Source organism: Antechinus flavipes, chromosome 1 (genome assembly GCF_016432865.1).
Source record: "Antechinus flavipes isolate AdamAnt ecotype Samford, QLD, Australia chromosome 1, AdamAnt_v2, whole genome shotgun sequence".
Lineage (NCBI taxonomy): Eukaryota > Metazoa > Chordata > Mammalia > Dasyuromorphia > Dasyuridae > Antechinus > Antechinus flavipes.
In genome coordinates this window covers 2898377-3136435 of record NC_067398.1, presented here as the reverse complement: position 1 = coordinate 3136435, position 238059 = coordinate 2898377, and the positions used below count along the sequence as shown (strand labels likewise).

The window sequence follows — 238059 nt, the reverse complement described above, 5'->3', positions numbered from 1 at the left end:
TTTATAGCAAAAGAGAGAAAATCCGAAATTGGAAGAAAACACAAAGCTAATTCTCCTAACTTCAAATGTGAATGGATTAAACAGTCCATTAAAATGAAAGAGTGACAAATTGGATAAGAAAACAAAACCTCACCATCTTCTGCTTATAAAAACACATTTAGAAAGCAAAGACGCGGAATAAAAATGAGATAGAAAAAATGCATCAAGATAATCCAAATAAAGGGGGAGTTGTCTGTCATCAGACAAATTGAAAATAAACATTCAAACCTAAAAAAGGAAAAAGGAGAAAACTACCTTAAAAGAGGCAAAAATAAATCTAAGAAAACAAAATATTAAATTTACATTTCCAAATGGTTTAGCAGTGAAATTCATAAGGGTAAGATTGTGACAAGAGATTTCTAGGTATCTCTAGGAATAAACCAAAGCAAAACCAAGAACTGAACAAATTGCTGGAGAAAGTAGAACTAACCTACTCATACCACCTTCTAAATAGGCCTGCAAGAGAACAGATGTATTTTTCAGCATCCGGGACTTTTACAAGCATTGACAATAACATTAGGTATAGAGGCCGTACAGTCAAGTGCAAAAAAGAAAAAAAAGTAAATACACCCTTTACAGAAATCCAAATAATGACTAGATCAATGAATAGATTATAGAAATGAATAATTATGGGAAAAATAAATGTCAAGGGTGCAGTTAAAATAGCCCTTAAAATAAAAATCATAACTCTACAGAAAAAATAGAAAAAGAGAGGATTCATAAAAAATTTGAAAGCCACCAAAAGAAACAGACCTAAAATAAACATAAAAAAGGACATAATGAGAATCAGAGGAGAAATAAATGAAAAACAAAAAACAAAACCCCTGGAAAAATAATAAAACTAAACGCTGCTTCCTTGAAAAGATGAACAAAATGGACAAACCTTTAGCCAATCTCATTAAAAAGAAGAGGTCAGGAAATCAGATATAAAAATAATCCGAACCTGGCATACAGTTATGTTCTAAGAAAACCCAGAATGCAAAAGAAATCAAGGAATATCTACAAAAAGGTAAAATAGTCAAACCAAGAGAAGACCAATGACCTTAAATAATCTAATCACAGAAAAGTAAATAAGGCAACACCAAGGGGGAAACAATTCCTGGTCTCGGCGGGATCCTAAGGGAACGTGTCGTTCTTTTTAAAGAACAACTGGATATTCTCAAAATTGGAGGAAAAAAGCACCCTCTCAAAACCCTTTTATTAGTCAAATATAGACCTGCGACCTGAAACAGGGAAAGATTTTTTAAAATGGGAGAATTACAGACTGATATCATTAATAAATATCAATTCAAAATATTGTAAATAAAATTTTATCAAATAGCTTTAGAGGATCCAAGGATCCTCTTTTAATTTATTTTTTATTAACTAGTAATTATCTATAATTATAGCATTCGCTATATAATATGTATAGAGAATTAATCTCATTGTGCTGAAATGAGATACAAAGGGATACAAAGATTGTTTGACATTAGGGGGAAAAAATCAATATAATAAATCCTTTTAAAAATAAAACTATTCAAAACTACACAATTATCTCCAAGTACCTTGAACAAAGGACAAAATCCATTTACGCTAAAAACCCTACAAAGTATAGACATAAAGGGAGCTTTTCTCAATACCAGGGATACCAGGATCATTTGACATGAGGATGATAATCAACATAATAAATCTTATTAAGAATAAAGCTATCCCAACTACTCCCTCATCTCATTAAACAAAGTACGACCTTCATTTATGCTAAAAAACCCTACAAAGTATAGACGTAAAAAGGCTTTTTTTTTAATATCACAAAAGACTCTCTTTCCCAAACCGAGAGCATCGCGCACAATGGGGGTCCCGCGGGCCTTTCCCCAACCCCCCCCCCCCAGCCAGGAATAAGTAACATAGGTGCCCCCCCCCTCACTGTTTGCTCTACGCGCGGCGGCGGCAACGGGACCAGAAACGGAACCTCAGGGCCGCGACGCGGCGGGGGATGGAGCGCCCCGGGACCTCCCAGGGAATCGGCAAAACTGTGACTCGCGCCCCGACAGCTTCGGTAAAGGCGCGGGCCCCGAAAGCCGTCGGCCTCCTTCGTGCTGGTAACGATCCAGGAAGCCAGAGAACCTCGTTCCCAACAGCTACAGGCGCACAACCGGGCCGCACAGACACAGGCTCGGGGGCAGCCCATTCCCGGGAAGCGGGTTTGAATAAGGAGGCCGGCATCCTCCACAAGGGACGCTTTGTCCCGGGACAGCCAGAGAGAAGGGGGCTTCCCCCGGCTGGGGGGAGATGGGGGGGCTTCCCCCTTCTGGGCAGACGAGCGGCTCTGGCAGCCCCTGTGGCTGCTGACCATGGGGGCCTGAGGGGGCTGCTCTCTGACCCCCTGGAGCACCCTCCTCGCTGATCCCCTGGAGGACCCTCCTCCCTGACCCCCTGGAGGACCCTCCTCCCTGACCCCCCGGAGGACCCTCCTCCCTGACCCCCTGGAAGACCCTCCTCCCTGACCCCCTGGAGGACCCTCCTCGCTGACCCCCTGGAGGACCCTCCTCGCTGACCCTCTGGAGGACCCTTCTCGCAGGTGGGAGAACTCCATGGGGGGAGGGGCTCCCCCTCACACAGCTGTGCCCTGTCCGATTAGCCCCTCACTCCCGAGGGGCCCGGGCAGCTCTGGCCTCCGCTTACCGCGCTGGCTCCGGTGGATCTGGCAGCTCGCCTGCATCCGGGCTGTTGGCGGGGGACACCGTGTCTGGCCCTTCCACTGCCTCTGCTGGGCCGCTCGTGCCCCCGGGCCGGGATCAGGCTGGAGCCCCGAGTCTGTCCTTGGGCGCCGAGCCCCAGGCCGGGGAGCACTGAATGAGGACCATTCCTAGGCTCAGCTCATGGAGCAGGGTCAAGGGGGGGGAAGGGGCGGGGGAGCACCGGAAAGAGCCAGCTCTCTCGTCCTCCCCACAAAAGCCTCCAGTCAGGATTCGGGCCTGGGAGCCCTGACCAGTGGAGGGCGTCCCCCCCCCCCCGACGAAGGGCATGGATTGGCACACTCAGCTGTGCCCTCCAGGCTGGCACCGAGCCAAAGCTCCTCTGCCCACGGCTTCCTCCTCCCCTGCCAAGGTACCCTCTGTGCCCCCCGATCTCGAGATCTGAGCTGCCGCCCGGGACCCCAAGCCTTGAGGCGGGCTCTGGGAGACTTGGCTCCTGACCCTGGGGTAGTCAGGCCTGGGGAGCCCCTGCTCTCACCCCCAGGCAGCCAGCCGGCACAGCCAGCGGCGGGTCCCAGGGCCTCCAACGGAAGCTGCTTCGGGCCGAGGCTCTGACCAGGGGGGCTGGGGAGCCTCGGGGGTGACCCAGGGCGAGCACGGGGTCCAAGAGGGACAGAGCACTAGGAAGGAAAGAAGGGGAGGAGGGAAGGAAGGAGAGAGAGGAGGGAGGGAATTAATACATAAATCAGACGCTGCCTCTGTATGCAACCTAACTTATTGGCTGCTTCCCAGTCTTGGGGCTCCCAGTTCAATGCTGTCTCTTTAAGACACCTGTGCCCCGCCCTGGGTCACACCTGCCCCCCCCCCCGCCCCGTCACAGCTGGCGGGCCGCCGCTCTCTGGGCCGGGGTTCCCTCTTTGCCCCCCACGGTCCCCTCGGGCAGCCCCGTCCCGGGCCCCGCCCGTAAGCCGAGCCCCCGTTCCCCCGCCCCGGCGGGCAGGGCCAGCCCGGGTGGGCGTTTCTCTCGGCCCCGCCCAGGCCCCGCCCCGCGCCCGGCAGGTGGCCCAGCTCAGTCTGCCCCGGCCACACCTGGGGGCGCCGCTCCCTGCCCCTCGGGGAGCATGAGCCGGGCCTTCCCCCGCGGGCCCCGGAGCCCGGCCCAGGAGCAGAGGCTGCAGCCGCCCCACGGCCTCCCCGGAGCAGGTACGGAGGGGCACGGGGGGCAGCGCGGAGGCCGTGGGGCTCCGCAGGGGCCCGGGAGAAGCCGCAGCCAGGAGCCCCGCCCTCCCCGCGCCCCGCCCCCGGCCAGATCCGGCTCTCATCCCCCGGGCGTGGGCGCTTCGTGCCGGTTTGTTCCCGGGAGCCCCAGGCCTGCCCGGCTGTCACATGGGCCGTCCCCGGAGCCCGTTGGGGAGACGCGAGGCCACGGCCGGCCCGGGCCCAGACGGGCACGGGGGGGGGGCGCTCGGGGTGGGCACGGGGGGCAGAGCCCCTGCTGGGGATGAAAAGCCGGCCCCGGGGCCCCGGCCCGGAAACCGCCTGGGACCTGAGGGGAGACGCTCCCCCAAGTGCCCGCAGTCTGCCGTGGGCAGGGGTGGCAGCTGCGGCACCGACGGGACTGGGGCACATGGGGGCGCTCGCCCGGGGGCTTCAGTCTGGGCCAGGGAAAGGCGGGGCCACCGCCGGAGGAAATGGGGACAGCAGGGCCCCAGCCCGGGGCCAGGGAGACCTCAGATCCAGCTGCGCGACTGGGCGCTTCACCCAGTCTGCCTCAGTTTCCCCATCTGTTCCCCCAAACAGGGTCTCAGTCAACCCGCCCGACATGACAACACAGAGGGTCTCACAGGACGTGGGGGCAGGAGGGGAGCCCCCAGAGCAGGAAGGAGGGCAGGTGCTGCCTGCCTCCTTGTCCCTGAGGGAGGGGCTAGGGAGGAGGGACAGTGGGGGAGGGGTAGGCAGACCCCACCCCCCAGCAGTCACTGCCCTAGAGCAGGCGTGAGGAGACAGGGCCCTGTGCTGGGGGGGCCGGGGTCTGGGGGCGTCAGAAAGGGAGGAGCCCTAGGGGAGAGGGAGGAGGAGCAGAGAGGGTGGCCCGGGGGAAGCTGGTCTCTAATGACTAGGGGAGGCCGTCGGCCCCTCGTCGGGGTTGGGCTAGAGCTGCCATGAGGGGGACGCGCTTGGTCTCAGCCCCTGGTGCCCCCTCCCCCCCCCCATATGAGGCAGCCGCTTGGGGGCAGCCCCTTTGCCCGCACCCCTTCTGTGGGCCCCACCAGCACCTGGTACCCAGTCGGGGGACGCGGCCATGGGAGAGGAGATGCTGGGGCTCTTGGGGGGGGGGGACTTGTCCCGCCCCCAGGAGGGGTCAGAAGGCCTCACTCAGAACCAGGAAGCTGAGGCCCAGACGCCCGTCGGAACCGAACTCGGGACATCTGCCGCTGGCTGTCCTCTCTGGGACATGGGGGGGGGGGCAGTCCCCCCGGGGACCCCCAGAGGCAGCCCTGGTGATGCGAGGGGGCCGAGCTGGGCTACGCTGGGCCCAGAGCACCCCCTATACCCCCCAGCTGAGGAACCAGGGAGGTGGGAGGGCCTGCCTCGGTCTCCCTTTGGGCTCCTGCCCAGGGACTTCGGGTGAGGGATCGAGCCTCGGTTCCTCCTGGGTGAACAAGGCGGCGGCTCCCAGGCCCTGAGGGGGCCCGCTCTAACCTCTAACCCCTCCCCAGGTGAGAGCCGGGCCGGTGGCGGACACAAGGAGGCCGGCCCGAGACCAGACGTGGCGGGCATCCAGGACCCGTGGCGCACCCACCTGGCGATCCACCGTCTGCGCCACTCCAGCGGCCGGCAGAGGCCGCCTCTCCCCAAGGCCGGGCCGCCTTCCTCGCAGCGGCCCGAGGAGGACCCGGGGCAGGAGCCCCAGGGAGAGGCTTCGGGGCCCCGGGCGGCGCCGGCCCCTGGGAGTGCTCCCCCAGCCCGGGCCAAGAGCCACTACCCTTTCCCAAAGAGAAAAGCGCCTCGGATCTCGGAGGCCGCCCGGAGACTGGGTCTCTACAGGCCCACCTGAAGCCCCCCACCCCCCGCGCTCTGCCCTCCAGGAGGCCGCAGGCCAAGGACAAGCTCTGAGGGGTCTCCAACAAACAAGGGCGTCCTGTTCGGGCACCAAGGCCGGCCCCGGGGACCTCGGCCAGGCCCAATAAAGTCCTCTACGAAGGAAGGCCTCTTGTTTCCCCGACTTCCGGGGACTCGCCCACTGCCAGGGCAGGGGGTCCGGGAAGGTCGGCACGGGACCAAGGCTCTTACTGAGGACGAGCCCGAGGGAGGCCGGAGGCCCAGCCCTGCCTCTCGGCCCGACGCCCCCTGCAGCGAGCTGGGCAGGCTCAGAGCTCGGGGCTCTGTGTCCCCTCTGCCCCCTCCCCTGCCCAGCCTGTTCCCTCGGGGGGGGGGGGGGGCGCCCTCCTGGGAAGAGAGGGATTCTGGGTTGAACCAAGTTGGGCCGGAGGCCCCGGGGCTCCCACAACCACCTGCCCTTTGTCCCTGCAGCACCCGGGGGTCACAGTGCAGAGTTCAAGTCCGGCCTCAGTTTCCGCATCTGTAAAATGCCCACCCGAGCCTCCTGGCCAGCTCCGTGCTCCCAGAGCTCAGCTGCACCCTATTGAGGGTTGCTCCCTGGTGGGGGTCCCCGTTCTGGCTCTGCTCTCCACTGCTGGCGGGGACCCCCATCTTCTGGGTCCCGAGCCTTTCAGATCGTGAGCTCCAAGGGCAGGTGAGGGCTCTTTGCTGGCCCTGGCACAGTGCCAGGCACCCAAGAAGCGGAGTCGTTATCGGAGCTGGAGGGCAAAGGGCACCCACCAAGGCTGGGGGGCCCAGCTGCCCCCCATTTCCATCTGCCCCTCGCCTCCGCCGGCTAAGGCCTGGGGGCACCCACACTTCCTGCCACCTGCCTCCCATCCAGGCTGCCCGTTTTGTGGAGGGGCGTCCCCACCCTTCCGGACCCCGACCCTCGAGCCCCAGCTGAGGTAAATCCTAAGGTCCGTGACCTCGGCTCCCATTACCCACGACCCCTCCCCACAATCTCTGAGCTTTGGGGAGCTTCCTTCAAACTATCTTCCCAAGGCCCAGGATCCTAAGTGCCTCGAGGGGCCTCCAACTCCAGCTACCATAAACTGCCCCCACCCTCCCCCCCAGGCAGTCAGCCAGAGGGCTTCCCCGGGGGCCAGCCGGCGCTCGGGACAGGGTGTGCGGCCCCTTCCTTCCCGGGGCGATGCCCCGCCTGCTCTGACTTGCGGAGGGCATCTCTCCCAAGGCCTCCCTCCCCCCACAGCTCCGCTTGGAGGCTCAGCCAGGGAAGGGGGGGGGGCCTGTCAGACCCGGCCGGGGCCCTGAAGGTGGCTGGTCGGGGGCCGGCCTTCTGACGGGCTCTTTCTAGGCCAGCCAGCAGCCTGGGAGGGGGGAGGGGGGAAGGGAGAGGTCTAGCCTGGTCTGCAGCCCCCGGGGCTCCCTCCCCCCACACCAGACACGAGGCTGACTTCTCTGGGGCTCACATTTATTGGCCAAACTGCCTCGGGGGGTGGGGGTGGGGGTCAGCACTCGGCCGTGGTGGGCAACACGTCCACGTACACCGTCCGCGTGTTCAGAGACTTCATAGAGACGTCCGCCGGGATTTCTGGAGGGGAGACAAGGGACCGTCAGCCCCCCACCTGCTGCCCTCCCTCTCACAAACAGCAGGGGCTTAATGGATGCTTAATGCAGGACCAGAGGAGGAAGGGCATGGCACGGCAGAGGGGGCACCGCATCCGGGGGCACGGCCCAGGTCCAAATGCCGAGTGGCTCCTCCCCGGCCAGACCCCGCCCACCTCTGCCATCCATCCCGCGCTGGGGCCTTAGTCCCCCTCCGGGTGCCTCCCTGAACCCGTCCCGTGAGGCTGGCACAAGCCTGGGTCACAGCCAGACTAAGTCTGAGCGCCCGGCTTGGGGAGGGGGCGACGCGCATCCGCTTCACAAGTGACCTCCGGGAAGGCATCCCATTTTACAGCTGGGGAAACTGAGGCAGAAGGGAGGGCCTTGCTCAGGAGAATACAGCGAGCAAGCATCTGAGACAGGATTTGAATTCAGGGCTTCCTGTGCCCACCCACAGAAAATGGCCTGGGAAGGCTGGATGGGGGAAGGGCAGCTCCAGCTGCCACTGGGGGACGCACATCCTAGTCCTGCCTCCCTGGAGGTCCAGGAGGCCGCTGTGGGCTCTGTGAGGCCTTCGCGCGGGCCACGGCCCAGCCTTTGGGCACAGAGCGGGCACAGAGCTGGCCCAGGGGGCGGACGGGTCCCTGTGGGCCGGTAGGGACGCCCCCTGCATCCGGGGAAGCCTGACCCAATTTCACTTTCCCGGGGGCCGAGCACTCGCCCCTCCCAGGACAGGGTTCGCGCCCCCTCGTGGGCGGTGATGGTGGGTGACGGAGCGCTGCCCCCCGCCCCCGCAGAGTGCTCACCCTGGGTCTGGGCCGCGTTCAGGAAGAGCCGGAGGCGGCGGCTGCGCAGGCCGAAGACTTTGGCGGCCTCGTGGAGCAGGCCCTGGTAGGTGAGCGGCCTCTGGCCCAGCGGGTTCTCCAGCAGCAGCGTCCCCACCTGCCCCGCCAGGCATTCTGGGGGACAATGGATGCCGTCAGCGGGCCCTTGGGGGGGGGGCAGCCTCTCCAGTCTCCGCCCCGGGGCTCCGCCAGCCCCGCCCAGTCCCCCAGGCCCCGCCCTCGCCCGTCAGGCGGCACCTTGTGGCTTGGCGTTCAGGAGCTGCAGATTGAGGAAGCCACAGAGAACGCTGGGGCTCGGGGCCGCCGCCGGAGGGGGGCCGGCCGTCACACACAGGGTCTTCCCGCTGAGGCTCAGCAAGTCGGTTTTGCTGACGACTTCTGGAAGGGGGCGGGAGCGGCGTGAGCTGGGCTGTTGGGCACGGGCTAGCCTCGGCTCCGGGCCAGCCTCGGCCCCCCTGGGTCTGCCCCAGCCCGGATTGTAAAGACAAGGGGGGGGGGGGCAGGAACCTGCTCTTCCAGTAGGAGCCGGGGCTCCCAGGGATTCCAAGCACCACAGGAGGGCGTCCCCGGCTCTGATGGGCACAGGGTGAGCTCGATGGGCGCCACAACCAGGGCACACCATGAAACCTCCCCATCGCCAGCCAGGGACGAAAGAGTCAGGGGGCCGCCAGGAGGCAAAGGCCGGGCTCCCTGAAGTGGGGGTGCCCTTCCTGAAGCCCCCCTCTCCCCATATGGAAGACTGAGGCCGACCCCCCAAATCCTCCTCATCTATGAAAGGGCAAGGTAGTGGGCAGAGCAGACACTGGCACAGCCAGAACTTGCACTAAGAGCTCACGCTTGCACACTCAGAGCTCACGCTCACACCCAGAGCTCACGCTCGCACACCCAGAGCTCACGCTCGCACACCCAGAGCTCACACGCTCACACCCAGAGCTCACGCTCGCACACCCAGAGCTCACACACAACCAGAGCTCACGCTCGCACCCAGAGCTCACGCTCGCACACCCAGAGCTCAGAGGGAGGGCCGTGTGACCCCTGACCCCTAAGAGAAGCCCTGTGGCCCCCGACCTGTCTTTTCGTGGAAGACGGACAGCTCGGGCGCGCGGAGGCCGAAGATGCTGCCGATGGCGCCCTTGAGCTGGGCGAGGTCCAGCCGGTGATCTCCTTTCGGGTTCTCGAGGAGCAGGACTCCGCCTACAAAACCGGAACCGCACGGTGCTGATCGGCGCCACAGCGGGAGCCACGACCCTTCCCCAGACGGCGGGGCTCTGGCCTGCGCGCGGTCAGTCGGGCCCAAGCACGTGGCCCAAGTGCAGGCCGAGCCAGGGAGCCCCCCCCCCCCCCCCCCGCAAGGGAACCCAAGGGAGTCTGAGAGAAGGGCGTGAATGAGGAGCTGAAGGAGGCTGGGCGATGGCCAGTTGCCCCTCCCACGGTCTTACCGCCTTGGGTGGGCACCCCTGGGGTGGGCACACTTGACAAGCCCCTCCCGGAGGCCCCAGGCTGCCACGAGGGAGCTGGCGGAGGGAAGGGGGGCCGGTGCTCAAGGGCCCCAAGCCAGAAGCCCCCAAGGGCCGCCCCCTCCCGCCAACACAGAGCCCCATCTCCGGGCGCACCCACACGGGGCAGGCCCGGCCCCTCTCCCTCACCTCGCTCTTTCCCGTTGACGCAGACGCTCAGATTGACGTAAGCGCAGGCTGGAGCAGGGGGGGACGCGCCTCGGGTGAGGGTGATTTCCAGGTCAGAGCCCTTTAACTGGACGTAGGAGTGAGGTCAGCATCTTACACCCTGACCTCACCCCCGGGGTGGGGGGGCCTCCTCGGGGACAGCTCCTGGGAGGCCCTGGTGGGCACCCCTCGGCCCTGCCTGCCCCCTCCCCCGCTGGCACGGCTCTCCAAGCTGCAATCACCATCCTCTCTGCCGCCCCCTGCCCCGGAGCCAAGCGACAGGGTCCAGAAGGCTGGGGACCCTCCACCTCCTCCATCCTCTTTCCCAGTGCGATGAACATAAGCCCCCTCCTCGTGTCCCAGGACCCTCGGCCTCATTTGAGGAGGCTGGGCCTCCCCGCGCTCCCGTCGGGGGACGGAGGCAGACAGGGCAGGTCTCGGCTGGGCTCCCCGTGGGGGGCCGAGGCGGGCTCCCAGGGACCTCCCCGAGCGAGACCCTCAGGACGCAGGCCCCCAGCCGGCCGCCCCGGAGCCGCGGGCGCTCACCTGCGTCACCTCCTGGATGAGCACTCTGTCCGACGGCGGCACCGGGTAGGGCTTGAGGGGCGCCTTGATGGTGGCCAGGATGAAGTCCGTGTGGCTCTGGATGACGGTGTCCAGGTAGTCCCCTTGCGAGGGCGACCTGTAGTACACGGCGACCTCATCCGTGGGGACCAGGTTGCACTGCGGGCGGGGGAAGGACCCGTGTCAGCTGGGGGAGCGCCCGCAGGCAGGTCTGGGGAGACGGAGGCCCAAGGGACACCTGGGACTGCCCTGCCCCCGTGACGCCCCTCCCCCCTCACCTTCTTCCGCAGCTTCTGAATGCGGTTAATGACCTCCCGGGCCATGCCTTCGTCCACCATGCTCTGATCGGGGGTGACGTCGAGGAGCACCAGCACCTGGGGGAGAGGAAGGGGGACCCTCACCCTAACTGCGCGCCCTCCGTCTGCTGGCCCCGGGCAGCGCCCCACCCACGGGCGGTACCTGAGCATCCGAGTGCGCTTCGTACTGAGAGGAGCTCCCTTGGGCCTGGTCAAAGGTGTACAGGAGCCGGACGTCCTCCCTGTGCAGCTCGTGGCCGGCCACGACGAGGGAACCTGTCGGAAGCAGACCCGGGGCTGGCGCACGGGGCTCCCCCGAATGGCATCGGGCCCCGAGACGCCCCCGCCGGGACACGGGGAGGGGGTGGGGCGAGGGGCTCCCGACAGGCCGACCCGGCCCTGACTCCCGGCGGCCCCTGGGGGACGCTCCTTGTCCCTATGGGTCGCCCCGCTGCCTCCGCCCGGGATCAGCCGTGAGCCCCCAAAGCTCCCCAGGCTTCTCTCGGGGAGACTCCTCCCAGCAGGGACCAGCAGAAGGGGCTGTGGGAACCGCCTCGGGCCGGGGACGCTCGGCGACCACATCCGGACGAAGGCACCGCCGCGCCCCGGCCCAGAGGTGGGGAGGTCGGTGGGGCCGTGGATGAGCCCAAGCCGCCGGCAGCAGGACCACCCCCCAGCCCGGCCCCGACGCCTTCTCTCGGGACCCCTCCCACAAGGCCCCGCGGCTGCCCCGGAGGAGGCCCCCGTACCCGTCTGCTGCAGGCGCTCCAGCTGCTCGTTGGTCAGCTCCTTGATGGAGGCCATCACGGCCTTGAAGGCCGCCTTCAGCCGTTTGCCCAGGACCATGTGGTCAGGCTCGGCCCTCAGCCGGATGCCGTACTTGTTCTTATCCGTAGACAAGGTCACCCGCCGGACGTTCAGCTCCTGAGACGAGAAGGTCAGAGGCCATGCCGCCACGAGGGGGTCTCAGGCAGAGGCACCGGGCAGCCCGGCTGGTTCCCGGCCCTCGGGGGGCTTCCCAAGGGGACCCAGGGCTGGGGGCGGGCCCGAAGCTGCCCAGAGACAAGCAGCTCTTCACCCCAGGGCGCGCTGAAGGTCAAGCTCCGGGAACTTGGAGAAGGAAGCGCGGGCCCTCGAGGCTTTCCCAGAGGGAGGCCCGTCCTCCAGCAGGAAACGGGTCCTGGCTTCCCTCCATTCTCCGGGAGACCCCAAAGCCACCCAAGCCACGGTCCCAGCAGAGCAGACTCCCCTGCGATGGGGGGTCCCGTGCCCGCCCCCGGCGGCCCCCACAGGTCTCACCTCGAGGATGTACTTCTCCAAAGACCTGATGTCGTTCAGGGCCTCGGGATCTTGATGGATGACCACGATCTCCTTCAGAGGGTACTGGGGGGAGAAGAAGGGTCACGGGACACTCTCCCCAGCTGCTCCCAGAGCCCAGGCCGCAGAGGGAGCCAGAAGGGGGGCTCCCCTGGGGGGGAGGGGGCATCCCCGGGGGCTCCGCCCGTCCCACCTTGATTGGAATGGTCTTCCGGTCCCTGATGACACGGCCCAGCTCGATGACAGACTGCATCCTGGAGACGGCGTTCTCCGTCTTCTTGTCGATCAGGTCCTCCCTGGGGGGGAGGGGAGCCCCTGAGTGGCCGGGAGCTTTGGGGAGCGTCTCACCCTGGGCCTCTGGGTGAGCCCCCAGGTGCCCCGGCCCGCTCCCCACCTCCTCGCTGACTGCTCCAGGTGCATCCCACCCTGAATCTTTCAGACGAGGGGCCGGCCTCCTCAGGGAAGGCCTTGAAACCAAACGGCTGATGGCCCCTGGGCCTGGACACGAGGACTCCCCCCCCCCCCCCCCCCCCCGGACACGAGGCGTCCCGTCCCCCAGCACCCCCATAATGAGAGCGAGAATGAGGACGCCCCAGCTGCACAGGGGAAGGGGGCAGGGCGGCGCTGGCCCCCCCAGTCTGGCCCACGGCCCATCCTTGTGCCACCCGGCCGGCGCCCGGAGGGAGGGAGCCCCCAGGCTGGCGCGGGCCGATGCCTACCGGACGCGAGGAAGCATGAGGTAGTGGATGCTCAGTGTGTCCTTCTCCCGCACCGAGGCCGGGTCAATGAGGGTCTTTAGGTTCTGGTAAATCAGCTCCGTGAGGAAGGGCGTGTAGGGGGCCTGTGTGAGGGGGAGAGCAGGGGGCCCGCCTGGTACAGCGGCTGATGGCCAGGCCCTGCCCAGTGACGGAGGAAGGCCACTAGCCAAAAGATGGCGGCCGCCCCGGGAATCCGAGTGAGAAGGGGCCGGACTGTGGTCCTGAGCAAGGGCTCAGGGGAGGTGGCGGGGGGTGACCGAGCTCACGGGGCGGCAGGGACAAAGTGCAGGGGCTCCCTGGGGGATACGAGGGAAGACCCAGGAGACGCAGCCAGGGAGAGGGAGGAGCGCCGACTGTCTGAAGGCCCCGAGCCTATCCTGGCACCAACCAAGGGATTAGGCCGAAGGACCCCCCGACAGGGACCCGCGAGGACCAGTGACCGGTCCACGAAGCCCCCGGGGCTGCCGCCAGGGCTGGGGGGGGGGGGGGGGGGAGCCCTCACCATGAGTTTGCAGAGGGAGAAAAGGATGCTGAACAAAGTCTCTAAGGCCATGACACAATCGTCCGTCCCGTTCTCACCCTAAAGGAAGAAAGGTCAAAAAAACCACCGGGCTTCTGGGTGACAAAGACAGGAAAGGCAAAGTCCTAGTGTCTGTCCTGTGAGACCTGGCTGGAGCCGCCCCCCGCCCCCCCAGGCCCTTCTGGCACCCCTCGGGGGCCCTCCCTGCTCTCTGGGGGGCTCAGACCTCCTCCCTATCTTCAAGGAGCAGCCCTTAGAGAAGGGCTCTGGGGAGGGGTCTCGGGCCCGGGGCCTGCTCGTGGTCTCCTCCACCCCCTGACCACACACTTCTTCGTTTATTTACTCTTTATTTGGGGCAGAGCAGTGGGGGAGAGTGACTTGCCCAGGGCCCCATGGCTGGGAGCGTCGAGGCCGGACCGGAGCTCAGGTTCCTGACTCCGGGATGGGGAAGGGGGCTGCTTCCAGCCACTGCACCATCCAGCTGCCCCCGACCTCCTGACTGGGAATCTCCTCTCCCAGACCCCGGGGCCCCCGATGGCCGTGGCCCTGCTGGGGGCTCCCCGCGAGCGGACGCTCACCTTGAGCCGCCGCCGGTTCATCCGGACGTACCAGTTGGTCAGCACGTCCACAAACTTGACCAGACGCGGCACCACGGTGTACAGCCGATAAGCTGAAGGGGCCCAAGGGGGAAGAATGGGTCAGCACCCCCGCCTTGTCCTGGGGGCAGGCCCTACCACTGCCCCGCCCCCCCCATGGCCTACTGAGGGGGCGGGCAGAGGCTCTGGGCGGGTGCTCGACCTCCTCGGCATGGAGGGGTGCCCCCCCCCCCCCGCTCCCTCACGTCTCCTGCGCTCACCCGCCATCTCGACCTCGAAGAAGCCGATGAGCGACTGCATGAAGGACAGGATCCAGCGGTCGGTGATGTTGCCGCTCTCCCTGACGGCGTTCTCGTTGTACAGGAACTCCACGCCCTCCTCCTGGCCGGGAAAAGGGGACTTTAGGCGCGGCTGCACCAGGGGCTCGGGGGGGGCCGAGAGGGCACAGCGGGCACAGGGCACCCACCTTACGAAGGCGGAGGATGTTCTGGATGAGGAAGCGGTAGGCGTTGTACCAGGGGAGGAGCACGTCTTTGAGCACATCTCGGACCCCCTCCTCTTTAAAGCGGAGGTTCTCTGCTCGGACCACAGGGGAGTTAATGAGGTACAGCCTGCAGCGAGCAAAGAAAGCCCTCGCTGCCGCCAGCCCGGCCGACCCTTCCCTTGGGGGCCCCGGGCAGCGGGACCACGTGCCCCCAGAAGGTCTCTAAGGGCCCCTTGGGCAGGTGCCTCCCAGCCCGGCTCCCGGAGCTCAGGAGGCCCGCACCTCTGGGCGGGCAGAGGGCGAGCGAGGGGTGGGGGCCGGCTTCAGGGGCCCCGAGGCGCGGGGAGGCTTCTCACCGCAGGGCGTCGGCTCCGTATTTGCTGATGATCGAGGTTGGGTCAGGGTAGTTCTTCTTCCGCTTGCTCATTTTCTGACCGTCGCTGAAATGACACGTGCCCGGCCCCTTAGGAAGGCCCCCGGGGGGTCGGAGCCGGCCTCAGCCCCTCTCCAGGAAGGACGCCCAGGACGGCCACTGGCCGCTCCTCCCAAAGCTCTCGCTCTGCCCTTCTGAGCCGCGCGTTCTCCCAGGCTTCAATGACGGAGACGCCCAGACCCACGAGCAAAAGGCCCCCCGGTGGCTGGGCAGGGGCCACGCCCACGACGCCACGAGGGAATTATGGGAGAAGGCGCCGAGGACGTTGGGGAGACTCCCACCCAGACCCCTCCCCGGCCATCGTGAGGACGCCAGGGCCGTGTCCCCAGCCAGGAGCGCGGGGTCGGGCCCCCCGCTGGTCAGAGCGCGGCCCTGGCTCCAAGGGGAAGGAGCCTGGGAGCTTGTGCAGGGAGGGCCCCGAAGGGGTCTCTGCGGATGACGTCCCACGGAGGGCGGAAGTACCTGGCCAGGATCAGCCCGTTCACAATCACGTTCTTGAAGGGGGGCTTCCCGAAGAGCGCGGTGGCCAGCACCAGCAGGGTGTAGAACCTGGAGGGGGTGCAAAGCGTCAGCAGGCCGGGAAGGGCCCACAGGCTGCCCCACGGCTGCCGCGCTCTCAGGCCCCGAGTGACCTCCTGCCCCCTGATCTCACCCAGCTCATCCCCCGCCGGGTGGCCGCGGCCCCTGCCCCCCCCCCCCCCCAAGCCCTCGGTAACCCAGCTCGCCTCCTCCAGCCAGAAGCCTCAGACGAGACGGGCAGAAAGGATGCGCTTTGGGCTGTGCTCTCAGCCACCTGCAGGGCGCCCGGCCCTGGTCACTGCCCCGGAGGGGCCTCCTCCCACTCGGGGGAGGCAGAAGGAGCCTCCAAGCGCCCCAAGGGCAAATCAGCAGCAGGCGGGGCCAGAAAGTGGGCGTGAGGCTCCTGGTGCTGTGACAAGCGCCCCCGGGCAGACCCCGACCGGCTGCAGAAATATGCCCCCTCCCTCCCCCCTGGCTTGGCTGAGGCTCGGCCCCCGCCCCTTCCCGGAGCCCCCGGCGGGTCTGGCCCGGGCTGGCAGCGCCCGTGGGCTTCCCGCCGGGCGCCGCGCTCACCATCCGCGGGTCTGGTCGATGCCCTCGGCGATGAAGTCGGCAGGGAAGGCTTCCTCAAACTCCCGCCGGCTCTCGAAGGGGTAGTGGACCTGGGCGTAGGGCATGCTCCCGCTCTCGAACCAGCAGTCGAAGACCTCGGCCACGCGGCGCAGGGGGCCTTTCCCCAGGCGGGAGGGGATGGTCAGGTGGTCGATGCTGCAGAAGGGGGCGAGCGCCGTGAGCGCGGGGCTCTGGGCCGAGACCCCGAGGGGAGCCCTCACGCCCGCCCGGCTCAGACTGACCTCTCCCTGTGCAGATCCGAAACCTTCGCCCCCGTCAGCTCCTCCAGCTCCGACACCGACCCGACGCACACCACCTGCCCGGGACCGCGGGCACCGGGTCAGACAGCCCAGGCAGGGCGCGGGCCACGGTTCTCACAAAGGAGGGGACCCTCCCACAAGTTCAGTCCCGCCCCACCCCCTGCGGGCAGGCAGCGCGCCCCAGCGGCGAGTCAGCCTCACAGCCAGAGCTGGGCCAGCAAGGGGACCTGGGGGGGGGGGGGGGCGGGCAGCCTCAGCCCGCCGGTCTCCCCGGACCCTCCCAAGGGCCTAGGGCTGGAGCCTGCACCTCTTCAAAGTCGTCGCTGACCCACAGGGGGATGGGGGTGCCCCAGTATCTGTTTCTGGAGATGGCCCAGTCACGAGCATCTTTGAGCCAGTTCCCAAAGCGCTTTTCTCTCACAAACTCGGGGACCCTGCGGGAGAAAGCCGCGCGTGAGGGCGAAGCCCGGAGTCTTCCAGGGCCCGAAGCCGCCTCTCTGAAGCCCCTGACCAGTGGCTGCCCCGCCCCTTCTGCAAGGCCCCCGGGTCTCTAAATGGGCCCCTGCCCCTTCTGTGCAAAGCAAGTGTGAGCAACATTTGGAGGAGAGAGGCAGAGACGCAGCAAGAAAGGAACAGGGAGGAGACAGAGCGGCCCACTGCCCGCGGTGCCCACTGCCTGCATCCCGGCGCCCACTGCCCGCGGTGCCCACTGCCCGCATCCCGGTGCCCACTGGCCATGGTGCCCACTGCCCGCATCCCAGCGCCCACTGCCCGCGGTGCCCACTGCCTGCATCCTGGCGCCCACTGCCCGCATCCCAGCGCCCACTGCCCGCGGCGCCCACTGCCCGCATCCCGGCGCCCACTGCCTGCATCCTGGTGCCCACTGGCCATGGCCTACTCTGTGGCCCACTGCCCGCGGTGCCCACTGCCTGCATCCCGGCGCCCACTGCCCACGGTGCCCACTGCCTGCATCCCGGTGCCCACTGGCCATGGCCTACTCTGTGGCCCACTGCCCGCATCCCAGTGCCCACTGGCCATGGTGCCCACTCTCTGTGGCCCGCTGCCCGCGGCCCGGCAGGCTCACCAGTAACACTGGTCGTTGTTCTCCAGAAGCCGGTCCACCATGTGCTCCACTCGGACAAACCAGCTCGGGACAGCTTTGTAGATCAGCGGCGTGTCGGACCTGAGGACGTGGACGGAGCCTCAGTCGTGGGCCTCTGCCCCCTCGCGCCGCCCAAAGGGGATGGCTCCAAGGGGGAGCAGTTGGCCTACAGTGCTCCCCACTCTGACCCCTCCTCCAGGACTTAGCGGCCCCCAAGTCAAGAGAGCAGCCAGTGCTTTGAGGCGTTGCCCGGCGCCAGGCGGGGGGGAGGTGGCTGAGGGGCCCACACCCGAGGGCTTGGGAGCACGGTCCCGGCCCCCGGCCCCGCTCGGCGCTCACCTCCAGCAGAAGGGGTAGTTATGGCTGAACGTGCCGGCGAGCAGCAGGCGGCCCCGCTCCTTGATGGCGCGGATGATATTCTTGTCAGCATCCTGGGTGAAGAGACAAGACACACAAGGGATCCTGGGGAACAGGAAGAGGCGGCGGGGGGCGCGCAGGGCCCCTCCCCAGACCTGCCACGCCGAGATGTGCCCCCGACCCAAGAAGCCGCAGGAGGCAGAGGCGGCCTCGGGGCCGACACCTAACTCTGAGGTGCCCGGGGGGGAAGATGGGGGGCTGGCCCGAGGACAACAGCGAGTACGGACTTCACATTAATGGCCAGCGCCCAGGAGGTCAGCGCCATCGTCTCCTTCACTTTATGCATGGGGGGAGGGGGTGATGAGGCTCCGAGAGCTCTATGGCGCCAGAGCCAGGATTTGCACGTGGCTCCTCCTGGCTCCCAGCCCTGCGGGACTCTCTGCCAGGGGCACGCTCCCATGCCCAGCATCCTGCCCCCTCGTCACCTCATAGGCCTTGGAACCAGCCCTTGGCTCTCACCTGATGCCCCTGCACCAACCAACCGGTCAGTAAGTGTTCATAAAAGCTTAGTGGGAGCCAAGTACTGGGCACCGAGGATGGCAAAGGGCAGCTCCAACCCTCAGGGCCCTGGAATTGGGGGAGGGGCAGCTGGCGGGCACAGGCGCTTGATCTGCATGGGGGGGAAGGAGGAGGGGGCGCATCCAGACGCCGCCACCTTCCTGTACCACTGCCCCCGGGCCGGAGTCTCAGCTCAGAGCAACCCCAGCTCGGGGCTCAACGTTCGGGGTGGGACGGAGCCGCAGTGTTGGGGACACCAGGAACACGGCAGCTCCCCAAGGAGAAACTAGGACAAAACCTCGCAGGCGAACCCATGGCCCGGGCCCCAGAGCCCCGCAGGCTTGTCCCGGACGTCCCACCTTCACGTACTGCCCGGCGAAGTCGCTGACGTCAGCTGTGAAGCAGCCGGACGCGTCCACGGGGCACACGGGGACAGAATCTTTCTGGATGATGTTGGAGTCCATGCAGACCCGGTAGTCGTCCTGAAAAAGCGCCACCGGCTCTCAGGCTCCCTCTGCATGGCCCCCCTGCCACCCTGCGGGTGCCCCCCCTGGGAAGCCCTGGCCCCCTGCCAGCCCCGGGGGCCTCTGCTGAGCGGCGAGGGGCTCCTGGCTTTCTGTCCCGGCATCTGGGGACACGCCAGCCCGTCTCAGTATCTCAGTCCCCCAGGGGCTGGGACTGAGAAAAGCCCCCCAGCCGGAGCCCCGGCCCGTACTCACAGCCCCGAAGTACGGCGCCTGGTGCACAACGCCGGTGCCCTCCTCCTCCTTTACGTAGTGATCCACAAGCACCGTGAAGGCGCCATTTTCTCTGCACTGCGGGGGAGGCAAGGACGCGGCCACGTCAGCGCGCTGACCACGCCTGAGTGTGGGCGGCTTTATGGACGAAGAAGAGCCAGGCTCTCCCCAAAGGCAGCCAAGGCCCCGAGGCCCCCGTGGTCCGGCCGGCAGAGACATGGCCAAAGGCCGCCATCCAGCCCGCCCCAGACGCAGGGAGGGGCCAGTAGGCTCTGCAGCCATCCACCACAAACTCCCCCGGCTCCTCTGGGACAAGACCTGTCCATTGGGACCGGACCTGGGTTCGAGTGACCCAGAGGAGGGAAGGAGGGAGAGGGGAAAGGGAAGGAGGGAGGGGGGAAAGGGAAGGAGGGAGGGAAGGCTGCGAGGGAGAGAAAGCAGACGCGCTCTCACCTTCACAAAATACTCGAACATGGGCTTGTAACGCTTGCCTTTGAGGGAAATGCCGGGAAACCTACAAGAGGATGACGGCTCGTCAATGAAAATAACGCGTTCCTTTTTGTTTCCATCACCCACGACGCCGGACGGGGCCGCTGACCCCAAGGGGCAGAGCCAGGCAGGGCACGGAGGAAACACGGCGACTCCCGCACTCACCTCTCGAGGATCACGTAGTCGCTCTCCGACTTGTACAGGGCCACCAGCCTGGCTTCCATCATGATCAGGACCCTTCCGGTGGCAGCATCTGGGAAACCAGCCCAGGGAAGCAGGGGTCAGGCACTGGCACGAGTGCCAGCCAGGCAGGGAACCCCACACCAAGGGATGCGTGCTAGCTCATCACTCAGTCAGTGGGGACACCTGGGGCCTCAGTTTCCCTGATGCCAGGAGGGCCTTCTCTTGTGCCAGAGTCCCCTCATGGGCGAGTGACCAGCCTGCCATGCAACCAGCAGGACCCAGAGGCCGCCTCCCAGACCGAGGCCCTCTGGGGGCAGGGGTGCCACAAGCCCCAGGGACTGGCAGGGTGGGAAGCAGGCTGAGCCACGCCCCTCAGGCCCTCTGCCCCTTTGGACTGTAGTGGGGGGCAGGGGCATCTCCCATCAGTGGGGATGGATCCTAGAGGAGGGAAGGGAGCAGGTTTCATGCTGCCCTACTCTGACCAGAGCCGCCGTCTCTATTCCCTCCAGCGCTCACTCTGAAAAGTGGCTGGCAAACCTTCTATCAGAATAACAATCATAAGGCCAGTGGGAGGCTGGGATTGGGGGTGAACATTGGAAGGGAAACTCAGGCCATTTTTCTTTTTTAAGGTGGTACTACTAAATTATTTTAATTGCATTTCTTTTATTTATTTCTTATTAAAGCTTTTTGTTTTCAAAACATTTGTGTGGATAATTTCTTGACATTAACCTTTGCAAAACCTTGTCTCCAATTTCCCCCTTCCCCCAGGCCCTCCCCTAGATGGCAAGTAATACAGTATATGTTAAACATGGTAGAAACACATGTTAAACCCAATATATGCGTACAGATTTCCACAATTCTCTTGCTGCGCAAGAAAAGTCAAATGAAACCGGAGAAAAATGAGAAAGAAAATAAATGCTCTGTTGTGATCCACACTCAGTTCCCACAATCCTCGGTGGGAGCAGATGGCTCTCTCCATCACAAGATGATTGGAACTGGCCTGAATCACCTCAATGTTTAAAAGAGCCACATCCAGCAGAAGTGATCTTTGTATAATCTTGTTGTTCCCGTGTACAATGTTCCCTTGGTTCTGCTCACTTCCCTCAGCATCTGTTCATGTCTCTCCAGGCCTCTCTGAAATTATCCTGCTCACACGTTTCTCGGACCGATAATATTCTATGACATTGATACACCACAACTTATTCGACCATTCTCCAGTTGATGGGCATCCACTCAGTTTCCAGCTTCTGGCCACTACAAACAGGGCTGCCACACACATTTTGCCCTCCTTTAAGATCTCTTTGAGAGAATAAGTCCAGTACTAATACTGCTGGATCAAAGAGCATGCACAGTTTGATAACTTTTTTAGCCCTAAATCGCTCTCCAGAATGACTGGGTCAGTTCACAGTTCCACCAACAACATATCAGTGTGGCAGTCACTCCACATCCTCTCCAACATTCATCACTAGTTTTTCCTAGTTTTTCCTCTTGGCTAATCTGCCAGGTGTGTAGTGGTATCTCAGAGTTGTCTTAATTTGCATTTCTCTGATCAATAGTGATTTGGAGCTCCTTTTCATGTGGCTACATATAGTTTCAATTTCTTCATCTGCAAATTCTTTTCATATCCTTTGACCATTTATCAATTGGAGAATGGCTTGAATTCTTATAAATTTGAGTTAATTCTCTATATAATTCAGAAATGAAGCCTTTATGAAAACCCTTAAATGTAAAAACGTCTTCCCAGTTTATTGCTCCCCTTCTAATCTTCTCTGTATTAGTTTTGTTTTTACAAAAACTTTTTAACTTAATATATTCAAAAATTTCTATTTTGTGATCAATGATGATCTCTAGTTCTTCTTTGGCCCCAAAGTCCTTCCTTCTCCACATATCTTGGAGACAAACTATCCTTTGTTCTTCTAATTTGCTTAGCATCACTCTTTCTGTTTACATCATGAACCCATTTCAACCTTATCTTGGTACAGAGTGTCATGTGTGGGTCAACGCCTAGTTTCTGCCATAGTAGTTTCCAGTTTTCCTAGCAGTTTTTGCCGGGGAAGGAAGTGTCAAATAGCTGGGGCTGTTAAGTTTGTGAAATACTAAATTGCTATAGTCATTGGCTGTTTTGTTCCGTGAACCCAACCTATTCCATTGATCAACTTCTCTATTTCTTAGCCAATACCAAACAGCTTTGGTAACTGCTACTTTATAATATAGTTCTAGGCCTGGCACAGCTAGGCCACCTTCATTTGCATTTTTTTCATTCATTCCCTTGAAATTCTTGACCTTTTGTTCTTCCAGATGAACTTTGTTACTAATTTTTTTAGATCTGTAAAATAATTTCTTGGGAGTTTGATTGGTATGGCACTGGTTAAATAAATTAACTTAAATAATATTGTTATGTTTATTATATTTGCTCAGCCTATCCAAAAGCACTTGATGTTTTTCCAATTGATTAGATGCGACTTTATTTGTGTGTGAAGTGTTTTGTAGTTGTGTTTGTATAGTTCCTGACTTTGCCTTGGCCGATAAGACTCCCAAATATTTTACATTGTCTACAGTTATTTTAAACAGAATTTCTCTTTGTATCTCTTGCCGTTGGATTTTGTTAGTGATATATAAAGATGCTCAGGATTTCTGTGGATTTATTTTGAATCCTGCAACTTTGCTAAAGTTGTGAATTGTTTCTAGTAGTTCTTTAGTTGATTCTCTGGGGTTCTCTAAGTGTAGCATTATAATTTCAGAGAGGCTTGGAGAGACTTACATGAACTGATGCTGAGTGAAATGAGCAGGACCAGGAGATCACTCTATACTTCAACAACGACACCGTATGAGGATGTATTCTGATGGACGTGGCTCTCTTCAACAATGAGATGAACCAAATCAGTTCCATTTGTTCAATAATGAAGAGAACCAGCTATACCCAGTGAACGAACTCTGGGAACTGAGTGTGAACCACTACATAGCATTTCCAATCCCTCTGTTTTTGTCCGCCTGCATTTTTGATTTCCTTCTCACGTTAATTTTGTCTTATTTCTAAGTCCGATTTTTTTTTTTTTTTGGTGCAGCAAAGTAACTGTATGGATATGTATACATATGTTGTATTGAATATGTACTTTAACATACTTAACATGTATTGATCATCCTGCCATCTGGGAGAGGGGATGGGAGGAAGGAGGGGAAAAGTTGGAACAAAAGGTTTTGTAATGGTCAATGCTGAAAAATTACCCAGGCATGTATCTTGTAAATAAAAAGCTACGATAATAAAAAACAACAAATATGCTATCGTATCTTCTGCAAGGGTGATCAACAGGTTTCCTCATTACCTACTCTAATTCCTTTAAAGCTCTGAGACATTAGGGACTACTTCATTCTCAAACTCTCTGGCACACAGTAGGTGCTTAATAAAAGTGAATGGCTTGCTCCAATGACCCTGAGGGCAAGGGAAAGCCCAGAGTAATCCAGGAGCTGAATCTGCCTCCCCAGCCTCCAAATTGGGTAAAACAGGCCCAAAGTCAGAGCAGCTTGAGCTCTGTAAACCCCTAATAATGACTGATGGTTCTCACTGCCCTGTAAGCTCACCTGGCCAGCAGCACCTCAGAGCTTTCTGTAAGGAGCTGCCCAATGGAATTGGTCTGCGAGGGCCATGCCCAACGTGGAGCTCCCAAGAGACAGTGGGGTCCCCCCCACCCTGGTGACGGGGGCTCATCAAATGAGGACACCCTCTACTTGCCTCGAAGCTTCACATACTGGAGATCTGGATTCACGCAGAGCGCCAGGTTACTGGGCAGAGTCCAGGGCGTGGTGGTCCACGCGACCAAAGAGACGGCTTCGTCTTCCTCCAAAGGGAAAGTGACAAAGACGGAGGGATCTTGGACATCCTGAAACGAAGACGCGACAAGATGGAGAGATCACCTTGAAAAGGGGTGATACTTGTCGATCTGCAGGCTGCAAACTTGGCGCTGTGTCTCTTAATTCTATTTTTTTCCCAAACAAGCCCAGGAATATTTAGCACAATGGTCAACTGCAAAGAATAAATCAGGTGTGATGCTTGTTTATTTGTGGACGCCAAGAAAAATGCTTTCCCAGATCATTAACATCCCCAACTTTTTTTCTTTCACCCACACTGTGAAAAAACTACAAAATCTGTCAGGCATGTCCCCGCCCAAGAAAAGCGTATCAAATGCAGTCGGCAGCGCCCGGCCCGCCGCGCCTCCCCCCCCCCCCCCCCCAGCTACCTTGTAGTTCTGGTGGGACTCGAAGTTGGAGAGCGGGGTGTTGCAGGCCGTCGAGAAGGGCATCACCTTCACCCCACGGTAAACCAGCCCTTTGTCGTAGAGCTGCCGGAACACCCACCTGGGGAAGCCGGGAAGCCCGTCAGCCTCCCCGCCAAGCCCCATCACAGCCCAGGCCGGGAGGGCCGAGTGCAGCCCGCTGCCGCGGAGCCCAGCCTCTGCTTCCCCTCCTGTAGCGTTGGGCAAAGCAGCCAAGGGACAGTCCCACTCCGAGCGCTGAGGACGCTGCGCTGACAAACGGGGGACCCGGCAGCCTGACCCCCAAAGCTGCCCCCGACTCACCACACCGACTCCATGAACTGGGGGTACAGGGTCTTGTAGTCATTTTCAAAGTCAATCCAGCGGCCCAGCCTGGAGATAGTGACCTGGGGAAGCGGAACGAGGCCGTCGGTGAGCAGCCCGGCTCTCTCACCCGCCCCCAGGGAGGCACCCACTGCTTGTGGGGCAGCAGACGGCCCCGGGACCCCCGCTAAAGTGGGGGAAAGACCCGGAAACGCTGGAGCCGCTTGTCACCTGGGGAGAGAGTCCAACTGGACCGTGAGAAATGGGAGGTCCCTGATGTCAGAAAAACCAGGCGACACTGGCGTGACATGACAGAGAGTGGACAGGACCCAGGGGAAGGCCGCGCATGGAGCAGCAGGAGCAGCAGCAAGAGGACGGTGTCGGGCGCCCAGCGGCTCCATGACAAACCCCCAAAGGCAGGCAGGGTCCAGGGACAGCCCACGCCACAAACTCGTGACCCCCCCTGGGCCGGGTCTCGGCACCTTCCACTCGGCCGCGTATCTCATCACGATCCCTCGGCACTGGCGATTGTACTCTGCGATGCCCATCTTGGCCACATCCTCCGGTCCTTTGATTCCCAGCGTCTTGTCGATCTCGTATTCCTGGAAACAGAAGGTGCCGAGGCTCGAGCTGCCTCCCACCCTCCCCCCCATCCCGCCCCGCGGGCCCAGAGACGCTCCCGCCGTGGCCGAGGGAGAGCCGGGGCAGCCGTACCACCGGTAAGCCGTGGCAGTCCCAGCCGAATCTCCGGTCCACGTGGAAGCCGCTCTGGTGGGCGTATCTGGTGACGATGTCCTTGATGGTGCCCGCCAGGATGTGCCCGTAGTGAGGGAGCCCCGTGGCAAAGGGAGGCCCATCGTAAAAGGTGAACCTGGGGAGGGAGCAGGAGGAAGGGGAGACCCAGGGAGAGGGACCAGAAGCAAGGCCTGAGGACAGATAGCCGGGCAGCAAGGGGCCCCGACCGGAAGGAAGGAGACCCCAAGTGGGAACTCCTCCCTCGGAGTCACACCGGGAGAACTTCCAGCCGGCGGCGGAGGCTGGACTCTCGGGACTCAGAGCTTCCGGCCAGAGAGCGAGCCGGGGCAGCGAGGGCGCCAGGATCCGGAGCCGGGGCCCCCCCGGGGGTCTAGTCCGGAGCCGGGCCGTGCACTCACCTCGGCCTGCTTTTGGATTGCTTTAAGCACTCTTTGAAACAATTGAACCGGGTCCAGAACTCCAAGATCTTCTCCTCCTCCTCGGGAAAGCTGATGGTCTCTGGGACCGGTTGGACCATTTTGTCGCTAGGGAGAGAGGAGCCGCGGGTCACTCTTTGTCCCCGCCCACGATCCGTGGCCACCAGCAGGGCTCGGCAAGGACGGAGCCGGCCGGAGAGCAACCGCAGAGAGCCCACGGCCCCCGCCGTCCGGGAGCGAGGGCCCACGACCCCCAGGCTGGCACCGGGAATGAGCGCCGAGGCCGGGATTCCTGGGCAGGAGGCCCCTGGCCAACCCCAGTGACCAGCTCTTCCTGTTGGAAGCAGGACTTTCCCTCTCCAGAAACGCCATCGTGTGCGGTCACTGCCCGAAGGTGGTCGGGAGGACAGGAGCCCCAGCCCAGCCCCTCCCCCACAGCGCCCTTGCCCCTGCAAGGCCCTGCAGGAAACCCCGTAAGCATTTGTCGGGCTCCTCTCTCGGCCAAGGCCAGGGCAAGAGAGGCAAGGCCGCGGTCTGAGCCAGGTATGGGGGGGAGGGGAGGGGGACTGTCCCTCTGAGCCTTAGCGCAGGGTGCGCCTCAAGTGCCTGCTTCAGGTCCCCTCTGCGAGCCCCCTCTGTGCGCCCCCTCAGTGCTGTCCCAGCCCCCCTCGGCAGTGCCCTGAGCCCGTCGGTGGCACCCAGAATCGCCACCAGGGGCGCCCCAGCCCCCGTTAATGGTGCCCAGAATCACCACCAGGGGCGCCCCAGCCCCCGTTAATGGTGCCCCGGCCCCCGTTAATGGCGCCCCAGCCCCCGTTAATGGTGCCCCAGCCCCCCTCGGAGGTGCCCAGAATCACCACCAGAGGCGCCCCAGCCCCCGTTAATGGTGCCCAGAATCACCACCAGGGGCGCCCCCGCCCCCGTTAATGGTGCCCAGAGCCACCACCAGGGGCGCCCCGGCCCCGTTAATGGTGCCCCAGCCCCCCTCGGAGGTGCCCAGAATCACCACCAGAGGCGCCCCAGCCCCCGTTAATGGTGCCCAGAATCGCCACCAGGGGCACCCCGGCCCCTGTTAATGGCGCCCCAGCCCCCGTTAATGGTGCCCAGAATCACCACCAGGGGCGCCCCCGCCCCCGTTAATGGTGCCCAGAATCACCACCAGAGGCGCCCCAGCCCCCGTTAATGGTGCCCAGAATCGCCACCAGGGGCACCCCGGCCCCCGTTAATGGCGCCCCAGCCCCCGTTAATGGTGCCCAGAACCACCACCAGGGGCGCCCCGGCCCCGTTAATGGTGCCCCAGCCCCCCTCGGAGGTGCCCAGAATCGCCACCAGGGGCACCCCGGCCCCCGTTAATGGTGCCCAGAATCACCACCAGGGGCGCCCCCGCCCCCGTTAATGGTGCCCAGAATCACCACCAGAGGCGCCCCAGCCCCCGTTAATGGTGCCCAGAATCGCCACCAGGGGCACCCCGGCCCCCGTTAATGGCGCCCCAGCCCCCGTTAATGGTGCCCAGAATCACCACCAGAGGCGCCCCGGCCCCGTTAATGGTGCCCCAGCCCCCCTCGGAGGTGCCCAGAATCGCCACCAGGGGCACCCCGGCCCCCGTTAATGGCGCCCCAGCCCCCGTTAATGGTGCCCCGGCCCCCCTCGGCGGTGCCCAGGGCTGCTCTGGCCGTGCCTGCTGACCGGCGTGTGCCAGTGACCGGGCTGTGGAGGCTGCCGGGAGGCGCAGCCCCCACGCTTACATCACTGGGCTTGCGTTCCTCTCGGCCCTTTCCCAGCCTGGACAGCTAGACTGACACACAGCGTCCAGGAACCACGGGGCTCTCGTCAGCGCCCAGCGCCGCCAAGGCAGAGGCGCAGCAGGACCGCCCTGGGCTCAGATACGGGGGGGGGGCCCTACATGCCCGCCGCCGCCCCGCCCCCGCCCCAGGGCTGGCAGCCCTCACAGCGAGAAGCACGCAGTAGGTCCGGGATAACGCTCAACCACTAGGCCCAGCAGGGAAAACTAAACCAAAAGAGACCGCCCAGCCCGGGCCCCGAGCGCCAGTCCTGCCCTGGGCCAAGGGCTCCGGGAGGACAGCAGGGAGACGGGCCGGTTGGGGTACTCCGCGCACCTCCCCGCGGGCACCGAGGCAAGCAGCGGGGCGGGACCGCCTGGCGAGAGCCCGGACTCGGTGCACCTGTTGACTCCCTGAGGGGGAGGGGAGCCGTGACGTCACCGGGCTAGGACGGGCCCGCGGGGAGGGCAGCAGGGCTGGGGCGGGGCAGGGGGACAGGGCCGAGCTCCTCTAGGCTTGTTCCCCCCCCCCCCCACGCCGAAGGGCCCTAAGACCGCAGTTCTGTCCGGGTGAAGCGCCAGAGCGCGAGAAGATACTGAGGGGCCCCCAAGCGCGGCCGAAGCCGGGCACGCGCCACCCTCGGTCCCCCCGGGGTCCCAGCCACGCGCGGAGGCTGCGGCCGCCCCCCCTTCCCTCCCTCCTCCCCGTTCCCCCCAGGCCCGGCCGACTCCCCAGAACTCACCGGCAGAGCCTCAGCGGCGGCGGCCCGGCAGAATGATGCAAGCAGAGAAAAGCATGAGCGGAAGCGGAAGGGCGGGCCCGGCCGGCGGCGCAGCCAATCAGCACGCAGGGCAGAGGCCGCCCAACAAGGCGGCGACCGATTGGCCGGACGCGCGTCCCGGCAACGGAGACGCCGAGGGGCGGGACCGAGTCCACAAGAGGGAGCAGAAGTGAGCCGGGGAGGCGGGGCGCGAGGGAGCCCTTCCCCCTGGCCCTTTCAGGGCTCAGTCTCCCCTTCTGAGAAATTCATGATCACCATAACGACGGCGCTTCTAAGTGCAAAGCGCTCTAGAGACACGGGGGCTCCCCGGGGGCTCTTGTCGCCTCTTAGAGCTGGGGGGAGGGGGGAGTGACTGCCCAGGTTCCCGCTACTTAGCATCTGGCCCGGAGCAGGCTGCGGGCCCCAAGCGCTGGGCTTCCTCGGGGGCTTCTCCCGGCCCACGGGGCCCCAGCTCCCACCGCTTGCCTGCCCGGCGTGACCGGGCCATTATCACTTATGGGGCTTCAGAGGCTCATCCTCCCCCTGCATTGTTAGCCCAGGCTCCCTGGGGCCTCGAGCCCCTCAGTTCTCAGGTGCTGGGGCAGCAGCCAGGACCTGGGCGGCTCTTTGGGGGGGGGGGGGGCGTGGGCCAGCCTCGAGCCGCCATCCTGGCCTCCAGACCGGGCAGCCAGGCCCTCCTCGTGTCCCTTTCCTGCGGCCTCTTCACATCCCTGTGGCCTTCGGGGCCCGGCTCCCCGTCTGACAACGGCAGGGCCCTCCCCGAGGCGCCCACAAATCAACGGCCCCGAGCAACAAGTTCTGGGTCTGTGGCTCCAGGGGTGCCTGAGCGGCCCCGTGCCCTCCCCTCACCCCTTGCCCCTTAATGTGTCCGGCCTCCTCCATCGCTCCGGGCTTCCCCAGGTTCGGGAGGGCCTGGCCCAGACTCCGCGGCAGGTGGGCGGTCAGTGAGCTCCAGTGCACACGCACACACACATACGCCCCCCCCCATGCACATGTGGGCAGTGCACACGCCCTCCCACGCACACACACACGATGTCCCAGTTCTGTTTCTAAATTATGTCAAAACAGGCGACAGAGGCTGCTGCACAGTCGTCAATAAATAGCCATCTTATTTACACAGCGGTCAGCACGGACAGAGCCGGGGAGGGGCCCCTCGGACGTGGCCGTCACGTGGCAGCCGGCCCGTCCTCGGGCCGCTTTGGCTTTTGAAAAATTAAACTTTTTGCCTTTTGTCGTGGCTCAGGACGACGCCTCGTTGGTTCAGAAGGTCTGGCGCCCCCAGAGAGACGCAGGAGCCGCCTCTGCCGGCGACTCTGAGGACGACGCTTGGCGGGGTCTCCGGCCTCTGGGCGCTCGCCGGGCCGTCAGCGGGGGCAGGGCCTTCGGACCCCACCGATCCTAAGGACCACAGGAGGCCGCGGGGCCCCCGGGGCAGTTCCGGGCCTGGCCGAGTGGCCGCGTGTCCGAGGCGGGACCGGCTTCAGCGCGGCCCCTCTGCTGGTCCTCCGGGAGGCCTCTCGGGAAGGGCGCCGTGGCCTAGGGCTTGGCCTTCCTCCGGGCCGATTTGTGTTTCTTGCGGCAGTCCTGGAGAGAGGAGAGCTGGGGGTGGGGATGGAGCCTCCAGGGAGATGAGCGGGCTCCGGGGCCCACCTGGGCAGCCCCCCCCCCCCGACCCTCACCCCTCCCCCCCGACTCTCTCCCCCCCCCCCTCACCTGCAGCAGAGCCAGGGTTCTGGACTCCCAGGCTTCGCCGCTGGGCTGGCTTCCGGAGCCTTGCCAGAACGACCCAGGACCCGCTGAGGAGAAAACGGAAAACCGTCGTTTCCAGAAAAAGCCGCGCCAGTCCTTCCGCCCGGAGCACCCCCTGGTTCCTCGGCCTCCCTCCGCGCCGTGCCAGCGCTGCCCCCTCAGGAGTCCCCTCCCCAGAAGCCCAGGGGGTGCAGAGGTTCCCCGAGGCTCCATCCCTGGTCCGGCTGCCGGAGGGGGGGTTACCCCCACTGAGGACCCGCGCAGGACCAGACCCCGTGCGCCAGGCCTGCGGGAGGGGGGCCCAAATCTAGGGGGAGCGTGGGCCCGCCCTGACAGCAGAGCCAGGAGCGAGGATGGGGTCGAGAAAGGTCGGCCTGAGGGAGCCAGGGGGCGGGCGTCCCCCAAACATGGTCGTCACAGGGGGCACCCACACATCCTGGGAGCGGCTCCGTGGGGTCTCGAGGATCCGAAAGGCACAGAAAACGCACGTGAGGCGGGGAGAGGGGCGACACTCAAACCTGAACTGGTCCAAGGAGGGACCCCAGCTGCCCTCGAGGGCAAACACATGACTCACATGGCCCACATCCCCCTGCGGGCACAACCACGCTGTGCACATACGATGCACAAGCCCAGGCGCACACGTGAGCACACGCACCTCCCCCCTCCCCCCAAAGCCAGGTGCACCATCTCTGACCGAACTGGGAAGGAGGAAGGAAAAGGGAGGAGGGCACAGGGGACAGTAAGGGAGGCCCTGGGGCTGAGAGAAGCTGGCTCCCCCCGGCCGGGGCTGCCCGGAGGCACCGGGGTCTCCTTCCTCGGGGACCTGTCTGGAGGCCCCTCCGCACGGCCTGACAAGGAGGGGCCCCGCGCCCCCGCCCGCACCCTCCCGGAGCCGGCACCCCCGCCCGCCTCACCCCGTAAGCGCTCGTCGTCCTCGGAGAAGAAGAAGAACCTGCTGCTCAGAGCCTTGGACGCCGGCGTCTCCCTGGAGAAAAACCAAAGAAGTGCGTCCCTCGGGGTGACCAGAGAAAGGGCAGTGGGGCAGGGCCTGAGCCCTCCCCGAGCATACCCCCTCCGGGGCCCCACCTCTCTGGGGAGGATCCACGGCTCGGGCCCCGGCCCCTGATCTCAGCGGGAGGGGCCCTCCCAAGGGCAGAGGTCAGCCTCTCCCTCACCACCCAGAAGCCCCCATTTCCCGGCCCTCCGATGGGCTCTCGAGCCTGACTCACTCTGGCTGGGCTGCTGCTGTGCTCCCATCTGGAGGCCGGGGCTCCTCCTCCTCCTCTTCCTCCGAGCTGCTGTCCTGGAAACGGGGGTCCTGCTGCCAGGCCTTGCGCCCTCCTGTCTTGGTCTCAACCCTGTAAGGAGCTACCACAGAAAGAGGGGTCTCGAGGGTCGCTCGCACTGCGCTCCTGGCTCTGTGACGATCGGGGAGAAGCCGCCTCCCTGGGGACGGGGCCTGGGGGTACCCCGGGACCTCGGGCAGGACGGTGGGGATGGCCCCTCAGTGCCCCCAGCACTCAAGCAGACTCGGCCCTTGTGCAGATCCAGGGCTGAGCCCCTGCCTGGGGGTGGGCACTGGGGGCACCACAGGCCCAAGCAGGGCCAGGTTTTCCTCAGGACACTTGGGACACCCCCAAAGCATCAGAAATCCGGCGACTGAGATCCCCCCATGACGTCACAGGGGAAACACATCCTCCACGTGGCAGAAGGGAGCGAGCCCCTGCAGTCTGGGGCCCGAGGTCTCACCCGCCCTCCCAGGGCACAGGACAAAGACCAGGAATCCCAGAAGAGGCGGAAGCGGCTTCACGGGACGTGGCCGCAGGGACTCAGGAGCCTGGGCGTGGGGCTGAAGGAAGCCCTGCAGAGCGGGGTAGTCCCCCCGAAATGCCAGGGACCCCGGGGCTGAGGGGCAGCCGGCCGCAGCGGGCAGGGGCTCACTCTCCCCACCCCAGCTGGCGCCTTCCTGGCTGACCACGCCCCATAACCAGCCCAGGAGGGGGCCCAACAACGACGCTGGCATCAGAGACGGGGACCTAGCGGGCCAGTGCCGGCAGCCCAGGTCAAGGCTGGGGCTGCCCCCCAGGCTCTGCTTTACCTTCCTCGTGCTCCCCGACGTCCAGGCCAAAGAAGGAGAAGGTGAACTCGCCGGAGCCCGTGGGGGGGCCGGCCATCTCCCCCGCCTCGGGAGTCTCGCTGCCAGGGCTGCCGGCTCCCGCCGTCGGCTCCGGCTCCGGGGCCCGGAACCGCTCCTTGAGGTCGGCGGCGATGCTGTAGTACTGGTCCTTGGAGACGGCGGGCAGCGCCTCGGCCTCGGCCCGTTTCTTCCTGCGTTTGGCTTTGCTGTTGTGGGGGAGGGGGACAAAGGGTCTGAGGGCGGAGACCGAGGGGCAGCGCCCGCCCCACGGGAACGCCCGCCGTGTTCTCGGCAAGGGGAAGGAGGCCCAGGAGGCGGCCGTGGAGCGCCAGTGAGCGGCCCCGGGTGCCAGGGACGCCACGTGCAGCAGGGGCAGCCCCCGCCCGCAAGGAGCCGACAATCTAGTGGGCAACAACAAGTGGACGAGTCTGCCCAGAGCCACCATGGGCTGCGTAGACGGGAGGAGGCCCCGGAGGCTCCTTGACAGCTAAGGCCACTTGCCCTGAAAGGCCGCAGTCAGGCCTGCTCCCTCGGGGACAGCCCAAGCCCCCCACTCCAGGGCTGCCTGAGACAAGGGGGCAGCCTGTGGCCCCGGGCGCTCACCTCTCCTTTTCCTCGGGCTCGGCTTTCCTCTCGAACGTGGCGTGGTCCAGCCTCGTCGGGTCATAGCGTACGACGTTCCTGTGGTTGAGAGCAGAGGTCAGGGGCGGGCCCGGAGGGGCGGCTGGCCAATGAGGGGCGGGGCGGCCTTGGGCCCTCCGGCCTGCGGAGGCCCTGCCCAGTGCCCTGGTTTTGCCCTCTGGGCCCACGCTCGGGAGCCCCCACCTGAAGCGCTTGGAGGCCACTTCCTCTCGGCTGGGTTTCGGAGCCTGGCCCACGTGCAGGATGTTCCTGAGCAGCTCCAGGTTCTTCCTCTTCTCCGCCACGAGCTCCTCCTCCTCAGCCGTTGGGGCCTCTTTTAGCTCTTGGGGGCAAAGAATCCATATTTGAGAAGCTGCCCTCTGGGCAGGACCCCTACAGCCCCCCCATTTCCCTCCCCGGTCTTCAGCTTCCTTGGAGGCCCCCCATTGTGCCCCCTCAGCTGCCCTCCAATGTGCCCTGCGCGGCTGGCGTGCTTTCTCCCCACCCGAGCAGTGCCGGGCATCCAGCAGGCACCAGAGCCAGCTGCGGGTCCCACAGAGGCAGGGTGTCCCAAAGCCTTCAGCGGCCCCCAGGGCTCTCCTGCAGCCACCGGGCCCGCTTCCTCCTCTCTAAGGCGCTGAGCTCCCTTGACGGGGGCACCAGAGGGGACCGGCCCTGCAGAACTTGTTTGTTACGCATGGTTCTGACTCCATTTGGAAACCGAGGCACAGGATGAAAGTCTCCTGGCTAGGAATTGTCTAAGGCCGGCTTTGCGCTTGGGTCTCCCTGCCTCCGGGCCCTGCGTGCTCTGGCAGCCCAAGGAGAACCAGCAATGCTGAACTCGGGGACCGTTTGCATCGTCCCGGACAAACTCGGGGATGCGAACCGTGAAGATGTCGAACAGAGAATGGAATCGATTTTCGGTTTGACAACTTTTCCCAAAGTCAGCTGACTCCTCCCCCAGGGGGGACGCAGAACGCGAGACGGGATCGGAGGAGGGGGAGCCCGGTCGGACGCCGAGCATCTCTGATAACGGCCTCCTCTCCCAAATCTAGAGAGAGCCGGGTCAGATTTCTGATACCGGCCATTCCGCGGTGGAGAAAAGGTCAGAGGGTGAGAACGGGTAATCTCCGGGTGAAGCAGTCAAAGCTATGCTCAGGCACGTGGGGAATGCTCTTACTCCCCGATAAAAGGGAAATTCGACCTCTGAGGGAGCACCTCACACCCACCAGACTGGCTAACGGGACCGAAAAGGGGATGGCGAATACTGGAAGGGACGTGGCCCACCGGGAATACCGGCGCATCGTCGGTGGAGCTGCGAACGGATTCAAAAATCCAGGAGAGCACTTTGGAACGATCCCCAAAAGGTAAACAAGCTGTCAGACCGAGCTCTGCCATGACGGGGCTTGGATCTCAGAGCTTTTTCAAAGGAAAAAATATCTACAGCAGCTCTTTCTAAAAGAAACTCTGAAAGCGAGGGGACGCCCGTCAGTTGGCGAATGCTTTGTGTCACATGAGTGTAACAGACCACGGCTGTGCGACGAGAACGCAGGCTGGGTTCTGAAACACCCGGGGAGACCCCCAGGAGCAGAAGCAGACGCGGCCAAAGCCGCCTCGTGCGCGCTCAGCTACTCCCCGCGCCGCCACGAACCGAGCCGAGATGCCCGAGCCTCCCCACGCCCAGACGAAGAGCTGCCCATCCCAGCAGCCTCCGCCTCTCCTGCTTTTCCTGGGCTTTGGTTTTGGTAACACAGGGAACACGGATGGCAATTTTGCACGACTGCCCGTGCACAAGAGGGCGGTGGGGAGGAAGGAAGAGGGCTTGGAACTTAGTTTTAAATGTGTTTAAGAAAATGGTCTTTACGTGTAATTGTAATTTTACATGTGACGTATTAAATTTTCTTTTTTTTTCCTGAGGCAGTTGGGGTTAAGTGACTTGCCCAGAGTTATACAGCCTGGAAGTGTTAAGTGCCTGAGGGCAAATGTGAACTCAGGTCCTCCTGACTTGAGGGCTGATGCTCTATCCACTGCGCCACCTAGTGGCGCTAACGTATTAAATTTAAAAATAAGAAATAAATTAATTTTAAAAACACCTTTGCACGTAATAAGGAAAGAAACAAATACTATTTACAGAAAGAAAAAGACCATTTCAGGGGAAAGCCCCGAGGCCGCACGCCCCGCCCCCGTCTACACCTTTGTCTAAGATGCTCCATGAGGGCCGAGCTGAGCCGGGTTTGTGTCTCCCTCCTGATACTCACTGGGGGCTGTCTCAAAAGGAAATTGCGTCCCAGTCCTGCCCCCTGCCCTGTCTGACCCTCTGCCCAGACGGCTCCACTCCCTCAAAGACTGTCATTCCTTCCATCCATTTCTCTTCCAAGGAACAAGTCGGCAGAAACAGGAAGAGGGAGGAAGGTGACAGAGGTAGGAGGGAGAGGGGCCCTAAATCTCCGGATGGGGCGTGGGGATGAAGCGAGGCTCCTCCAGTAAGAATCTCGTTGTCTGGTTGTCAGCGGGGAAAACCGCGGAACGATAAAACTCACCTTCCTCTTCCTCTTCACTCTCACTTTCCAGAAAGCGAGCGTCCATTCGAAACCGGTCATCAGCGCCAAAGTGGGACTGTAAACTCATGAGCTGTCCGAAGAAAACAGACAATAACCCCATGCAGAGGGGCAGGGATGGGCACTGGACCTGGGACTCCCACGTGACAAAACTCAGCCCATCCCTCGACCTCAGAGCGGCAAGAGCGACTCTGGGATCACATGACTTACGCAGGGTCACCCAGCCTGTCCTGGGCGGAACTTGAATTCAGGGCTTTGGGATTTCCAGCCCAGACAACTCCTAAGCCCACTCACACCTTCCTACCAAACCCGAGAGAATCCCAAGCGTCCGGCTCCCCCGTGCGCCCAGCAGGACTCGGCGCAGCCGCAGCGCCGCCCAATCACCCAGGTCACCCGTCACCAACCTTCTTTCCAGCTTTGCCTTCAAACTGGGGCTTAATTTGGAAGCGGGCTCGGTCCTCCTCGGTCTCCTCCTCGTCCTCGCTGCTCTCAAAGAGTCTCCCGGAGGCTTTAGAATCCTTAAAAAACCCAAACGGCGATTACGGCTGCGCTAAAGCTGGAGGGTCTCTAAGTCATAACGTCCCAGAACCCTCTCCCTACAGCTCCACCACAAGCCAGCTGGCCCGGAGAATTCTCCACATTAACTGCAGGGGCACAAGCGGGATCCGCACTCGTTTCTGGGCTTCAAGGCCCGGAGTTCAGTCTGGAAGGGGTCAGAGGAAGGACCCAAGGTCGTCCAGTGCAGAGAGGCAGGGAGCCGCGGGGAAGGCGGGCAGCCTCGCTGGGAGGGGAGGTTCCCCAAAGGAGGAAGGCGATCCTCCAACGCCAGCAGAGAGCCGGCCGGGCAGCACACAGACCGCAGAAGGGGGCCCGACCACAGAACCGCCCGGGCAGCGGGCGCCCCGGCCCGTCAGCCATGCCGGCCCTGGGAAGGAGCTACCATCGCCACCTACTCGTTTGCCGCCACTGTCCGGAAGGGGCTTCTCATGGGCGTCACCTTTCACGTCCGTCTCTTCTTCGCTGTCGGAGTTGAACAGGATGTGCGTCGGTTTGCTCACTGGCCGGCCGTCCTGGGAGGCAAGGAAAGAGGCAGCGAGATTACAGCCCCGAATCCGGACCGTAAGCGAGAGCCAGCGCGCCCAGACGGCGGGCACCATCTCTGCATCCGCTCGTTAGCTGGCACTCAGCCACACCGAGCCAAGAAAACCACTGGTCCCCTGGTGGCAAGGCCAGTGTAGACAAGAACCCAGCTGGCCAATGTGCTTCAACCCCCTCAGGGAAGTGTGGGGGCTTTTGGGGAGCGAGCTTTTGCCCAGGCTCACGAGGAAGACACTCACCAAGCCGGAGAGAGCGCTGTGCACCAACCGCTTCTGCAGCTCCCGCGCTCTCTTCCTCTCCTCCAAGGCCGCCAAGCGCTTCTCGTTATCCTGAGAGGGCTTCTGAGGGCCGACGGCATCGGCAGGAGCATCACGGGGACCTTCCGGCTCCTTCTGGACCGTCCCCGGGGGGTCCTTCTCTGGCACACGAGAAGAGGCCGTCCCTGGCGGGGGTCCGAGGGTGACGGGATCACTGCTTTCCCGGCAGGGGTCTCCCACTGCCGAGGCGCCAAGGCCACCACGCCCTCTCGAGTCCATCCTACAAGTTTCTGCAGAAAGCCTCGAGGGCTTCTTGGAGCCCAACGGGGACAGGCCAGAAGCAGAACCAGGGGAGGGGGAGGGGCCAGCATCAAGCTGCTCTCCAGTGGCTGCCCGCCTCCTTGGCGGTTTTTTAGGATGATGTGGAGGGCTGTTTGCCTCCTCCGCTTCCCTCCCATCTTGGGACGCAGACATTTCATCACCAGAAAGAGTATTCAAATCAAAGGCTTGTTTTCCCAGAGAACCAATGGGAGATGCTGCCTGTTTCAGAGAATTGGGTGCTTTTACATGAGCGGCGATTCCACCGTTCCTAAAGGGCCTTTTTGGTGTCTCCCCGCCATAGAGCGCCCCCACCCCTTTGAAAGCCTGAAACTTGGCTTTCGGCATACTTTCCTTCGGTGGGTTCTGGTCCCTGGTTTTCTCCTCCCCTTCTAAGAGGGAAGCCAGGATGTCCTTGGGATTGATGCACCGAGCCCCTTTAGGAGCCTTCTTAGTCTTCTGGCCAGAACCGGCACCCTCTCCCTCGGGGAGCGCCCGCTTAGTCCGTCGGACGCTCCCCCCAGGGCCCTCGGCAGCTTCGGTTGCCAGCTTTTCCAAGTCGGTCAAGGTGAGGTCCAGGCGATAGCAGTTAGTCATCATGGCTTCGTAGTCCAGATCCTCCTCAGACTCGCCATCCTCGGATCCGGGGGGCGCGCCCCCCGGCTTCTTAGTGACGTGCTTTGTACAATCGGCTGACTCCCTTTTGTTAATCCCACGGGTAGCACGGGCACAATTTGTTCCGTTTCTCACAGCGGCCTTCGCTTTTGCTTTGGGTTTCTCTTTTGGTGACATTTTTGGCTCGTCTTTGCTCTGGTCGCCGTTTTTCCCGCAGGCAATGATTTCGTCTGTGTCCCCCGAGTCGTACTCCTGGTCGTCTTCGGCAAGCTGAGCGGGGCTGTCTGAGCGAGGGGCCTGGGGTCTTCTGGGTGTCCCCCCCGCTCTGGGGGGGTTTGGCTTGAAGTCACTGCTGACCACTTCAAAGGAATCCCTTTCAGTGCCGTTTGTCTCGGGGAGGGCAGGCCTTCGGGATTTCTCTTCTGCTATCATGGCTTTCAATTCTTCTTCAGAATCAACGTCGTCATCAGACGTGGCGTTTCTGCTTCGGACGCTGAGTGACTTTGAAGAGCGAAGGGGGCCCGCTTCTGGCTTCGGGGCCTTCTGGGAGGCAGCTGGCTGGGGACGCGCCGTGTTTGGGTGGGCTGCAGATGGCGGCTCAGGACGTCCCGCGGCTCGGGAGGAGGGGAAGGGACTGCCCTCCACCTTTGCTCTCTTCACTGGATGGCTTCTGAAGGCAGGGAACTGCCCTTGTCGCTTCTTACTCATCACATCATCTCCCCCTTCCAATTTCCAAGTGAGGTCAGAAACGGAGACGGTTTTTGTGACGTCTTGCTCAAACTTCTTTAGGTTGTGGCAATATTTTGATGGATCGTATTTTAAGATGTTAGGAAAAGTTAAGGTAGGAAACAAAAGTCGTTTAACAGAAAAACAAACATTCTGCAAAACCAGAAAGAGGACCCTGAGCCGGGCTTCTGGGGCCTTCAGTTTACTCCTCTGGAAAGCGAGTAATTTAAGCAAGGTGATCTCTGGGAGTCTTTGTACCTCTACATTTCTAACATTTTACCCTCTGCACGTGTCAAAGCTCACGCTACATCGTTAGTTAGCGGCAACCACTCTGGGTTGGGTGAGGGTGACTCAGAACCCAGGAGCCCCAGGTGGCCCCTTCGGAGTTCCCAAGGGAACGTTCCCACTCAAGACGGCCCACCATCAGGACCGGGTCCCACGAGACTGCTGACCATGCAGGGGCAGCCAATGGGGTGAATCCCCCAATGCAGTTCCTAGCTTATCCGTGGTGTTTCAATGCGAGCCAAGGATGCTGCTAGTCTTTCCAGGGAACGGGCCCCTTCCCTAAATCCAGCCTACGTCCCTTAATCACCTGCCTAAGTTAACGCTGACTCCATGAAACCTATGAGGGCACGTGGGCTTCCCAGCAGGCTTAAGCCCCGAGGGCTTCCATCAGTCAAACTGTCGGAAGGTGGCCAAACCCTGGGGACCAAGGAAATGCGTGCGTGGGAGAGAGCCAGGGCTTGGGCCTCCGCGTCTGGCTCTGGGGCCAGGGAGCCCTCTGTAAACAAACCGGGCTCGGCCGCAGCCTTCGATCCCGACTGTCAGGTTCCCACGGCCTGAGGCTTCTTCCACAGCCGCGGCTGAGCAAGCACATACGGGGAGCCCGCGGGGCCACACGGATGCTGGGGGACCGAGCATAAAGGCGGAGGACCAGGGGAAAGGATATCTTACGCCGGTTCTGGCTCCTCAGGTGAAGGACGGGCAGGACTCTACCAAACTTGCTCACGACCCAGTCCTACGGCAGAAAGGAAATGGATGATGTGACGGTGGGGACGCCGAGCGCACGGGCCAGCCGCATGACCGTGGGGGGGAGGAGGGGCCGAATGTGGAGCTTGGCTGTGGGATGGGGGATCCCCGCCCCCGCCCCGGTCTCCCGCACCTGCCTTGTGTCCCGGCACCTCGGTTCCCGGCACAGCTTTTTTCATATGGAACTCCAAGATTGTGGGTGGGCTGGCTGTGCTGCCCCCTTGTGGGCAGGCCTCCTGCTGCGCTTTGGCTTGAAGCCTCTCCTCTGCCAGCCTGAAACCCAGAATGCCAACCAGGGTGCCAGAGTAACCCTTGTGCCCCCGGGCAGGAGAGGGGGGCATCTTGGCACCCAGGGTCAGGCCCATGTTTTTGGTGTCCTTCGGCCTTCTCTTGCTCCCCCCAGCCCCTTCTAAAGGCTGCAGGGTCCCCTACTCGGGCACTGCACCACTGCAGGGTGCGACCTGCTCCCCGACCTCTCTGGGGCATGTGCACACGCTCACTCCCACCCCCACCCCCCCCGGCTGCTGCGGCTCTGCACACGTACAGCCTCCCCCCATTCCCCACCCCCCAGGTATGCTCTCTGGCCTCCATGGCTCCCGCCATACCTGTGCAGGAAGCTCTCTTTGGCCAGCTGGACCTGCAGGGTGCCGCCCTTCCAGGTGGTCTTGTTTAAAGCGGACATACCTACAGAACAGAACCGGCCTTTCCTTTGTGCCCGCCCCAGGGGGCGCCCCCAAGCTAGGCGCCCCAAACACAAGGTTTTTGCCACTTTTCTCACAGCAGCTCGGGCAGGGAGGGCATCGGGGCCTCCCAGAGCCGGGCCCGGAACGTCCCGTGGCGTGGCTGTGCCCTGTGTGCGGCTCCTGGCTCTGTGCCGACTCACAGGCCCCCGCTTTCTGCGTCCCAACCCCCACTGCCCAGGTCCTCTTACACCCAGATTTTCAGAGGCAATGTGGGCCTGCCCACCCAACCCCACTGGGAACCAGGCCCTGCCCCAGGGGTGGCCTGGCCTCTGACCGCGGGACCCTCGGGTCCGGCTTCACAAAAGTCCCCTTGTAGAAAGTGGAGCTTGGCTGCGCACGCGGCCTTGCAGGGTCTGCCCACCAGGACCTCAAGCCTCTCTGCCCAGACGGGGGAGGGGACTCACGAGCCACCCCCCCCCCCAATGTCACCTCGGAGAAGGGAGAGAAGCGATGGGCTCGTGGCCCTGGGAGAGCTGTGGGGGAGCACCGAGGATCCCCGAGACCCAGCCCGTCAGCCTTCCTTGCCGCAGGACGGGGCGCATAAAGGGAGAGAAGGGAGCAGACACGGGGAGGCCCCGACACTCACACTTCTTCAGGTCACCTTCAGAGAGCCGCACGTTGGCATAGGCGAAGGTCTTCTCCGGGAGCCCTGGGAGCGAGCGGACAAAGCGGGTTAGAGCCGCGACCGGGGGGGGGGGGGGGGGGGCGTTAGCAGAAACCGTGACGGGCTGCTAGGATTCTCACAAGGTGCTAACTAAGTGGAACTGAGGAGACAGCGGTCAAGCCTGGCTCAGCACTGACTTGACCCTACAATAGATAACGGTTTCCTAGCCATAGAAGGAGTGGTTTGTGCTCAGTGTGGGGCGTGGAAGGGAGAAGCCTCGGAGCCAGGAAGGCGCCGGAAGCTCTCGGAGGCTGAGACAGATTCATTCCATCGTCCCCCTTCGTGCTGGAGGCTGAAGCCGGCGGAGGACGAGCGGCAGGAGCCAGGGAGAGGGAGGGGCCGCTAAGAAAGCTGCCCGGGCCAAGGGAGGAGCCGATAAAGGACTCCTGGCTGCGTCTGGGGGGATTTCTGAGCGAAAGGAAGGCGCTCCCAGAGAACATCACACCGGGTCAGGAGAGAGCGCTTAGCAAAGGGCGAGCAAGGAGCGCGAGAGGAGAGTGCGAGAACACACGCAGGGAGCGTGCAAGGAGAGCGGTCAAGGAGGACTCACGCAAGGAGAGTGTGCAAGGACAGTGTGCAAAGAGAACGTGTGCAAGGAGAGCACGCAAGGAGAACGTGTGCAGGGAGTGTGGGCACGGGGAGTGTGTGCGGGGAGGGCGCGGGGGTGAGCGTGCGAGGGGAGTGTGTGCGGGGAGGGCGCGGGGAGCGTGCGAGGAGGGCGTGGGGGTGAGCGTGGGCGCGGGGAGTGTGTGCGGGGAGGGCGCGGGGGTGAGCATGCAGGGAGCGTGTGCGGGGAGTGTGGGCGCGGAGCGTGCGAGGAGGGCGTGGCTGGGAGAGAACTCGCAAAGATGCATATGCAGGGAGAGTCCCGGCCTTGGCTCCCACAAGGGTCAGAGGTCAGCCTCCAGCTGGAGGACGGGAGGGAGAGAGCTCCAGGTCAGCCAGGGCCGGGGCGCTCATCTCCTCACCCTCAGATCTTCCCACAGAAGACCGTTACACAGCAAGAGTTTAATAGCTGCTTGGGGGGGGGGCTGCCGCTCCTCCATTTTCCGAATGAGGCACCATGAGCACGGATTTAGCACCTCTGGTGTGCCCCAGGCACGCGGGTAGGCTCCCTCCCCCAACCTTCCCTCTGAGGGAAGTTCGGGGCACTCAGCAAGCTCTCACTAAGCGCACCCGCCAAGAGTGGTTGGAACAACTGACGGAAAGAGCTCCGGAATGGGGGCGGGACGTTGGGCTTCGGGGAGGCCAGAGACAAAGGGCCCTGCGGGACTCTGAGTGGGAAAAGGGGCCGAAGCGGGATCCCGGGACCCGGTGACGGCCCCAGCGCGGAAACTGGAGCTGGGGCTCCCTTCCCTTTGGCCTTACCGAGCTCATTTACCCGAGACACGAGCTCCACGGAGGACACGACCCCGAAGCGGCCCAGCTGCGCACGCACGTCGTCCTGCGTGACCGAGGGCCCGAGGCCGCCCACGAAGAGCCGCCGTTCTCCGGGGCTCGCAGCCATGGTGCTCTTCACTAGCTGAACCTCTTCGCCCGGCCCGGGCTTCCGATACACGTGCTTCCGACTTCCGGTCACGTGAATGCGCAGCTGTCCGTTCTCCTTCTTCCCCGCAAGCGGGACCCGGATTCCCCTATCCAAAGTTCCGGGACTCCGTTCCCGCCCCGTCGGTCGCTCCGTTTCCGGACTATATCCCTGTCTTCTTTGCATCTTGTCTGGTATCTCCGTCGCGACTCGTGGTGATGGATCGAAATCACTTGTCTGCTAAGTTAGGGAACCCTTGAACGCCAGCCGAACTCGGTTATCCAGAGGGAAGCAAAATAAAGTGACACCACCTTCCTTCTTTTCCCCTACTCTACCTCAACTTCCTGCTGGGGCTCATTGACCCCGCCTCCTCAGCGAGGCGCATGCGCATATCGAGATGTTGAAGCTTTTGTCCGTGCCGGACTCTGACGTCACTCAAGGACCAGCTCCGAAGTAAACTGGTCCTCCAGGGGAGGGGTTCGGAAGCCACGGGTCGCCGGCTATTCGCTCCCCAGCCTGGGTGACGGACCCTCCAGGGAGGGCGGGCTGGTGGGGACGACGTTTTCTTCAGCGCTGTCTCGGACACACTCTGTGGGGGGTGGTCTCGGCCAGGCCCGCGCCGCCCCCAGCCCCGTCTCCCCCCCCAAGTGTGAGGAGTTGGTCTGTGCCGGCAGCGCGCGGGAGCCTTGAACAGCTGGGCTCCGGCGCGCGCCCCACCCCCGCACCCTCTCCGCTGGGGCTGCACAGACCATGGAAGAGCAGCGGCGGCGGGAGCAGCAGGAGCGGCGGCGGCAGCGGCGGGAGCAGCTGCTGAAGGAGCAGCGGCAGCGGCAGCGGCAGTGGCAGCGGCGGGAGCAGCGGCGGGAGCAGGAGGAGCAGCAGCGGCGGCAGCGGCAGCGGCTGCGGCAGCAGCAGGAGCTCCGGACCCTGCGGGCCGAGATTGCCGCGCTGCGCAGGCGCCTCGAGCGGAGTCGTCCCGAAGCCGACCCGGTTCCGGACCCGGACCCGACCCGGTAGGCCCCCAGTCGTGGGTGGTGCGGCGGGTGGGCGGGGGCTCGGAGGCGGGAGCTGGGGCCGGTTCCAGCTGAGGGGAAGGCGTGCCTGGCAGCTGACGGGGGTGGGGACAGGGAGTGCGGCAGGTGCCCCCTTGTGCCCTGGAGGGGAAGGGCTGTGGCCCACCGGCACACCTGTCCGGTTGGCAGGTGGGGGAGGGGCATCTGTCATAGCAGAGCCGGGCCCCGGGGTCAGGGAGCCGATGGGAAGCTGGTGGGAGAGCGGGCGTGGGCGCGGGGGGAGGGGCCTTCCCCAAACTTGCACAGTGCACAGCAAAGGGATGCGGACAGGGATATGCAGCTACACGCGTACACACCTGCGCGGGGCACACAGATACACACTGTGAGCATAACACACACATGCATGCTCTCGCACTGGCTCACATGCACATGCACACATGTACATGCACAGCACACAGGTATACACTGCGAGCGCACAAGCCTTCATACACATACATGTTCTCGTGCTGGGGCACGCATGCATGCACACGGCACACAGATATACGCTGTGAGCACACAAGCGCTCACACACATGCGTGTTCTCGCCCGGGTGCTCCCATGCTCACGATGCACAGGTACACGTGTGTGTGCGCACCTTGTAGTTGTGCTCACGCCGGCGCCACACACACGTGCGCCGTGCTGGTTGCTCTGCGCCCCGACGTCCGGGGTTTTGGGAGGCTCTGGGCAGGAGCCGGGTAGCGAGTTCTCCCTCTGACTCACCGTCCCCCCATTGCAGACGTTTCTGCCAGGATGACGAGCAGCCTCCCGCGGGCCGAGCGGAGCCTGCCAGGGCCTCGGAAGCCCAGCTTGAGCGCCTGGAATCCGGCCTCTCCTTCCTCTCTGAGGTCACCGGCATCAGGATAACCGATTACTCCGTGACCAGAGCCGAGCTCCCGGGAAGCGCGGAGGGGATGCAGAGGAGTGAGCGTCTTGGTTTTCCCTGGTCCCGGGCAGTTTCCCGAGGCTTCGCTCTGACCCGTGCCTCAGACGCCCGCTCCCTCACCCAGTCCTGGGCAGCCGCGGCTCAGACACCCGGCGTCGCTTGGGGGGGCGGCCCCTGCTCCCGGGCCCCTGGGAGGAAAAGGGATGGAGGGGGGGTTCCCGAAAGCCAGCTGGGCTCCTCCGGGAAGTTTCCTGGCTCAGTGAGTGTCCGGGGGCACGTGGGTGAGAGGCAGCCGCCTCAGCCGAGCCTGGGAGAGAGGCTGGTAGTCACCGGGTGCCCGTCGTGTGCCCAGGAGGGCCCCGGCGAGAGGAAAAGGGCAGGAGCCAGCCCTGCTCGGCGACCGGTGGGGAAACAACCCTCGGAGCCGGGGGCTGACGAGCCGTGGTCTGAGTAAATAGGAGCTCACCCACAGAGGGCGGGGAGGGCTGGGGGCGGGGCGTCCTGAGAAGACCCCAGGGCTTTGTGGCTGGGGGAGGGCAGAGCAGGACCCCCTCCCAAGCCCGTGGCTGTGTCATGGGGAGCGTGGCACCAGAGCCAGCTTCACAGATGCCCGTCTGACAGGCCGGCCTCAAGTGCGCCCCAAGGGCGCCGTGCTCATCGCCTTGGCCTGGGGGTGGCTTGGTGACTGCTCCGGGCCAGGGGTCTCGCCCCGCTGATTGCAGGGCTGTGGCGTCTCCACGGCCTCTTCACGCTCCCTCTTTCCGCTTTTCCCTGGGCACGTCTGCGGGACGCCACCTAGACTAAGCGCAATAAGCACCCACTGTGTGTGGGGCCTGGGCTAATCACAGGCAGCCCTACTGTGTGGGGCAGGGGAGGAGGGGCGGGGCTGATCACAGGAAGCCCTACTGTGTGCGGCAGGGGAGGAGGGGAGGAGGGGCGGAGCGGATCACAGGCAGCCCTACTGTGTGCGGCAGGGGAGGAGGGGCGGGGCTGATCACAGGAAGCCCTACTGTGTGGGGCAGGGGAGGAGGGGCGGGGCTGATCACAGGAAGCGCCTGTGTCTGCTGTGTGCCAGCCCCCTCCAAAGGGCACGTCGGGAGGGCGGCCCCCCGGGCACAGGGCAGCGGCAGGGCTCCCCAAAGAACCGGCCCAGGGCTCGCCGACGTTCACGTCTCTTTTCCGTGTCGCAGACGGGCCCAGGATCCTGAGAAAGGGCCGCCTGGCCGGAGGCTGCCGAGATGTGACCTTTCACCTGGAGTTCCAGCTCCTGGAGACGCAGGTGAGTGGGCCCGGCCCTGCCCCGGTCTGCGGGTCCTTTGGCTCCCCCCTTACTCCCGGTGCCTCGGAGACCTCTCCCTGCTTCCGTGAGGGGGGGGGGGCAGCCTAAAGAGCTGGTTCCTCTGAGGCGAGGAAGAAGCCCAGGTAACTGGCACGAGGGGAAATCAGGGAGGCTTCTTAGGGGAGGAGGCCCGGGAGCTTGAACCAAGTCTAAGGATTCCCATAGGGGGCACGAGTGCGAGGGCAGAGGGCCTTTGGCTCGTCCCAGCGGCCGGCTGGCATTTATAGCGCACCCAAGGGGCCGAGGCACGTCGCGCAAGCCCATCTTACAGAGGAGGAGCCCAGGCGGGCAGAGGTCAAAGGGCCTGCCCAGGCTCTCCAACTGCCCTGTGGGCAGGGGCCCCTTGGTGGAGGTCTGTGCAAAGAAGAAGGGGGATGGGAGGGGGCGCTCTCCCAGCCCTCAGGCCAGAGGACCTGGAGCCCACCACGGGTGAGGGAGATCAGGGTGGGGAGACAGGTGGGGTCCTGCCAGACCTTCCCGCAGTCCCCTCATTTTGAGCCAGGCTGCTCAGAGCCCCGCGTGGTGGGTCTGCAGGGGGGCATTCTCTGGCAGCCGGCCCAGGGGGGTCTGAGGCTGCTCCTCCAGGGGGCCCGGCCCGGTGGGTCTCTGAGGTTCCGTCCCAGATGCTCCGGCACTTCCTGAGCTGTTGGAGCCCTCGGGACGTTGTGCCAGCTGCATGGGGGGCACTTTCCCTCTTTTTGCCCAAGACCAGTTCACACGGGCCCGGCTCTGCAGCTTCATAAGCTAAGCGTGCAAATGGAACATTTGCTGACGATGAATCGTGACGTCGCGACCCCCGCGTTCGGTCCCGAGACCCGAGAAGCTGGGGTTTAGGGGGGCGGCGACACGGGACGACCTCGTCCTGGCAGGAGAGAAAGGGGGACGCTGGGCACACGCGGCGTGGCTGGGACGGGGGCAGGCCCAAATGGCGTGGGTGCCCGGGCCCCGGCTGGGCTGGGGGCTGAGTGGGCGGAGCCTGTCCGGCAGCTGGCCGCCGGAGGCAGCCCCTGGGTTTCTTCGCTGCGGGCCGCCAGCAGAGGGAGGCCTTTCATCGTTGGAAATCTGAGGAGCCGCCCAACCTTCAGCTGCACCCGCAGATGTCCCAGAAGTGCTGCCGTGATTCAGCTCCTCCCTCCCCCAATCCTGGAACCTGGGGGGCCACAAAAAGGCTCAACCAGCCGGAGCCAGAGAAACCTCCAGCATCATCGTTCCCTTCCTACGGAGGAGGAAACCGAGGCGCCCGAGGATGGTCACGCTGCCAGCCAGGGCCAGCCCGGTTCTCTGGCCCTTAAGTACTGCCTCTGGGACCCCCGTCTGCGGCCCAGCCCCCTGTGCTCCTTGGGACCCGGGCCCTCGGGGCAGAAAGGGATGACCAGGAGCCACGCCCGGCCCCGGAGCCCTGGAGTCCGGCATCTAGAGCTCCAGAGCCCGTGCCCAGCCCCAGAGGGCAAAGCCCCAGGGCCCAGAATCTAGAGCTCAGAACCCAGAGCCTAAAGCCTAGAATCCCAGCTCCAGAACCTCTGAGCCCCAGAGCCGGCTCCTGCCGCCTCCGCCCTTGTGTTCCCAGAAAGAGCCTTATTGACCACTTCCCGTTGACGCTTTTCCTTTGGGAGTCGTGATTTCTGTTCCGCTCCCAGACCTGGGAGGGGGGGGGGGTGCCAGGTGAAGGGAGACATGCTGGGCGGCTGCGCGGGAGCTTCCGTGTTCCAAGTCCGAGTTGTCTCGGCGGCGGCGGGGGGGGGGAGCGGGCAGCTGTGTTGCCCACGGTGGCCACGTGGGCCGGGCACGTGGGGCCGTCGGAGCTGTGCGAGGACCAGGAGCGTTGCCCTTCCTCCTCCCTTCGGGTCCCAGGGAGCCCCCAGAGCCTCTGCTCCCCTGTTTCCTTCCCTGACCTCCATAAAAGTGGTTTCTGCGTCGTGGCCCTTCGAGCTGCCCCCGGGCTCCCTGACCCCGTGGCTGGGGGCCCCCATGGAGACCTCCCTGCGGCTTTAGTTCACTTTTGCCAGCACTCGTGGTGGGCAGCGGTGTGGGGAGGGGCCGGCGGGCTTCCTGTCTGCCCTGTCGCGGCACCCCCAGCAGCCATAGGGGTGAGGATGATGGCGAGGGTTTGCTCCCATCCCAGTCTCTGAACGTTGAGCAGGCCCAGAACAGCCCCCAAGACCCAGCCGGGCCCCCGGAGGCCTCAGAGCCACAAGACGACGATTCTCTGAGCGTTTGAGTTAAAGCTCACCAGCCGTGTTTCATTCCCGGCACTTAGTGGGTGCCTGGCACATAATAGGGGCTTAGTGAGGGCACGTTGACTTAGGTTCCCCTTGAGTGGCCAGTCCTCCCGACTTCCTGAATTGAAACTTTGTGTTAGGCAGGCCTGGGGGCCTGTGGCGGGGAGGGGGAACTCTGCTTTCTGCGGGGTTTCCTTGCTGTGTTCTGTGGCTTCCAGGGCAGCTCAGGCTGGGCACCTAAGGATCACGTCCTTGCTGCCCGGCTCTGGCCCCTCTTGTGGGCACACGGCGGCAGACTTTGCCGGCCCCGGCCCCCTCACTGCAAAGGCTGCGGCTCGGGGCCGAAGGCCCGCCTCAGGCCATCCCTGGCATTGGGTCCAGAACTGCCTTGCTGACCAGGGGCCACGACGAGCGTCTCACACCTGGCCGATCCTCCCCGCTTCGAGCACCGGCCTCTCCACCCTGGGAGCAGGGGAACAAGCTTCCAGTGGGCTCCTCTTCAGGCCCCTGCCTGGGCGAGGCTGACCTCAGCGGGCAGAGTGACCTGTTGGAGAGACAGGTTGTCCGGCAGAGCTGAGCCATCCAGGTCCGGCATCCTCCCCGTGGCAACAGGAGCCGGCATCGTCCCCAAAGGCTCCGACTCGACGGCGACGCGGCTTCAGGGAGAAGGAAGGCCTGCCTTCGATGACCTTGGGCTTGAAGGGAAATCAGAAAAGTGAGAGCGTGATGTTCAGAGGCAGCGAGAAGAGCTTCCTCCGAGACCTGGAGGGGTCGCCGGGGGCAAACGTCCATCCCTGAGCGTGGCCAGGAGAAAGAAGCTGCTCTCACACCGTGGTCTCACATGGCATCAGGTTTGTTGAGTGCCTGCCTGGAAGGGCTGTTCCTGCCCTCCCCCGGGGCCCGGGAGAGAGACAAGGGCAGAGGAGGAGACCCTGCCCAGGCCGGCCTTCGCCCCTGCCAGGCCCAGCCAGAGCTGCAGGGGGATGGTCCGGAGAGGCGACCCTCATGGGAAGACAGTTTGTCCATTTAAAAGGTAACCACCCCAGAGAATTTCCCTTTTCTTTTTTCTCTCTCACATTCCTCTTGAGCATCTTTAAAGGACTCCACGAACTGGGTTCTACCGAGGAGAGCTGTAATTATTCCTGTTTCCGTGGTTTCGTTCTGTTTTCTTTTTTAGCCGTTTTTCTCCCTTTTTCCTCTTCTTTGGGACAGGGCCCGTTCTAATCCGGGGTCTTTGCTGATCAGCTCTCTCCGCTTGGCCGGTAACAAAGGTCCAGGAAAAGCTCTCTTGGGCACTGGTCTGCCGGAAACGAGTCGGACTGATCTGTCGTTAACACAAAGGCCAGGTTTGTCGTCCGAGGAGACGGCCGGCCTCTCGGGATGGATCCCTAGCACCCAAGGGATTCTGGAGGGACGGTTCCAGAAATCTTGAGCAAGAATGATTCATGATGTGACAAAGTCTGGTTACACGATCCAGGGGGAGCTACAAGTTCTGCTTTGTCTTATTAGGCCCGAACAGACGGTCCTGCAGCTCGGGTGGCCGCAGAGACTGTAGGCTGGAGCCCCTCCTTAACTGCTGCTCCCGGGTGTCCCCCCCACCCCCGTGTTGGGAATGGCAGGAGGCTCTGCTCCGAGGGGGGTCCTCGCCATCTGTCACCCTCTGCCTTTTGCACCTTTCCTAAGAGAAGGGGGGCCGCTACTCCCTAGGAAGTGCTTAAAAGCACCGACCAGGTTTCCCTCGGGGAGATCTGGGAACTTTGGATTGAGAAGAGAAGCTCTAACGTACTTTGACACAGTCAGTCCAAAAGCATTTATTAAGCGCCTGCTGTGTGACGCCCGGCGCTAAGGGATCGGGACCCAGAGGAAGGCACCAGGGAACAGTGGCACCGGGGAACAGCGGCACTGGGGAACGGCGGCACCGCATCTGTTGTCTCTCTCCCACTTTCTATTCTCCTGGAGCAGCGGTCGGCTTCCTACTGATGCTATCCCCCGTGGCCGAGACAAAAGTGGCCGTTTCTGGAAAGACTTTGTGCCCAATTGGGATCCGAGCCGGGTCTTAGGAGGGGAGATGGGGAAGCAGCAACGGGCGTTCCGGAGCTTACCGGCGGTGTCCAGTGGCAAAGGGCTGGGGGTCTCAGAGTGGGGGGGGTGTCAGAGGAGCTCGGCAGGAAGGATGTGGGAGGCGTGGCAGAGCCTTGGACGCCAGCAGTCAAGGCCTCCTTCCTTGGAGGGGAGGTAGGCCCAGGGAGATGGGCCGGGGGCGGGGGGCCACAAGGTGGTTCTGGGGGCGTTGGAGGTCGCTCTGTGGGACGAGAAGAGCTTGGGAGGTGAAGGGGGTGCCAAGTGTGTGCGGCGGGCCGGGTGTGCGGGGGACAGGGCAGAGCAAACAGGCGGCCCGAGAGCTCCCCGGGCCAACAAAACAGCCTTTCTCTGCTACTGGCAGGCGTTGCGCCGAGCGCCGAGGGTCCCTGCCCTGGAGGCCCCGCAGTCTGCGGGGCACTGAGTGACGGACCCTTCCCCAACCTGAGCGGGAGTGGAGAAGGGCGTTTGTTTCTGAGCGCGTCGTTTTACACACTTCTCAGGGCGGAATCCTTCGTCATGATTCCCCTGGGAAGGGCCAGGGATTCTGCTGGGGTGGGGGGAGTGCTGGGGATCCTGCTGGGGGAGAGGGGGCTGGGGATCCTGCAGGGAGGGGAAGGCCGGGGATCCTGCTGGGGGGGAGAGGGCTGGGGATCCTGCTGGGGGGGGAGAGAGCTGAGGATCCTGCTGGGGATCCTGCTCGGGGGGGAGAGGGCTGGGGATCTTGCCAACGGGTCCCGCGTTCAGTTAAAGGGTCTTTGCACGGCTTCTCTGCTTTAGGATGAAGAGAACCTCTCGGCCGCCATCACCGAGCTGAGCATTATCCTGGAGCCCATGGAGTACGGCGAGCTGAGCCGCTTCGTGGCCCGGTAAGACCCTGACCCGGGCTAGCTCCTGGGGGAGCCCTGTCCCTTTCTTTGACTGCAAGGTGAGGTAGATGGAGGCGCTTTTAAGCGACTTGTGTCGGCCCTTTGGCCCCCGCCCTTGCCCCATATCTCGTCCCCGCCCTCCTCTCCAAGACCATCCTTTAGAGCAGAGATTTTCTTTCTTTTTCCCGTTTCCGTGGATGGTTTTTTTTTCATCGTTGGCGCTCCCCCGGTGGCCTCCCTCCGGCCCTCCCCGAGGGCCTTCCCTCGAAGACAGAGAGGTCGGGCTGGCCGGTGGAGGGGCAACGTGTGGGGGCCGCCCCCGCCCCCTTGGCTGTGCGGTATCGGGCGGTCCTGCCCGGCTCCTTCCCAGCCCCTCGGTGTCCATCACTGCCCTTCCCCTCGGCCCCGCGCTGTTCCCTCCCCTCTCGGGCCACGCTCGGGGGCATCTCTGCGTCCAGCTTTTGACCATCACTAAGGTGCTGCTGCGGTGCCTGGGCTCAGGGCGCGTGATTCTTGTCAGTGGCCTTGGAGGACTTTGTTCGCACCCTCCCAAACTGCTTCCGGGTCATTTGTGCTGATTGGCAGCTGCTCCCACAGTGCACTGGGACCCTTCTTCCACAGCCTCCCCAACACTGACAGTCGCCATGCTCCGGCATCTTTGCCAGTCTGTAGCATGGGGACCTCGGGGCTGTTTTAATTTGCCTTCCCTTGTGATGGACGGCTTGGAGCTCCAATGAGGAGCCGAGGCGACATCCCTCACAGGCCTGAGAGGAAGGGAGCCTGAGATTAAGGCCTTTATAGAGATAGAAAAGCAAATGGAGGCCAGCTGAGCAGCGAGCATTTATTAAGTGCCTACTGTGTGCCACGTGTCCTGGTGTGTGCTGAGAGGGGCCTCTCCGTGGCCACCCCCCGGGGGACACGGCCCTTCTGAGCGCCGTCCGTCCGCCACAGACCCTGCCCTGCCCTCTGCTCTCACCCGCCCCTGGCCCCACAGTCCCTGTGATGTCTCTGGGGGCCCTTACGGAGATGCCTTTGTGGCCCAGGCCCCTGCGACCCTTTATGTCAGTGCAGGGTCCAGGGGTGGGGAGGCCCGGGGAGGGGTTCGGAAGGAGGGAAGGAGGGCCACACTGGCTTGGGAGAAGGACCTGCCCACCTCCCTGTCAGCCGGGCCGGACAGCCCAGGGCGCTGTGGGGGCGGCTCTTTATCGGCCGGCAGAGGTGCCCTTTAACCTTCTCCTCTCTGCGGAATTAGGGACAGGAACTGCCGCCAAATCTGGCTTCGGCACCGATGAGCCATGTGCCCTGGAAGAAATCACTTATCCCTGCTTGCCTCAGTTTCCTCTTCTGTAAAATGGGAATAACAGTCAGCCCTAGCCTCCCATTTGCTCCTTGTTTGTTCTTCGTTGGCAAGGAGGGCCGTGGTACCGGGACAGAGGGAGGGCAGGACTGGGCAAGGTCACCGGCCTCCCTGCCTCCTCCAGAGCCAGACAGAGAGCTGGACGATGCAGATGGCCCTGGATGGGGAGGAGACCCTGGCTTTAGGAAGCAGGTCCCTGTTTGTCTGAGGGGCCTGATCAGGGATTAAGGCAGGTAAGAAATGAGGTGGAGGATGGCCTCTTGTGCTTTGTGTGTGTGTCTCTCTCTCTCTCTCTCTCTCTTTCTCTCTCTCTCTCTCTGTCTCTCTTGTCTCTTGTCTCTGTCTTTCTTTCTCTGTCTCTGTCTCTCTGTCTCTCTTTTCTCTCTCTGTCATTCTCTCTCTCTCTCCCCTCCTCTCTCTCTCTCTCTGTCTCTCCTTTCTCTCTCTGTCTCTCTCTCTCTGTCTATCTCTCTCTCTTGTCTCTGTCTCTCTGTCTCTTTCTCTTTCTCTTTTTCTCTCTGTCTCCCTGTCTGTCTCTTTGTCTCTCTGTGTATCTCTGTCTCTTGTCTCTGTCTCTCTCTCTCTCTCTCTGTCTCTTTCTCTCTCTGTCTCTCTCTGTCTCTCTGTCTCCCTGTCTCCCTGTCTGTCTCTCTTTGTCTCTCTGTGAGTCTCTGTCTCTTGGGAGGAAAAATCCTCAGGATTTCTGGCTATTGACATTCCCAGCTGGGGCTTGGCTTGGAACCTGTTTCTGGTTAAGTAACGAGAGCCAGAACAATTGGTCCTTCAGGAAGGGCTCTTACCCATAAGCCCCAAGGTGCCTTGCAAGGGCCCAGCCCCCCAAACTTGCATTCCTCTGGGCAGAGGTTGTTGTGAGGTTCCGACTGGTGGTGGGGACCCCTGAGAGGTCTGCCCCCCCTCCCCCTTTCTGCCCTCCCCCGGGGACCTGGATGTGCTGATGAGAGAACTAGGGGACCCTCGAGGGCTCAGCACTGAGGGCTAGAGGCCTCTTGGCTCAGTCCGTCTTCTGGGGTCTCGTTGTCCCGTCCTGCATTCGTCTGTTTGGTGCTGATGGTGGCCGGGCTCCAGGCGCCGAGCCGTGAGTTAGCCGGCAGGGAGGGGGCTGAGATGCTTGGAGACCCGGCTCCGTGCGGACCTGCTGTCAGAGACAGGAGGAGATCAATCAGTGAACCTTAATTAAGCGCCGACTCTGCGCCGGGCACTCAGGGCAAGATTGAGTCTGAGATTTTGAACATCTACGGGGGAGCCTCCTGGAGGGGCCTGTGGCGTCTGACAAGGGACCCTGGCCCGGCCCTGGATGAGGCCGGGCCCCTCGGAGCCCACGTTCCCCACAGAATTCTGACGTCCGACAACTGCCAGCAACACGTGCCTCCTGCTGACCGCGCTCACTTGCACTCCAGGACAGGCTCCCGTCCCGTGCGCTTTCGCGTGTGGACACTTGGTGAAGTGACCTTTCGGCCGAGGTCGATCCCGCCCCGGCCGCTCGAGCACAGCCTTCCATCTGCTTTCCCAGCCCCGCCTGGGTCCCAATCCTCCTTTCTAGCTTTTAACTGCTGCGGTTAAGGCTGGAGGCTGCAGCAGCGCCAGCGGTTCACAGGCAGAAGTCAGGAACAGCTGGCTTCCATTAGGCTTGGACTCTGGAAACATGGCTCCCGACGCCCCAGGTCATAAAGGCTTGTTCTTTTTCCCTTTAGCAGAGAACGACCAGATCATGTAGTGCAGAAACTTGAACCGGCCTCTTGCCCAGAGCTAGGGATCCAGATCCCAAAGCAGAGCCCTTCAAGGACCCTTGAGAGGAGAGTCCATCCCAAGAAGAGGGGCTCCTGGGATGGGCCGGGGCTCTGAGGGGTAGTCGTGGACACAAGCTTGCTGGCATCTGAATGGCTGATGGAGCCTGGCTCTAGCACTGTAGTTCTCAGCCAGCATCTTACAAAGGCTTGCAAAGCCCTTTACAAGTTATATCTCATGTTCTCCTCCCAGCAAGCCCGGCACATAGGTGCTATTTGCTCATTTTACAGATAAGCAAAGTGAGGCAGATGCCTGCCCTGCATCACCAGCCTAGAGGGCCCGCCGAGGGGTTTGAGCTCAGGCCTTCCGTTCCAGACCGAGACGTAGACTTTGGCTTTCTCAGCCCTAGCTCTGATTCCCGTAACTCGGATCCTTGGGGGCACTGCCTCCCCTGCTTCGACACCCCCGGTCTTGTCTCTGTGGTGCTTACGAGAAGAGCGGGTGCCGGGGGCAGCTGTAGCCAGTTCCTCGTTGTAGCAGTCGCACGTCTGTGGGTCCCCCTGCCATGGATCCCCCCGGACGCGCTCTCCGTGTCTTGCCATGACACTGCCCCCGACTAAGCTAATGTGCCCCCGGCCCTCCCCCAGGCTGCCCATGTGGATCGAGCTCTAGCCCCCTGTCTCCATCCTTCTCTCTGTACACGTTTGCAAAATCCCCACCTTGGGGTTCTGGATGTTCCAAAGCCAGCTTAGATGTGACTTTCTCTGTCATTTTTTCTCCAAAGCCCATTGGGACAAATGACCCTTTTTCCCTTGCTCCCCAGCATTTAGTCTCTGATCTGCCCCTCCTGCTTTGTGCTCTAGGCCTTTGGGTAATTAGTTTCCTCCCCTCTCCAACCCCAGGCGGTGCCCCCCGAGGTCAGCATCCCGGCTCTTCCCTTTGGTCTGCCCTTAGTGGGAACGCACCTAGAAGAAGCTACGCTTTCCATTGTTTATCGATACTTATTTCTTTTCCTCCACCTTATTTCTCTTTAGCAATAACTTTTTTCCTGCTGGCCTTCTCTTCCTGCCTCCTACAATGCTCCGAGTATCCCCTCTGCAGGACCAGTTCTTATCACAAAGGATGTTTTTTAAAAAAGAGAAAAACTACGTTAGCAAAACTAACCCCCACACTGAGGAAGTTGCACACTGTACAGCGCAGAGCTCTCCCTGGCCCCTCCCACCCCGCGGCAGGCCCTGAGCACCTCCCACCTAGACTCTTGCAGTAGCCCTGGGTCTCCGGTCCCCCCCCCTCGCCTCCCATCCCCATCCGTGTTCCACAAAGGGATTTTCCTAAAGTGCACGTCTGGCTGTACTCTCCCTCCCATGTTAAACTTCAGGAGGTCCCTTGGCCTTCAGATACAGAAGGCTCCGATTGGCCTTCAGGGCCCTTCCTGCCTTTCCAGGATTCATCCATCCCACTCCCCAACACAAGTCTTTGGTCTGGGGTCTCCAGCCTCCTAGCTGCTCCATGAACAAGAGGCTTCCTCTCTTCATTGGACATTTTCTCTGTCCGACTGCCCTGCTTGGGTGCTCTCCCTCTGCTGGGACCACTGACCCACCTCTCTGACATTTGGATCCCAGCAAAAGTCCCACCTCCCATAGGAAGCCTCCTCCCTACCCTTAGTTCCAGTGCCTCCCTCCTATTAAGTATTTCCTTTTTGTCCTGCATATAAAGCATATACACTGTCTTTTGCCTCTTTTTACAAATTCCCAGCGTATACAGAGGGCCCAGTACAGAGTAGGCACTTCCCAGATGTTCGCAGTAGACTGCCTGACTGTGCCATGTGCCATTGGCGCTGTCTTGGAGCCCGTTCTGGGGCCAGACTTTGGTACAATCATTCCATCGCTTTTGGTTTCATTTATTTAGTTTTTTTTTCCTTTTATACTTTTCTAGTCGTCGCATATATTGTTTTCTTGGTTATTGCGATTCCTGAGCCTTGCTCATAAGAGATTTTATTTCTACAGGACAGAAGAGAAGCGGGACCTTTTCCAGTTTTTCAGAAGTCTTCACTTTTTCCTGGAGTGGTGTGAATACCGGAAGCGGACATTTCAGTACTTCAAGGTAAGGTCCTCTCATTTGTCGTCCGCCTGCCTGTTATGCTCGTGTTATGAGAACGTTCCGGGATGTTCGGCGGCCCTCCCCACCCCTGGGCTTTGGGAGTTTGGAGGACTTTCCCAAGTGTAGATATCAGAGGACACCAGCCTTGCTAGAGGAGATTAGTTCTTTGTATGAGAGTGAGAAGTTCTTCTTCCGGGCTTCAGGCTCCTGGCGGTTCGGCCCCCTTTCTCCACAGTCTCCCAGCTCCGGACTCGTGCCCGTGTGAGGCGCTCTGTGCCAGGGCCGCCGCGGGCACGAGAGGGTTGGATTCCCCTTCCCCCGTCAGGCTTCGCAAGGCCGTTGACGAATCCCTGTCCTTCCTTTGTTTTCTCTGCCCTCTCTTCTGGAGAATTTCCTTGGAATGAAACCGGGGCCAGTATTACCAGGTCTGGCTCGCCGACGGTCAGATTTTTGCCAGGTGTGTGGCTTTGCCGGTGCCACAGATCAGGCGTGACGGACAGATTCTCCCTGGTGGCCTCCTGAATTTCCATCTGTCTGTTGACCAGTCACCAAAGAGGAATGCAGATCATAGAGTTTAATTTTTTCTTGGTTGGTTTTTAATTCTTATGTGATTCCCTGTTTTGAACTTACTGCGATACACGGATTGAGATGCTGGGGCACTGTAATATTCTTTTTTCTTGGTTGGTTTTTAATTCTTATGTGATTCAGTTTTGAACTCATTGTGATACATGGATTGAGATACATGGATTGAGATGCTGGGGCACTGTAATATTCTTCTCTAAAATGTAATGTTTGCTAGGAGCAGGTTTCTTTTCTTTTCTTTTTTTAAATGCTTTTTATTTACAAGTTCTATGCAAGATTAATTTTTCAGCATTGACAATTGCAAAACCTTTTGTTCCAATTTTTCTCCTCCTTCCCCCCACCCCCTCCCCCAGATGGCAGGTAGATCCATACATGTTAAATATGTTAAAGTATAAGTTAAATATGACATATGTATGCATACATGTCCAAACAGTTATTTTGCTGCACAAAAAGAATCGGACTCTGAAATAGTGTCCAATTAGCCTGGGAAGGAAATCAACAATGCAGGCGGGCAAAAACATAGGGATTGGGAATTCTATGTGATGGTTCCTAGTCATCTCCCAGAGTTCTTTCGCTGAGTGTAGCTGGTTCAGTTCATTCCTGCTCCATTGGAACTGATTTGGTTCATCTCATTGCTGGAGATGGCCACATCGATTAGAATTGGTCCTCATAGAGTATTGTTCGAGCAGGTTTCTTTTCAGTTCAATAATCACCTCAAACACAGCCAGGTGTTAAAGTCCAAATCCTTTATTGTCTCCTTCAAATTCTCGTCTCCTTCACTTGGGGCTCGGCTAGTTTTCTGGAGGCTTCCGGATCTTGGTTTCAGTGTTCTTCCCCAGGACAGCCTGCCACCACTTCTCTGTGTTCCTTAGCTCTGCCCGCCTGCTTTCTCTGGCTTGTGAATCTCTCCAGCTTCCAAAGGTTTGTGCTTGAGCCTCCAGCCACAACAAAAGTGGAAGATGGAATGAATCTGTCTCAGCCTCAGAAAGCGTCTGTCCCTCCTGGCCCTGAGAGCTCCTCCTTATATGCTCCACACTGAGTATACGTCAATCATTCTATCACTAGGAAACCATTATTTGTTGTAGGAGTAAATCAATGCTAAACCAGATTTAACCATGGTCTCCTCCATTCCACTTACTTAGCACCTTGTTTCAAGTTCTGGCCCATAACAGGGCACCAGAACTGTTCCGGGGCCACGTGCTCTCACCGGTTCACCGTTCCTCAGGGTAAGGACCGGCCTCTTCCCCGGGCCCGTGGGGTGCCCCGACACCAGCCTCCCTTCCAGGCGCCCCGCTTTGGCCATTTCTGATTCCCTGCGTTTTGTCTGCTCCTTCCTGTGTTTACTCCTCCAGCTTACGGCTTTGGCGAGGCGTCGTTCGGATCTTTGCCAGAGAGTGGCGCGGGGGCGGCACGGCTTCTGTTTTATACCAGAAGCAGCTTGTTGTCATGAGAAACACGTGTGTGTGCACAGTCAGACTGAGGAAAGCCGCTCACTCATTCGTGTGTGGCCACAGGCATGTGCACTAGCTGTGGCTTTTACATGACCTTTGTGTTCTCGCTCAGTTTCCCCATATACGTTTTATACAAATAGAAGGAATCCATTTGTATTTGTCTTTGGATGATAAACGACATCAGAAAAGGGATTTTGGCAGAAAAGGGTGTTATGATCAGTGATTGGGCTGGCCACCGGTGCAGGATGGGGGATCTTTGTTTCTCTCAATGATGTCTTGCAATTTTCTCTCACACACACTGCACGGGATGTCTTAGTTAATTCCCAGATTTTTTTTTTTTTTTTTTGGTGTTTCTATAAATAGGATTATTTTGGGTGATTATTTTTAGAATATAACTGCTAATTATGTTTGTAACTTCATCTTTGATTATGTTATAGGACTTATTTTCTCCATTCTCTTTTGGTTTTGAGACTAGCGTTTTCAGATCCTGATTATCATCCACTAGAGTTGTTGTCTCTTGTAGCCCGCTACCATCTGCCCTCTTGGTAAGCATGGTTACCATGCCAGACTCTGATGGAAGTCAAGATGGAGAGAGAATGAGGATGAACAGCCAAAGTCTTGTCTAGCAAAGTATTTTTACACCTAGGTGAGGTTCCCTCTGCATACTATCACTGGGCTCCCACCACTTTGGGAGCTTTTCTCTGTACCATCTCTGGGCTCCCGCCACGGTGGGAGCTTCTCTCTGTATCATCTCTGGGCTCTCGCCACGGTGGGGAGCTTCTCTCTGTACCATCTCTGGGCTCCCGCCATGTTGGGGAGCTTCTCTCTGTATAATCTCTGGGCTCCCGCCACGTTGGGGAGCTTCTCTCTGTACACTCTCTGGGCTCCCGCCACGGTGGGGAGCTCTCTCTGTACAATCTCTGGGCTCCCGCCATGGTGGGGAGCTCTCTCTGTACAATCTCTGGGCTCCCGCCACGTTGGGGAGCTTCTCTCTGTACACTCTCTGGGCTCCCGCCATGGTGGGGAGCTTCTCTCTGTACAATCTCTGAGCTCCCGCCATGTTGGGGAGCTTCTCTCTGTACAATCTCTGAGCTCCTGTTATATTGGGGAGCTTCCCTATGAACATCTCTGGGCTCCCACCATGTTTGATAGGTTCTCTGTGTATGATCTCTGGAAAGACTTGGAAAAGAATCACAGAGAACTAGAGGGCATGAATGGCACTGCTTAGAGGCTGAATGTACACATGTATGATGGAATATATATTTTTTCCACTATTCTGATTGGTGTTAAGGAGACCTGGGTTCAAGCCCAGCCTCAGACTCTTGGGAGCTGTGTGGCCTTAAATAGTCACTTTCCTGTTCTTAGCTTGTTTCCTTCTTACTGGTAGTGCCTTTCTCCCAGGGCTGTTGTAAGAATCGATGGGGATATTTCAGCCCTAGGAGACGAGTGATAACATTTGATAAAGTGAGACCGACTGAGACTTGTATTTCCCCCAATTCTTCTTCAATTAAATTGAAATTAGTAAAATCTTATTTTGTTTTTATGTCTGTATAATACCCTCATTAATAAACTGAATGTATGTCTGGCAAGATGAGCAAGGCTTGGTTGGATGGCTGCTGGGCTAGTGCTCAGCAGTATGATCTGGCAACTGAGAAGGCTGGTGGAAACTCGAGGGGCAGAGCTTTCAGAAATGAGTGCCTCTGGATCTCTGCTTGGGCCCGACCACACGATGAAGCGTCGTGTCCAGCTCTGGGCACCAGAGTTTAAGAAAGATTTTGATGAGTTAGAAGCCTCACGAGGAGGGCGGTCAGCATGGGGAAGGGCACTGAGTCTATATCATATGCTTGAAAGAACTGAAGATTTTTAGCCATGGAAAGGGAAGGAGGAGGTAGGGCACACAGGAAGCGGGGAGGGGTCCACGATAGTGGTTTTCAAGTATTTGAAGGACTTTGCTGTTAAAGAGGGATTGGATTACTTCTCTGGCGCGAGGAGGCACAGCCAGTGGGAGAAGTGGAGGGAGGTTTAAAAAAGACAATTTTAGGCTTGAATTCAGAGAAACTTTCCTAACAGAGTTGTCTAAAAGTAGAAGGGACTCCCTTGGAAGTTAATGGTTTTTTCCCTCATTGGAGGTTTCTTTTTTTTTTTCTTCCCAATTAAAATTTTTTTTTTTCAAAAACCCACAAAGATAGTTTTCAACATTCATTTTGGTAAAACTTTGGGTTCTAAATTTTTCTCCCTGCCTCCCTTACCTCCCTGTACCCATTGTGATATAGGTTAAATATGTGCAATCGTTGGAGGTCGTCAAGCATAGACTAGCTCACTGCTGCTTGGATGGTTTTTGTTGGGGATTTTTTTTCTTACAGATTGGCCAAGGGACTCTTGGAGGCTCTTTCAACTCCAAAGTGTTGTCATATAAATGATATAGTTTAACAGAGATCTGTTGATTTGCACCTAGAAGCTATGGATCACTCTAGGACCTCCCCAATCAAATCCAGCTTCCTTCCAGAGAGAGTCTCCTGTTCATCTACAAGGGGAAGGGAAGAAGCTGAGAAGTGCTTATCGTTCAGGTGATTCTGTGTCGTTGACTACCTGCGTCATGGATAATGAATCAAAGAGACTAGTGGGCACATTTGGGAAGTGACAAATAGCCTTCCATGTCCCTGAGCTGCAGGAGCTTGGCTTTTAAGTTCTGCTGCCATCCCATGGATACTGTCTATTAACCATAGGGACCGCGATCTCAGAAAAATAAGTGTAGGTGACCCACAGGTCAATGGAAATGAATACATCAGGGATGGCTGGGCTGTACGAGTGACCAGTGGTGAGCTGGGTGTACGACGTGGTCTCAGTGTGGGCTGGGCACGTGCGGGAGCCTATAGTCCTGCAATAATACAACGTCTGGGGTCTGTTGTGTGGGCCATTGATGGAGGCTTTGGGCAAGGCCCTGGCTGGGATGGGAAGATAGGAAGGAAGAGGAGACCTTGTAATCGCTCTCTGTGGGAGGGATGTCCACAGGTCTTGGGTCCACCAAAGCCTCTCGTGATTTAGCCCAGGAGGATGGGGCTGAGCTCTTCCTTGAAACTACATATGAAACATGGGCTCAACTGGCAGCATAGGTGCATTCCCCCCACTAGATGTAGTCTCCTGGGCTGGAGAAACAGGACTAGACCAGGATCAGAAGACCAGAGATTGTTTCCCAAATCTAATTTTGCTTTTCCCTTTAACCCTTGTGTAAGCTTATAAAAGGGAGGGGATGTTCCTGTTTATGGTAACCCCCTCTGAGCTGTAGGGAGCAGCCCCTCCCCCGAGAATGAAAGCATTCTGGGAATGCTGCCAAAGAAGTCGTCTCGAGTGGACCTCCACAAACCAGAGTCACTTCCTGTAAATGAACATTTTATTGGGACTTGACCAAAGGAATGGAGTTTTCTCCAGTTGAAAAGTATGGTATAGACACATGTCTTGTAGCAAACTCTACCATATTTCACGGCCTACGACAGTAATGAGTCCCTCACCGATGTCAGTCCAGCTTGCAAAAACTGTGGGTGCCTGAAAATATTTCACTTTGAGCCAGGGAGGCATCCTCAGGCAGGAACGAGAAGGAAGGGCATCAGAGAGCCAGTCCTGGGTGTGTGCCCACACTTACACGTTGGTAGCGATGAGAAGGTGCCCCCAGCTGAGACGCAGCCACAGAGACGTTGTCACAGTGTGCCGACATCTTGCCATGAACCAAGTGGGGTGTGTGGTGATGTTTATCTGACTAGTCTCCATTATTCACATTATGTTACATTTTGAACTCACAATGTAAGGTAGATGTAAAGTTTTCTAAATACTCTAGTTTAAAAAAGAACAAAAAAAGGTGTAGGTGTCTGAAAGCTGCCAAGAGTATACAAAAATATCGTTAAACGAGACTATAGATCCTTTAAATGAGAGGTAAGCAGACAGCTGGCTTTCCCTTTAGGGGTACGTGGGGCTGAGTGCGCCTCAGTTAATAGTAGGTTCCAGTGGGCAGTCTCTTTAGGCAGATGAAACTGTTGGGATGCTTCCCCAGGAGGATGGGGTTGCCTTCCATTCTGATCTCATCCACGCGGCTGCGGATGTAGCGCGTGTCGTTGGACTTGCAGAATGTATCATCCGTGATGTCGGCTATGTTGTTAAACTGTGACACAAGAGAAACAGGTTAGGAAGCTCCCAGTTGTCCTTGAGTGTGGAAAGACAAACGTCCTCCCTAAATGTACCATGTTTGCTCGTCCAGGGCAAGGTGGGTGGTTCAAGCCCGGGAAGCCCCCGGCTGGGGTGGAAGACTTGGACAGGCTTGGTCTGAGCCACCCATAAAGCAATGGGGAAAGCCTTCCTCTGCAAGGTAGAGTTTGGGGGCATCCTCAGACATGGACCAGGCGCCTCAAATTTGGGGTCATACTGGAGAAATCACCGAAATGAGCAGAACCTCTGACCCCGCTCGAAAACTCTAGTATGGACGTCCCAAAGAGGTCAGAGAAAGAGCAAAGGAACGGGCATTTCTGCAAGTCTTTTGTTAGCGACCGGGTTGCAAACCAAGGGTCTGGCTCTGTATTGGAAGGAGACTGAACAAGGCCGGTGTGTGAGTGTAAGGAAATGATAGGAGCTATGAGGAAGGAACGATGGAACGGGCAGTTTCAGAGGAAACGGAAAAGACCGAGAGAAGGGCAGAACTAACAATTCATAAAAAGACCGCAGCGCTGGCAAGGAAACAACTTGGAAGGACTCGAGGCCTTGAGTTAATGCAGTGATTAAGCCCTGAGTCTATGAGGGGAGACAAAGAGGGAGGGGAGAAAGGAGAGAGGAAAGAAGGGTGGTAAGAGAAAGGAAGGAAGGAGATTCAGACACACACACACACACACACACACACACACACACACACACACCACTCAGTTAATCAGCCAAATGCAGGTATTATGGCCTAGCAGGGTCAGGCAATGTGGGGGCTGCTGGGATTGCATTCGGGGTCAAAGAATGAGGTGATTCCCATCGGCATAAATTTGGGTTAGGCCCAACTGCGTGTTCCAGAGCACCACGTACCTGAAGGTGAAGGATTCTCAGGCTCTCAGGCAAATGCGGCGGCACGGAATCCAGGTCGTTGTGGTCCAGATAGAGGAAGGAGAGGTTCTTCAGCTTCTGGGGGAAGAAGGGCTTCTGGGTTAACCTTCCTTAGAGGTCTTAACTAGGAGCTGCAACTGGGGGAGCCGCTGAGGAGGAGGCAGGTGGGGCTCACCCGAGGGCCTCGCGCTCCTTTGCTGGGGCTCTTTCCCATTGGTCTTGGCTCAGGGTAGTTTGGGAGGTGGGGGCCATCAGGAAAGGCTCTGCAGAAGGCACCCTGAGCCCCCAGCCTTTGGAAGGGAACCGGGGATTCTATCATTCTAGAGTTGGGGGACAGCTGGGCAAAGTCACGTGGGCTAGAGGGGACAGAATGTGGGAGAGCCAGGAGGCTCTCTGCCTGCTGCAGAGTCCTGTGTGGCCAGCCCGGAAAGGGGGCCCGAAGGAAGGGCTCTCAGTGGCCTCTGGGCCCTGGCTTGGAGGCACTGAGGAGCCACAGAGGAGTGGGAGGAGTGGCGTGGTCAGACAAAGCTGGGCTTCAGCACCAGTACCAGCTGGATTGCGGTGTGGAGGACCAACTGTGGATGGACTGGTCAGAAGGGCACAGAGGCCTTGTTTCAGCCACTAGGCCCAAGGCCCTCAAGCTGGCAATCAGAGCCCAGCTGACTGACAGCATACCAACCTCGGGGGCTTCCCCTCTGGCCAGTGTCGGTTTCCTTGGAGCAGTTGTTATAAGGATGTCCCTTACCTTGAACGTGTTTGCTTTGATGCCTTTGCTTTTGAGCTTGTTGTGTCTGGCATTAAACAAAGTCAGCTTAGCGGGCAGAATGGGAAGCTTTAACAGCCGGTTCTCTGCAAGCGTGAGTTCCTCAAGCAGGGAGAGCCTGGAAAAGGCCCCGTCCTCTATGTCTTCTATCAGGTTTCCGGTGAAATCGAGCCTTCTTAAGTTAGCTTGAGGGAAAGAACCCCATATAAAAATATTGATAAATATTATATTTTATTTCATCTTAAACTAGCGCTATTTCACGACCATTTAAAAGCACAGAGGTAGACTCCTTTAGCAGCCACATTGTCCAAGTCACCTGTTCTGCAGCTAAGGAAATGAGATCGAGCCTTTCTTTGTCACCTGCTCTGGCTCAGCTTGGTGCTCTCATGATGTGGAAACTGAGTCACAAGAAATTAAGTCACCAGGTTCCGATAGGACCCGCTTATGCTAACCGTCCAGGCCCCAGGGAGACAAGGGGGATGAAGGGTTACGCCTGCTGCCGACTGGGATCATCAGAGCAGAGGAGAGAACCAATCAGAGAGGGAGAAATCACTTAGCCCTGCCCAGTTCTCGGCCCCAAAGCTGAGCCCTGAAGGATGAGAGGGTCTGTAATGTTGGGCTCAGGAGGGGTCTCATCCCAGGGCCGGGAGGTGGTAATACAAATTTGGGGGCCGGCCAAGGGCCCCATCCAGTTGGAACGTTGAGGGGGGTAGGAAACCACAGCTTCACTGGAGGGTCTGGCCGAAGCCGGACCTCAGAGGGCCTTCAACGCTGGCTGTAGATGTTGGCGGTGTATCTTGGAGGAAGGAAGAAAGGAACGAAGGCTTCTGAGGAAGGGTATGACAGGGCTGGAGAGTGGAGGAGGAAGAGCCTGAGGAAGGGACTCTGGTCCGGAGGCAACAGGGACAAGAAAGAAGCCATAAAGTCTTGGTCCGAGATGCCCTTCCACTTGTGAGCAGAGAGGAAAGTCTGAGTGGACCACTAGCTAGCACCAAAGCGGGCAGCCCGGGGAGCTTCCAGAAGACCCCTGGTGAATCAGGGAGGGCTATGGGCGCTTCTGGGAGCCAGGTTCTCAGTGGATCGGTTTGGAAAGAGAAGGGGCATAGAAAGCAGGCTCTCCTAGTGTGGAAAGGAGGGAAATGTGGAAGGAAGAAAATGCCGCCTGGAGGAAACGGGGAGGACGGCAGGTCCCCCCGCCCCCATTTTGGAAAATCTTCGATTCTGGTGACGCATGAGCACACAGACGTGGGACAGAGGCTGCTCGCCTCTTCCCCCTTGAGAGTGATGGGCGCTGAGGACAGCGATCCCACTCGCTTTTCCAAGACCTTGTTTCATTTTGTTTGGCTGTTTCTTTGCTTTCCCTCAGTGGGAGTGGGGTGGAAGACAGGAGGAGGGTTAGCAGTATGATGGCAAATAAAGGCCAGGATAGTTCTTTTAAAAACATCCACAGAAAAGAATAGAAAGGCGTTCACGGGGCGTCGCGTTCACCGGGCATCATGTCTACAGGTTTTCAAATGTTGGACAGAGTTTTTTAAACTAAATTTCTTTTCAATGAATTTTTTTCCCCTTTCCCTCCTACTTTCCTTCCCTCCTTCCCATTGGGGGATAAAGAAAAGACAACGGCCTTGAACAGATACACACAGACAAGCCAAACAAGCGCCCACACTGGCCGTGTCACCCCCAAACACAGACGCGGACCCGGGCGTGTGTTTCGGCCCGAGCCCTGCATTTATTGCTGGGCCATCAGAGCATGGCGGCGCGCTTCATCCCAGCCCCTCTCCGGGGCCAGTGGCTGCACGCAGAAGAGTGAGTGAAAAAAACTGTTTGTCTTTAGGTTGTGGTGATCATCGTATACGTGGCTCTCCTGGTTCTGCCCACTTTTGCCGCCATTTCTCCTAACACAGTCACCTATAAACGCCATTGGCGGCCCCGCGGCCCGCCCTGTGCCAGGCACTGTCCTGAGTGCTGAAGGTTCGGGAGGAGCGCCTGCGGAAAGTTTAAAAACAAACCAAGCGGGCCGTGCCCGCGGAGCCTCTCGGTCTCACACGGAGCCTTCTCTTCTGCTCTCGACATAGAAATGCCCCTTTCTGTCTGAGTTAGGATTCACAGAAATGTAATTCACTTACGGATGTCCGCAAAGTCCTTGGCCGTGATCTTCTTGATCTTGTTGAAACGGGCGTACAGGTAGTTCGTCTCCTTGGGCAAGGGGGGCACGGCATCGATGTCCGTCTCCTCGCAGTACACGGAGCCGCTGAGACAGACGCACAGGAGGCAGGTCGGCATTTCTAAGGGACGATGGGGTGGTGAGCCACGGCGGGCCCAGAGAGCCCTCCCGCCCCGGCCAGCCCCTTCCCAGGGGAGGGTTTCTGCATTCAGACTCTCCCCCTCAGGTGGCAGATCCAGACCCCGCTGAGTGGTTGAAGGGACAGCCGTCTCCGCGGGGATGAGAACTTAGGGAGGCTTTTTTTTTTTTTTTAATAATTATAACTTTACAGAACCCCTGCCTGGGTAATTTTATACAACATCATCCCTTGCACTCACTTCGGTTCCAACTTTTCTCCTCCCTCCCTCCACCCCCTCCCCCAGATGGCAAGCAGTCCTATACATGTTAAATAGATCACAGTATATTCTAGATACAATATATGTGTGCATAGAGAGGCCTTTTAAAAGCATTTGTTGGTCCCAGATTCGACTCTTGCATATCACGTGTATGGGGGGGGCACTGTGAGGGAGCGCGCTATTGGGGGGCACTGTGCCCTAGCGCCACTTCTCTGGCTTCCTTCTAATCTGGAGAACTCCCCTTCCCTGACACATTGGCTTAGTCAGTCAGCCTCCAGGCATTTTAAAGCATCTCTTCTGTGCCAGGCCCTGTGCTGAGGCTCCCCATTCCCCTCCCTCCCTCCCTGCCTCCCTGCCTCACACACTGGGGAGGGACTGGGCTCCATACAGGTGTAGACAAAGAGCTTTTGCTTCCGGGATGGGGATGCCCATTGCTGCTCTGGTCATTTCCTGCTGAATCAACTCCCACCGGGCCACAAGTTCTGGGGGTACAGCCCACGCCCCCCGCCCACTCCCGCCCGGCCCGGCCTCCTTACCGCCAGCTTCAGCTCTTTCTGGCTGTTCCGTCGTGCTTTCGTCTTTCTGTAAGTCGTGTAGGATTGTCAGGATCTCGTTTCTCTATTAGAAGAATACAGGTGACCCAGGTTATTTGACTTAGCCAAAAGGCAAACCCTATAGATCATTTGTAATGGGGGCATGGGGTGGGACAGAAGGGAGTCTTGAGCCAGCACTAATGGGGGAGAAGGAGGTGCATTAATTTGTCTGGATGCTGTGCCTAGAACCAGGGAGGGGATAGCGACCCCCTCTCCTTGCCATGCAAGGCTGTGCCTCCTCTGGAGGCTGTTGTCAGGTAACATTTTAGGGAAGCCTGGATGGATCAAAAGGGATCCATCAAAAGGGATGGATACCCAGAGGTTGTTGAGGAAGGGAAGGGGATGGGTCAGCCTGAAAAAGACACGACACGGGGGCGCATGAAACCTCTAGGCACATGGAGGCATTGGGCAGGTGAAGCTACTGGACACTTGGAAGCATTGGGCATGTGGAGCCTTTGGACACATGGAGGCATTGGGCATGTGAAGTCATTGGGCACAAGCTAGGAAGCTGACTGGGCTATGGGAGACCTCCCTGAGCTTGGGGTCGGCAAGAGCTGCATTTAGATCCCAACTCAGACCCTAGCTGTCCTCTGCCTCAGTTTCCTTTTCTATAAAACAGGAATAATACCATCACCTTCCTCACAGGAGAAGATTAGAGGATTCATGTAAGGAGTTTTGCACACCTCCATTTTAGTGGTTTGTTGTCATTAATGGGAAGCTGGAGGAACACACATTAGAGTCCCGTGCTGTCTGCGCACAGTAGGGTTAGATGATTGCAGGGACCTCTTTCTGCTCTGATTCCATGACGACCTCCCTGGGCGCTACGTGCTCCCCTCAACTGGAAGTGTGGACCAGGTGCACCCTGGGAGCCACCAGTGTGACCATTTAGAAATTCCCTTTTATTTTTCATCCTTAGTAAACTGAAACCCCTCATCTACACTGGTTTTTATCATGGGATATCCGGGCCAGCCTCTCCGGCGTGGTCTTCAGGCCACACGACATGGGACCACCGAGGTACGGCAGCAGCTTGTTTTCCCTGGGGCCAGAACCCCCAGGAGGGAGATACCAGAAGGTCTCCACCGTCCTCCTGGCCCAGTCTAGGAAGCTGTCCCTTCTTAGGTCAGCGATCTCTAGGGGGACTTACAAGTACTCCCCAATTAAATGCTTCTTGTACTTTCTGGTCCCATTCCCATATCTGAATCACCCTGGGACCGTCGCCCCGGAGAACCCGGCCGACATGGGCTGCAGCCCTGTGGGGAGGGGCCGGGGCCGAGCACAATGGGCCCTTTGCTGCTCTTTCCCATTTCCCAGGGACTCTTAGGTCACCTTGACTGACACTTCTCACTTTAATCGTCCCAGGAATCCACTTTGGGACAGAGATGATGAGGAGAGACTTTAAATCACTTAAACGGGAGCCTCTTTTGTTCAGGAGCAAATGGCGTCGAGAGCAACCGCGTGCGCCTGTAGAATAAAAGAAATCTGATACCTTCATGTCTCCCCCGTCCCGCGGCGGCTCCTCATAATCCCATATTTCTCCAAAGGTCTCTGTGGGAGAGCTCTGTGCAGCGGGCGGGGCCGGCTTCACCCAGGGCACCAGGAGAAGCCAGACCAAGGCGGCCTGCGGGGTATTCATGGCGGCCCAGACCAGGGGCGGCGGCAGGGGTCTCTGAGGAGGCCGCTGGGTGGGCTTCTATTCCCTCTTGGGGGCCTAAAAGCAAAGAAGGAGAGAGACAGGACTGGCGAGAGCCACAGGGCCGGCCCCAGGCTTCCCCCATCTTAACCAGCTGCTGAACTTCCCCGGGGGGCTTCAGAGTTCCCTTTAGCAGAGTGAACAATCCTGCGGCACTTTGTTCTACCCGCTCTACGTGGGGCCATCACACGCCTGCCATCCTGTCTCTCTTTGTATCATTAACATGAAAGCAATAAAGGACCCCAGAGCCGAGGCAGGGTCGCCTTATTGCCGCTCGCTGCTAGGTGGACGCGTGCCTGTTCTGCGGGATCTAAACGTGGCCCGTTTCCAAGGAAGCGACCGTCCATTTGAGCTTCCAGATAAATACAAGAACTACTTGTCTCCATCGCACGTTTTTTAAAAGCCTTAAATCCTTCATATTTGTCTTCACTTGGTGATTTCAGCTAAACTGCCCTCCCCCCACCTCCGCCCCCTTCCAGGGAGTCCTTCGGTGTGTTTGTGAAGGAGGCACTTGGGGCACGCACTTTCCCCAGGGCCTGGGGCAAACCCAGCAGCATTTGCGATGGGGGTGGGGGCCACTTCCCAGCAGTGGTCTGGGCGGGACTGCACACGAGCCCTCGGCCCTCAAGGACAGCCCCCCGACAGGGACCCAGGGCAGCACCTTGGACCTCCTGCCCCGAATCTGAAGTCGGCCGAGGCTCCGAAAAGATCCCTTCAAGATTGATGTTAAAGTCTGCGGAGCCCGCCTTCAAAACTGCTCTTGCAGCTGGGGACGACTGTTTACAGTCACCCTGATCGCGACACGCGGCGCTTACAGAGCCTACCTTGCCTTGCTTCCCAGCGTCTGCGGCTCTCTTCCCCTCGCTCGCTCCTCGCTCGCTCGCCGGAGCCCACAGTGGGAGGGCGCAGGCAGCTCAGGAAGCTGCAGAAGGTTTCAGGCTCTCCAGCGTTCTGGGGGCGGACAGCTCGCAAAGCCCTTTCCATGGGGGAGACGGGCCTGCCAACATTCCTGCCGCTGTCGGCGAGCGCCGAGGCTGCTCAGAACATTCCTCAGACGAGGTGCCGGAGTCGCTCCGAGCCCCCGCCCCCGGCCGGCTCGCGGACCCCGGCTGCTTCTTGTCGGGGGAGATGAATTTATGAAGATGGCCGAGTTATTCAATCATCTGACCCCTCTCCTAGGAGACGCGCCATCTGCTTTCCGAATTAGCTCGCGCGCCAACATATGTATCCCATTAATGTACCTCCCGAGGAGTTCATAGTTTACGTCTTAGTGGGAATGTTTTCACTGTTGGACCCGTTAGCGTTTTTCCTATCGCTTCCTTGTGCAGTTTTATGTATAAGCTCGCTCTCTCCTCCTGCCTGGGGGACTCTGGGGAGGTGACTCACAGTATGGATCTTTGGGGCCCGGTGCTCAGGTGTCTCAGGAAAGTGACCCTTCCTGGAGACCCTGTTTCATCGTGTATTTTGTGGTTTGGACAATGGTGTAATTATTGGGTCGGGCAGCCCGGGAGGGTTAAAGATCCGTGAGACAAGGGGAATGCCCACGTAGGTCTCATCCATCAATGGCACTTAGCTCACATGTGTACCGGGATGCAAGGGCGGTCCATGTGCACCGGGATGGCGAGGGGCGGTCCACGTGTACCAGGATGGCGAGGGGCGGTCTAGAACCAGAGGAACAGCTTGAGGTCAGGCCAGCACTTCCCTAGGTTCGGGGGAAGCATTTGTTCAAGTGTCTCTGCTCATATCCAGGATGTAGAAACGGGTGGTCCACTATGGAATGGATTGAGCCAGAGCAGAATCCTCGGAGATGGAAACATCTCCTGCCGTGATTGCCCGGCATCTGGATATGTTGGAGCTCTCCTTTCTCATGGCTGCCAGGCAGCGGAGGAGAGCAGCCGCCAGCCGGCAGAAGGACTTAGGCTCAGAGTTGTGATTGAACATTGGCCAAGTTTGGAGTGCCCACGGCCTCTAGAAATGCCATCTTGCCGTCCGCTCTAACATAAGAACCGGGGAGATGCGTCCCCCGGCATCAGTGGCAGCGGGGTGGACAGGCTCCTTGCACAAGGCCGCTGTGCTGAGGGGAGCAGCCAGGAGGCAGCTTGTCCAGGGCACTGACCGGGGCAGCCACGAGAGGCAGCCGGGTCCTGGCCGAGGACGGGGCTCCTATGCTGTGCTTCCCCCCAGGCTATCTGGCTGAGCAGGAGAAGCAGAGGGGGCACCCCTGCCTCAAGTGTGTGTGTGTGTATGTGTGTGTGTGTGTGTGTGTGTGTGTGTGTGTGTGTGTCTGTCACTGTGGGTATGTAGCGTGTGTTTTAGGGCAGACACACTGATAACCAGTGGGAGCTTGGTCTGGAGGGGGGCTTTTTCTGGAGGTTCTGCCCAGAGGGAAAAGACGGGAGACCAGGGAGTGTGGACGTCTCCAGGAGGGGGGCTCTTGAAATCAGTACTGTACTGGGAAGAGCAAAGGAGGAGGTGGGAATAAGCAGGTGAGAAGGTGTGGGGGAGGATCAGGGGAATAGGCAAGGTTAGTGAGGATTATTTATAACCTCATTACTGAGGTTAATTAGCACTAATTCCTCAAGAGCCGGGAGCCACAGCAGGGCTGGGGAGCCTTTCCCTGACCACAAAGGAGGAGAGAGCTCTGGGAGCCTCCCAAGTTTGGGGGGCACTGGGCACCTCGGATCACCTGTGCCCCTGGTTGGGAAGGAGGCAGGGGAAGAAAAGAGAGATTGGGTCTTTTGGGGGTGCATGGGGAGCCCCGGGAGACGAGGATGCAGAATGTGGGAAGGGGAACAGGAATGAGCCTGGGAGGGCAGAGGAGACAATGAAGGAATCCATCCCGTGTGACCTTGGTTCTGAGGTTACCCTGAAGGAGGAAAGGCTTGAAGCAGACAAGCTGAGAAAGGGGCTCCTGAAGCAGCCGCTAGCCCAAGGGGATGGAGGGAGCCAGCCACGTGGGTGACCAAAAGGGAGTCAGGGGGGACTAGGAGGGAGCCACGTGGGAGATGAGGAGGGAAAACAGGAGGGATCCATGTAGGGAACCAGGAGGGAGCCACATGGGGACCAGAAGCAGCCATTAGCCCAGGGGGATGGAGGGAGCCAAGTGGGGGATGAAGAGGGGAGTCATGAAGGAAACCAGGAGGAAACCACATGGGGGACCAGGAGAGAACCCTGTGGAGGGCCAGGAGGGGGCCAGGAGGAAAACCGGGAGGGAACCATGGAGGGGTGAGGTGGGTAAGAGGATGTGAGGAAAGAATCCAGAGCACTGGCAAATGTGGGGACGGGGCAGCAGGGATTGAGGATGACTGAGGGGCCTCCAGTATTCCCCATAGAGACAGGGATGTGCGGTTGGCGGGAGCTCCCGAGGATGCTGGAACCAGGTAGGGGAAGAAGGAGCCAAGGTGGCCGTCTGGAGAGTGGTCTTGCCCGGCTTCTGTTAGGGAAAGGGAAGCCTCAGAAATGGAGGAGACCGTCCTATGTGGGTGGAGGGCTAGGGTGGAGCGGTGCCACGTACAGCTACTCCTTCTGCTGACTTTGTTTCTTAATGAGCACATTAACTATGGTAATGTTGTAAATGCTCATTGGAAGCTCCTGTTCCTGTCCCTGGTGCCTTTTGTCCACATGCCCATGTTCAGGCCATTGTGGAACCTGAGGACTTCTGGGTTTGGTCTCAGTGACTTGGTTCTGATCCATTAGGGTCTAGTTCTAGAGGTTCTCCTGCATTCCTCCCCATTCTCATCCTGCTTTTCTGACTCACTTGTCAAACTCCCAGAGAGCCACAGGCACCAGGTGCCATTTCTGCGCCCCCTTTGTGACTGCATTCACAGACCTTGTTGGCCAAGTGCAATTCTGTCTTATTTTAACATGAGTGATAAAGTGGGGGGGTGCCTTATAACTAATCAGTTGGGGGAGGGGGGTTGTAACTAACCAGTGGGGCAGTAACTCACCCCAGGGGTGGAATTGGACTCCGGGTGTGGCAGAAATTGGAGCAGTCTGCTTTGGTGACATGTGAGCTCTTTTCCTACTTGGGGGCATTTTCTCCTTAAGGGTTAAACATTGAGGAGAAGGCAGTAAAGTCCAGGTTGCTTGGGGGGGGGGGAGGCGGGCACAGGGGACTCTTTTGGCTTTAAAAATGTCGCAACATTCACATTCTGCAGACATGCAAAGCTGGTTTTGGTTTATTTGTTAGTATCATCGACATCTGGAATGGCTGTTAAGCCTGAGGAAAGGAGCAACATAAAGCTCCGGGTTTTTGTAGTTACTGAATTTAGTAGAAGTAAGGATCAAAGTTCTCCTCCGTTCTTCCCCGCTCCTGCCCCTCAGGCTCATTCCTTCTCCATCTCCTTCTTCTTCTTCTTCTTCCTGAAACCTGCGGAACACTTGGGTCCTCAGCAGTATCATTTGCCCGTCGGGTTTTTTTTGTTCCCCGTAATAAATACTGTGGATGTAAGGGAAGCAGAACAACACGTAGGAACTAATTGGTTCTTTTAGCCTGTTTTGGTCCAGACGAATGTAGGTTAAGTGGTGGTAATGCGTCGGGTCAATTCGGGGACACATCAGGGTGACATTTATGTCTGTAAAGTAAAAATAGAGAGTTAGCATCCAGAAGGCCTTGGTTGTCACTAAGAACCCATCTAAGGACATATCTGGGGTCATGCTTAAATGCTTCCCCCAGGGAGTGACGCTTGGACCGCCGCAGTCAGGAAGGAGTTAGCGGCGTCTATACCGGCTACGGCGAGCCCTTGCAGAAGTCACGGTTTAATTGTCTTTCAGAGGAATCAGAGAAAGGAAAGTTAAGTAGCGACAGGATTTCGGCAAGCTTAAGCCGTCTATAGAGGAGAGTGCCATTTAGCAGAAAGAATCCTTGTTTTTACTTCTAGGCAGGAGCTGTTCTGGTTGCACATAATTTCAGCCTCTCCCCGCCCAGGTCCTATCAACAGCTGTGCGTGAGGATCAGAGCTCATTCACTGTCAGCCCACCCTGAGCCCCTCCGTAAAAAGACAAGGTTTACGTACATTCGATGTCATTGTCTTCCATGTACAGATGTTGCAGGCTTCTCGGGATGTAGAACGCTTGCTTCAGATTGTTGTGTCCCACGTTGAGCTCTATGAGGCTGGAAATGTTAAAAACGTCATAGGGAACCTCCCGCAGGTTGTTGGACGACATTCTTAGAGCGAGAAGCTTGGGGAACCTTTGGAAGTAATTGTCCGGGATGAGAGAGATGGAATTATTTTCTAGAGAGAGATGCATGAGCGAGGAAGGTAAGTCCGGGGGCATCGACTCTAATCTGTTACTACCTAAGTTGAGTTGCGCCAGTTTGCTCATTTGGGAAAAGTTTTCTCTTAAGGAAGAGTCTTGAAGCCGATTGTGGCAGAGGTCCAGCGTGGTTAGGTTCATCAGGCCTTCGATGGCATTCGCCTCCACTCTAGAGATCTCGTTGTAACCAAGAAGAAGTTTTTCTAAAGAACTAGGAAGAGGAGATGGGAAATCTTCCATGTCGTTATGCTCCAGATGCAGTTGTAAGAGATTGGAAAGCTTGGCAAACACGCCGCGTTCGATCTTGTGAGACTTGATCTTGTTGTGGCCGAGGTTGATTTCCTTCAGGTTGGAAGCGTTGGCAAACGGATGGGCCGTCACGGCTTCTATTTCATTGAACTGGAGGTAGAGCTGTTCGATGTGCGTCGGGATCTTTGGGATCGTCTTGAGCTTGCGGTTGTCACAGTACATGGCGGACGGAAAGGTCAGGGGGCAGAAGCATTCCGCGGCACAGCCGAGGGGATTTCGGTGAGAGGAAATGTCGTAATCTTGATTGGAGTGAAAATAAAACGCGGGTGAATATTCGTCGTCGGCCTCTTCGTCGTAGTCTTCGTCCATCTGGTACATGGCGTACTGACAATACACGGTGACTTCGAGAAAGCAGAAAATGATCCAGAGTCGACCGAGAAAACTCATGTTCTTGTGCCTAATGGAGGAGAGAAATAAGGGGAAAAGCTCAGGGGACGTTCGTTAAACTCACATTGAGATACCTGACGGCGCATTTGTTGTCACAAGTAATGGAAGGAAGAGTGAGTGACGATGCAGGAGTTCACGCCAGAGCCCCGACGGGTGACAGAGCATGTCTGCTTGCCAGATGTCTACATCACGTCCGGCAGGACTGGTCTACCCAGACAGAAATGGCGGCCGCCCAGCTGTACAGTGGGGTCCCCGAGGGCCACGGACCGGCTTGGAAGACCCGCTTTGGTATCGTCACAGATTAATTCTGTTTAGTACGGCCCAGTTACACCTTAACCTGGTTCCCCCAGAGCTCGGGACTGTCATGGGCTGTTTGACACCTCAGCTGTAGGGGAGCCAGCCGGGCTTCAGCCTGTTGAGTCCCATCAATGTGGGACTCATTGGCTCCAGGACCAGAGTCTGCCTCTACTTAATAAACTGTCCGACTGCCAGACCCCCCGACCTTCTCTGTGTCTGAGCCCGCCTTACTGCCTCCATTCTGGTCTCTCATTGTCCACCCCCACTTTTCAGGACCTGCCTGGTAACTGGAGGCTCAGTTCTGGTACCCCAGGCCTCTTCCCTCCTCTGTCTGCCATCTAAAAGAGAGCGTTCTATTCATAAGAGAAAAGGGCACCTTCAAATCCAGAAATGGGTGTAATTCTGCTCTGCCCTTTCCCGAGCGCCAGACCCACCTTGCCAGCGTCTGCGGGGACCGTCCAAACCGGCTTTGCTGACGCCATCTTAAGCCAGGAGCCCCATCAGACTCCCCCTAGTTAAACTGGGATTCATCCTTTCCTCTGACTGCTTCCATTTCTCCCTCTGACCTATTTCTCAAAGTGATCGTTGCCTTCTCTCCCGTGGTTCCCTTCTCATTGATGAGGCTGATGGTCCAAATCCAGGTTGTTTAACTTGGAAGGTTTTACCCAGGCCTCCCTGCCTTGTACCTGCCACTGATGGCGCAGGGCAGCGGCCTTTTGGCATCGATGCCCGATGACCAAGTGTCCCCAGAAATGGCATTTCTTGTTGCCTTTGGGTATCAGCAAGTGCTGCAAAGTGGCCTTGGGTTACTTTAGGAGGAGCAAGGCCTCTAAGGGCAACGGGTCTAGAGCCCCCCGTGCCCAGACCTTTGGTGTCAGAAGGGCATCAGTGACCCTGAGAGCTGGGGAGGGGGCAGGGGGTGAAGGAGCTCGAGCCTTCCTGGACCTGATTCATAGAGACAGGGTGGGGGAGCGGGAGCAGTGAGGGATGGGACGGTTGCCTTAAGTACAGGAAGGGCCATCCTGGGGGGGAGCATGGTGGGGCAGAGACCACTTTGGGCCTGAGGCTAGGGGAACTTTCTAATCCAAGAGCTATCCCAGAGTTTGGACAGTGGGCGACAGGTGCAGAGGTCGGAGGAACGCGCCTCCCTGTGTTAGAGTGGGGATCCCTTCTGGGCCCGGCCTGGGCCCTCTTGAGCAGTGCCGGCTCCCATCTGTCTGCACCCTCTCCATTCATTTCTGACCGGAGCCTCCCGCAACCTCACTCATCAGCTCTCCTCATCAGTCACAAGACGAGGACCCTGGGGTCCAAAACTCATGGGCCCGCTCACCCTGGGACCCTTGCCCAATGGTCACTGCAGCAAGGGAATGGGCCACCCGGGCTGGCCAGCAGAAATGGGCTCTGGGTACTGCCCACTGCTCAGAGCCGCCCCTGAGGCTGGAGCCTTCCAGGATCATCTTCTAGAACCCCTGAGAATCTGGGGCTCCTCTGGGACAAGCTCAGAAGAGCGTGGTGGGGTCTACAGCTGTGAAATCACAAACCCCAGTCTGAACTGGCTCCTGCCTCCTCCCCACAACTGACTCCTGATTCCAAGGATTTTCTTAAAGGAACATCTTGGGTTTCTTTGGTTCTCCTTTTCCTTAGGGAACTTGCCCGGGCTGAATGTGCTGTGTTTGAGCCTGGTGAGGGAGAGATTTTGCTCCTGATTGATGAGAAGAATGAGAAGAATTGGTGGGCAGAGATCTCTGGAGCCTCCCAGCAGCCCAGGAGGCAGGTGCCCTTCCTAGCCCCTGCTTTGGGTGAGGGAGCTCATGTCTAGAGAGGAGCGGTGGCTTAAGGGCAGATTCGAATTCAGGCCTTCTTGCCTCCCGAGGCTGGGCCTCTTCCCACTGTGCCTGAGCACAAGCAGATTGATTCCTGCCCTGTGGCACTAGCAGTACCCAGCCAGGTGCCCACCTCCTGCATCTCTGCCCCATTAGCTGCCTCTGGGCCTCAGGTTCTCAGCCCCTGCCCTGACCCAGCTCCTCCCAAGAGTCCCCCCTTCCCCATCTATGAGGGTCTGGAGGTGCCGGCTGCCTCTTCTTTCAGGGGAGTTCATGCCATCTGTCCCTCAGAGATTTTTGGGGGAACCTCTGTAAGACCCCTCAGCCCAGGGCTCCCACCCAGCTTTCTCTGTGTCTTTCAGTCACTGCAGATTGACCTCTGGATTCTTCCACCTCCAAACCCTAATTTGCTGCCGTGTTTTTACCTCCCCCAAGTCCCTCTCCGTGCTCTGCCATAGTGAGGCTCAGATAGAATATTGTCCTTCCTGCATGTAGAACTCCAAACCACCCCCCACTTCCCGCCTGCTCCCCAGGCTTTTTGGGTTTAAGTACCGATGTTAAGTGATTTTAGTCATTTACTTGGGCTTTTGCTAAGGCTGTTTCTCCCAGAGCTGCCCCTTCTCCTCCTCTTCTACCCTGACTTGTCTAGGGCTCTGTCCAGTGTTTACCACAGCGCTTTTGGGGACCATTTCCCCAAAATTACTGTTGAGAGCTCAATGCAGACATAAGTTTGAAAGGAGTTAAAAACAAGGTTTCCCTTTAACGAGTTTCTTCTCCCCCCCTCCCCCCCCCCAGCCTTTGTGATTCCAGATAGAGTCACAAATTCAGTCCAAAGCACCGAGGTCAGTCATCCCTCCTTGGGTTCCCAGTGTCTGTGTCCAATAGGTGTTAATTAATGCTTTGGGGACCAAATTTATTTGGAGAAATTCAGATTAAGTGAAATGATGAGTAATAATTCACTTTAGGAAGAAAGGGGCTCAAAATAGTTGTCCCATTCATTTGTAGGAGTCAGGAGGGAGAGTTAGGAAGGAGCCACGGGGGTTCCCGGGGATATCGTCTGCTTGGGGACTTGCCTCAACAGCTGCTCTACTCACTTGAGACGGGCTCTTCATAAAGCGCTGTACACTAACTGCAGATCCAGAAAAGGTTTCTTCTGCTGAGTGTCACTTCTACTTCGAGACCTCTTTCAACTTATACAATAAGGTCTCAATAAACTGGGATCCCAGTATTTGCTCAGCTGAATTCCCCAGAATCCTCCATTAGCCAGATCCTACTCTCTTCCCTCCACTGTGATTTCAGGGAAAGGGGGCGAATTAGGGGAGAAATGACGAGACAAGAGCAGGGATATGCAGGAAGATCACGAAACTTCCTGAGCCCGTTACAAAGTCTCCCCCTTCCACTCCCTCTTCTGACTACAGTAAGGCAAAGTACGATTAACATCGGGGATCACGAACCCAGGCGAGACCCTCCATAGCCAAAGAAATCCTCAGCTCACTGGTCCTGAGTGGGTGCAGGAGATGGGGATCACGGGGGGGGGTCCCCAAGAAGCCCCCCCACCCCCTCTAGGAGCACGCAGACAGAGCCGCTTCAGGTTCGTATGGGAGCTCCAGCACCCGACGGCTCCACTCTCCTGCCATTTTAAACACTGGGGATTTAACTACACTTTCTCATCAGCTCTTCTTGCAAGAAAAGTTTTCAATCGGCAGTCTACTTTTTGTTTTTTTAAATATTCTTGTTGGTAAACAGCAGAAATACCGTTTCCAAACATTGAAAATACAAATCCTATTGCATTTCCATTCATACCTGATTTTGCTTTAGTTTTCAGTGGGTGATGAATTTGCAAATCCTTTGAATGAATCAGAAATTCCTGAAATCTGTAACCGTGTCTCCTAAAAATCCACAGTAACTCTGTCCCCAGTCAGGGGTGTCCTTTGAAATACTGTCGCAATTTAAGCAAAAATATAATTTGCTTTAGTAACATTTGGGTTGGATTAAATGATATGTTTCTTTTCCAGAAAAACATTACGAATGCAAATAAAAATCTTCCAAGCCCTGGTCAATTTATGCGGTCTCCTTCTTCCTTTCCCCCCTCAGTTGGGGTTTGAGGTGTGGCAAGCATTTCCTGTAATCCCAATGGTCACCAGAAAAACCAAATGAGACGCTGTACTGATTACTGCTTATATTTTTATTCCCATTCCACATGAGTTTTCCAAGTTAATGGCCACCAGAAAGTGGAACTCCTTGTTCTAGTTAAAATTAAGGGGAAGCTAGATTTTTATAGCAGCAGAGCTAGACCCATCCGCAACTTGGTCTAATAAACACGTAGGCCTTCCTTTCCCCTCTCTGCTCTGCCCCGGGAATGGGCTTCCCACACGGCTTCATTCGCACCTAAACAAAGGAATCTTAAAGGTTGGGACTTGGAGGGACCTTAGGTGGCGACTAAATCTCCCCCCAAATGAATAAACTCCCAGAAGTGACGACTCATGCGTGAGCCAGCTACCTCTTGTGAGGACCTCCTCTCCCTCCCCAAAAACCCAAGGGAACCCCGTCTCAGCACCTCCCCACCAGCCCCTCCAGCCACTGCTCCACGAGGACGAAGAGCCGTGGACCCTCGGAAACTTTAACATCCATGGCCCCTGCCTGGTCAGTTTGTAGCTCATCCAGGAAGGAGAGTGGGCCTGGTGTTTAAGGCAGGGTACTCTGGCCCTTGCTGGCTGCCCTAGTTTTATTTTGTCCCCTTAGAAATTTCCCCTCTCCGCTCCCCTCCCAGGACTAACAAGGATTTGCTTCATCCCGCCGCACCGGGGTTTGTGTCTCTTGGCAGGGTGGGCTGCTGAGATCATGCTTTTACACATTCTTTCAAGCTTGTACAGATGATTAAGGTAAAGTGAGTCGAGCTTCAGCTTTTTTTTTCTTTCCCAAATCGTCCTTTCTTTTGAATTAAAAAAAAAATCCATCTGATTGCCTTTCTGCTGTTGACTTAAACCCTCAGTGGTCTGTGTTCTTGGGAGTTTCTGTTGAACATATAAGGTAAATCTCAGAAGCCAGGCTCTTACTCAAGACTTTGGTATGTAAAACGTGGCCCGGGGTACTCGGGTCAGGTTTTCAGCTCAGTACACAGGCTGCTCATATGGTTCTTATTAGCGACTCGTTCTTAACCCTCAGACTTCTGTCCACAAAGACACAGAAAGAAGGGTCTGCCCTCCCTTGGCGATTCCGCAGAGAAAACACGCCAGTGTTCGTTACAGGCCGGGGCGTTCGCCGGGTCCTCGGAGACTCGCGAGCGAAAGGCCCTTCCCCACGGCAGCTCGTAGTGGGCTCCCCACCGAAGCAGTGGCGCACCGCACCTTTCCTTCCGGAGCGAGGTTCTGAAACCTTGAGCCGTAACCCAGAAACCTCTCGGGGACGCATTTCTCTCCAGCTCTCAATCTTCCAAATGAAACTCTTTATCATCTTCAGGAGAGGGAAGGGGAGGGAGGGAGAAAAATTTGGAACCGAGATCTTGTGAAAACAAATGCTGAAAGTGCTCTTGTTATATATCGGGCCGGGGTGGGGGTGGGGGGATAAAATATTACAAATTTCAAATAAAATCTTTTCTCGGAATCGATGGGAATGTGAAAAGATACAAGAGGTTGTATCTCTAGACACAGAGAAACAATAAAGTCCAGAAACATCTAAATGAGTCTCATGTCCAGAAGACTGAGAATAGAAAAGCTCCCGAAATGGGTGTGGGGGTTTCTATTTTAGCACATTCTCCCTGAGCTTGTTACCATTTCAGAATTGAAGTGAAGAGTCTAAATTACAGAGACAGGCTGTGAACATCAAACAGAAGATTTTGTGTTTGATCCCGGAGAAAATAGGCAGCTTTTATTATTGGTGTTTATTAAACGGGGGGAGGGATGGTGGGTTCAGATCTGGGCTTTAGGAAGCCCCTTTGGGAACAGGAGGGCAGATTGGAGGCAGATGGGACCCCCCACCCCAGCAGCTGTGGCCCTTCTCCAGGCTTGAGGTGCCTCCGGAGGGCTTGCAGCTCGAGAAGGGGAGAGAGGTGGGAAGGGAGAACTGATGGCTTTGGCACCATATTGGGGCAGGAGGTTGAGGATGAGGAGTCCAGGTGACTCCTTGTCTGGGAGCCTGGCAGAGGGAGGTGGGCTTGATGGTGCGCTCAACAGTACCAGGGGAGGAGGGAGAGGGAAGGTAGGGGAAAACACCGAGTTCCATTTTGAACGTGTCAGAATGTCTCCCGGTCATCTAGGTGGAGATGCGAGTCTGGAAGCTCCGAGAGAGGTTAGGGCTGGAAAATATGTGAGACTCTTCAGCAAGTAGAAGATATTTGGAATTCTGGGAGTCGATGAAAAACAATGGAAGAAGTAGGGTTGAGGTCCCAGACAGAGCCCCGGGGGCCATGTGCAGGGTGGGTGTGTTCTGGCTGCAGATCCAGCTGGGAAAATTGAGGAAAGGCTACTCAGGAAAAAGGCCCTGGCAGTGGCAAAGCTGCCAAGAGGCCCCCAAAGATCAAGACCAGTCCTGAGCTTGGGCGGCTCAGGGAGGCCGGTGGACCCCCAGAGCCTTTAAGGGGTCTACTTTGGCTGGGTCTTTATGGTAAGGACTGATTTTTCTTTTTTCTTTTGGGAAGATAGGAAGGGGATTACCCCAAAAAGCAAAGGAGGGACGCAGAGGTGCTTTTGAGGTGAAGGCCCAAGAAAAGGACACATGGCAGCAAAAATAAGTCCTTGAGCAGCGGTAGTCTTAGTGGGTGCTGACAAACTTGGGGCGAGAAGACTTGTGAGGGTTGTTTGGTTGGGAAGTGTTCAAATAAACCAGCTTCTCATGAGAGAGATTCACACAGTCCACCTCTCACTGCCTTTTCCCTTTGTTTTGAATGATATTTAAACTTTATTTCTGCTAAGATAACGGCGAATCTCTGGCCGACTGGCTAGTAAATTTCAAATGGACCAGATCTGATCCTGCGGCGTGGCTTGGTTCACAGAACTTCGGGAGCTTGAGAAGCGGCCACTTATTGCTCGGGTCTGGAGAATAGAGGCCTGATGGCTCTGGGGACTCGGGCAGACAGGGGTTAAGTTTCCAGCAAACAGTTAAAATTCCGTTCCTCAGTAACCTTGAGCAGCCAGTGGGAAATACTGAGGAGCTCAGCTTCCAGGAAATGGAAGATAAGAAACATCTCTGGGCAGTGAACTTTCAGAGGGGACGCCCCGGACTCCCAACTTCTGAGCCAGATGTCTGGCCTAGAAGCTGCTTTAAACCGACCGGGGTCAAGCACGGGGAATGAATTCTCTTATGGAGCCATGGCATCCCATATGGCACGAGAACCCCATTTAGGCCGCGGGGTGGATGGCGAGGAACATGTTTAGGAGTACGTGTAAGAGATGACATCACCCTAAAGGGAACTGACCGAAACCTTCTCGTGGGGAGGGGACGGGAACAGCGGGGAGCTTCTCACGGCAGGGGTGGGGCCGCCCCTGCCCGGCCAGTTCCTCTGGACTTTCTCTCCAAAATGTCTGTCACCCACTGGCTCTTAACCTCCAGACCAGAACGGCTCTTTGTTGGTTCTGGGGCTTCTGGTCACAGATCTGGCCAGCAAAGTAGCCACCGGACGGGCCCCCTCCCATGACTCCCAGGGTGGGCGCTCCACCGTAGAGGCCCTGGCTGCCCACTGACCTTGGAACCCTGCTTGAGCTTCACTTACCTCGTCTCTTCAATGGGAGTTTGGGTCAGGGGCCTTGGGGTGGACAGAGCACCCAGGCTGACACTCCCTATGTCTGTGGGACTCCGACCGTGGCCCCGGAATCTCTACCTCAATTTTCTCATCTATAAAGTGGGGACAATAGTAGTATGTGTGAAGTGATGGGACATTTGCCAGCCTCAGGGTGCCGCAGAGAGCCACGGGGTGGGGGATGGGCCAAGGCCCTCCCCTTCGGCAGAGGAGGGAGGGAGGGGCAGATGGCCCCTCTGGCTCCTCTCCCAGGGCTTTTCCTCTTCCCTCCCCTCTCCCTCCCTAAGGATTCTGGGGCATGGCTGCCCCCCTCTGGCCAACATTCAGTAGTTCTCTCAGCCCCCGTGGGGACTTGCCCCCCAAAACTTCAAGTTTCTTCTCTTGGTACGAGAAGATGAAAACTTCTCGTCACCGGCTCTCCAGGGCTGGGGGCCCGCCAGGCTGCGGAGGGCTACGCCTCTGGCTTCGTGTCAACAGCTCTTACCCGGGAATTCATTTTCAGTCTCAAGTGTCTAATATGTGGGGAGGATTTCAGCTTCCCCCCTTTCCTAGTAAATCGATTTCTTTTTAATATGCTTTACTTTATGAATCATGTTGGGAAAGAAAAATCAGAGCAAAAGGGGAAAAGAAAAATCCAGAAAGTGCATGCGGTGACTTCCATTCAGTCTCCTTAGTTCTGGCTGCAGACGGAGCTTTATGTCCAAAGGCTCCTGGGGTTGCTTGGGACATTTCAGCTTTTTAAAAGATCCTGACTTGTGAAAAATGGCAGGATGGGACGAATAAACTATTGGCTTTGGAGTCAGAAGGAGGTAAAAGGGGCTTAACCGGCACCTGGGGCGTAGTAGGGTGAAGGAGACAGGCAGCATGTATGTGGGGCCTCCTGTGCGAGTTTCCTCCCTTCGCTGATGAGAACAGCTCTGCCTCCCAGGGTTATTGTGAAGACCAAAGGAAATATCCGGGAAGGGCCTCGGCCAGCGCCCGGCTCTCAGGAGATGCTCAGGAAGGGCTTGTTCTCCCAGGAAGAGAGGGGGCCTAATAAGTGCTCATGCGCGTCTCCTTCTGTGTCCTATACGTCCCCCTTATGCAGCCCTTCATCACCCCTCACTTGCACCATTGCCGGCCACTCTTCCTTGGGCTCCCTCCTTCCATTCTGGCCCATTTCCAGGCCTTCCTCCATTCAGCTTCTGTGCCCATCCTCCTTAATCAGAAGTCCCATCGGTCACTCCTTTCCTTAAGAGTCTTCAGTGGCTCCCCATGAACTCTGCTGAAACCCAATCTCAGCCGGGTGGCCTTTGGACACTTCTCCGCCCGAAGCTGCCCGGGGCCTCCCGCCTCCGGCCCAGCAGGTTTCCTCCGTCTGCCCAGTTGGCAAAACCCTGCGGCAGAGCTTCCGCACTTGTTACGGATGGGACTCATCTGGCAGATCTGGGCGGCCGGGCCTGTTGGTTGTCCCCTGCGGGTTAGCGTAGACACTCCCACCCGCCCGCCTACCCGTCTAGAGCCTCTGGGCATTCATACGGGGGAGCCCCTGCTGACAACGCAGCTCCCGCTCACTGGGCCCCACCTGCGGGGAGGTGGTTGCGGCCGCCTCCCGCACTTGCCGCGCCTGCTGCCCCACCCCCCGCCCGGCCGCCATCTGAGGCCTTGCTCTATTCGGTGACCTCGAACCCTGAGGAAAACGGAGGGAGGTTAAAGAGCGGCGGCGGAAAGGCGCCTGCAAAACGCCGGCCGGAGCTCTCCCCGGGGCCCTGCCGGTCACGCCTCCGACTGGAGGCCGGGCCTTCGGAGGCGCCGGGGAGTCCGCCAGCGCCCGGCTCCGAGGCGGCCTTTGGCGCCGTGGGGTGGCGCTGGTGCGCCAGCTTCAGAGAAGTGGCGGGGAAGGGTGTCGGAGCACGGCCAGAGCCAACGCAGAGGGAGGGGGCCAATGCTGTCGCCCCTGAGTGTCCTGCTTGTGGGGAAGAGAGCGCTCTTGGGGGCCGCCAGGGGGCGCTGAGCACGGGGACCGCATTCAGGAAGGCTTCATAGTCCGTGCTCCTGGGGGCCACCAGGGGGCGCAGAACACGGCAGGGTTCAGAAAGTCTCAATAGTTAGTGCTCATGGGGGCCACCAGGGGGCGCAGAGCACGGGACCAGATTCAAGAAGGCTCAAAAGTTAGTGCTCTTGAGGGCCACCAGGGGACGCAGAACACGGCAGGATTCAGAAAGGCTCAATAGTTAGTGCTCATGGGGGCCACCAGAGGGCGCAGAGCACGGGGCTCATCTTTGCAGCTGAACCTGACTTGGGAGGTTCATTAGCCGCTCGACCCTGGACAAGTCTCTCGTTTCCTCAGTTTCCTCATCTATAAAATGAGCTGGAGAAGGAAGTGGCCGGTCACCCAGTGTCACTGCCAGGAAACCCCAAGGGGGCGTGAAGAGTTAGGCACAACCGAACAACAGAACCATTAATGTGGCGCCTACTGTGTGCGCCCCCCCCTCCCAGCGCTTAGTTCCGTTTCCACAAGCCTCCCCGGCCGCCCTGCCCCAAGCAGTGTCCCTTACCCACTGTAGGTCTATTACCCCACAGAGTTAAAGCTTTCTTCTGCTCTTGCCTTTGCAGAATGAGAGTTCTAGCTTTTAAATTACAGCGTAAACTTCAGAGCAGCAGAATTCTCGTTATTCAGATCGGGCCGCGTTTTACACGGATACTGGGAAAGAAACTTAAGCCCCTGATTTCTCAGGAAGACATTGAGGGCCCCAAAGTGTGGGGGCACAGGGCGCCTCCCCATGGAGTAAGGGCAAAGCTGGGGCTCAAGCCCCACCCCCCAAGCCCCCGAGAGCTCAGCTAGAAGCGCTGGCCTTCCCTCAGTGCTCATGCCTGCAGGGCCGTGCGGAGGGGAGCCCCCAGGCCTCTGCCAGGCACTCCGGACACGCCCTCCAAGCACAGCACACGTGTGGGTGAACATGGTGACATGTGTGACGCGCATTACACACGGGGTGCCACGTACCGTACACCGTGCACTGCGTGTCATGGTACGGGACACTCGTGGTACCTACAGCTGACATTTTGCGCCTGGCATGTGTAAATCACGTGCATATGTTACGAGTGTGTGATTCTGCCTTGGGGGCGCCTTTCCTCCCCAGGGGGTCCTCCACAGCCCCCGAGGGGCCACCTTGTCGGCCCTACCTGCTGCCACCTTGGCGGGTTGGGGGAGGGGGGCCCTGTCACTCGTGTCTGAGGAGGCCCCCTACCATCATTCAACCTCCGATGTGTCTTAATTAAGCTGTTTGTAAAATGTCTTCTGGCATTCTGGGCAAAATGGAAAAAAAAATCTTGACATCAGACGATAAAATTGGATATGAATCAAACCCGTTTAATAATGTATTCTTATTCTCAAATTTGACTTAACTTAGCTGGGCTGCTACCAATAAATATGGAGGTAAGGAGATACAGACAATATCCCTCGGTTTTATACAAAACTTTAAATATTTGTATATTTTACAGAAGCTACAGATCTCTTAGAACAATATCTCGTAATGCTACCCAGTTTGAGCGGCCTGCAGGCAAGCTTTGGTTGCCAGGAAGAGATGGTCCCGAAGGGGGGCTCCGTGACCCCCCAAGAGGCCCCGGGTAGTGAGGTTACACTGTGTAATTGCACATGGTCTAGCGATATGACATGAGAAGCACAGAGAGATATATAATGGAGCAGGCGATTATAGGTTTGGCTAATAGAAGCTCACTAACTCACTACAGATATAGTTTTCTACGTAGGTTCTGTGATTACGCGAAAGGCAAACGTCCTCGCTTGGAGCCCGTCGGGAACCGCGGGGCAGTGACTGAGCTGGGCCTCTGGGGCGCCCCACCTGGAGCCCGGGAGGAGTTCCTCTCCCTATTCTCCAGGCCTGCTCAGGCCCCAGAAGGACTGCGTTACAGTACTGCCCGATTCCTCAGGGACAGAACGAGGCCCAGGCCGGGTCATCGCCCCGACGTCGTCGTTCTTGTCGGGTCGGTTTTTGTGACCGTGAATCGATCTCTGCGGAACTCAGTATCCCACAGGCATCATTCTCCTATTCAGAATGGTTAGTAAAAAGGCATAAGGGCAAAAGTTTGGCCTATTAATCTTGCATTTTTAGTAAAAAAAAAAAAAAAAATTAGGAACCGTGTCATCTGACATTATCTCGGGAAAAAGAAGCTAAGCTCTATAGCTCTGGGTCCCTACCGACTTTGGAAATTCTGCCTTGGTTTTTGTCAATTAAGGACAGGACTCGTCCAATCACGTGCCGTGTTTACAACGTCCAATCAAAGAGAGCTGTTTTGTAAGCTGAACTCGGGCTGAGACTTGTCCGACCTTAACAGACTTCAAGTATCCTGAGAGGTTTCCCTAGAGGCCCGTGGGTGTCGGCGGGTTCCTTCCCGGGCCCTACTTCCGGAAGTTCCCGAGCTGGACGCTCATTCGGCTTAAGACGCAGCGGAAGGTGGCCGGCTGCAGCTCCCAGTATTTCACGGGGTTATTGAATAGACTGATGGCGCTGTATAAGGATTTCTTCTTCTTCGCGACTGTGGGGCAGAAGTCATTGACCCCGACTCTGGTGATGTTGTTGTGATGGAGGAAGATCACCTGTTCCGAACAAGAAGACGGCTCAGAGATAGATTGGGGGGGGGGGGAGAAGCAGCAGGAAGGCCCCCGTGTCCGGGAGGCTCCCAGAGCTGAGACGGGAGGGAGGAGGGAGAGCCGGAGAGGGGGGCACAGGCGGGAGGCCTGAGCACCCTGATTGTGCTGTGGGCCCGGGAGGGCCTCATGGGCTCCCTGAACAGGCAGCGGATGGTGACTGAAGCTCACCACCAGCACCCTCTTTGGTTCAGAGGACACTCAGCCAGCCTCGAGGGAGGATTAGGTCACTGGGCTGGGGGGGGAAGAGCTGCCGCTGAGGCTCCTAGATTCTGCTCTATGGGCAGGACCTCGGGGGTCTGGGGGAGACTGGGGGCTCTCCACAAGGGCAGCATGAGCCCCCTCATATTCTGATCATTGTATTTCACTAGAATTGGTTCCCTTTGGAATCCCGGAGGGTTTATTCCATGCTATTATAAAGAGCCTGATTCTGAGAGCCACAGAACATGGCCGCCCTCGGGGCTATCTGGGGCAGGGAGGGAGGGGGCTGTGGCAGTGACTGTGGCAGGGACAGAGAGGGGGCCGTGGCAGGGAGGGAGGGGCCGTGGCGGTGGCTCCCCGTTGGCCAGCCTCACCTGGAGGTATTTCAGGTCCTGTAGGCCGGGGGGCACCTTTTTCAGCTTGTTTTTCTCCAAGTGGATTTCCCTCACGTGCGGGATGTTGGCCAGACTGCCATTCTCGATGTCCTTGATCTTGTTATTCCCGAGGCCCAGCCTGAAAGGGAGGACAGAAACATGGCGGCGCTCTGGGTTAGCCAAACGCGTGGCTTTTCCGGGCCATCACCGAACCTTCAGTGACATCTTTTCCTCACCTGAATAAGCATTTCCTTTTGGTGTCTACCGGCCCTAACTGTGGGCAAAGTCTCCCTCGGACGGGGCCCACGCCATGAGCACCTCCCTCCCCCACTGCGTCTTCCACCCGGCGCTGCAGGGAACGCCCACCCCTTCCCAGCAGCCCCAAGCCAGCCAGAGGGGCCCCGCTGTCCCCGGGTGGGCATCTGGCGGGCTCTTCCGCTTCCCGAGTCTCGCCTCACTGGGGCTTTTACCTTTGGAGGTCTTTGTACCGCTTAAAATCCTCCAGCTCCACGGTGGAGATTTTGTTGTCGTCCAAGTGCAGCTCCAGCAGAGAGGACGGGAGGCCTATTGAGGAGGAAGGAGAAGGGCCCTGGGTCCGAGCCTGGGGTTGGGGGCTCACACCCCCCCTTTCCCTTTGGAAAGCCCCCCAGCTGCTCCTCCCACCTCTTTGCCTTTGCTGTCCCTCGGCCTCCCTTATGCCTAGGACTACGACCTCCCAGATCTCCCATTCTGTGATGAGGAAGATGAGGAAAAGGAAGAAGAGGAGGAGGAGGAGGAAGGCGATAGTACCGACGAGAGCATTGATATAGAATCTTAAGATTTCCAGAACGCTTGGCAAATATGATCGCCTTTGATTCTCACAACAACCCCACGCGGTTGCTTGGACAGAGTTAAGTGACTTGCCCAGGCTCACCCAGCTGGCACAGGTGGGAGGCCGCGGAGCTTCCGGATGCACCGTGCCATCACCTCAGTGCCCAGGAGCCCCGCTGGGGGGAGGGGGGGAGAAGGGACCGGGGCACACAGAGGGTCGCGTTAGGGATGGCAGAGCCCGCTTGCTCTGAATGTTGAAGACGAGCACGACTGAAAGAGGATTGATGGTGGGGACTCTGAGCATCTGGCCCCGCTGTGCTGGGAAAGGCAGATTCGAGGGATGGAAGCTAGGAAGGGTCCCAGGGCCTCGGTTCTGTTCTGTGAGTGGGTCCCCCTTTTGCTCTGGCGGGGTCGGGCCACGCCGCCCCGGGGCTGGGCCCGAGCCCCATACTCGCCGACCCCCGGCCGCGGTGCCTGCTGGGACCCCTCTGCAACAGTTTCAGAGCATGATTGTTCTACTCACGCCTGTCTGGAACTGGGGCATCGTGGGCAAGGCCCTGGCTGGGGCCCCGTGAGAAATGGTGGTTCTTAGTGTCGGGAACCCCCAGAGCTGCGTCAGGAACAAGGAGATGGCCCGAGTCCTAGGGCTTGTGCCGGGGGGGCTGTTCCTGATTGAAAGGCCTGGAGACCTTCTCGTGTTTTAAAGGCAGGAGGGGCCGGTGAGGGAGGGAGGTCTCTGCCTGGCATTTGAGGCGTTCTTTGTTCGGGCCCTGGGATTTCCCTCCGGGTGGCGGGATGAGCACAGTTCCCCAGAGCCCCTGACTCTGGGTCATCGGCTTGGTTATAAGGCTGAGCCTTTCTTGTGTCCGTCGCCCCAACCCCCGCCTCTGATGGCGGGAGGTGCGTCATGTCTGACGCTCCAGGACCCCCTTGGGGATTTCTTGGCAGAGACACTGGGGAGCGGAGATCTCAGTGAAATGCGGGAAAAGCTAAGGTGGGATTGGTTGATGGGCGCCGCCCGTCCCGGCGAGAGCGCGCCAGTGGGGGCGTTCCTCTGTCCGGCCAGTGAGACCCGGCTCCCAGGCAGCTGGGCCGGTCATCCCCCGCTGCCTCCATTTTCTCACCCTAACCCTCCCTTCCAGCGGGGTTTGAAGCTCATCTGAGGCTCTGTTTGCAAGGGCTCGGCCCAGGGCCTGGCACATAACAGGGGCTCCATAAACGTGGCTTCCTCCTTGTTGCTGGAGGCCAAAGTGGCCCTGAAGTGCCCCCCCCCGCCATCCCATGAGAGCGCGAGGCATGCGAGCGCTGAATTTTAGGGGGAGGCCCTGCGAGATTCAGCTGCAGACTTCAGCTCTCCCAGTCACTCCTGCATCAGAAAGCTCCCAGTCACCCGTCAGATAAAAGCCTCTCCCGGGCCCTTCCACTGGTCCGTCCCCCTTGCTGGCTGTGGCCCCGGCGGCCCCCACTTCCCGATCCCTGGGGGGGCCAGGGGCGGGGACCAGATCCATGTCCTTCCCGTGCCTTGCTTTCCTGCCTTTGGGCTCTCCGGTCCTGCCTCTCCGGAGGCTTGTCGCTGCCTCCCTCTGCCTCCCCAGGGCTGGTCTAGCACTTAGTAAAACCTCGGTGGGCGCGCCTTGCCGTCACCGTTACCCGTTTCTTTGGGGCCCTTCCCTCCTGGGCCTGGGGGAGGAGGGAAAGTCCTGAGAGAAGTTGGGCTCGGGGAGCCCTGTGGAGCACGAAGGATCCTGGCGGGGTCATTGGCGCCCAGAGCCTGGGGATGCCTCCTTAAGTCGGCGTTTGGCCCTGTGGGGGGCCCGGCAGCGCCCGCCCCCGAGGCTGCTCCCTTCTTAAAAACCAAGCCGCGGCGGGTGGTCTTGGAAGCGCGGGCGCAGGGCGGTCTCCCGGGTTAGCCCGTAGCGCTGTTTCTGACGAGATCTCCAGAGCGCAGCCTCGGCCCCGGCCCAGGGGGCCCCGTGGCTCCTTCTGCCCGCAGATGCGCCGGGGGGGGGAGTTTGGAAGGTCTGGAGCGTCTGTTCTGCTGAACAGCGTCGGGGCTCGGCCCTCGCCAGGAACGGGGCTTGTGGCTGTGGGCTGGAGGCTGGAAAAGCCATCAAGTGTCCAGAGTGTCTCGTTTGGGTTTTACCGCCCAGGCGTGTTCCAGAAACAAGGATGGCGGCCTTCTGCGTCTAGCTGCCGGCCAGTTCCCATCAGCTCTGTCCCGCTGACTGGGGGGTCTCGTTAGTGTTGGAAAATTCCATGGAAAAAACGAGTGTAAAAAGCCACAGATGGTAAAGCTCTCGTAGCATGATGGTCAGAGTGAAACAGCTCTGCTCGGCTGGGGAGCAGCCCCAGGTCTCCCCGGCTGCTCTGCAGGGACCTTGCGCCTTCCCCCTGGGCTGGGACAGGGCCGGGAGCGTCCCTAGCATTAGCAGAATCTGTGGCATACAGCAGGCGCTTAATCATTGCCTATCGACCGGATGGTTAAGAATCCCTTGCTCTTGATCTCCAGCCCCACTGGCAGAGGGCTCAGTAGCAGTGGAGGCTCCCAGAAGCCACGGGGCTCCTGCAGCTCCCCAGGGTCTCTGAGGCTGGCAGCCCCCAAGGCTGTCCCCGGGCACCCATGCCTCAGGAATTGTCACAGCTGCCTAGAAGTCCTTGGAAAAACTGGGGAGTGTGTGAGTGTGTGTGAGTGTGCAGGAGGTCTGGGGGGGGGGCTCTCCCTGAGTGTGGCAGCCCCGCCCTTCAGCTTGTTCTGGTGCCAGACTGCCCCAAAGCTCAGAAGGGGAATCCGGTCCCTGCACTTTCGGGGGGGTTGGGGGGGGGCGGAACCCCAGAGCCCCCATGGCTCTCCTTGAGCCTGTCACCGTCAGGGAGGCGTCAGCGAGCTTCCAGAGCTTTCTGAGCCCGGCCCGAAGAGCTTCAGGCAGAGCTTGGGTCAATGGCCCGGCCTTTCCCGCCAGACTTCTGACATCGCCTTCAAAGCTTTCCCATAAATGGGAAAAAGAAACCTTCAATTCAGAGTCACCTTGGACGCTGGAGGAGAAAGGCGCGGAGTGGGGGGAGGGAGTCACAGCCAGGGGGCAGTTCTGCGGCCCTGGCTCCTGAACCCAACCGCGCTGGCTCCCGGACCGGCGGCTTCCTTCCCGGGGAACGTGGGCGGCTTCGGCATTTTCTGTGTCTGTTTCTAGGCCTTGTGAAGCCCTCTATTTTTGCATTTTTGTCCCCTGCTCATTGGTTAACTGGAAACTGGAAACTGAGGTCCCTGCTGGAGGAGCATTTGTGACATTTCTCGGGCATCAGACGGTCAGTGGAGGGGGATGCTGGGACTTGGTCTGTGTGCCTCAGTTTCCTCATCTGTAAAATGAGCCCGAGTAGGGAATGGCCAACCACGCCGCTATCTGCCGAGAAAACCCCCCAGGGGGTCGCAGTCGGACCCGGCTGAAACGACTGAAGCACACGTTACCTGGGACTTACCTGGGAAGAGCTTCCTAAGTAAACTCACCAAGGGGGGAAAGAAAAGGCTCCTTTGGGGCAGACCCTACAGTCGAGCCCCAAGCCCAGATCGGCCTTGGGGCCTCCTGGGCCTCTCTGCTCTGAGTCCAGCAGGAGCCCGGCTGCTGATAGCCCCTCTTGGCCAGCCCTCTTCTCTCATGAAGCCCTGAGGTCTCCCCAGCCAGCGTGGAGGCCAGAGGCTCCCCTTGGCCTCCAGCAAGAGCAGCCTTTGCTTCTGCCTCCTCTCATACCCCCCGGTCCCTCCCTCACACAGGCTGGGCACTGAGCGGGTGCCCGTGCTGGCGGCCGCCCCAGGTCCTCCCGGACGCATCGGCGGCGCGTGAGATGGCCCGCACGCACCTTTGGGGACGGAGGTCAGCTTCGCGTCCGCAATTCGGATGTGAAAGACCGTCACTCCTTCAAAGGCTGCGGGATCGATTCCGTCGTTCTCCAGCGGGTTGGCGCTCATTTCTAGGAAGCAGAAAGCACCTCATTAACAGAAATTGGGAGGGGAGCCCCCGGTCTCCCCCCGGCCCACGTCAGAGCCCCTTCTGCTGGCCACTCGGCCGGCTTCCCCGAGCCTGGCCAGGGAGGCCCACAGGGGCAGCTCAGACGCCCCAGACCCGGTCCTCGGGACTTCTGCCCCACACCGTCTTCTCCCATGGTCCTTCGGGCTCTGATGCAGGCTCGGAGAGCAGTGCTGGCAGCCGGGCCTTTATGCCATTGTGTACCTTTAGGGATGAGGAAGGGGCTGCTCTGGCCTGCCTTTGATTCTTCTGTACTGAAGCCTTGGGCAAATAAATCCCTGACCCTCCTCATCTGTCAAATGGAGCTAATGGCATCTTTGAGCCCAGGACCAGGTTTAAAATGTACTCCCCATTCACCTGGGGCACCTGGAGAGCAGAGACCCGCCTTTGCCTCCTTCGCCCCTGGCACAGGGCCTGGCCGCGGTAAGAGCTTATTAAATGCGTGTTGATTGACTGACATGAAAATCTTAAAAACGAGCACTTGAAGTGCAGGCTCACTGCCCGGGCGTGGAACCGCCAAGGGCCAGGCCGGTGCCCAGGGCCGAGGGGCCCGAGCGCAGCCTGCCCAGCGGCCTCTTGGGCGATGCTGGTATTCCCTATCTTGTTTTGGCGATCTTTGCCAGGGCTGTCACCACCAGCCTTGTTCTATAAGCCGAAATGTGCGAGTCATTGATCCTGAGCAGCACAAACCTGGGGTCTGAGAGGGGGCCCGATGCTTTTCCAATGAAAATTAGAGAGAGCTTGTAAAAATAGGATCCAGGAGATTTTCCCACAGGCATTCTGCTCGGCCTGGCAGCTGAGCTCCAACTGGTGATGTAAATAAGGGGGAGGGAGAATTTTACAGACTTTAGAGCCGCTACTGGTCAATCAGCAAGCCTTGATTAAGCACCTGCTGTGTACTTGATGCTCGGGATAGGATGTCAGTTCCCACCCTCATCTTCATCAACAAAAAGGCAACAGATTTTTTAAACAATGCCTCTGTATGCCAGTAAGCGAGGGGCCCGTCTGAGGTCCCGGCCAGGTCCTGATGTGCAGCCAGGGACGAGGGGGTGGCCACATGGCTACGCTTAAGCGCGATGCCCCAAATGCACAAGCACAAATAACCAGTAGTCAGATGTATTTTGCAAATAAGTTTCTGTATTTGTTTTTTACTCTGCAAATATTTTTTGAATTAATTCATGGATAAGCAAATTTTTTCTCACAAATTAGATAAACAGTCTAGGAAATGGATTCCAGACATTTTCCCTTTCACTCTGCCTTAAAAAAACAAGCAGAACTTGCTCGACTTAAGGTGGAGGCCCTTGGTCGTTTTACAGGCTTCTCCTCTGCAGCCAGAAATGGCTGGATGCTTGTGGTTCGATTAAGCTGGAGATAAGTCTGGTGGAGAATGAAGGGCCCTGGGCACCTTCCGCCCCTCCAGTCTGCTCTTACTGTCACTGGGTTCTGCGTCTCCCTCAGGTTCCCTGAGAAAGCTGTCCAGCCTCGCGGGATTTTGGAGGCTATAAAATCGGGCGCTTATTGTTTGGATCAGAAGTCCATCAGATCCCCGGGCTTAAAATGCTGGCCCTAATCAGCTTGCTTTATCACTGGAAGAAAGTGTCTCTTCCATAAAAAACACCAGTCTGGGCACCCGTTTGACCATTTTCGAAGTCAAGAATCTGACATTTGGTAACAGTTAAAGAGTTTCTTTCACATATGGAAGAACTTACCCAAGACGTGTAAAGCATTCATTCCTTTGAACGTCCCCTTTTGTATTTTCTTAACTTTGTTGTCGTGAATCCTGAGTTCTGCCAATGACTTGGGAAGGTTTATGGGAATCTCGGTGAGCAGGTTGTGGGACAGGTAGAGCCTTCGAAGCTTCTTGACGGGCAGAAAGGCTTTGGGGTGGATCTTGGTTAACTTGTTGTTGTTTAGCATGAGGCCCTGGAAGAAGGAAGCAGAAGGGCCCGTTATCAGGCGGGGGGTCTGGGCATCCAAGGTCCGGTCTGAAGTTTAAGGGGATTTCAGAGCCCACGGCCTTCATCTGGCTTTTCAGATCACCAGCAGTCGGTCCCCTTGTCTGGAGATGGCCTGTAAGACCATCAGGCTGCACCCTCTGTCCCTCACTTGAAACTCTTGGCAAAGATGACATCTAGGACTAGAGGGACTTCCCTAGAGACTGGAATAAAAAGCAGCGTCGGAAAACTGCAGGGCAGCCGAGCCTTCGGGGAAGGGAAACCTTCCCACCGGGAGAGCATCCCCTCTACAACCACCCGGGGCTCAGGACCCCCGAAGGAAAAGCGACTCTGCCTTTTGGGGATCCCCCGTCTCCTGTTGTCTTTCCTCACGACTGGTTAACTGGGGATCTGGAGCAGTCTAAAGGGGTTTCTTGTTCAAGGATAGGTGTGACCGCCCAGACAGAGCGTCCCTGCGGCTCATTTTTGCTTCTCCTTCCTCTGGCCACTCACCCTGTTCCCCTCAGGGAGCCCCCTGAGGGGGGTCCGGCAGGATAGCCAAGACCCAGGTCTTTAATTTTTACACGAATGAGGGACGAGTGGGTATATTCTGGAGTGAAAAAATGGTGGAAAGTGGCCAAATGGCTATTTCTATTACTGTTGGAAAGGGGGTGACCGTCCACCAGAACCCAATATCACTATCCCGGGAATGCTAGGCTGCTTTTCCTGGCCATCAAATCTCAATTTGGGCTGTGTCCTTGAAGCTTGTAGCCACGCCTCTCAGGGGCCTAGAGCAGCGCCTGGCACCTCAGAGATACCAAAAATTATGTTACTAATTGAAAATGCCCTGGGGTCCTCCGGCTCGGCCATAGTTAACACAGGATAATGACCGAGGTTAAAGCGGTCCCACAACATGACCACGCCTTGGCTAAGGGAAGCAGTCAGCTGGTCAAAAAATAATCTTTGTAGCAAACATATCCACTAAAGGTTTGGTATCTAAGGTAATGGAGACGAAGAACAGAGATAGAAATGGCGCTCTCCAGGAGGAAAGCATTGAAAGGCTTCGAAGAGCAGGGCAGTCGCCGTCTGTTAACAGCCCCCTGAAAGAAGGCTTCGGATCGCTCCTAAGGAGGGAAACACAAATCAGAGCCACCCGGAAGTTTCCTGTCACCCCCTGCAGACCGGCAGTGACTAAACTGGGAACAGTCGGCCTTAGCGCACCTGTGGAAAGAGAGGGACGCCGGTGCATTGTTGGTGAAGCTGTGAAGGAGCACAACCATTCCAAAACACTTTGGAGTTAGGCAAGTAAGGTGAAAGGTCCATTCCCTTGGACGCAGAGATTCCCCTGCCGGGCCTGGACCTTTGTCTCCACCGCAATAATTCCAGCGGTGTTGGTTGTTGGAGCTGGAACTGGAATCTCAGTTGGGTGATGGCTGAACAATCCGCCATCTGGGAGCGTGATGGAGTCTGCCCGTGCTGGGAGAAGCAGCGTGCGAGGCTGCGGAGGAGCCTGGAGAGATTGACACGCACGCCCGGCTGCAAAGTGCAGGGAGCAGAGCCAGGAGAATCCTCCCAGCAGGGAGAGCCACAGCGAGCGACTGCAGGTTAGCTCTCGACAACAAACTTGTCCCCCCTCTCCTCCCCCCACTATTTTTAATTTGTCTTCTCCTTGAGAATGGGAATTCCCTGTGAGGGAAGAAGGGAATGTCTCCCACCCCCAAGGAGCGGGTTCTTTGGGAGAAGACAAACACCTTTAATGGTGTCTATCACAGTCAGTTAAAGGGAATACATATGGACAAATAAATGCACAGGGCGGAAGGAGGGCGCCGGCAGGGTTACCTAGAAGGGGCTGGAGTGTTTGAGAGCTCCGGGCGGGGGGGGGGGGGGGGAAGGGAAGGGGGGCTGCCGAGAGGGGCTGCTGCAGGCCTGCCATGGAGCTGGGAGATGGAGCGTGGAAAGGGGGGATGGCTCCTTTGGCCTCCCGGAGAGGGGCCATGTCCAACAGCCTCAGAGCCGGTGGGGCCCCATCGCCCCGGGCTGAGGAGCCGCTGGGCTTATGTGAGTGGGGGAGGCCCTTCCCAGTCCTCTACAGACTACTGAAATGGCTTCTCGAGAAGCCACAGATTGGGAAAGACTTGGTCGGATTTCGAGGCTGCATTAGCATTGGCCCCCATCCGTCATTCCGGAGCGGCGAGACTCCCCACCAGGACCCCGGGCAGCAAATGCTCAGGAAGCTCAGCCGCCCGAGGACAACAGAAGGCGCTTTGGGGGCCCATGGGGTCTGTGACTTTCCTTGTTGCCGCACCTTGATTTTTGGGGTCCGCAGCCACCCTCCCGCTGCTGCCGGGGCTCTCCCGAGGCCGCACGGGCCTTTTGATCACTGAGCTCGCTCCATTCCTTGGCCATCCTCCTGGGGTTGAGTTACCACTAATGAGCTCAGCAAATGCAGAATTACTCAGAGGTTAACCCTCTAGCCCCGCATCTGTCGGCCAAGAGCATCCACACCCCTGCGTCTTTCTCCCCTTTTCGGCTCCGGGACAGCCCAGAAGCCGCTCGCTAACGAGTCTGTGCCTCTTGTCGATAAGCCTCTGCGTGAAAGCCCGCTGTGGAAGGGCAGGGAGGGGCCGCCTGAAAGCAGGCTCAGCGGAGGGTTTTGTGGCCCTCCCTCACCTTCCCAGATGCTTATTAGAGATTGCTGTGACTCTCTGGGCCCCGGATACGTTTCTGGTCCCGGGCCAGTTTGCACATGATGTCCTGTGCCTGCTTTGCTCTGCTCAGCCTGGTTGGAGGGACATAAAAGGGAGAAGAAGGAATGTCTTTTGGAGAAAGGGTTCCTGCCTGGCACCCGCAGTGCTGCCTAAGCATGTCGGCCTGGCACGCTGTCCCTGGCCCCACTCGGCTGTCAGTGTTTCAGCGACGGGGAACTGCCAAAAATGGAAGCCAAGCTGGAGTCCCAGATTTCATCATTAAAAAATAATGTGGGTGTACAGCAAAACCAGCAACGGGAAAGCGCAGCCTTCCACCGAGGGGATGCTAATCGGGCGGGAAAGTGGCTGGAAAACCGGCTCGCTCCCAATCACGGGCTCCAGTGGTTGTCTGCTCCCGGGGAAGCGAACCCTACGCCCTTAGAAGCCCCGGGAAGGGAGACCCTCCGGGCCACGGGTTGGGGGACTGAACATCCATCGTGCCCTTGGGGTCCTTGCTCTGAACACTCTTTAAAGACTCCCAGCCACAGTAAGAGTAATTCATAATTTACATAGCACCTACTGTGTGCCAAACTTTGTGCGAAGCTCTTTGTGGTGATTACCTCACTCCGTCCCCACAACCACCCTGGGAGATGGTGCTATGTAATTACCCATCTGGCAGCTGGAGAAGCATAGGTGAACGAGGTCACGGAGCAGGACCTTGTCTGAGTCCGGATCCTCCGGGCCCCAGACCTAGCTCCGTCTCATCTCCATGCTCCTCCTTGCCCCGCTTATGAATGCAGCCAACAAAAATCATTCTGAGCTGGGGGGCCGCGGGCTTCACCGGCAACCGAGGGGGCCCGAGACACAAGCACGGCAAAGAATGCTTCGTCTAGACCTGCCCACTTACTATCCCGAGAAGGAAACCGAGACCCAGAGGCCCCGATAGATGTGAGCCCCCCCCCCTCGGGGCGCCTCAGACCATCTCCAGCCATCCTGCCTTCGTTTCACTAAGCCTCTGGTGCCTTCTTGGGAAAGAGATGCAAAGAAGAGAACTGGATGATAATGGGACTAGATAGATTGCGAGCTGATTGAATGAGACAAGTTTAAAGATTCTGAAGGGCCACCCTAGGGAAGACGGATCCAAGTATTCTGTTGGACCCAGAGGCAGAACTAGGGGTAATGGGAAGGGGGGCGGTTACAAATATGCAAATTGGGGGATACTTTGGACCCTGAGAGCTTTCCAGATGGTCCTGAGCTTTTTGGAGGGGGCTCCTTTCTCCAAAGACACCCATTTTGGCCGGGGTATTATGGGGGGGTTCCTTTTTGGTCTGGTTTAGACTAGAGGGTTCTCAACTGGCCTCCTCTGTTGTTCCCTGCTGGGGCAGCCACTGGGTTTTTCATAGATATTAGTCACCTAAACAAACCTGTTTATTCATCATGATGATGAAAAGCACTTGAAACTCTGAGAAGGAGTCAGTGTGTATGTGAATGGATGGATGGATGGATGGGTGGATGTTGAATGGTTGGGTGGAAAGATGGATGGGTGGGTGAATGGATGGATGCATGGGTAGGTGGATGGATGGATGCATGGGTAGGTAGATGGATGGTTGGTTGGATGGATGGATGGGTGGGTAAGTAGATGGATGGATGATTGAGTGGATGAATGGATGGATGCATGGATGGATGGATGGATGGTTAGATGGGGGGGGTGGATGATTAGAGGGATAGATTAGAGAATGGCTGGGTGGATGGTTGGGTGGATGGATTGATGGATGGTTAGATGGGAGGCTGGGTGGATGGGGAAGTGGATGAATGGATGGATGCATGGATGGGTGGATGGATGGCTAGGTAGATTAAATATTATCCCATTATACACACACACACACACACATTCAATTAGACATCTTAAAAATATGAAGATAAACTCTTACATAAAGGGAAGCGAGTCCTTTAAAGTCATTCTCTTTGATCTCCTTGATTTTATTGTTTTGAAGATCTATCAGTCTGGTATCAAACGGGATGTTGTTTGGGATCGATGTCAAACCTGAGTAATAGACAGACAAACGGGTCACGTGGCAGAAAACCACCCCCACCCTCAGAGAGAAAAAAGACTCCTCTCCACCATATCACCTCCCCTCCTTGTTCTCATCCCTAATGTTCCGTTCTCACTCCTCTTCCCAGCATGGAAGGATCCCTGGGGCCTCCCAGTCCTCCCTGAGCCCAAAGCCCACCCTGCAGGTCCAAGGACCAGCCATGCTGCCCAAAGGCAGATTGGAACCTCCTGGGGGAGGGAGCCCTCGCAGGGATTAAATCCCAGAGCTCTGGCGGCGTGGCCACTGACGTTCATGACCTCGTGTATTGGGGTTCCCCGAGCTCTGTTAGGGCCCTGCTGCTGGTGCTTTGACTCAGACGCCCTTTCCTTGCCATCTGTGGCAAGGCAAACCAGGAACAGAGGGAAAAGCTTCCCTGATCTGGGATCAGGGGGTAGGCAGTGATTAGTGTCTGTGAAGGGGAGGCCAAGACAAAAAAGCTCATGGGAGAAATGAGATTCGAAGTTGGCTCTGAAGGCCAAATAGGCCTGGGAATGATGGGGGAGGCAGCCTGGGCCGCAGATGGCACTCTGCTCGTGATGGGTGTGCGCTTCCCACGTACGGCTTCCTGGGCCGATGCCGAGTCCTGGCTGGCAGCCTGACTCGGGGTCCAGTGGGACCGGCTGGGAGAAGGACGGAGGGCACCCTGATCCCCGGATCCTCACCCCAGCACCCGCAGGTTCCTATGGGACTTCACCCCCTTGTGTAGCTTCTCTCTCTCCCCCCTGCTGGCTCCGTTCCCCCCATCTACAGTCATCCTAGGTGATCAATATTCACTCCACTTTCCGCCTTCCCTGTCTCACTCCTGCCCTTCCCAGCAAAATTTCTGGAAAGTAACATCTGGGCATTGTCTGCAGCTCCTCCTCCCCACTCGGGGGATTGAAATCTCCCTCCAGGCCCTGCCGTTTTCCTGAAGTCTCCTTCCAGCATCACCAGCTGCCTGTGATGCACTGCCTGGTATTACCTGTCATCCCCTTCTTTTTAGGCTTGGAGGAGTTTTAGTGGGCCCTATCCCCACCCATGGTGCACTGCTAGCACATAGTAGGCTTTTGAAAGCAATATCGGATTCGTGCTAGCACACAGTAAGCTTTTAAAAGCAATATCGGATTCGTGCTAGCACACAGTAGGCTTTTAAAAGCAATATCGGATTCGTGCTAGCACATAGTAGGCTTTTAAAAGCAATATCGGATTCGTGCTAGCACACAGTAGGCTTTTAAAAGCAATATCGGATTCCTACCGAAATTCAATTATAGCAAAACAATGGGAATATTCTTTGGAGTGTTTGGAAGTTCTTGTCGCTGTGCTCCCAGCTGAACATTGAGCTTCAAAAAAGTTACTCAGTGCACAAATATTAACTATCCACTCCATATGGGACACCGGGAGTACAAAGATAAAAGCCAGTTAATCTTTGCCCTCCCCGCTTAGGTGCCCAGTAAAGGCCGGGGGGAGACGGCCATCTGGGGATGGGAAGAGCCTGGCTTGGGCTGACTTGGCTGCTCTGTGGGAGCTGCCACCCGCATGGTGTTTGGAAGGAACCCGGGGACCCTGCGAGGAGGAAGGGCATGCCAGGTAGGACACAGCCCAGGCAAAGGCACAGAGGTGGGACGATGTAGATTTCTTACCCAGGTCAGAGCAGTGGACGACCCTGGAGTAGCACTGGCATCCAAAGGGGCACGACGGGAACAGATCGAAAGGGAAGAAGGGCATGATGGGCTGCCTAGTTGGGAAGAGGGAATTGTCATCGTCGTCATCGTCATCGTCGTCGTCGTCTGCATCCTCCATGTCCTTGAGCATCATGTTCTTGAGGGTCAGATACGAAGGGCTGGAGAAGGGTTTGGCCGAGCCCAAGGCCAGCAGCAAGAGGAGCACGTATTCCTTCATGTCTGCTCCGAGGAGCTCCGGGTCTGGAAGGAGATGGACACAGGCGAGGGGCGTTATGGGGGGTTGGGGGCCGGAACGTTACGGGAGCGGCCGGCCGCGCCTTATTCACATCTGTCCTTTGCCTGTAAGCCCGCGGGCTTACAACATACCCCACTCCCCTGCCCCGTGCTCCGAGCCGGGTCCCAGAGCTGCATTGTTCTCATCACGTCCCCTCAGCAGACCTCCCAGTGTGTGCTAGCCCAGGAAGCCCCAAGCACACCCCCTGCTCCCAGCATCCCTTCCTAGAGAGGATGAGGAGACTTCCCTCAGCGTGTATAAGTGACGAGGGGAACCGGACCTGTGATTTCATTGGTAGCGGGAACTCCCCCAGAGCAGCTTGCCTCCCACGCCAGTTAGACTCCAAAAGGGATCAGGGGCAGCTGCCGGAAGCCACGTTCATCTTTGCCTAAAGCTCGGGCTCAGTCCGAATGCCTTTCAGTTCCCTTGACGCAACCCAGGCCCTCCTCCTCCTCCTCCGTTTCTTCCCTAGGCCCAGGTCGCGTCTGTCCCAGAGCCACACACTCACTGCTGATGAGCCCTAGGGGCGTTCATCCACTTGATCCTTGCTGTGTGGATGGTCAGGCCGCCTGATCCCTTCCCGGAGGCTCTGCAGTGCTCCACCATGTATCAGCCCAGTCAGCAGTGCCAGTCACCCTGGAGGACCTTTACCTGGACTTCGCCCTTCCTCTTCCTCACCACAGCGGCTAAAGCTTTTGTCAAGCATGTGTTTTGCCCGACTAGTGCTTCTGAGCGTCACTGGGTAAGGGACGGTCGCTGGGTAAGGGACGGTCACTGGGTAAGGGACGGCCGCTGCTTGAGGAAGCCAGAGGGACCTGGGTTGAAGAAGAGACGCCTCGCTTAAAGAAGCAAAGTGCCAATAAGGTGGTTTTGTTCTGTTGGAGCCAATACTATTTTCCTCCACAAACAGTAGCCACCTTGCGATAATATTTGTAAAGCGCTTAGCAAAGTGCCTGGGATCTAGTAGGTGCTTAATAAAAGCAGGTTCCCTTCCCCCGGTGGGATCTTCTCTTCCCTGCGACGGGATCTTCAGCGACCCGTCGTCGAAATCCTCGAAAAGCCTCCTTGTTCCCGGATGCCCTGGGTCCCGCACCGAACACTCCGGAGGAGGCAGAGCAACGAGCTCCGGGTCTTGCCCCCGCTGCCGCCGTTCCCTCCCAAGGAGCCTCACTCTTCAGTCCCTCGGACCCTGCCAGTGGGCTCGTCTCCAGCCTGGCTGGGCCATTTCTGTCCTCGGTGCCGTTTCTGCTTCCTTCCCCAGCGCCTCGGGGACTGGACGTTAGCGTCCAAGCCTCAGATGGAGAAACCGGCGTCCATGATGGGCTTTCTTCTGAGTGACTGGGCTGCTGGAGGGCCCTCCTTGGACGGCTCTGCCCTGCCTGCCCCCCACCCCCACCCCGGGAGCACTTTGCAGAGGGGCTCCCGCCCTGGCTCCCTGCTGCCCCGGCCACCGCCTCCCTCCCGTGGGGAGCATCCAGATGTCGCACGGGGAGGCGCTTTCTGGGCTCTTGTCACCTTGTCGGAGCTGCTGCTTCTGGTGAAGCTGCTGGGTCAGAGTCGGCGTCACCTCCGCTGTCCATTTCCCTCCTCTGGGACCCGTCGAGCTCGTCTTGCCGTGTCTCTTCCCGGGCTTTGCTCTCTTCTTGGGCCTTAACCGTTCCGTTCGCGGTTCTGACGAGTCAGGGGTCCCACAGCGGCCGACTCGGGCGTCCTCCCACGTCCAGGGAGAGGATTCTCCTCTGGTAAAACCATCGCTTTGGGGTTGTTACTTGGTACTTCCGGGGGCCAGAGCTGGCCTTCCTACGCAGGGTGGGCTCTTAGTTGGGACAGGAAGTGAGTCCCCAGACTTGCTGTCACGGGCATCGCGCCCAGCCCTCCCCAGCCCTGCTCTGTGACCCTGGGGGGGCCCAGGTCACTTCTGTGTAGCCACGCCCACTCAGGCCCGCGTTGGGCGTATAGTAGGTGCATAATGAATGCCTCTTCATTCCTTCGTCTTGGCCTGGGGAGGCCAGTCCTGCTCCCCCTCACCTGGTCACTCACTCCCTGGCCCCCGAAAAGCCCTTTTGTCCAAAATGCTGGGATTGGGCCCCTGATTAACAGGGGTGTGCCAGGGCCTCCACGTGCATTTCAGCAACTAATCATTACTTACTGTGTACGAGGCATTTTGTAGTGATGGGAGACCAGAAAAGGGGAAAGGGGAAAAACCAGTCATGGCCAGCCAGGAGTTTCGGGGGAGGGGGACGCTTAGAGAGAAGGTGTGGAGGTGGGAGGTAGGGTGTGTGTGGAGGGGGGGTCAGGAGGTGTGCAGGGTTTTGGGGAGGGAGGACAGGTATAACTGTGGGGTTGTGGGGAGCGCATGGGTGTTGGGCTGGGGGATGGGTGTAGCTAGGGATGGGGATGGGGGAGCTAGAGAACAAGGGAGTCTGGGCTCAGAGCTGGGCAGGGCATGGCGGCTTTCCAGAATGCTGTGGGTGCCCCCCCCAGCCTTGAAGAAAGCCCTCCGACCCCTGCAGATGGGGAGGAGCGTCCCGGGCAGGCCGCCAGCTGTTTGGACGAGGGCGCCGTTGTCGAATCACCCCGGACGTCTGAGCCACTGAGCTTGATGGGGAGCTGCCCCAGCTGTGGGTAGAGGCTCCGGTCGGGCTGCACGGGGGCCCTCTCTGTCCCTGGGCAAAGGCGTGTGTGCTAAGCTGGGTCCTAAGTGGTTCGAGGTGTCGGGATCCATGCGAGCTGGGGGTCCCAGCAGGCCCAGCCCCTGGCCGGGACGTGTTCTCCCCTTGCCATGCAAAAAAGATGGGGGAGAGGGGGCACAGCAACACATGCTTCTATTGAGCGCCTGCTGCATGCCAAGTTCTGGACTAAATGCTTTACAAACATTAGCTCCTTGTTTCCAGAGTTCCCTGGGAGATCATGATGCCCATTGTACAGTTGGGGAAGCAGAGGCCAGCAGACTTGCTTCCGGGGGTCCGAGGCTGCATTTGGCCCCGGGGTTTCCTCGCCTCTGGGCCCACACTGCCCGTGGCACCACCTGGCCGGCTGCCTCCCCGCTCCCGTGGTTCTCCCTGACATGGTGCGAGCGGCCACCGGATCGTGGCGGAAGCGTGGCTGTTCCACGCCAGCTCTTGCCTTTCCCGTGGCCAGGGTCTCCCCTCCCTGGAGCAGACCTTCCTCATAGGAGGGGAAGTGTTTGTTCTTGCTCCTGGGAGCTCTCCAGCTGCGGGCACTGCCCAGCCTGTGCCCAGGCCCTCCAGTACCGGTGCCTCTTTCAGGCAGTTTTGTGGAGCTCCCGGTTCTTTTGAGCCTGGAAATATTCCTGATCTCCAGGGCTTTCCCCGCCCAGGCAAGGGCCACTTGGCTGCAACCACTCGGTGCTGGCCCAAGGCTCTGAAGGCCTTCCAGAGCAGCAGGCGATGCATAAATGCTCCCTCCCCTCCCCAGCGGGACCGAGGGCTCCGGGCCAGGAATCAGAACCGGACACACGGTCCTTGTTTGGCTTCTGGGGGCTGTGTTTACTTGGGCTGGCCAGTTCGGCCAAAGACTTGGGTTCGAATGCCAGCAGTTGCACAGACTCTGGCTCAGCAGATCAGGGTGTTTGTGGAGCTCTGGAGGGTTTGCAAAGTGCTTTACAAACCTTGTGTCATCTGATCTTCACAGCAGCTCTGGGAGGCTATTATCCCATTTTACAGGTGAGGAAACTGAGGCAGCAGAAGCTGACTTGCTAGGAAAAGTCTGAAGCAGGATTTGAACTGGGATCGGAATTGGGTTTTAGGGCCAGCCTCTGTGTCCCGTAGCGCCGCCCAGAGGCGAGAGCCCTCCCCTTCCAGATGCTGGCTGGAGGGGCCCTCCTGCTCTGACCCAATCCAGAGGGCCTTGGAGGAGGACCCTTTGGGGATATGCAGGGCCTGGGAGGCCTCGGGTCCCTTCTGCCACCCGAGAGTCACTGTGCCCAAGCCTCTGCTTTTTCCCTCACTCCCAGAGGGAGCGCCAAGTGGGCCCGGGGCCTGAAGACTCCAACTTGAGTCCTGTCTCACCTATCTAGCCACTCTGTGGCTCCCTCTGGGCCTCAGTTCCCTGTTGTGGAAAATGGGAGGGATAAGAGCGACCCCCAGGGAGTTGTTCTGAGGGCGGTGAGATGTGCGAGGACTGTTAGCCACTCTTATCCTCCCGGCCACATGAATAGCGAACGGCCCCCGGGATCCTTTTAACTTCTCGCACTGTGCAGACTCCGGAACCGAGCCGAAGGCCCTCGGGTGCCCCGGGGAGTCGTCCCACTCGGCGGCTGGTCGGCAGCCATTGAAGCTGTCCTAACGGCCTCCTCCCTTCTCCTCCTCTCCGGCTCCCCCAGAAGGAGAAGCAGGGCAGCGAAAGTCTACTGAGACTGGCCCAGGATCCCAAAGGACCAGAACCGAAGTGGCTGGGGAACTCCCAGGCGGGGACGCTCTCCCTGCCAGTGCAGGTTAGCTGGAGCCTTCGGCCGGAGAGCTTACTCAGCGGGCCTGGGGTCTCGCGGCCGGGTTTGAGGCCCTCCCCCTGTCCTCCACCAAAAGGCCACTGGCCAACGTGCTGCTGGCCTCCGAGCCCATGTGCCGTCCAGACTCCGGCAGGCGGCTCTAAATATCTGGAAACTGACCTTGCATGTGTGTCAGAGTTGAGGCTTCATTTTCAAACAGCTTAAGGGCTGTGTGAGCTCCGGGAGAGGTCATTTCCCAGGCCACGTGGCCCCTTTCTCCTCTCCCGTCCTCCACCTTTCCTTGTTTGTCACCCTATCACTAAAACACCCCCGGGCTTTATATCCCAAGAACCTTCAGAGCCCCTCGGCCGCACTGTAAATAAACCCCCCCAGAAGCCTGCGGACTAGGTGCTTTTTCCCCTTGCGGTGGTTGGTTTCTCTGAGTCAATAGCCTTGGGGAACCCGATCCGGCTCCCAGTGTTTGGATCGTGGCCCCGCGCCAGGCTGCAGCCCGCGGCCCGGCTGTGGCTTCTCCCTGGGGGTGCCACGCTCCGCTTGGGGCGCCCCCTTCTAGCACTGAGTCACGGGCCGGCTTTCTCTCCGCATTACGGGCGAGGGGCGGCGGGGCGTTTATCCTGACAACTCACGGAGATCCACGCTGATTTTACAAGATTACAGGAAAGATCACAGCCCTGTGGGTGAGCTTGGGCTGAGCAGCCACAAGCCCTTGTGAGCAGAGTCGGGCTGAGCCCTTGTCGCGACTCTTGCCCCTTGATTACATGAAGAACAACTCAGCGTCTCCCACAGACTGTCCGAGATGGTCTTAATCAGTGCTAATCGTTCAGAGCTTCCCATCACAGAGGAAAAAGACAAAATTGGCTCTCGGGAGACACTTCCCCATTCTCCTTTCAGTAATCAACATGCCAGCCGTTATCAGCTCATTAATGGACACACCCTCAGGAGCTAGTAATTTTCAAAATCTGCCATGGTTACTTTTATGACAAACTACCAGAATTCAGTAGTGAATCCTCAGGTAACCTGCTTAAAATCCATTCCCATATCTCGTGGACGTAAAGAGATTACACGTTAGACAGTTCTGTAAGTCCCAGGCAAACCAAAGCTGTTCCTTTGGGGAGGTTTGTTGGTTTTTTTTAAGCACCAACAGTTTATGGTGGTTTTTGTCTTAATCACCATGAAGGACAAACTGAGACCAAGCAGATTAGTTTCTTATCTTGAGATCACGTTCCCAAACAAATGCAGTTTTTCTCATGTCAACATTGCCTTACGGTAAGAAAATAAACCATTTCTAACATTCTGCTGCCATCTGTCTATAGCAGAGGCACAGGGAAGCCAGCCGCCAAGAAGACCTACCTTGTGAGGCTGGAACGGTCCTCCGACAGCCTTGTTCCGCAGCTCGCGCCGAGCTTAAGGTCACCGGGATGTCGCGTGGTCCGCTTCCCTGGAGGAGAGAAGAGGGGAAGGTGTTCCGGAGGCGCCTTCCCCGGTGCAGCTGGCACCCTGGGTGATACTGGAATAAACGGCTTCTCCAGATTATCCCATTTTAGTACTGAGGAGCGAGATTAAGGCTTGTTATTGCTCATATGTTTTCCATCACTGTTTGTATCGGAGCCAAAACTTCTCGTTAAACTCTAGACGTCTACTGGAAGAATCTGGAAGAAAAAAAAAAAACCCTGCGATGTAATAATGCGTGGCTCCTCGCCATGAGGAGAGAGAGCTCCATTCAAGAAGTACCTGGTGGTAGGAAAACCTCCATGACAGCTTTTTAAACCCTCCCCACCCCGAATGGAATAAGAGTAATCATCAGGCAGCAAATACTTTTTAGCCAGATGTCTGTTCCAGTTCATGAGCCAGTCACTTTCCCTCCCGGGAGAACCCGGGGGCTTGGCGTGTTGATCTTGGAAATCTCTGCCATCTTGAAGATTGCAGGAATGGGGGTCCAGGCAGCTCAGGTATCAGAGCAGGAGCCCCTCTGAGCCTGCCTTTGGGGGCCTTAACAATGTGCCCCAAACCCAATCCTGGGCCTTCTCGAACCCCATCCTTCCGGCTCCTCTTTCTTTGAGGAAGGGACTTGGTAGTTTCCACAGGTTGGTTAGTGCCCCATGGGCCTCTGAACTGCTCTCTGAATCAGAAGGGCCGGGTGAGACTTTGGAGAGGCTCACTTGTGGGACTCTGATGGTCCCCCCCCGACCCCCCCCCCGCAATGGAGAGAATCCTTCAAATGGGCTCGTAGTGCTCTCGGATGGAGCCAGCCTCGCCCAGCCTCGGCGGCAGCCGGGCAAGACGATCCTGAACGGACGAGGCAGTCACGGGTCAGCAGACATTTGAGGGGCTGCCTGGCCCCCTTTTATAGAGCCTTGCCTGCACATGGAGCCATGGCCTGGACTCTGCTTTCTCTCAAGCTGCTTCTCCTTGGCAAAGGAGACACCCCGAGGTGCTCCCCTAGTACCAGGACCCTGCCTGCCTCTTTCTCCTTTTGGTCTCCCCTAATTCTTTGGCCTCTCACCATGTGCTACCCGGTAACCCCGAATGTCTTAATGAACAAACACTGGCACCTTCCTCCCTCTGGCAAAAAGATCCGGGAGGTTTCTGTCCCAACCCCACTGGGCTGAGAACTAGATCGCATCTTGTTAGATTCAAAAGCGAATCCAGTTTGAGCTAACATTTCATGAAGGAAAATGATGATTTGGTACAAATCACTAAATCCTTCGGGCAGAGATCATGCTTTCCCAGGAGAGGCCGGGCAGCAGGGGAAGGGAGCCTTAACTGCCTAAAATCAGGCTCTCTGAAATGCCCCCCAAACCTTGTGCCCTAGCCAGAAGTGGGCAGCAGGAAGTCACCGGATGTCTGGAAGATCAGCACAGATGGCAGTGCCCACTTCTGGGCCCATCCATGTGTTTCCATGCAGGAACTGGTGGCAAAGAGGAGCTGTCCACAGCTGAAGGTCATTTATTCAAGAGTCCAGATGGGGAGGGGTAGCCTGCAAAGCTGGACCTCAAAAACCTTTCCTTATGTCTGTGCCATCGCCAGCCCCCAGTTAGAAAAGAGACTTGTCTGGGGCCTTGCCTGTGTAGATGCTGCCTCGCCCCTCGGCCCCAGTGACTTTTGCCGAACCACCCTTGAGCCAGTCAGCCCCTCTCTATCTACCTTACAAGAACTCACTCCCTGCTTGTGTCTCCCGGGCCCCTTCTCGCTGTGACCCCCTCGGCTCTGCCTCTGGCCCGAGCTGGTCCCCGACCCGTGGCAGGGCCCGGGGAAACCAGATGGGAAATTCCTGGATTTGAGGCAGGAGGGGTGGAGCCTCAGCGTCCCCATGGAAAACTCTTCCCTCTGTCCCCCTCTCTAGAGGATTTCCCCCTGCTCTTCTCCTAAGGGAAGAGGCTGTTCCGAGCTCCTCATGTCGGGGTCCAGGTTCTCACACGATGTCCTCAGAGATTCTTAAGGGTGAAGAGGAATAAAACTGGCCAAGCCGGCAGGATGCGTGAAAGGAGAGGCGCCTGAGGAGCATCCTGATGTATTGTCTCTTCTGTGTTATATGTGGCGAAATCCTCGCCGTAGCGACGCGGAAGAACCAGCGTACACAGGGTGTCTCACCCCATAACTGTGTAATGAAGCCTTGCAAGTGTGCTCACTTGCATCGTGTGCATTGACGTGATAATAAAGCAGAAATGGCCTCTGGAGCAATCAGCAGGTTAGGGCACCCCATGAGAAAAATGGGGGGAAGGTGGCAGACGGAAGCCTGGACGCGGAGTCGGGGAGACCCGGCCTCTGAGGCCCCCTTACCTCTGACCCACCCACTCGTGCTGTGCCCCAGTCCTGCCCTCACCTCCCATTTCTGCATCTGGAATGGGTAGTTTTCTCCTCTCGGGTTTATTGTAAGGTTCAGTGAGCCCCTGTATGTAAAGTGCCATAGAAACAATGGTATTTTCATGATGATGATGCTCCAAGAGGGGCCCCGGCTGCGTCCAGAGTGAAGGCTTCTGGTCCCTGCTGCCACAGAGCGAGGAGACTCATAGGCCGAGGCTGTTAGCCCATTGATTCAGCTGTAGAACAGGTTCTCAGATAATGACCTCAGCCCTACAGGGCTACACCCTAAAATGAAATGAACTGGGGAATCACTGGGACAAGAATGTTGGAAAGGTTTCTGAATAAGCTTGTGCGGAGAAGCGGCGCTCCTTGTTTAATTGTTTTAAAAGTGAATCAAAGCAGAGGGACCAGGGACCCCTTACCCCGTGCAAATGAAAGGGGAGAAAACGATGCCTTTATTTTCATTAACCTTCATAGAAAACTTAGCATTTCCTTGACTTATTTAAACCACTGATTCCAAGAAAGGCTGTCTGTTCCTGGGCTCCACCACACTGACCGCTCCAGGGGTCCCGCTGCATTTCTGCACTAGCCCAGATCTCCAAAAGCAGCTAGTGAGCCAAGGGGAAGGCTGGGATTCAGGCCTGCCCTTCTCCCCACTTCTTCCTCCCCCCACCCCCAGCCAGGCAAGGCTACCCGAAATATTCCTGCTGCCCTCGCTGAGTTTCTCTGATATTTGTTCCCACATCCCTGTCATTTTCTGATATCATCTCCCAGAAGCCTCCTTGGAAGAAAGAGGAAAAATGCCGAGCTCATTGTCTCCCAGAGCCAAGATTCCTCTTTCCCCGGTGTGAACTCCTAGGTCTTTTCCGTTATTTTCCATATGGTCATTCCATATGTGGTGCTCTCAGCCCAGCCCTCCCAAAGTCCCTTTCTCCAGGGACGGAAGCGTCCCACGGCGTTCGGATGCCCTTTCTGTGTTTGGGCAGACCCAGAGATGACGCTCCCCTTGCTGCCATTTCTTGCTGCCCCAAGTGGGATCATTAATCTTTTGTTTTCCCAGTAAGACATTCGACTTTGTCATTGATCTTTGGGGTAAATTTCATTTTTTTTTTTATTAAGCACCTACCATGAGCCACCACTGTGCATGTGCACCCTCAGGGTGCTCACAATCTAAAGGCAAAAGGGGGTGGAGTGGGAGGGGCATATGGAGAAGTCACTTAGAGAAGGCCTGAAATGTAGCCCAGAGCCCACTCTCCTTCAGTGGAGATTTGGAGTTCTCGTGCCCCCTTCCATCCGAGTGACCCAAGGCCCTGGAGAGAGGGCCAGCGGAGGCTGAGGAGGGAGAAGGCAGAAGCCCCAGAGTTCTGCAGCCAGGAGAGAGAAGAGATGTCTTGGACTGAGCTCTTTTAAAAAGTGGGCTTGGGGCTCATGCCCCCAATCAGTCAGTCAGCATTTCCTGAACCTCCTTGTGCTTGGCCCGGAGCCTGGCCGGGGCAGAAGGCAGTGTGGAGGTGGTGAGCCAAGGCTGTGGTGGTCTGGGACCGGCTGTGAGCCCCCCGGGGCCCAAGGGAGGGACCAGTCTGGTACAGGGGCTGGGGAGGGGGGGGTATCCACAGCTTGTGTTCCAGAACAACCAGAGTCCCCTCAGCCAGATGCTATTTAGTGTGTCTGCTCCCACACGAGCCATTTGCACTTCAAAAATGGTCCTTTTTGCCCATTTTCCGGGTGCAGTAAAATGGCTATTTCTCTTCCTCGGGGTTGGGGGCACATTGTCTTGACCGAGTGCGGCTCACTGTGTTCTGGAGTGGCCCAGCTTCCATGTTCCTGTGGCTTCTCTACCGAGCTGAAATCACGGGCTTTGATCTGGAACCTTCCTCCCTTCCCCTTGCAGAATTTCTGCCACCCCATCCTCTTCTTTCTACCCTCCCAGCACCTCCAGCCAGAATTTCAGAGAGCTCCCGATCGGCCTCCCTGCAGCCAGACCTTTCTAATCCGCTGCCATGAAGTAGCGGGGCAAGGTCGGGACTAGAACCGGACCACCTGAGCTCCAAGGCAGCCTGGCCCAAGGAGCCTTTCCTATGCCCCCTTCATTCTCCCACACTCCCAATTGATCCCACACTTTTGTTGCCTGTCATCGGACTGGGGGCTTGCCGAGGGCACCTAGTAATAGGCGGTGCTGATGAAACGCTTATTGATCTAGAGGTGTGAGCCCAGAAATTGGGCAGCCCAGCGGCTGGAGGAAGGGGGGCACGAGCCGTGTTTCCTCTGGGGAAGACCCCAGTGTGTGGAGTAGGGCACCGGGCCCAGAGGGGGGAGCATGGAGGGGAGCAGAGTGGCCCTCACGTTAGGGAGATCCCGGATCTCTGGAGCCCCGGTGGGAGGTTGGATACATTGTAGCGCTCCCGGGAGGTGGGATACATTGTAGCTGACCCTGGGCGGATGGATACATTGTGGCGGCCTCCTGAGGCCTTCCTTGTTTGTTTCCATCGTTGAGAAATAATGTTGCTACTGAGGGAGACTCTGAACTGGGGAGAGGAGAATTAGGTAGGGGAAAACTTTCTCTTGTAAGTGTGCGAACACTTAAGGACCCCCGCCCCCTCCCTGCTGCTCTCGGGCTCCGGGCCACGTGAGGACTATCGGCTTTCGTTTGTTTGACCACAGAGCAGCTGTTGCTTAGGAACAGAGCATGCCATTGCGATGCGGTGATGCGCCTGCGGGCGTAGCTCCCCGCGCCCCCCCTCCCCCTCGGTGTTCAGCTTTCCCCGCGGTTACCCCGCCACGTTCCTTCCAGACCAGTCCTCCTCTCTGGCGCTCTCGGCTTGGCCCATGGCTTCGGGAGATAGCTAGTGAGCTCTTGCTGAGCCAGAAACAGGAGTTGTCCTTAAAAAAATAACACTCAATTACGGGCGTTGTGGAACAAAGATCCTAATTCCAATTATGATTTTCTCTTCTCTAGAATTTGTTTCAACTTGTTCAATTAAATGCCGCATTAAAGCTGTGTTGAGATCTGCACGGGATAACGTGAGACGTAAAGAGCAGAGCCTGTCGGGGCTCGTGGCCAGACGGCTCGCAGTAGTTTTAAAATTTGTTTGAAGATATTCTGTGTGATATTCCCATCTCCCCCAGCTGCTAACGTGCTTCTCGGTTATTGGATTGCTCGAGAAGCAGAGTCTCTTCCTAGAGACAGGAAAACCAGAGCTGGAATTAGGTTTCCTTGTTCCAAACACTCTGTAATCTTTTTTTTTTTTTTTTTTCAAGGAAAACTCATATTTCTAGCTCAGCAAAAAGAACTAACTCACTACCCCCCTTGTGAAAAGCTGCGGAAAGACTAAAAGGCTGAGCTTGGGAGCCACAAAGCAGAGGCTGTGAGTTCCCCCATCTTCCTCCCCCCCCCCCCATTGTGTGACCTCCAGCTCCAGACCTCCCACCTGTAACTAATCTCTGGTTGTAGCATAATTTAGGTGAGGCCTGTTGGAGTCCTCGGGCACCCATAGGAAAGCCAGCGGTTATTACTCTGAGGGTTTCTGCTCCCTTTCCATTCAGAAGTAGGCAGAGCCAAGCAAAACAAGTGCCAGATGATCCCCCTCTGACAGGAGCCCTCCTCACCATCAAGCCTCTGGCCCTTGCATTGCTCATTAAGCCTTGGAAGGCTGTTCATTTTTTACAGTGTTGTTGTAGAAGGTGTTCTCCCCCTGCATGCTTCCCCCTGCATTGGTTCATGCGAGTCCTCCCAGATTTCTCTGAAACTCTTTCATCGTTTCTCAGAGCCCAGAGTATTCCCTCGCCTTCCTAGAAAGATTCAGGGGGTCAGGGACATCCCTGAGTCTCCAGTTCTTTGCCACCACAATTTATTTATTTGTTTATTTATTTATTTTTCCCATAGGGCATTTTCTTCCTTTTCAAGCCAGTCTCGTTGTAGTCAGTGGCACGTGGGGTCAGAGGATGTGTGTGCTTCAGGGATTCGAGGCAGGCACACTTTGTTCCCCGGAATGGCTCTGTAAGGCCGTTTCCCAAGGTCACTGCAATGGTGGTCACTCTCAGGTCACTTCTCATGGGAATGAGCTAGAACCTCTGGATTTTTTAATTGGAGCCATTTCCTGAGTTTGTTTATAGTTTGTATTTCTTCCTTTGATAACGGTTGCTCGCGTCCATTTACTAGTTTTCAGTTTGAGAAAGTCTCCTGTCTTTGACTAGATTAAGACGGTTCTCCAGGAAGTACTACAAAGAGATTAACTATTTCCTTCCTAGTCTTAGCTCCTATGCATTTGTTTATGAGAAACCTTTTATATGTAATTAAAATTGTCCATTTTTCTCTCTCGTAACCCTCTCTATCCCTGGCAGAGTCAGCAGGCCCAGTTCTTGGTGGAGATGACAGGTTCTAAGTCATCACGAGTCCCCACTTTAGATCTGCCCTCCTTATCTCTCTTCATTGGTCCTTCTCGGAGTTTGTCCGTGATTGAGGCCGAGATCACCTGCCTAGAGTTGGCAGGCTCGGACCTTTTCCCTTTTTAGAAAAACGAGGCACTTTCCAGGCTTGTGTTCCCAGTGCTTCTGGGGGCCGTGAGGTTGGGGTGGCAGGAACACGGCTTCTGCCCCAGCCTGACTGTTTGGCCTGTGCCCAGTGACCTGCACTATCTCCTTGTGGACCTCAGGGAGCACTTCCTGTCAGCCATCTTGTTCTGGGATTTGCAATGCAACGGCCCCTTCCTCTCCTAGGAAAAGCTCAAGCTTCCTCCCTTTCTCCCTGTTATTAGCATCTTCTTGGGCACAGTTGTCCTGGCCAGTATCAAAGCAGCTCCATGCCGCGGCATCCCCTACTGTTCTGCTTGTTTCCTGGCTTCTTTTCCATCTCATTGATTGGAGGTTTTGATTTGCTGAACGCTTGACCCCCCCCCCCCCTCCCCTCCATTAGGCCATCCCACCTGGATGTCCCACTTAGAATCCACTTCCTAAGCCTCACTCATCTGCTTCCTCTCTCTGTGGAAGTGGCCTGAAGCGTGCTACAATGACGGAGATGATGTGGGACGCGGAAACCGCCTCGACCCAGGGGAGAAGCAGCTGAGTGACTGGGAAGGGTCACAGGCAGCCGTGTTGGTGACCGGCGGGGATTTAGCCAGAAATCTCACGTCTCAGAAGCCCCGGCACAGGGGGAAGAGTCCTGGCTCCAGCGGAAGTGCTGGAAGGGAAGGGGCCTGGTCAGGAAGTGATGTGGAGACCACTTCCTAACTGACCCCTCTCCAGTGCTCACCCCGGGTTTTCCCGCTCTGGCTCTCGAGGTCCTTGAGCTGAATATCTTTTTCCAGTTTTTGTAGTCTCCAGCTCCCCACCTCCACCCCTTATTATGGCTTTTCAATAAGATCTGCCCATCCAAAGCTCTTCCTCCCCCCATCATAGTAATACTGTGAGGTTAGATTTGCTTCCTGGCATAAAATTTACCCATAAGCCTGAGGCATTCGCCACCAGCATTTGAGAATACGGGGTCTCTTCCCCCTTTGGGTTTTGTGACCCCTGGAGCTGTAAGTGTGTCGGCTTGTATTCTTCTTCCTTGATTCTAGCTGTGGTCTCTAGCTGGGTGGACATTATAGTCAGTCTGCCCTCCCTGGTCCTTTCTTAGTTTAAACTCTTTTGATTAAGGCACTTGGCAAATCCATTCCTTCCCCCCCCCCCCACCCCACCCCCATTAGGTGCACTTCTTCCCTAACCGGGACTCTGTCATCCCTTTATTTTTCAGAGTGCCCAGAAATCCACAGCCCGTCCTCCACGTGTCTTGGCCAGCTGCTCCTTTCTCAGACTGTTATTTCCCTCTGCTGTCCCTTGCATACACTGGGCATCAGGGAGCCACACAGCCCTGGTTCCGGATCTCCCTTCGAAGTCTTTGACAGAAATTGGGGAGACTGAGGATGCTTTCCTAGCTCCTGAACAGACGGGGAGCACTCTCTTGGGGGAAGTACAGCCCTTACACAGAGCAGGCTTTGTGCCCAGCGTGTGTAACCCGGGGGGGTCAGGGATCACGGCCCAGGCAGAGGTCAGCCACTGCTGGGGAAACCTGGGGAACCCTCCCAGGAGGAGGACTACTGGGGAGCACAGGGGTGTGAAGGTAGCTGCGTAATTAACCGGTCGAGACCTCAGTATTCTTGCCTGTTAAAATGAGGGAGCTGTCAAGATGATCTCTAAGGTCCCTTTCATTTCTACAATTCTGTGATCAATCGCTCCTCATCAAAGGGACACTGAAACCCGGGAGATGGAAAACCTGGGTTCAAGTGGGGGTGGGGCGAGGCCATGGCCCTTCGACCCAGAAGACGCTGCAAGCCTCCAAGGAAGGGAAAGCAGCTAAGTCCTGACCCTTCTCCCTGCACATCCATCTAGCTGAGGGATGGCTCCTGGGCTGGCCTGGCTCTCGGGGAAGCAGGGACGCTTCCTCCTCTACAACGGGTTCCTCTCAAGGCTGGAAAATGCTCCTCCTGGATTTGTGGGAAGGGCTAGCAAGGGTCAGCAGACAGGGAGGCTGGGGCTTGTGGGCATTTCTCTGATTTCACAGGGGGAGGTCACAAGTCAGTGAAGGAGATAACTTCCAATGCTTACTTGGACCCTTTTTGTTGCAAGAGGGCTCCCTGTGCGATGCGTGTGGGGTCTCCCTTTTAGCATAGGAGGTCCCTAAAGACAAAGGGAAGGGCAAGGGGACAGTCCCAAGGTCACAACTGCTTGTGTTAGTGATGGAACCGAGCTTAGGACCCAGGGCTTCTGCCTGGCGTCCTATCATTCTGCCTCCTATTGCCTTGAAACGCTAACAGAGCCGAAGCAAAGGCCACATTGGAGCACGCCATCTACACAATGAGACAGGAGAACCAGAACGTGAATGAGTGATATAATTCAGGTCTCAGAGAACAGGATGCACTTGTTAATGGGGAGAAGTGGGAGTGGATCGCTGCCCACAGGAAGAAAATGTCCGTGTCACAAGCGTTTCTATTTCTTGGGAGAAAGTCCAGGAGGATCAGTCTTGTCCTCAGTAAGCCAGCCCCTTTCCCTTCTGAAGTCTTGTCTCGAGGAAGTGCCTGAGGAGGGACCTCGGAGCCGCTTTTGGAAGGGGCCCGGCTCACGTGAGCCTTTCACGGGCCCCAGACCAGCCAGGAAGTCCTGGAGGCCCCTCATTTCAGGTGGCTCTCCAATGGTCACTATGTGTGACTGCTGAAGTGATGAAAGATGAGCTAGCGGAGCCTATGCGGGACTGGTGCTCCTCGGGGCTTTGGGCTCCATAGCCCGGGGGGAGGGGTGCTGGTTATGGGACCATGATGCTCCAATGGTCCTGAGGGAGACCAGGGTCCCCTATCAGCATAGGGGACTTCCAGTGTGCACACTTCCTCCACCAGTGCAGGTTAGCAGGTCCTCATAGTTCCGGGTGCTGGAATGTAGCCTGGGCCCTGGTCATATAATTGGGGACAAACGGAGGCCTCCGGGCTGTCCTTCCGTCCTACAGGCCCACGTGGAGCCTACCCACCGAGCTGACTCACTGTAGCAGGGGCACGGAGTGATCTGAGGGACACGCATCCAGGGAGCGTTAGTGGGTGAGGCGGGGTGGGGGGGGCCCTCTTTCAGCTCCTGCTGCCCAGGGATCACAGGACCCCAGATTAAGCGGCCCTGTCCTCTGGTCTGCGGGCGGGAGAGCCACAGGGAAAAGCGGTCACGTTCTTCCATGATCTTTACGGGACGTCCTCAAGCCGTGAGCGGACCAGGAATACACAGACCGAACACGCCTCCTATTTGACCTTTTGCGGCCTCAGGACAATGCTTGCATGGGATCGAATGCATGGAAATACATAGGGTGAAAGGGCTTTTGGGCTGATGTAATTGTTTTCAAGATGTAGGTGCTCCAGCCGGGAATCTCTGTTCTCAGCCCCACAGATTCGCTCCCGGCGAAGGCGCCTAAGGAAATAGGTTTGGGACGGAGGTGAGGGTTGGGGGGTGCATCAGAAATGTCCGAGAAGCACAGCCCACCCTCCAGCCCCGTCTCGTGTTTCCGGGGTTACCTGGGATAACTCAGCCTCACTCTCCTCAACTCAAAGATGGGGCAGCTCTAGCTGGGTTTGGTGAAGCTCCCTTCTGGTCCTACATCTAGTCCTCCCCACTCAACGTGCAAAGAGCTCGCCCCCACCCTGGCTTAGCCAGACTCTTAAAGGGTCTTATTGGCTCCGAGATGATGACCCTTCTGTCTGTTGACTGTGGTTTTAGCCATCCCGACAGACAGAATCAAACCCCGAAGAAAACGTTACCGTATCTTGTTGTTGTTAAGTCTCAGAAGGCGTAGCGAGGTCATGCGCGAGATCCCACATGGAATGGATTTTAATTCATTGTAATCCAGAAAAATCTCTCTCAGTGAATGGTACGCCCCGTAGAAAGACACGGGGTGGATGCCGCCGTCGTTCAGCTGGTTAAAGGAAAGGTACAAGTACTCCAGGCCGGGCTTCATGTGGCCGAACACGTACCCAGGGATTCGCTCGATCCGGTTCCCGACCAGCACCAGGTGCAGTAAGGACTTGGGGAGGTAGGAGGGAACGTGGTACAGCTTATTATAAGAAAGATCAATGGATTCCAGGTTTCTGGAATAAAGAGAGAAAGGAAAGAGGGGGCTCAGGGATCATGGAAGCCATACTTGTGGTACCTCCTCTGGGGGTGATGTTTATCCCTTCCCTTGTGCCTTTGGCCCCCGGGCCTTGCTGGCCCTTCCGGCTCATCCTTTCCTCGGGTCATTCTTTTTTGTAGCCTCCTTTGCTTTCGGCCGACTCTTCCTCCACCCTCCACCCGCTACCCCACCAGTTATCTGGAGGGCTTGTTGGTAGGATGAGTTACAGCGGGGCAAATGGCTGGCAGGTGGGACTCACTCATGATGGATCCACGCCAAAGGATCGATCCTGTCTTCTTCAATCTTATTATGATGTAACACAATAACGTTGATGTTTCTGGTGTGATTAAAGGCAGTTTCTTTGATTTCTTCAATTTGATTATTTTCCACATATAATTCCTATAATTAACAAAGAGCACCATTAGAAAATTCCCACCCTCTTCTCGATTTCCTTTGTGTTAGTATCACTTCAAATTGGGTCCCTTAGAGGGATCTGCAGTTCTGAACTCAACCCATTTCCCCTGGACTTATTTGTGTTCATTTAATTTTTCATAACTAAACAGATGATGTGACTCTTCAGAATTTATATTTTCAAATTAACTCACATCTGGGCAAAAGTAGCCCCAGGTGTTGACGGCCTTGAGATTTAATTATTAGATAAAGGAGAATATTCCTGTCAAGATTGTGAAATTTCTAACAGAATCCTCATGTCCTATGAGCAAAACGCTTATAGACAAGATGGGATTCATATGGACTTGGAGATGGAGCTTTTTGTCAGTTCCAAGATAATTCTCTCTTCCCCTTGGCTTGATTGCGTAAGTGACACTGAGCCAAGCTGTGGGAGAGCCCACCTGGTTCAGTTTGCTGCTTGCTCCTACTAAACCGCTTAGACAGTAAGAGAGGCCCCAGGCCAGGGGGAGAGAGCCAGACAAGTCCGAAAACCTGGTGTCCACGTACGCAGTTCTAGCTTTGGGTCTGTGGGCGACTCGTGGAGACTGTCCACGACAGGATCACGTGAGTGAATCATGTCAGTGAAATTGCAGCTCTGGACCAACTTTAAAAAATAGGCTATTTTAAGTAATAATACAAAATTTATTACTACCTCATTTGTAATGTCATTACAAAGGACTGACCTACATTTCAGAGGTGAAATAATAATTCCACAACTAGAATTCTACCATTCTCTTGCCAGAGTTTCTCAATTCATAGGGGAAGCCAATATCAGCCATTGCTTTTTTAATTCGAAAAACCCTTTGGTTATAAATTTAATAACTAGCAAATGTTTATGAAATGAAAATGTTTAGTTGCACATTTTTATTAGCATGAATTCATATAAAACTTAATAATTTTGTACAAAACTATAAATTTGCATCATTTACAAAGCATTTATTAAGCTTAAAATGTAAGTTTTTTAAAAAGTTAAAATCACACAACTTTGGGGACACCTTGTATTTCTTTATATTCTTAACAGTGGTTATTTCTTAAGCAAGAGTTTCCTTCTGTTCTAATGCCATACCTCTGTCTGTCTGGACTTCATTAGTAAGAATAAGTGCTGTTGTCAGGAATACTTTGCTTCCTCCTGTAGATTACCTTGAGGTGCGGCCCTGTCCCTCCCAGAGAGCCCCAAAATTACCTAATAAGAATTTCCTATCGCTCTTTTTGAATCGTGTCCTTTCTCTCTGCTGAGCGCCTGTTCGCAAAAATCTGGTGAGAATTTACTTTGATAATTTCTTGTAATTTAGAAAATTTCACGTGGCAGTTCACAGTTGTTTCTCTGTATGTTAAAGAGTTCAAACACTTCCTCATCTTCTTTTGAGAAAGGGGGAGATGGAATTTATTCTTCTCCATGTGTTCATCCTTCCCAATCTCAGATGTCACACTTCGATCAGAAAGCTTTCCAGGAAACGTTTGTTTCTCGCCTGTGGAGCCGAGGCCCACAACTTTCCGTTCTGCAATCAGTCTTCCTTGTCAGAAAATCCAACTTTTTTTTTTTCATCATTAAATCCACTTCTTTGGTCTCCTCTTAGTTTTTAGTGATTGGAATAAGCATTTTCTGTCTCTCTTAGTTGCCAGACATCTGTTAATCAGTTTTGCTGTCGTTATTTACTAAGTTCCAAAATGTTGAGAGGAGAGAACATTTTATCCTGAACCATCTATTGGAAATTTATTTTTGATTCTCTAAGTCTGTACCTGACAAACATAAGATTATTCTAGAGGGAGCTGTAGCCATTCCCATTTTTGCCCACACAGCTAGCCAGTGCTCCTAAGGGAGTTATTTCAGAATCAAGTACTTCCCCGGTGTCTTGTGAAACCGCAGGATCTCCCAAGGGTGTTTATCTCCTTTGTTCCACTGACCTTTTCCCCGTTTTTTCATACTGTAGTAGCTAATTTTGATCGTTATTCATCTGAAATCTGTCAGGCAGTCAATAAACTCTGTGTGTGTGTGTGTGTGTGTGTGTGTGTGTGTGTGTGTGTGTGTGTGTGATTCCTCTTGCCTTTTTTCCTTTCATAATTTTCCAGGACCTCCCTGATTATGTTGTACCATATGAACTGTAATCACATTGTCTAATTCTATCAAATGTTCCAGTGATAGCCGGGGCAGCATGATGTTACGTGGCCAAATCAGTAGGATAACGATGATACGAATGAAGTCAGCCCACTCGTCATTGACAATTTCATCAGTGACTTATTTTTTAAAGCCTTTCGGAGCCACCTTTATGCAGATCCGGGTGCTCTGTGCAGACCTCGCCACTTCCCCTTGTGCTCTTCCGTCTTTCCCGGGTATAGCATCTCTGTTGCCACCTTTGCCCCTTAGAACGTACGCTCCTTAAGGGCAGTCTTGCTTGCTGTTACTGAGAACCCAACACTCGGCATATTGCCTGATAGTGAGCATTTCACAAATGCTTTCTCTATTTCTACCTATGTTTTCTCTATCAAACCTATCGATGTTATCCTAAAAACCATGTCTCTTGCCATCGTTTTTTCCTGTCTTTTGTTGGTAATCTACAGAAATACTATTGCTCTTTGTGGATATGATGTATTCCAGTATTTAGCTGAAGGCATTCATTATATCCCTTTACTTAAAAAAAATATTTATTCTGTTGCTTTTTCTAAAGAAACCATCATATTATCTGGAAATAGAGCTACTTGGGCAACTTCTTGTCTCTGTTCAATAGATACCATTTCTAAATCGAGGTTGAAAAGTATTTCCAAACCCTGTTCTTAGCGGGAAAGCCACTAATGGTTCCCCATTTCCTATAATACTAGTTTATTGTTTCAAATACATACTTTTATAATGCATTAAAACAAGAGTCTCCTCTTCACATACTTGGTCATTTCTTCTTTTTACTAAATTAGTGACAGTCCTGTTTCATCAAAGAAACGATCTGAAGCTTCTGGTTGAATCACGTCCAGTTAGAGGTTTTCTTGTTGCTGTGATTTATTGCCTGTTGCAGCTTTCTGGGCTCCTCGCGGAGGCCTCCCGGGCTGCAGCGAGTCACATTTCCAACTGTTTCGCTGACGGTGCTCTTTCCGCCAGGGGTGAGCTGCCGGATCTGCACCTTTATCAGAACAAGGCCCCATTTTTCTTTTCTAAGTTTTTCTAAGTTTCTAAGACTCCCCAAAGAGTCAGTCCCCAAAAGAAGAGGAAGCAGAAGGCACTTTTTTCTTTCCGTGTTTGGAGAAACAGTCTCTAAACCTTGGGAGTTATGTGTTTTTTAAATTTTTTGAACTTCCTCCTCTCTGCTGCCTTTCTGACGGCCGGCACTGGCACTGACTGGGCCGTCCAGGGAGATTTTCGTGAGTTTGAGTTTTGCCCGCCCCTTGTTCCTGGGCTTCCCAGACACTTTTAGCTCTTTTTTTCATCTTGTACTTCTTTTTCTGACTCATTTGGGTCCTTCCTTTACGTGCAATTGTCCGTTTTATTGTTTACTGAGAAAATTCTGGTTTCATTTCCAGCAGCTCTGTTGTTCTTCTCTATTTTTTTCTTCTCTATTCCCGCCAACTTTTCTCATTATTGCAGTAGAGTTTTTTCATCATGGAACTATTTAGCCTTCCTCATTTCGGAGTCTTTTTTTTTATTTTTTATTTTTCTAAGAACAAATTTCCTTTGACGTTTCTGGAAGTTTTGCTTTAACTCAACCAGTATGTTATTAACTACCTACTGTATACCAAGAACTGTGCTAGATAGTTCTGGAGATACAAAACCAAAAGGAAATAGTGTCTGCCTCTCACAGTTGTAATGACCGCGCTAACACCCAGGACACCCCAGAATCAGCCAGAGTCAGGAAAAGCAAAAGTCTGTCTTTCTTCTTGGTCTTAGACGCAGGATTGAACAGCATGGAAGCAGATTCTCCGCGGCCCTCTTCTCCCTCGTCTAGCACAAAAAGTGACTCTGGCTCTGCTATACACGTCATTGAGCCAGCACGGAGAGTTGGGAAGGACCATTTTCCAAGCATAAGAGTATTGTCCAGTCGGAAGTTAGCCTCCGGCACTGGGCAGTCCCGACCTCAGTGCATCCCAGTAGTTTCAGTCCTCTAGGAGAGTAGCTTACTTTCGGGAGGGAGTGGGGAGGGACACGGCGTATTCACAGATGCAGCGTCTTGAAGCTGGAGTCAAGGAGACTTGAGTTCAAACGCTGCCTGAGAGCCTCACTAACTGTGTGACCCCGGGCAAGTCACTTGTCTTCTGTCTGGAATTTGGACTAATTCGAGTTCCTGCTCCCAGGGTGTTGCCCAGTGCTTGGTGCTGAGGGGCTGCCAAGGGCCTTGTGACTGCAGATAAGGAAGCCCCAAATGCAAAGTACCTGGGGGAAGGGGGAGGGAGGCAAGAAAGCCTGCTCAGGCTGGGAGGGGGCTATGAGGGGGAGCAGCCGCCTGGCTCACCTGGCTGTGGTCACAACGGCGTTTATAGAGAGCTTCAGATGAGGAAACTGAGGCCACAGCAGCACTCATGGCAGCAGCACCAGTGATACCAGTGCCAGGCTGCAGTGGCACCCATGGCAGCAGTAGTGCCAGTGATACCAGCGCCAGGCTGCAGCAGCGCCCATGATGGCAGCAGCACCAATGATACCAGCGCCAGGCTGCAGCAGCGCCCATGATGGCAGCAGCACCAATGATACCAGCGCCAGGCTGCAGCAGCACCAATGATACCAGCACCAGGCTACAGCAGCGCCTGTGACAGTGGCGCCAGTTTGTGTTTCATCCTGGTGCCCCAGGAAGCCTTGGAAGCTCCTAGGAAGGAGGGAGGAGTGTGGCTGGGACTGGGCGGCGGGACCTCCTCGTGGAAAGGGGCACTGTGGGGCCACCTTGGCATGGGCCTGGGGGCGCTGCCATGGAACCCCCACTGGAGGAGACCCGTTTGGGAGGGATTCTTCGGGATCCTCGGATGCCTGTGCAGGGATGGGCAGGGCCCTGCAGCCCCCGGGAGCGTCTCCCTGCCCGTGACCGCCCACCCGCACCCTGGCCGTGGACTCGTTCGGTCCTGGCGCCCCAGCGGCTCAGGGGCTGCCCCTCATCCCCACAGAGCAGGCACTCACCTCGATGGAAGCTGGCAGGCCCTGGGGGATGATCCGGAACCGGTTTTGTCCCAGGCGCAGGTGAGTCAGGCTCCTGAGAGGGGCGAAGGCCAAGGGGCTGACGTTGGACTCACTGAGCCGGTTTCCTTCCAGTTCCAGGACGAGCAGCTGCTGCAGTTCTAGGGGACACGGGTGCGAGCCGTTAGCAGGGTCAGGAGAACTAGTTTTTGCCGGCACGGCCCGGCAGGGGCGGCTCTCTCTGGCTCCCCGGCTCAGCCGGCTGGGATGATGGGACCCCCGAGGGGGAGGCAGGGAGGACAGGGAGAGGAGCCGGACTGGCCTCAGAGTGATCATCTCTACCTGAAGGAAGCCCCTGGCTGGACAGCGGCCAGTCAGCCCTCCTGACTTCCAGGATCCAAAGCGGAGACTCGCCCGGTCCCCAGGGCCTGGTCCGGCCCAGCCTGGGCCCCTCCCCATCCCTCTCTCAGCTCCTATCCTTCTCCTTACCAAAGTCCTTCATGAGCTCTGCGGCCTCCGGGGGGAGGAGGGGCTATACCCTTATTCCTGCCTCCCAGCCCCTCGAATGCAGCCCCAGGCTACACACACTTCCAGGCTGCCCATCCTTGGCCATCTCCTCCTGGACTTAGAGTCCTGTTGGACCCCTTGGACCCCCCCAGATCCTCATCGAACAGCTGCGTCCAGCAGGCCTTCCCCGCCTTGCTCCAGTTGCATCCAACTCTTGGTGACCCCGTCGGGGGTTTTCTCGGGGGCAGACATGCTGGAGTGGGAGCCATTTCCTTCGGCTCATTTGCCAAACTTGCCCAGGGGGCAGCGGAGGCTCCGGTCTTCGTGACTCCGGCTCGGCGCTCTAAGACACTGTTATCCGTTCTGCTAAATCTCGCTGCTTCGGCGTGGCGTCGGGGCCATTATCTTCTGGGGTCTCCGTGTCTTCCTCAGGCCGGCTAACTGTCCCCCTGCGGCCGGCGTCGCGGAGCCAGAGGAGCTGGCAGTGGGCGACCCTCAGCGGAGGCTCTGATGCCCCCCTCGGCTTAGCTCTCGGGGATGGATTCTGATCTGTGGAGGGGAAGAGGGCGGCCATCCCGGCCTTTCCCCTGCGACAAGCCCAGAAGCCCTGCGGACCTTGCCAGCTTTAGGAGAGCCCCGGGCCGGGCTCCAGGACAGGGCGGGAGCCGTTCAGAGCTCCGTCTCCTCTGGTGAAAATCCCCGGGGCTCCGTGCCTGGTGCTGGATGCCCACGTCCCTCGGGGATCGGGGGAAGGCGCGGCTGGCACGATTGCCGAGCTTGGCTGCGATTTGGCACTTTGGGGGATGGCTGGTGAATCAGACGCCGCCCGGACGGGCCTCCAGCCTTGGCCTGGGCCCACCAAGAGAGCGGGAGCACGGGGAAGGCCATGCTTTTTGGGGGTCTCCACGGCGGAGACCTGGCCGGGCAGAAGCTTCTGCAAGACTTGGGCCAGAAGGGTAAGCGCTCTCTCAGCGCGCTTCCAGGAGAGACAGGCGGGGGATGCTAGGGCCCTGCCGCTGCACAGACCCAGCCACAATGGGCAGCCCGCTTTAGGAAGGACCTCGGTGCCCGGTGAGGACCGTGGGAAGGCACCGAAGAAGCGAGGGGAGGCTCTGTTCGCTGTGCCCCAAGTTTGAGGGCGTGTCAGAGCCCGACTCCAGGGGGAGAAGCTAGCTGTCTTGGGCTCAGGGCGAGGAAAAGCTTCCCAATAATGGAGCCCAGCCAGAAGTGGTTCTGGCTGCCCCGGGTCGTGCCCTGCTGCTCCCCGCCTTTGAAGCCCCTGGCTGGGAGAGTGGGAGAAGGGATTGTGTTCCGGGGCAGCCCAGGGAAACGCTGAGATTCCGGGACAAGGCTTCGCTTTCCAAATCAGAGCTATTGGATCGAAGCCCGCGGAGGGGGTGAGAGGGACGTCATGTCAGCCAGACAGCAGCGGGCATTTATGAAGCACTTTCTCCTCCTCCTGCGTCTCCCACCTTCCCACATTCTCCTGGAGCCAGGGACTCCACCCCCTGGCTTCATCTCCCCACTCTGGGCATCTTCCCTGAGGTCCCTTGTGCCAGGATCACTCCTCCACTCCCACTGCCGACCTGCCCGGCTTCCTCCAGGCCCCAGGCATTCCGGGGCCCGCCCTCTGCTGGGCATCTCTGCCCCGCGCTGCCCACAGCCGCTTGCACATGGTCTTCCTCTAGACCGTAAGCTCCCAGAGTGCCCCCCGCACGTAACCCAGCCCCGGGCACATGGTGGGAACTCAATGACTGACCTCCGTGCCAGGTGCTGGGCTAAGTGCTGGGCCTACAGAGAAAAAGCAGCCCGTGTGGGGGCCTCCGGAAGCTCCCTTTCTCATGGGGGCAACCACAGGTATCTACAAGGAGAGTCGGAGGAAAGCCTTGGGGAGTGGGGGAGGGCGGGAAAGACTGGGCGGACCTCCTGCCGGAGGAGTCTCGGCTGAGACCTAGAGGCGGCCGGGCAGGAGAGAGCTGCTGGGGCAGGGGCCTGTGGGAAGCACAGCAGGGGCCGGCATCACCGAGTCCTCGGCAGCGGGGCGGGGGCCAGCTAGGAAGGGCTTCCCAACCCAGCCAGAAGTTTGAGCCGCTGGCCATTTTCTCTCCTGTCTTGGTGCCTCTCGTACCCAGCACAGTGCCACATACACAGGAAGCTCTTCATTAGTGTCCCTTGGTTGGTTTGGAAGTATGGGGGGAACTGGGCATAAGAAGGTGTGCATAGGAAAGTAGTGCCCATTGGGCATAGAAGGCTGGTGCATAGGAGGGTGCCCGTTGGCATAGGAGGGTGATGCCCATTGGGCAGCCTTCACCAGAACCAGATCACTGGGTCACCAGACACAAGATGAGGATGTCACCTGCACTCGATGCAGATTTGGCAGGCAGCGGGCGCCCACGTTAGCAGGCCTCTGTTCTTGGCGTAGACCCCCGGGCACATCTGTGACCGAGAAGTGGCCAGAAGTGAGGGCGGCATTAGGCGCGTGTGGGGAAGATGGACTTGGGGCCAGAGCCGGCCCAGAAGGAAGGGCCCCGCTTCCTCTCCGACGAGCTGGAAAGAGGAGAGGAGCCACAGGGGAGGATCGGCGGCTTAGAGCACCTGTAGCCGTTAAAAACGGCCCCTCGGTTTTAGGCCATCCCTAGGAAAGGAGCAACGAGCGGCACCGTGGGCACGAGGGCCTGTTGGCTTGCACACATGCCACGTCTGAGGGACAGAGACCCTAAGCGGACGTGGCCAGCGGCCCGGGAATGGCGGGGCCGGCACCGAGGAGAGGTCAGCGCCGGACACCTCCCCCTTCTCCTCCCCCCAGTGCGAGTCCTCGTGAGTTAGATTGTGGCAGAAGAGCGGAGAGTGTGCGGCCGAGCCCTGGGGGAGAGAGTCGGGGGCTGCGGAGGCCGGAGCCCAGGCAGGAGGACCGGTGGGCACTGGGCCACACGTACCTGCCAGGCTGTCTTCCTCCAGCGACTGAAGGCTGTTCTCGTTGATCTTCAGTTCCAGCAGGCGAGGAGGCAGCGCCGGGGGGACCTCGACCAGGCTGTTGCCGTCCAGGTACAGGTGGGTCAGCTTCTTCAGGTCCTTCAAAGAGGAAGCCCCACTATTAGCGTCTTTCCTTGGCCCCGCCCTCCTGAACTTGAATTCTGTTTGATGCTTAATTAGAAATCCCCCCAACTTCCACAAACCCACAGGGAGTCGTTTCCCAGAAGGGAGCCCCGCGCCCTCGGCAGCTGTCATCCTCTCGGCCACCCCAGGGGGAGGGGCTGTGCCTGTCCCCATTCTGCAGGTGAGAGAACTGAGGCAGGCAGCGAGCTCTGGAGCCCCTGCGTTGCCAGACGCCCATGTTGCAATGGGAGAGGGGGCAGATGTGTGACTGCGCGGGGGCACGGTGCCTGTGACTTCATAGGCAAATGCTAGGGTGAGGGAGGTCCCAGGCCACTGCCAGCCCTTCTCTGCAGATGCCAGTCTGAAGAGCCGCCTCGTAGGCTGGCTGTGCCCATTACCCCACGCTGCCCCTCTCCGGGAGATGCAGAAAACCGCAGGGAATACGGCAGGGCGGCCCGGCTCCGAGGGCGCGTCCCTGTCTCACCGCCAGCCTCCCCCTCCCCGCCCCGGGCTGGTCCTCCACCTGACAGAGTAGGGACTTCGCCGTTGGCCGCTGGGGGAGGCCGGGGACAAAGCTGTGGTAGCGGGAGGAATGTTTCCCAGGACCGCCCGCCTCCCCCTCTTGCAGCTCGCGTCAGTGCAGGGCGCGGGGGCTGCTCCTACCTTGAAGGCCCGGGGACTGATCCCAGAAGAGCTGATGGCGTTTTTGCGAAGGTCGAGCCGCTCCAAATTGGGCGTCCCTTGGAACGCTTTATCGGGGAGGCAGCTGATGGCGTTTCCTAGGAGAGGATTTGCAAGATGATCCGTCTGTACGGAGGGCGCCGAGAGGCTCTGGGACCTCCTGCCCACCAGCCTACACCGGGGCGGCACCAGGGGAGCCTCGGCTTGGAGGCCGAGCTCTGGACGGACGCCTTGCTCCTCCGGAGAGAACTGGCAGGAGCTGGTCACGGAGGCTCAGGGCTGAGAGAAGAGGCCGCCTCCCAGCTCCGGCCCCCACGTGCGGGGGGTCTTTGCCTGGAAACGGAGCTCCTGGCAGTGCCCCCAGTGAGGCTAAGGATTGGAAATCAAGGGGATGCCCATCCATTAGGGAACGGCTAAACAGACCAGGGTGTAAGATCCTAATGGAAAATGATTGTGTCTAAGAAAGGAGAAGCAGGAAGCTCCCAGAAGAACCTGGAAAGGCTTCCGTGGATTGATACAGAGCGAAGGGAGCAGGACCAGGAGAGCCTGTGCACGGAAACGGCAGCCAAGGGCTCGCGGGGCTGTGCCCAGCAGGGATCCGAGACGAGCCCAGAGACTCGGGAGGGAGCACGCTGTCTCCTCCCAGGAGCCCACAGTGGCTGAATACAGACTGAAGCATGAAGGCTTTTTCACCCTCTTTCATTTTTTTTTTTTTTTTGGCACAAAATTTATGGGAATGTTTTACCTGATTGTACAGGTGTAACCTGCCATCTCAGGGGGGGTGGGCGGGGAGGAAGGCAGAAAGAGAAGCTGGGACTCAGGATTTTAAACGAAAATGTTTTAAAAATTGGGGAGGGGGAAGAGCTGATTTTATGGAGCCTCCTTATTGCTTATGCCTTCCTTGGAGACTCCCACATTTTCTCCCAGTCCCCTTTTTTTGTAGTAGTTTGTGTGTTGTTTCTGTCTTTGGATTGTAAGCTCCCCGAAGGCAGGGTTTTGCCCTTCTTTAACCCCAGTGCCAATGGTGAGAGTAAAGTGGAGATCCTGTACTTGGGCAGAAGACTGAGTCCTTGCCTCAGGAAGAGCTGCTGGCTCCCCCAAGGACACACTTAGATAGTCCCCCTGGACCATCATCCCTCCACATTTCCATCCCGGGCTCCTGGGATGGTTGGTTTGGGGATTCCAACTAAAAAATCAAATGGAGAGCGGGACTTGCTTTAAGCAAAACCACCAGTTTTACAAACAGTTTTAGAGGAAGACTCTCTCTCTAGCTTTGAAAAGCCACGTGGTCGAGGATCTGCAAGTGTTTTGTTTTTTAAGTTAACTACATCGCACAAAGCTAAGTTAAAGAATATTAACTGGAGTAACTTTGAACATTTTCTTCATGAAATTATTTTGATGTTTCTTAGATTGTGAATTAGAGCAGGAGTAAAATCATGGTGATGTTTCTACTTTCATAAAACAAATAGAACGGCAGCAAGCCTTTCTCACCAATGAGCTCCAAGCTCCGTAGTTCAGGGTCTGCGATGTCGGGTATCTTGGTCAGCTTGGCATTGATGCAGCTTATTTTACGGTCCGAGATGGAGCACGCGCTCGGCAAAGGGGGCAGCTGGGCGCCCCCCGAGAAGCAGCCCTCTCCTTCCTCTTCCTCCTCTTCGCTTTCTTGCTTTGGGCTCCGATGAGCCTCCTTTTCCACCTCCTCTCTGGAGGTCCAGCAGTACTCTTCCTCCTCCTGAGACGGTTTCCCGTCTTTCTCCGACGTCCTCTCCTCAGGACGAGCCCGCTGGGGCTGCCTCCTCTCCGTGCTTTTCTTCCTTTGCCGCTTCTCGCCCTCCTTTTCGCCAGAGTCGTCTTCCTCAGACTCGTGCTCCATCCTGTGGAGCAGCCGATCCCTGCCCGTGGCTGTCCGTGGCGATGCCCTTTGCTGCGGATCCACGTGTTCACTCGGGGCTAAAGAATCACCAGAAAGGTCCAGGCCGTCACCTAAGGAAGTCCTATTAAAGACTGAATCGGAGACTGGTTAGGAGATGGGGGGGAAAATGGGAAATGGGCAGAGCAGTGGAGGATGTTATTCCCTCCCTCCCCGCATCGCGAGGCCAGTTAGAGACAAACTAGGCCGGAAATCGGCTCGGGAAAGTTGCGGATAAGACTTTGTCTCTAACCTCCTGACGGAAACAGTTGGGTAGGGGTTTGGGGAGCACCATCGGTCCCCGCGCCACGGCCACGCCGCTGCTGGCTGACAGGCGCGGGGCAGACGGAACGCGGGGGAGGGGAGACTCTCCTGCCGGGGCTCGGGGGCCAGAGAACAGAGAAGGGCCGCTCGGCAGGAAGGGGAGAAGAGGGTTTCCAGCTGCTGAGGGCGAGTCTAACGTCCAGATTCTTGCTCTCTCTGCCTGGCTGGAAATCTCCAGCGCTGCCCACTGGCCTCCCCGGCTTCCTGACGTGCCTGTCAGTCGGCTCTGCCCTCCTGGCTTTGCTGAGCCGGGCCTCCCTCCCTCTCCCTGTCTGTCTCTCCTCCCTTCTTCCCCCTCCGCCTCCCACCTTCTCCGGGTTCTCCCTGCCTCCTCCCCCGGCAGCCGGCCTCACCTGGGGGGGGCTCTCCGTGTTACCCAGACACTGGCAATAGAATGGTGCCGTGTTGCTCCCTGGGACCCTCGGGACCCTTCTACGTGGGGTGCGAGTCCCCGCCCGTCTCAGCTACAAACTTAGAGCGAGCCCCCTCCCTCCCGGTTCCTGACCGTGAGCTCTTCCCCAGGTGTGGGTGGGCGTCTGTGGGGGGACGGCCAGCGGCTTGTCCCCATTCTCAGTGGGGAGGCTAAAACCGAAGCTAATTCCGGTTGGTTCCAGGGGGAGAGCGCCCGGGGCCCTTTCTGTACCCGAGTCCGAGCAGACGGGGCAGCATTCGCCCTCGGGCGTGAAGGGGCGCGGGCACCGCCGGGGGGGGCACGTGGCCTCGTCGCAGACCACTCTCCCGCTGGAGCAGAGGCAGGTGACGCAGGGCTCGGGGGACCACACGGCCGAGTCGTACATCATCATCCCACCGAAGGAGCACTGGCCTTTCTTCCCTGGGAGGGAACAGAAACGGGGAGGCTCCCACTGCGCCCATTACAGCCACAGAAGCAGAGTGAGCCCGGGGGAAGGGCAGCTCCTCGCGGGAGGGGTCGGGGCAAAGGAAGGGGCAAAGCCAGGCTCCGTCCGCCTCTTCTACCCGAGGAAGAAGCAGCTGCTGAGCCAGACGTGGGGTAGTGGGGGGTCCCTGATGCCTCGAACGCCCTCCCTCCGAGAATCCCTGGTCAGAGCCCCCCGCAGAGAGGCCTTTCTCCTCCCCCCAAGCCACCTGCCACCTTCTCCCCATGTCGCAGACGCGCGGCTCCTCGGGTGGTGTCCCCTTGGGCTTTTTCCCCTCCTCCCCGGCACTCAGCACAGTCCTTGGCCCGGAGATGGGCTGTTGGAAAGGACTAGAAGCTTTCGGACCCCCCGACTAGTTGGGAAGCGGGTTTATCACAGGCTCGGAGACGAGCAGCGCCCAGAAGTGTCTGAGGCGGTCGGACAGGAGGGAGCCTCCGTGTGGAGGGGAGGCTGAGATCTCAGGGCTTGGGAAGTGGGCACGTGAAGGAGCCGTGAAGGCCGAGGAGCCAGGAACCCTGGGAGCCGGGAGCGAGGGACCGCGGGGAGCGAGGGACCGCGGGAGTGAGGGACCGCGGGGAGCCAGGGACCGCCCAGAGTGAGGGACCGCGGGGAGCCAGGGACCGCCCGGAGCGAGGGACCGCGGGGAGCCAGGGACCGCCTGGAGTGAGGGACCGCGGGGAGCCAGGGACCGCCCGGAGCGAGGGACCGCGGGGAGCCAGGGACCGCCCGGAGCGAGGGACCGTGGGGAGCGAGGGACCGCCCAGAGCCAGGGACCGTGGGGAGCCAGGGACCGCGGGGAGCCAGGGACCGCGGGGAGCCAGGGACCGTGGGGAGCGAGGGACAGTGGGGAGCCAGGGACCGCGAGGAGCCAGGGACCGTGGGGAGCCAGGGACCGCCCGGAGCGGGCACAGCGATTCTCGGCCCGGGGTGTATTCCACCCCAAGTTCCAGCGTGAGATGAGCCTTGCCATTTGATTTTCTCTTTGGGCCAAATGTCCCAGAAAATGTAAAAAAGGAGCAGCGGGTCATTCGTCACGACTGCCCGGCGGCCGCTGGAAGCGGAACAGCGTTTTTCTGGGGAGCCGCGGGGGGGGGGGGGTTCTTGGAGGGCCGGCACTTTGAGAAAGCTCATCCCGCGGGACCCTCTGTGTCCGCCCCTCCGTCACTAACGGCTTGTTGTTTGTTTGGGCCGTTGGACGGGAACGCCATTTCCGATGGAAACAGCAGACGTTCCTTGTGTCGGCCTCAGCAAAAGCAGCCCCCAGAGAAGGGAGCCCCAGCGCGCAGTTTGGTAGCTTTGGGGCCCTGGGAGACCCTGCTCTCGGAGTTCCCTCCCCCCCCCCCCCCCGGGCGCCTCCGCTCTGTCCCAGGACGGCTGCAACTCACTCATTTACTCCTCACAGTCACTAACCCTGAGGGAGCCGGGAAGGCTTCTGGGCCACAGAGGCTGAGCCGACTAAGGGAGAAGCAGGAGGGAAGGTGTTTCAGGCCTGGGAGTGGCCAAAGGCTGGCAAGTGGCTGGGGCGGGGGGGGGGGGGGGGGGACGGACCTTCCCTGGCCAAGTAAACCAAAGGCAGTCATGGAGAACCCTGAGGGGGAGGGGGCGGTCAGGAGGCCCCTGCGGAGTCCAGTGGGGCTGAGAGGGCGAGGACCAGCAGCAGCAGACGTGGGCCTCCCTTCTCTTTGGGCAAAGCACTGGAAAGGAAGTCACTCCCCCTTCTCCCCAGTTTTGATGAAAGCTTGGAGGTGATTGTCTCCTTACGGGCTGAAACCACAGACTCCATGACAGGATTTAGACCCACATGGGCCCAAGGGTCCACTGCTGCCCAATGGAGCAGCCCCCCGTTCCTGCAGCCCCCCATTCCTGCAGCCCCCGTTCCTACAGCCCCCCACTCCAGCAGCCCCCCGTTCCTACAGCCCCCTGCTCCTACAGCCCCCCGCTCCTACAGCCCCCCACTCCTGCAGCCCCCCGCTCCTACAGCCCCCCGCTCCTGCAGCCCCCCACTCCAGCAGCCCCCCGTTCCTACAGCCCCCCACTCCTGCAGCCCCCGTTCCTACAGCCCCCCGCTCCTGCAGCCCCCTGCTCCTGCAGCCCCCCACTCCTGCAGCCTCCTGTTCTCTGCCCGTGTCAAGATAGGAATGAAATCATCAGACTTTGAAAAGAAATTGGGGAACGCTGCAGGAGGAAGACGTAGCTTCGTTCCAGCCATTCCCTGCTTCTGCCTCTGGCCGCCATCTTTCCCTCTTTCTGCTCTTCCCACCCTCAGCCCCTGCCAAAAACAGCATCTGAAATCTTTGTGTTTCTGGGGTTGTTGATAATGGGGACCCAAGAATAACCAGGAAAGTGAAATCACTGGGGGTGGGAGGCAGAAAGGAAGCCGGGGAAGAGGGGAGGGGGCTGGGGAGCACAGCAGGGAGGGGCTGGAGGAGGGCTTCCCTTGGGGAGCACTGCTGCGGGATTTAACATCCGTCCTAACCTCACGGTTTGGGGAAGACAAGCGGACGCCATAGAAAAGCCGCCTTGGGCGCTCTCTTACCTGGCAGGACGCTGTAGCTCGACTCCTCTCCCGGGTAGCTCGCCAGCGGGACGACCGCGTGGACCGCGCCGAGAGGCAGCGCCGGCGTCGGGGGCTCCCTGGGCCGCCGGGCTCCCCGGCCCGGGCCCTTCCTGGGCACTCCGCGGCCCGCCCTCTCCTTTCCCCCTCGGCCGCTCCCGGCGGCCGCGCTCTGAGCCGAGTCGCCGTGCAGGCTGAGGAGCAGAAAGCAGCAGATCCCGCCGGCCAGCTTCATCTCTGCTCTCACCTGCTTCTGGAAGGAAAAACCAGGGGGCAGCTGAGGCTGCGGCCGGCTCCGGGGCGGGGGTCGGGGGGTCTGAGCTAATGATCCGGCCCCTCGTTCAAGACAGATTTCCTCCCAAAGCCTCGGGGGTGGAGAACACCACGGGCCGCCGCCCGGCACAGAGGGAGTGAGGGGTCTGCACTGGCAAGGGGGCCCTTCCAAGCTCGGGGGATAGACAAGCGGGTCAGCCAGCGACAGGTTACGGAGCTCCCTGTGCTTGCCAGAAAGCGAGACCTTCGCAGGAGGCACTGCCAGAGGCCGCGAGTGTGCGAGAGGCACTGCCAGAGGCCGCGAGTGTGTGAGAGGCACTATCAGAGGCCGCGAGTGTGTGAGAGGCACTGCCAGAGGCCGCGAGTGTGCGAGAGGCACTAACAGAGGCCGTAGTGTGCGAGAGGCACTAACAGAGGCCATGAGTGTGCAAGAGGCACTGCCAGAGGCCGCGAGTGTGCGAGAGGCACTGCCAGAGGCCGCGAGTGTGCGAGAGGCACTGCCAGAGGCCGCGAGTGTGCAAGAGGCACTGCCAGAGGCCGCGAGTGTGCGAGAGGCACTGCCAGAGGCCGCGAGTGTGCGAGAGGCACTAACAGAGGCCGCGAGTGTGCGAGAGGCACTAACAGAGGCCACGAGTGTGCATGAGGCGCTAACAGAGGCCGTAGTGTGCGAGAGGCACTATCAGAGGCCACATGTGTGCATGAGGTGCTGCCAGAAGCTGTGTGTGTGTGTGTGTACATGAGGCGCTAACAGAGGCCGTAGTGTGTACACGAGGCGCTAACGGAGGCTGTGCGTGTGCACACAGGGCCCTACGTCCAGGGGCAGACCCGGGCAGCCGCACGTATGTTTCAGGACCGCCGCCAGAACCGCCTCGCGCGTCCCCTCTTGGGATAGCCCCGGCTCGGACCATCCTGGGGGGGAGCATCGCACCAGAACCCTCCTTTGACGCTCCCTGGATACCCCTCGTGGCCTCTCAGAATTGGGGCGTCCCCTCGCTGATGGGAGACTCTTTACTTCGGGGCCCGCCTCCCCGGCTGAGCTTGTGGGAGCCTCGTCAGCAATCCGCCCCCCTGCCCACTCGCCATCCCGGGGGTCCCGCCCTCCCCACCGGCCCCTCCCCTCCTGGGTTCTCCCGGAACGCCGCAGGATCCTGCTTATTCGCCCTCTGCCCACAGGACCCCCCCATTTTAGAAGTTGGCAAACTTTGGCTGTAAAGGGGGAGGAGCCCCAGGCAGCCAGGGGAGCACCTGCCAGGCCTGGAGCTGCTTGTCAGGGTCCCCAGGGGCCAGGGAAGCCGCCGAGGGACGCAGGAGCCCAGAGCCTTGAGCCCCCGGCTCAGTGGTTCTGGTCGGAGACCCCCCACCCTTAACGAGGGAAGGCCGGGCGCCAGGAAGCCCCCCAGAATGCAGCCCGTTTGTGACTCCTGGCTCCTCGTCACGGCAGCACTTTCTAACCGCATCAGTAGCCGTGTAAAGTGGGGGGATGTCTTTGCTCCCTAGATGGGGAGTTGTGCGCTTTGGGGGCTCTGGGAGTGCTCTCACTTGTCCCCCCGCCTCCTCACGGTCACCCTCGTCCCTCGGGACTGGCCCTGCAGGAGCCCCAGGGCTCAAGAGGCCGGGAGGGAACCGAGGGGCTTGGGAAGCCAGAGGTCCCGGCCGAGAAGTCCGTTCCTAGGCGGGCGTCGGGAGCGGGCCCGGGTGGGGGGGAGGCCCTTGGATTCAAGTCTGCTCTGAGCCAGCGCCCCCGTCTCCCCGGCCTCCCGGCCCAGGCACGGGAGGGGAAAAAGGGGACGAGGGGGCTGCTGCCGAGAAGGCTTCTGGGGGGCACAGACAGAACCAGGGCTCCGGCAGTCCTGGGGAGGGGCCCCAAGGGCCCCACCTGGATCTTTTCTCCCCCTTGGCCAGGTTCTTCCTCTCCGATTCGAGGGGGTCAGGCCGGGCCACTGGGCTCCACTTGCAAATCTCCCAAGCTCTGACATACAGAAGATATTAGAGAACGTCACAGACTCCCGAGAGGCTGCCGCGTGCAGGAGAGGGGAGGGAGGCCACGGCCTCCGGGTCCTCCCATCGGCCTGGGAGCCCGAGCGCTCACAGTGGCCACAGGGCCATGTTCCTGGTCCCTGCCCTTCTGGGCAGTGGGACTGCCCGGGGATAAGGTGGGAGTCAGAGGATCTGACGGAGCTGACCTCTGGTGCAAGGGAGGGCCACCCAGCCTGCCTGTCCACCCCGGGCAGTGCCCATCCATGCCGGCCCACCCCGAGCAGTGCCCACCCATGCCAGCCCATGCCGGGCAGTGCCCGCCCACATCAGCCCACGCCGGGCAGTGCCCACCCATGCCAGCCCACGCCGGGCAGTGTCCATCCATGCCAGCCCATGCCGGGCAGTGCCCGCCCACATCAGCCCATGCCGGGCAGTGCCCACCCACATCAGCCCACGCCGGGCAGTGCCCATCCATGCCAGCCCACGCCAGGCAGTGTCCACCCACATCAGCCCACCCCAGGCAGCCCGGCCCATGCCCTCCAGGAAGGGAGATCTCAGCCCTCCTCTCACTCTCCCCACCTCCTGCCCCCCCATGTGCCAGGCTGCACCTGCTGCCCCTTTCCTTCTGCAGCCTCTGCCCGCCATTGTCCCCTGTGCTCACCTCCACCTCCCCCCCACCTCTGAGTTCCTTGGAGCCCGAGGAGCCTCCCTGTGACTCACCAGCAGAAGGTTGGTGTCCAAAACCAGATCAAGTTTTAAGTCCAAAACGCCCTCCGAAGAGGAGACCAAGGGGCACGGCGCTAGTCTGGGGGGGGGGTTCTTGGAGCCCATCTGTTTGCCAGCGTCCCCGTCACTGGCGTCACGGCCCTCACGCCGGCAGCCTTTGTGCAGCCCTTTCGAAGTGACCTGCACGCGGTGCCCGGCTGGCCCTCACGCCCGTCCTGGGTTTGGGGAAACTGAGGAAGCCCCCGAGGGGTCACGGAGCTAACAAGTGTCCGAGGCGGGGGCCTAAGTCAGGCTCCGCCAGGACGCAGAGACATGGCAGGGGGTCAGGGAGCCGGGGGAGTCGGCAGCGAACGGGAGGCAGATTCTCAGCCGCCGGGCTGAGCTCTCTGAGGGTGGGCAGCCCAGCTGTGGGGAGCGTGAGCCCCCCAGCTTTGGGGGGCGGGCCTGAGCGGGGGCCTGCCGAGGTCCCCGGAGGAGAGCCTGGGCCCCCCACGTGTCCTTCCTCAGAGCCAGAAGCGAGCTCTTCCTGCAGCTGTGGCCCCAGCGCCCCCCCCCCCCGAGCAGAGCATTGCGTAATCCTGCTCCTCCCCAAGAAGCTTCCACAACCGCCCTGACTCGAACCCCGAATGGCATTTAGATAACGCTTAGACCTTGGGACGGGATAAACCCTGCAAAGAAAAACCTGTGCCCTGTCGTATCCGATCTGCACAAAATACACAGACTCTGGGCCGCGGGCGGTGCCGTGGGGTCAGGGAGACTTCAGACCGCCCGGCACGTGCCTCGGTTTCCCCACGAGCAGGAGCAGGAAACGACAAACTCCAGGATCTTCGCCGAGAAAGCCCCCAACGGGGTCACGGAGTCACGGAGTCGGGCGTGACCGAAATGACCGCAGAGCAAGATGGCTCCTTCCTCTTCGACTGTGTTGGGCGCGCGGTTACTGGGCCAGCTGTTTGTTGACGCTGGGGTCTCCTCTAGTTTGGGGGGCTCTGCTTCCTGGGAAACATGTCCCGCGCCACGGCCACCTTGCTGTCCTTCTGAGCTTCCTTGCCGAGCTTTTTCTCCCCTTTCTCTGCCCCCTTTCTCTGGGAATACCCAGAGAGCGCGTGCTTTGGGCCTCTTCTTGTGTCGCCACGGTGGCCAGAATTTTCTTTGACATCCTCGTCTCTCCGGCCTTGGGTCCAAGCGGCAGATTCGTGCCTTCGGGGGAGGCGCCCCCCCCACATGGAGCTCCAGGCTGGGCTGGTCCCAGGCCCCCGGATCCCGGACCGTCAGGGCCCAGCAGCACCAGCACAGCTGCACAAAGCAGTCCTGCTCCCTGCCCGGCCCCTGGGCCTCCGGCCAGTTACCAGGGAACTCCCTGCTCTCGCCATCTTGGGCGAGTCACCGGCCTCGCTAACGCGCCGAGGCTCCGCATCGGTCACCTCCTCTCTCCTGAGCCCTGAGCCTTGGGAACAGAGACATCCCCCGGGCCCTCACTCAGGGAGAAATTCTGGGCACATGTTCGGCCTCCCTCGTCACCACGAACGATAGTTGACAGGCAGGTGGGCACCGGAGTTCTGGGGGTGCAGCGCTCCAGACCACTTGTCCTGCTTCCAGACCAGCCTCAGAGCCGTGCTCAGGGGAAGCAAATCCCATGAAGGGACTCGGGCCGCCGTCCCACCTAGCGGAAGCAGCCACGCTCCCTAAAGAAGGCCAGAGATAGCCTGGGCCAGCCAAGTCGGGGCAGCCCCCACCCTGGATCCAGCATCCCTCACACTCTGACGGAGACGGCCCAGAACCCTGTGGCCAGGAGTTCGGAAAGAACCAAGCTCGCCGTCCATACTCTTGGCCATCGTCCTGGGAAGCCGGGCCCTGCTCCTGCTGGGGCCACAGCCCCAGACCCCAAACGTGGCCGGGAAAGGGAATCCCTGGTCACCAGCGTGCCGGGCACGGCCCAGGGATTCCCATCAGTGGGAATGGCCTCTGCTCTGCTGCTGCCGCCCCCTCAGGACCCTGGCCCTTCCCCCCACCATGCCGCTGATCCCCTCCCCAAGGGGTGTTGTGCCCCCAGTAGAAGGGGCCTGGCTCACTGTGCTCCCCTTGCTGAGCCCAGGGCTTGCACACAGTAAGAGCTTAATAACCGTTCTATTTATTCATTCCTTCTGGCCCCAGCCTCCCAACTTCCAGCTCTGTCCTCTGTCAGCCGGGTTCCCCTTTCCTCCTGCGGCCCTCACTCTGGGTTCAGAATCGGGATAGAAGAAGCGACCCTAGTTTTTCACTGCGCATCCTGATTGTGATTCCATCAGGGGAACGTCAGAGGGTCCGCCTCCAGGAAGTCGCAGCCAATAAGGACACCAATCGTGGCCTTCTGCGTAGGTTCAGGGGCTTGCAAAGCAAAATTTCTACACCGGGCCCAGTGAAATCTCCCCTCATCTCCTGCGTCCTTGGCCAGCCTTGGCCCAGTTAACGCGCTGTTGAACAAAGCTGGAGACCATCAGAGGTCAGCTGGGCCTTCACCCAGACAGCTCCCCAAGAGCCCCCTCTTCATCTCGCAGCCCCCGGAGCCCTCTGCCTCTTCTTCATCCCCTCCTATGCCATCTTCTGCCCCTCCATCATCCTCATCCCCTCCCTCAGGCTACAAAGGTGCCCTGCCCCTCTCATTTTTAAAAAACACTCACTTAACCCCCCTCAACTGGCATCATAACTTTCCTCCCCTTTGCACTTGAAGTCCTGAAAAAGCCATTTGCGGTTGATCGCTCATCTCCTTTCTTCTCTGCCTTAATGTTTCTCGGGTCTGGCTTCTGACCCCTTCGTTCAGAAGCTGCCCCTGATCTCAGTCGCCTTTTCTTGGCCCAATCCTTGATTCAGAAGCGGCTTCATCCGAAGCTGCCCCCATCTCAGTCACTTTCTCCTCCTTTCTTGGGTTCCCCGCGGCCATGGATGCTATCGACCACTCTCTTCCCTCGGTCTTCATGACAGCCCTCCCCCCTGGCCCTTTGCTGGCTCTGTCCTGGTCCTCTCCTCTCTCTGCTTCCTTGGCGACCTCATCAGCGCCCAAGAATTCAGCCGCCGCCTCCGTGCAGACGATTCTAAAATCTTTCGAACCTCCGGGTTCGCACGTCCAGGTGCCCCTTGGACACCTCAGAGGAGACGTCCTGGATGCAATATATGAAAAACCAGAAGCGTCCTTTCCCCTTCCCACCAGCACACAGCTCTCCCGACTTCCCTGTTACAGGCCAAGGACCGCCATCGCCCCGGGCGCACGGCTCGCCGAAGGTCACGCTCGACTCCCTGTCTGCCGCCGTACTCATTCCCTTGCTTCTTCCTTTACCGTGTCTCTCCGGCATAGCCCCTCCATTCCACTGCCACCTCCCAGGGGCAAAGCCTGAGTCTTTCCTGGGGTCCTCCCCGCACGCAGACCCTCCTCCACGCAGCCGTCCAATCGTGTCATCCTCCTAGGATCCAAGGCAGTGGCTCTCACCGTCCGCTCAGGCGACACAGACTTCTGTCGGACATCCAGACCCTTCCTGCCACCCGGACTTCTCTTACCTTATTCCTGTCCGTGTAGTCTGCGATCCAGTGACCCAAGGCTCATGGCTGTTCCTTGAACAAGGGCTGCCGTGTCCCACACTTTCCCGCCTGAATTTTCTCCCTTCTTATGCCCACTTCCTGGCTTTCCACTAAACTCTTCCCGCCATCTTCCTTCATCACAGAGCCTCCCCTCTCCAGTTTGCTCCATCTTGTCTTTCCCTTCTTTGTCCATGGCCGAGTCTCCCATGAGACCCTGGATCCTGGGAGAACAGAGGCTGCCTTTTGCCTTTCTTTGTACTCCCGGCGTGTGGCACGGTGCCAGGCGCACAGTAGGTGTTTGTCAGATATTCAATATTGACTTCTTTTTGTTCCCGAGCTTTACTTCCACATTGGGATTCTCTTGTGAGGTCTCCCGCAGCTGTGGCAGGTAGCCGAGGGTCCATGGTTAGTTCCTCTCTAGAACCGGGCGTCTTCATTTCCTACCCCATGAACTCTCTGACATAATCGGTGAGTTGGGAGCTAGTAAGCATCTTTCAATCCATTAGAAACGTTAATTTCTCATCTTGTCCCAATTCCCATTTACTTTGCTACACAAATCTGATTTTTAAAATACGTTTCAATAAATCCTTAATCGTTTTTTTAAAGAGTAAGAACCCCACAAAAGGAACGACGCTTCAGAAGGGTTTCTGTGGTCGGTGACATTCACCCATTGAGAAATTCATCCAGCTAAGACAGACAAAAATGATTTCATATCCAGATACGGAATATTTGAAGAACTGAGGACTGTTTGTGCTAAAAAAAGCAAATCAGTTGATTATCCGTACTTTGAAATTCTAAAAAGCTTTTTACCAAACTCACTCTTGTCGAGCATGAAACGCATCTGCATCGAAGGAAAGAACCAAGTTATAAAAATAGCACATTCTCCGTACACTTTATCAAAATTCACAATCAAAAGCTTGTTTACCTGGAAAACTAATCTAAGCAGACTCTGGTGGGTGTCATTTGGTCTCCAGTTGAAAGTGAAAGAAAATGAGACGGCTCTCTCAAAAACAAAGAGAATAACAGTAGGAAATGTTGAAACATGTTCAATAACTTCTTAGTAAGGTCTGAAATAGCTCCTTCCCTTGGGGATAAGAGCCGTTCTGTGCTTTGTGCGGAAAATCAGCCAAGAAACTTACTAAGGAAAATAAAGTTACCAAGGAAAATTTTTGAAAAAAGAAAAGGAAAACAACCCAAAGGAAAAATGGGAAGCATGTGGTCCTTAGGCTGAACAGGCACAGCTGGAAAGAGAGGAAAAAAACAGGGAGGAACAAGAAACACACGGCTTGAATGAATTAATTTGTACTCTTTTGCTAACCCAGAAATTTCAAAGCAATTAGTGATTTACATGATTTCCTCAGAGTCTTGTTAAACTATAGAAACCATAAATTCTCCAAGTGTAATATTTTTCTTCTGAAATCATTTTCCAATTATTGCCTCCATCCAGTAGGACTTGGGGGGGGGGGGGGGTCACTGCAACATTTAGTTTAAAATATAGAACGTTGTGCTATAGGAGCTTATGCAGGGCCCTTTGCCTCACGCCCACCATCTTGGTTTCCACAATCTTTTGATAAATGTATTTGCCTTCATGTGTGTTGTGCATCCTGAGGAGCGGTGGCCGGCCTTTGCCAGCATTTCCAGTCCCCTGGCTGGAGGAAGCCCCAGGGCCATCGGGCAGTCCGGCGCTCCCTGGGATGGGAGGCTGGTCCGCAGGTCGTGTAGCCTCCCCACATCTCGGTGTGTCAGACGTCAGGACGCCAGGATACGACAGCCGGCCGTGCCCGGCTCCGAGCCCTGGGGCCATGAGACGAGACAAAGTCTTCCCTGCTCTTGAGGCAGTCGCGTTCTCTTGGAAACTACAACGTGCAGGGAATAACTGCAGAAGCAGCGCAGTATGGGTTGGGGATGGCACACACTGGTGAGGGTGCCAGGCTGGGGACAGCTGGGGGGGAGGTTGAGGCAGGTCCGGGACCGGAGAGAACGAAGACTGGGCTGCAGAGCAGATTCCCCTACTGAGGACTTCATCTCTGGGCGCCAGAAACTCATCGAAAGGAGTCTTATCAGATCGGGAATGGGGTGGTCAGGCCCCTCCCAGAGAAAATGCCTTTGGCACCCTGTGGGCGGCGGGTTGGAAGGAGAAGGGCTCTGTTCCTGGGAGACTCGGCTTTCTTATCGGATGGTAGGTGAGGAGAGCCTGAACCAGGACGGCGGCAGTGTGAGGGGAGAGGAAGGTCTGGATGCAGAAGACCTGGAAAAGGCAGAAGTGGCGAAGTTCGACACCTGCTCCCTGAGTCCGAACAAATATCAGGCTTAGGAACCTGAGCTCTCCTGGGAAGCCTGGAAAAGGGGGGGAAGACCAGGAGGAACGGCCAAGTGAGCTCCATTCTGGAGACCTCTGGGACGTTCGCTTCAGAGACCCACGTGCTGCGGGTCCAGTGAGAGGCCTGGTTTGGATTTGTAGCTCTGGGGGGAGCAACGTCAGAGAGGCGCACGTGGCCTCCGGAAGCGCCTAAGTCACCAGGGAGATGGCCACCGCTGGAGCATCCCTACGGGACCATGAGGCATTAAAAGGGTTTGTCCAAAGGCCCGTGGGAAGGAGATGCCGGAGCATCCGAAGGGAAGAGCGTCCAGGCGAGAGGGCCTGTGCACGGAGGCAGGTGGCGGGGCAGCATCGCAGCGTTAATTAGCTCGGCCAACACTTGCTTCTCCATACTGTGCACCTGGTCTGTCGCGGGGACCATCCTCCAGGGATCGTGGCCTGGTCATCTTATTCAAGACTGGCGCTCCCGGCCCCTCCTGCCGGCTCTTTTCCTGACTTCTCCTGACATTCATGAATTTTGGGTTTCAGAGCTCTCGGTACTTCTTTGAGAGTTTCGATGGATTTCAGTAACGCCATTTTTATTATGTTGCCTTGGCCCCCCTATACCAAGCAGTAGTTCCCCAGTTCTTTAGGCCCGTATTCATTTTTACAATTCCCTTTGAGAGTTTCCTGTGTGTGTTCTGACGGATTCCCAAGTATCCGACACATCTGTAGTCACTTTAGATGGAATTTCTCTGTCCCTCTCTGCTGCTCGGTTTTGTTAACGCACAGACGTGCTGGGGATTTGGGGGGTTGTCTTGTTTCTTGGAACTTTCCTGAAGCTGTTCGTTGTTTTGACTTGCTTTTAGTTGCCCCCCAGTGGCTCCAGCCCCACGCAGTCTTGTGTGTCCTCAGTGTCGAAGCGCGTGGCCTCCATGGCTTTTCTTCTCGTTTCCTGCAATTATTTCTAGAACTCCAATTAATTTTTTTATTTGTATTTTATTGGGAAGGGCTTCCCTGGGAGCCCACTCTGGCTTGCGTCCAGCTGGGCTCCCATACGTGCCTGGGTGAGCCTCCGAGGTGGTGTCCCCCCATGAGGAAGAGGAGGCCCACAGGACTTGTCCCCTCAGGCAGAAGGAGCCCAGCCAGAATCCAAGCCCAGTTGCCCTGGTTCCAAAGTCAGCATTCGTCCCACCCTAACCGACTCCGTTCTCACCAGACCCCTAGATCCCAAAACCAATGTTTATACTTAAGCTTATGTAAGTAAAGTGAGTTTATAGAATGTCCTTTCATCGAGAAAGAACGGCTTCCTTGTCTCAGAAGCACCGGAGGACACAGGCTGAGTGCCCAAGCCGAGGTGGATGCTGGGGGAGAGACCAGGAAAGTGAAGTGAGGAAAGTTGCCGGGCCAGCCCATCACACCAAGAGAGGTCAGACCTATTTGGAACCCTAGGGTCCCAACTCCAAGCCCCCTGCGCTGCCCGCTAAGACTGCTCATTTTGTGGACAAGATGAAGAGAGGTTGGGGGTCCCCTCAAACAGAGAGACCATCAGAATTTTTGGTGCCCTCTCTGGAGAATTAGAAGTACCTAGAACTAGCAAGTCAATCAGTATTTGTTAAGTACCTACTGTGTGCCAGGCCCTGTGCTCAGTGCTGAGGTACAGAGAGAAATAAAAGACATCCCTGCCCTTTGAGAAGCCCCCAATCCAATAGGGAAGATGGGGAGCTGAGGAAGGACCGCCTCGGGATCTGAGGCCATGGGGTTCGGAGAATGATGTCTCCAAAGTTTTCAGCGAATGTGAAATCCAGGAGGTTGGAGGAGTGGGAGCCGACGAGGGAAGTGGGCCCCCAGGTGGGGGAGGACCTGGGCCGAGCTCTGACCCCAAAGAAATGGAAGCTTTTTGTGGGCTTTGTAAAAGTAGGGTTTCACTTGGAGCACAGGGCATACCTGTGGGGGCCGGGGTGGGCTTGAGAGCCGGGCAGGACCAGGGGCAGGGACAAGAAGAAAGTGGCTGGGAAATGAGATGTCGGGGAGATGTCAAGTGGGCAGTTGAAAAGAGCCACGAATGTTGGGGGCCGGGAGGTGCCGGAGCCTTCCCACCCCCTTCTCCCCAGTTTGTCTCGCTCTGCGTGCAGCAGCTGCTGTGTCGAAGCTGTCGTCAGGCGGCCGGAGGCCAGAGGAGCCGGCCTTCCCAGAGCTCTCCGGGCTGCTCCTTCTCACCTCACTGTCTCCTGCACGCTCTGTCCGTCGGCCGGCTCCGGGAGAAGTGCGCACAGATGTGGGTTTTAGCGTCAGCTTGGACTTCCTCAGTAACAGGGATTCTTTTCCTCTGATACACTGTCTGAGAAGGGGCCCAAACCAGCAAGCGACCACAGTCCTCAGAGGCATTCGCTGCAGCCGCTCCCTGAGCCAAGCCCGGGGGGGCTGCCCCCACCCCCGACTGGAGGCTTAATAACAACTCCAGACCTGGTTGTGTTTGTCTCCAGCCTCATGCTTTGCCCATGACCGGGGCTGATGTCACTGTGACCCGCCGTCCCGTCGGAAAAACAGCCTAACGGTGGTCAGGACCATCTCCATAGTCATTCAGGCGCTGCATCCGTTAGACTGGACTTTGGGGAGTGTCTGCCCAGCATCACCCCTTGGCTTTGATTGCTGCTGAAGGTGTGGGTCACGTTGTTAGTACAGAGATAATCAAAGTGTCTCAAGACCCCAGGATATCACAAAAACGCACTAAGGGGCCCAAGATAGATGTTTAGATTTGAGGGGGCTTTTGTTCCTTGTTCTTTTTTTTTCTTTTTTAAATTATACTTACTTTTGACATTTTTGTTTGTTTGTTTGTTTTGCTGAGGCAATTGGGGTTAAGGGACTTGCCTAGGGTCACACAGCTAGGAAATGTTAAGTATCTGAGGCCAAAATGAACTCGGGTCCTCCTGACTTCAGGACTGGTGTTAAATTTTTTTTTTTTTTAATTCTGAGTTCACAATTCTCTATTTTTCTCATTGATTTCCTTGATATTCTTGACTTTTAGTTCTTCCAGGTGAATTTTGTTATTTTTTTTCTAGATTGATAAAATAATTTTTGGTAGATTCTCTGAGTATATCATCATATTATCCGCAAAAGAATGATGGTTTTGTTTCCCCATTGCCTTTTCTCCTTCCTTCCATTTCCTTTTCTTGCCTTATTGCTATAACTGGCATGTCTAGTACAATTTTGAAAATGGTAGTGAAAATGGGCACCCGTTTGCTTTGCCCATGATCTTATTGGGAAGGCTTCTAGCTTCTCCTCATTACAGATGAGGCTTGTTCTTGGTCCTGGATAGATGAAAGGATCCATTGTTTCCTATGTTGGAAACATTTTAGTTTAGTCATTTCAGTTTTCTTCTGACCTTCTGTGACGCCATTTTGGGTTTTCTTGGCCAAGATGCTCGAGTGGTTTGCCATTTCCTTCTTCATGGGGCGATGGGGGAAATTGAGATAAACAGTGAAGTGACTTGCCCTGGGTCACACATCTAGTAAGTGTCTAGATCTGAACTTGGGCCTTCCTGACCTTTATCCATTCTGCATCACCCACCTAGTTGCCCTATTTTTTCCCTTCCTTTCTAGTATTTTTTCATAGACGTCAAGCTTTGTCAGAAACTTTCTTTGCATCTATTGAGATAATTATAATGATTTTGTTGATTTTCTTATTGAGAGTTTCACTAATGTTGAGCCAGCCCTCCATTCCTATAAACCCCACCTGCCCCGAGCACGTGATGTGTTGCTGTAATCTCCTTGACTTTTACATCAATATTCATTAGGGAAATTGGTCTGTAGCTTTTGTTATTTTTTTCCCTTGGTTTTTGCTCTCCTTAGGTTAGGTACCGAAGCCATATTTGTGTCATAAAAGGAATTTAATAGAACTCCTTTACCTATATAGCAGTTTGTGTTGTATTAGAATTTTTTTTAATGCTTGGTAGAATCCTCCCCCCACAGACATTTATATGTGCATATATTTTATGTGTGTGTGTGTATATATATGCATATCTAGGTATTTTCATAAACTTTAAACACATTTGCACACACAGGTATCTCAATCTTGGCTCAGGTTGCCTCCTTCTGGTGCTCCTGGAGGCTGCTATAAATGTTGGCAAAAGCCTGTGTCAAGGATGCCCCATTCAGTGTCTAGGATAATCTCAAAGACTGCTTAGAGATGGAATAGCGGGTAAGGGTGGGGGGAGTCGTTCTTGTCCCTTTCTCCATCCCCTCCTGACGTACCTAGGCCCCAATCAGCAGATCTCTCTGCCTCTTTTTCAGAGTCATCCCTGTTTCCTCCTAACACATGCTGGGGCCTGGGATATTAAATCCAAATGTAGAGATTCCATCGTTTTATAGGAATCTGGACAGATCTCTGCCATTTGGCATCCTTCTGTCTTCACCCTCGGATTCTTTGGGGGATGATCTGACTTAATTGAACGCCCTGCCAGGTCCTCAGTCGCACACACTGACACACTAACAGCAAACAGCTTCTTTTGAGATGTTTTCTCATCTTCCACCATAAGTGTGTAAGTCACCATTGTCCTTGAATGCACTGTTTCTTTACTTGGGAAGAAGACCATGTTCACTGGCCCAGCTGGCCACCCCTCCCATGCACACTCGGCTCCAGCCAAACTCTTCCCTATGGAAGCTCTTCCATCCCTGGGCCTTCACGCAACCGCCTTCCCGGGCTGGGGTAAAGTCCGGCCTCCTCTCCAATTCACCTCATTAGAGCCCCACACTCTTCCCTCAGGAAATCTTTCCTGATCCCATTGGCTACTTCCTTAACCAAATTAGCTTGAATTTAATTTGTACATTTCCATCCATTTATGTATATCTATCCATAGATACAGATAGATAGATAGACAGACAAGCATTGTCCTCACAAAATATAAGCTACTTAAGGCTAGGGAATATTTGATGTTTATCTTTTATTCCAGTTCTGAGATCCTAGTAGGTGTTCACTAAATGCCTATTTATTTTGTTTGGATTTAAATAATTTTTCAAAACATTCATATTTTAAAACTTTTGAATTCCCAATTCTCTCCCTCTCTCCAGCTTCCCCCACCCATTGAGAAGACCAGCAATATAATTTATACATGCAAAAACCATGCAAAGCATATTTAAATATTAGCCTTTTTTTAAACAAGAAAGATAAAGTGAAAACATTCTGTTTTAGTCTGTACTCAGAGTCCATCAGCTCTTCCCTGAAGTGAATTGCATTTTTCATCATGGATCCTTTAGAATTATCATAGATCATTGCATCGTTCAGAGTAGCTAAAACTTTCTTGATTAATTATTGTTACTTTATTGCTATTACTGTGTAAATAGTCTCCTGGTTCTGCTCACTTCAATCTGTGTCAATTCATATGTATTTCTAAAAATTGTCCTGCTTATCATTTTTTATAGCAGAATAGTATTCCATCACGAACATATACCACAATTTCTTCCGCCATTCCCCAAATGATGGTCATCTCCTCCATTTTAGTTCTTTGCCACTGTATTTACAAATATTTGTATATAAATAAGTCCTTTTCTCTTTTCTTTGATTGCTTTGGGCGTGGTTCCAAAATGTTCTCTAGAATAATTGGACCAGTTCACAACTCCTCTGAGTTCATTAGTATATATATTTTTCCTTCTTCCTCTACAGCATTTGTCATTTCTGATAAGTTTGAAGTGATATCCCTTAGTTTGCATTTCTCTAATTAATAATGATTTATAGCATTTTTTAAATGTGACTATTGATAGCTTTGATTCTTCTGAAAACTGCCTCTTCTCATCCTTTGACTATTTATCAATTAGGGAATGGCTTTTATTTTTATAAACTGGCCTCAACTCTATATATTTGGGAAATGAGGCCTTTAGCAGAGAAATTTACTATAAAAATGTTTTCCAGTTTCCTGCTTTCCTTCTATTTTTGGCTGCATTGGTTTTGTTTGCGCAAAAACTTTTCAATTTCATGTAATCAGAATTGGCCGTTTTATTTCCCATGATCCTCACTGTTTTTGTTTTGTCATAAACTCTTCCTTTATCCTTAGATCTAGCAGGTAGTTTTTTCCCGTGTTCCCCTAATTTACTTATGATATCACTCTTTACGTCTAAATCATTTGTTCATTTGGGGCTTATCTTGTATGATGTGAGATGATGGTCTATGTCTAGTTCCTGCCAAACTGCTTTCTAGTTTTCCCGGTAGCTTTTATCACCTAGCGACTTCTCACCCCAAAGCTTGGCTCTTTGGAAAAGGGAATGTCAAACCACTCCAATATCTGCCAGGAAATCCCCAAATGGGTCACAGAGTCAGATGAAACAATTGAACATTTCTTGTCAGTAAGATAGTCAGCTAGCTGTTTCTGGGATGTTACTGGGTGCTTCCCCACATCCTGATTAACTTTCCAAGGAAAGTATTAAAGAGATTCTTGTTTCTTAAACCTGACCTATGTTTTCATTTCTTTTTTTAACTTTCCCCCCCAATTAACAGCCATGTATTTTCTCTCTTTCATCTCCACCACCACTACACCTCCCCTTCCCTCCCCCCCCCCCCCCCATGAAAGAAGACAAACAAAACTCTTGTAAATGTGAAATCCTTCCTGCCTTTGGCCATGTCCAAAGAGGTATTTTGCATTCTGGGACTCAGGCCATCACATCTGTGTCAGGAGGGGCCGGAATAGGGCATGAGTCATCATCTGGAATCACGCTCAGTCACTGCATCCATCTGAGAGTTGCTGGTCTTTACAGCATTATTGTTAGTTTAACAATTGTTCTCCTGATTCTGCTCACTGTCTCACTTCATGCAAGTCTCCTCAGACTTCCCTCTTAACCCTGCAATCTTTTCTTACAGCATGATGATATTCCATCATGTTTATTTACCAGAATTTGTCCAGCTATTCCCCAATGGATGACCGTGTTCCTGATTTCCATTTCTTTGCATCTTCAAAAAGAGCTGCTACAAATATCTTACACACAGAGGTCCCTTTTCTCTTTATTTGCTCTCCTTTGGGCATAAGCCTAGTGATGAAGTCATTGGGTCAAGGGGAAAAAGCAGATTAGAGACTCTGTGGCAATAATTCCAATTTGCTTTTCAGAATAGCTGGATCACTCGACGGCTCTGCCGACAGTCCACAGTGGTGTCCGTTTTTTCACGCCTCCCACATTTGTCATTTATGTCTTTTGTCATCTTTGCCTATGTGATGAGGATGAGCTGAAACCTTAGAATTGTCTTAATTTGTATTTCTCTAACTCTTAGGGAGTTGGAAAATATTTCCAGATGGCTCTTGATGGCTCATATCTTTCTTTGAAGTTGTCAATTGAGGAATGGCATTTTAATCTTATCATTGATTTTGATTGCTTCCCTGTATATCTTAGAAACGAGACATTTATCATGAAGTGAGCAGAACCGGGATCATGTACACACAGTAAAATTGTAATGATGATCAACTGTGAAAGACTTGACTACCCTAAACAATAAAATGATTCATGACAGTTCCAAAGGACCCATGATGAAAATGCTATCCACCTGCAGAGAGAAAGCAGATAACCTCTGACAGCAAATTGAAGCAGACTTTTTTCATTTTATTTTTTTCTTGCTTTTTTTTTGCAATATGATTAATATGGAAATACATTTTGCATACTTTTATATGTATAATTAATATCACATTGTATGCCTTATCAATGGATGGGGGAAGTGCTGCCGGGAGAAAGAAAATTTAGGACTCAAAAAATTTTAAATGACTTTAAACAAATACTTTTTTAAATTCATAGGGAAAATGAGATTTTTGTCAGAGAAATTTGCTTCAAAGATTTTCTCTAATTTTAACCATATTGGTTTTCTTTGTGCAAAAGATTTTTAATTTTATATAATCAAAGTTGTCCAATTAATGCTCTGCATCCTTTTTGGTCTTGTACTTTTGCCCTTAGAGCTAAATGGTAAATTCTTCCTTCCTCCTGTAATGTGTTTATGGTTTATGTTCTAAGTCATATAACCATTTGGAGCTTCTCTTGGCGTGTGGTTTGAAGTATCGGTTCTTTATGGCATAGTACCCTGAGCCCCTTCCCTTCCTTTCCCTTCCCCGGTAGATGGGTTCATCAAGCACCAGGCTTTCCATTTGTCACTGTCTATTATATAAATGTTCTATCCGTATGATCAAATTCCTTTTTTAAATGTACAGAATCATTTGGCTGATTATAGCTTTGTGATGGAGTATGAGATCTGGTAGCAATGGCCACTTTTTCCTGCTATTTCCCTCGAGATTCTTGATCTGAAGATAGTGGTTATAGTGCTAGACCTGGAATCAAAAAGATTTTAGATGCTTACTAGCTGTATAATTATGAACAAGTCAATTGGGTTCTGCCTTTCTCAGTTTCCTCATCGGTAAAATGGGAGTAATAACAGCCCCTTCCTTCCAGAGCTTTTGTGAGGATCAAATGAATTCATATTCATAAAACACTCTGCAAACTTTAATTCTGGTTGTTATTATAGTCAATATTATTAACACTGAATTTTTGTTCTTCCAGATGAACTGTTATTAATTTTTCTAGAGCTGTAATCTTTTAGTAGTTTGATTGCCAGGTCACTAAATAAATTAATTTAGGTACTATTGTCACTTTTATTATATTGGCTCAGCATATCCTTCAGAATATTATATTTCAGGCCCTTTGATCCTTTAAAGTGGAACCTGGCTAACCCTGTTTGGGGCTCCTCCATATTTGAAATGTTTCTTTCGGGCTGTTTGAAGAATTTTCCCCTTGACTTGTTAATTGTGGAATTTAGCTTCAATATTCCTTGGAGTTCTCATTTTGGAGTCTCTTTCAGGAGGGAATGGTGGGATTTTTCAGTGGCTATTTTGCCCTCCGGTTCTGGGATATTAGAGCAGTTTTCTTTGATCATTTCTTGAGAGATGTTGTCCAGGCTCATTTTGTCATCGTGGTTTTCGGGTAGTCCAATAATTCTTAAATTGTCTTTCCTGAATCTGTTTTCCAAATCGGTTGTTTTTCCAATGAGGTATTTTACATTTTCTTCCATTAGAGAATGAGAAGACTGATTCTTCATGTCTCATTGAGTCATTCACTTCCATTGCTCAATTATACTTTTTAGTGAGTTATTTTCTTCAGTTAACTTTTTTTGCCTCCTTTTGCATTTGACCAAATGAACTTTTAAAAGAGTTGTTTTTTCATTTGATTTTTTTTCCATTTCTCCACTTCTGTTTTTTAAGTTGTCCTCTTTTTCCATTTCACCGATTCTATTTTTCAAGGAGTTATTTTATTTTTCCATTTCAAAAAAAAAAAATCTATTTTTTAAATAGTGACTTTCTTCGGTATTTTTTTTTCCCATTTCACCAATTGTCTTTTTAAGGAGTTGTTTTCTTCAGATAATTTCTGTGTTTCCTTTTCCAAACTCTTCTGCAAAACTCTCATTTCCTGTCCCCATTTTTCCTCTGATTCTCTTGTAAGATGCTTTTTGATTTCTCCCAAGAATCTTTTGAGTTGGGGACCAGTTCCTATCCCCACTTTGAGGCTTCATCTCCTCAGGGTTTGAGGTCTGTTCTTACCTGTACAGTTGCGCTCCATGGTCGAAGCTCTTTTTGCTTTTTTGCTCATTTTTAAAGGTTGAGGCACAGGGGAGATTGTCCCGAGCTTCCTCTACAGGGAGCTGCCCCGAGGCCATTTGTCCTCCCCAGGCTGGGTGGCCTTGCCTGAGTCCCAGCTGTTCTGCTGGGATGGAAGGGCTTCCTGTTTGCCTTCTGTGGTTGTGTCAGCCACTCGGATGATCCATTGGCTTCTGCACCAGGACCGAGGAGCAGGATTTTGGCTCAGAATCTCCGGCTAGATCCCCCAGGCTCGGGGTCTCTCTGCCCTGCACCTCCCCGTGCTGCGCCTGGACCGCGCCTTGTGCCCCCCTGCCCAATTCAGACTATTTCCTGAAGTGTCTCCAAGATATCTTCTGCTGCAGGGAGGTTACCCGCCAAACTGCTGTGGCTTCTGCCCCTCCGAAGTCCATCCAGGGGCCCGATCTGGGGTCGATTCCCAGGGAAGCTGGAAGAGCCCCGGCAAAGTCCGGTCTGTTCTCTGCCATCTTGGCTCCCTTTTTTGTTTACTCCTTCTTCCCCTGAATCCTGGCGAGAGTGTCAGGATTTATAATCTGGGGGGTTCTGCCGCTGCCTTCTCCAGGTACCGAGAGCTTTGTTCTTCAAGAATCCTGGGGCGGCCTGGGCTGGGGCCCCCCTCACTTCCAGGGCATCGGAAGCAGCCTGATTCTGGGGAAGGGCGATCATTGCCTCGCTGGTCCAAGGTGACGCCATTCAGAGTAGACTGGAGTTCAGAGACCGCTTCTGGTCGCACCCCGTCAGTTGCCCAGCAGGCTCTGATGTCCAGAGTAACAGAACTCCGGGCACCAGATGGCGCTGGGGCTGACCCCCCAAGCCAGGACTGGGCCCAGGCTGCGCCGGATCCGCCCCCGTGCCTCGCCCAGTACAGAGACACGGTTCCCTCTACTCCAGGGACATGGAGCCGTGGCCGACATCTGGCTCCTGCCCCTGCCACCTGTGAGGTACACGGCCCTGTTCCTCCTCCGGGCACACGGTGCTGTCCCCGTGCCAGGAGACTGCGTGGGCCCTTCCCCGATGCCCACCCGGGCTGGAAAAATGACTCACTGCTTGTTCTGGACTTTCCTATGATTTTTGCTGGGAAAGTTGCCAGAGAAAGATAGGCTGTATTTCCCACCCCTCCCCCTCGCCGCCACGGCTGGTTCCAACATTCCATCTTCGCCCCGTCCTCCACTGCTTGGGATGACCAGGGGCCCAAACCCAGCTCCGGCTTCTTAGCTCAAAATGGCGAGTGTGAGTGTGTGTGTGTGTCTGTGAGTGTGTGTGTAATGTGTGTGTCTGGGTGTGTAAGAGTGTATGTGTGTCTGTATGTGTGTCTCTGTGTGTGTGTGTCTGTGTGTATGTATAATGTGTGTGTGTCTGTATGTGAGTGTGTGTGTAATGTGTGTCTGAGTGTAAGAGTGTATGTGTGTCTGTATGTGTGTGTGTTTGTGTCTGTGAGTGTGTGTAATGTGTGTGTCTGGGTGTGTAAGAGTGTATGTGTGTCTGTGTGTGTGAGTATGTGTCTGTGTGTATGTATAATGTGTGTGTGTGTCTGTATGTGTGTGTGTCTGTGAGTGTGTGTCTGAGTGTGTAAGAGTGTATGTGTGTCTGTATGTGTGTCTCTGTGTGTGTGAGTGTGTCTGTGTGTATGTATAATGTGTGTGTGTCTGTATGTGAGTGTGTGTGTAATGTGTGTGTCTGAGTGTGTAAGAGTGTATGTGTCTGTATGTGTGTCTCTCTGTGTGTGAGTGTGTCTGTGTGTATGTATAATGTGTGTGTGTCTGTATGTGAGTGTGTGTGTAATGTGTGTCTGAGTGTGTAAGAGTGTATGTGTGTCTGTATGTGAGTGTGTGTGTAATGTGTGTGTCTGAGTGTGTAAGAGTGTATGTGTGTCTGTATGTGTGTCTCTGTGTGTGTGAATGTGTCTGTGTGTATGTATAATGTGTGTGTGTCTGTATGTGAGTGTGTGTGTGTAATGTGTGTGTAATGTGTGTGTCTGAGTGTGTAAGAGTGTATGTGTGTCTGTATGTGAGTGTGTGTGTAATGTGTGTGTCTGAGTGTGTAAGAGTGTATGTGTGTCTGTATTGTGTCTCTGTGTGTGAGTGTGTCTGTGTGTATGTATAATGTGTGTGTCTGTATGTGAGTGTGTGTGTAATGTGTGTGTCTGAGTAAGAGTGTATGTGTGTCTGTATGTGAGTGTGTGTGTAATGTGTGTGTCTGAGTGTGTAAGAGTGTATGTGTGTCTGTATTGTGTCTCTGTGTGTGTGAGTGTGTCTGTGTGTATGTATAATGTGTGTGTCTGTGAGTGTGTCTGTATGTGAGTGTGTGTAATGTGTGTAATGTGTGTCTGTGAGTGTCTGAGTGTAAGAGTGTATGTGTGTCTGTATGTGTGTGTGTGTGTTTGTGTCTGTGAGTGTGTGTAATGTGTGTGTCTGGGTGTGTAAGAGTGTATGTGTCTGTATGTGTGTCTCTGTGTGTGTGAGTGTGTCTGTGTGTATGTATAATGTGTGTGTGTCTGTATGTGAGTGTGTGTGTAATGTGTGTGTCTGAGTGTGTAAGAGTGTATGTGTGTCTGTATGTGAGTGTGTGTGTAATGTGTGTGTCTGAGTGTGTAAGAGTGTATGTGTGTCTGTATGTGTGTCTCTGTGTGTGTGTGTGTGTGTGTCTGTATGTGTGTGTGTGTGAGTGTGTGTGTGTAATGTGTGTGTAATGTGTGTGTAATGTGTGTGTCTGAGTGTGTAAGAGTGTATGTGTGTCTGTATGTGAGTGTGTGTAATGTGTGTCTGTGTGTGTGTGTGTAATGTGTGTAATGTGTGTCTGTATGTGTGTCTCTGTGTGTGTGTGTCTGTGTGTATGTATAATGTGTGTGTGTCTGTATGTGAGTGTGTGTGTAATGTGTGTGTCTGAGTGTGTAAGAGTGTATGTGTGTCTGTATGTGTGTCTCTGTGTGTGTGAGTGTGTCTGTGTGTATGTATAATGTGTGTGTCTGTATGTGAGTGTGTGTCTGTATGTGAGTGTGTGTAATGTGTGTAATGTGTGTCTGTGAGTGTCTGAGTGTAAGAGTGTATGTGTGTCTGTATGTGTGTGTGTGTGTTAGTGTGTGTAATGTGTGTGTCTGGGTGTGTAAGAGTGTATGTGTATCTGTGTGTGTGAGTATGTGTCTGTGTGTATGTATAATGTGTGTGTGTCTGTATGTGTGTGTGTCTGTGAGTGTGTGTCTGAGTGTGTAAGAGTGTATGTGTGTCTGTATGTGAGTGTGTGTGTAATGTGTGTGTCTGAGTGTGTAAGAGTGTATGTGTGTCTGTATGTGAGTGTGTGTGTAATGTGTGTGTCTGAGTGTGTAAGAGTGTATGTGTGTCTGTGAGCGTGTGTGTAATGTGTGTGTCTGAGTGTGTAAGAGTATGTGTGTCTGTATGTGTGTCTCTGTGTGTGTGTGTCTGTGTGTATGTATAATGTGTGTCTGTATGTGAGTGTGTGTCTGTATGTGAGTGTGTGTAATGTGTGTCTGTGAGTGTCTGAGTGTAAGAGTGTATGTGTGTCTGTATGTGTGTGTGTGTGTTTGTGTCTGTGTGTGTAATGTGTGTGTGTCTGAGTGTGTAAGAGTGTATGTGTGTCTGTATGTGAGTGTGTGTGTAATGTGTGTGTCTGAGTGTGTAAGAGTGTATGTGTGTCTGTATGTGAGTGTGTGTAATGTGTGTGTCTGAGTGTGTAAGAGTGTATGTGTGTCTGTGAGCGTGTGTGTAATGTGTGTGTCTGAGTGTGTAAGAGTATGTGTGTCTGTATGTGTGTCTCTGTGTGTGTGTCTGTGTGTATGTATAATGTGTGTGTCTGTATGTGAGTGTGTGTCTGTATGTGAGTGTGTGTAATGTGTGTAATGTGTGTCTGTGAGTGTCTGAGTGTAAGAGTGTATGTGTGTCTGTATGTGTGTGTGTGTTGTGAGCGTGTGTGTAATGTGTGTGTCTGAGTGTGTAAGAGTATGTGTGTCTGTATGTGTGTCTCTGTGTGTGTGTCTGTGTGTATGTATAATGTGTGTGTCTGTATGTGAGTGTGTGTCTGTATGTGAGTGTGTGTAATGTGTGTAATGTGTGTCTGTGAGTGTCTGAGTGTAAGAGTGTATGTGTGTCTGTATGTGTGTGTGTGTTTGTGTCTGTGTGTGTAATGTGTGTCTGAGTGTGTAAGAGTGTATGTGTGTCTGTATGTGTGTCTCTGTGTGTGTGAGTGTGTCTGTGTGTATGTATAATGTGTGTGTGTCTGTATGTGAGTGTGTGTGTAATGTGTGTGTCTGAGTGTGTAAGAGTGTATGTGTCTGTATGTGTGTCTCTGTGTGTGTGAGTGTGTCTGTGTATGTATAATGTGTGTGTCTGTATGTGAGTGTGTGTGTAATGTGTGTCTGAGTGTGTCTGAGTGTAAGAGTGTATGTGTCTGTGTCTCTGTGTGTGTGTAATGTGTCTGTATGTGTGTATGTGTGAGTGTGTGTTTGTGTCTGTGAGTGTGTGTAATGTGTGTGTCTGGGTGTGTAAGAGTGTATGTGTGTGAGTGTGTGTGTCTGTGTGAGTATGTGTATAATGTGGGTACGTGTGTGTCTATGTGAGTGTGTGTGATGTGTGTGTGTGTCTGTATGTGAGTGTGTAATGTGTGTGTCTGAGTGTGTAAGAGTGTATGTGTCTGTATGTGTGTAAGAGTGTCTGAGTGTGTGTATAATGTGTGTCTGTGAGTGTTGATCTGTATGTGAGTGTGTAATGTGTGTGTCTGAGTGTGTAAGAGTGTATGTGTCTGTATGTGTGTAAGAGTGTCTGAGTGTGTGTATAATGTGTGTCTGTGAGTGTTGATCTGTATGTGAGTGTGTGTGTAATGTGTGTGTCTGTATGTGTGTCTGTATGTGTGTGTGTGTGTGTGTCTGGCAGCTGGGGCACCGGCCGTAGTCGGTCACGGTCCTGGAAACGGAAGGTGGAGACCCAAGAGCCGCGAGTCGGGCCCTAAAAGAACCAGAGCAGGGCAGGGGCCGGGAGGGACCATGGCCGCCTGGGCCTTTCCCGGGGCCACGGCCGGGCTCTGGGCCCGAGGGGCTGCCGAGGCTGGCACGGACCGGGGTCCTTCCCTGCAGGACCCCCCCCCTTACTCTCCCACCCACCCCAGGCCGCCTCCCCCGGGGTTGGGGGAGGTTCTCTGCCTCAGTTTCCTTATCTGTCAGCCCAGGCGCGTCCGAGGGCCCCGCGCCCGCCCTGCCCTCTGGGGCCAAAGCCCTCCCGACTCCGTCCGGCCCGAGCTCAGAGAAACCTGCCTCCCCCCGGAGCTGCGGGGCCGGCTGGGGGCGCTCCTGTGGCGGCGTGGCCAGCGCGTGTGCACGTGTGGGGGTGCGCACGAGTGTGTAAGGGCGTGAGTGCGCACACGTGTGAGTGCGCACGCGCGGAACGCCCCGCCCCTCGCAGAGTGCCCCCCCCTCCCCGCTGCCCGCATTTCTCGGCTTTTTCACGCCCCCCCCACTTGCCTAAGGCTCTTGTTTGGCCCGGCGCCCCCCTCCCCCGGGGGTCCTCAGCCCAGCGCATGGGCGGGGCGGGCGCCCTCTCACCCGTCTGTGCTCCGTCATCCCCCGCCCCCACCCCGCGAGCTGAGGCAGGAAATGCCTTCGCGCTGCCCTCACGCAGCGTCATTGGTTCTGTTTGTAAATACGGCTCGGGCGGCGGGAGGGTCCCCTTGGGGAGGCTTCCGTCCGACCACGCGGCGCCTCAGCAAGGCCGGGACCCGGTTTCCCTGGGCCTCCGTCCCCGCCGCCGAGATTTAGAGCTCCCCCCCCCGCCCCCACCCCCCGGCGGCCGCGGGAAGCGCCCCTCCCCCAGGGTCGTGGCCCGGATGCGGGAGGTTTGCCGCCCCGCCCGGGAGGCCGAGGAGCCCCCACTCTGAGGGCCGGGCTGGGAGGGAGAGACCTGAAGGGGCTGCACGAGGCCCCGTCACCCCCGAGCCAAGGTCCCGGCTCCGCCCCCCCCCCCCCCCCCCGCCCCCAGCCTTTATTGCGGATTCGGGCCACCGAGGCAGTGACCCCTAAGTCCCGTGAGTCACATGGGCCGAAACCTGCAAAGTTTGCCGATGCAAAACCTCCCAGGGATCCCTCGGCCGATGTCAGGCCCAAGCCTGGAACCCAAGCTCGCCCCCTCCCCCCACCCGACATTTCTTCTCTAGGCTGGCCCCTGCTGGGGGTGGGGAGTGGACAAGAGAGAGATTCCCGCCTTCGCGGGGCTCATCCCGCAACTGGGGAGAAGAGACACCTCCTGTGTGCTGGGCACTGGGCTGAGCTCTAGAGACAGAGGGGGGGAGGGAGGGACGGGAGGGGTAACAAAGGAGCACAGGCCCGCAGAGCTGGGCCGCCATTTTCTTGCGCTCTCCATGATCGGCACCCCCCTTCCAGCCCCCCCCAGCAGAGGGAGCCCCCTCAGGGTTGGGGGCCTTCGCCCTCCCTCGCAGACATTTGCAGTTGGGGGCCGGTGGCTCGGCCGCGGCTCTGACTCTGCAACACCATGAGAGCAGGATTTTCGGCCAGGGCCGGTTTCATGTAGCGACATAATGGGAACCATCTGGGGCTGGGGGTGTCTGGCCCGGGAAGAGGAATAACCGGCTATTCATAGCTTATTAAAAACAACTCGGCCCCTCGGGGAGAAAGAGGAATGAGAGTCAAACGATTCTGAAAGAAGGAACTTCATCCGGCTCCAGTGGCTGGGAAACGGCACCTGAGGCGCCCGGGCTGGGGCTCTGAGAGAGGCTGGCCTCGCTGTCTGGTCCCCCGCGGGCGACCCCGGAGCCCTCCCTGCCAGGCTGACCCTCTGCCCACGGCCTCCCATCCAGCGCCCTCCCCGCCAGGGCATCCGGCCTCGGGCCCTGTTCCATCCGGTCCCTTCCTCCTCGGAGGTGGGGGAGGGGGGTGACGGTCCCAGGGGGCCTTGCTTTCCCTGCCCCCCCATCACCAGCCTCGCCTCCTGCCTCCCAGAAGCGCCACGAGCCCAGGCTCCGGTGCCCCTTTTTCTCCTGGGCCGCGCTGCTCTATAACAAGGGGGTTTGGGGGACTCCTTTAGTTCCCATAATATGGTGGGACCCCCCTCCTCTCACCTGACTTCCCAGCAGCCTCTGGTGCTCTCCTGGGGGAGCACCTTGGGGCCCCGCCCTGAGTGTGACCTTGGTGACCCCTGCTCTGGCCCCGCCCTCGGTGAAACAGCCCAGCTGGCATTCTCCTCCTCCCCAGAATTCTTGGCCCCTCGCCTCACGGCTGAGCCCACTTTGCCCCAACAGGAGCCGTTCCCGCCAGCCTCCTGCCCCCCTCACCTGGGGCTGCCCAGTTTCCACAGGCCCTTCCGGTCCCAGGAGCCGCTGTCTGGGCCCCAGAGAAGCCTTCTGTTCTCGGCCTGGCGCTCCAGCTCCACCTGGTCCTGGGCCCCCAGTCCGGCATCTCCCCGGCCAGCCTGGAGCCCGCCCCCTTCACCTCCACGCCCAAATCCCAGGGCCTCTCCACCCAGGAGGGTCTCGCCTTTGGCCCCGAGCCGACTTGTCCCAGATGGCCGTTTGCGCGGCGTCTCCCGGACCCGGTGACTGCGCGAGGGCCTTTCCCGGGCGCCCAGCCTGGCACGGGGTGGCTGCGGCTGCTTTTTTCCTGTCCCTTTTTCTCTTTTCTAATTTCCCTAATTTTAACATCCATTTTTTAAAATGTTGGGTTCCAGATTCTCCCCCAGCTCCCTTTCTCCGTGCTTGTTGAGAAGGCAGCGGTTTGATGTAGATCACGCCCATGCACTCGCGTAAACCAGTATTCCGCGTTCTTCGTGTTGTAACGGGGGCCGGGGGGCAGCCTGCTCCAAACGCCCTCAGTCCTTCCTCCCGAAGTGGGGCGTTTTCCCCGGCTCCTTCAGCTCTGTCTTCCACCCCCGGTCACTGAGAAGAACGAAGTCATTCACAGCCGGTGGTCGTTGGGAATCGTGTTCTGCTCACGTTGCTTTGTCCGGTTTCCATGAGTCTTCCCGGGTTCTTCTGAAAACTTCTGCTGGTGACGTCTTACAGCCCGAGAGTCCGGGGTCCCAATCACGCCTCACGTTTTCAGCCTTTCCCCAAATGGAGAGATCTCAGTTGCCAATTCTGTAAATATGTTGTATAAATTGCCCCCCCCCCTTTTATTTTATTGTTTGGTGCACAGACCTAATGACGGCCCACGGGCGTGTGCGGACAGCGATGCGGCGGAAAGCCTGGCTGGGCCCCGCCAGCGGCGCGTTGGGGTCTCGGCGTCCCTCCCACCATCCAAAACTTCTCTTTTCCGCCAGGTCGCCGATCTCACAGGCGTCGGCTGGCTCTTCGGCGCTGTGTTAATTTGCCTTTCTTTAACCAAAAGAACCGTTATTTCTCCCACCAGCGGTCGCTGCCGATTTTATCTGCTCTTGGCTGCATTGGTCCCGTTCTCGAGCGTTTCTCTGGCCGCGTCCCCGCTCTGCCCACAGCTCCGAGGCGGCCGTCCTCGACCCTCCGGCTTTCTGTCCCAATCAGGGCCTTTTAACCGTACCTTGGCGTCGGACGTCAGGCAGTGTCAACTTTCGGCCCCACGTTTCCAGCTTTCCCAGCGCTTCTGGGGGGGGGGGGGCGTTCTCCTCCCGCTGGGGTCTTAGATGACCTCAGGCCTTGCCCTGAGCTGGTGCAGTTAACCCCCGACCCACTGCTCCGTCCGCGGCCAGTTCCAAGTGACTTCGAGGACCGCAGTTTCATCCTATAGCTGGGCCTCCCCCGGCCTCTTCCCGCATCCGTCCCTGATTCCCTGCATGTTCTCGCCCCTCGATGCTTCCAGATGGTTCTTTTCTCCAGCTCGACAGTAACTTTTTGGCAGTTTGATTGTATGGCAGCGAAAAAGCAGATTAATTAGGTAGAATCCTCATTGTTACTGAATCAGGCAACTGTTCTTGCAGGTGTTTCCCACTGTGTGGGGCCAGTGCTTTGTGGCTGTGCTGAGGTTCCTGGCAATTCTTCCCTTCTTGAAAGACCCGTGTTCTCCCGGGGGCTCATGGCAATCGCCCTCTCTAAGTCTTCAATCCTTCTCTGTCTCCCCGTGTCTCTCATCTCTGTCTCTCCCTGTGTCTCTCTCACCTGTCTCTCCCCATGTCTCTGTCTCCCCGTGTCTCTCTCATCTGTCTCTCCCCGTGTCTCTGTCTCCCCGTGTCTCTCATCTGTCTCTCCCCGTGTCTCTCATCTCTCTCTCCCCATGTCTCTGTCTCCCCGTGTCTCTCTCATCTGTCTCTCCCCATGTCTCTGTCTCCCCGTGTCTCTCTCACCTGTCTCTCCCCATGTCTCTGTCTCCCCGTGTCTCTCTCATCTGTCTCTCCCCATGTCTCTGTCTCCCCGTGTCTCTCTCATCTGTCTCTCCCCGTGTCTCTGTCTCCCCGTGTCTCTCTCATCTCTGTCTCTCCCCGTGTCTCTATCTCCCCATGTCTCTCCCATCTCTGTCTCTCCCCGTGTCTCTGTCTCCCCGTGTCTCTCTCATCTCTGTCTCTCCCTGTGTCTGTCTCTCCCTGTGTCTCTCTCATCTCTGTCTCTCCCCATGTCTCTGTCTCCCCGTGTCTCTCTCATCTGTCTCTCCCCGTGTCTGTCTCCCCGTGTCTCTCTCATCTCTGTCTCTCCCCGTGTCTCTATCTCCCCATGTCTCTCCCATCTCTGTCTCTCCCCGTGTCTCTGTCTCCCCGTGTCTCTCTCATCTCTGTCTCTCCCCGTTTCTCTCTCATCTCTGTCTCTCCCTGTGTCTCTCTCATCTGTCTCTCCCCATGTCTCTCTCATCTCTGTCTCTCCCCTGTGTCTCTCTCATCTCTGTCTCTCCCTGTGTCTCTCTCATCTGTCTCTCCCCATGTCTCTCTCATCTCTGTCTCTCCCTGTGTCTCTCTCATCTCTGTCTCTCCCTGTGTCTGTCTCTCCCTGTGTCTCTCTCATCTCTGTCTCTCCCCGTGTCTCTATCTCCCCATGTCTCTCCCATCTCTGTCTCTCCCCGTGTCTCTGTCTCCCCGTGTCTCTCTCATCTCTGTCTCTCCCCGTTTCTCTCTCATCTCTGTCTCTCCCTGTGTCTCTCTCATCTGTCTCTCCCCGTGTCTCTCTCATCTCTGTCTCTCCCTGTGTCTCTCTCATCTCTGTCTCTCCCTGTGTCTCTCTCCTCTGTCTCTCCCCGTGTCTCTCTCATCTCTGTCTCTCCCCGTTTCTCTCTCATCTCTGTCTCTCCCTGTGTCTGTCTCTCCCTGTGTCTCTCTCATCTCTGTCTCTCCCCATGTCTCTCATCTCTGTCTCCGTCTCACACAACGCCCTCATTCCTTGCCGCCGCCTCCTTTCCCGCAGTCTCCCCCGCCCCGTCCCCATCCTGCTCGGCGGGACAAGGAGGTGACAGGGGTCGGGCACGGCTTGGGTGGCACCGCCAAGACCCTCACTGACGCCAGCACAGTCTGGCCGGGAGCCAAGAGCAGCGCCCCCTCCCCCAACTGCTTCCCTGGCCTTCTTCCTCCCTCCCTCCCCCCCAGGGCCGCTCCTAGCAGGCGCCATTTGGAGGCCGGGGGGAGGGGGGCGACCCCAGAGGTCCCTGACGCCCCGTCTGTCCAGAGCAGACACGGCCGGGTGGAAGATTCCCGAGGAAGGGAACGGCCCCTGGTGCTCCTGCTGTTGTGCCCTGTTGTCAGGCACCAAGCCTTTATTAAGCTCTTAGTGTGTGCCCAGGCTGAGAGCCCAGAGGAACTCGGGCTTTCTCTTGGTGGGAGAAACCCTGCTGGGCGCCCCCCCTCCCCCGGCAGGGAGCGCGGCTTCCAGGCCGAGTCCGGAGGGGATTCAGGCAATTCTGCGCCAACACCGGCACGTGGTGGGCCCGGCCCAGAATCCCGCTCCTCTGCCCACGGTGCGCCCATGGCCTGCCCTCCCTGCCACCCTCGGCCCGTGGCCACAGCTGTGTGGTCCCTCCAGCCGCCAGCTCCCGTCCCCGGCTCCAGGCTTGGGGCTCATCCCCACCCCCGCCCCGATGTGGGTACAGCTTCCAGCCTCCCTCCTCCCTCCAGAGTCCCGCCCTGCCCAGAGACTTCTCTGAGACCTAAGATTCAGGCCATCCCGACAGTAAGACCCCATTGGTTGTTGGGGCCCCCTCCCGCCCCGGGGGTCCGAGGAGCCTCCCAGCCTGGCCAGAGACCCGTGGCTTTGGTGCCCCCAGCAGGGCCTTTCCCTGGCCTCCGACCCCCCGCGGGGCCCCTGGCCGTCCCACCCGCCCGTTTCTGTTTGTGAACCTGACTGCGGTCCCAGGGCCCTGCCGAGCAGCCCCACCCCCACCCCTTTGCAGGAGGCCGGAGGTCCCAGACTCCCACCGAGCTGCCTCAGGCCCCCTCCCCTTGACCAGCCTTTGGGCTCTTCCCGGCCCCCGGTCCGGGCCAGGAGCCCCCGCGGCTCCCTCCAAGGAGACCTGGAGACCGTCCTTAATCCGTTCCATATGCGGCCTATGGAGCAAAGCTTGGAAAGTGCTGAGGCCGGCGCTCCCGGGCCCCCCGGGCCCCCCTGGCCCCGCTCCCGCCGCTCCGGCTGCCGGGAAGGACTCGAGCCGAGGAGTCGGCCGAGACTTTCCATTCCGCCAACCGGCGGCGGGGTCCCGGGGGAGGGAGGGGGCAGAACCCCGCTCGGCAACCACAAGGCGTCTGGCTTGGCAGGCCCAGCGCCGCTGGAAATCCTGACGGGCACCGGCGGCCAAGCGGCGCCCGCGTCCTAGGCGAGGGAGGGAAGGGGGCTGCCTGCTCTCCTCCCCGTGGGGCCTCCCCTGCGGGCGGCTCCTGCAGCATCTCCAGGAAAGGTTCCCCCCCCCCCATCTTTCAGAACGCAGGGATGTCCCCAACGGCCTCCCGCCTCCGCCCAGCTGCCAAAAGCACGGCAACGCCCACAGCTGTGGCCCCTGATGCCCACCCGGGCACGTCCCATTTTAGCCAAACTGACCCATCTGCCTCCCCCCAGGACCTCCCAGCGGCGCCTCGGCTCGGCCCCAGGGGCCTGGACTCTCCCCGTGGTCTCCGAGCTCAGCTTGGGTCATTTGGGCATCAGGCCCCAACCGCCCACTCCTGGGGGTGCCTAGTACACAGGAGGTGTCTAATCAATGCCTCCCGCCCCCCAGCCCCTTGTTCCTGTCACTGTTTGTCCAAGCCCTCATGGCCACCCCATGGCTCAGTCTGCCCACCTGTGAGATGGGGTGATGTTGCCCTCTCCCCAGCAGCCAGAGCGGGCCTGTTCCCATCCACGGGAGCTCTTTTGGGGCTGCTGACCCACTGACCCAGCTGGTCCTGGTGCAGATAGAAGCCTGGGCTCCCTCAGGGCCACATTTCCTCCAGAGGCCCCGGGACTTGGGGGCTGCACTGGGGTCTCAGGAGGCAGGCGAGTCACTGGGCTTTCTTTTCCCCACAGGAGAAGCACGGGGCCATGGTCCAGCTCCCCGGGGGCCCCTCCGGCGACTCCATGGGGATCCAGAGCCTGCGCGTGCCCGGGTGAGTGCGTCTCAGTGCCCATCACGTGGGCTTCCCCTCGGGGGCCACACTCGGGCTTCCCTGGTAGAGAACAGGCTCAGGCCTCCTGCAGACCCAGGCGACCACACGTCGCAGGGTGAGGGGGAGGCGAGGGAGCCGAGCCTGCACCGAGGCCCCCAGTAGTCATCGCGCCAACCCCACCGGAGCTCGGGCGCTCCTGCCGCTCATGGCTCTCTGAGGTTGGCGAAACACCGCACCCACACGAGTGCCCGACCACCCTGGCAGGGAGGACTAAACTGCAGCCGAGAACCTGAGCCAGCCCTGGCTCGCCCTCCCCCCAGTGCTGACCCCCTGTGTGCCCTAATGGACCCTCGCCCGGCAGCCCCAGCCCTCCTCTCCCTCCTGCCCAGTGCCAACTACACGTGTCTTGGCTTGACCAGGGGCTGTGGCCCCGAGGGCCGGCCGTTCTTCCCACCCACCAGGTGCCCTGCGGTGCGTGAGCCCGGCCTGGGGGTCACGGGCTGCCCAGCACGAGGCCGGCCCGAGCCCTGACCCGTATCTGCTTCTCCCCCTGCCAGGTTCGAGCTGCTGGTGGTGTGGACGGTGCACATCGACGAGGACGGCCAGGTGCTGCCCAGGCTGGACCTTCTGACCAAAGTCCCGGAGCCAGGTGGGACCCCCACCCCCATCCCTCCTGCCCTCCCCCAGGCTGTCACTTCCCCAAGGGCAGGGACGCCCCCGTGGGCACAGGATGTGCCCGGCCTTCCCGAACCTGGGGCTTCCTCTGACAAGTGTGGGCCCGGGGCGAGGCCGGCCTTCTGGTCCTCCAGCCCCCCGGGCGGTGAGCCCCTTCTCACGGCGCGTCCCATGTCGTGTCCCCAGCCCTGGCCCTGGACAGCAGGAAGGTGGTGGAGCGCGCCCCCCGCTGCTTCCGGACCCTCCTGCAGCTGCTGGGCGTGGAGGCGGCCATCGACGGCCTGGTGCGGCTGCTGGGCCCCGAGGAATGACCACGCCGCCCGTGCCCAAAAACGCTTTAATTCCGAGCCGCCCGGGGCGGCCCGCAGTGAAAATAAACGTTTGCGACTCTCCCTTAGTGAACCGAACCCTCCTCCATGCTCTGTACAAGTATGGCACGTGAGACAACTGCTCGTGACGGGAAAAATAAATAGAGCCGTTTAAATAAGACGCGCCGGGCGCTGGCGCGCTGTCGGGGCCTCCCCTGGGCCCGGCCCTGCGCTTCTCAGAGTGCAGAGGGGGTGCGGGGCGCCCCACGAGGGGTCGGGGGCACGTGGGGGCCCTAGAGCGTCACCACCTCAAGGCGCTGCGGTGACCGTGGGCCCGGGGAAAGCCCGGCAAGGGTCCTGGGGGGGCTCAGGGGGTGGCTGGGGGGCCGAGGATGCCCAGCTCCCAGCCGGAGGCAGCGGCTCTCTGGACACCCGCGGGGGGGCGGGGGCTCGGCCTCCATCTGCCAGAGCGAAGCGTCGCCCAGCCTCCGTGCAAAAGCCGAGGGAGCCAGGACTGAGCGGGGGCCGGCCGCCTCCGAACGACAGAGCTCGCGGCCCCTGGCCCTGCTCTCCCGAGGGTGGCCGCCCGCGTGGGAGAATGGCTGGGCCGCACAGGGATCACTGGATTCACATCCTCGGGCGTGGGGTCCGGGCGGCAGGAGGAGGGGCTGCCAGCAGGACCGGACCCCGTTCACCCTGAGCTGAGCACGTGCAGGTTTGGGAGCTCACAAGTGGTGTGCGTGGCAGGGGCCGGGGGGGAGGGGAGGGGGCCACACGTGGGCCAGTGCCCCCGGGGCCCCCATCCCCGTCGCCCTCAGGCAAGCCGGGGCCTTAAGGCCGCGTCAAATTAGCAAAGAAGCTTGGTCTGGGAAAGAAACCCTCGAGAAGATGAATGCAGCGGGCGGGGCGGGGGCTTCCCAGCGGCCCCTCACCCTGGCCCGAGTTCCATAGCAGCAGGTGGGGAGTGGCCCCGCCTCGGCCCAGGGGCCCGGACAAGAGCACTTCTGGGGTGGCGGCGGGCGCCTACACGCTGTGCAGCAGCAGGGTACAGTCCTCGGGCCCCCCCTGGGCCGGCTCCTTGGGGGGCTGCGCGTTCTTCACGTAGTAGCCCACGATCTTGCCGTCGAGCTTGTGCTGGTGGGGGATGCTCTCGTAGGGCTTCAGGTCCAGGTCCAGGACGGAGACGGAGAAGGCGAAGCGGGCCCGCGACGACGGGATGAGCGGGCGCTGCTCCGGGCTGGGGGCGGGGAGGGGAGCAGCCTCAGGTCCGTGACCTCCCACGGCCCATCCCGCTGACCCCGGCTCCCCCAAGGAGGGGGCCCGGCACCCAAAGGCCTCCCCGGAAATGCATGGGCCCGAGTCCTCCCCACCAGGCGACGCCCGTGGGGCCGCCCCTCCTCCCCCCGCTCACCACTCGTCCTGCAGACAGGGCGTCAGCGCGATCATGATGGAGCAGTCCTTGGCGGTCATGGCCACGCGGTACTGCTGGACCTGGGCGGGGAGAACGGCGGGCTCGCCTTCCAGCAGCCGCCCCGGCCACCCCACGGGGACCCAGAGCGAGCGCCACAAAGCCCCAGGCGGCCGGGACGGCCGGCCCTTCTCCCCCTCCCCAATGGCCCTCGAGGGGCCCCGCGGAGACTGGCTCAACCAGGGGGAAGGAGGGGAGGGGGGCACCTGCTGCGGATTCCTCGCCCACCCCGCGTGCATTAGCGGCCCAGCCCCTCCCCCCCGGGCGGGGTGAGCGGCCACCTTGGTGAGGGCGTAGGCCAGGGTCCCGTCATCCTCGGTGGACAAGTCCCGGAGCTTCTGGTAAAAGGCTTCGTCGTAAGGCCCGTCTATCTGCAGGAGATCCCTGCGTGGGAGCGGGAGGGGGAGGGGCTCAGCTGGCCCCCCCACCTCCCGGCACTCCCCAGTGAGGAAGGCTGAGGGGGGCCTGGGCTGGAAGCCCCTTAATTCCTCCCTGCCTTGACTTCCCTGGATGTAAAATGGGGGGGGGGGGCAGAAGAGACTCTGCTTGCAGCTCTGTTCCAAGGCTCCCTAAGGTCATGATCCAATAAAGGCAGGAGGGAGGGGGCTGAGGGAAGGAAGAAGGCTGGTCCTGACCTCAGAGGAGGCGGGGACACGGGGTTGTGGGGACCGGGGGAGGGAGGGGGCAGCAGACCCCGGGCCCAGGAGAGGGGAGCTATGTGGCAGCTCCCGGCAGAGGCTAAAGCTGGGGCATCAGCGCCCCCGTGTGGCCAAAGGGTGAGTGGCCGGCAGGAGGTCGGGCCAGAGGTGGGTGTCGGGGCTCTGTTGTGGGGGCAAGGAGACACCCCCAGCCCCCCCCCCACCGTGGCCCCGGGGGCCCCCACCTCTCCTCAGGGAACTCCTGCAGGTGCCTCTCGATGCGGCGGTAGAGCGGGTAGAGGCCCTCGATGTCCAGGAGGTCCAGCATCTGGGCCTGCAGTGTTTTGTACAGCAGGCAGCCCCTGGGCAGCCCTGATCCCTCCGCGTGGCTCTTACCTGCAGGGGGGGCATGGATGTGACCGGGGCCCCGCCCCAGAATTCCCCCTCACAGCCTGGGGCACCCCCGGTCTCCTGTGCCCGCGGTCACGGGGCCCTCCAGCCTTGGGGCCCTCACTGAAAGGCTGCCCCCGCTGGCCCCTCCCGGTCCCTCAGACCACGCCCCGCCCCCCAATCCCCTGAGCTGTGAGGAGATGGAGGAAGCAAAGGTGGGGAGAGGAGAGAGGCAGGGGGAGGAGGGGCCTACGGTCCCAAGCTGCGGCCTGGGAGGGAGGTCAGAGGTCAGACTGTAAGGGGTGGGAAGCCCCCAGTCTTCAGCCCAAAGGGCACAAGAGGCCGAGGAGGGATCACAGGAGTGGGGGATGGAGGCAGGGAGAGGATGGGGGTGACGGAGGGGCCGATATGCAGGAGGCGGCAGGATGGGGCCATGAGTAGGGGCAGAAGCCAAGGGATGGAAGGGGAAGCTCACCGAGAGCAAGGGGAGGCAGTGCAGATTGGGGGGAGGGCCCCCGGGGGCCCGCCAGGGTCGGAACGGTGCCACGGCTTTCTGCCCCGGCCAAGTCCGTAATAAAACAAGGGGCTATGGGACTGGGCTCCCCAAGGGGGCAGAGAGCAGTCGTGGGGGGGGGGGGCTGGGGGACAGTCGGGTGGCCGAGCGATCCGAGGTGATGGAGAGAAGGGTCACCGAGGGAGACGGGGCTGGGATAGACCTTTGGGTGGGAAGATTGAGGGGGCGGGGGAGGGGTTGGTGAGTCCCAGGGACAGACTATAGCCAAGGTGGGGGAGTCCATCCCTTAATCGGGAGGGGTGGGGAGCAACTGCCTTTCCAAAGGCCTTGGATGTGGATGGGGGACCCCACCCACTTCCCTCCAAAGGGCGCAGCCTTGCTCATCCAGCCTCCCCCTGCAGGAGGGATGTGGCCAGGGAAGGGTTCGACTCCTCTTCCCAGCAGCCCTTTGGGCTGCCTCCATTTACACTTTAGAACCAGCCCCAATCACTCAATCCCCGCCCCAAGAGGCGACTGCGCCAAAGTGATCCAAAATGGAGGGAAAGGGACGCCCTCCACGCAGACATTGATAGACGCGCCCCTGCTAACACCACGAGTGAGGCCGGCTGGGGCAGAGGGCAGGGGGCCCGGCAGCTTTACCGTTTCTGAGCAGCTCCCTGCTGAAGGGACTGGCCTCGCAGCAGCTCCTCCCCTGCGAGGAGGGGACCACCTTCAGGTCCCCGGCCCGGCACTTGTCGGTGCTGCTGAGCAGGGTCAGCGTGATCACTTGGATGAGCTCCTTGATGATGGTCCGGGTGCAGTGCGGGCCGCCCACCAGCCCGTTGGAGGGGTAGAAGAAGGGCTTCAGGTGGCAGGCCAGCTCGTTCCAGTCCGCCGCCGAATCCCGCTGGTCCCTGCAGCCGTATATCAGCTCGCCATTCTGCCGGGGAGAGAAAGAGCGCATCGTGCTGGAAGTTCATTGGACGAGGCCGTCCCCACCCCGCGCTGACCTTTGCACTCTACACAAAGCGGAGGTCGCTGATCCCATTTCACAGGAGGAAGATGAGTGAGGCGGGTCAGTGGGGTGGAGGGGCAGAGACCACCGAGCCGGGCCTTCCGCCTCACAGACCACCCGCTTCTCATATGGTTCATTTCCCGATCGATGAAGGGCCAAAGCACTTGGACAGGATATTTCAAGGTGAGATCAAGCAAAGATGACCAGAGAAAGATGGGAGAAAACATGCCCACCAGCGCATCGTTTGCGGCGCTGCGCACTGGTCCCGGCGGGGAGCCGCCGCCCAGAGTCGCTCACCGTAGAGCGCGGGAGCCCAGGCTGCCATAGGTCGGTCTGCGCCCCACAGAGAGCCCCAAAGGGGAGGAGGGCCACGCGTACGAGGATGCTGACAGCCAGACCACGCAGGATGGGGTGATCGTAGGGAAGATAGAGGAAGGCCTATGCCCTTCAAATTGGGATAGATTTGGGGCCGAAGGAAAGCAATCTCTGTGAGAAGATTTCAGATAAAGGGCTCATGCCCAGGACCTCAAAGGAATTGATTCCGGTTTCTGAGAACGAAGGTTGGCGGACTCCAAGGAAAAAGTGCGGAGTCCAACAAGGACCCGATCCGGATCACTCAAGATCCGAAAGACCGGATTAAAGCAGCGCTGAGGTTCCGATTTAATGTGATGCATCGGGTGGCAAAGGTGACAAACAGGAAAAGGAAAATCGTCAGTGAGGCCGCAAAGAAGTGGGCGCGCTGACACCCTGGTCGGGGCAATCTGTAGGCTGATCAGTTCTGTAAAGCGCTCTTTGACCCAGACTCCAAGGAGGTCAAAGGGCAAAAAAGAGCCCTATCTACCAAAGCATTCAGAGCAGCTCTTTTTGTCACATCAAAGAAGTGGAAATTTGGGGGCACCAAGTGGGGACTAGCTGGACAAATCACGGCACATGAACATCGGGAACGTTACTGCACCCTCAGAAATCTTAAAAGGGACGATCCAGAGGAGCCTCGGAAGACTTCTGGGAACTGGAACAGAAAGATCAGCGGGAGCCAGAGAAGGAGCTGCACAATGAGCACAACTTCATCAAGATGCTCTGAGACTGATGCTGAAGCGTGCTGCCCGTGTGAGGGAGGGAGGGAAGAAAAGAGGGAGGGAGGAAGCAAGGGAGGAAAAAAGGGAAGAAAAAAAGAGAAGGAAGAAAGAAGGGAGAGAGAGGGAACAATATACTCAAAAGAATTTGGGAGGGAGATGGACAGAATGTGACATAAGGATTTTCAAAAGCTGAAATGACGTCGATCCTGAAGCGCTTTTAAAAATCCCAAAGTGCTCTCTTGAACAATGAGATGATTCAGACCATTTCCAACTATTCAGTGATGAGGAGAGCGGTCTACACCCAGAAAGGGGATCATGGGAACTGAGGGTGGAGCACAACATGCACTCTCTCTGTTGCCCTTCGCTGCATTTTATTTTCTTCATTTCCTTTTCTGGTTTGCTCTGAGTTTTCTTGCGCGGCGCAATCCTTGTGTAAGCATGTACGCACACATGGGAGTTAACATGTTTCTACCGTGTTTAACATATGTCGGACTTCCTGCCAGCTAGGGGAAGGGGGGGGAATTGGAACACAGGGTTTTGCCAGAGTCAGGATGAACAACAGTCCATGCATGTTTTCAAAACTAAAAAGCTTTGGGGCAGCTGGGGGACGCAGCCCTGAAGTCAGGAGGACCTGAGTTCAAATGTGACCCCAGACACTTAACACTTTCCTGTTTGATCCTGGGCAAGTCACTGAACCCCAACTGCCTCAACAAAAAAAACAAAATAAAATAAAAATAAAGAAAACTAAAAAGCTTTAATTAAAAAAAATAAAACCAGGAAGTTTTAAAGTTGAAGAAATAACAAAATCTCCCAGTTTCCCCCGGGAAAGAGCCTTACCTTGAATATCTTCAGGTTGTTCTGTGCTTCCTGTAACAGACTTGTCAAGGCAAAGTGCATTCTCTGTTTATTTCTGAAAGGCGAAGCGGGAGATGGGGTCGGTCAGAAGTCTGTCCGTTACATGGGCATCTTTCCCGGGTCCTACTTCTACTCAGACACCGCTTGCCTGAGCCAGAGGAAAGAAGCAGGACCGGGCACGCGCTGAGAGGAGCCCCGAGGCCGGCCCCTTCCTCTTGGTGGGGGTGAGGGCTGGGGCTGGGACAGCCTGACTGCACTTGTAGAAGGACGGAGAAGAGGGGGCAGCGGCGACAAGGAAAACCAAAAGAAGAAAGGAAAAAGAGAACCAATGAAAACCCCACGAAAGCGAGCAGAGGCGAGCTGGGCAGCACTGGCAATCGGGGGCTCCGCGAGCGTGAGTCTGTCCAAGTCATTTCTCTTTGCGCTCCTGGATCAGGGCGACTGCAGACGCTGAGCCGGCCTTTGCTCGCGGCCTCGTCTTCCACGAGCCGTGCGCCTTTCAGGCCTCCGTGTTGTCCATCAGGGACCGGTGGTGATGGGGCTTGGCAGGAGGTTCTGGAGGTTCTGGTTGGATCATGGTACTCAGGCCAGGGCTAAGCAGGCAGTTTGGGGGCCCCTTGCACCAGGAAGCGGCCTCAGACTTTAAAAGGAGATGTGAGGTACACAGTCCTGGAAGGAGGGGGGGGGTGGTCTCCCAAGGCCCAGTTTGACTGGGGGCCTAAGTGCCCCAGAAAAGGGGAAGCCGCCACTTTGCTGGGAGCCCAGAACGGATTCAGGAAGGGCCAGGCCTGCGTAAGAGCAGGCGGACACGACTTCCACCCTGTGGCCCTTCGGAGGCCTCCTCCCTGTGCCCAAGGCAAGGCCGCAGCAGATCCAGCAAGCTCGGCGCCGCGTCCAAGCCCTCCCTCTTTGGCTCTGATCTCGCGCTCCCTGGCCGAAGGCCTTCCCCCTACGTCTGGCTCTTTGCACCTGCACTCCCGAGCTCTTCCAGGAACCGCCCCCCTCCGCTCATTCCCAGGTAAACAAACCTCAGGTTGGATGCTAGCCTCCCCCAGCTGTCTCCACCCCCTTAGAGGGCCGCCCCTCAGAGCCCCGTCCTAGACTTTTCACTGGCCCCCAACACACCCCCTCGGGTCTCCCCGGCACTGCCCTCGTGCTCCTCCGGCCCTTCCAAAAGACAGGAGGCGAGCCCTGGGAGTCTCAATGGTTTCTCCAACACGCCAGGGGCCACAGAAGGAGGGGTCGGCCCCAGTGACTGGGCCCTGCTTCCCCCCTGCCCCCCAAGGAGACCAGAGAAGGGGGAAAGCGCTGACGGCACCAATGCCTGCAAGCCCAGGGGCCGCCCAGCCCCTGGAAGAGGTCTGACTGAGCAGCGTGGGGCCCTGCTCTCAGAGAGCGGCGAGCAAGCTCAGCCAGAGACTCCTATAACAGCAGGGCGGACCTCCGGCCACACCAGGCCCCCCCAGGCCCCCGGCCCGAGCTGCTCTGTGGCCAATTTGGAAATCGCTTTCGTCAGAGTATGTGTGTAAGTGACGGCGTTTCCCCTGTTTCCATGATGGTGGGAGGGAGACACGGGGCATCTTGGGGAGAAATGAGCTTTTCTGGTAAAAAGCGAAGCTCCCCGAACGCGGTGGCTTGGATGTGGTCGGGAGCTCACAGGCAGATCGCTTGGGGGGGGAGGGGGGCGCGAGCTGAATTTCAGAGTCCAGCTGCCATTCGCCACCAGCAGGTGACCCAAAGCCCGTTTCCTCATCTGGGCCGTGGTGGTCTCCGGCCGCCCCTCCGGGCCCTCGTGGCTGCCCGTGGCCCCCTCGGCCCCTGGCCCAGGCTGCTGCGTTCTCCCCAGGGCTTACCCGAGGACAGACCCAGGGCCGAAGGAAGGGGCCGCTCCAGGGCCACCTGAGGTATATGGCCCGATGCAGCCCAATGGGCACCACCTGACTACCAGCAGGGGGCGAGGCCTGTGTCCATCACCAAGAGTGTCTTCCCCAGTCACCGTGGCTTATGAGGCTCCTCGGGGCCCCTCGGGCAGGCAAGGATGGCGGCTGGGGCTGCCCGTGTCTAGGTCTCAATGCTCCACCCCAGACCCCGAGGGGCCGCCTGCCACCTCCCAATGTGTGTCCAGCTCCATTGGGAGCCGCCTTCTCTGGCCGCGCCCATTTCCTTCCCCGCCCCATCAAACGACCATGAGGCTCCCACAAGTGGCGGGCTGTAGGGGCCGCCGCCCCTGGATGGGTTGGACAAAAGACTCGGCTGAAACAGACCGGGAGAACCCACCGCGGGCGAGGGAGAGCGCTGCCGAGGTGGCCCCCAGGACCCCCCCCCCCTCCGTTCCCCCCCCCCACCAGGCGCTTGCTCCGGCTCAGGGCAGGAAAGGCACTCACCCTGAGAAGAGGTCCAAGGGACAGTATTTGCTGATCTGCTTCCATTTGCCCGTCGCCACCTGCCAAAAACAAAACCCAGTCAGCGGCAGCTAGCGTGGGCTCGTTCTCGCACGAGGACTGGGGGGTCCCCATTTCCCTGGATGGGGAAAGCCCCAACGGCACCTGCGGGGGCCCTGCCCCCAGGAAGCACGGCTAAGCTTCCTCTTAGTGCTGTAGGGACATTAAGGAACGGTCACCGTGTCGGGGCTCTTCGGGTACCCCCCGCCCCCTTTCTGACTTCAGGCTCTCCGGTCACCCAGGTCTGAGGCCACAGGAGGAATGCCGCCACGATGGGCGTGCTGGGGTCCTGGGGGCGCCCGCCTGCCCCGACCCCCCGGTGGCCCCCGGCCCACAGACGGCCTTTCTCTCAGTCTCTCGTGGAACAGCACGGGTTCTTTGCCTCGAGGTCAGGGGGCACTCCCGGCCCGTGGGAGGAAGCTGCCCTGCGACCCCTTGGGGTCGGCTCCCTCTTGGCCCTTGTCCCAGTTTCTCGGCTGATGCCCGAGCCCACCTGCTCTAGTCTGATCCCCCGGATGAAGCCTGAGCCACGAGGGGGAGTGCCGGCCCCGGCCCAACTTCCCGAGGGGCTCGAGGCACTTGCAGCAGGGGGCACCGGGTCCCAGGGAGGGGCCAGTGGGCTATAAAGCACCTACTGTGCACCGAGCTCCACGCACTCAGCTCTGACGAGGCGGGGGGGGGGGGGGGGGGGGGAGACTTTCCCCCCAAAGGTCCCTGTCAGTTCAGGCCCAATCCAGTGGCAGAGACAAGAGGCCAAAGGTTCCAGGTCAGGGGTCGGGGGCACCAAGAGAAAGGAGGCAGGGGGAGCCGGATTGTGGGGGCGGGCCCGGGAGGAGGGAACCCCCGGCTCACCCAGAGGCCGCCCCCTGCCCCAGGCAGCCCCCCAGGGAGCCCCCGCCCTCCTCCCGAGGCCGTACCTTCAGGTGCTGATGCATGCAGTAGCGACACACCTTGTGCTTCATCTCCTGGGTCACGTGCCTGGAGAAGGGAATGAATCCACATTTTGGCTGCAAATATAAACACAGGGTCAGAGAGCGCCCAGCCAAGGCCGCAGAGAGGCCGGGGTCCCCGGCCGGGACACGGGGGACCGAGCGGCCCAGGGCTGAGGGGCACTCCTGGCTCTGAGCAAGGGGAGGGAGGGGAGAGAACCGGCTGACATAAGGGAGCACGTGCCAGGCTCAATGGGGAGCACGAAGGCCGGACGTGACCCAGAGGGGGCTGGGAACCCGGGGTAGGCCTAGAGAAGCTGGCAGACCTCCGTCCCCCAGGGGGCTCCAGCACCACGCCAGGCCTGGGGAGATGTCTGCGCATCGGGAGCACCCCGCCCCCCTCAGTCCCTGCTCCTCTGCGGTGGCAGAGCCCGAGGCAGCGAGGGCACCATCCCGGGTCTGGCAGCTGCTGGAGGGTTCCTTGGCCTGGTGCCCCCTCAGCGGGCAGCCCCCAGCACCCCCCCCCCAACAGGAACCAGGGCCCAGCTAACCAACACCAAACCGCCCCCTGGGCGACGGGCACCCCCGTGCCCCGGACCTGCCCCTGCCCGGCGAGTTCACCTTAATCTCCACACAGAGGATGGGCCGGTGTTCTGCAAAATGGCTGGTGTGCAGCCTGGTGAGGTTGGGAAGGCACATGGCGTAGCCGCTGAGAGTGTCCAGGTCCTTGTCGCAGCGAGACTCTGGAAAACGGAAGGAAAAGCTGGGCGAGGCGCCCGGGCCGGATGCCCCGCGGGCATGGGAAGCTCGGGAAGGCCCCTCGAGCCGCCCCGGGCCCAGGCTGCCGTCTCTGAGAAGGGGCAGAGCCCACGTGACTGCCTCGGCCTGGGAGCACACGGGACGGGGAGATCGGGGCGAGGGACACCACAAGGCCCCCCGGCCGCGGCCCACGAGCCTCCTCACCTGGTCTCTCTGCCTGGATCTTTGAACAGAGCTGCTTCACGAAATCCAGGGGGAGCTGAACGACCTCCTGCAAGCAGAGGAGACGCTCGGGTCATCAGCAAACTCCAGGCCGCGAGCTCGGCGCCGCCCCGAAGCCCAGACCGGGGGCCCGAGCTCTCCCCTGTCACTCACTACAAAAAGCTGACCCATCCCAGGAGAAGAGCCCCCAGGTCCGGCCACCATCCCGAGCCCCCTGGCGCAGGTCCCGTGGGCAGGGCACCCTCCCTGGCTACCACAAGGGACCACTCCTCACACTTTGCCCAGAGACCCCCACTGGCTCCGAGAGACAATGGCCACCCTGGACATTTCCGGAGCACGTTTTTGTGCAAAGCTGACCCCCTGCACCTCACAGAGAGGCAGAGGCGGGCACCCCCAGCCTGCACATGCGGGGCAGGGGTTCGGTCACAAGGGCCTGAAGGGCCGGCCCGGGCCTGGGGACCCCGCCTTCGGACTGCAGGCACGCTGACCGGTGCAGTCTGCCCTCCGCGCCCACGGGCAGCCTTTCTCCAGCAACGACCAGCTGGCCGGGCTGGGGCCTGTTGGGGGGCATCTTCTGGGGGGGGCCCGGCGAAGTGAGCATCCAGGGCGTGCCAGGCCCGACAGGGTCTCAGAGTGAGCTTCCCCATCTCAGGCCCAACGTCCTGGGGAAGTCTTGGGCCTGGGAGGGGAGAGGGCTCCATCTCCAAGAAGGGTGGCCCAAGGGTCAGAGGTCAGCACAGACCAGTTGGGGGACAAGGGCCCCAGCCCCCGTCTTAGAGCCCTCAGCATAGGGGTCTCTAGCTCCCTCCCAGGTTAGCTCCGGCTGAGGGGGCTCAGAGCTCCCTGGAGGTGGAAACCCCAAGAAGTCTGGCGGGGGAGGGGAGCGCTGGCCAGAGCTGCTCCCACTCTTTTTGCGGGGGGACATCAGCAGCAAAAGCAGCTCCCAGCAGGCCCGAGGCCCCAAGATTGGCTCTTGGCCTTCCTCAGGGGCCACACGAGACTTTCCTCTTCAGCCGCCTCCTTCCAGTGCGATCTTGGTGCTCCTCCTCCTCCTCCTCCCTCTTCTTCCTCGTCCTCGCTCCTTTCAGGAACCTCATCACACACACCTGACGTGGCGGCTCTCGACGTTCTTCTGCGGACGGAGGCCGTGGGGCATCTCCGGGGGAGCCTTCTGGAGGCACGAGGGCCTCGGGCGGGGCCGGGGTCCGCAGGCCTGGGCTCGGAGGTCCCGGCAGGCAGACGGCTCCGAGGGGCTCCACAGGGTTCTTCCAGGAAGCCCGCCGTCTCCTAGTTCCCACAGTGCCCGGGGAGGCCGGGGGCCGTAAATGAGGTTCCAGCGGCCCCAACATCAGCGATGGAGAAAGGCCGGAGGGACAAGGATGGGCCTCAGCCCCCAGCCAGGATTCCAGGCCCCTAACGGGCCTCCTGTGACCTGAGCCGGGGTCTGCCGGGGACCAGAATCCCCTCGGGCCGCTCCTCCGGCTCAGCCCCAGCTGCCGATCAGTCCCTTCAGACACACGGAGCACGTTCGGCCCTCGCCGCCCTCGCCTCGTTGTGTACGTCTGGGTCGTGCTCGCTGCGGCCCCCCGGCACGGAACGTGAGCTTCCTGAGGGCAGCGCGGCCTGTGAACGCCCCCCCGACCCCTGGGCGAGGAGCACGTTTCCCGATGGCCGCGGGCTCGAGGCCGGACCTCGGGTGAGCTCCACTCCCCGGCACGCGGGGTTCCGGCAGCTTCGGCCCGGGCGGCCGCCCCCAACACAGAGCCGGACTCGGGTGCCCGCAGAGAGTCCGTCCCACGTGAGGAAAGGCCGGCAAGTGCCCAACCGATCTTCAAGATGGCGAAGGCGGCGGAGGCCTCCGAATGCCCGCTCTGGGGCAAATGGGGAAATCCGGATAAAGTTGCCCCCGTTTAACCTCCAGGGGAGGGAGGAAATCGGGGTGAATATTGTGAGTTGGGACAAGAAAAAGCGTGAGGGCGCCTTTGCCTCGGCCCCGTCTCCCAACGGGCTGAGCCGCGCGTTTCCTGCCGCCGGCGCTCACCAAGAGGCCCAGAACCAGTCGGAGGCTGCCAGGGGCCGCCCAGCAAGCGGAGGCCGAGCCCTGCAGACCCGAGGAGACGCCCGGGGGGCGGCGTTGTCCCAGAGAAGGGCTCCGAGAGGGGCGGGGCCAGACGGGGTCTCGGGGCCTGTTGCAGCTGCCTGAGAGGGGGAAGCGAGACCACGAGGTTGGTCCGAGGACAGGGAGGCCTGAATGTCTCCGAGGAGAAGAGGAAGGGTCCGAAGCAGGAAGGAGAGGTGGCCTGGCTGGGCTGCAGGGGGAGCCACAGGGAGCCGCTCCCCTCCTCCCGGCCGCTCCAGCGCGTCCCGGGGAGCGTTTCCCTTTGCTCGCGTTCGTGGCCCAGACCAGGGGGACCGACGGCCGCCGCCGAGCCGTGCGGCACCAGCCGGGAGACGTGGCCTTCTCTGCCCAGCTGAGCGCGCCGCCCCTGCCAGCCCGAGGCTCCTCCCGCTCCCGGAGAGCACGGGCCTGGGACGGAGCCCCAGGAGCGGGGTGAGCAGACCGAGAACGCCGGGACGGAACCCGGCAGCCCCTCCTGCTGACTCACGGCCGCCTCTTTCGGGACCATCAGGCAGTTCCCTTAGGAAACACTCACGAGCCCCCCAGGATCCAAAGCTCTCCAACAGTCTGACCCGTGGAGGGCGAGGAGTCTGTGCCGGACATGACCCCGGGTCTCAGGGGGGAACCTGCGCGTCCCCCACCGCGCTTCCAAGCTGGACTCGGGCAGGGGCGGCGGCTTTCCCGGGAACTCACCGACCCCAACGTTCCGGCGCTTAGGGGGAAAAACCGAGGGAGTGAAGCTGAAGGGAAAGAGCAGAGAAAGCAACCCGAGAGCCGCCCTGAGCGGCGTCGGGCACAGGTCGGCCGGACTCCGGCCCGGCTCAAGCTCCGACCCTCTCAGCTCGGACGATCCTCTGCTTCCTGACTGCTGGGTGCCAAAGGAAAGTGGCACGAAGCGAGTGGCTGGGAAAGGCAGGAAAAGAGCCCAGAGGGCTCGAGGTCACGAGAACGACCGTTCTCATTCAGAGAAGGAAGCTGACGGAGGGGGCGGTGACTCGCGGAGGGTCCCACAGGTAACAGTCCTGAGGCTTTTCCACAGCGCCCGATGTCACCCAAGGGACCAAAGGGGGGCCGGGGACTGGCAGGGATCCGACTCCTATTTGTGTGTGCGTCTGTGGGAGGCATGTAATGTATGTGGGGGGGCGTATGGTGTATGTGGGGGGGGCGTATGGTGTATGTGGGGGGGGCGTATGGTGTATGTGGGGGGGGCGTATGGTGTATGGTATATGGGGGGGTATATGTGGTGGGGGTTATGTGTGGCACACACATCTGTGCGTGTGTGTGCGTGTGTGTGTGTGAGCGCAGTGCGAGTGTCAGTGTGTGTGTGTCTCTGCAACAAGACACCCCCAGCGGACTCCAGCTGACCCCCCGCCGCCCCCGGTAACGTCCTGGTGCTCACTGCCCCACTGCCGGGCTCCGCGGACGCTGTCAGAGGCAGCCTCTGTGCCAGCTGGCCGGGGCCGTTCTGTCTGTAATCCCACCTGGCACCGAGGACGTGACCACCTCCCCCGCTGGCGGGAGACTCGATGCCAGGTCAGAGGGGAGTAAGGAGGAGCCAGACGTGGCTGCCGGATCCCCAAGGGCACCGTCCCGACCCCTCTGTTCAATCACAAGCTGTAGCCACACTCGGGGCCACCCCGAACCCCGGCCCTGCAGCTGCCCCAGAGCCCCCTCCCCCGCCCCCATCTGCACAGGAAGCTCCCTCCAGGAGCCATGAGTGGGGCTCGGAGGGAACCCAGGAAGGCCCGGCCAGGCGTGAGGGGGAGCGCCGCCGTCACACCGGGGCCTTCTCGGCTCGGAGTCGGCAACAAAAGGGACGTACCCCATGGTGCACGTAGTTCTCCCCAAAAAACTCCATCATGACGTTCTTGCCAAAGTCCACTATGTTCTGCAGATGGCGGAAGATTTCCTCAGACGTCTGTAAGAGAGGATGACGATGAGGGACTTCAGAGCATCCCTTCCCTGGCCAGAGCCCGCCTGGCAGGGGGAGCCGCCCGGCAAGGCTGCAGAGCTGCAGGCCCCCTCTCCTCCTCTCCCTCCCGCCCCCGGCTGACCCCCCCCCTCTACCTCGGACCTTCCTCGTTCTCAGGGCGACCCCTCGGCACGCTCCCCACCCCCGCCCTTTCCCCAACACGGTCCCGGCAGCTTCCTTCCCTGGCCTCCTGGCTCCTTTATCCAGGCAGGAGCCATCAGGTGACCCACATTCCCGTCCCCCCCCATGCCAAGCACCCTGGGAATAAGCATCAAGGACTCACTGTGGGAGCCCCTTCCAGGCCCCCCCCCCACGCACGCGCGCCCCCTACCTTATTCCTGTTTGGCGGGAACTTCAGAAACCGTAGCACCACACAGCGCTGCCGGAGAGAAAGGCACACGGTCAGGGTCTCTGCTTAAAGATGGTGAGGCAGCCCGGCCCGAGGCCCCAGGGAAGACCCACAGCCGCTACCCCGACCGTCCCGTGGAGCGCCCAGAGTCCCGGGCCAAGGCGAGCAAGGCCGCGGAGCCCCGAGCGCGCCCCCTGCCGGGCACACGCGCCCCCGCGGGGGCAGGAAGCGCAGCCACCAACCGGGGCAGCGGCGCACAAACAGAACCCGGAAAACACAAGGGGGGCTGGCGGCGCGGAACGCCAGGCCCGAGTTCAAATCCGGCCTCAGACACTCACTAGCTCGGCCACCTGGGCTTGCCTCAGTCTCCCCCCCCCCGGCCCCGGCCCCACACGAGACTCTAAGTAAAAGGAGCTCAGCGCGGCCTCTGCGGCGGCAACCGGGGTGACACGGTCGCAAAAGGATGGACCCAGCGAGGAGGGCAACGGGTGAGGGCCCAGCCCGGCCCGGGGAGAGGAGCCGGGCCCGGGGAGAGGAGCCGGGCCCGGGGAGAGGAGCCGGGAGAGGAGCCAGAGACAGGAAGAGGAGCTGTTGCAACGTCCTGAGGCCTCCCGGCGGCCGCTGCTCAGCCCTGACCGGCCCAGCCTCCAGGCCCTGCCCCCACAATTACCAGATGCAGGAACCCACAAACCCCAACAAACACCAGGATTTCTCCACTGACTCTGGGGCCAATACGGGCAAAACAGCAGGAGGAGCCCCGACCTTCAGGGCTCGTGAAAAGCCGTGGCCTCGGCCTGCGCGTCCCCCTCAGCCTACGGGCCCTTCCCGGGCCCCCAGGGCACACAGCCGGGGCACGGGGCCACCAGCCCCCATGGTGCTAACCGGCTAACTTAGCTGTAACCCTCCCAAGTCCCGGAGTTTTTATTGTTTCCTATTAAAACGAGCCTTGAATTGAAGGCGGCTTGGGAACCCAGGGTCCGGGGCATCAGCTTCCGGGTCAGCAAGAACAGAGTTCTTGGACACCTATTAGCTGCATGAGCCCAGAGAGTCACTTTCACTCCCTCATCTGTAAAACGGGCACAGAGGCTTAAAGGGACAAGGCAGCTCAGGGACGCAGGCCCCCCCGCTGAAGAAATGGGAAGCCATGTTGTCCGGGAAGCTCCGTGGGAGCCGGGCCTCTGCCCTTTCTTGGAATCCCCGTGCTCGGGAACGGCCTTTCGGACTTCCACCTAATCCTAGGGATCAGAACTGAGCTGAACTACCCGCGAGTCTGGAGCCCAAGCAACTGCTAACATCCGACCAGGATGAGAAATGCTTCTTCCCAGAGCGTTCCCACACACCTCTCTCTCATGGAGGGCAAACGAGGTCCTGTTCCGGCTTGGCGCCCCCTCCCCTTCCCCCGCTCCAGTCCTCCAGGATTTGTTAGGCACCCACCAGCCACCAATGACATCTGGCCCCCAAAGCCCCCTGCACTCACAGGGGACACCCGTGACCCCCATCAGTAAGCTGGGGGGGGGGGGAGCAGTGAGGCAGAGGTCAGAGACCAGACGCCACAGCAAGGGGTCACGGACAACCAGCCCAGGAGGGCAGGTGGTCCCTCATGATCGGGGAAGGTCGTGGTCCCGTGGGTTGGAAACATCCATTTGGTAGCGAGGCTGAGGATGGATCGGGCTCAGGAGGGCAGCAGCAGGGGTGTGTGGGCAAGGGGGTGGGTGGGAAGTGGCTGCAGAGCCAACATTTCCTGGGCTCAGTCTGTGAGCAGCAGGAAAAGCAACTGAAAAGCAGAGGAAGAGGACGGCAAGGGAAGGGATTATGAGACAAAAGACGAGCAAAAAGGAGACTGGCACCGAGCCAGCGCAATAAGCAGGACCCCGAGCGTCGCACGCCAACAGCTGTCATCCCGGTCCGCTGGGCCGGTGCCCAATGCCCACCCCCAAGGACACCGAGCCTCCGGAGGCACGGCCAGGGGGGGCTGCTCTGGATGACCCCAAAATAAAGAAAAGACCATCAAGAACCCTTTGTTAAGATACCAAAGTTCAGAAGGGGATCCAAATGGCAATCGTTCCCTTGTGCTAAATTCAACACAGGCCTTTTTAACACAAACAACCCCACTGAAATCCAGTTTCACACAGGATCCCGTTTGGTTCTTAGTTTGCCCGCGGTTGTTCAGTCTGTAATAAAAAAGAAACTGTAGAAGGAAAAAGTTGAGGAGACTGGATGGAGGAAGCCGTGGGGACCAGAACAAGGAAGGAGGAGGAGATGAGGGGCACCCTCAAGGTCCTGAGAGGGAGATGAAGCCTCTCTTTTTAGGAAAGCCCAAAGTGGCCACTCCATGGGAAGCGGGTGAAGGAAAGAGCCCCAAGGAGAAAAGTCGACGAGAGAAGAGGATTGCCCAGAGGTGGGAAGGATCCAGTGCCAGTGGGCAGCATCAGGGCAGGAGGATGGTGAGAAGCAAGGCCCCAGTGGCTGCTGGTAGCTCTCATTTATTAAGCCCCTACTATGTGCCAAGCACTGTGCTAAGGGCACATACAAGCACAATGACTGAAGCCTTCCTTCCACAGAGAGCTAAGGGCCTAACTTACAGAAGCACCCGGCCATCACGATAAAGGGAATCAGTTCAAAGTAACAGAGCATGGGAAGGCAGGTGCTCCAGAAGCGGAGGGAGAAGGCCCTGTGAAAGCTGTGTCCTGAAGGAATGGAGGCCGGCCCTAAGTGGAGGGAGGAAGAAGCACGTCCCAAACACGCAGACTTGGGGACGGGAACGGATGGATGGAGTGTGGCTGGATGTGGACACAGGGAGGCTGGAAAGAAAGCACCTGAAGACCCACACGGAGCCTGGAGGGAGCCGAAGGCGGGGCCTGGTCCATCTGCACTCTGGCAGCCCGTTGGCCAGAGGAAGAAACGGAAAGCTAATGGGGAGGCCCCGGTAGGAGAGGTGGCCCAGCCAGGACTGGAGAGCGAGGCAGGAAAAAAAGAATCCACGAGAAAGACGGGGAACATGAGCCGCAGACGGCTACCTAGTGGGCTACGATCTGTAATCCCACAGAGGACAGGGCATGTACTCTTGGTGGTCCGACCCCTGAGGCAAGACTCCTGAGGGCAGCAGGCAAACCGCCATGACCTCACCGGACTCACACGTGGTCCAAGGGCCACCCAGGCCTCAGTGTTAGGTTTTCCCTCATGGTGAAAGTCTGTGAAATTTTGTTATGCACAAAATAAAATTTTTAAAAAGAGAGATTTTGTTATACAGATAAGTCGGTCTTGTAAAGAGGCCTGTAACCTCAATCCTCATCACATGACGTGAATCCACCTTCATCCAGAGGACACAGATAATTAAGAAAAAGCAGACACAAAATGTCATCCAGTACATTCACCAAGATGGGAAGACAAGTGCACAAACACCCCACTGGAGTGGAACAGTCCTGGAGTCAGCCTTAGAAATGGAGTTCAATAACAGCTTTTTATTTTTCTTTCAAAACACATTCAGAGAGCCTTCAACATCCACCCCTGCAAAACCTTGTGTCCCTAATTTTTCTCCCTCCCTTCCCCCGCCCCCTCTCCTAGACAGCAAGTAATCCAATATAGGTTAAACACGTGCGACTCTTCTATCCGTATTCCCACGATTATCTTGCTGCACAAAAAAATCAGATCAAAAAGGAAAAAAATCAGAGAAACACAAAGCAAACAACCACCAAAAACAGGTGACGATCTCACACTGGGATCCGCATTCAGGCCCCTTAGTCCTCTCTCTGGATGCAGATGTGGACTGAGTTCAAATAGATCAAGGATCCTTTGGTGGGGCTGTGAACTGTTCTGACCATCTGATGTCCCTGAACGATCGGATGATCGATGGAGACAAAGAAAAAGGCCTCACAAAACTGGACGAAACAGCCAAACCCAGAACGAGGGGATGCTCCTCAGCTGGGGGGCAGCCAACTGAGCTGCTCTAGAGCCCCCCAAAGCGCCGGTTAGTTTGCCCCCTCTGGCCTCCCCTCGGCTGCCTGCAGACACTGCTGTGACCGAGCTGTCAGAAAGAAGGGATCGGAGTCCAGAGAAGCCCAGAAAGGAAGAGCAGGAGTGAGCTGAGGGGTGTGACCTGGCACTGGGGATGAAGTCGAGAGAGAAGGCACCAGGGAAATGGGTGAAAAAAGTCACTAGGGCTCTGAACGGCTGACAGAGGCTTGCTGCCTGACGGCGACTTAAATCTCTGGGTGCGTTCCCGCTCTGAAAGTCCTGGGAGCAGCGAGAGAGAAGCGGTGAGTGACATGGGTGGCGTGGCAGGAACCTTGGAAGGAAATGGCCGCGTTAGCTTGGCATTCAGACAACATTATTTATAGCAGCCCTTTCTGTGATAGCAAGAACTGGAAACCGAGTGGGTGGCCATCCAGCGGGCCCAACAAACTGGTCCAGAAACGTAAGGAAACGTGCCTGGATCAGAGAAATAGGGGAATTTAGGGAAACCGGGCGAGACTCCAACAACTGAGGCAGAGTGAGGGGCACACATCCCCATAATGACTCCCATGCTAACCATGAGAACTCTGACCGATGCCATCAATGACCCATTTCCATTTTTGGGGGGGGGGGGGAGAACGCTGTGGAACACACTTTGCTTGACGAGCTCCTGTTGTTCTGGGAGGATTCTATGATGGGGCAAGGGAGGAAGAAGGGGAATTAGGAACAGGGAAGAAGGGGGGCAAAGATAACAAAAAAACTAGTCAAAGGATCGTGTGGTAGAATGATATTCTGACCAAGTGCGGATAATGTTGTTTCCTCCCTACTTTATATTTGAAATGGATCGCGCTTACTTAGAGATTTCGATTCTGTCTGGTTGTGTAGACAAAAAAGCTGCCGATCGGGGGTTTTCTTTACTCTTTAGCCCAGGCAAGGAATGCTCCACCGGATGAGGTTTACCTAACTGGGATTGAATAAAAGAAAGCCTGGGGCGGGTCCCAAACTGCATTTCAGTAAGTCCATAGAAGATATTGGGCAACACCAAGGTTTGAAAAATGAAATTCTGTCGACAGACGAGCAGGTGCGGAGGAGAGATTGCAGAAACCCGGAGGGCCCGCAGGGAGCCCTGCTTTGACCAACGTCCAACTGAAAAGGATTTGTTCCAAAGGCCAAATACCAGTCAAAACAAGTCCGAAGAGGAGCAAAAGGAAAACAATCTGGAAAGGACAGAACGAGCAGAGCCTTGTGCAAGATGCCGGAGACATCCAAGGCAAAGGGACAAGGCCGATCTCTACGCAAGCCTGGGGGGAAAGTCCAAACTCCCCCAAAGCGGGGCCTTCTCTCGCACCCAGAGGGGCCCCCCGGGGGAAGGGGAAGAGGACACTCCCAGAAAAAGTGAGGGCGCCCCCAAGGATGCCTCTGGGCTGCTCCCAACCCAAGGAATTAGGGAGCTCAAGGACAGACTTCAGGGCCTCGTGGTGGGGGAGCCTTCCGGGAGGTGTGGCTGGCTCAATCTTGCCCAGGAGATCCCAGCAGCCCCCCAGGAGGCCCAGGCCGGCCCCTCTCCTCCGCCCTCCTCTCTCCCACGCCCTGCTGAGCCCTCGGCCTCCTTTATCTTCCTCCCTTTCTTGGCCCTGGCGCCTTCTCTGCCCCCTCATTTCCCCAGTGCCAGCTGCCCTGAAGTCCCAGCTCAAACCCCACCTTCAACAGGTGGGGTTTCCTCCTCCCTGAGCCGCCTCTCCCCTGTTTACAGAGGGTGATTAGCATGTGCCAGTTCCCGGAGCAGAGCACGGCCTGGCCCGCCTCGCGCCGAATGCCTGCCGACTGATCCACTGACCTCGGAGGGCGGGACCGAAGAGTGGGGGCAAGCCTCTCAACCAAGCAGGCGCTGACTGTGCAGCCCGTGGAAGTGGGCAGAGCCAGTCCCTGCCTCAAGGAGCTCGGGTTCTCAGGCGGAAGACAACGTGCCCTCTGGGGAAGGCAGAAGGCCGGCCCGGCTCTGACTGGGGAGAAGCCCCCCGGCCCCCACTGAAGCTCCCAGCTTCCGTGCCGCCAGCGTGCAGCAGAGCAGAGGCCGGCCTCGGAGGCAGGAGGCTGCCCGAGATCACCCTGCAATGCCCCCCGCTTCTCAGCCAACAGCAGGAACCTTCGGAGAGGTGCCCGGCCCTCAAAGGAGGCTGCTCGACGAGGGTCCCGGGGCCGGACTCCCACCAGGAGCACTTCCCCCCACACACACACCCTCTTACTGGGGTGTCCCAGGAACCGTGGGCCTGACTCCGTCCGCTCCAAGTGTGGTCCAAAGACCGTGAGCATCCCTAAGGCCCTTTCCAGGGGGTTCTAATCCTCAGATGTTTCAATTACCAACAAGTATCAATAGACATAAGCACATAAAAAGTTCTTTGGGAGTTTCCACTCATTTTCAAGGGCTTTAGAGTTTGCAAACCGCTGCGCTAAGGGGTTCCCAAGCCACGTTTCAGTCTGAGGCGGCTGCATCTGTACAGACAGAACTCAGAGCAACTCGCTCTCAAGGTGGCTCCTCCAACAAACCAAAAACCTCCCGGGCGGTCTCAGGGTAACCTTAATCTGTGGGAAACAGTAACGATTCTAGGCCGGCTCATCAGACAGGTCCGGGACCTGGGAAGGGCCTTTCCTTTCTCCGCAGGGCTCCTAGTCGGCGGCTCAGGAGAGCCCAGGACGCCCGACCCGGGATTCCCTCCCGCAGCAGACTCTCAGCTCCAAAGGTCTCCCGACGTTAAGATAAGCATTCTGCGGCCTGCTTCTCCCCATCCTCCCCAACCCACCCACCTGCGCCCCGGCTACCCCTGTGCCGGGCCCCGGAGAAGCCCCCCAGCTCCATGTGCCCTGAGAAGGGGCCACAGCCCGCAGGGACACGGGGGCCCTGCCCCAAAACGGCGAAGCCTCTGAGAAAGGGCCCAAGTGGCCGGTGCCAGGACCGTCGGGGGGGGCCGCCTCCCGGGACCGGGCCCTGTCTCAGCCCGTCTCCGCCCTGACTCACTTGGACAAAGCCAGAGACTCAACCACCCTGTCTGTGAGTAAGAGCGCTCCAGGGCGGAGAGGGCGGGCCAAGAGCTGGCAAGCCGGGCGGGACGAGAAGGACCGGGGCGGGACTGGGACCGGGGCAGGACTGGGACCGGGGCAGGGCTGGGACCGGGGCAGGGCTGGCACTGGGGCAGGACAGGGACCAAGAAGGCAGGGCTGGCACCGGGGCGGGACTGGCAGCAGGGCGGGAATGGGACCGGGGCAGGACTGGCAGCAGGGCGGGAATGGGACCAAGAAGGCACGACTGGCAGCAGGCACCCTTCCTTCAGGAGTCCCGGACTCCCAGGCTTGCAGGCCAGTGCCCGGGGGCAGCCCCAGCTGTCTAGGAGGGCCGGGGGACAGAAGTGCAGGGAGGGCAGCCTTGGGTTGGCAGCCCTTCCCTCAGGATGCTGAGCCCAAGGGCGCTAAGGAGCCTGCCTGCCTCCCCCTCCCCCGGGCCTCCTCCCTTCCCCTATCCCCTTCCCCGCACACGCCCAGGGCTTCCTCTGGGAAAGGGACGGCCGCTCCAAGTTCTCCGCAGGCCCAGAGGCTGGAAGGGGAAGCGGGTCGCCCCGCCCCCCCGCTCCCGCCCCACGGCCCACGAGGTGGCTCAGGCTCTCCTGCCTGGGGGAGGGGGGCACAACGGGGCTGTTGCCCCCCACGCTTGAAACAAGGACAGGGGCGGTGAAGGGTCTTCTCTCCCGCTCCGCCCCGGGCCGGACTCCGGGCCAGCCAGACTGTGGCCCGATCGGAGTCCCAGGCTGGAGGACAAGGCAGGGCAGGGACGGGGGCTGCCGAGGCCCCGTGGGGCCTCCGAGGGGCTGGCAAACGCTCGGGTCAGAGATCAGGGGTCAAAGGCCGGGGCTCACCTGCGCGTGCGCCACGACCAGGCTCTTGTTGCCTTCCCCATGGTACGTCCATTCATTCTCGTCCATCTTGGCCGCGTCCATGCCCCGGCTCCGGTCCTCCCTCAGGCTGGACTCGGACCCGGCCTTGGCCCTGGACGCCTGCCTTCGGCCTGCGCCCGGCCCGGCCCCCGGCTCAGTCACCGCCGGCTTCAGGCAGCGACTGTCACCGGCGCGACACGACAGGCCCCCGCCCGGAAGTGACGCCAAGCCGCCGGCGCGTGCGGGCTGCGTGGGGCTTACGTATTTCCGCCCTCGCCCCCAGTGGGGTGAAAGAAACCGAGGCTGACCACCATTGTGATTGCTGGCGAAGCCGCCTCAAGATCGGGCAGAAAAATGAACTTCCGGTTCCGGCGGCGCCTGCGCCCCGAGGTTCTCTCTCAAAAGGCGTCCAGGGACTAGGCCGGCCTTCCGCTCCTGCGCCTGCGCCTGCGCCCTGCATGCTTAGTCAGGGACGAGGCGCAGGGCAGCCTTTCACAGGTACCTAGCCAATCGGGGGACTGGCCTCATAGGGAACAAAGGAGGCGGGAGGCGGTGGAGAGACGGCGGAGAGCGTTCCCAGCGTGGGAAACGACGTAGGCAAAGGCGCGGCGGTGGAAAATGGCACACGTGTGGAAGTAACGGGAGGCCGGGGCGGGGCGGGGCCGGGAGGCCGGGGCGGGGCCGGGAGGCCGGGGCGGGGCCGGGAGGCCGGGGCGGGGCCGGGAGGCCGGGGCGGGGCCGGGAGGCCGGGGCGGGGCCGGGGCGCAGGTGGGAGCCTTCCACGGCCGAGGAGCAGGTCTTTGGGAGCCTCGCCGAGGACGAGTCCCTGTGAGCCTCCTGAGGCAAGTGGTGGAGTCTCCGGGTGTCTCCCGGGCGGGACACGGGAGGGCGCTGACCTCCCCTTCCAAGTAGGAAAGGGAGGCCCGCAGGCGCGGGGCCGGATTAGGTCCGAGAGAGGGGAAGAGTTGCCGAATGGTGGGAGCCCCGGTTTTTCCAGAACAATTAAGGGATCCGTGGAAGCCGTGAGCACACAAGGAATGGGGGGCTGGGAAGGCGGGTGGGGATTCGGCCAATGAGAAAGAGCCTTGTGGTCAGGAGAAAACCACAAACTTGAGATAATCGGGGATTCGGTCCAAATGGTCCGGGTCAGTGGCCCACCCCCCTCCCCCCAAATCACTGTGGGGCCTCCACACTCCTAGGAGTTTTCCGCCCTTTTTGAATGGGGGGGGAGGGGGACCATGTTTATACAGATTTAGGGAAAGGGTGCAACGGGCCAATCAGAAAGCTCCTGACCGGAAGGGAACGGACCAAAGGGAGGGGCTGGCCAAACTGGCGAGGATAATAAAGCTGCTCCCACGTCTGTGCTCAGGGCTCCCTCCTCCCGAGGAGGGGTGGAACCCGCTTCTGGCCAGAAACATTAAGCCCATTCCTTCAAACGTGTCTTTAATGAATATTCGTAGATACCTGATTTTCAATGTCAAGAGTGTATTTCTAACTGCTACAACATAGGCCCGTAGACTAACTCCGGGGAGTCCCCAAGGATGTCCAGGAGACGCGGCAAACCCATTATCTCGGACAGAACACGCCCACCCTTCCGGAGGTCCCTGTGAGTGTGGGGGCAGCTGCCATCCTACCAGACCTCAGACTCAATCTAAGCATCCTTCTCAACGCCCCCCTCCCTCCATTCCCAGTGGCGCATCCCCTTCCAGCATCCCCTTCCAGCATCCCCTTCTCATTGTCTCTTTCCCTTTCTCTCTCATCCATTCCACCTTTACATCTTCCACCTCTAGACTAGGATTTTCACCTCTGCAGCGTTTCCCTAATACACCCCTTTCCCTTCCCGGGGCCGGGTCCTCATCTCAGGCTTGGGTCCATAGCTGCTGGTGCATTTACCTGCCTAGACTCTCCCCACTCTAGGCCAGAAACTCCAGTGGTTCCCTGCTGCCTCCAAGAGCAAATAACTGCTCGGTTTGGCCTTCAGACCTTCCTTTCCAGTCTTATTCCATTCCCTTCAGGTACTCTTCACCGACTTCCTGGTAGTTCTACCCGCAAGACCCCCGCCCCCCAGTCTTTCAGCCTCAGACCTTGTCTCTGGCCCTTCCTCCAGGCCTAAAATGGGCTTCTAACTCCCCTGTACCTGCTGGCCACAAGTCCTAGCTGAAATGCCGCCATCCCCGAGAAATCTGCTCCAGTCCCTCCCCTCTTTTGCCTTTCCTCCCAGGATTCCCTTTATCTTGTATAGAGCTGGGACATGGTGGTTGCACATTGACTCCATTGGGCTTTTGAGTCCCCAGTGTTAGTGCAGTAGCTGGCACATAGTAGGTGCTTATTAAGGGATTGGCTGTTTTTATTTTTATGGCCCTAGATTTTCGAGCAGTGTCTGGCATATCCTAAACGCTTAGTTAACACGTGTGGCTTACTTCCTTGCCACAGGCAGGGAAACTGAGGTTGGGCAGGGTTCGATGGCTCTGTATTTTGCTCATAGCATTTCCACCCCTAGGACAGTGCCCATCCCACCGCCTTATGCCCCTTAGAAGGGGGTCATGAGATGTTAGCAAGGCTTGAGAAAAGAGGTTTGAAGAATATACCAAAACACGGTGCGAGCTTGAGGAGTCGGGGCATCGGGCGGCAGCAGACAGAGCCGCTGGACCACGTGGAGTGACTCCAAGCACAAAAACCCTGCCCAGGAAGAGACCCACAGGCAGAGGGATGGGGTGGGGCCCAAAGAAATGGGACCCGGACTCTCGAGGGAGAACCCCGCCTCCTCTGGGCCCGTGGGCTCCTCCTCATGGGGCTCACCTGGGCAGGACTCCCTGTGCCCATCTGAGTGGAAGGGAAGGGCCCATCACTCCCATGCTTGGCACTGTCAGTTTAGCAGTGGCCTAAGAAATCCAACCCACTTATTGTGGGGATTCGTTAAAAGGAGACACCATCATGGAGAATTTACCAACAGGCAAATAGAATTGCCCAGGGAGTGACAGCAGGTTCCAGGCTTCCAAGTCCTTCCAGCCCAGAGCTGGAGAGGAAGTCAACCCTTCCCAGGAAACAGCTAGACTGGTCCAGCAGAAGCAGCAAGAACTGGGCCCCTGGCCCGTGCCTCACAGCCAGGCAGGAGACAGGCCAGAGCATCAGTGGCTCCTGGGCCCCCGGGACCCCTCACAACCCAAAGGAGACTGCCCAGAACCGTAAACTCGGGAGTCTTGGGAAGGATCAGGCCTCCAGTCAGTGCCCTCGACCATCGTCTGGGGGAGCTGCAGCCACGGGCCCTGAAGATGGCCGGGTAAAGAAAGACTGGCTCAGCAGCGAGCCATTCGCTCTCCAGTGGCTCCACACCAGTGGGGCACGGTCCCCGTTCTGCTCCTGCCCTCTCGGGAGCCTGGGCCCTTTCCCTCTGACCTGCAGCCGAGCCCCTCTCTGGATGTCGTCTCCCCCGAGAGCGGGGCCTGGCTCACTCACATTTGGGGGCTGCTGCCGAGCCCAGAGCTTTGCCGTTTCCCTCACTTCTGACTGCTATCCGGGGTTTCCTTGGCAGAGATACCGTAGTTTGCCATTTCCTTCTCCAATGACCAAGACAAGCAGAACTTAGATGGCTCGGCCAGCGTCACACAGCCAGCAACGTCTGAAGCCATGTTTGAACTGCAGGGCCAGCGTCTATCCACTGAGCTCCTTAGCCACCTTGCAGAGATAAGGACTAAGGAAATGCTTTTTTCATTCAGAGAACCGAAGGCAGCTAAAACAGCAGAGAGAAAGCTTCAGAATTCTGACTTGTCCCAGAAGTCTGCCATCAATTGAGCAGATCCATGCTATAAAAACAAACTATAATCGATTCTATCCTATAACATTGGGAAGAAATACAAAAATAGAAAGTCTTTTCATGTTTTTCTCTGCTGCTCATAAATTAAGGGGAGAGGGAGTGCCGGTTGTTGCTCTGGATCATAAAAAGGATAAGCCGGCACATGGGGAGAACTTAGAATGATCAGTAATAACGAGGAAGTGACACGTTACGTGTGGGGGAAGCTTCTGGCTAGCTTAGCATTGAGGGCAACATTTACTTCCTCTCGGTTCCTGGTTCCGTGTTACAGATCTCGGTTCTATTTCCTCCACCCCAGCAAAAAGAGAGAATTCTGACTCGGTGTATCCTGTAGATAGGGCTGAGCCTCCCTGTCCAGCAGACTCTGGGCTGCTTTTCAAAGCTGGGGCCATTAGGGTTGCCACTAAGGGGCACTTCCTTCCTCCCCCCACCCCCCATGCCCCATAGGGCATGTTCTCTTAACTAACCTTTTCTCCCAACTACCTCCAATAGTCTTGTTTGCAGGGATCTTTTTTTTTTTTCTCACATACATCAGTCCTGAGGAACTTCTCTTTCCCATTCTAATCCCATTTTGGAGTTGGAAGGTGTTTCCGCCACCATCTAGTCTAAGCCACGCGGGAAAAAGCTGCTCTAAAAACTAGATCAAGTGGATCTTGAAAACTGCCCCTCCCCCTCCCAGAAGCCCCCTCTGCAGGACACTCTGCTCATCCCCAAGTCTGTCCTGGGGCCAAGCAGAGGATCAAACCCCCCTGTCCTGGGGCAGCCCGGGGTCTCTCCTCCCCCCAATCACTGACCCTCCTCAAAGGCTCCCGGAGCCCCCCAGGCAGAGGGCAGGCGGCTCCACTTCTTGCCTCTCCCCATACAGGGGCGTCCACCGCTTCTGGGTCCCCTCCGATACCACAAATAGCTTCTAGATGGACTCAGCAGAGTCTTCGGTGAGGAAGCATTTCCCAAGCACCTACTATGGGCTAAGCTCTGGGGAAACAAATGCTCCTGGGGGGGATGAAAGGGAGGGCCCTATTTTGGCCTGGAACTCCCCAGAGCCCGGCCCAGCGAGGCTGCTGCTGCCTCTCGTTCCCTCCCCCACTCCCCCCTCCCCATCCCCGGCTTTAGCCTGGAGCTCCCCAGAGCCCGGCCCAGCGTGTGTTTGCAGAATTGAAGCAACAAGAGAGATTTAGAACTGAGGGCATCAATTCTTGGCCTGGTGCGTCGGAAGGGAAGCCGCTATAAAGTCACACGCACCGGGGAGAGAGCTGGGGGCGTTTCCTTGGCCAAGACAAATTGGGGGGGGGGGGGGACAGCTCACAGTGTGTCCCGATAAGGGCTACAAAGTAGCAGAGTCTTTGCTGAAGGAGGGGCTGGGGATGCTCGGGCAACTGTAGCCGCTGTCTGGCTGTGGCCCCGCCCACTTCCGGTTTTTCCATCGCTTCATTGGTGCCCCGCCCCCCCAAAGGGGGGCAAGCCCCAACTGCTCAGAGAGCTGCAGACAGCAAGGGGACCCAGGGATGAAACAGCCCCGGGAGGGCACACAGCGCAGAGCACCAGCCCATCGGGGTCTCGACCGGCTTCCAGCACTTCCCAGTCTTGAGCCCCAGCCCACCTCGCTCGCGTTTGCCTCAGTTTCCTCACCTGCTAAATGGGGATAATAATATCAAACAATAAACATCCGTGACCCGACCCCTGCATGCTGGGCACTGTATTAAGCAAAAAGAAGCAAGAGGCAGATCTGCCCCCCCCCCAAGCTTCCCGGCTCTCCGGGGAACAATAGCCAAGGGTACAAACAAGCCCCCTGAGGCTAAGTGGGAATAAGCGCCAGAGGAAAAAAATTGGCATAAAGAGGGGCTGCAGAAGGTGGGGTTTTAGGTGGGACTTCAAGGGGGGGCGGCCAGAGAGAAAGCCCAGGGCGGAGGGGGACGAAGTCTCAGGAAGCCACAAGGGTTTGGGGCATGCCGGATTTAAGATGCCTACTGGACATCCAAAGGGGGCAGGTTGGAAGGAGGCCGGCATGAAAGGCCCAGGAGCTGCTGAGCTCACCCAGTGAAGTGGGAGAAGAGAAGGGCCCTGGAAGGGGCCCTGAGGGACACCCAGGGCCAGAGGGCTGATCTGGAGGAGGATCAGGTCAGAGAGGGAGGAGGATCAGGAGAGAGAAGGGTGAGGATCAGGACTGAGAGGGGGGAGGATCAGGACTGAGAGGGGGGAGGATCAGGACTGAGAGGGGGGAGGAGGATCAGGAAAGAGGGAGGAGTGCTGGGAAGGGAGGACGGCCTGAAAATGCAGAGAAGGGGATGGAGTTGGAGAGAGTGGCCGCGGTGTCCCAGGTTGCCACCAGGCAGAGATCAGAACTGAGAAGGGGCTGAAGGATTTGACTGCAGGTAGATCAGTGTTGACTATGGAGGGCGCAGATGGAAGGAGGGCGGGAGCCGGGCTGAGGGGGTGAGAAGAGAGTGGGGGGTGGAGGGAAAGCAGAGGCCCCAGTGTAGACGCTTTCAAGAGTTTAGCCACAAGAACAGATACCAAAGTTAGCAGGGGCAGTGCACGGAGTGAGTGCAGTGGTTGTAGCCCCCAGGGGAGGGGGACACCGGCCTGTTTATAGACAGCGGGAAAGAGCTGGTGGAGCCAAGTAAAAGGGGCAGTCTGTCAGAGGAAGGGGTGGGAGGGACTGGCTGAGGGGGCAGTCTGTCAGAGGAAGGGGTGGGAGGGACTGGCTGAGGGGGCAGTGAGGGGGCAGTCTGTCAGAGGAAGGGGTGGGAGGGACTGGCTGAGGGGGCAGTGAGGGGGCAGTCTGTCAGAGGAAGGGGTGGGAGGGACTGGCTGAGGGGGCAGTCTGTCAGAGGAAGGGGTGGGAGGGACTGGCTGAGGGGGCAGTGAGGGGGCAGTCTGTCAGAGGAAGGGGTGGGAGGGACTGGCTGAGGGGGCAGTCTGTCAGAGGAAGGGGTGGGAGGAACTGGCTAAGTCCTGACAAAGACCAAGGTCAGGCATCTGGGAACCCTGGTGATCTAGAGCAGCTGGTGGCCCTGTGGGATGGAAGGTGAGGGAGAGACTGCTCCCAGCTGGGGGGGGGGGGAGGGCAGAGCAGCCTGAGGGACGTGGGCCCCAAGGTGGCCGTGGCCAGAGGGAGCCAAGGCTGAGGCGGCCGATATGGAGGGACGGGATTCCGGAGGGGGGGCCATGCCAAGGCTCCCCAGCTGCCTCAGGTTTGGGAGGTCTAAAGGGACCCCCCTTTGTAAAGCTCCGGATAGGAATGGTTCTGCATTGCACCCTCCCAGCCCCAGGGAAAACAGGTGTGATGGCGATGAGCCGGAGCTGCAAGGCCAGGGGCCCAAGGCCAGCCGCCCAACCGCCTAGAACTAGCAGGCTTCGATTTCGGACTCCAAAATGTCTTTGGGCCTTTCCCGCTACAGCTGCACGAGGGCCCAGTGTGGCAGCTGCGGACTCAGCTGCTCTGGAGCCCCCACTGATGAGTCAGAAAGTCAAGACCACCACGGTTCTCGAAGGAAGCAGAACCTTTGCCAGGCGCCCCCCCCCCCATCTTCTGAGATGCTATCAGTGCAAGAACACCAGGTAGAGCCCCTCCTCCCCCACATCCTCAGGGGTCCGGGCCGGCCCCCAACCGTCATGGGCCCCAGTTTGCCTGGCCATTATCCCAAGAAGTCATGCTGCAGCCTCATGAACGTGCTTTATTCTAATGGGATGCGAAATAAAAACAAAGGCAGGATTCTTACTTCCATCGGATGGAGGCAGGTTCGTGGGCAGGGAGCTCCGGGCCACCCACCAGGTCCTCGGCTCTCCCCCTCGCGTCCCGCGGGCTACGAGGCCGCCATCATTCTCCGTCAGCCCCCGCGGCGGGGCCAGTGGCCTCGGGCCTGCGTCGGGGACGGAGCCGGGCTCTCTGCCCCCTCTTCATTGCCGTCAGCCATGGGAGCCACCTGAGGAACCGGCCCTGAAGTCCGTCCCAAGTGGTAAACAGGCCGCCTCACTCTCAGAGTGGCCGGGTCCCTGAGCCCTGGGAGAAAGAGCACCGGGAAACTACGACTCCAGCGAGGAGGCAGCGGCCGCCCGTGTGTCTCCCGCTGCACGGGGCGCCATTTCTGGCCTTCCCCGCCGGGCCGCCATCGGGGTTCCTGCCCCGGAGGGCCGGGAGCTTTTCTGCAGCGCTTTAAGCGTGTGGCCGCAGACCTCCCCGGCTCTGTCACCCTTCGTAGCACTTCATGCTTTTAACAACCTCTTTGGGGAGAGGGCCACTGCCAGAGGGGTCTGAGCCCCCCCAAGACGAGGTGAGGAAGCCCCCCGCCTGGGGGGCCGGGCCAGGAGCCCCGGGACGGCCCGAAGACTGGAGAGAGCCCGTGAGCTGTGACTGGCTAAGGGCCGGCTCAGCCCCTGGGAGAGCAGAGGGCTTCCCTTCCCTTCCCTGGAGGAGGCCTTTCGAGGGGCCCTTGCAGCCCAAACACACCGGAGCCCGGCTCCGCGGCTTCTCTCTGCAGAGACGCCAACCCGCCCGGGTCTTTGCTGCCAGCCGGGCTGCTCTGGGCCAGAGACTGCTCCTCTTCCCTCCCACTAACTTCCTGCTCCCTTCTGTGGGCAACCTGCCCCTGTCAGCCCCTCGGGGGCGCCTGCCCCCCTGAGGCTGGGAGTGAAACTTGGGGGTCCTCCTTGGAGCAGACACCCCCGGGGCCGCGGCCGGCCCCTCTCTCCCGCCTGGAACTGCAGGGAGCCAGTGCAGAGTCCCTCGCTCTCCTCCGTCCCACTGAATAAATCCTGCGCTCTGAGCAAAGGAAGTGCCCTCGAGGAAGGGCCTCCTGTACTACTGAGTCCCCCCCCCAAAAAAAAAACCCTGTCCCGCTTCTCACAGTGAAAACTCCCAACGCTGAGGAAGCACCATCTAAAACGGCAGCGTCCCGGAAGAGCCGAGTCCTCGGGGAAGGAACGAGTCGTCCAAGGTCGCGTGAGGAAATGGGCTCAAAGGGGTCAGGAGAGACCTGCTCAGGCTATGATGGGGGGGGGGGGGCAGGAAAGCAACATTCTCGGCTCCTGAGCCCCCTGCCAGCTGCTTCACCTTTTATAATTGTTCTCAGCAGCGCTGTGTGTGCGTGTGTGTGTATGTGCACGCGTGTATGTGTGCGCGTGTACGTGTGCGTGTGTACCTTATGTGTGTACATGTGCTCTGTGTGTGTGCGCGTGTGCGTCTGTGTGTGTAGCACGCAGAGACAATGAACCCCCGTGGGTGTCTGCATCGCCCTTGGAGGGCCCCTGCCCAACTCAATCCTGGGTGACGGAGTGGGAAGGGGTGTGGCCTGAGATCTGAGTTCCAGGCCTCCTCCTGAGCCTTAAGATGGGACACCTCTCAGTCTCCTGGCCCGCGGCCGGGCGCTTCAGAAACGGGGCAAAATCGACAGAAGGGAAGAGTTTCAAGAACAATCGTTTCACAAATAGATTTTATCAGGGTTTTTTTGCCCTTTAAGTCTCAGGACATAATCCCACTGCGATCTGGGGACCACAAGCAGGGACCCACGAGCCCTCGGGCTCAGTCCCCAGTCCTGCCGCCAAGCAAGCTCAGTAAAACCTCCCTCCTCCCCTCCCCTCCCCAAGAGCCGGAACTTCTCAGAGCCCCTAAGCGACTCTGCAAGGACAGAAGTGATCAAGAGCGGTGGGAGGGTGGCCCCCAGCACTGGGAACAGCCTTTCCAACACACACACTCACACTCACACACACAGACATACACATATACATACACACATACACTCACACACATACACACACAGACTCACAGACACACACACACACACACACTGACACACACACAGACTCACAGACACACACTCACACACACACACACACACACTGACACACACACACATACAGACTCACAGACACACACACTCACGCCGAGAACTCCCAGCTCGAGACTCCTCCTTCACCATTTTCATTTTTTACTAAAACTAAGAAAAACAAATCAGCCCCTGGGTGACTCCCTGGAGGCCTTAAGTTCCCGGTCAGGGTTCAACGGGAGCAACCTTTCCCCTGCTCTGGTGCCAGAGGAACGAGCCTCCGGAGGCTCAGTCTCAGACTGGCCTTTGGTACTAGGGGGAATGCTCGGGCCAGAGGATGGCCACCCCCCCACCCCCCGGACATGCCCCCCCCAAGTACTCACAAGCTGAACAAACCCGGTGACCACAGCTGGCTTTGGGCCCAACCCAAATCCCGTCAGTGCGATCCCTCTGTGCCGGCCCGTCTAACTCCGGGGGATGCTGGGAACCTGTGATTCTCAGAGCTGGGGGCGAAGTGGGGGCAGGCGATGGTGCATCCTTCCGACTGACCCGAGTTCTAGCCTCCGGCCAGCCCCGGAGCACGAGAGCAGGATGATCGAAGCCACAGGCCCGCTGAGCCCCCCCTTCCCCACGCCAGCGCCTGGGCTGGGACCAGGGGCCGCTCCTGGCCGGCCGGGCCCTGAGGCGCACCAGGGACGCGGCTCCCCGGAGGCCCCAGCTGCCCCGGAGGCCCGGGTCTCTCCAAAGCCGGCGGCGTCCGATCTCCTCCCTCCCGCTCCCTTCTCCCCTAACCTCGGCAAGCGGTCTGGGGTCTGCCTCGGGGAGTCTGGCCTCAGGGAGTTGGGGGCGGGGCGGAATTGAACAGACTAGCCAACCCGGGGTACAAGCATTCGGTCTTTTATTACAAGGAGCCAGGGATTCACTCATTCATTCTCTCAAAATAGAACTCTGAAAAACAACCAGACTGTACATTTCATTTACAAGCCCCGATCCCCGTCCGGGTGGGGGCCCCCCTCCCAGCCCGGCGCCGAGGCGGCCCTGGGAGGGAGCCCGAGGGGGCCAGTCTCGAGACAGGAGGGAGAGGAGGCAGAGGAGGACAGGGGGAGCACGGAGAGGAAGGAGAGGGAGGAGGGGGAGGGGGGGAGGGGAGCCCGGGGCCGCCAGGGCACGCACGGTAGGTACAGGTACTACTACTCCAACTTTAATGGCTAGGGGGTGAAAATCAGCATTTCCATTACATCCTCTCTGTGCATTATCAAAGCAGACACACACACACTACATACATACACAGTGTACAGGGCCCGGGCGGCCGCGGCCTCAGGCCTCAGGCGGCCGTCCGGGCTGGCCCGCGCCGCCACTCCCCGGGGTAGCGAGGGCCCCGGCCGTCGGGGGCGCCGATGGGCGGGCTGCGCGCCGGGGGCCCGCGGTACAGAACCCCGATGGAGCCGTCCTCGCCGATGCGGTAGGACACCTCGGACGGGTCCACCCACAGCGTCAGCTCTCGGGGCAGCAGCTGGAAGAGGCGCCGGGGGCTGAGCCCGCTCTCTCCCGCCGCCCGCCCCACCAGCGGGTCCAGGCGGTGGTTGATGCGGATGCAGCGGTAACCGGAGCCCCGCGACGGCGTCCGAGGGAACCAGTGGTGCTGGTAGTGATCTGCGGGAGGGAGAGGGAGCCTTGGAGGCAGGGGAAGGGCGGGGGAGGGGGGCGGGACTGTGAGCCACCGCCGCCACCGTTTGCGCGGCCCGCCTTGCCCGTTAGTCCAGCTTGTCGGGGGCCCCCGGCTCGCCCCGCCCCTGGGTCCCGTCCCGCCCCCGGGTGCCGTCCCGCCCTCGGGCCCCGTCCTCCCCCCGGCCCGCCCCCGGGTCCCGTCCCGCCCCCGGGCCCCGTCCCGCCCTCGGGCCCCGTCCTCCCCCCGGCCCGCCCCCGGGTCCCGTCCCGCCCTCGGACCCCGTCCTCCCCCCGGCCCGCCCTCGGGCCCCCTCCTCCCCCCGGCCGTCCCCGGCCCCGTCCTGCTTGCCCCTGGCCGTGCTGCGCCGCCCGCCCCGTCCAGCAGCCCCGGCTCTCCCCAGTGCGCGCTGCTTTGTGCGCCCCGTCCAGCCGCCCCGGCCCACCCCGGCACTTGACGCTCGGACCGACGGCCAGACGACTACCTGTGAGCGCCTCCTGCAGAGACTCGCGGAAGAGCTGCAGCTGCTCCTCGGCAAAGCCCCCGGGGCCGCGGAGCAGCCGCGTGATGAAGCCGGCGGCCGAGGCCACCTCGGCCCGCATGGCGGCCCCGGGCCCCCGGCGCATCCGCCCGCCTGCTCCGCCGCCCCGGGGACCGAGCTTCCGGGAGCCGAGCCCGGGCGCGGGACCAAGAGCGGCCCTCCGAGCCGGAGCCGCCGCCGGAGCCGCCGCCGGAGCCGCCGCAGACAGGAGGGAGAGCGAGCGAGCGAGCGCTCGGAGCGCGCCGGAGCCGGAGCTGGAGCCGAAGCCCGTGCGCCCCGCTCCGCCCCGCTGCGCCCCGCTCCGCCGCCGCCGCCGCCGCCGCCGCCGCCGCCGCCGCCGCCGCCCGGGCCGGTGCCGCGCCCGCTGCCCGCCCCCGCCCCGTCGCGCCGCCGCCGCCACCGGCAGCCGGCCGGGGGCCCCGCCAATGGCAAGCGCGGCTCTCTGTGGCGTCACAAAGGGCCCCCCCGCCGGCCGGACTCCGGGCTCCCGTGCCCAGCTCCCAGCCCGGACCCCAGGCTCCCCCCCACCCCCTGTCCCGGGCCCCCTGATCCGGCCGGACTCTGCTCCCAGCCCCCCAGCGCCCGAGCCCGAGCTCCCGGCCCTGACGCCTGCCCGGAGAGGGGCGGCGCGGGCCCAGCCAAGTCAGGCAACATCACCCCCTCCCATTGTACTGGAAAAGCCAGCCGCTACGTAGCAATCCGCCCCCCCCCCCCCGCGGGCATCTAGAGCGGGCTCTGTCCTCCCCAAGGCAAATGCGCTCAAAGTGATTAAAAAAATTAGCCAACCTGGACTTACTGCAAACCGGCTCAAAGCTGACTCAGCCCCTTCCAATAATTATCTCCTTTGACCCTCCTCGCCAGTCTGGGAAGTAACTGCTGTTGTTGTGCCCATTTCACAGATAAGGAAACTGAGGCAGGAAATGACTCGCCCAGGGCCACACAGTGACTGACTGAGGCCAGTGCTCTTTCCACGTTGATCCTGGCTACCTTCCTCTCCCAGAATGTGCAGAGTGACTGTCCATTCACTTACTGCCGCCTACCCACAGTGCCTCACTCCTCCCAAGCTCCCCCAGGCCCAGCCTGACATTTCCTTCATGAGTGGGGCCCTGGACCTGGCCTGGCCCGGGGCTTTAGGGCCCCTCATTGCTTGAGGCTTCCATTTCACACATGAGAGGGGGCGGCCTGCAGAGGCGCGGACGTGGCCAAGATCAGTGGCTCAGAAACCGGTTATGAGGCGCCCGGTGCTGAGCCAGGCCGGCCCCACAGGGAGCAAATAAGGGGAGCGGGGGCCTCTGGGCTCAGGCACCAAAAGGCTGCTCGGGCCAGGGGACCCCGGGATGGGAATGGGCCTGACAACGTTCCAGCCTCGGTGCCCCCTTAGCTCTGAGGGCCAGGGGAAGGAGCTCCCAAAGGAGATGACCAGGGATGGCCTTGGTGGGTCCCAGAGTCGGGGCCGCTCCTGCTGGGAGAGCGCAGACTGGGTCCCGGGCCGTGCCGGAGCTCGCCAGCGGGGGCCGCCCCCGCCCCGAGCTTGGCCATCTCCCGAAGCCCTCCAAGGAGCCACGCTCGCTGTCCCCCCACCTATCCACCCACCCCAAGGCTCCGGCGTCTGGGAGAAGGCTCCCAAACCCGCTCCAAACTTCCCCAGACAAATCTGGGTGACGTTCCTGCCTATCCCGGGGCCGGGGTGGGGACGCAGACAAGGAGGGCCGGAGCGAGCCCGACAGGGAGGCCCAGAGGGGACTCGGGACCGGATCTCTCCCAGCTCTTCAAAGCCTTCAGCGTTTGGGGTCCAAGGGTCCGCTGCTGAGCCAGTAACACTGGGATCTGTGGCTCCCCGGCTTTCAGCCGTCCCAGTGAGGCTCGGTGATCCAGGGTAACCCCCTGTGGGGGACCTTGGGAGGGGGGCCAGAGCCGTGGGGGGTCAGACGTCCTGGGGGGGGGCGCGCACTGTGCTTGTGGGTGTGCACGTGGGACGTACATGTGGGGGGAGTATGATGCACAAGGAGAAATCGGAACAGGAAAGGGGGAGAGGGGACCGGCTAGGGGAGGACCCAAGTTCCAATCCCAGGCCTAGTCCTTAAGGACCAGGGACAAGGTGAGCCTCGGTTTCCACATGAATAAAATGCAAGACTTGGCCCCACTGAACGCTGAGAGTCTTTCTAACTTTCAATCTATGGTCATAAAGGGAGCCTTGGATGAGAGTGTGTGTGTGTGAGTGTGTGTGTATGTTTGTGAGAGTGTGTGTGTGAGTGTGAGTGAGTGTATGTGTAAGTGTGAGTGTGTGTGTTTGTGAGAGTGTGTGTAAATGTATGTGTTTGCGAGTATGAGTGTGTGTGTGAGTATGTGTAAGTGTGAGTGAGTGTGTGTGAGAGTATGTGTGTGTGAGTGTGAGTATGTGTGTGTGAGTGTGTGGGGGGGTGTGAGTGTGTGTGAGTGTGAGTGTGTGTGTGTGAGTGTGTGGGGTGTGTGAGTGTGTGTGAGTGTGTGTGTGAGTGTGTGTGTAAATGTATGTGTTTGTGAGTATGAGTGTGTGTGAGTGTATGTGTAAGTGTGAGTGAGTGTGAGAGTATGTGTGTGTGAGCGTGTGTGTGTGTGTGAGTATGTGTGAGTGTGAGAGTGTGTGTGAGTGTGTGTGTGAGTGTAAGTATGTGAGTGTGAGTGTGTGTGTGTGTATACACGCCCATGGATTGTTGCCAAATGTAAGTATAGACATGACCAAATGGGAGAGCTTTTTGGCTGGGGAGGGAGGGCAGTGCCTTTTAAAAACAAGCGTGCTGGCAGGAAGTGGGGGGCAAGCCGTCGGATCACTTCTCTCCCCCCTCCAGTGCCTCTGATCTCAAGGTTCAGAAGGAGAACCGCCCCCTCCCACCCCGGTGGCTCCCCGGTGATTCCCGGTGGTCTTCGTTAAGGAGCGCAGCCTCACTTTGGGCTCCCCGGCTTTTCTCTGCCTCCAGAGATCCTGGTACTTATCCCAAAGACCACTGCCAAGATGGGGCCATTTCTCAGAGACAAATCAACTGCAGAATCCCGAGTCCTGTGGATTCGCGCGAAGGAGGAGATGCTCGCTGGCCGACAGCCCCAGGCCAGCTGATCCGGCTCCGGCTCTGGCCCCCGGAGGGCCATCCGAATAGCCCAGGGAGGCACAGCGGCCCCTCCCTCTGCCACTTGGGCTTCTGGAGCCCCAGCCACCGTGGGGACCTACTTCGGCAGACGGGCCAAAGCAGGGCGAGGGCAACCGAGGGGCCTCGAACCTGGCAGAGAGTGGAGGGCGTCGCCCCGGCACGGGAGGACTTTGCCGGCGGATTAGCTGGATGAGAACAATTTGTTCCAGCGGCCAGGCGGGAGGGAAGCCGGCCCTTTGGAACATTCGGAGCTCAGTCGGGGCCGTCCCCCGCATCCCGGCCACCCCCGGTTCTCCTGGCTCTTGCCTTGCCAATGGGCTTCGGTGACTCTGTGAGAGAGCGTGGCTGACCCTTGGGCCAGCTCTGCCTCATTTCGATCCGGTTCCCAAGCAAGTCGGGACCAGCCCATAAGGTCCCTGGTCCTCTGAAAAGGAAGCTGAACAACAAGAACAGCAAGCTCCAAGTGCCCCGGGTTTGGTCGGAAGCTCAGATCAGCAAACCCAGGGCATCAGAAGGCCGCAGGCGTCAGGGCTCTGTCCGGGGACTCGCCGCTAACTGCGGACAACAGCCACGCACCCTCGGAGCCCAGTCGGGGGCGTGCCAGCCGGGAGGCAGTCGTTCGTCCGGATGGGAAGATGGATCGGCTCTCACCCTCCCGGCTCGAGCCGGTCCCGGGACTTAGCCGATCTTCCCCCAACACACCTGCCATCATTCACTTCTCCCCCAACCAAGCCAGCATTGCGGGGGGTCTCCGAGGGTGGCACAAGCTGCCAGCCTCCCCCTTAGCCCGTGGGCATTTTCCGCTTGTGGGATTTATCAGGACCCCAGCCTGGCACCGGGCAGGCCATTCCCTGGGCAGCATTCTTAGCCCTGCCTCAAGATCACCACGGAGCTGGAGCCATGACTCCTGGGCAGGGGCTTGTGCCCGAGATCCCCGTCTCTCCTTTGGATTTCCGGTGGGGAGATCTAGTTATAAGATAAGCATGTTAAGGTAAGTGGCTACAGATCCCAAATCTCGTTATGGATTCCTCCGAAGCTTGGTGCACGCCCCAGAACTTCCAGCATCCGAACCTTGCTATCATCCCAGCTCATTCTGAACGCTTCACTCTCTGTCACCGAACAGAACTAGTCCATCGCCAAGTCTCGCTGTTCTTCTGCCTACAATATTTTCCCCATCTTTTCCCCCCTTTCTACCCCCACAGCAACAACACAACCCTCAAACACGGGGTGTCCCTCTCTCTGATCTCCCCCTACTCCAACGCACCTTCCATTTCACGGAGACAACTGATTTTCTTGTTTTTCTTATTTATTCACTTAATATTTTCTTTTTTTCATGAAAGCTTTTTATTCAAAGCATACGCATGGGTAATTTTTCCACCATTGACTCCGCGTAACTTCCTGCCGCATCATTTAATATTTTCTCCACTTACATTCAAAACATTTTTTATGTGGTTGTTTTTTGGAAACCTTTGAGTTCCAGATCCTCTCCCTTGTCCCCACCCCCAGCCTCCATTAAGAAACCACATATGAAGTTAGGCAAAACATTTCCATAAAAGTTATGTTTTTAAAGAAAACTTCGATCTCCTTTCCTACTAAAAAAAATCTCTCAAGAAAAATCAAGTTTTAGAAAAGACTGTGAATCAATCTCCATTCAGATACAATCCGTTTCTTCTCTGAGCTTCTTCGTCATAAATCCTTCGGAGTAGTCTTGGATCATTGTATCGCTGAGAAGAGCAAAGGCATTTCCGGCTGAGCGTCCCAGAACGCTGCTGTTACTCTGGGTCTGGTATATTTCACTTCGCTTGAGTTCATGGAGGACCTCCCAGGCTTTTCTGAGAGCATCCTGCTCATCATTTCCCATAGAGCAACAATATTCCACGACAGCCGCCTGCCACATTTATTCAGCCATCCCCGATCGATGCCCCCACTCGGTTTCCACCCTTTTGCCCTGAGAAGAGCTGCTACAGATATTTTTGTTCATATGGGTCCTTTTCCTTTTAAAAACTCTCTTTTGGGATCCAGGTCTAGTGATGGTATTAGGTTAAAAAATAGGCATGAATTTGTGGCCCTTTGGGCATAGATTATGTCTTTTGATCATTTATCAATTGGAGCATGGCTCTTTTTTTCTTTCTTTCTTTTTTTTAAATAAATTTGACTCAGTTTCCTCTGTTTGAGAAATAAGACCTTATCAGGGAAACCGGCTTCAGAATTCTTTTTACAATTACTACTGTTAACCACCGCTATTTCCCCATTTATTCTATTCTCTTTTTACTCTGTTCCTCCTCAAAAGTGCTCTGCTGCTGACCTTTCCTTCTCCCAATGTCCTCTCTTTTATCACCCGTATCCTGTTCCCCTCCTATTTTCCTGCAGGATAAGCTAGATTTCTTCATTTTTTAAAAATAAAGCTTTTTATTTCCAAAACACACATTTTCAACATTCACCCTTGCAAAGCCTTGGGCTTCAATTTTTTATCTTCCTCCTTTTCCCCTCCTCCCCAGAGGTGTAAGTCATCCACTATGTTAAACATGGGCAATTCTTCTCTATATATTTCCACGATTATTTTGCTGCCCGAGAAAAGTCAGATCAAAAGGGAAAAAAGAGAAAGAAAGCAAAATGCAAGCAGAGAGAGGAAGAGTGAGAGTGCTGCACCGTGCTCCCCACTCAGTCCCGTCCCAAGAGGAAGAGTGAGACTGCTGGGCCGTGCTCCCCACTCAGTCCTGCCCCTGCAGACAAGAGGAAGAGTGAGAGTGCTGGGCCAGTGCTCCCCACTCAGTCCCGCCCCTGCAGACAAGAGGAAGAGTGAGAGTGCTGGGCCAGTGCTCCCCACTCAGTCCCGCCCCTGCAGACAAGAGGAAGAGTGAGAGTGCTGCACCGTGCTCCCCACTCAGTCCCGTCCCAAGAGGAAGAGTGAGAGTGCTGGGCCGTGCTCCCCACTCAGTCCCGCCCCTGCAGACAAGAGGAAGAGTGAAAGTGCTGGGCCGTGCTCCCCACTCAGTCCCGCCCCTGCAGACAAGAGGAAGAGTGAGAGTGCTGCGCCGTGCTCCCCACTCAGTCCTGCCCCTGCAGACAAGAGGAAGAGTGAGAGTGCTGGGCCAGTGCTCCCCACTCAGTCCCGCCCCTGCAGACAAGAGGAAGAGTGAGAGTGCTGGGCCAGTGCTCCCCACTCAGTCCCGCCCCTGCAGACAAGAGGAAGAGTGAGAGTGCTGCACCGTGCTCCCCACTCAGTCCCGCCCCTGCAGACAAGAGGAAGAGTGAGAGTGCTGCACCGTGCTCCCCACTCAGTCCCGCCCCTGCAGACAAGAGGAAGAGTGAGAGTGCTGCATCGTGCTCCCCACTCAGTCCTGCCCCTGCAGACAAGAGGAAGAGTGAGAGTGCTGCATCGTGCTCCCCACTCAGTCCTGCCCCTGCAGACAAGAGGAAGAGTGAGAGTGCTGCACCGTGCTCCCCACTCAGTCCCGTCCCAAGAGGAAGAGTGAGAGTGCTGGGCCGTGCTCCCCACTCAGTCCCGCCCCTGCAGACAAGAGGAAGAGTGAAAGTGCTGGGCCGTGCTCCCCACTCAGTCCCGCCCCTGCAGACAAGAGGAAGAGTGAGAGTGCTGCATCGTGCTCCCCACTCAGTCCTGCCCCTGCAGACAAGAGGAAGAGTGAGAGTGCTGGGCCAGTGCTCCCCACTCAGTCCCGCCCCTGCAGACAAGAGGAAGAGTGAGAGTGCTGGGCCAGTGCTCCCCACTCAGTCCCGCCCCTGCAGACAAGAGGAAGAGTGAGAGTGCTGCACCGTGCTCCCCACTCAGTCCCGCCCCTGCAGACAAGAGGAAGAGTGAGAGTGCTGCACCGTGCTCCCCACTCAGTCCCGTCCCAAGAGGAAGAGTGAGAGTGCTGGGCCGTGCTCCCCACTCAGTCCCGCCCCTGCAGACAAGAGGAAGAGTGAAAGTGCTGCACCGTGCTCCCCACTCAGTCCCGCCCCTGCAGACAAGAGGAAGAGTGAGAGTGCTGGGCCAGTGCTCCCCACTCAGTCCCGCCCCTGCAGACAAGAGGAAGAGTGAGAGTGCTGCACCGTGCTCCCCACTCAGTCCCGTCCCAAGAGGAAGAGTGAGAGTGCTGGGCCGTGCTCCCCACTCAGTCCCGCCCCTGCAGACAAGAGGAAGAGTGAAAGTGCTGGGCCGTGCTCCCCACTCAGTCCCGCCCCTGCAGACAAGAGGAAGAGTGAGAGTGCTGCATCGTGCTCCCCACTCAGTCCTGCCCCTGCAGACAAGAGGAAGAGTGAGAGTGCTGGGCCAGTGCTCCCCACTCAGTCCCGCCCCTGCAGACAAGAGGAAGAGTGAGAGTGCTGGGCCAGTGCTCCCCACTCAGTCCCGCCCCTGCAGACAAGAGGAAGAGTGAGAGTGCTGCACCGTGCTCCCCACTCAGTCCCGCCCCTGCAGACAAGAGGAAGAGTGAGAGTGCTGCACCGTGCTCCCCACTCAGTCCCGTCCCAAGAGGAAGAGTGAGAGTGCTGGGCCAGTGCTCCCCACTCAGTCCCGCCCCTGCAGACAAGAGGAAGAGTGAGAGTGCTGGGCCAGTGCTCCCCACTCAGTCCCGCCCCTGCAGACAAGAGGAAGAGTGAGAGTGCTGCACCGTGCTCCCCACTCAGTCCCGCCCCTGCAGACAAGAGGAAGAGTGAGAGTGCTGCACCGTGCTCCCCACTCAGTCCCGTCCCAAGAGGAAGAGTGAGAGTGCTGGGCCAGTGCTCCCCACTCAGTCCCGCCCCTGCAGACAAGAGGAAGAGTGAGAGTGCTGCACCGTGCTCCCCACTCAGTCCCGTCCCAAGAGGAAGAGTGAGAGTGCTGGGCCAGTGCTCCCCACTCAGTCCCGCCCCTGCAGACAAGAGGAAGAGTGAGAGTGCTGGGTCAGTGCTCCCCACTCAGTCCCGCCCCTGCAGACAAGAGGAAGAGTGAGAGTGCTGGGCCAGTGCTCCCCACTCAGTCCCGCCCCTGCAGACAAGAGGAAGAGTGAGAGTGCTGCACCGTGCTCCCCACTCAGTCCCGTCCCAAGAGGAAGAGTGAGAGTGCTGGGCCGTGCTCCCCACTCAGTCCCGCCCCTGCAGACAAGAGGAAGAGTGAAAGTGCTGGGCCATGCTCCCCACTCAGTCCCGCCCCTGCAGACAAGAGGAAGAGTGAGAGTGCTGCATCGTGCTCCCCACTCAGTCCTGCCCCTGCAGACAAGAGGAAGAGTGAGAGTGCTGGGCCAGTGCTCCCCACTCAGTCCCGCCCCTGCAGACAAGAGGAAGAGTGAGAGTGCTGGGCCAGTGCTCCCCACTCAGTCCCGCCCCTGCAGACAAGAGGAAGAGTGAGAGTGCTGCACCGTGCTCCCCACTCAGTCCCGTCCCAAGAGGAAGAGTGAGAGTGCTGGGCCGTGCTCCCCACTCAGTCCCGCCCCTGCAGACAAGAGGAAGAGTGAAAGTGCTGGGCCATGCTCCCCACTCAGTCCCGCCCCTGCAGACAAGAGGAAGAGTGAGAGTGCTGCATCGTGCTCCCCACTCAGTCCTGCCCCTGCAGACAAGAGGAAGAGTGAGAGTGCTGGGCCAGTGCTCCCCACTCAGTCCCGCCCCTGCAGACAAGAGGAAGAGTGAGAGTGCTGGGCCAGTGCTCCCCACTCAGTCCCGCCCCTGCAGACAAGAGGAAGAGTGAGAGTGCTGCACCGTGCTCCCCACTCAGTCCCGCCCCTGCAGACAAGAGGAAGAGTGAGAGTGCTGCACCGTGCTCCCCACTCAGTCCCGCCCCTGCAGACAAGAGGAAGAGTGAGAGTGCTGCATCGTGCTCCCCACTCAGTCCTGCCCCTGCAGACAAGAGGAAGAGTGAGAGTGCTGCATCGTGCTCCCCACTCAGTCCTGCCCCTGCAGACAAGAGGAAGAGTGAGAGTGCTGCACCGTGCTCCCCACTCAGTCCCGTCCCAAGAGGAAGAGTGAGAGTGCTGGGCCGTGCTCCCCACTCAGTCCCGCCCCTGCAGACAAGAGGAAGAGTGAAAGTGCTGGGCCGTGCTCCCCACTCAGTCCCGCCCCTGCAGACAAGAGGAAGAGTGAGAGTGCTGCATCGTGCTCCCCACTCAGTCCTGCCCCTGCAGACAAGAGGAAGAGTGAGAGTGCTGGGCCAGTGCTCCCCACTCAGTCCCGCCCCTGCAGACAAGAGGAAGAGTGAGAGTGCTGGGCCAGTGCTCCCCACTCAGTCCCGCCCCTGCAGACAAGAGGAAGAGTGAGAGTGCTGCACCGTGCTCCCCACTCAGTCCCGCCCCTGCAGACAAGAGGAAGAGTGAGAGTGCTGCACCGTGCTCCCCACTCAGTCCCGTCCCAAGAGGAAGAGTGAGAGTGCTGGGCCGTGCTCCCCACTCAGTCCCGCCCCTGCAGACAAGAGGAAGAGTGAAAGTGCTGCACCGTGCTCCCCACTCAGTCCCGCCCCTGCAGACAAGAGGAAGAGTGAGAGTGCTGCACCGTGCTCCCCACTCAGTCCCGTCCGAAGAGGAAGAGTGAGAGTGCTGGGCCGTGCTCCCCACTCAGTCCCGCCCCTGCAGACAAGAGGAAGAGTGAAAGTGCTGGGCCGTGCTCCCCACTCAGTCCCGCCCCTGCAGACAAGAGGAAGAGTGAGAGTGCTGCACCGTGCTCCCCACTCAGTCCCGCCCCTGCAGACAAGAGGAAGAGTGAGAGTGCTGCACCGTGCTCCCCACTCAGTCCCGCCCCTGCAGACAAGAGGAAGAGTGAGAGTGCTGCATCGTGCTCCCCACTCAGTCCTGCCCCTGCAGACAAGAGGAAGAGTGAGAGTGCTGCACCGTGCTCCCCACTCAGTCCCGTCCCAAGAGGAAGAGTGAGAGTGCTGGGCCGTGCTCCCCACTCAGTCCCGCCCCTGCAGACAAGAGGAAGAGTGAAAGTGCTGGGCCGTGCTCCCCACTCAGTCCCGCCCCTGCAGACAAGAGGAAGAGTGAGAGTGCTGCATCGTGCTCCCCACTCAGTCCTGCCCCTGCAGACAAGAGGAAGAGTGAGAGTGCTGGGCCAGTGCTCCCCACTCAGTCCCGCCCCTGCAGACAAGAGGAAGAGTGAGAGTGCTGGGCCAGTGCTCCCCACTCAGTCCCGCCCCTGCAGACAAGAGGAAGAGTGAGAGTGCTGCACCGTGCTCCCCACTCAGTCCCGCCCCTGCAGACAAGAGGAAGAGTGAGAGTGCTGCACCGTGCTCCCCACTCAGTCCCGTCCCAAGAGGAAGAGTGAGAGTGCTGGGCCGTGCTCCCCACTCAGTCCCGCCCCTGCAGACAAGAGGAAGAGTGAAAGTGCTGCACCGTGCTCCCCACTCAGTCCCGCCCCTGCAGACAAGAGGAAGAGTGAGAGTGCTGCACCGTGCTCCCCACTCAGTCCCGCCCCTGCAGACAAGAGGAAGAGTGAGAGTGCTGCACCGTGCTCCCCACTCAGTCCCGCCCCTGCAGACAAGAGGAAGAGTGAGAGTGCTGCATCGTGCTCCCCACTCAGTCCTGCCCCTGCAGACAAGAGGAAGAGTGAGAGTGCTGCACCGTGCTCCCCACTCAGTCCCGTCCCAAGAGGAAGAGTGAGAGTGCTGGGCCGTGCTCCCCACTCAGTCCCGCCCCTGCAGACAAGAGGAAGAGTGAAAGTGCTGGGCCGTGCTCCCCACTCAGTCCCGCCCCTGCAGACAAGAGGAAGAGTGAGAGTGCTGCATCGTGCTCCCCACTCAGTCCTGCCCCTGCAGACAAGAGGAAGAGTGAGAGTGCTGGGCCAGTGCTCCCCACTCAGTCCCGCCCCTGCAGACAAGAGGAAGAGTGAGAGTGCTGGGCCAGTGCTCCCCACTCAGTCCCGCCCCTGCAGACAAGAGGAAGAGTGAGAGTGCTGCACCGTGCTCCCCACTCAGTCCCGCCCCTGCAGACAAGAGGAAGAGTGAGAGTGCTGCACCGTGCTCCCCACTCAGTCCCGTCCCAAGAGGAAGAGTGAGAGTGCTGGGCCAGTGCTCCCCACTCAGTCCCGCCCCTGCAGACAAGAGGAAGAGTGAGAGTGCTGCACCGTGCTCCCCACTCAGTCCCGTCCCAAGAGGAAGAGTGAGAGTGCTGGGCCGTGCTCCCCACTCAGTCCCGCCCCTGCAGACAAGAGGAAGAGTGAAAGTGCTGCACCGTGCTCCCCACTCAGTCCCGCCCCTGCAGACAAGAGGAAGAGTGAGAGTGCTGCACCGTGCTCCCCACTCAGTCCCGTCCGAAGAGGAAGAGTGAGAGTGCTGGGCCGTGCTCCCCACTCAGTCCCGCCCCTGCAGACAAGAGGAAGAGTGAAAGTGCTGGCCGTGCTCCCCACTCAGTCCCGCCCCTGCAGACAAGAGGAAGAGTGAGAGTGCTGCATCGTGCTCCCCACTCAGTCCTGCCCCTGCAGACAAGAGGAAGAGTGAGAGTGCTGGGCCAGTGCTCCCCACTCAGTCCCGCCCCTGCAGACAAGAGGAAGAGTGAGAGTGCTGGGCCAGTGCTCCCCACTCAGTCCCGCCCCTGCAGACAAGAGGAAGAGTGAGAGTGCTGCACCGTGCTCCCCACTCAGTCCCGCCCCTGCAGACAAGAGGAAGAGTGAGAGTGCTGCACCGTGCTCCCCACTCAGTCCCGTCCCAAGAGGAAGAGTGAGAGTGCTGGGCCAGTGCTCCCCATTCAGTCCCGCCCCTGCAGACAAGAGGAAGAGTGAGAGTGCTGGGCCAGTGCTCCCCACTCAGTCCCGCCCCTGCAGACAAGAGGAAGAGTGAGAGTGCTGCACCGTGCTCCCCACTCAGTCCCGCCCCTGCAGACAAGAGGAAGAGTGAGAGTGCTGCACCGTGCTCCCCACTCAGTCCCGTCCCAAGAGGAAGAGTGAGAGTGCTGGGCCGTGCTCCCCACTCAGTCCCGCCCCTGCAGACAAGAGGAAGAGTGAAAGTGCTGGGCCGTGCTCCCCACTCAGTCCCGCCCCTGCAGACAAGAGGAAGAGTGAGAGTGCTGCACCGTGCTCCCCACTCAGTCCCGTCCCAAGAGGAAGAGTGAGAGTGCTGGGCCAGTGCTCCCCACTCAGTCCCGCCCCTGCAGACAAGAGGAAGAGTGAGAGTGCTGCACCGTGCTCCCCACTCAGTCCCGCCCCTGCAGACAAGAGGAAGAGTGAGAGTGCTGCACCGTGCTCCCCACTCAGTCCCGTCCCAAGAGGAAGAGTGAGAGTGCTGGGCCAGTGCTCCCCACTCAGTCCCGCCCCTGCAGACAAGAGGAAGAGTGAGAGTGCTGGGCCAGTGCTCCCCACTCAGTCCCGCCCCTGCAGACAAGAGGAAGAGTGAGAGTGCTGGGCCGTGCTCCCCACTCAGTCCCGCCAGTGCTCTCTCTGTCTCCATCCCCATCAGAAGGAACCGATGGCCTCACTGTGGAGAAGAGTCCGGACCGTCAGAACTGATGGTATGATATGGACGACCCCCTGCTCCTGCCCCCCTCCCTCAGCCTCGGCTCCTTCAGCCTCCCCCGCCTCTCTGACAGCCTCCCGCTGGATGTTTCTTATAGAACAATGATTTTCCGGCCACTCAGTCCCCAGTCCTGGCCGCACACACTTTTGCACACGGGGGTCCCTTTCCCTCCTTTAAGATCCCTTTGGGATCCGGCCCGGCAGCGACGGGGCGGATCAGAGTCTGCGCAGTCTGCCGGCCCTTTGGGCAGTCCCGGACCGCTCCGGAATGGTTGGAGCGGTTCACAGCTCCACCAACGATGCAGCGGGTCCCAGTTTTCCCGCGCTTCCTCCGGGTCGTCTCATCATCTCTTCCTGCCGGGAAAGGCAGATTTCTATCCCCGTTGGGGCGCGCCCCTCATTTCCTCTTTGAGCCTGTTCTGATGAGGAAGGTTCATTCCCTCCCTCTCCCCCCCCCACCAGCTTTTCCCGCCTCTTTGGTTGGCACGCGGTTGGCACCGTTCCCCTCCCCCTCCCTTTCCCCCGGCGCCTCCCGCTCTCGTCCCTCAATTTCACCCTCTGAAAGAGGAGCCCCCTCTTCATACTGAGCCCCACCTGCCCCTCCCCCTCCCCGGCGGCACATTCTGGGCGCCTTTCCCACGTCTATTAGGGAGCATTAGTGTGAGCATCCTTTAGAAAGAAGGAAATAGCCGCATAGGCTAAGTCAGCTTCTGGGCCCTGAAAAGCCCGTTCTCCCTTTCCCTAAAGGTGGGGGGGGGGGGAAGAGGAGGGGGGCAAGAGGAGGGGGGGAGGAGGAAGGGGAGAAGCTTCGAGGGAGGGAATGAGTCAGACGGGGAGGGGGGTCTCCCGTCGGCAGCGCCCCCTGCCTCGGGGCGGGGGGAGCGCCACTGGGAAGCGCCTTCTGCGGGGAGAACGGGCACCGGAGGCCGGCAGTTGGAGCGGGAGAGGAGGAGGCAGAGCCCGGCGCCGGAGCCGCGGGGGACAGTTGCCATGGCGGCGGAAGCCAAGTCTCGGCAATGAGGTCAGCGGCCGGCGGAGCCCGGAGGAGGGAGTCTGCGAGGAGGGAGTCTCCCGGAGGGGGGAGGGAGGAGGGAGGGAATCTCTGGGAGGGGGGAGTCTCCGGAGGAGGGGGGAGTCTCCGGAGGAGGGAGGGAGTCTCCGGAGGAGGGAGGGAGGAGGGAGGGAATCTCTGGCAGGGGGAGTCACAGGGAGGAGGGAGGGAGTCTCCGGGAGGGGGGAGTCTCCGGGAGGAGGGGGGAGTCTCGGGGAAGAGGGAGTCTCAGCCCGGCTCGTAGCCCGGGCCACGGGAGCCAATCAAAAGCTGCTGTCAGTCCGTCCCTGCGAGGGGACGGGGGAGGGGGAGAGGGTCTTCATCCCAGATCTTCTGAGTCTCCTTAGCATTTCCTTGAAATTTGCGCTCGCTTATTTCCAAAGAGCCTCTTCACTGCGCGGAACTGGCGCGCTCGCCTCCCGACCCGAGCGCAGGAAGCGCGGGGAGAGGAGGCGGTCACCGGGACTCCTGGAGAGAGACACCGACGCGCAGAGACACTGGGAGACAGAGAGACAGAGACAGACAGAGACACAGAGAGGAAGAGACAGAGATGGAGACATGCAGAGAGACAAAGACAGAAAGATAAAGAGAGAGTTAGAAAAAGACAGACAGAAAGAGATGCAGAGAAACAGACGGGAGACAGAGGCAAAAAGAGATATGGAGAGACAAAGAGACAGGTGGAGACATGCAGACTGACAGAGATAGAAAGAGACAGAGACAGCGACAGAAAGAGATGTACAGAGAGACACAGAGAAAAAGAGACACAGAGAAGGAGACATACAGAGAGACACAGAGATATGCAGAGACACAGTAACAGAAAAAAAGAGACACAGAGATAGAAAGAGACACAAAGACAGAAAGATATACAGAGAGATAGAGACACAGAGATACAAAGAGACAGAGAGAGACACAGACACAGAAAGAGATATGTAGAGAGACAGAAACATAGAAAGAAACACAGAGATGGAAAGATATACAGAGACACAGAGATAAAGACACAGAGAGAGAAAGAGATGCAAAGAGACACAGAGACAGAAAGGACAGAGAGAGTAGACACAGGGACAGAAAAAGATAGTGACTGAGAGAGACATACAAAGGGGCAGAAGTAGAAAGAGATCCAGAAACAGAAAGTTACACAGAGACAGAAGGAGACGCAGAGACAGAAAGAGATAGAGACAGGAGAGACAGAAACAGAGACAAAGTGACGCAAAGAGACACAGAGAGACCCTCGCCCGCGCTCTCACTTCTGGGGTTTTCTTCAACTGGGGCTTGAAACAAATCAAAGAGATTTTCCTGCCACACGTTTCGTAGCTGCCAAGACACAGCAGAACAGGTGAATCGGGGCCCGAAAGAGGCTCGCAGTTTGGCCGGGCTTGAACCTCTGACGCTGGGGCAGTCTCCCTCTCGTGGGAGACCTCTCCTCTGGGGGGAGGGGGAGTGTTGACTAAAAGGCTCTAGTCCCAAAGGAGGAGACAAAGGTCCCCCCCCAGGCCGGGGCTGAGAGAGAACATCCCATTGGATCACAGCCTGATACCGCTGCTGGACCCCTCGGGGCCAGAAGGTAACCCCTCCCCCGCTGCTGGACCCCTGGGGCCAGAAGGTAACCCCTCCCCCGCTGCTGGACCCCTGGGGCCAGAAGGTAACCCCTCCCCCGCTGCTGGATCCCTCGGGGCCAGAAGGTAACCCCTCCCCCGCCGCTGGACCCCTGGGGTCCGTGGGCCCCCACAGTTTCAGTGATAGCTGCGGCTGGCTCACCCCCTTCCCCGACACCGCCACCCCCAGGGCAGGCCGGCCACCCAGACCAGTGGGATTGCTGCAGGACAGGGCAGGGAGAGCTCTGCCCCCTAGAGTCTCTCTCCCCTCCAGTCCAGCCTCCACCCAGTCCCTAAAACAGCCTTAAAGCACAGGTCCCACGTTACTCTTTCTCTGGAGCCTCCCCTGGCTCCCCATCACCTTCAGAATCCAATGTAGACTCCCCGGTGTCCCTTCCTACCTGCCCCCCGCTTCTGTCAGTGACACTGGCCCCGGCGCTCCGGGAATGGAACATTCTGTCTCTCTGCTTGTCTCCAGGCAGACTCTCCTCCTCAGCCCTGCCCGGCCTCCCTGCGAGCCTCCGGCCGAGTCCCGCCTTCCATGGGAAGCTTTCCCGGATCCGGCACCGGCCCCCTTCACTCCAGCGCCATTCGCACTCGGTCCCCACTCTGCCCTTAGCTCCTCCGTGTGTCTCCTTTGGCCCGGAGTTGGGGGGGCAGGGGGTTCTCTGAAGGCCACTACGTCTCCCCTCCCCTGGGGCCTCCGGGAGCCCCCTCTGGTGTTTCTCTAAGGGGGGGCGCGGAGGGGACACAAGGCCATGCAGTAAATGGGCGTTCACTAAATGGGGGCAGAAGTTACCGACAAAAACTGTGGGGAAACCGGGCAGAGTGGCCCGACCCCTACACGGGGTGCCACGGTCAGGGTGCCACGGTCAGGGTGCGGGCACCCCCGGGGGATGTGATTTAGCGTCAGAGGCGATGCCGCGAGCGAACCGGGGAACCGCCACCTGCCGGGCCGTGGGGAAGGAAGAACTTAGCAAACAAGAAGCAGCAGCACGAGACGTGACGGGGATAATTTTGATTATGTGAAATTTAAAAGGTTTTGCACAAACAAAACCAATGCAACAAAACTAGAAGGAAAGCAGAGAACGGGGAGGGGGTTTTACAGCAAAAAAGCCTCATCTCTCAAATAGAGGGAAAACTGGGATTTATGGGAAGACAAACGGTTCCCAGCTGATAAATGGTCAAGAGATGGGGAACGGGGGCTCTGACGGGATGCAGCTGGGAGCTGCCGGGGCTTCCCGAGAAGTCTGCGCCATTTGGGCTGTAACGCCCGGGCCCTTTGGTCCGGCAGGGGCTGTGCCCCGCAGAGAGCACAGGAATACGGGCCAGCATTAAGCGGCTGCTTCGTGGCTGAGAACGGGACACTGAGGAGCCGCCCGTGGCAGCTCACGCTGAGGGAGATGCTTGTGCCGTGAGAAATGACCAGCAGGATGCTTTCAGAAGAATCCAGAGAGACAGAGACGCAGAGTGGAATGAAGAAAGAACATTGCAGAGAAGCCGCGACGTCGCCAGGGGAACTGGGGAGGATTCGCTTTCCTCCCTGATAAGATGTTCCAAGATGATCCCAAAGGACTCGTGTGAAAAACATCTGCTTCCGAGAAAGCACTGACGACATCTGAACGCAGACAGAAGCAGATTCTTCTTCTCTTCCTCCTCCCTCCCTCCCTCCCTCCCCCCTCCTTTCCTTCCTTCCTTCCTTCCTTCCTTCCTTCCTTCCTTCCTTCCTTCCTTCCTTCCTTCCTTCCTTCCTTCCTTCCTTCCCTGAGCTTTTCTCCACCAAATAATGACCGGGGATACGTTTGAAATGATTGCACATGTACAAATTCTATCAGATTGCTCACTGACAGGAAGAAAAGGATAGAATTTGGATCTCAAGATTTAAACCCAAATGTTAACATGTGTTTTTACATGTAACTGGGGAAAAGTAAAATATTATTGACAATAGAACTATGGGGGTTCTTTACCCCAGTTCCGCGTCCGCCAGCCCGCCCTGCGCCCCGTCTCCTGATGTTCTCTCTCCCGACGCCGCCCCCACGCCGGCCCGGACCCTCCCGGCCTCTGCCACAGCTCCCGGGTCTCCCTCCCTTCCAGCCCATCCTCTGTTCGGTCACTAGAGCCACTTCTCTAAGCCTGACTCTGTCATCTGCCCGCCCGCCCTCAATACACCCCAGTGGCCCCCCCACCTTCCGGGGAAGATGAAAACTCTGTGGGCGTCAGAGCCCCTCGGACCACTCGATCCAGTCTTGTGAGCCCCTCCCCCATCCTCTGTGGCCCAGGGACGCGGCCTCCTGGCTGTTCCAGGAACAAGGCCCTGGTCTCTGACTCCCCAGCTCCCGGCCTCCTCAGGCCCAGCCAAGCTCTGTCCCCGCAGGGAGTTCCCTGTGTCAGAGCTCGCTGGGCGGCCTCTGCCGAGGCTGGCGGCTCCTTGGGGGGGGGGGGCGGCATTTACGCAGCGCCTGGCGCTTAATAAGTGCTTATCAATGAAACAAATTAGCTTCTCCAAAGGACCCTCGGCTTCAAAAGGAACATGGCGGCGCTCCGCCCAAGGGCCGGCCCAGCCCCGACTCCACCATCTGGGGAGGGAGGGGATCACAAGCCCCCTTGGGCTGGGCTCTTAAATGCCAGGCTCGGGTCCAAGTCCAAAGCCCCCATTTGGCTGCGTCCCCCCCACCCGGGCTCTCTGGGGATGCCTCAGCCTCCACCGTGGTGGGGCTTCTGCCTCCCCTCCCAGGGATGGATGCCAGAGAAGCGCTCCAGCCCCGCGCCGTGGAGCTAGAGTGAAAAAGAGGGGGTGCCTGGGCAGCTCCCTGTGGGCACCGGCTCCCTGTGGGCACCACTTCCCTGTGGGCACCAGCTCCCCGTGGGCACCGGCTCTCTGTGGGGTCAGCTCCCTATGGGCACCGGCTCCCTGTGGGCACTGGCTCCCTGTGGGGGGGGCAGCTCCCTGTGGGCACTGGCTCCCTGTGGGCACCACTTCCCTGTGGGCACCAGCTCCCTGTGGGCACTGGCTCTCTGTGGGCACTGGCTCTCTGTGGGCACTGGCTCTCTGTGGGGGGCAGCTCCCTGTGGGCACTGGCTCCCTGTGGGCACCACTTCCCTGTGGGCACCAGCTCCCTGTGGGCACCGGCTCTCTGTGGGGTCAGCTCCCTGTGGGCACTGGCTCTCTGTGGGCACTGGCTCTCTGTGGGGGGCAGCTCCCTGTGGGCACTGGCTCCCTGTGGGCACCACTTCCCTGTGGGCACCAGCTCCCTGTGGGCACCGGCTCTCTGTGGGGTCAGCTCCCTGTGGGCACTGGCTCTCTGTGGGCACTGGCTCTCTGTGGGGGGCAGCTCCCTGTGGGCACTGGCTCCCTGTGGGCACCACTTCCCTGTGGGCACCAGCTCCCTGTGGGCACCAGCTCTCTGTGGGGTCAGCTCCCTGTGGGCACTGGCTCTCTGTGGGGGGCAGCTCCCTGTGGGCACTGGCTCCCTGTGGGCACCACTTCCCTGCGGGCACCGGCTCTCTGTGGGGTCAGCTCCCTATGGGCACTGGCTCCCTGTGGGCACTGGCTCCCTGTGGGCACCGGCTCCCTGTGGGCACTCCTCTGTGGGGGCAGCTCCGAGCTTCGCCTTCTGGACCCCGAGAGGGACTGCTCAGGAGCCTGGCCCCAGCCGCGCAGCAGGGCGGGCAGAGAAGTCCGGATCTCCATGGCAGGCGGCCGGGCAGCCCCTCAGGACCTGGCTTGGAAACCTTCAAGAGACAGAGAGAGAGACAGAGAGACAAACGGAGACAGAGAAACAGACAGAGTGACAGAGGGGGAGGGCAGTGCCCGGGGCCACATGGGGCTGAGCTTGGGGCTCCCAGGCTCCCTGACCCCAAGGCCAGCCTGTCCGGGGTCGCCCTTTCTTCTCCAGCAGATTAAGGCAGGTGGGATCAGGGGACTTGCCCAGGGTCGCAGCTAGTGCCAGAGCGGGGCCTCCGAGGGGGCGGAGGGGCCCGGGGGCACAGGAAGCAGGGGGCGCTGCCCGTGTCTGGGGGACAGGACGCTGCGTTCTCTGCTGCTGGCAAGAGAACAAAGGCGAGGGGCGGGAGCGGCCGGGGGCGTGTGCCCTTGGGAGGCAGCCAGCAGGGGCCGGCAGGGCCAGGAGCCTCGGAGGGACGGGCTGCCAGGGGAGGCTCTTCCCGCCAAGGCCCGAGGCTGGGAGGCTTTCCGCACCACCTTCCGCACAGACTGGACCTGTCTCCAGAGCATGGCCAGCCTCCGAGCCTTTGTCCTCCTCCTCTTGTCCTCAGAGGGGTCACCAGAGCCCGGGGAGCCCTGCCCAGAGGCCGCTCCGGGAGGGGGGAGGCTGTGAAGGGGGAGGCCACCTGTGAGGGGGAGGCTGTCCGGGAGGGGGGAGGCCGTCCGTGAGGGGGGAGGCCGTCTGTGAGGGGGAGGCCGTCCGTGAGGGGGGAGGCTGTCCGTGAGGGGGGAGGCCGTCTGTGAGGGGGAGGCCATCTGTGAGGGGGAGGCCATCTGTGAGAGGGGAGGCCGTCCGTGAGGGGGGAGGCTGTCTGTGAGGGGGAGGCCGTCCGGGAGGGGGGAGGCCGTCTGTGAGGGGGAGGCTGTCCGGGAGGGGGGAGACCATCCGGGAGGGTGGCCACTGGGATTCGGGAAGGCCTTGGGCAGGAGACTTCTGCCTGAGCTGGGGATGGGTGGGGGTCAAGAAAGGCCCGGATTCTGCAGGTCAGAGGTGAGGGCCTCCATCCTTGCTGGACAGAACGTGAAGAGAAGCTGAGCTGCAGCCCCGCGGCCAGAGCAGGAAGGGGCAGGCAACGGGGCCGTCCAGCCGGGAGGGACCCCAGGGGGCCGGCGCCCCAGCTGGGCACACAGATGGGCCAGGACTCAGAGACTCTGGGACCTCCAGCCGGGACGGCGGTAACAGCTGAGTCACCCGGCCGGCTCCATGCAGAGGCAACCCGGAGACCGACTGACCCGTCCAGCCCGGCCTCGGGTGGCAAGCAAGCCCAGTGAGAGGGCGCTCCCGGCCTGCGGCCCGCTTGGGCCAGCCCGGCGCCCAACCTGAGAGCGGCACAGCGGCCGGGCCCCGGGGGCGAGACACCGGCCCTCCCGGGAGCCAGCCTGGCCCGGCAGGAGCGAACTGTCCATCGCCACCCTCCTCTGAACAGGAGCCAGGACAGCGGGTGCCAAGGCCCTGCTGTGCCCAAAGCCCGGCCGGTCGGGGCCCTGCCTTCCACGGTCGCCGTTCTTCATGGCCGAACTCTGATTCCTGCCACATCTCTGGATTTGCACTCCCACTATCTGTGTGTGTGTGTAGGGGGGCTGGACTCTGGACAGCATCAGTGGGAGGCGGGGAGGTCCCGGGGCTTAGAAACAACCGTTCTTGCTCTGCTATTTGCTTCACATACACACAATTAATTTCCTCAATTATGTTTTTACTATTCATTTTTTAAAATAATTATAACTTTTTATTGACAGAACCCATGCCAGGGTAACTTTTTACAACATTATCCCTTGCACTCGTTTCTGTTCCGATTTTTCCCCTCCCTCCCTCCACCCCCTCCCCCAGATGGCAAGCAGTCCTTTACATGTTGAATAGGTTACAGTATATCCTGGATACAATATATGTTTGCAGAACAGAACAGTTCTCTTGTTGCACAGGGAGAATTGGATTCAGAAGGTAGAAATAACCCGGGAAGAAAAACAAAAATGCAAATAGTTTACATTCATTTCCCAGTGTTCTTTCTCTGGGTGTAGCTGCTTCTGTCCATCCTTGATCACTTGAAACTGAATTAGCTCTCTTTATCGAAGAGATCCACTTCCATCAGAATACATCCTCAAACAGTATCGTTGTTGAGGTACATAATGATCTCCTGGTTCTGCTCATCTCACTCAGCATCAGTTCCTGTAAGTCTCGCCAGTCCTCTCTGTAATCATCCTGCTGATCATTCCTTACAGAACAATAATATTCCATAACGTTCATATACCACAATTTACCAGCCATTCTCCCACTGATGGGCATCCATTCAGTTTCCAGCTTCTGGCCACTACACACAGGGCGGCCACAAACATTCTGGCCCACACGGGTCCCTTTCCCTGCTTTAGTGTCTCTGGGGTAGGAGCCCTGCGGGGTCAGAGGGTGCGCCCAGTGTGAGAACCTTCTGAGCCCGGTCCCCAGTCGCTCTCCACGTGTTCCGCTGGGCCGGACGTGTTCACGATTCCACCAACAATGCTTTAATATCCATTTCAAAAACATTTGCGTTCCCGATTTTCTCCCTCCCCCAAGCCAGTGAGCAATTAGGCAGGGGTTACCCATGGGCGGCCACACAAAACATACTCCTGCAATGTCCTCTTGTGATGGAAGCTACAGACCTTCCCCTCAAAACCCCGGAAAAATAAAGGTTTTAAAAAGATCCGGCCAAGTCGCTGGGTTCTTCACGCCCCGCCTTCCGCTTCTGCTCACTTCCCTTTGCGTGGGCTCCCGGAGCCTGCCCAGGGGCGTCCTGCCCATCATTTCTCCCAGCTCCGCCGCGTCTGCCCCTGGCTCAGCCGTTGCCCCCCTGGGGGCAGCCCCTCGGGGCCACTTCTTTGCCGCCATGAAAGACCTGCGTAGGTAGTTTTGTCCAAACAGTTCCTCTCCGGCCTTTGTGGGGGGCTTCTTCGGGATGCAGACCCGGCGGTGGCGTTGCTGGGGCCCAGCCCGCGCAGCTTGATGGCCCTTTAAGCCCTTTAAGCCACTAACTGTCTTTTTTGTTTCGTTTTTCAGTCAAAAGGTCAAGAAGCGTTTATTGAGTGAATTAACGATTAAAAACGACACATAGAAAAAGGCCCTTCTTTCCAAACGCGTATTAATAGAGGAAGAAACAGAAAGTCTAAGGAAGAAGGGGGCACAAAGGAAGCAGTGGGGGAGGGAAAGCGAAGTATTCCCCGGGGCCCCGCGGGAGCCTGGGCTCCTTCCCACGGGGTTCGAGGAGAGCCGCGTGGCCGGAGGAGAAGCAGAAGGGGCGGAGGGGTTCCAGGCGATGGACGAGCAGCTTCCAGAACGAGCAGATTTCTGGAGAATGATGGGAGGGACCTGAGTCTACAGCGAAAAGAATTTCAAACCGGAAAATACTGCAGCAAAATGACTAGAAAGACTAAAAGAGAACGCGGGAGTTCTCGTGACTAAACTCGGCCCCAGGAACGGGAGAGCCGAGCCTCCATCCCTGCCCCGACCCGAGCCGGGCCTCCATCCCTCACTGGCCGGAGCCGGGCCTCCATCCCTGCCCCGGCCGCGGTCTCCATCCCTGCCCCGGCCGGAGCCGCGCCTCCATCCCTCACTGGCCCGCGGAGGTGGCGGCTCGGGGTTGTTGCTACAGATTCCGTGGCCGCCATCGTTGAACTGGACGCTTTTACCTACTAGCGAGGGACGAAAAGAAAGCTGGGACCTGTGTGGGTGTGACATGTAGCTGCCTTTTCTAAGAGCTCAGGGGGGGCTCGCGGCTCCCCGCGGTGAGGGACAGACCCCCGGTTCCCAGAAGGGAGGGGAGCACTTCTCCCGGGGCCTCCCGGTTCCCAGAAGGGAGGGGAGCACTTCTCCCGGGGACCCCCGGTTCCCAGAAGGGAGGGGAGCACTTCTCCCGGGGCCTCCCGGTTCCCAGAAGGGAGGGGAGCACTTCTCCCGGGGCCTCCCGGTTCCCAGAAGGGAGGGGAGCACTTCTCCCGGGGCCTCCCGGTTCCCAGAAGGGAGGGGAGCACTTCTCCCGGGGACCCCCGGTTCCCAGAAGGGAGGGGAGCACTTTTCCCGGGGCCTCCCGGTTCCCAGAAGGGAGGGGAGCACTTCTCCCGGGGCCTCCCGGTTCCCAGAAGGGAGGGGAGCACTTCTCCCGGGGCCTCCCGGTTCCCAGAAGGGAGGGGAGCACTTCTCCCGGGGACCCCCGGTTCCCAGAAGGGAGGGGAGCACTTCTCCCGGGGCCTCCCGGGCTTCAGGGAGGTGCTCAGGGCGCCCAGGCCCGGGCGAGGTGCCACAGACAAGGGAAGAAGAGTGAGTTGGGGAGGACCAGCCCACAAAGGGAAGCGCCGACCTCTGGTGACCGGCAACGGCTGCCCTCGGTCCTAGAGCCCTGAGGAGGAGGAGCGCTTCCCTCCTCTTGGGCCCGTGGGGGGGGGGGGGGCGCTGCTCGGGTATCACTGTGTGGGGAGGGGGTTGCTGACCCTTCACCCTTGGGGGTTGAGATTAGAAACTGACCTTTGCAGGGATTGTGGGTTGGCTTTCCATCGGCCTGGGTGCTAGGATGTGAACATTATTTAACTTTAAAGCAGAAATTCAATGATGGGCCCTGGGGGGAGGAGCCCGAGCCACCGGAGGGCGCCCGAGGACTCTGTGCCCAGAGCCGGCCCTCCACCGGGGCCACGCCCCCGAACCGAACCATCCGCCCCCCCCCCCCCAGCTCCCGCCTGCAGCGGCGCCCCCAGCCCCGGCCCCCACCGGCCCGAAGGCAGAGTCTGGGTCAGCCCGGCCTCCCCAGCTTCTCCTGGGACTTCCCAGTGGGGCCGCCAGGCCGCGGGGGACCCCTAGTCTCTCCAAGCCGGCTCCCGCCAGGCGCAGGACCCCCGCTGGCCCCAGATACCCCGGGGAGGGCCGGAGGCGGCCGGGGGAGGGGGCTCCTGTCAGCGCCTGGGCCCTGGAGTCTCTCATCCACCAGGCTTCCGGGTCCTTCCCTGCGCCCCCTCCAGGTGCCCGACGTGCCTCCCCCAGGGGGCCGGGCGCCAACACCCGGCGGCGCCGCGAGGGGTCGCTTCTGAGCCCGATTCGGCTCCTCCCCCAGCCCCGAGTCACCCTCAGCCCAGCGGTGTTTCAGGGGAAATAGGCCCCACCCCCCCAAGCTCCTGAAGAGGAGCAGATGCGGCCGCCTGGAGCTCCTGCTTCTGCTGGGGCGGGAACCGAGGTCTCCGAGAAGGGAGGGGCCGGCCTGGCCCCCTCTGCACTGCACACGGACCCCCTCCCCCCTGTGCAAGAACCCGCTTTGTTTTCCAGGGACTTGGTCTCCCCCCCTCGAACCTTCCCTGGTAACAAAGTATCTTCCGTAGAACACGTGTGACAGCGACCGCACCCCCCCCTTCTAATGAGAAGATGGGGGCCAGGACTGGTCTCCTGTGATGCTTTCCTAACACACTCAGACACACTCACAGACACACTCACACTCACAGACACACACTCACTCACAGACACACACTCACAGGCACACATTCAGACACACACACACTCACAGACACTCACACATTCACACTCACACACACTCACAGACACACACACTCACAGACACACACTCAGACACACTCACTGACACACACACACTCACAGGCACACACTCACACTCACACACACTCACAGACACACTCACACACATACTCACAAACACATTCACACTCACAAACTTACACTCACACATACACTCACAGGCACACACTTGCACACACACATTCACAGACACACACACACAAACTCACACTCACACAGACACATTCACACACACACTCACAGGCACACACTTGTACACACATAGACACATTCACACACAAACTCACACTCACACACACACATTCACACACACTCACAGGCACACACTTGCACATGCACACTCACAGACACACACACAAACACACTCACACACATTCACACACACACACTCACAAACACATTCACACTCACACACACAAACTCACACACATTCACACACACTTGCACACGCACACTCACAGACACACACACTCACAAACACATTCACACTCACACACAAACTCACACACTTGCACACGCACACTCACAGACACACACTCACAGGCACACACTTGCACACGCACACTCACAGACACACGCACACTCACAGACACATGCACACTCACAGACACACACTCACAGGCACACACTTGCACACACACATTCACACACACTTGCACACGCACACTCACAGACACATGCACACTCACAGACACACACTCACAGGCACACACTTGCACACGCACACTCACAGACACACGCACACTCACAGACACACACACACTCACAGACACACACACTCACATTCACACACTTGCACACGCACACTCACAGACACACGCACACTCACAGACACACACTTGCACACGCACACTCACAGACACACGCACACTCACAGACACACACACATTCACACACACACTCACAGACACACACACACACACATTCACACACTTGCACACGCACACTCACAGACACATGCACACTCACAGACACACACACATTCACACACACACTCACAGGCACACACTTGCACATGCACACTCACAGACACACACTCACAGGCACACACTCGCTCTGAGAATGGTGCGCCCGCTCACGGCCATGACTCTCCGAGCCCCTCTGCCCGGCATCTCTAGGAGGCAGCATGAGCTGGGCCCGTTTTGGGCCCGGTCCCTCCACGGGAGTTGTCTTTGCAGTAATGAGAGTAAAGAGACCCACGATTTCCACACTGATCAGCGAGCGTGATGGTTGCGCTTCTCCCCGCCCCGGAAGGGGGACCAGAATCCCCAGGCGGCAGCTGAGGCTTCAGTCCGAGCTCCTGACAGGCCAACGATCCTGGGCCCGAACCACCAGGCGAACCCAGCAGGTGCTTCCCTTCTGAGCCCGGCCGCGCCGCCCCCGGCTCTCTGCCCCACTGACGGGCCACGAGGCCCGGGGGCCTGCGCTGGGTCCGGCTGTCCGGGGCGTTCGTGCCTAGAAGCCTCTCCCCGCCGTAAGCAGGCGCGCCCCTTCTCAGGGAGTCGCTCTCCCCCCTTGCCCCTCCTGTTTGCCGGCTGACCCCGGCCCGGTTCGGCTCTGGCTGGCCGCAGCCCGTCCGGTCCGGAGACACCTCGGACAGAGGGAGAAGCTGGGGAGGCCGGGCTGACCCAGACTCTGCCTTCGGACCGGTTGGGGGCAGCTGAGCTGGCCGTGGCCATCTGGGGGCGCCGCTGCAGGCGGGAGCCCCGGCGGGGGGGAGAGGGGGGACCCGGTTCGGTTCGGTTTGGGGGCGTGGCCCCGGTGGAAGGCCGGCTCTGGGCGCAGAGTCCTCGGGGCGCCCTCCGGTGGCTCGGGCTCCCCCAGACCGCCCGGCAGCAGCTCTGGGACGTTAGGTGGCAAACAGTCAGCGAGGGCCCGGCTGAAGGTGGGGGAGGTGCCCGCCGGCTCCCGGAGGATGGGGCGCACCCGCCGGCCTTGGGGACCCTCCTCTCCCTGCCCGGCCACGGGACCCCCGAAAGGAACAATCAGAGCCGGAGAAACGGCTTTGGAAGAGGCAGGAAGTGTCTGCTCTGAGGAAGGGGCAGCTAACGGACCCGGAGCCGAGTGAGCAGGACGGGCCCGTCGCGGCCTCCCTCCCGGTGGGTGGTGGGGGCCGGGTCCCCGTCACCCTGGGCCGGAGCCGGGCCCGGAGGAGAAGGGGAAAGTGCCCCCCCAGGAAAGATGGAGGCCGGGGGGCCCCGGGCCGCGATGTCCCCGCTCCCTCCCTCCTCCCTCCGAGTCTCCAGGCCTGTCATGTGTGCGGCCGGGCCCTCTCCCGCCCGGTGACCAGGAAGCTAAGCACACGTGGCAGCTGTTAGTAGGGGAAGGAGGGCCAATGAGCCCGGGGCTGGCGGGCATGTGCAGTGTGCTCGGCTGATGCAATCCCCATGTGGCCCAGGCCGGGAGCCTGCTTCCAGAGAGCCTGATGTGGCTCTCGGGGTCCTGGGGGGCTCTCGGGATCCCGGGGGGGCTCTTGGGGTCCCCGGGGGGGCTCTCGGGATCCCGGGGGGCTCTAGGGGTCCTGGGGGGCTCTCAGGGTCCCGGGGGGCTCTCAGGGTCCCGGGGGGGCTCTCGGGGTCCTGGGGGGCTCTCGGGGTCCCCGGGGGGCTCTCAGGGTCGGCTCTCAGGCCGCCCCCATCACTGCCCCCGGGGGTGTCCCAAAGGCCCAGCGGCCCAGGCAGCCCCTCTCCCTCCCGCCCGGGGGGCTCCGGATGTGGGGAGACCGGGGGCCCTTCCCCTTCCAGGGAGGCCGGCCTCCGTCTGGGCTCAGTGCTCCGGAGCTTGCGAGGTCAGGGCCAGCGGCCGCCTCCGCTCTGGGGGCAGTGCCCGGTGTCAGGGCCCAGGAAGGACCAAGGACGCGGCTGGCGCCCGCCCACGCTGGCTGTGAATGTGGGCCGTGCCAGCGGCCGGGGAGGACCGGGCCCAGCCTTCTTTCCCAGCTTCCCAGGAAACGTCCCGCGCAAAAGCTAATGCGCTCATTGGCCAGATGGACTCGGGGCATCCCTCACTGTCCAAGGCTGGGGGGGCCCAAAGCATCGCGCGCTGCCCTGGGGCCCGGAGCCCCCCAGGAGCCGCAGCCGGAGAGGGCGGGCTCCCGCTCAGGGGCCGCAGGGGCAGGGACCCAGGGGCGGGGGCAGGGCCGGAAGCCGGGCGTCCGCAGGAGGGAGGGCACAGAGGCTGCGGCTGGGCTCGGCCTCTCCCCCGCGCTAGGGCTTATCTGCCGGCTCCGCTCTGGGGAGGGGGCCCGAAAATGAACTGCTTGGTGTTCCTCCCTGGGTTTTAAACTGTGGCTGGGCTGACCTGGGGGGACCCTCCCCTGGGCTCTCCCCAGCCCGGGGGCACTTTAGTGGGGCTCCACAAGGTGGCGCCCTTAAGGAAGGACCGCCTCTGGGGACTGGGTCTGGGGCCTTGGGGCTGGGGGCACCTCCCTCCCCAAGGCCCCCATTCCCAGAGCCCTTTGCTCCCTGACCTTCCCTGGGGAGGCGGGGCCATCCCCAGAGCTGGGACTGGGAGGCTTCCTCCCTCGGTCTCCCCACCAGGCCCAGCTCCCCCCCCCCCCATGTCCTCCTCCGGCTTCAGGCCTCCTTCCCTCCCCCAGGAGCTCTCTGAGGCCCCGGGGACCCCGAGGCAGGCACGGGCGCAGGGTCTTTGGGGGGCGGGCGGCAGGGCAAGGCCTCCCTTCACTGGGGCTCAGTCGGTGTGAGGGCGGGGGCACCTCCCAAGGGGAGCCCCAGTAACGGGGCCGGGGGGCCCAGTTTGTGGGGGGGCAGACAGATGAGGGGTGGCCCATCTGGGCGGCAGCGAGGCCGGAGGCCCCAGTCCCCAGGATTTGGAATCCCAGAGGAAGGAACTGGGCAGAAGGGATGGGGGAAGTTCCAGGTGTGAAGGGCCCGGAATGGCCCACCCTGGGGGGCTTCCTACTTCTCCCAGAGCTAACAGGGAGCCGCTGGGGGTGACAGGGCCCAATCAGACTTAGAACCTTCCCCCCCAGCTCTCCAGGGAAGCTCCAGGGTGGGGGGTGAGAAGGGGCCCCCAGCGCAGTTTGGGAGGAGGGGAACCCTGGAGGGGGCTCATGGGCCCGGCGCCCGGGGCTGTGGTGGGCCTGGGGGAGGAGGAGCCGGTCCTGGACCGGTTACAGCAGCTTCCTCGTCTTTTGGGGAAACTGAGCCTGTGCTGGGGCGGCCTGAGCCCCCGTGGCTGCTGCCCCCCGGGCACCCTTGCCAGGCCTGGCTTTGGGTGCCATGACAGACAGCACCTTCCCCAGCCATTGTACCCCCCCCTGCTTCCAGTGTCTTGTCCCCAACTCGGGGTTTCTCATGAGCTGCCCGAACGTCACCCCCAGCTCTCCGTCCTGCCCTGGTCCTGCCCCTGGGGGTTGGGGGGCCCCAGGAGCCGCAGCGGGACTCGGCCCGGGGCTGCCCCAACGGCGCTGGAGCCCAGGAGTCCCCTGAAGCCTTTGGTCCCCAGTTCCTCAGGGCCCCCCCCCCCCGCAGGGCCCCTGCTTTCTGAACGAGGGGCGGGCCCAGGGGTGCCCCAGACCCAAACACAGCCACATTTCATGTAGGCGCTTTTCGGGAGGGGGCGGGACCTGGGGGGCCTCGGGCGTTCTAGAATTGTCCCCGGAGCTGAGCCGGAGCTCCGGGTGGGAGCAGCGCGAGCGGTCCAGCCTTGGACGCCTTTGCAGCCCTGGAGGACAGCCCGGAGGAGGTGGGAGGCGCAAGGCCACGCGGGAAGTCGGGGCAGTTTGGTGACGGAGGGGGAAGAAGCTCCCGTGCCCGGCCCGGCGGGTGGCCCATGGGCTCCCCGGGCCTCTGGAGGACGCCCAGGGGCTCCCGGGACCCGGAGGCGGCCTCTGACCCCTCCATCGCTGCCCCGGAGGCCATCCAGGGGCTCCCAAGGCTCCCAAACGGAGACAAGCCCAGTCTTTTTCCCTTCCTTGAACTTGGCATTGAATGTGACTCGCAGGCTCCGCGCGGGAGGAGGGGGAGGCTCCCCGGAATCGGGCTGGCCGGGGCGTCGGGGGAGAGAGGGCTCCGAGCGGGGGGTGCGGGGCCCGGGAATCGGGCTACTTGGGGCTTCGGGGGAGCTTCGGGATAGAGGAAGCCCGGGGGGGCACTCCCCAGAATCGGACTGGCCGGGGTTGGGGGGGCTTCGGGGGAGAGGATGTTCCGAGCCGGGGGCGGGGGCCGAGAACCGCCCGGAATCGGACTAGCTGGGGCTCGGGGTAGCTACCCTGCGGGCTGTGGAACCTGGGAGAGGCGGGGCGGCGCGGGGCGGGGCGCCCGGTGGGGGCGTGCGCCGGAGCTGGGGGGAGGGCTTCGTGGGGGAGGACTCGCTCTTCTCCCGCCTCCATCGGGCGTCGTGGGCGGATGGGGTCCTCCCCTCGGAGCCTCAGTTTCTTCCCGCGTAGGATGGCGGACACGGCGGCCGTTCCCGCCGACGGGGGCGAACGGAGCGAGGCCGAGGCGGCCGGAGGAGGCGGTGGGGAAACTGAGGCAGCGACGGCGGCGCGGGGCGGGCGCCGGGGGCGTGCCGGGGGCGGGGGCGCGCCGAGCCGCAGGCCCCCTGCAGAGGAGGGGGCGGGAGCACGCGCGGGCCACGAGCCGCCGCTCCGCCCCCGCCGCCCCCCGCCCACCTCCGGCGCCGTCCCCGTCACGGCCGCCTCGGTCCCGATCCCCGAGTCCGCTGTCCCCGTGCCCGCCGTCCCCGGCCCCGCCGCCGCCTCCGGCTCGTCCCGCGCCATGGGCCCGCCCGGGGGTCCTCCCCCGAGGCCGCTACCGCCGCCGGCGCGGGGCCGAGTGGGGCCGGGGGGCGCGCGCCTCGACCGGCCCCGGGAAGGCCCCTCTGAGCGGCCCGGGCGCTCCGAGACCCCGCGCGCCCACCGAGCCCGGGCGCCCACCGAGCCCCCCGCCGAGCCCCCCGCCGAACCCCCCGCCGAACCCCCGGCCGAGCCTCCGGCCGAGCTGGGGGCTGAGGCCGGGGCCGAGGGCTCTGGAGCCGAGGGCTCTGGAACCGAGCTAGAGGAGGAAGGGGGGTTCGAGGCGCTGCCCCCCGCCCCGGCCCAGGCCCTGAGCACGGAGGCCCCCGAGTCCGAGTCCGAGTCCGGGGCCGGGGCCGCGACGGGGACCGGGGGGCGCCGCCGCCGCAGCCGCAGCCGCCGCGACGCCGCCAGGTGGGAGACCTTCGGCTCCAGGCGAGTGGGATGGGAAGGGTTGGGGAGGGGGCGTGGGGAGAAGGGGGGCGAGGGGGGAGGAAACTAAGGTCCGCTGTGGGGAAAGGGCTTGCTTCGGGTCACTGGGGGGAGCCTTCCAGGCTCAGCTTGTGTCCGGGCTCGAGTCTGGTGAGGAGGGGGCGTCCCCGGCCCGTGGACCCCCCCTTCCCCCCATCAGTTCCTCCCTAGCGAGGGACTCTGGCTGGGGGAGGGGGATGCATCTTCCCTTGGTCTGGCGCTCCCGAGGGGGCGGGGGTGGCTCGGGAACCTTGGGGGCGGGGGCGGCGGGGGCTCGCTCCCTATTGTTGTTGGATGACGAGCCTCCCCAGACATTTAGTAACCTTGAAGCCATCCCTGCCCCCCCCTCCAATCAGTTGCCAAGGCTTGTCAATTCCACCTCCACAACAGCTTTCCTATTGGTCCGCGCTGCTCCACTCCGCCGCCACCAGCCCGCGGGAGCCCCTCACTCCCCCGCTGCCCCGAGCACCGCGGCCTCCTCATTGGCCGGCCCGCTTCTGGTCCCGCCCCCTCCAGTCCATCTTCCCCCTCCCGGCTGCCAGCCCTCCCCCTCCCCAAATTGTAGTGGCTCCTTTCGGGATCCGGGCTTCAAGGCCCCCGGGAGTGCCCCTCCCCCAGCCCCGAGGGGCTCCGACACCCCCCCTCCTCTGTGCATTTGTTCAGGCCGCCTTTGGGGGGCTCAGCCCTGGGTCGGGGTCGCCCTTTGTGGGCTGCGCTCCCTGGCCCGGAGTCTCAGGAATCGGGGCATCCCGTCCCCACTTGTTCTGGCCCTGGGCCAGCTGGGGGGCGGCTCCCGGCCCTACCCCTTGTTTACAGAGGAGAAGTTGGGGGAGAATGGGCTTGGCCGAAGTGACCGCCACTGACCCCTGCTGCCCAGAGCCCATCTTCCATCTGTAGCCGGGGATGCCCATCCTGCCAGTCAGCCACACGGTGGCCGTCAGCTGGCCCGGCCTCCGGGCTCTTCCTCCGGCCTGGCCCCGCGGGCTGGCCCTGGGGGTCTGGGGGCTGCCAGGCTGGGGGGGACCAGAGGGGGCCGGGCCCCCGGGCTCCCTGCCGCTTCTCTGGGAGGGGCCGAAGGAAGGGGCTCTGCCGCGCCAGGAAACTCCCGGGTGGCCCATGGTCCTCCTAAACTCGGAGGGGATGGAGAAGGGGGGGGCCCAGCCTGGCCCCCTAGCATGGGAGCTCTGGCCCCGCGGAATAGGGAGGAACTTTCCCTGCCTGGCCCGTGGGAGCCACAGGTGGCTGTTCAGCAGGGAACCCACTGTGGGAGGGGCCTTTCTGACCCAGAGGCTCCAGCCCTCAGGGGCTCTGGCGTTCTGGAGGTCCCAGCCTTCTGGGGGTCCCGGCCTTCAGGGGCTCCAGTCCTCAGAGGCTCCGGCCCTTAGGGGCTCTGGCCTTCTGGGAGTCTCGGCCTTCTGGGGGTCCTGGCCCTTAGGGGCTCTGGCCTTCTGGGGGTCCTGGCCCTTAGGGGCTCTGGCCTTCTGGGGGTCCCAGCCTTCTGGGGGTCCTGGCCCTTAGGGGCTCTGGCCTTTTGGGGGTCCCGGCCTTCTGGGGGTCCTGGCCCTTAGGGGCTCTGGCCTTTTGGGGGTCCTGGCCCTTAGGGGCTCTGGCCTTTTGGGGGTCCCGGCCTTCTGGGGGTCCTGGCCCTTAGGGGCTCTGGCCTTTTGGGGGTCCTGGCCTTCTGGGGGTCCTGGCCCTCAGGGGCTCCGGCCTGGGGCCAAGCCTGCTTAGACTTATATTTGCTGGTTTGGGTTTTAGAAATCACCTTTGTTAGGTTAGTTAGAAATGAGTAAAAAGAGAGGTCCTTCAAGGCCCCCTGTGGCCCTGGGCTCCAGACTACGGAGCCCTGATCTTGCCCCTGGCTCATTCTAGACCCGAGGGGTGAAGTCATTTGCCCTCTGCCCCCCAGGGCCAGCCCACAGAGTGGGCTGTCTTTGTGCACTCTGTACAAAACGGTCCCCTTTTTCATGAGCACTGGAAAGCAGGGGGCTGCCATTGGGGGGGACTGAGGGGCTGCCATCCGGGCGACTGAGGGGCTGCCATCGGGGGGACTGCGGGGCTGCCGTGGGGGCGACTGTGGAGCCCCCCGGGAATTTGAATTCTGTCACTGAGTGCTCCTGGTTTTCTGGCGGTCAGCAGACCACGGTCTCCCTTGGAAGGCCCCATCCACTGGTCCTGCTGGCCCGAGGGCAGCCATTGCCGGGACCCCTTCTTAGCCATCCCAGAGTCCTGCTGCAATGAAATTCGAATGCTGTTCGCATCCCTTGTAACCCTTTGGGCTTCTCCCCGAATCCTCTCTCCGGAGTCACGTGCCTGAGGAACAGAACTGACAGTCCCATGACTTCCCTGTGTCTTCCTGGCGTGCGGGGGGCGGGAGCTGCGGGGAAGACCCCCCCTTTGCCATTCGCCTCCTTGAGGGGCGCGGATTTGGAGCTGCCCTGGCAGGCGCTGGTACAAGCTGGGGCCCTGAGGCTCGGGGCCGTGACCCGCTCGCCTGGCGCAGGGCTGGACAGAAGGCCGGGCCCCCACGGGCTGCTCCACGCTGGCCCAAGAGGGAGAAGTGAGCCCAGGCTGCCCTTGGGGCCGGCCCCGGGGCCGCCGGGGCAGTGCCGGGCGTCGGGCGGCTCAGAGCGGCCTTTGTGTTAGGCTGAGGGCCCAGGCCCGGGGGTCGCGCTTCAGCAGCATTTCTGGGCGGAGGTGGGGGGGGCTCCGAGCACCGAGCCTTCCCCTGGCTGGGATCAAGCACTGGGCACGTTCCTGGCTGAGGTGACCAGGCGTCTGTCCCTGGCTGGGTTCTGTGAGGGAGCCAGGATTCAGACCCAGGCCCCTGCCCCACTCCTCCCCCCACGAGCGCCGGCCCGGGCCAGGCCCCGTGCTTTTTAGTTACGGGCTAAGGACCCCCGGGCCCCGCTCCTGCGGCCGAGGAAGCTCGTGTCCCCCCCGAGCGGCGCGGAGCTTGCGGCAGAGGCTCGTCCCCTCACCCTTTGTCTGGGAAACCAGAGCACGCTCAGCAGGGGCTCGTCGGGCCCAGGTCGGGCGCTGGGCCAGCCCCGGGGTACCGAGGGAAGCCAACGTCCCGTCCTCACGGCAACTGCACAGACGGGTGCAGAGGATGGAGGTGGGTGGTTCTGGAAGAGGCTCAAGGTGACATCGCTGTGCTGGAGGCGCGGTACAGTGTGTCCCCCTGGGCCCGAGGGCCTCCCACCGCGGCCGAGCGCGTCCCCCCGGGCCTGAGGGCCTCCCACCGCGGCCGAGCGCGTCCCCCCGGGCCTGAGGGCCTCCCACCGCGGCCGAGCGCGTCCCACTGGGCCCGAGCGCCTCCCACCGCGGCCGAGCGCCTCCCACCGGGCCCGAGCGCCTCCCACCGCGGCCGAGCGCGTCCCACTGGGCTCAAGGGCGTCCCACCGCGGCGGAGTGGGCCAGTGTGAGCCCGGAAGGCCTGGCTACGGGTCGAACACGCAGTCCCTGTGAGCCTTGGGGGCTTCTCTGACTTTGGGCATCTCGGGTTCTTTCGCGCTGCCTCCGAGTGCGCACTTTGCGAGCGCGTGGGGGGAGGAAGCGGCTTTTCCGGAGCGTTGGTGCATCTTTGGCGTCTCCGGTAACCGGGCCGGGGCTGGGTGAGCAGACAATTTCGAGGGCACCTTTTCCGGCCCCACGTGGAGGCTGCTCGCGGTGAGATGCCCGTGGCCCGGGCCGTCTGTGTCCGCACCTGCCGCTTGGTCGCGGGCTCTGAGCTCGCCGTCCGACGGCGGCCTGTGGCGCGTGTGCGTTAGGTCAGGCAGGAGGGCGGGGAGCCCCCGCCCCCATCTCCTCTGCAGCCTCCTTGGGGGGGTCTCTTGGGGGATCCCAGCCGGGGGCAGTCTCTGCAGAAGGAGACGTTTAGCCTGTGTCCCGGAAGCTGGGAGAGCAGTGGGAGGATGAAGAGGGAGAGCATTCCAGGCGTGGGGCGCCCTCGTCCAAAGGCGCGGACGACATTAAGCCCAGGAACGGGGAGCTGGCACGGGCCGACTGGGGAGCGCGGGGTGGGGGCGGCGGTGTCTAGAGCCTGGGCTGTGGGAGGGGCTTCAAGAGCCTCCAGGGGTTTCTCTTGGATCAGGGAGTCGAGGAGGCCCCGGCACTGGCTGAGTAGGGGGCAGGGAGCGGTCGGTCAGCCCGGCCCGGGAAGTCACTCTGTCCCCCTCCCCGGGAGGGGCTGGCGGGGGGGGACGTTTAGGGGGCGATCGCGGCACCTCAGCAGAGAACCAATGGGCCCGGACCAGGAGGGAGAGGGCACAGACAGGAGCACCGGGCCGGGGGCGGCGGGGCTTTGTGCCTGACTGACGGCGCCGGGGCGGGGGTGAATCTTGGTGATGGCGGTGGGGAGGGTGGGGGCTCCTTGGCAGTGAGGGAGGCGTGTGCAGGGAGAAATGGCCAGGGCGAGAGGGAGGGTCTGAGACAAGGAGAGAAACTGAGGCGGGGAGTCCCAGCAGAGCCCCCACGAGCGAGGCCAGCAGTTGGCAGGAAGGGAGATCCCGGCTCTTCAGGGGGCGCACAGAGCGGCCTTTCTGCAGTTGGCGAAGGTGGAGAGTAGGCTGCCGGCGAGCTTGTTCCCGGACCTGTGACCCTAGAGTCAACCTCTGGAAAGCCTGGTGCAATGGTCAGAGCACCGGCCCCGAAGTCAGGAGACCCGAGTTCAAGTCTAGCCTCAGACACTTCCTAGCTGTATGACCCTGGGCAAGTCACTTAACCCCAATGGTCTCACCAAAAAAAAAAAAAGTCTGATTTTAACTTGGCTTATGGGCACAAAGGACATCTTAAAGCTCCTGGGACCCACAGCCCTTCATTCTGACCCCCACCCCTCCATTCCGGCCCTCACCCCTCCATTCCAGCCCCCACCCCTCCATTCCGGCCCTCACCCCTCCATTCCAGCCCCCACCCCTCCATTCCAGCCCCCATCCCTCCATTCCAGCCCCCACCCCTTCATTCTGAGCCCCCACCCCTCCATTCCGGCCTCCACCCCTCCATTCCAGCCCCCACCCCTTCATTCTGGCCCCCACCTCTCCATTCTGAGCCCCCACCCCTCAATTCTGAGCCCCCACCCCTCAATTCTGAGCCCCCATCCCTCCATTCCGGCCCCCATCCCTCCATTCTAAGCCCCCACTCCTCCATTCTAAGCCCCCACCCCTTCATTCCGGCCCCCACCCCTTCATTCTGGCCCCCACCTCTCCATTCCGGCCTCCACCCCTTCATTCTAAGCCCCATCCCTCTATTCTGAGCCCCCACCCCTCCATTCCAGCCCTCACCCCTCCATTCCAGCCCCCACCCCTCCATTCCAGCCCCCACCCCTCCATTCCAGCCCCCATCCCTCCATTCTAAGCCCCCACCCCTCCATTCCAGCTCCCACCCCTCCATTCCAGCCCCCACCCCTTCATTCCGGCCTCCACCCCTCCATTCTGAGTCCCCACCCCTCCATTCCAGCCCCCATCCCTCCATTCTAAGCCCCCACTCCTCCATTCTAAGCCCCCACCCCTCCATTCTGAGTCCCCACCCCTCCATTCCAGCCCCCACCCCTTCATTCTGAGCCCCCACCCCTCCATTCCAGCCCCCCCCTCCATTCCAGCCTCCACCCCTTCATTCCGGCCCCCACCGCTCCATTCCAGCCCCCATCCCTCCATTCTAAGCCCCCACCCCTCCATTCTGAGTCCCCACCCCTCCATTCCAGCCCCCACCCCTTCATTCTGAGCCCCTACCCCTCCATTCCAGCCCCCACCCCTCCATTCCGGCCCCCACCCCTCCATTCTAAGCCCCCACCCCTCCATTCCGGCCCCCATCACTCCATTCTGAGTCCCCACCCCTCCATTCCAGCCCCCACCCCTCCATTCTGAGCCCCCACCCCTCCATTCCGGCCCCCACCCCTCCATTCCAGCCCCCACCCCTCCATTCCAGCCCCCACCCCTCCATTCTGAGCCCCCACCCCTCCATTCCGGCCCCCACCCCTCCATTCCAGCCCCCACCCCTCCATTCCAGCCCCCACCCCTCCATTCTGAGCCCCCACCCCTCCATTCCGGCCCCCACCCCTCCATTCCAGCCCTCACCCCTCCATTCCAGCCCCCACCCCTCCATTCTGAGTCCCCACCCCTCCATTCCAGCCCCCACCCCTCCATTCTGAGCCCCCACCCCTCCATTCCAGCCCCCACCCCTCCATTCCAGCCCCCACCCCTCCATTCCAGCCCCCACCCCTCCATTCTGAGCCCCTACCCCTCCATTCTGGGGCAAGAGCCCAAACTCCAGCCTGGAAACATGGGGAGATTGAGTTGTTGGGGCCGCTCCTGTTAAGGAGTCGAGCCTTCTAAATCAGACCGATTCCCAAGGCCTGATGCCAGTGATCGGCTACCGTTCTGTCAGTAGCTAAGGCTCCGGAATGACGCAGCTGTCGTTTTCGCCCCCCCCCCCCCGCCCCCGTCTCCGTCCGGTCGCCCCCTCCGGCCCCGCTGGGATAACCCCTCCGGCAGGGGACGACGGGAAGCCGGACCGTGGCTTTGGCGTTTGATGCGCCGCCAGCGGGAGAGGCTGGATGACCTCGGGACGGCCGGTGGTTGCAGACGGCCCAGCGGGCGGGAACGAGCCCCTCCTGCCGTCCCGGGGCCTTCCAGGCCTTGCCCCCTCGGTCAGCGGGTCCCCGTCACCGAGCCTGCGGGAAAGTGGCACCTGGGAAAGGCGGGCCTGCCACGGCCTCTGGGCGCCAGGGGCCCGCCGTTCGGTGCCCGTTGGCTCTGGGGGAGGCTTTTCCTGAGCCCCTGGGCCCGTTCTCGAGAGGGTCTCAGCTGAGGGCAGCAGTCTCTGTGGGACGGCCGGTCGCTTCCAGAGGTTCCCGCCTCGTACAGATGGATCTTGGGGAGGGACTTGCTGAGACGGCGACCTCCAGACCCCGGAGTCGGAGTCTCGCCCTGCGTGGGACGGGGCTGCGAGGCCGGCGGGCGCCCCTCGAGGTGCTGTGCCTCGCTGCTCCTCAGAAGCGGCGCTCCGCCTCGGCAGCCATTCAGCTCTCTGTCCAGAGCGGCTCCCAGTCAGGCCCCTTCGGGAGGATCCCTGCGGACGGGACGCGGGCTGTCCCGGGCGCGAGGTCCCAGGAACCAAAGGCCCTGGGAGAGCGCGCGGCCTTTGTTATCGGTAACGCAGACGACAACTTCAGATGGTTCCTCGCCAGGGGGCGGGGGGGAGGGCACTGGCAGAAGTCGGCAGCGGTGAAAACCCAGGCGTCCGCGCTCTTTGCCGCACGAGGGGGCAGGAGGGGACGTAATGGCCGGTCCCGTCCCGCGGCTCCATTTACTTTCCGCGGGGGCCCCGTGGTCACCGGCCGCTCTCCCGGAGGGATGCGTGGGGGCACCCCCGGGGCAGGGCAGAGCCCACTTCTGGGGGACGCTTGGCCGGGGGACCCAGACTCAGAAGGGCGGCCCGTTGGGTCCCACGGGACCATTCTTCAGACAGCCAAACTCCAGGCTGGCGGCCGGGGGTGGAAAGTTTGGGTTTTTCAGTCTTGGGAAATCTCGTGCCTTCGAGGGCTCCTTCCCTAAAAATAATTCCGCGCTAGACTTCTCCTCTTACACCGAACACTAGTTCCCACGGAGAGGGAGTAGTTATGCAAAATAGAGCTTCCTTCTCATTAATATTCATGACTCTCCTGATTCTCCCTGGGAACTTAGCTGAGACTCCCTCCAGGTGGCCAGGGTAACTTAGCAGTTCCCCCGTTTGGGCTGGAGCGGCAAAGCTACTTCCTCCCACTGGGCCCTTCACCAGGCCCGGCAGCGGGGGCTTCTCCCAGGGGCCTCCGGGGCGGCTCCGTCCTCCCGGG

The 238059-nt window shown here is 59.0% G+C and overlaps 11 protein-coding genes, 1 long non-coding RNA gene and 1 other non-coding gene across 17 annotated transcripts; 4 read left to right on the top strand and 9 right to left on the bottom strand.

The window, feature by feature from the left end:
* Positions 1-3757: 3757 nt before the first annotated feature.
* LOC127549564 (translation initiation factor IF-2-like) lies at positions 3758-5918 on the top strand. The gene is made up of 2 exons (XM_051977732.1): positions 3758-3917; positions 5435-5918. The coding sequence occupies exons 1-2, from the start codon at positions 3836-3838 to the stop codon at positions 5770-5772; spliced, it is 420 nt and encodes a 139-aa protein (XP_051833692.1). The 5' UTR covers positions 3758-3835; the 3' UTR covers positions 5773-5918.
* Positions 5919-7234: 1316 nt separating this feature from the next.
* IARS1 (isoleucyl-tRNA synthetase 1) lies at positions 7235-28010 on the bottom strand. Its single transcript, XM_051977661.1, has 34 exons — positions 27949-28010; positions 25408-25533; positions 24968-25124; positions 24736-24855; positions 24254-24336; positions 23915-24032; positions 23410-23557; positions 19662-19749; positions 19461-19521; positions 18990-19085; positions 18630-18752; positions 17695-17786; positions 17338-17436; positions 16561-16687; positions 16236-16309; positions 15955-16149; positions 15325-15411; positions 14786-14869; positions 14412-14556; positions 14206-14326; positions 13928-14019; positions 13332-13409; positions 12791-12912; positions 12265-12367; positions 12054-12137; positions 11504-11678; positions 10918-11030; positions 10737-10832; positions 10441-10617; positions 9877-9982; positions 9299-9424; positions 8468-8608; positions 8192-8344; positions 7235-7371 (listed from the first exon to the last, which is right to left on the bottom strand). Exons 2-34 carry the CDS (start codon positions 25524-25526, stop codon positions 7289-7291), a joined length of 3786 nt encoding a protein of 1261 aa, XP_051833621.1. The 5' UTR covers positions 25527-25533; positions 27949-28010; the 3' UTR covers positions 7235-7288.
* Positions 26907-29389, top strand: LOC127557421 (translation initiation factor IF-2). Its single transcript, XM_051994365.1, has 6 exons — positions 26907-27057; positions 27207-27389; positions 27924-28097; positions 28318-28805; positions 28888-28920; positions 29231-29389. Exons 1-6 carry the CDS (start codon positions 26907-26909, stop codon positions 29387-29389), a joined length of 1188 nt encoding a protein of 395 aa, XP_051850325.1.
* On the bottom strand, positions 27114-27250 carry LOC127546145 (small nucleolar RNA SNORA84). The gene has a single exon (XR_007949996.1). It is a non-coding gene; the product is annotated as a small nucleolar RNA SNORA84 (small nucleolar RNA).
* Positions 29072-42324, bottom strand: NOL8 (nucleolar protein 8). The gene is made up of 16 exons (XM_051977542.1): positions 41871-42324; positions 40425-40487; positions 39701-39779; positions 39233-39368; positions 39016-39084; positions 36390-38165; positions 36006-36122; positions 35457-35570; positions 35035-35125; positions 32699-32837; positions 32477-32554; positions 31835-32079; positions 30966-31104; positions 30651-30721; positions 29701-29783; positions 29072-29571 (listed from the first exon to the last, which is right to left on the bottom strand). The coding sequence occupies exons 1-16, from the start codon at positions 42211-42213 to the stop codon at positions 29524-29526; spliced, it is 3591 nt and encodes a 1196-aa protein (XP_051833502.1). The 5' UTR covers positions 42214-42324; the 3' UTR covers positions 29072-29523.
* Positions 42325-42431: 107 nt separating this feature from the next.
* Positions 42432-165270, top strand: CENPP (centromere protein P). The gene is made up of 8 exons (XM_051977627.1): positions 42432-43040; positions 43816-44000; positions 45153-45241; positions 50380-50468; positions 55578-55674; positions 164109-164188; positions 164746-164837; positions 165050-165270. Exons 1-8 carry the CDS (start codon positions 42778-42780, stop codon positions 165172-165174), a joined length of 1020 nt encoding a protein of 339 aa, XP_051833587.1. The 5' UTR covers positions 42432-42777; the 3' UTR covers positions 165175-165270.
* OGN (osteoglycin) lies at positions 61078-69482 on the bottom strand. Of its 2 annotated transcripts, none has more exons than XM_051977647.1 (7): positions 69204-69482; positions 68176-68397; positions 66633-66714; positions 65664-65822; positions 63520-63722; positions 62757-62849; positions 61078-61857 (listed from the first exon to the last, which is right to left on the bottom strand). In XM_051977647.1, the coding sequence occupies exons 2-7, from the start codon at positions 68320-68322 to the stop codon at positions 61687-61689; spliced, it is 855 nt and encodes a 284-aa protein (XP_051833607.1). In that variant the 5' UTR covers positions 68323-68397; positions 69204-69482; the 3' UTR covers positions 61078-61686. The 2 variants fall into 2 exon arrangements, with proteins under 2 accessions (XP_051833607.1, XP_051833599.1); XM_051977639.1 differs by having other exon boundaries at positions 62757-62852; positions 69204-69471.
* On the bottom strand, positions 72540-79842 carry OMD (osteomodulin). Its single transcript, XM_051977604.1, is given in 4 exon segments — positions 72540-72711; positions 72714-72953; positions 73395-74341; positions 78255-79842. Coding segments are annotated over 3 exon segments (1242 nt in total). The 5' UTR covers positions 74332-74341; positions 78255-79842; the 3' UTR covers positions 72540-72646.
* Positions 85514-100866, bottom strand: ASPN (asporin). The gene is made up of 7 exons (XM_051977614.1): positions 100568-100866; positions 98787-98899; positions 93944-94157; positions 92068-92178; positions 87876-87969; positions 87406-87544; positions 85514-86779 (listed from the first exon to the last, which is right to left on the bottom strand). Exons 1-7 carry the CDS (start codon positions 100824-100826, stop codon positions 86582-86584), a joined length of 1128 nt encoding a protein of 375 aa, XP_051833574.1. The 5' UTR covers positions 100827-100866; the 3' UTR covers positions 85514-86581.
* On the bottom strand, positions 116008-141104 carry ECM2 (extracellular matrix protein 2). 3 transcript variants are annotated; one of them, XM_051977553.1, is made up of 10 exons: positions 140726-141104; positions 133258-133528; positions 130469-130657; positions 129084-129596; positions 127575-127690; positions 126752-126887; positions 123312-123469; positions 118035-118174; positions 117426-117752; positions 116008-117078 (listed from the first exon to the last, which is right to left on the bottom strand). In XM_051977553.1, exons 2-10 carry the CDS (start codon positions 133508-133510, stop codon positions 116913-116915), a joined length of 1998 nt encoding a protein of 665 aa, XP_051833513.1. In that variant the 5' UTR covers positions 133511-133528; positions 140726-141104; the 3' UTR covers positions 116008-116912. The 3 variants fall into 3 exon arrangements, with proteins under 3 accessions (XP_051833513.1, XP_051833522.1, XP_051833532.1); XM_051977562.1 differs by having other exon boundaries at positions 129084-129575; XM_051977572.1 differs by having other exon boundaries at positions 129084-129542.
* IPPK (inositol-pentakisphosphate 2-kinase) lies at positions 165187-188255 on the bottom strand. 2 transcript variants are annotated; one of them, XM_051977584.1, is made up of 13 exons: positions 187757-188255; positions 179880-179927; positions 179399-179494; positions 175440-175506; positions 175098-175219; positions 174465-174554; positions 173491-173549; positions 171089-171161; positions 168821-169100; positions 167523-167673; positions 166921-167023; positions 166583-166662; positions 165187-166408 (listed from the first exon to the last, which is right to left on the bottom strand). In XM_051977584.1, exons 1-13 carry the CDS (start codon positions 187835-187837, stop codon positions 166195-166197), a joined length of 1464 nt encoding a protein of 487 aa, XP_051833544.1. In that variant the 5' UTR covers positions 187838-188255; the 3' UTR covers positions 165187-166194. The 2 variants fall into 2 exon arrangements, with proteins under 2 accessions (XP_051833544.1, XP_051833552.1); XM_051977592.1 differs by having other exon boundaries at positions 174498-174554.
* A 9976-nt stretch (positions 188256-198231) lies between these two features.
* On the bottom strand, positions 198232-199831 carry LOC127547061 (protein BTG2-like). Its single transcript, XM_051973933.1, has 2 exons — positions 199501-199831; positions 198232-199003 (listed from the first exon to the last, which is right to left on the bottom strand). Exons 1-2 carry the CDS (start codon positions 199640-199642, stop codon positions 198675-198677), a joined length of 471 nt encoding a protein of 156 aa, XP_051829893.1. The 5' UTR covers positions 199643-199831; the 3' UTR covers positions 198232-198674.
* A 13166-nt stretch (positions 199832-212997) lies between these two features.
* Positions 212998-216686, top strand: LOC127549468 (uncharacterized). Its single transcript, XR_007950622.1, has 2 exons — positions 212998-213114; positions 213528-216686. It is a non-coding gene; the product is annotated as an uncharacterized LOC127549468 (long non-coding RNA).
* The last annotated feature ends 21373 nt before the right edge of the window (positions 216687-238059 follow it).

Bases quoted from the DNA above. Each gene is read 5' to 3' on its own strand.
- LOC127557421 (XM_051994365.1), top strand. From the start codon at position 26,907: ATGGCGCCCCAGCCCCCGTTAATGGTGCCCAGAATCACCACCAGAGGC. The intron at 28,806-28,887 runs GTGCCTGAGCGG...GGGCTTCCCCAG, and splicing joins CTGGGTCTGTGGCTCCAGGG to GTTCGGGAGGGCCTGGCCCA. The intron at 28,921-29,230 runs GTGGGCGGTCAG...GTCGTGGCTCAG, and splicing joins TGGCCCAGACTCCGCGGCAG to GACGACGCCTCGTTGGTTCA.
- NOL8 (XM_051977542.1), bottom strand. From the start codon at position 42,213: ATGCAAAGAAGACAGGGATATAGTCCGGAAACGGAGCGACCGACGGGG. The intron at 32,555-32,698 runs GTGGGGGCTCCC...TCTCAACCACAG, and splicing joins GTGGCCTCCAAGCGCTTCAG to GAACGTCGTACGCTATGACC. The intron at 30,722-30,965 runs GTGAGTCAGGCT...GTTTTTCTCCAG, and splicing joins ACAGCAGCAGCCCAGCCAGA to GGAGACGCCGGCGTCCAAGG.
- CENPP (XM_051977627.1), top strand. From the start codon at position 42,778: ATGGAAGAGCAGCGGCGGCGGGAGCAGCAGGAGCGGCGGCGGCAGCGG. The intron at 45,242-50,379 runs GTGAGTGGGCCC...TCTCTGCTTTAG, and splicing joins TCCAGCTCCTGGAGACGCAG to GATGAAGAGAACCTCTCGGC. The intron at 164,189-164,745 runs GTGAGTGCGTCT...TCCCCCTGCCAG, and splicing joins CAGAGCCTGCGCGTGCCCGG to GTTCGAGCTGCTGGTGGTGT.
- ECM2 (XM_051977553.1), bottom strand. From the start codon at position 133,510: ATGAAGCTGGCCGGCGGGATCTGCTGCTTTCTGCTCCTCAGCCTGCAC. The intron at 126,888-127,574 runs GTAGGAGCAGCC...TCCTCTTTGAAG, and splicing joins TCAGTCCCCGGGCCTTCAAG to GACCTGAAGAAGCTGACCCA. The intron at 118,175-123,311 runs GTGAGTGCCTGC...TGTTAATTATAG, and splicing joins GCCTGCCAGCTTCCATCGAG to GAATTATATGTGGAAAATAA.
- ASPN (XM_051977614.1), bottom strand. From the start codon at position 100,826: ATGAAGGAATACGTGCTCCTCTTGCTGCTGGCCTTGGGCTCGGCCAAA. The intron at 94,158-98,786 runs GTAAGAGTTTAT...TCCTTCTTCCAG, and splicing joins AAGGACTCGCTTCCCTTTAT to GGCCTCATGCTAAACAACAA. The intron at 92,179-93,943 runs GTAAGTTCTTCC...TCTGCTTCCTAG, and splicing joins GAATGCTTTACACGTCTTGG to AAATGAGCGCCAACCCGCTG.
- OGN (XM_051977639.1), bottom strand. From the start codon at position 68,322: ATGAATACCCCGCAGGCCGCCTTGGTCTGGCTTCTCCTGGTGCCCTGG. The intron at 66,715-68,175 runs GTATCAGATTTC...TTCTTCTAATAG, and splicing joins GGGACGGGGGAGACATGAAG to AGAAACGAGATCCTGACAAT. The intron at 65,823-66,632 runs GTAAGGAGGCCG...ATCGTCCCTTAG, and splicing joins AGAAAGAGCTGAAGCTGGCG to AAATGCCGACCTGCCTCCTG.
- LOC127547061 (XM_051973933.1), bottom strand. From the start codon at position 199,642: ATGCGCCGGGGGCCCGGGGCCGCCATGCGGGCCGAGGTGGCCTCGGCC. The intron at 199,004-199,500 runs GTAGTCGTCTGG...TCCCTCCCGCAG, and splicing joins TCTGCAGGAGGCGCTCACAG to ATCACTACCAGCACCACTGG.
- IARS1 (XM_051977661.1), bottom strand. From the start codon at position 25,526: ATGGTCCAACCGGTCCCAGAGACCATCAGCTTTCCCGAGGAGGAGGAG. The intron at 24,033-24,253 runs GTGAGTCGGGGG...CGGCTTCCCCAG, and splicing joins CAGTTCATGGAGTCGGTGTG to GTGGGTGTTCCGGCAGCTCT. The intron at 14,870-15,324 runs GTACTTCCGCCC...GTGTCATTTCAG, and splicing joins AACGGGCTGATCCTGGCCAG to CGACGGTCAGAAAATGAGCA.
- LOC127549564 (XM_051977732.1), top strand. From the start codon at position 3,836: ATGAGCCGGGCCTTCCCCCGCGGGCCCCGGAGCCCGGCCCAGGAGCAG. The intron at 3,918-5,434 runs GTACGGAGGGGC...ACCCCTCCCCAG, and splicing joins CCACGGCCTCCCCGGAGCAG to GTGAGAGCCGGGCCGGTGGC.
- IPPK (XM_051977584.1), bottom strand. From the start codon at position 187,837: ATGGACGCGGCCAAGATGGACGAGAATGAATGGACGTACCATGGGGAA. The intron at 167,024-167,522 runs GTGGGGGCCCCC...GCTCCCACGCAG, and splicing joins CAGGAGTTCCCTGAGGAGAG to GGATCTCCTGCAGATAGACG. The intron at 166,409-166,582 runs GTGAGCGGGGGG...CCCCGCCCCCAG, and splicing joins CCCTGTCTGCAGGACGAGTG to CCCGGAGCAGCGCCCGCTCA.